This window comes from Camellia sinensis, chromosome 2 (genome assembly GCF_055761805.1).
Source record: "Camellia sinensis isolate YWXY chromosome 2, ASM5576180v1, whole genome shotgun sequence".
NCBI classification, from domain to species: Eukaryota; Viridiplantae; Streptophyta; class Magnoliopsida; order Ericales; family Theaceae; genus Camellia; species Camellia sinensis.
Genome location: NC_138962.1, coordinates 137618032 through 137906389, shown reverse-complemented (window position 1 = coordinate 137906389; position 288358 = coordinate 137618032). Strand labels below are relative to the sequence as shown.

Here is a 288358-nt window from a genome sequence, read left to right as displayed (position 1 = left end):
GACATGTATAACAATGCAAGGGATGGTGTGCGCTACAACGCATGCAGACATGCATAATAATGTAGCGTATTTGAAGTAGTTTCCGAACCTTCGCAAGATACAAAAAGGATACGAAAAGGATACACTTTGCACGTATTCGAGTGCTACGCACAGAAGACACGGCACAGAGACCGGTTAAGCTTCAAAATGCAGTTCCTTGCACTGTCTTGAGCAAAGAAGGTCCCAAATCACATCAACGACCCAAACAAGGGTGTAGGAGATTCACCGGCCACCGGAGGAGGTGACGGGCCATTCACCGGCTGCAAAACGAGGCCATCGGCCAAATATTTGGCTGACCGGCCAAAAATGCCTGTATCGGGGCAGTTTTGTCAATTCGCTACAGGTCTTTAAATATAGGGCTTCTAGCCCTATATTCTCACTTCCATCTTGGTCGAAAATCCCTTCCCTCTCTCTCTAGGTGATTTTTCTTCCTTCGATCCTCGCTTTTGTCGCGTTTTAGAGCCATTTTTGTCGTTTGATTCGCGAAATCCTTCGCGTTTCGCACGTTTTGAACCGAACAAATCTCCGTTTCGGTTGACTTTTCTCGATTTCCACTGCTTGGGGTTTGTTTCCCCCAAGTTTACCTCGATCTTTGTGCCCTTTCCGGACTTTAACCTTTCCGGTCATTTTTCACCCTCTCCGGGTTGACTTTTCAGTTGACTTTTCACATTCTCACCCAGTTTTCACACTTCCGGCCATTTTCACACGATTCTTGGCATGGCGAACGATATTTCACGAGGTGGGACTCCTCTGGAGTAGGATATGGACCCCGAGGCCGAGCTCTTGCCTTTGAGCGTTTGACCGTTTGACCCGACGACCTACAGGTCGACGATACACGTGCTACCTCCTGATGGTCTTCGCCAGTTCAGGAGTTTTGATAGGGCCGTGCCACCAGAGCTTCTTCTGCGCGAGCCGGAGTCACATCTGTCTTACGGCGCTTCTGAGGTACGCTCTTCCCTGTTTCATTTTTCGCAAAGTAGAATACATAACTGTAGTAGTTGATTCTGTCTTTTAATTGTTTGGCCCGGACATGCCGATATACCACATTCTGTAGTTCATCTGTGAGCACACTGATACCTAATATCTTGCTCGAATCTGAAAATGTGCACACACGCTATATTTGCACTGAACCACTCGAACATACCGATACATCATATGCTGTAGTTGACCTCGAGCACACCCGCATCCGACATCTGTTTGAATCTGAAAACGTGTACACACGTTGTATTTTCACCAATTCTGAATGTTCTTCAAAACTGTATATTTAATGTTGCTTCGCAACTATTTACTTTGAAAACAGGGAGATTCTCATGCCTTCCAAGGGTATGAGAATGGCATCGCTCGAGGATGGTATTTGGAGCTACCTGACGTGGTCCTCCACATCGTCGACCAGGCCGGCTTCGGCACTTTCTGTAGGGGACTCTCGTGCCTTACTGTGAGCAGGCCTCTTCTTGCTGCTTTGGTAGAGAGGTGGTAGGACACCACTGACTCCTTTCACTTTTCGGCGACGGGAGACATGACGATGACTCCCTTCGACTTCTCGATGCTTACTGGCATCGGGGTAGGGAGTGATCCGATCCCCTTCGATACAGATATGGATGAGTGGGAGGCCGCTCAGATGTACCTGCTTGGCACTCAGCCGCCTCTTGCCCGCCCGGGATTCATGAGGTACTCGTGGTTCGAGGACCACTTCAGGATTCAGCCTTCCTTGGCTCTAGAGGCACCGATGGCTCAAGAGGAGGTGGAGCAGTATGCACGCGGCTTCCTCATGTTCCTGTTGGGGACTACTCTCTTTGCCAACTGGACGAAAACTATGCCCCTTTGTCTGCTGAGTGCACTGGTTGACGTGTCCAGGATCCGCCTGTATGACTGGGTTGGTGCGCGCTTGGCCACACTGTATGGATACATAAGCTCATCCTCCCGTTGCAGCGGACAGTTGCTCGGAGGCTACTGGCAAGCTTGGGAGGTACATCTTCTTCTTCTATTTTACATTTCTGCTTTACATTCTCTGTACTCTGTACACTGCACACACTGCGGCCTGCTTTACGCTGCACACTTTGCACAATACAACTCATATACTGCACAATCTGCTGCCAACTGACTGTAGACTGCACACTGCAAACATGCAATCTGCTTTACTTTGCACACATTGCACAATACACCTCATATACTACACAATTTGCTGCCAGCTGACTGTACACTGCGCACACTGCAAACATGCAATCTGCTTTACTTACTGACTGTATACTGCACACACTGTACACTCTGCACAATACACGGTTCTGTAATTTCTGCTTCATTCTACATTCTGCTTTTATCTGATAAGCATACTGGTATTTTCTCTGTTACACTCCTGTAGTTGTGGGTCTACGCCTACTTCCCAAGGCTTGCCCCAGTGCCAGATGAGGAGACCCCCCTCGGCATTCCATTCTCTCGTCGCTTCGACGTGAGATGCGTGTGAAGACCACGGGAGTCTCTCACATTCTTCCGCCGATATTTTGATACCATCACCGCCGCAGAGATATTTTAGAAGCTTTGCTTTACATTATTCTTTTGATAACAGTAGATAACCAACTGTGTATCATTTACAAATCACATGGCAGCCTTGGGCTCCATTGCCAGCTGTAGTTTGGGAGCGTTATGCTGGTGCTGAGGAGACTGCCCGATTCAGGCTTTTGTTGAAGGGCCCGGTCTGTCAGGCTTGGTACCTGGACGAGCGCTTCCTGCACCAGACCTTAGGCTTGCCGGAACAGATAGTCCCAGGTTTGCCTCCTACGACCATGATACAGACAGAGAGATACCCCCCACATGAGATGACCGATTATACGATCGGTTGGGACTCGGAGGGCTTTAGAGGCGAGGGCGACTATGCAGAGTATGTCCAGACCTATATCATGCGGCCCCTGAGTAGTGGCGGTCTAGCTGAGAGGGAGAGCCCTATGGCGTCGGCATCTAGTGCAGGAGCACCGAGGGTGGCTCGGGCAAGAACAGAGGCACCGAGGATGGCTCGGGCCTGTGGTAGGAGTGGGTCCCGGAGAGGACAGGGAGCTGGATGGCCAGCATTGCCCACGATGATGACATGCAGAGGGCAGGGTGGGGAGACTTATCAGATCCCCATCGCTCTCCCTCAAACTGATCACGAGCTAGTCAGGTTCTATGACTTGCCCCCGGTATGTACTACTGCATTTTGTACAGTCATTTCATTTCATTTCTCTTGATATTTCGCAGAATACTGATACTTCTAACACTTTTGCAGGCTTCATCCGAGTATACTCGCCGGTCCCTGGAGTTGAATGCCTCCATGATGGGGATGCTACAACGGAGCCTCGACCTGTTGGCCATTTACATTATCTTGGTACGTTCTTTCGACCATCATCTCAAACTTTGCACGATCTGATGCATCGCATCATCAACACAGTACTTGATATACGACCCTCACGGTATTCGATACACTGTAACCCACAGACTGTTCACAGCATTACTCACGGCATTCATACATTGCACTCAGTCACTGCATTTTGTATTCATACACTGCTCACAGTATTCATACACTATACTCACACACCGCATTCTGTACTGATACATTGCTCACAGTATTCATACTCTGCTTTGCGTAGCATACTGATGCGTTTGCCATTTGTGCTTTTCAGCCTTCATTCCAGATTCCGGCTGCAGGAGGTGCTCCAACTAGACCTTTTGTTCCTGCTCGAGGAGGAGGGCGAGAAGGCACAGATGAGTCTGAGGCAGAGGCACTCATGTTGGGAGCAGCTCTCGGGCACCGATCCCTGACGATGATGAGTCTGAGGCAGAGGCGGAGGCAGAGTCGTCCGAGGAGGAGACCGGAGATGACTCGGGCTTGGGCTCAGATGGTGGAGCTGGCGATGATGCTCCTGGACCTTCGTCCAGGAAGAGGACGAGGACAGACCCTCAGGCCTGAGACCATTGATCTAGACTTTTGCTGCTTTTCTTTTTTTGCCTTTCTTTTCCTTTTAGCTAGTATTTTGAGCACTCTGTACTGCTGCAGGCAGGTTTTATTTTCTTCAAAACCATGTACTTGAAAAGATGATGAAATGAAACAAGCTTTTTGTCTGAAAAAGTGTTGCATTTGTACATTTCATACATTGCATCGCATTGCATTATATCACATAACAATGTAAATGAGATTGATCTTTTGTCTGAAAATTGGAACACTTGCATCGTAACAACCAAGTAGTGAACCAGCTAACGTCAAAACAACTCATACAACCCACTACTCATTCTGAACACACAGCTTACAACACAGCGCTTGGTTTACTCGGCACACAGCCCATACAACGCACTGCTTATTCTGAACACACAACCCATTTTGAGCAAACAATTTAATCTTGAAAAGACGGGATGCAAAAACGGGGCACGTAAAAGTTGGAACAAACACGGATGCTCCACAATTTCCCTCTTTTCTTTTGCTTCGCAGTCCAGAACCCACATAGTCTCGGATAGGTCCTGGTTCTACTGTTCCGACATGGCCTGGGTTGAACCCTGAGGCTATTGAAAGATCCAATCTTGCTTTGCATAAATGTGGAGAATGGCATAGCACTCTGTGCACAAACAATTTTTTGAAATTAAGAAATGAGTTGTCGACCGGGTATTGAGCCTACGACTAAACACAACGCCCCTACGACTCAACAAAAGGTACACAACCTAAACACATCGAGACATGCTCGGAGTAGACTCAAAACAAGAGTTGAGGTAAACAAAACAAAAGACACGACACACAGACGTGTTACAAAGACAAGAGACCTCTCAGTTTGCGAGCATCCAGTTTCTCCGGGTATTGTTTCCCACCATTTCTTATTTGTGATTCTCACATCACTCGGCCTTCAGGCTCTGTTTTTCTGAAAAGCCCTTTTCTCACTTTTTCTCTCAGCGCCCATCTCTCTATTCTTCAATCTCTCATTTTTTTTATCCTTCCCCTGGGTGGTTTGATGGATAAACAAAAGGTTGTGGGTTCATGCCCAACACTATTAGCTCGCGACTATCTCCTCCAGTGACGTCTAGTCGATGCTCCGGATGAGGGAGTGGAGTATCTTGATCCATTCTGACTCGTGCTTCGCACTTGGCTTGATACCTCGTTGCTCGGAGGGTGAGAGAACTTTTAACCCTTTACAGACAGCTCCAGTTGTGCCCTTTCTGGCAAGTATGCTGGCGATGGGGGAAAGACAGGAAGCGTAACTCAACTGTGCCCTGTTCATTATTTTGACCATTTTTTGTTTTGGTTTTCAACTAAAATAATTTTGATCAAAATGAGAGTTAGATTAACATACTTGTTCGATTTTCTGATTTTAAAATCATGCAAGTTAGGTTATGAGCACTGAAATTTTTTCTTTTTGGGTCCAAAAAATGGTCCTGTTTTGGAAAAATGGGATAATTTTTAAGAAAATCAGTCAACCTCAGTAAAAATTCTCAAAAACCATTTTGGCAAACAGCCAGTGCTCAACGAGCATGAAACTTACTCTTAAGATGCACAACCTCAGATCCGAAGGAAAATTGCCCCTTGCTTGAAGAGAGCTACATAGCAACGGAAAGTTGCCCCTTGTTTGAATGGCGACTCATGGCAACGGAAAGTTGCCCTTTGTCTGGATAACGCCGCAGCATACTGTAAACAGTCCTCGTTAGTGATGATCGTAACCGAACTCTCAGATAAAGAGAAGACGAAGATGGTCAAAACCAATAGATGGACACAGTCTATTTGAAAGTGTTGGTGGCTGGACTTTGGGATGAAGTTGCCTACGTATCCCAAACATGGGAATCAAGCCTTACGTAGTTTCGGTTTGGGTTCACTCGGGTATTTAACCTCTCCTTTTGCGCTCTAACTTTTGCCAAGGCCGCCCTTCTGGGTTTTCAACCTTGCGAGCTATGCTTTTCTTTTCTTTTTTCAATTCTTTTCATTTCTTCTTTTTTTCATTTTTTTTTCTTTTTTTTTCTTCTTTTTTTCATTTTCATTTTTTTTTATCTTTGCATTTTTTCTCTTTTTTCTTTTTTTCTTGTTCTTTTCTTTGCTCTAACTTTTGCCTGGGTCGCCTTTCTGGGTTTTCGGCCCAGCGAGCCTCTTAGGGGTAAAAGTGTAGCTTTGTCCATGCCAAATGGTTTTAGGATTTCGAAGCCATCTGAATCCAGGAGAATGACTGCTGTTCACTGATGTTGTAGAAGTCCATCCAAATGATACTTTCTTCTTTCCTCCCTTTTGGGATTTGGTATTCTTGTCAATCTTCGTCGTGGACTCTTCGAGTGCATTCTTTGACGTCTTTTGCCCCTAGTTCCAGGGGTGCTTCTGATCTGGCCATACAGGCCTTACATTGCGGTTGGCCGTTGAACATTCTGAATGCAGGTTCAAGGTTTGAAAGTAAAAGCGGGGTCGAGTCTCGAGGTTGAGAGCGATCCTAAGCTGCACAATCTCAAAAGCGATTCCACACAGGTCTTCGCAGGACTGCGCAAAATATTTTGTGAAATTTTTTAAGAAAGCGACTAATCGCTCGCGCTGAAGACAGTGTGGAACCAATCTGGATCAAGCCAGGGTCCTTCTCAGTACTCACACTAACAAGCATGATTTCGTTCATTAAGGGCTTAGTATGCCTTTCTTTCTCTCAAACAATCAAATTTTTGCAAAACCCGAGGAATTCCTTCCTCTTCGTTTTCACCACAGTGTTAAAAAAAGTTTTGAAAAACTTAGGTCATTACAATGACTTCAAGGTGCAGAAGAGCAGGTGAGATGTACTGCTGTTTCAATCTAAACTTGCTGGCACAATAGGCTTGAAGTAGCAATAAGCACAAAAAACATGGCAGCCACATCTGTTTCATTCGGATTTCCTAGTTGCAACTGGCTTCACAGCAGAGACAGACTCAAAAGAAAGCAAAAAGGATAATTACAAAACAAAAAAAAACGGTGTTCGAGGCAACAACCCCGGAATCACCTAACATTCTATACAATGGGACTGACTCGATACAACAAGACAGACCCTTAAGCAAAAAAATACTGACTCAAGACAATGAGACAGACTCAAAGCAAAACCAAAGAACTGACTCAACACCAAAGCCAAAAATTACAAAAACCAGCATTCGCAAATGCTCAAAACAGTACGTGCCATACGCCGCATCTAAAGCAAACTGAGTGCCGCCCGCAGGTGGTCCAACCCCTGATCACATACTCGCGCTATCCTCGAAATCCAACAACCCGACAGTGACAGACTTTGCCGAGCTTGGGGGGAGGATGACTTCATTGTCAATCAAATCTTGCACTTCGTGGCGGAGACGAAAACAGTTGTCGGTGCTGTGATTGGTCTGCTGATGATACGCGCAGTATTGAGTAGCATCATGGCCCGCTGGAAGATGACTGGGGAGAGGCCGAGGCTCAAGAGGTTTGAGATGACCTTTTTCCGCTAGGATTTGAAGTGCCTTAAACAAAGGCATGTAGAGGGCGTAAAAGACTCTGCGCCCTCGGGGCAGATACTTCGAAGTCTGTGGACCTTTGCTGGATGTACTCGAAAAAGGATCGGCAGGTGCTGCCTTGGCTTTCTGATCTTTTCCCGGTGCAGGGCTAGGATTGGAGGGAACTGTTTTGGCATGACGAGGTCTATCCCGATTTTTCGCCTGGCTTGAATTGCCCTCGGTTGGAGTGGGGAAAGCATCATCCACAGTCTTAGTCATAACTGTGAATACTTGCTGTTTATTGAACCCCCCGGCTTTCAAAGCCTTGACTGCCCACAACAGTTGTTCAATGGGATCAGTGTCTGCCTTCATCTTGTTCTTGCCTCTAGCCTCAGCTTGATCGAGGGTTTGGGTTGCTATATCAGAGCGAAACTCGGTCGTTGTTGACACGCCATTGCTATAGCTTGAAACAACCTCAGGTTGGCTGAGCTCGATCACAATTCGCCCCAGTAGCGGGGGCTCCTGTGATACAAAATTCCCAACAAACGATGTGGTTGGTGGCGAAGCTGACATTCCATAAGCGAGATCAGCCACAAACCTCTGAAGGTCACTAATCATTCCTATCAACTCAAATGTTGAGGGCTCACGAGCTTGAAACAACTAGGGTTCCTAGATCGGGCGCGCGGCAGGCGACCTGGGCGGATGTGGTACTTCGACATTGGTCTCATCCCGCAAGATGGTTCCTCGGTCTAACGCGGCTGCCATAACCACAATCTCCTATGAATTTCGTGTCATCATAAGTCTGCTGAACTTGAACTGTGACTGACGCAACCGGTTGATTGATGGATCAGATATCTGTCTTGCCTCAGCAAGGGAGAACACTGGTTATTCTGTACTAAATCTCTGAACTGAAAGAGAAAACATGCAGCATTTCAGTCCTAATCAGAACAGACACAAGCGTAGCTGAATAACGGTACTCTACTACTGATCACTGTTCCCCAAAATCACTGCCCCAAAACTGAATCTGATACTCGCAGATATAACTGATTCTCAGAATACCGATACTGGTGCCCATAGGCCTGGTACTCAGATTTACAAGCTGATATGCGCATTCCTTGTAAAGATACACTTTAAAAGCACATAGTAAGTAAAAGGGAGCCAAAACACCCATATATTGGGGTAGGGTTTCCCTGTCACGACCCGAACCTGCCCCTATGGGTTAAGGACGTAACCGGCTAGTAATCCTGAAATTACTTGCGGCCTCAAACCAAAATAGACATAACTCAATAGAGTAAAGGGGCCAAACGAAAGCAATAATCAAAAACTTTGTCCATAGAGCCGTGCTTATATGCACTTCAAAACAAACCATACTCATATACGTTAATAACCCACGTCAAAAGTACAGTACCATAAAATTCTTTACAGACAGGATCATCCAACTAAGTCAACCCATGACAGACTATTTACAAATATACATAAAGTCCTTGCCAGCAAGACAAAATATAGTTACAGAACAAAATGGCAAGGATAGGTCTCGTGCGTGAGACACAAGGCTGACTTTCTCAAAACTCATGTTGTTCCTGGCAGACTTCACTGGGGCTGGGTTTGGACTTCCCTCAGCTCACCTACAAACACATGAATGAGCATGAGCGATAGCCCAGTGAATAATATCAAATACAGAAGTCATATAAACAATATGTAAGACAACATACTCCAAACGGCCTTGGGCCCAATTCATATTCCTACTTAACATATGTACATTTATGCAAGGTTTAGATTGAGTGACTATAGTTCCAAACATACTGGCCTTTGGCCCATTCATTTATGTCAAAACGGCCTTCGGCCCATTCATTTATGTCATAACGGCCTTCGGCCCATATACTTGTGGCAAAACGGCCTTCGGCCCACTCATTCGTGTCAAAACGGCCTTCGGCCCACTCATTCATGTCAAAACGACCTTCGGTCCATCCATATATGTCAAAATGGCCTTTGGTCCATTCATGTACATCAAAACGACCTTTGGTCCAGTCATTTCTATCAAAACGACCTTCGGTCCATTCATTTCTATCAAAACGACCTCCGGTCCATTCATTACTATCAAAACGACCTTTGGTCCACTCATCTCTATCAAAACGACCTCTGGTCCATCCATTTCTATGAAAACGGCCTTAGGTCCAATTATTTTCATGTCAGATTTTTGTCCACAATCCCAATCAGCAAATCATAAAGCTTATAAGGGAATAAACAATTGGACATTCACAATTATTCGAATATCGATATTACTCATAGTGATCGGCTTGTGGATTTGCCCTGGAGCTTGACCCAAGGAGTTTAATCTTCATACTCTATGGCAATTCTTGTGTTATCTTCAAGGCATTCAAGGATCAAGAGCAAAACTTAGATTTTTCTCCCCTTCCTCTCTCTAATAGCCTGCCCTCCTCTTCTCTTAGAGTTGATCAGCCAAAATCAATGTAAAGGGAAGGAATTGGTTTTAATAAGGTTTATAATAGCCCCTCTCACATATTATTTCAACATAAAATAATTGGGTACTCAATTCATCAATTAAATCAATTTAATCTGACCAGAATCAATTTCTAATTAAATTTCACTATAGGTTCTAAAAATTATGCTAATCCCAATGGCGTAATCAATTTCGGGTTCTGTAGCTGTTAAGGCCCTCAATTTAATTTCCAAAGCAGATTATTCAAACAGATATTCCTACGGTGAACAGATAAAACTTCAAAATCACATATATTCATATAATGGCACATAAAATCATGCTAAACACCTAATCATACTCAAATTAAGGACCAATTAGCATATTACGAAACAGGGGTATCACACTCTTCCCCCTCTTTAGGAAGTTTGGTCCTCCAAACTTAATTTACCTTCGTCGGGAAACAAATGTGGATAGCGTAGACGCATTTCCTTCTCTTTTTCCCATGTAGCATCTGTCCCATAGTGTTCCTTCCCTTCCACTTTCACCATTGGGATGGATTTGTTTCTCAATTCTTTCACTTGTCGGTCAACAATCCTTTCCGGCCATTCAGCATATTCCATATTTTCATCAATAGTAACCCGGTGATAATCAATCACATGCAACGGGTCTCGGAGGTAACCCCTCAACATTGACACATGAAACACATTATGGATTTTCTCGAATCCCGGTGGAAAGGCAACTCTATAAGAAACTGGACCGAATCTCTCCAAAATCTAGAACGGCCCAATGTAACGGGGCGACAACTTGCCCTTTTTCCCAAATCTGACTTGGCCCTTCATCGGAGAAACACGGATGAACACATGGTCACCAACCTCATACTCAAGAGGTCTTCTCCTAACATCTGCATAATTCTTTTGTCGGTCCTGAGCTGTTTTGAGCCTTTGACGAATAGTCTTGATTTTCTCAGAAGTGTCTTGTACAATTTCTGGCCCAAGCAAAGCTCTATCCCCGACCTCTGTCCAACAGATAGGTGATCTACACCTCTTACCATACAAAGCCTCGTATGGTGCCATACCGATGCCAGAGTGGAAGCTGTTATTATAAGCAAATTCTGCAAGTGGCAAGTAATCTTCCCAACTCCCCTGAAAATCCAAAGCACACATGCGAAGCATATCTTCCAATGTCTGTATCGTTCGTTCTGACTGCCCATCTGTCTGTGGGTGGAATGCAGTACTAAACCTTAGTTCTGTTCCCATAGCTTCCTGCAAACTCTTCCACAATCTAGATACAAATTTTGGATCTCTATCCGACACGATAGATACCGGAACTCCGTGTAAACGGATAATTTCATCAACATAAATAGTAGCCAATCTATAAGCAGTAAATGTAGTTTTGACAGGCAGAAAATGTGCAGATTTAGTCAGTCTGTCAACTATAACCCAAACAGAATCCATACCTCGAGAAGTCCAATGTAGGCCAACGACGAAATCCATAGTCACATGTTCCCACTTCCATTCAGGAATAGGGAGAGGTTGAAGTAGACCACCTGGTTTCTGATGTTCAGCCTTAACTTGCTGACACTAAAGGCACTTGGACACATATTCTGCAATCTCTCTCTTCATTTTAGGCCACCAATAGGTTTGTTTCAAATCTCGATACATCTTATTGTTGCCCGGATGAATAGCAAACACGGATCTATGAGCTTCATCTAAGATCCTTTTCTTTAGTTCCGGAATATCTGGGACACACATTCTGTTTCGAAATCTCAACACTTGATTTTCGATGCTAAACTCTGCTTTCAGACTTGCCTCAAATTCCCTAATTACTTTCTTGAAAAACTCGTCCTCTTTCTGTTTCTGTTTGATTTCATCAATGATCGCCGGCTAGACTGTAATAGCGGCTATCTATCAACCCTGTTCACACACTACCACTTCAATTTCAGACTTTTCAAAGTCTTGCGAAATCTCCCTTTGTTTAGTAAGCCAACACGCCATACTCCCTGTTGATTTTCTGCTCAAGGCATCAGCTACTGTATTAGCTTTCCCGAGATGATATTGAATCTCTAGATCGTAGTCTTTTATCAGTTCTATTCACCTTCTCTGACGCATATTCAACTCTTTCTACGTGAAGAAGTATTTCAAGCTTTTATGATCCGTGTAGACTTCACACTTTGCCCCATACAAATAATGCCACCAGATTTTCAAAGCAAAAACGACTGCGGCCAATTCTAGGTCATGTGTTGGATAATTCTTCTCGTGTGGCCTCAGCTGTCGGGAGGCGTAAGCAATAACCTTTCCGTTCTACATTAACACACAACCCAAACCCTTATAAGATGCATCACTGAAAATCACAAAATTTTCCGTACCTGAAGGTAGTGTCAAAATTGGTGCAGTGGTCAATCTTGTCTTCAATTCATGAAAGGCTGATTCTCTTTCACTATTCCACTCAAATGGTTGTCCTTTACGTGTCAATTGGGTAAGAGGTGCTGCTAATTTCGAAAAGTCCTTCACAAACCTCCTGTAGTACCCAGCTAAGCCCATGAAACTACGAACTTCTGTCACATTGGTCGGTATAGGCCAATTCACAATTGCCTCTATCTTCTGCGGGTCCACTGAAATTCGTTCCTTGTTGATCACATGCCCTAAGAAAACAACCTCATCCAACCAAAACTCACATTTCTTTAATTTAGCAAATAGTTTTCTTTCCCGAAGTATTTGTAAGACAGTCCTCAAATGATGTTCATGTTCAAGTCTATCTCTAGAGTATATCAAAATATCATCGATAAAGACTACAACAAACTCATCAAGGTAAGTCTTAAAAATTCTATTCATTAAGTCCATAAATGCTGCCGGAGCATTAGTTACCCCAAATGGCATAACAAGAAACTGAAAATGACCATACCTTGTTCTGAATGCAGTTTTCTCAACATCCCCTGCCTTAACCTTCAGCTGATGATACCCGGATCTCAAGTCAATCTTAGAAAACACCTGTGATCCCTGCAACTAGTCAAATAAGTCATCAATACGGGGTAAGGGATATTTGTTCTTTATCGTTACCTTGTTCAATTCCCAGTAATCAATGCACAGACGTAAGGTACCATCCTTCTTCTTTACAAATAACACTGGTGCACCCTAAGGCGAAGTGCTAGGCCGGATAAACCCTTTATCAAGAAGGTCTTGCAACTGTTCCTTTAATTCTTTCATTTCAGCAGTGGCCATTCTGTAGGGAGTTTTAGAAATAGGCTGGGTGCCTGGCACAGTTTTAATGGTAAACTCTACCTCCCTGTCTACCAATTCCCCTGGTAATTCATTCGGAAACACATCCGGAAATTCTCTAACAATAGGAATATTATTCAATTCAACATTCTCAGATTGTTCAGACAGCACATAGCACAAATAACCCTGGCACCCTTTCCCGATCAGTTTACATGCTTTCATTGCAGATATCAAATAAGGTGGAGTCACTACCCCATTACCCACAAACACGATCTCTTTCTGTTCTGGTGGGTTAAATACAACCCTTTTTGTCACACAGTCTATGGTGGCACAATACTTGGTCAACCAATCCATGCCCAAAATTACATCGAAATGTCTAAAGTTCAAGGGCAACAAATCTACATATAGGGTAGCATCCTCGATATGCATGTCACAAAATCGATATATATAATCACATAACACAGATTCCCCTGATGGAGCAGACACACATAACAAATATGGCAATAACTCTAGGGGTCTATTCAGTCTAGATACAAATGTATATGTCACAAATGAGTGCGTTGATCCAGAATCAATTAATACAAAGGCATCTTGATTACATATTGAAATAGTACCTGAGACAACGGCATTGGCATTCCGTGTATCACCCGGAACAAGCGCAAAAACTCTTCCCTGTCTCACTGTATCCCCAGTAGTAGCAGATCTCAAAGTATTTCCCGGCTTTGGGACTGATGCAGTTGAACTAGCTGCTAGTTTTCCACTGTTCTGATTACATTCTCGGGCTATGTACCCCTGCTTCCCACATTTGAAACAGGCTCCCGATGCACGGTAACAGACTCCACGGTGCCTTTTGCTACAAATGTTGCACATGGGAGCTGTGTCTCGGGAAGAACTTGAAGTAGTTGAGGAGCCCGTGTTTTGCTTTTTCATAAATTTCTTCTTTGAAAAGAAGCCTTGCCTTTTATTGCCCTTCCATTCTGTCGTTGGCTTAGCTTGTCTAGCTATGTTAGCCTCTAATATGATGGCCCTGTCTAGCACCCCAATGCAGGTCTCCAACTTTAGGACATTCACCCTCTCTAGGATGTCACTGCGGAGTCCACCTTCAAAATGTCTTGCCTTCTTATAGTCTGTGTCAATTACATGTGGGGCAAACCTGGCCAATTTAGTGAATTTGGCCTCATACTCAGCTACAGTCATGCTATCTTGCTTGAGTTCCATGAACTCTGCCACTTTCCTATCCCGAACACACTGCGGGAAGTACTTGTCATAGAATATTTCTAGAAACTTTACCCAGTCAACGTCCTTATGATTTTCTCGCATCAACATCCACCATCTTCTTGCTTCGTCTTCCAGCATAAAAGTGGCTAGAAGCACTTTCTGAGTCTCTGAACAGGGGAACACTTCAAATAATTTCTCAATGCCGAGGACCCACGCTTCGACTTTCAACGGATCTAATCCCCGTGGAACTGTGGTGGTTTCATTTTCTTGAATTCCTTGGTGAGAGCTATAATCCGGTCATCATTCTGATTATCTGGCACGGTGCCGGAGGTGGAGGTGGCGGATGTGGTTGCTGCCACTGTTGTTGCCACTCCTGTTGCTGTCTCAAAGCTTCTATCATTTCTTGTATCAGTCTTTCCATTTTGTCCATTCTGGCAGTTGAGGATTCTTCTTTTTCATCTCCTCTTGTTCTCACCATCTGATTAAACTTGCATTATATTTCATACAAAAAGTACACAAATATGCAAACACTAGAAAGCACATATTCCCAGATAATTTCCAATGCAAGTAGTTCACAACTTACACACGTAATTGCTCATATCAAAACATTTAGGCATATAATCAATGCTTTCAAATTCATATTTATCACATGAATGCATCCTAGATCTTGTCTAGACGCTTATTGCTCTTTTTGGACAAGTGTGTGAGTTATTAGCTCGTCCTCTGATACCACTCTGTCACGACCCGAACCTGCCCCTATGGGTTAAGGACGTAACCGACCAGTAATCCTGAGATTACCTGCGGCCTCAAACCAAAATAAACATAACTCAACAGAGTAAAAGGGCCAAACATAAGCAATAATCAAAAACTTTGTCCATAGAGCCGTGCTTATATGCACTTCAAAACAAACCATACTCATATACATTAATAACCCACGTCAAAAGTACAGTACCATAAAATTCTTTACAGACAGGATCATCCAACTAAGTCAACCCATGACAGACTATTTACAAATATACATAAAGTCCTTGCCAGCAAGACAAAATATAGTTACATAACAAAATGGCAAGGATAGGTCTCGTGCGTGAGACACAAGACTGACTTTCTCAAAACTCATGTTGTTCCTGGAAAACTTCCCTGGGGCTGGGTTTGGACTTCCCTCGGCTCACCTACAAACACATGAATGAGCGTGAGCGATAGCCCAGTGAATAATATCAAATACAGAAGTCATATAAACAATATGTAAGATAACATACTCCAAACGGCCTTGGGCCCAATTCATATTCCTACTTAACATATGTACATTTATGAAAGGTTTAGATCGAGTGACTGTAGTTCCAAACATACTGGCCTTTGGCCCATTCATTTATGTCAAAACGGCCTTCGGCCCATTCATTTATGTCATAACGGCCTTCGGCCCATATACTTGTGGCAAAACGGCCTTTGGCCCACTCATTCGTGTCAAAACGGCCTTCGACCCACTCATTCATGTCAAAACGACCTTCGGTCCATCCATATATGTCAAAACGGCCTTCAGTTCGTTCATGTACATCAAAACGACCTTTGGTCCAGTCATTTCTATCAAAACGACCTTCGGTCCATTCATTTCTATCAAAACGACCTCCGGTCCATTCATTACTATCAAAATGACCTTTGGTCCACTCATCTCTATCAAAACGACCTCTGGTCCATTCATTTCTATGAAAACGACCTTAGGTCCAATTATTTTCATGTCAGATTTTTGTCCACAATCCCAATCAGCAAATCATAAAGCTTATAAGGGAATAAACAATTGGACATTCACAATTATTCGAATATCGATATTACTCACAGTGATCGGCTTGTGGATTTTCCCTAGAGCTTGACCGAAGGAGTTTAATCTTCACACTCTATGGCAATTCTTGTGTTATCTTCAAGGCATTCAAGGATCAAGAGCAAAACTTAGATTTTTCTCCCCTCCCTCTCTCTAATAGCCGGTCCTCCTTTTCTCTTAGAGTTGATTAGCCCAAAACAATGTAAAGGGAAGGAATTGGTTTTTATAAGGTTTATAATAGCCCCTCTCACATATTATTTCAACATAAAATAATTGGGTACTCAATTCATCAATTAAATCAATTTAATCTGACCAGAATCAATTTCTAATTAAATTTCACCATAGGTTTTAAAAGTTATGCTAATCCCAATGGCGTAATCAATTTCGGGTTCTGTAGCCGATAAGGCCCTCAATTTAATTTCCAAAGCAGATTATTTAAACAGATATTCCTACGGTGAACAGATAAAACTTCAAAATCACATATATTCATATAATGGCACATAAAATCATGCTAAACACCTAATCATACTCAAATTAAGGACCAATTAGCATATTACGGAACAGGGGTATCACATTCCCTGTCCTATTTTGTCAAGAGCTAGGGTTTCACTACGCACGCAGCGGTTTCAAACAACCTATAATCGGGTAGCAACCTGTCCTAGCTTGGAATGGTCACTATGGATTCCGAACATGCACTAGGTCGAATGGTCAAAGGGGTGCCTCGGTGACAACCGGGGTTTATGTTCCCATCGTGGTAGAGCCCGTAACCGGTCAGCCTTATGGCACGCTTCTCGAAGCGTGCCTCCGGCAAACCGTTCAGTAATAGTAGACGGCAAACACTGTGACTTAGGCGCACCAATGCACATGCAATACAAAGAAACACGTAAGTGTAATCAAAACAAGATATCATGAGTTCGAGTCAAGCTCTCTAACTCCCCAGCAGAGTCGCCAGAAACTGTGGACTCACCTCGGGCCCTGTGCTCTTCCACAGTTCAGACTCGTTTTGTGTCGGTTCTTAATCTGATCTCGCAAAGTGCAATGCAAGACTGATAAATCACCAAAGAATCTAAATCCGGCAAATCGTTTTGGAAAACTGATTTTTAGAAAGAAGTGCCAAACATGGACTGCTTTGCCAGATACAGAGTCATCACCTAAATATTTTTTATGGGGGACTTTAGGAAACCCTAACTCGTTTGCCTAAGGCCACGTGTCCGTCATCACCAAAGTTCCTCGGCTCAGGAACTTGGGTACAATGTGGGAAGGTCGGCTAGGAGCACCCCTGCTCGCCTGATCAAACATCGGCCTCTACTAACCATGATATCAAGTTTTGAAAACATTATGTGTTCTTATTCCGGTTATTAGCCTAGAATTACTATGTGACGCGCACAACACAAAAGTATAGACTAAATTGCCTAATTTGGAACAAAGCATCGCATATCCATTGTTTGGAAATGATTTGAGGTTTGCTACTCGCAAGTAGGCTAAAATACAGATTTCAATGAATTATTTCAATTCAAACAATCCAACCTTCACCCACAGACATTCAGACAGTAAATCAACTAAGCGGTTAGCCTCATGGCAAGCATGCTTTCATGTTAACATTCACACTCATGCGAGATGCTAAAGCATTAACAATCACCTAGTTCTCTAAGCCAAATCAAGGAACATGTTAACAATCAAATATATGATCCAAGTCCATGTTAAGATGGCTAACGCATCGCAAGCAAAATGCAGCTAGAATAGGCTCGGCTAATCTATGGATGGCATGTGAAATGCAACAGATAACATGTATTCAATTTAGATTTGAAATACTATGCAGTTAGTATGATGCGCCGAGCCCGGTGCATGCAATACTGATGAATGAATGCACACATGCATAGCAAAAGGATGCTAATTAAAATATGCCCTAATACTAACCATCAAAGCAGGTAAGTAAAAGGAAGAAAGAAGTGGGGGTTGAAGACATGCATCACACACACGCACGCTTATTACACAATTTGCCCTCTCTCGGAGGAACCAAAAGAATAATACAAATTTAACTAAGTAACAAGCTAATTAAATAGTTACAGACCACTTAACTAGTTAAGCAACTTAACTAAACTAATAAAGCGGTAAAATAGCCTCGGGAAGAGGGTCCAATGCATGCGTGCTCGGTTTTGCTCGGAAATCCACCACCATGCACAAGCTGCCTCTGTTTACCCTGCTTTGCTCCTCTGAAAATTGTGCAAGTCTCAATGATGCTCCAGAATCACTTCCTGATCACTATGGAAGGTCACCGACCAAGAGGAAACACCACCAGCCAGGGGAAACTGGTCATCGACCATTGGTATGGCTCTCGGCCAAATATATTTAGTCGGCCGGCACTCAATATGGTCGGTCGACCATATCTTCCTGCAGAATCCTGTTTTGACAGCAGTAGAGGGCAAACTAGGCATGACAATGCATTTTAAAGCAAATGTTTGCACAACCAACCTCCCCATCATGTTATGAACTCAAGGGAGTGTGGCCCTCGACCCTCGGGTCACCAATCGCGTATTTCAATGCGTAATGGCCAAAGAGGCCAAATGTGCCATTTCAATGTCAAATGAAATGCACACGAAACAAACAAGGGACCCAACCTCTATCATGGTGATTCAAGAGGCAAGGCATGCATGCAAAATAAACCTGAGCATGCGAGCTAAGTATGCGATATGAGCATGCAAACAAGCGATGTGTACTAGGCACACAACCTAAGCAAACAAGCATTCGAGACATGTAACAATGATGCTAATAACCAACATGCAACAACATGTGAATGGGACTTAGTGGGAACATGTAAAGCAACTTTAGCAAAGAAAATGCATGCCAAATGCAATGCGATTTAAGCATACAACAACATGCGATAGGCCAAGTACGTAACAACACACAAGGCGAGCATGCGACAACATGTGAATGATGGTCTTAAACCAATTTGGGCAGCTCTAAAATAGGCCCAAATCAGTGGCCAAGATGCTAAGAGACAAGGGACAAAGTCACATACAAACATGCATGCACACATGGTCCAACACTTAAGCATAAAGAGGAAACTTTTAAGGACACTTAAAAAGGATAAACATGGACATATGGCAAGCATAGCAAGCTCTGAAATCATGTTAGAAAAGGTGCCAAACCAATTAAACAAGGCAAGCATAGCATGCAACCAAGCCCAAGGTCTAAGGCTAACCTAAGGGATCAAACCATGGCTATGCAAGGCGAGTCCCAAAGGGTCGAGGGGACTCAAAACAGTCCCAATGTAGGTCGAGACAAGGCCCAAAACACACTTAGATGACATCTAAATGGCCTACACATGGAAGTATACATAATGGTCCAAACATGGAGCATAAGACATCAACCTTTTAAAGCATCAAAGGAGTATCAAATGCAAGCATACAAGCATACCATATGGACTGAAATGACATGATAAGGGGTGCCAAACCACTGAAATGATGCAAGGAGAGCATGCTAGAGAGGCCAACACTCAAGGCCTATAAGGGAGATTGCATGGTAGCTATACAAAGCAAGTCATGGACGACTCAAATAACCAAATTCAGACCTTAACCACACTAAAACATGCATAAAAGCTTCACAAAGCTAAGCCAAAATCATGCTAAAAACAAGGCTCAAAGCACAAAGCATGTTAAGGCAATTTCATGGCATTACAAGGCAAGTATGCAAAGCATACATGGTGTGTCTAAACCAACTTGAAATAAAGATATAACATGGCAAAAAAATCACAAATACCAGCTAAGACATAGCCATCATGAACTTGAACAAGATGCTCACACATGAGGCAAAAATGACAAATATTGAAGGCAACAAGGAGAGGGGTGACCGTCTCCTTCTTAGGACCTCAAAACATCATCCCCACCACTGAAATCCCTCTGGATTTTAGTAGTGGGAAGACCAATACAAGGTGGTCCTGAAGCTTACAAAAAGAGGCACAAAATGAGACCAAACAAGGCCCAAGAGGGGGTAAACAACCCCAAACACCAAAGAGACCTCAAACAAAGATCAAAAGCAAGTAAAAACAGAACTTTTCTCAGTTATACACTATGTTTAAAAACAGATGCAAGATAGGTTAAAAGCTTTTGCAAAAATGGGGAATAAAGGAGTAAGTTTCTTACACTTGAAGACCTTCTTCAAGAAGAGAGCTCCAGCACCTTCCTTAGTTCAAAACCAGCCCAAGAACTCCAAGAACAACCCTTTGGCACCTCAGCAACCAAGGTATGGTATAACACTAGGTGCCTTAGTGCAAAACTAAGAACAAACACACCTTATACACACACAAATCAAAAGGAGAGGGATATATAGAGATAGGATAGATACAAGACTCCTAACCCTAAAATCAGACCTCTGGAACTTCGTGGAACCCTTGAAGAGGGAGGAGAAGCCCTCCCTTTATAGAAATTCCAATCTTGCAAAGCTTACAAAACAAGCTAAGCAAGAGGGAAATCCCTCCATACACGCGTGTGGAAGGGGGGCATTGTGGATGCCAGCTATCACAGTTGGCATAAAATATCAGCCAAAAGCAAATGAACAGTGGTCGGCCAGCCAAAAATGATGAATTGACCAAAACAATGGTCGGCCGACCAGACGGAGTGTCGACCGGCCATAACCAATGGGCGGTAGCAACAAAACAGGGCTGGTGGCTTCGAGCCATGGTCGGTGAGGTATGGTGATGGCCAACAAGCTATTTCCCACCCTCAGAAGCAAAAACACAGGTGCTTGGTGCAAAACCAAACACAAAACAGGCAAGTCGAGAGATCTTGAGGCAAGGCGCGTGGCCGAGACCTCCGTGAACTCAGGACGAACACAAACATGGATAATCATCAAGTGTTCAAACGATGACGTCCAAGTCTTGAGGACGATCAAAAATGGGGTGTCTACAATCGTCGATGGTGATTTTGACGAAGATGAAACTTACGAATGTTCAACAATGGTGATTTCCACGATTTCGGCGATCGACGGTGTAGGGATGACGAAGAAGACAATGAGATGATGCGATGATGGGACTATGAGAGTCTTCAGGATGTTGAGACGATATGGAATACGGTTATAAATTTTTGGAATGATGGAGATACCGTGCATGATTTCTGCAAGAAGAGAGGGGAAGAGAGAGACAGTTATTTGATTCAAAGGATAGGTGCGTGTTTGTTTGAGGGTCTTTCGGTCTTTTAGTATGAAATGAGACCTAATGGAATATTACAAAACACTATGGGTTTGATGGAATAGGACTCTTAGAGAGTGGATTTACTAAAAAAGCTCCCTAATAATAATAATAATAATAATAATAACAATAAAGTAACATTAAACTAGCAACAAATTATACAAAAAATTTCAATATAGGCAACGTTGATTTTTCTTGCCCTTAATTTATTATTGAGTAAATTAAACTCACTTCCTTTGAAATTTAAAAAAAAATAAAATTAGATCTATAAATTTGATATAATTACACCAATTTTTCTTTTAGTAAGATTTAAAATATCAAAACTAATACAAATGGTGGGTAGATATTTAAATAAACAAAAGTAACATATATTTGACAATAATATCATTTTTTTATGGGAGCTTTTTTGATAAATCTATTTTCTAAGAGTTTTGTTCCATCCAACCCATATTCTTTTTGACTATTCCATTAGGTCCAATTTGAGATAAGAAGACCAAAATACCCTTTTCATCTACTTATGTTCCATTTAATTCACATTATTTTCTTATGTTTCAATAAGTCCTATGGGTGACATAATTACCAAAATACCCTTAATGTGAATGTTCACACCGTCAATATAAATGTTTATATCGTCAATGTGTAGGGGCCTGGCTCATGTCGATCCTCGTGGGTGCCGGGAAAAATTCGAGTCGGGCCGGGCCGGGCCGGCCCACAAGCCAAAAAAATAGGCCCGACCCAGTCCGTTGATAATATGAATATTCACATTGACAAGTTAACATTCACATTGATAGGAGTGTAAAATTGGCCTGCGGCCCGTGGGCGGCCCGAAACCAGCCCGTCGCCCGGGGCGGGCCCGGGCCGGCCCATTCACAATATGAATATTCACATTGATATATTAATATTAACATTAACATTGACAAGAGTGTAAAATTGGCCCATGATCCGTGGGCAACCCGAAGCCCGGCCCGGCCCGTTGACAATGTGAATATTCACATTGACATGTTAATATTTACATTGATAGGAGTGTAAAATTAGCCCGCGGCCTGTGGCCGGCCCGAAACCCGCCTACAGCTTGTGGGCTGCCCTGGGCGGGCCCGACCCGACCCGTTGATAATGCAAATATTCACATTGACATGTTAACATTCACATTGATAAGAGTATAAAATTAGCCCGCGCCCCGTGGCTGCCCGAAACTAGCCCACGGCCCGTGGGCGGCCCGGGGCCGGCCCGACCCGGCCTCCTGACAATGTGAATATTCACATTGACATATTGACATTCACATTGATAAGAGTGTAAAATTGACTCGCGTTCCATGGGCGGCCCGGGGCGAGCCCGGTCCGGCCCGTTGACAATGTGAATATTCACATTGACATATTAACATTCACATTGATAGGAGTGTAAAATTGGCTCGTGGCCCGTGGGCGGCCCGAAGCCCGCCCGCTGCCCAGGGCGGGCCCGGCCCGGCTCGTTGACAATGTGAATATTCACATTGACATATTAACATTAACATTGATAAGAGTGTAAAATTAGCCCGTGACCCGTGGGCAGCCCGAAGCCCGGCCCTGGGCCGACGCGGGCCCGGCCCATTGACAACGTGAATATTCACATTGACATGTTAACATTCATATTGATAAGAGTGTAACATTAGCCCGTGCCCTGTGGCTGCCCGAAACACGCCCACGGCCCGTGGGCGGCCCGAGGCGGGCCCGACCCAGCCTGTTGACAATGTGAATATTCACATTGACATGTTAATATTCACATTGATAAGAGTGTAAAATTGACTCGCGTCCCATGGGCGGCCCGAAGCCAGTGGGCAGCCCGGGGTGGCCCGAGTTTGGGTCCGGTCCTACCCCGGGCCGCGGGCGAGCTTCAGGCAGCGGATAAGTTTTACACTCCTATCAATGTTAATGTTAATATGTCAATGTGAATTTTCACATTGTCACGGGTCGGGCCAAGCCCGCCTCGGGCTGCGATCGGGCTTCAGGCCGCCCACGGGCTGCGGGCTAATTTTACACTCCTATCAATGTGAATGTTAACATGTCAATGTAAATATTCACATTGCCAACGGGCCGGCCTCGCCCTGGCCCGAGATCGGGCTTCGGGCTGCCCACGAGTCACGGGCCAATTGTACACTCTTATCAATGTGAATGTTAACATGTCAATGTGAATATTCACATTGTCAACAGGCCGGGCCGAGCCCACCCCGGGCCCCCCACGGGCCGTGGACGGGTTTCGGACAGCTACGGGGCGCGGGCTAATTTTACACTCCTATCAATGTGCATGTTAACATGTCAATGTGAATATTCACATTGTCACGGGTCGGGCCAAGCCCGCCTCGGGCTGCAGGCCAATTTTACACTCTTATCAATGTGAATGTTAACATGTCAATATGAATATTCACATTGTCAACGGGCCGGGCCGGGCCCGCCCCGGGCCGCGGGCGGGCTTTTGGCTGTCCATGGGCCGCGGACCAATTTTATACTCTTATCAATGTGAATGTTAACATATCAATGTGAATATTCACGTTGTCAACGGGCCGGATCGGGCCCGCCCCGGGCCGCAGGCGGGTTTCGCGCCGCCACGGGACGGGTGCCAATTTTACACTCCTATTAATGTGAATGTTAACATGTCAATCTGAATATTCACATTGTCAACGGGCCGGGCCGGGCCAAGTCGGGCCCACCCTGGGCTGCTGTCTAGTTTTATACTCTTATCAATGTGAATGTTAACATGTCAATGTGAACATTCACATTGTCAACAGGCCGGGCCGGGCCCGCCCACGGGCCGTGGATGGGTTTCGGGCAGCTACGAGGCGCGAGCTAATTTTACACTCCTATCAATGTGAATGTTAACATGTCAATGTGAATATTCACATTGTCAACGGACCAGGCCGAGCCCGTCCCGGGCTGCGGGCGGGCTTTTGGCCGCCCATGGGCCGCGGCCCAATTTTATACTCTTATCAATGTGAATGTTAACATGTCATTGTGAATATTCACATTGTCAACGGGCCGGACCGGGCCCGCCCCGGGCCGCGGGCGGGTTTCGCGCCGCCACGGGACGGGGGCCAATTTTACACTCCTATTAATGTGAATTTTAACATGTCAATGTGAATATTCACATTGTCAACGGGCCGGGCCCGCCCTGGCTCGCGGGCGGGTTTCGGGGCGCCCACGGGCCAATTTACATTCCTACAAATGTGAATTTTAAAATATGAATGTTCACATCATTAAATTGCTAATCGTTGAAAAAATATTTATAAGGGTATCAAAATTAAATATAAGGGTATAAGTGTTCAAGAAAATAGTGTAAATCAAGAAAATGGATTTCATGGAATAAAACTATACATACATGGGACTAAATGGGTTAAAAAATTCCTTCATGGACTTCTTGGGTTAAAACACTTCTAAATTGGACTTATCAATAAAAATCTCTTTTTTTATCCATACAACTCACGAATTATTGATAATTTTTTTTTCTAAATGTTATTTGAATTAAAATTTTAAAAGAAATTAATGTATTTATGTTAAAATTATAAAATTAATTGTAATTTTTTAAAATTTCGAAAGAGAGGTAAGTATAATTCACCCTTTATTACTCTTACATACAAGGTGGCATAAAATAAATTTAAAAAAAAAAAAAAATCTCTATATGTACAAGGTCACCGTCCCATGAGGGCTCTTCCCCATCAGACAACAACCACCACCTGAAGATGATGTAAGGCGGCTCTGCCCAAAGGTACGCTAAAATTTCTTGCTCCCAACGTTTAACTTATGTTGGCTTAATTTGGGAAGAGTGCTAAAATTTATCAGTGAATTTTTAACCTATTTTGAATTAGATTATTTTTTATATTTTTTATATATATATTTTTAAAATATTATAAAAAAATTAAAAAGTCAACTTTTTTTAAAAAAAAAAAAAAAAAAAACAAAGATTGTGGAACTTTGAATCACTTGATACATTTTTCTTCAGGTGTTTGAACTAAAAAAGATTGAAAAGTTTGATTGAATTATTTGTCGTGCAATAAGATATTAGTAAGTTAGTAAAATTAGATTATTATTATAGATCAATTTCACCATATTGATTCGATTTTAAAATTTTATTGTATTGACACTTATTTATTGCCTCAAAACTAAAGAATAATAAATGGGTCTGAAAAAGAAATATTTGATTGAGAGCTTAAAAATTTTGCTCTTGAACGAAATTTAATTTAATCTGTTTTCAAACACTTGATCTAGAACAAAGATCAAATTAATTTGTTTTCACTATCTTTTGAAATGGTTTAACTCCCATCCTTGATTTTGGTGGGATCTTCCATTATTGTAAATTTTTATTATTTTGACTTTTTGTTCAGTGGAGATAATTTAATTTGTCTTAATAGATTGAATAATGATCAAACCATTTCAAAATTTGTCTACATTCTCAACTTTGGGGGAAAAGCAAATATTTTCCAAGAAATTCATTTTAAGTGTGCCTTACCATATGAAAATTAAATTTTAGTTGCACACTACGTTTGTGAGTATTTTTCTATGTATGAATTTTGTAATTTATGAATATTTTTTGTGTGAATGAATTCTGTGCATGTATCTTTACTATAATGTTGCAGGCTACAAGGTGTTGGACAAGGGACGGATCCAGGATTATGACTTTGGGGGGGCCAAAGTACATTTAACCTCTAACCAATAAAATTTGAAGTTCAATACCAATTTCTACTAACATGAAAAAAAATCAATAATGTTACGATAAAATATTGAACTATATATTCCTTGTCAACATAGTTGAGTATCAAAAGATGATCATACAATTGAGAATATTTTTTGCCCATATTCACTTACAAAAAGTAGTAACTATTTCTACATGCATTTATTTACTAAAATTAGACATTTTCAATTGAGCTCGACGTTTTTTCATAATATCAAAAGCATGAATGATAGAGTCTACATCAAAACCTCGAGTAATATCTTTTTTAATGACCGTAATCAAGTAACTAGCCAAAAAATGATCTTTCATCCTATTCCTAAAAGTCATAAAATATATGGCAGCAGAAAATAACATTTAGATTTTTATCCAAATTCTTAGAAGAAATCAACAAATCATAACCTAAAAGCCTATTCAATTATCTAGAAATCACATAACACAGTACCTACCAATTACAATAAATCATAGTATTGAAAACAATTCACAATATTTAGTTAACAATTGTACCAATAACAATTATCAGATATTCATCGCAACTCCTGGCTTCTCCACCCTATGCCAACCTCTCTACCACAATTTCAACCAAAAAAACAACCAGCTTGCATTGGCCCCACATTGTCATTAAATTATTATTTATTTTTAAAAAAATTCAAAATCAATTGCTAATCTAGATAATGTTAGAGGTGGTGGGTTCGATGTGTGTGTTGAAAGAGTGTATGTGTATTTATTTTTTCGATTGGCATAGTAAAATAAAAGAGTGTTTGGAGTGAGGGGCGAAATCTATTGACAGTGGGGATGTAATTGTGGGTTATGTGACGTAGGAAGTTGGGGATTTGGGTTGTCAAGTTTGGGATACCAAAACTGAAAATTGGGTTAAAGATTTCTAGTTGTCTGCAGGCTTATGGGTGACCAATAACAACCAATAACAAAATAGTTGCATTATTCAGTCTAAAATCACAATCAATCATAATATTCAATCTAAAAACAGAATAATCACATTGAAGCTGAAGGGATATCAGATAACTTACCAGTGAGAGTCCACCGTTCCATCGTCCACGCCGACCAGCTCTGACGAAGTCCGACAACAAAGCTTCTCCGTTTATTCCCTCATTTCTTTGCTCCTCTCCTCTCTTTCGAATCGCAACAAGTCTCTCAGATCAGTTGTTTTCTTTTCTTTTTTTAATCTTAGTGCTTTGTTTGAACAAGCTTCTCCAGCAAGCCTTATAGTTTATATATTTGTAAAAGTTTCATATTTTACACTTTGATCATTAAAGTTTCTAAAATTTTGCTTTCATGTTGACCTAATTAAAAAAATACATATACATGAAATTTAAAAGAGATTATTATATATGTTAACTAATTCAAAAAAAAAAAAAAATTCCAAATAGATTAAAAAATTGGGGGGGCTACTCTATATAATTTTGAAATTATCTAAAAAAAATTTGGGGGTGCGAACTCCTATAATTTTAAATTTTCTAGTATAATATATGATATTTTTCAAATTTTTGGGGGTGCAGCCGCCCCCTTCCGCCCCCCTAGATCCATCCTTGTGTTGGACAATTTTCATTGAATTTAAAAAATGAATTATGTTTGTGTACTTAACGACAAACGGAATAAATAAAAAATAAAAGAAATGAGAGAGTTTGTTTGATTACAAAAATCAAACTAGAAAATAAAATAAATAAATAAAAACAGATTTTTATTTTGTTACAAAAATAAAATCAAAATCTGATACAAATAACTACTAAAACAGAAAATAAATTAACAACTTACTTGATTAATTTTTCGAACAAAGTTTTGATCAAGTCTAGTGTTTAACACTGTGTCCTTAAGACAGATTCGTTCTCTCCACGGTGTTTTCAGATTGTGGACGTCTATCTCCCAAGATAAAATAATCAACTACGAATAATTGCAGCACTTCAAATTATTCGCACAACGAACACACTTTGTGTTTATACTCTTTCTCACAAGAAAACAATGCAGCAAAATGTAGAGAGAGCAGGCAGAGTTAGGGACAAAAATTGGAGTGAAAATTCAAATGAGGGACTAGTCTATTTATAGGAGAATTTATGGCTGTTAGGTTTGAATTAAACAGGTGCAAAACCTGTTTGAACAGGTATTATACCTGTTCGGTTTGAATGAACAGTTAATGTGGCTGTTGGGTTTAAATTCAAACAGATATTCATTTGGTCGGGTGGGGAAAAAACTGGAGCCAATTTTGAAAATAATTTTCGAAATTCAAATTCCAAAAAATTAGAATTTAATTTTTGAAAAATAAAATTCAAATGTTTTTGGCCCAAAAAGATAGGTATTGGGCCGAACAAGCCCAACCCAACCACACACCACGCACTCGCGCCCAGGCCCAGCCTAGCTCGTTCGACCGGCCGAACGGCCGGCGGCGGCGGCGTGCGCGTGTGTTGATTTTGGGTCCAATGGGTCTAGCACACTTTGCCCATAATCTCCCTCTCTACAAAACTTGGGTGCCCCTTGGGACCTTCCCTAAGTTCTAAACTCACGCCTTATAAACCCACTCTAAGTATGCCTACCAAATCAATGTGTGTGTCACAATCCAAACCCGTCTCTATAGGTTTAGCGTCGTAACCGGCCAGTAATCATTGGATTAGCAAAGACCTCTTAACAAAATATCGTATAGTTAGGGGTTGCAGAAGCAAATATACAAAATATACGTAGTCCATTGAACTGTGAAAACATATATGAGATAGATAATTTAAAAACTTTTATAACCTCGAGAGTGACGTTAAAAGACACAGTATTTACACATCACTCCATGAACATATTATTAGAAATCTTGCCCAAAATTTAAAGAAACAAAGTCTAGTACATTCACGAAAACAGCTACTAAACTTGACTTAATCCGGAACCTCCTCGGGAGGCACAAAGGTTGGCTGACAAAAACTGAGACGTCAGGTCCTCAACTCTGAGTCTTGTCATGTGCCTGATCACCTACATACATAATATAAATAGTGAGCAAAAACCCAGTGAATAATAACAGAGTAAGGGGTTTTAATGAATAACGTTCATACCAGTTTCAGAAATCATAATTCAGATTCATAAACAGATTCATGTTCTTATTCAAATCTCATACATAAATCAGAGTTCGTGCTTAATCATACGTGGTACATCCATTAGCGCTAACAAAATATAGACAAAACAGATGCAGAATATATGATGGTTATGAGTAACCAATTCCATAAAGGAACCTCCAGATCCGGGTAACAGAGAATATACATGCTGAGCCCCATGATGGAGCCTCCGGTACGGGTAGCAGAGTGCAGACATATTAAGTTCCATGATGGAACCTCCGATACCGGGTAACAGCTAACAGATATCACATGATGCTAAGGATGCCACGAATACATTTTCAGAAATTGAACAATCATTCATGTACAGAACATAACATTTCAGAAAATATGTCTTATTTCATCATACAGAAAATAAATAAATTTGAACATAGTTTTACTAAGTTATTACTCACAAATGGCTTCAGGTGCAGACAAACAGAGCAGACTAATCGAATGGTTTACGGGGCGTGACCTACATCAATACATAACAAATACACATTTGAAACACACATTGGAATATATCTAACTCATTACGTTCCATTCATAGTGTTTTTCTACATTTTACTCTCATTATTATGCCTTAATCTTGGCCTAGGAATGCCTAAGATGGAATGAAGATGCAAAAAATACATTTGAAAACACTTGATTGAATTTTCTGAAAACAGGGTCCCCGCTCGAGCATATATTTCTTCGCTCGAGCGGACATGCAAAATGTGAAGAGACACTCGAGCGCAACTTCCTCTGCTCGAGCATTCTGCAAACTTTGAAAAATTATTGGTTATGTGATTTTCACGCTCGACGAACGCTCGATGGTCGCTTGAGCGTGAGATTCATGCCCCCGCTCAAGCGCAACTCTTGCCGCTCGAGCAGTCTACAAAAACATGAAACTTATGAGTGCATGCATTTCACGCTCGAGCGAACTTTAGCTCGCTTGAGCGGAGATGCAGAAACAAAGGTGGACGCTCGAGTGCATACTCTCACGCTCGAGCAGAGAGCAAAATTTTGGAATTTCCAAATTGCTCTTCTTTGCTCAAAATTCGAATTCCACACCTCAAAACTCATCTTCTTGGGCCAAAATTCTGTAAAACATGTAGGAACTTGTAGAATTTTATGATTTGAAGATCATTTCATGAAATTAAGGCCTTAGAGTATATCAAACATGCAAGAATTCAACTTGAAATGTAAGAACATGATATGAACTTGTCATGCATATATCCACTTGAGTTCCTAGCTTCCAAAACATGATCAAATGAGATGAATTGATGGAAAACAAGATGATTTCAAAAAGCTAAGGTAGAATGATAACATGAATAGGAGAATTCTTTGAAAACTTCCCCAAGATGCCATGATATAAACATGCATGCATGGAGTGATCTAACCTCCTTCATTTTAGCTCAATTCTAGCATTACACAACTTAATTCTTTAAACTCATATTCTTAGTGACTCAATCCCACACTAGAAGGTTGAATTTCTTACCTTAGATGATCAACTATGCTCTATAGGGGCAATTGTTTGAAGTTCCAAGCCAATCTCCAAGTTTTCTAGCAATTCCTTTGCTTGAATTCAACTCTCTCTTAGTCTCTCTCTCTCTACACGTTTTAAGCTCAAGGAAGAGGAAATGAGGGTGCAAAAATGTAATAGAGGTGTTGAGGTGGCCTTGTATAAGCTTGGCTAATGGCCTAATTAATTTGTTGATTAATTAATCAATTGGGTACTAATTATTCTAATTTAATCGTTCCGAATCGAATTTCAATTAAACCTACTACAAAATTCTATAAATCCCAAATAATACATAAATTAAATCAATTTCTGAATTGGATGCCGATAAGGCCTTCAATTTGCAGATCAAAACAGAAACATGAGCAGATCTTTCCTACGTTAAACAGATATAGACACAAATACTACAACACACAGGTAATTAATTCAGAATTTGATCTTAATAACTTATTAAACATATGAAATCATGGATTAACATTAATCATGGGTCGGAGTTGTTACAGTGGGACAAGCCTTAAACCAAACCTTTAGGAAATTTTGCCAAAAATACCATTTCCATGGAGCTTTCTTTGGCTTCAATTTCCCATTCACCCGATAATGGTTTTGAGCAACCAAATATACCACGTTGTAGACATCCCATTTTTGACCATCCTCAAGACTTGGACGTCATCGTTTGTGCACTCGATGATTGTACTTGTTTGTGTTCGTTTTGAGCGCTTCAAGTCCTCAGCGGAACGCCTTGTCTTTGAGCCTCTAAACCTTATCTGTTTTGTGCATGTTTTTGGACCAAGAGCTTGTTGCCTCTAGCCTGGAAGAGAAGGTGACCTGTCGGCTAGCCCTAGGATCTGTCGGCCATTGCTTGTTCTTGTCACCTACCAGTGGTGGCCGACGGCCATTGGTCCATTTTTTCAGATATTTGTCAACAGCTGTGCCAACTGTTGCTCACCGAGCTGCATCTTCATGCACGTGTATGGTGAAATGTATCTAAGCTCAAGTCATATTTTTCTATAAATAGGGGGGTTCCCCCCGTATTTTGGAGGGTTAGAAGATTTTGAACCAAAAATATCTCTCTCTCTCTCTTTAGCTCTCTCTCTCTCTCACTTGATATTTTGTGCTTGATTGCCTAGTTTCTGTACACTTTTGCACACCAACCTTTAATCAAACTTGACCACCATTGAGTTGATGTCACGACCCCAAACTGCCCCTAGTAGGATAGTGCCGTGATGGCCAGTAATCCGAGATTACCGAAGGCCAATTTTCAAAATCCACACACAACAGAGTATAAATATATGGGGCTCACAAGTACGGAAGCAACACATACAAATCAGATTAGTCCATGAGAGCTGTGCGTAAGTCAAATGCAATGGAAAACATCTTCACATAAGTTACAACTTAGTACAATGAAGTAAAGCACTTATTACATCTTGATCAAAAGGCTTCTCAAGCCGACCTGTGCAAAATACAAGTATTACAAGTCGAGAAGCATAATTTTCAAGACTGCCGATGTGAATACAAGTCAAGCCGACATAACAAAAATCCAAAACAAGCTCGCGAATCACATCTAGGCGTCACCGCCTTCTTGCTCATCACCTACATATATATAGAGAGGGTGAGCTTGGATACTCAGTGAATGATATAAATAATAAAGGGTTTGCATGAATAATAGCCGAAGTCTTTTCAAAACGATACATATCAAAACTTTATATAACAAGGGATGGACCTTATCCATCTAGCAAATCTTTAAAGCTTCAAGGGATGCTTACTAGCATCAACATATTGCAAATGATGACATTCCGGACAAACAAATCCACGCGGTAAACCGTCAGTGGCAAAACAAGTCAAAGCAAGGGAGATATCTCAAATGATGGTGCAGTTGCATTATAGTCCCCTGGCACTAAGGACTCTCAAAACAAGATGTGCAGTTGCATTATAGTCCCCTGGCACTAAGAACTCTCAAAACAAGATGTGCAGTTGAATTATAGTCCCCTAGCACTAAGGACTCTCAAAACAAGATGTGTAGTTGCATTATAGTCCCCTGGCACTAAGGACTTTCCGAGAATGTCATCAAAACAAGATAATGCTTGATATACAAAATAGGGACAATCATTCATGCCTAACAAACACTTTTCAAAACAAAGCAAAGCAAAGCAAAGCTCATCAAAACATTGATAACATAGCTTTATTGAAAATACCACTCACTTAGTTCTTCAACGTCGGGGTCAAGGCAAAAGTCCGAGTCCTACAAACACATGACAAGGTCTATTGAACGTACTTTCAAACAAGATTCTCATGCAAACGAATAATCTCGGCATTCATCAAAACTAAGTTAAATCAAAACAAAACACTGTTTCTCATCTCGGGAGAACGTGCTGGGCACCAACCAGGTCTTGGCCGAGGTCCCACACCATCTCGCCGAGGTGCGGTCTCGACGGCCACATACAAAACGAAGTCGGGAAAATCTGGGTTTCCCTTGGAGGAACATGAAGAACATGAAGATGGAGAAGATGAAGAACATGCATGCTAAAATCGTAACTTGTTATTACAAGGTCTGAGATTTCGTGCTATGAGTTTGAAAACATGGACCTGGGCACCCATATTCAAAGATCTTGTGAGAACAAACACAAAAACATGGTTCTAGATGCAAACTTTCGGATCAAAACAAGACTTTTCTTCAAGAACACAAGAACACTATTTGCTCTTACTAAAACCGGCTTTAAATCAATGCATGGCATGCAAAACAGATTCGATCATGCAATACAGCTAAATGATCAATAAGAACAACAAGAGTAGATTAAGATTCTAACCTCAAAACTAGGATCTAACGGTTCAAACTCCAACGATCAAGCTTGAAAGTCTACTCTCTCACTCAAAACTTCTCCTTCTCCTTCCTAGAGCCTCTCTCTCTACAAGACAAGATTTGATACAAAATGATATATTTTTCTCGACAGTCACTGACTTAACCCTCTGTTGGGACACGTGGCATCGGCTGATTGGCTCTACTAAAAAAGGTGACTGACTGACAAGACAAGACCATGACAAAGTGTGTTCAACAAGCTAGACGGCAAGAGCACTCCGGCAAGTGATGATCTCGGCTAAGGGCAAAGCATCGGCAAGTAGGGTGACAACGACATCGGCTTGGAAGGACAACACTTGACTAAGCTATGCTACACCTTGGCCTAGATGTGCCACACCTCGGTCTAGGTCATACCAATCCAGGAACAAAATCACTAGGGTGCAAGGATAAACATCTCGGCCTAGATGATACACATCTCGGCCTTGGTGCTGCACACCTCGGCCTAGATAGCGACATCTCGGCAAATATGCCAGGGTGAAGATGGAGGTCAACCGAAGGGGTTCCAAGATAGTTCTAAGTGAAAAAGGGTTCGAAGGTGACTAAGCTTAAGATGATCTTGGCAACACACCAGGCAAGAACAAAGTATGCAAGAAACACTCAAGTAAAACAAGACAAGATTTGCAAATGCACACAACAAAACAAGATCATACATAAATGTACGCAAGTATGACTAAGTTGAAGTGAGGGTTGTTACATCCTACCCCCTTAAAGAAGTTTGGTCCCCAAACTTGAGTTACCTTGTTCCAAAAACAATTCTGGATGTCGGACTTTCATTTCCTCTTCCATTTCCCATGTAGCATCCTCACCGTAATGCTCCTTCCATTCAACTTTCACCATTGGTATCGACTTACTTCTCAACTATTTTACCTGCCTATCGATAATCCGTATCGGCTTCTCTTCGTAGCCTAAATCTTCATTAACGATAATTCCGCAATAGTGGATCACATGTAGTGGATCTCGAATATACTTCCTCAACATCGAAATATGAAACACATTATGGACTTGGCTTAATCCTGGCGGCAAAGCAAGTCTGTATTCAGCGAGGTTAACCTTCTCAAGAACTTCAAAAGGCCCGATGTAACGGGGTGCTAACTTACCCTTCCTCCCAAATCTTGTAACTCCTTTCATCGGCGAAATCTTTAGGAACACATGGTCCCCGACTTCAAATTCCAACTCTCTTCTTCTCTGGTCGGCGTAACTCTTCTGTCGACTCTGCGCGGTTTTGATTCTTTGCTGAACGAGCTTAATCTTCTCGATTGTTACTTGAATTAACTCGGGACCAAGCAGAGCTTTGTCTCCTACCTCGGTCCAACATATCGGCGACCTGCACTTCCTTCCATACAACGCTTCATACGGCGCCATGCCAATGCTAGCTTGATAACTGTTGTTGTAGGTAAATTCCACCAATGGCAAATGTAGTCCCCAACTTCCTTGGAGGTCCAATACACATAGCCTAAGCATATCTTCAAGTGTCTGAATCATCCTCTCTGTTTGCCCATCAGTCTGGGGATGAAAAGCTATACTAAACCTCAACTCGGCCCCGAAAGCTCTTTGTAGGCTTTGCCAAAATCTAGAAACCAACTTCGGATCTCGGTCTGACACAATTGACATCGGCACTCCATGAAGTCTAACAATCTCATTCACATACAACAAAGCAAGTTTATCGGCGTTGAAGGTGGTCTTAACAGGCAAGAAGTGTGCTGACTTAGTTAGTCTATCCATGATAACCCAAATCGAATCCATACCCTTTTGTGTCTTCGGCAAACCAACCACAAAGTCCATGGAGATGTGCTCCCATTTCCACTCAGGAATCGGTAAAGGTTGAAGAAGTTCTGCTGGCCTTTGATGTTCTGCTTTCACTTGTTGACAATATAGACATTGGGACACGAACTCGGCTATTTCTCCTTTCATATTCGACCACCAAAACGTCTGCTTCGCATCCTGATACATCTTGGTGTTCCCTGGGTGAACAGCAAACTTGGGACCATGAGCTTCCTGCAAAATTTTTCTTTTCAACTCTGGGATGTCGGCCACACACAATCTTCCTTCAAACTTGAGCACTTGATTTTTTATGGTGTACCCTGATCTCGGCTTTGTGATAATCTCATCGGCCACCTTCTTGAAGAATTCATCCTCCATCTGTTTTGTCTTTACTTCCTCAACAATAGTCGGCTCCACTGAGATCGTGGTTAGACATGCCAAATTTCCAACCATCTTTCTGCTCAAAGCGTTGGCTACGGTGTTAGCTTTACCTGGGTGATATTGAATTTGCAAGTCGTAGTCTTTCAACAACTCAAGCCATCTCCTCTGCCTCATATTCAATTCTTTCTGAGTGAACAAGTACTTCAGACTCTTATGATCTGTAAAACCTGACAAGAAGCTCCATACAAGTAGTGGCGCCAAATCTTTAAAGCAAATACCACGGCTGCTAGTTCTAAATCATGGGTGGGATAGTTCTTTTCATATGGCTTCAATTGACGAGAGGCATATGCTATGACCTTACCCCCTTGCATTAATACACAACCCAGACCCTTATGCGAAGCATCACTATAAATATGAAACTCTTCATTACCTGATGGTAGTACAAGAACTGGTTTTGCGACTAACTTCGTCTTCAACTCTTGGAAGGCTGCTTCCCTATCCTCAGTCCATTCGTAAGCCGCTCTCTTCTTAGTCAGTTGTGTCAACGGAATTGCAATCTTTGAGAAATCCTTCACGACCTTCCTGTAATAACCTGCCAATCCCAGAAAACTACGAACCTCGGACACATTAGTCGGCCTCGGCCAATTCACAACGACTTCAACTTTACTAGGATCGACCGAAATACCATCTTCATCAATTACATGGCCCAAAAATGAAATAGTGGAAAGCCAAAACTCACACTTGTTAAACTTAGCATACAATTTCTGATCCCTCAACGTCCGTAAGGTAAGTCGCAAATGATCCTCGTGTTCAGCTTTACTCTTAGAGTAGATCAATATATCATCGATGAAGACAACCACAAACTCATCTAGATATGGTTTAAAGACTCTGTTCATCAAATCCATAAATGCCGCAGGGGCATTGGTCACTCCAAAAGCATTACTAAAAACTCGTAGTGGCCATACCTCGTCCGAAAAGCGGTCTTCTCAACATCCTCGACTTTAACCTTAAGCTGATGATAACCCGACCTAAGGTCAATTTTGGAAAAGACTCGTGCTCCTTGCAACTGATCAAACAAATCATCTATCCTCGGTAACGGGTACTTATTCTTGATGGTTACCTTATTCAGTTCCCGGTAATCAATACAAAGACAAAGTGTACCATCCTTCTTCTTAACAAACAAGACGGGTGCTCCCCAAGGTGAAGTGCTCGGCCTAATAAAACCCTTATCTAGCAACTCTTGTAGTTGAAGTTTCAATTCCTTAAGCTCGGCGGGGGCCATCCTATAGGGTGTTTTAGAGATGGGTTGGGTTCCCGACATGATGTCAACAGTAAACTCTACCTCTCTATCAACTAAGTGACCCGGCAAATCATTTGGAAAGACGTCGGGGAACTCATTAACAACGAGGACGTCGGCTAACTCAACACTTCCATTCAAATTACTTAGTACACTACACAAATAACCTTGACACCCTTTTTGGATCAACCTATAGGCTTTCATGGATGAAATTAAGTAAGGTGGGGATACTACTCCTTTACCCTGAAACGTGACCTTGGCTAGGTTTGGGGGTTTTAACGTGACACTTTTAGAAACACAATTTATGGATGCATGATTTGCCACTAACCAATCCATCCCCAATATAACATCAAAATGAGTTATGTCCAATGGCATTAAATCAGCTAACAATTCAACATTCCCAATCATAACAACACATGCTCGATAGATGGATGCAACATTCATAGATCTCCCAGATGGAGTAGATACAGATAACACATAATCAAGGGGTTCTAGTTTCCTATTAATCTTCTCGGCAAACTTAGCAGAAACGAATGAATGCGTAGAACCCGAGTCAATCAATATATATGCATTTTGAGAGCAAATTGGGAGTATACCTGACACCACTGTCTCAGCATTCTGAGTGTCTCCTGGTACTAGTGCAAAAACTCTGCCTTGCCTCATCTGTCATTTCCCAACGTTACTTTTCTGTACGGAACCCAAGGTATTCTCATCCTTCTTACTATCGTCAGCCTTTATTTTAGGACAGTCCCTCACATAATGGCCTATTTCACCACACTCATAACAAGCTCCAGACGCCCAACGACAGACCCCGAAATATGGCTTCCCACAACTAGAACATGTCGGCTTAGTACCACTTTCCTGCCTTGGGTTGCTCGAACTGCCAACATTTGCTTTCTTCTTGGTACCAAATTGTGCTCGGCGATTATCAAAATTCTGTCTCTTCCTCTGGCTTTCTCCTGAGTTCTGGTATCTGTTCAAGTTAGCTTCGGCTAGAATGGCTTTGTCCAATACTCCGGCATAAGTCGGCATGTTGAGCATGTTAACCCGGTCTTGTATCGGTACACGAAGCCCACTTTCGAACTTCCTAGCCTTCATATATTCATCATTGACCATGTGGGGTGCATACCTCGCCAACTCGGTAAAGGCACGGTCATATTCAGCTACTGTTCTATTGCCTTGTGTCAAAATTTGAAATTCGATAGTCTTGCGATCTCGAACACTTAGGGAAAAGTGCTTGGTGTAAAACAACTCCAAAAATCGAGTCCAGGTCAAGTCTGGATTGCCTTCTCGAACCATCATCCACCATCTACGAGCGTCGTCATCTAGTGTAAAGGCTGCTAATGTCACCTTCTGGGTGTCGGTGCTGGGAAAGATCTCGAACAACTTCTCCATTTCCAAAACCTACGCTTCGACTTTCATCGGCTTTATACCCCCCTGGAATCTCGGTGGCTTCATTTTCTTGAACTCTCTGATCAAAGCTATCGTGTCATCCCCATATAAAGCTGGCTGTGGGGGCACTTGTGGTACTGGAGGAGGTGGAGGTGGAACTGCATTTCGGCCGTTTGTCTGCTCGGCCTGAGTCGAAGTAGCACTAGCGTACTGCTGTCTTGTCTGCCTTAACTCGTGGGCCAAACCCTCAACTAACCTTTTCAGTCTATCTAATCTGTCCTCGGACTGTTCTCGGCCAACGGGAGGTCTACCTCTCCTCATGATGCTATGAGTATGCAGAGTATGAATTTAAAACAAAATGAACAAATAAACGCGTAGGCAAGTAACAATTAAGCATGCCGAGACGATGCACGCCTTGTTCACATAGCAAGCAATATGATGCAATCCTAACATCCTTCTAAGGGGAAATCCTATGCTCTTAAGGACTCAAAGTGCGTGAATAACGTATACTAAGGAACTTGTGCTCTGATACCATTCTGTCACGACCCCAAACCGCCCCTAGTAGGATGGTGCCGTGATGGCCAGTAATCCGAGATTACCGAAGGCCAATTTTCAAAATCCACACACAATAGAGTATAAATATATGGGGCTCACAAGTACGGAAGCAACACATACAAATCAGATTAGTCCATGAGAGCTGTGCGTAAGTCAAATGAAATGGCAAACATCTTCACATAGGTTACAACTTAGTACAATGAAGTAAAGCACTTATTACATCTTGATCAAAAGGCTTCTCAAGCCGACGTGTGCAAAATACAAGTATTACAAGTCGAGAAACATAATTTTCAAGACTGCCGACGTGAATACAAGTCAAGCCGACATAACAAAAATCCAAAACAAGCTCGCGAATCACATCTAGGCGTCACCGCCTTCTTGCTCATCACCTACATATATATAGAGAGGGTGAGCTTGGATACTCAGTGAATGATATAAATAATAAAGGGTTTGCATAAATAATAGCCGAAGTCTTTTCAAAACGATACATATCAAAACTTTATATAACAAGGGATGGACCTCATCCATCTAGCAAATCTTTAAAGCTTCAAGGGATGCTTACTAGCATCAACATATTGCAAATGATGACATTCCGGACAAACAAATCCACGCGGTAAACCGTCAGTGGCAAAACAAGACAAAGCAAGGGAGATATCTCAAATGATGGTGCAGTTACATTACAGTCCCCTGGCACTAAGGACTCTCAAAACAAGATGTGCAGTTGCATTATAGTCCCCTGGCACTAAGGACTTTCCGAGAATGTCATCAAAACAAGATAATGCTTGATATACAAAATATGGACAATCATTCATGCCTAACAAACACTTTTCAAAACAAAGAAAAGCAAAGCTCATCAAAACATTGATAACATAGCTTTATTAAAAATACCACTTACTTAGTTCTTCAACGTCGGGGTCAAGGCAAAAGTCCGAGTCCTACAAACACATGACAAGGTCTATTGAACGTACTTTCAAACAAGATTCACATGCAAACGAATGATCTCGGCATTCATCAAAACTAAGTTAAATCAAAACAAAACACTGTTTCTCATCTCGGGAGAACGTGCTGGTCACCAACCAGGTCTTGGCCGAGGTCCCACACCATCTCGCCGAGGTGCGGTCTCGACGACCACATACAAAAGCGAAGTCAGAAAAATCTGGGTTTCCCTTGGAGGAACATGAAGAACATGAAGATGGAGAAGATGAAGAACATGCATGCTAAAACCATAACTTGTTATTACAAGGTTTGAGATTTCGTGCTATGAGTTTGAAAACATGGACCTGGGCACCCATATTCAAAGATCTTATGGGAGCAAACACAAAAACATGGTTCTAGATGCAACCTTTCAGATCAAAACAAGACTTTTCTTCAAGAACACAAGAACACTATTTGCTCTTACTAAAACTGACTTTAAATCAATGCATGGCATGCAAAACAGATTCGATCGTGCAATGCCGCTAAATGATCAATAAGAACAACAAGAGTAGATTAAGATTCTAACCTCAAAACTAGGATCTAACGGTTGAAACTCCAACGATCAAGCTTGGAAGTCTACTCTCTCACTCAAAACTTCTCCTTCTCCTTCCTAGAGCCTCTCTCTCTACAAGACAAGATTTGATACAAAATGATATGTTTTTCTCGACAGTCACTGACTTAACCCTTTGCTGGGACACGTGACATCGGCTGATTGGCTCTACTAAAAAAGGTGACTGACTGACAAGACAAGACCATGACAAAGTGTGTTCAACAAGCTAGACGGCAAGAGCACTCCGGCAAGTGATGATCTCGGCTAAGGGCAAAGCTTCGGCAAGTAGGGTGACAACGACATCGGCTTGGAAGGACAACACTTGACTAAGCTGTGCCACACCTTGGCCTAGATGTGCCACACCTCGGTCTAGGTCATACCAATCCAGGAACAAAATCACTAGGGTGCAAGGATAAACATCTCGGCCTAGATGATACACATCTCGGCCTTGGTGCTACACACCTCGGCCTAGATAGCGACATCTCGGCAAATATGCCAGGGTGAAGATGGAGGTCAACCGAAGGGGTTCCAAGATAGTTCTAAGTGAAAAAGGGTTCGAAGGTGACTAAGCTTAAGATGATCTCGGCAACACACCAGCCAAGAACAAAGTATGCAAGAAACACTCAAGTAAAACAAGACAAGATTTGCAAATGCACACAACAAAACATGATCATACATAAATGTACGCAAGTATGACTAAGTTGAAGTGAGGGTTGTTACAGTTGAGGTCCCTTGGACTCTTGTTTGAGCTTTGGAAGGAGGTTTGAGCTTGGCTTTGTGCCTAAATTGTGCTTTGCTTCAAAGGTAGAGCACTTATCTTATTTAAGCTTATTGTGCATACTTATTTTCCTATCTTTTTCAACTATTTTAAGGCTGTTTTTGAAGTATAAGAAACTCTGTTTTTATAACCTAAAAATGATGGTTTGAGCCACCTTTCAGTTAGGGGGTTGGCCACCCTTTTGGCTCCTTGGCTTGTTAAGCTTTTTGTGCTTATTTTCACCACCTTCAAACTAAATTTTTTAGGCCTTTTAACCACTGAATCATAGAGTTTTTTCAGTGATAAAAACCTTGTTTTGAAGTCCAAAATTGGAGGGGTTAGCCTCCCCTCCTTGTGTCTTGTTTGCATGCCTAGTTAGTTTTGTATGTTAGCATGTTTTTCTAGCTTATCTTAGCTTTAGTCCAGCATGTTTTTGCCTCTGTTTTGACCTGTTTTGGCTCTGTTTTGGGATGGTTAATTCAGTTGAGGCTTGTATTGCATAGTTGTGGGGTTAATTCCTTCACTAGCTTGATGTTTTAATGCTGTAATCATCATTCTTTTGAGTTGAGAGCATGTTTTAGTGTTGTTTTGCACTCCATTTTAGCACTTTAATCTCTGCAACCTCCCTCCATTCTTTACTCTTTTGTTTGCTTTGAAAGTGGTTTCATACCACTTGTTTTCCTAAGTGTGGAATTGAGGTGTTTCACTTAATGGTTTAATCCCTTAGAGGGTTTATTACCAACAGTGTAATGCCTCTTGCATGCCCAAAGCAACTTGTGGTTTGAGCCATCTTTCCATTAGAGGACACTCACTTTTGGACTTAATCGATTAAAGAATGAATCGGTAATGTAAAATGAGTAAACAAAAATGAACAAGTAAAAGAGGCAAGATAAGTATCTTTCGTGTTGCATTGCATGTGTTCGAATCTGATGTTAATTTGAACACAGGGAAAATGAAACATTTCACACTCAAAAGTGATGAAATGCCCCACTTTCTTTGGTCTTCATTGCCCTTGATCATGCATGATAGGGTGGTGGTTGCTTTGAGTCTTGTTTTGCACTCATTAAGCTTGTACAAGCTTGGTTCCTTAGCCATCATGCATGGAAATTACTTGGTTGATGGTTTGAGATCCAAGAGTTACACTCCTTTGAACTTGTGTGATGATAAGGAGCATAACAGTACAGATAGCCCTTGAGAAAACACTGCTTTGTCTCTATTTGCTCTCTGTTGCAGCAAAAGGGGAAGTTCTGGACAGGGGTAGCCGATCGGCCACCAGCAGTAGCCGACCAGCCACCAATGGTAGCTGACAGCCACTATTGGTAGCCGACCTACCATCAATGAAATTTTGCACAGTGTGTTCCTGAGGTGGAGCAAAGGCATTCTTGGAGTTGGCAGCACTATTGGTGTTCAGATATGTGCAAACTGAGGCGTTCAATGGAAGGGCGGTGGTTTCTCGGGTGGAGAAACTGAGCATGCATCCCTCACTTCCCGAGGCCATTTAATTGCATTAATTAGTTAATTAGTGGTAACTAATTAATTAGTTTAATTGCTTTGTACCTAATTAGCTTAGTATTTAGCTAATTAATTCAATTTGTAATATTTAATTAGTTTAGAGTAAGTTAGTTAATTCATATTATGTTGTAACAGTTAGCTTATTCATTCAGACCCTCCTTCGCAAGGGTGTAATGTCGTATTAAGTGTGCGTGTGTGTGTGCATGTCTTCCAACTTCACGTCTTTCTCCCTTTTATTTAATCTCTTTCGATGGTTAGATTAGGGATCATTTTCAATTAGCATATCTTATGGTTGCATGTTTGCATCCATTCATTTGTCTTGCATGCACCGAGGCTCGGCGCATCATTCAAACTACATTACAATTTCAATATCTTCTTTGAATACGTGTTTAAATAGCATGTTGTTCAAATTGATTCATATGCCATATTAGTAGCCGAGCCTATTAAATTGCATATTGCATGTGTTGCATTAGACACTTAACGTAGTTAGGATTATGCATTTTTCTAACTAGTTTCTGTTTTGGCTTAGAGTACTCGGTGAGTTTTATGCTTTAGCATACTTGCATGAGTGTGATTGCCATATTGCCATGTTTCGTATGTTTGCCATGAGGTTATGTGCTTAAATGCTAAACTGCATGAATGCCTGTGGATGAAGGCTTGTTGTTTGAATTGGAACAATTCAATGAATGTACGTTTTAAGCCCACTTTGTTGTGGCAAAATCATATTTTAAGCCCACTGTGTTTGGTGGCAAATTCGCATCTTTAAGCCCACTTGAGGGTGGCAAATTCAAACCATTTTCGAAAACAAACATGAGTTGGATTGTTCCAAATTGAGCAAACTAGTCTATACTTGCTTGTGCGCATCACAGAGTAATGTTAGCTAATAATCAGAACAAGAACACATAATGTTTATAAAATGACATATCGTGATTAGTAGAGGTCGATCTTTGATCAGGCGAGCGAGGGTGCTCATTTCAGGACCTTCCCCTCTCGTACCTAAGTTCATGAGTTGAGGCAACTTTGGTGATGACGGACACGTGGCCTTTGGCACGAGTCAGGGTTTCTTAAATTTTTCCAAAATAAAATATTTAGGTGGCAACTCTGTATCTGACAAAGCAGTCCAATGTTGGCATTATTTGATTTAAAATCAATTTTCTAAAAAGGTTTGCCGGATTTGAACTTTTTGGTGATTATCAATTTCACATTGCACGTGTGAGACTAGATTCAGAACCGCGGGAGTCCGAACTGTGAGGCCTTCCTTTCAAACCCTTTCCGAAAGGCGGGGCATGCAAAAGGCGAGTCCACAGTTTCTGGCGACTCTGTTGGGGACTTAGAGAACTTGACTCGAACTCATGATATGTTGTTTTATCTACACTTATGTGTTTCTTTGCATTTGCATTTGCATTTGCATCGGTGTGCTTAAGTCAGAGTGTTTGCCATCTGCTATTTCTGAACGGTTTGCCGGAGGCTTCCTTGGAAAAGCTTGCCAAAAGGCTGGCCGGTTGCGGGCTCTGCCACGATGGGAACGCAACCCTTGGATCTGGGCTACCGCTGTACCGTTTGATCCTCCTTTCACTTCTCGGTGTTAGGTATGAGAGGTATATTAGGTAGTCTTACTGAGGTACCCTTTTTGACCAATCAACCTTGTTGCATATCGGAAGCCGTAGAGACTATTCCAAACTAGGACAGGTTGCTCACCCGAATGCAGGATTGTATGAAACCACTTGTTTGCGTAGTGAACCCTTAGCTTCTGACCAAATTAGGATAGGGTAACCCTACCCCATCATAGGGGTGTTTTGGCTCTCACTTGCTTGATATGTGCTTTAGAGTGAAACTCTGCAGGAATGTATGAATCAGTTGCAAGTTTGGATATAAGTTTTTGGGGCAAAAACTTGGGGCAAAAATCAGTGTTTGAGTACAGTTATCCAGCTTATGATTGCAACTGTGTGTTGTTTCTGTCTGAGTCGAGGTGCTGTGCGGTTTCTGACTTTTGTTTCTTTTTAATTTATTTTCTTTTTTGCAAGGTAGTCTTTCACCATTACTTCAAACGATTCTGTTACCCCCCAAGCACTCTGGACCCGAGTTAGAAGGATTTGTAGATCTGGGGATCTAGTCAGGGGACAGCCAATGTTTGTGTCACTTCCATCGATTACTAGACGGAGGAGGATTCGATAGAACTTGCCAATTTAGCAGTCATCATTTACCTCGCCTACGCCTGGTCAGGCCCAATCATCTACCTCCACTCTAGACAGAGAGTACTTGCCAGTTCCGGTAGTTTAAATTCCTCTAGCCAACATGGAAGACATGCTTCGTCAACTCTAGCAGACTATTGAGAACATGCAGCTAGATGCTACTCGACAAGCTGAGACCACAGCTCACCAAGCCGAGGTTGTAGCCCGCCAAGTAGAGGTAATAGAAAGGCTTCAACAACAGTAGCCACAACCTGTAGTAGCCTCAGCATCTCATGCACTTCCAGTGGGAATTCTAGCACCCGGGGTCACAATTAATGTCCAGGAAAATGCAGGCATTCAGGTGGATCTCATCCTACCTCAGTCCTCCAAGGCACCGGCTTACCCGGCAGAGGCGCCATTTGAATTCGAGGTCGACCCTACTGCACTGAAAGTGAGCAAGTTGGAGAAGCTCTTTAAACGGCCACAGGGTGTGAACTCGATCCCTGATATAGAGGATGACTATACTGAGTTGATGGTGACGTTGCCAGATAGATTCAAGATGCTGAATACATACTGGTTTGACGGTTCCAGGGATCCTATGGTCCATCTATGGCTATTCTCTGACATCCTACGACCCATGGGTCTCACCAGACTACAGAAGTTGTTGCTCTTTGGCTGGACCCTGTCAGGTATAGCATCCATCTGGTATGCCAAACTTAAAGACTTTGTGAAGAGAAATTGGAAGGAAATAGCCGAGGCCTTCATAGCACAATACGCCTACAACACTCAGATCGAGGTCACAACTTGTGATCTCAAAGCAACTCGCTAGGAGGCAAAGGAGGACTTCTCCGATTTTGTGACCCGGTGGAGGGCTAAGGTTTCCATGATGACCATCCGACCGGCTGAAAAGGACCAGATCGGAATGGTGGTCCGTAACCTGCAACCAAGACTATTATAGAAGATAATAGTCTTACCTCTGTCTACTTTTGCTGACTTCCATGAAATAAGGGTACAGATAGAGGATGTAAGGAAGCAGGGTCTGATAGACTAGGAGAAAGAGCAGCCTAAGAGGTCTTTCACATGCAGTTCTAATGCAACTACGAGTGGTAGTGCAGCTGCAAGGCCTTCCGATGTGGGTATGGTCACCACCACACTGAAAACTGCCAACCCCTTTGCCGGTACATCTGATACGACCTCAAAACCTCAAAGCACCAACCCCGAGGCCAAAGGGTCTTCACCTATCTATACATGTCCTTATCCAAAGCCTTAGGGGTCCTGATAAAAAAGGGGCACCTTAAGCCACTAGAGCCTCGCCCCCTACATGATCCTCTTCTCCCGAAACATAACTCGGTCAAATACTGCGCTTTTCATCAACAGCATGGTCACGACACTGACCTATGCTTCAGATTGCGTCATGAGATTCAAGATCTCATTGATAACAAGGTGATAATGCCTCCTCAAAAGCCTAACGTCACAACAAATCCCCTCCACCACATAACCAGGTCCCTCCACCTCGGCAAATAAACCTCATCCATACATTGGCCATCCTTTATGACCCTAGTATATACATCACCCCTGTCCACCTACCTAAGCTAGAGCCATTCATCCCAGAAAGCACATATCTGTGCATGATGAACGCGTCCAAATCCCAACCCAAACTTGTGGTGGTGACTGTAGTAGATAACGGCAAGCTAGCCTTGATAGAGAATGGGAGTACCAGTTCAGCGCCTGAGGGCTCTGTGGACTTATTTGAGGAGGAATACAACTCGTGCTGCTATATTGTGCCAACCAATCAGGCCAGATCAGATGTAGAGTTATCGATAGGAATGGAGGTCAGTGTAGCCTGGGAGGATGGCCTGAGTGAAAGTCTAGATGATCTAGTAGGGTTAGAAGAAGACTTGGACAATTTGCAGTTTTACGATGAATAAGATCTGGGGAATGTACAGATTGACTAGTTCGATCTGAACGGGTCGATAGACAATTCGAGGTGGCTCAGTGATGAACCTGACATAGATGAGAAACTTGAACCGAAGCTCAAAAAAGCAAGAAGCGGGAACCACTGCAAAGGCTGGAATAGCCGATAGAAACGGTAAGCTGCTGGAAGATATCAGTCTAAAACAAATGGCTCAGGAATTGAGCATTGACTCTGCTGATACAGAGTAAGAAACTGCACTGAAACGGTTTTAACAGGAATGGGATGAGAATGATTAGAAAGCTAGAAAAGCCCAAGGCCCTGCGGGGAATGATTATGATGTTGACATGGGAGTAATCACGACGGACTCGGATAATTGCCTGTCAATTGCCAGAGGAATATAGTGGGAAGATGACGATCTGCATCTCTCCTATACTGACGAGAATTGGGGCCAAGACTTGCCAGACAATACTTGGTACTCTGAGGAGGTAGATCATATGACTAGAAGCAGGTGGTACTTCAAGCCCCCACACCTCGACCAACCAGAAGCATCCGGAAAGGACAAGGAGGCTGAAAAATAGAAGGATAAACAATTGGAGGAAGAGGCTGTATTGAGGCTGCTAAAGAAGATCCAAGCAGATATATCCATTTCGGGGTTGTTCATGGCTTCGCAAGTACACAGGCAAGCCATCTTATTAGCAATGGATAAGGCTAAGTTGCCTATTGACACAACCCTAGAACAATCAGTGGGATTTGTCTTCCCGGGAGGTGCTTCGTCGACTTTGACCTTCTCGGATAAGGAATTGTCGCCCAAGGGTTCTGTGCATAACAAACCCTTATATATCTCAGTTGAATGCACAGAGAAGTGGGTGTCGATTGTGTTGGCTGACACTAGGTCTGCAATCAATGTTTGTCCGTCTCGCACAACCTATGCTATTGGCTTAAAGCCAGCAAACTTTGTACCTACGACCTAGGTGATCCGGGCGTATGACAATATGAGTAGAAAAGTGATGGGAATAGTGCAAGTCAGAGTACAAGTGGGCCCGGCACAACAGGATATTGAGTTTCACGTCCTAGATGTTCCTGCCACTTTCAACTTACTCCTTAGATGACCGTGGGTGCACCAAGTGAAAGCTATTTTTTCCATTCTTCATCAGATGCTGAAGTACCCCCATGGAAAGGGGGTGGCCATTGTGTTTGGAAATTCATTTATACATCCTCCGCCTGAGGTCACTACACTAGTATTAGAAATTGTACACGGCGATGAGGATGTTTTCCTGTCTGGGTTTACCTTGGCTGAGGCCCGGGTGGTGCAAGATATCTTGGCTAGCGATAAGGGGTTGTACGCTAGTGCTCAATAAGTCTACCTCATGAACAAGCTGCAGCATATACTCGGGATGGGATTAGGAAAGAGTGGCTGGAAGGGCGTTATTGCACTGGCTGAAGTGCCACATAACCCTCATGCCTTTGGCTTGGGCTACACGCCTACGAAAGAGGATTGGGTGAGGAAAGGGAAGGAAATGGCAGGAAGAGCTAAAGCTAAGCAAAGTGGGAAGCACTATGAACTTGTGCATAGACCAATTCAGGTAACTCTGAACGGCCGCTTTGTCCGAGAGGGGGAAGACTTCCCATTTTGTGGTTTTCCTGAGCTATGGTTGAACTTTGAGAAGCGACGTCTACCCGACTTCGAGATTTTCTTCGACTTACAGCTGCAAGAGGGTGAAGCCACAAAGGAACATACTGAATTAACTGTTGAGGCTGAACAGAGTATAGAGGACGAGTCTAATGGCAGTGAACTTGAGGTAGGAGCAGCACCGGCTTGTCTCCTTTCGGATCCTCAGATCAACCCGGAGAGCTTGGGGGATGACCTAACCGTTTCCATGATCGAAGATCAGTCAGGTGTGGACCCTTCCGGTGGTATTCTGGACGCATCTAATGTACCCTCTCTCATTTGGCAGCTAGAGGAGGGCTTTTTGTCCAGAAGTTCTGAATCAGGTAGTGAGCTGGAATCTGATTCCACAGTCTGTGGAGTCGGAATCAGATTCCAGTTTTTCTGAGTTAGAGTCCTGTATTCCTGAGGTTGATAACCCGGATGCCGTTGTTTTGTCCAGGTCATCTTTTTTTTTTTTTTTTTTGAGTCGGTTGTAACTGAGGAATTGGATGAGCTGGAACCTTTGAAAGAGAATGATTCCATTGCTGTTTCTGAGTACTTCTCTGTGCCACTTGTATATTGCATTGATCATGACTTTCAAAATTTTTATCAAAACGACGAGGAAGGAATTCCTATGGTTTTGAAACATTTGATTGATCGAGAGGAGGAGAGGTTTGTAAAACCCCTTGTTGATGAAATTATTGCAATTAATGTGGGTACTGAGAAGGATCCGCGTCTGGTCCAGATCGGGTCCACGTTGTCTTCAGAGGAACGTGAGTGCTTAGTTGCTTTATTAAAAGATTTCAAAGATGTTTTCGCGTGGTCCTACGAAGACATGCCTGGAATCGATCCTGAGATTGTACAGCACCGGATCCCTCTTGACCCTGAGGCCCTACCCCGTCAAGCAGAAGCTTCGGAGAATATGCTCGAATTGGGCTTTGAAAATCAAGGAGGAGGTCACCAAGCAAATAGATGTAGGGTTTTTGCTAGTATCTGAGTATCCGACTTGGTTGGCCAACATTGTTCCGGTGCCGAAGAAAGATGGCAAAATTCGGGTGTGTGTGGATTTCAGAGATCTGAACAAAGCTAGTTCGAAGGACGACTTTCCTCTGCCGCACATCGATGAATTGGTAGACTTCACCGTAGGCCATGCGTTGCTCTCCTTTATGGATCGGTTTTCCGGGTATAACCAGATCTTGATGGCACCCAAGGATAAAGAGAAGACTACTTTCACCATACCGTGGAGAACCTACTGCTACAGGGTGATACCGTTCGGTCTGAAAAATGCTGGGGCTACTTATCAACGGGCTGCAACCACTATCTTGCATGATATGATCCACCAAGAGGCTGAGGTGTACATGGATGACATGATTGTCAAGTCCAAGGAAAGAAAGGGCCACTATACTGCCTTGAAGAAATTCTTCCAACGGATCAGAGAACATCGGTTGAGGCTGAATCCACAGAAATGCATTTTCAGTGTCACAACAAAGAAAATGATGGGTTTCTTGATCACACAGAGGGGCATCGAGGTTGATCCTCCCAAAATCAAGGCCATCTTAGAAATGCCACCACCAAGGACTGAATAGGAGGTGCGAGACTTTCTGGGTAAAGTTCAATTCATAAGACGGTTTATTGCAAAATTAACCTTGACTTGTGAACTACTATTTGGTCTCCTGAAGAAAGGAAAGAAATTCCAATGGGATAACCGATGCCAATTTGCTTTTGAGCAGATCAAGCAATACCTCCAGAACCCGCCCGTGTTGTTACCACCAGAACTGGGGAAGTCGTTGATTCTGTATTTGTCAGTAACGGACACAATGATGGGATGCATGCTTGCTCAAAAATTTGAGGACAGAGTGGAGAAAGCCATCTATTACCTGAGTAAGAAGATACTGGATCATGAGACCTGTTACACACCGCTGGAGAAGGCTTGCTTAGCTTTGGTATGGGCCACCTGGAAGTTGAGGCACTACTTGTTAGCTCACTTCGTAATTCTGATTTCGAGATTAGGTCCCATCAAATATCTCTTTAAGAAACCAACGATTACGGGTAGGCTATCTCGTTGGCTGCTTTTTCTCTCTGAATTTGATTTGAAGTATGTGACATGCAAGTCTGTTAAGGGGAGGGCTATAGCGGAGTTCCTAGCCGATCACCCAGTGAAAAGAGGGCGAAGCAGTAGAATACCTATTCTCGGATGAAGCTATTTTGCAAGTCAAGAAAGAAACCTAGACAATGTACTTTGACGGAGCATCTAACCAGTAGGGTTATGGGATAGGGGTGTTGCTGATAGCACCAGACAATTCCTATATACCTTTAGCCTTCAAACTCTAGTTCAAAGTATCTAACAACGAAGCAGAATACGAAGCGTGTATCGCTAGCTTAGAAGCTGCCCTAGAACTAGGGGCAAAAAGGTTGGATGTCATTGGGGACTCGAACTTGGTTATGTCTCAAGCAAAAGGAAACTGGAAGGTTAAGGAAGAAAGGATAAAAATCTATCATCAAACCTTGGATGTTCTGATTCCTAGGTTTGAGAAGCTAACCTTCATGCATCTGTTAAGAGAGAACAACAGGTTTGCTGACGCCTTATGAACTCTATCTTCCATGATAAACATCCTTTTGAGAGTCCAGATGCGTCTGATCATTATTGAACAGAGATATACGCCGGCCTACGAGTTGATCGCCACAATAGAGGAAGTACAAGATCAGAACCCTTGGTATTATGATATCTGGAACTTCTTGGAAAATGAGGTTTGTCCACCAGAGACAAATACCAAAGATAAAAGGGCAATACGACGAATGGCCGTTCAGTTTATCATCTGCGGGGGTAAGTTGTACAAATACGGTCATTTGGGAATGCACAAGCTGTGTGTTGATGCAAAAGAGTCAAAGCGCCTAATGGAGGCCATCTACGGAAGGGAGTGTGGATCGCACATAAGTGGGGTAATGCTAGCCCGAAAGATTCTCAGGTAAGGTTACTACTGGTCAACCATAGAGGAAAATTGTATTGGTTTTGTTCGGCGATGCCACAAATGCCAAATTCATGCAAATCGCATGAACATTTCGCCGTTGAAGCTGTACAACATGACTTCACCATGGCCTTTCTTAGTCTGGGGAATTGATGTTATTGGGGCAGATACGCCGAAAGGGTCAAATGGGCATGAGTATATCCTGGTAGCAATAGACTACTTTACAAAGTGGGGGAAGCCCAGTCCTATGCAGTGCTGAAAGTGTCGTGTGTAGCCAAATTCATAAGGAATAACATCATTTGCCGTTATGGGGTCTTGAATGAGATCATTTCAGACAATGACTCCCATTTCAAGAAAGAAGTGATAGACTTGTTAGAGAAATACAACATGGCTTTTCATAAGTCATCCATATACCGGCCGCAAACTAACGGAGCTGTTGAGGTCGCCAATAAGAACATCAAGCACATCTTGCAAAAAATAGTTGAGATTTACAAGGACTGGCCAGACAAATTGCCATTGGCTTTCTCGGGCTATAGGACTTCAATTCAAACATCTACTGGGGCAACTCCGCATTCTGTGGTTTATAGGATGGAGGCTGTTCTGTCGATCGAAATAGAGGATCCGTCACTGTGGGTTATGGCTGAGTGCTAGATAGCGGAAGCGGACTGGTAGAAGAGCAGGTTTGAAGAACTGATGTTGTTCGACGAGAGAAGGCTGAAAGAGCTGTACCATGTCCAAGGCTATCAACGCAGAATCGCTAGGGCTTTCAATAAGAAAGTTAAGTCCAAAAATCTGAAAGAAGGGGATTTGGTGCTAAAAGATAACCGAGCTCCCATCCATGACTCTAGGGACAAGTTCAGACCTAATTGGACTGGTCCTTACGTCATCAAATCAATTTGGTCGAGTGGAGCTATTATTCTCATGGACCTAGATGGCCTGGAATTTTCCCAACCAATCAACATGGACATGTTGAAGAAATACTATCCTTGAGTGGCTCGCTAGGTCGAAAACCCAAAAGGGCGACCTAGGCAAAAGTGAGAGCACAAAAAATTTGAAATAAGAAAAACTAAGCTCGCAAGGTTCAAAACCCAGAAAGGATGACCTTGGCAAAAGTTAGAGTGCAAAATGAGAGTTTTAATACCTGAGTGAACCTGAACTGAACTACGTAAGGCTTGATTCCCATCTTCAGGATACGTAGGCAACTTCATTTTGAAGTTTAACCATATAAACTTCAAACTCAACTGTCCTATCCATGAGATCGTTCAGTTCATCTTTGTCTTTTCGGTATCCAAGAGTTCGGTTGTAATCTTCACTATGAGAGCTGGTTACAGTGCTGAGCAGTGCTATTCAGACAAGTGGCAACTTTTCATTTGCTGGATTCAGGGTTATACATCTCGAGGACAGATTCCAGGTGTGTCCAGTTGTGATCCTTATCGAAAATGGTTTTGAAAAGTTTTAATAAAATTTGATTTTGATCAAATTAACCTTTTTACAACTTAGACCATTTTTGGACTAAAAGAAAAATTTTCAGTACCCACAACTCTGATTTCATTGATTTCAATACAAAGTTCTCTAACTCTTGATGTAAATCAAAGTTGCTTTTTATTACATTCAAAAGGAAAACTTAAAAGTACAAGATCAAAGTAATAAACTTGGGGCATAGATAAATCAGGTGTTCCTGCGTCCCCTCCCAGAGCTTGTGGAAGCTTCAGATGCTAAAGTAGGCCTGGTTTGTGCCTCATCTTCAAGCCAAGCCAGGCATTCGCCAGAAAGGGCACGACTGAAATTGAGAGCGGGAGCCAGAAGTTCTCTTGTCCTCTAAGCAGTGGGGTATCGAGCCAACTGTGAACCTTGGATTGGAAATGAAGCCGGGTACTCTATCCCCTCTTCTGGGCAAGTCCGGTCGTGTCCAAACTAATTCTTGAACCGAAATGGAAAATAAAAAACAAAGTGTGTCAGGCCAATCAGTTGAATGCCGGGTTGCCGAGCCATGCTGTAGCTCATCACGGGCAGATCAAACTAGAGGCAATGCCAAGCAATGTCAGCAGCAGACCTGTTGCACATCCAATGGCACCACCACCTTTTGTTCGGGAAATCAACTAGCCGTTAGTGAAAGAAATAGCCTTGTGCTGAGTATGCAGGGCAAGAGTCCACTACCTTCAACCTGTCCATGAGCCATATTTGGGGAGGGATGAAAAATAAGAGAGATTACAGAATAGAGAGGTGTATGTTGAGAGGAAAAAATGAGAAAGGGTTTTGAGAGAAAAACAGAGCATGAGTGCCAAGTGATGTGAGGAACACATATGAGATAGGGTGGGAAACATTACCTGCAAAAGTAACGGACTTCCTTTGAATTTGGTCGTCTCCCGCCTATGGAAGGCGTCTAAGCCCATCAAAGTCTCGGCCAATGCTAGGCCAATGTAGCTCTTGCCCTCTTTCAAGCCTTGGGCCACTTCGATCAAGCAAATGCTAGACCCTCCGAAACCAGGGGCAAGCAAGAAATGAGCCAACATACACAAACAAAGGGCATGCGGTCGAAAACTCTGCCAAAGACGGTCACCACGGTCATCGGCGTCAAAAAATCAATGAATGAGGTTGGAAATGTCCAGCTCTCCGTTATGAATTAAGGACCGAGCTTCATGTAAAGTGAGCCCACACATCCTTCCTAAAGCTTGGATGTGACTAAAATGGGATTGGGGCAAGATTTCCTCATCACGCCGGGACTCCATCAAAACTTGAAATTCTTCGATTGTAGGGCATATCTCTTGTCCCCCAAAATTGAAAACATGTGTAACCAGGTTCCAACACCTAGCCGCGGCGTGAAGGAACGGAAAACACAGTGAAGAACGATTAGCGAGAATAGTGCATTTATCCCGAAACCCCAAAAATTCACTTTTTTCGAGCCATCTAAAGTCGCAATCCAATTTGAGAGTTTTTCGGCAAAGAATGGCTCCATTTGTGGCAAAAACAGAGCTGGAATAAAGAAACTACGAAGTCCCAGCTTTTGTAGAAGATAAGGCACTGAGTGGAACATAAGTGGCAACAATCTGGAGGTCCCTCACATTGATGGTCGACCAGCAAGTGGTGATGGTTGACAGGCCACTTCTGTAGCCGACCAGTCACCATTGGTGACTGACGGTCACCATTGGTGGCAAACAGCCACCACTGGTGGCCGACAGCCTTTGTTCACGGCCGATGGCATCTTGGTTTGTCCTGTGGTCAACCTGTACGTTGAGAGTGCTGAGAACCTGTGTTTTGTTCTGCTCTTGGTGCATTCTGCTGTCCTGTTTTAGTAGTTTTGTTGAGTCGCTTTTAAGTTGTTTCAATTTGTTTATTGAGTTATTTCATTTTGTTTATCAAGTTGTTGTTTTTCTTATTGAGTTGTATTTGTTTTGCTTATGGAGTTGTATTTGTATTGTTTTGTCTATCGAGTTGTTACTGTTAGTTGTTTATCGAGTTGTCTTTTTTGTTTGTTAAGTGTTGGTCGGTTCATTACCTGATTAAGAAGGTAATGCCAATACAATGTGCAATTTTCAATCAAGATCAATTTCGTTTTCATGCTATGCGATGTTATGTGGTGCTCAGGATGGGAAATACAACACTTTTTCATCAAAAAGTTGGTTTTCATTCCGATCATGGTTACTTTTTACAAAAGAGTACAAGTTTTTAAAGAAAATAAAACTGTGTAAGATGTACAATGTGCTAACACTACTAGCAAAAAGAAACTAAGCAAAAACATATGAATCAGCGCCAGCTATCTCAGTCTTGAGAGGCCCTTTTCGTCCTCTTCCTGGGGAGAGCTGTCTCTGTCAACGCCGCTGTATGTACCTCCCTTTGAACCAGAGTCATCATTGCTCTCTACCTCAGAGCCTAGCTCAGCATCATCTCCACTAGCAGAACCCGAGCCAACATCATCATCTCCGTTCTCAGATGACTTGGCTTGCTGACATACAGCCTCTTCGGTCTCGCTGGTCTCATCATCGTCATCGCTCATGATAGGCTCTGAAAGGCTCCTTTGATCTCGACCACGACGTCTCCCTCGGCCGCGTGCCGGAGCCTGTCTCTCTCTCTCCTCCCTGCCACTAGGAGGGGGCATCGCTGGTGCTGCTAGTCCCATTGGTATGGATAGTTCATATTAGTAACAGTGAGTATATCAGATGTGATGCAGAGGTCAGATACAGTGTGTGAATGCAGTGTGTCAGATGTGATCTATAGATGCAGTGTATCAGTGCAGTGTGGGGAAGTGTTCAATTGAAATATCAGTTTCAATATGTCAGCAGAAATTTGATGACTGGAATGTAAGAAAATTGAAGAAAGTACCCGAATGCTGTAGAAGCCGAGCAGTATCTCTCTCCTCAATATCATGCTCTCAAATGAAGCTACTAGCTCGAGCAATCCTTCGACATACCCTGCGGGTGCCTGCAAATGTATTGGGAATGATCAATATCCAGAAGGAATGAATATCTGAGTATCTGAGGAAGAATGGAAAAAATAAGAACTGTAGTGCAAACCGGAGGTGAATCAGGCGCTCTGACATATCTGTGCCTGGTCGGTGCAGGCTCAAAAGGAATCTAATAGGCCGTTCCAGTGTGTCGCCAACATGTCAACTCGGTTAGAAGCGCAGGCCAACTGAAGCCCTGCCTGACGAAGGACACTCCTTTAGCCTTGCCCTTTGGCGCTCGAGCCCTGGTCGTCAAAAAGGCGTTTGCTGCTCTCTCTGCATGAGCATAAGTACTCGTCAAGGGAGGCATGAGATGCGTCTAGATATATGTCGCATAGTCTCGCTCTCCAAGAAAGTAGTCGGCATCCACGCCTCATGTCAAATCAATCATCTCCTAAGAGGAGAGACTCTCTGTAGACTGCATAGATGGCGGAGGTAGCATGGGAACCGCCTGCAACGGCAAACCCAAGGTCTAGCGTAGGAAGCGCTCGCCTATGAACTAGGCTCGGCCTACCGATCCCTCGAGCACAAGTCAGTAACGGGAAGCGCCCCAAGCACCAGCAATGTCACACCCAGAACTCGCCCCTAAAAGTTTGGGCATGACCACCTCAGAAAACAGACATAAAACCTGATGAATATAATCTATGGGGCCTGAACGGAAGCATTTAATAGTATATAATAGCGTAAAAAAAATAATAGTAATATCCATTGAGTTACCACTACTATGCCAGGATCACAAACAGAACATAATGCAGATAAATATACAGTGACGTGCACCTGAAGATAGCTAAGTACATATACATATACGCCGATCTTAACAGACATTTAGGATACAAATTAAAACTTAGCAAAACTCCATAACTTGAACGATCAACATCTAAGAGCTTAGATACTCAGGGTTTGACAACTGGGTAACAAAAGCCACAAGTGAAGGTTGATCTCCAGGTTGAGTGCCTACAGAAACAAACATAAAACAGAGTGAGTCAAGCTCAGTGAATAATAATACATAACAATTCAATGCTCAACGTGAATTATAATCCATATCCGTGTGTTTATCAATAAAGAGAGCATGTGGTTTATTTGTTTCTGTATGCATAGCAAAGTATCTTTTTCAGAAAACTTGTCATATCTTGAATATTCGGGGTTTCATAGTGCATCTAGGCATTTTGGGGAAAATTATTCAGAAAGCATATCATAATATAAACATATCATAAGTTCATAGCGTTTTTCTCATTTCAGAAATTACTTATCATATGAAACATTTCGTAACTCCAAATACGGATTTCATCAAAATTTATACTTTAAGTATCTTTTACGGAACGGCCTTGGGCCTAATCTTAAACACAGTGGCTTTAAGCCTTTAACAGAACGGCTTGAAATCCTTAACAAAATGGCATGAAGCCTTTATCAGAATGGCATAAAACCCTTGAAACACATTGGCATTAAAGCCTTGAAACATATGGCATAAAAGCCCTTGGAACATCTGGCACAATAGTCCCTTGAAACAGATGGCATAAAAAGCCCTTGAAAGATGGCATGTAGCCCTTGAAAAGTTGGCATGAAGCCCTTGAAAAGTTGGCATGAAGCCTTGAACATAGATTGGCATTAAGCCCATGTAATGGCACAAAGCCCTTGTAATGGCATAAAGCCCTTGTAACTTGTGATGGCATAAAGCCCTTGTAATGGCATAAAGCCCATGTAATGGCATAAAGCCCTTGTAATGGCATGAAGCCCTTGTAATGGCATGAAGCCCTTGTAACTTGTGATGGCATGAAGCCCATGTAACTTGTAATGGCATAAAGCCCACGTAACTTGTAATGGCATAAAGCCCATGTAACTTGTAATGGCATAATGCCCATGTAACTTGTAATGCACTTGAAACTTGTGGCACGAGGCCCTTGAAATACACTTGAAACTTATGGCACGAGGCCCTTGAAATACACTTGAAACTTGTAATGAGAATGATTTTAGTCTTCTTAAAGTATCAGTATGCAATAATGCACATAAGTTTCCCATGGCCTGATTATAAATTAATACAGGTGTCTCGCGAACAACTGAATAATAATAATCATAACAATTATTAACTGAGGCCACATAATACTAGTAAACATTGCATGCGTGTCATAGGTTCTTGATGACCTCGGGTCCATAATTAACACAATAGAATAATCTCAATATCATACAGATACTTGGCTTAAAGATGAACATAATTCTATTAATTCATTAAGAAACGACGTAGTTTGCTTATAGATAATAGAGAATTATTATTCACTATTGATAGAACGAAGTCATTCTAAAGTCATACCGTTATATGCCAATCTTTCAACGTTCACATTGACTTTCACTCATCATAATTGTTCATGTAACATGTTCGTGTAACACTTACAAGAAACACTTACAAGAAACAGAGCGTTAGTGATAATAATTCTCAATAATAAATAAAATGTACATCTCCGTACTATTACTCACAGTGTGCTGGTAGAGCATTTATTCCTCCCGAAGTGTGTCCTACACACATATGAGGTCACACATTAATTTTGTAAATCATTTCCCCTAATTTCCTTTCTCATTTTAACATGATTCACAATGCTCATAACAAAGTTCATTCGCAAATTTTAACATTATTTCAAAACATTTCAAAAATCCAATTCAACTTGTACATGCATAATTCAACCCACCAATTCCATGATTCTATTTTCAATTTGGGCAAAAATCATTATTTATCATCACAAATTAACCTAGGGTTTCAAGAAAAATATAAAGTTTTCTATAAAAATACAAACTCCTCATACTATGACCTTATATCCCAATTTTCTCCTTGATTATACATCCATGGGTCATATCTCACCACCTTAACTCATCAATTGAACCTTCCATGCTTCAAACCCGAAATTCCCAAATCTCATAATTTCCTCCATATGCTCAAAATGAAAGTTTGTACATTAATACAATGGAAAAACCACAAATCTATCTCTTGTTGTAAGTATTGAAGAGTATTAGAACCCTCACCTCAAGAATCAATAAAGGAGCAAGCTTGAGGAGAAACCTTCGCAAATCCGAGTTCCAATCGGGTAAAAACATTGATATTTTCTTATTCTCCACCCTTGATGCAAAAACCATGGTGGATTGTTGTTCAAAATAGAGGAAATCAAGGTTTTGAGGCTAGGGTTTCGGACTTAGGAGAAGAGGAAAGAAGAAAGGGGAAAGAAAATGTGGAAAAAGATCTCAAAATCCCGTTTTTACGTTGCTGTACTCGCCAACCTCGCTCGAGCGTCCTTATTCCCGCTCGAGCGTACCTGTTCCCAGCATAGATCCCAAAACTTTAATCATGTGTAACTCTCTCATCCGGGCTCCGTTTTAGGCCGTTCTTGTGTCCAAATTGAAGCCTCAGAGATAAGATTTTCAATGGTTCTAACCTCACATTCAAATTCAAAGTGTGGAAAAAGAAAAGAGCAAAAGGGTGACTGTTGAACATAAACAAAGTGTTCAAATTAAAGTTTTTTGGTCCTATCTTACTTCACCATCATATTACCACCTCAAACAATACTCCAAAATAAAATAAGAAGATTCCAAATACACCACTACAATGTCAAGGGAAATCTTACTTCTCACGCTCGAGCGTCGCTTCAACCGCTCAAGCGCGCACAGACCAATAAAGCAGTCCGCTCGAGCGTAAACTTCTCCGCTCGAGCAGAGATTCACAACTCCCAGAATCTCAGGCCATCTGCAAAATTGCTGAGAACCCCAAAAGTCCGCTCGAGCGTAAACTCCTCCACTCGAGCGGAGGGAAAAATTTTTGGTCGTCACAAGTAAACTGGTACCTGACACCCTCAAGCATCGTTGTCCAGGGCTGCCACGAGATCTGCAGACAGCAAATACACAGATTGTTAGTTGCCATTAGATATGCAATATGAATCAGAGCTGAAGTAAAGTAGAAATAACTGTGAGTTTTGAGCTACCTCTGTTGCAGTCACCGTGTCAAAATACCGGCGGAAGAATGAGAAGGTCTCCCTGGTCCTCCTCACGCACCTGCCGTCGTACCAATGAGAGTAAGGTACAACAGAAGGCATTTTCACCTCCGGCTCTAGGGCGAGGGTCGGAAAATATGCATATACCCATAGCTGCAAAAAGCAAAATGGTGACAATGAGTATATAACATGCGGAAAACAGAATATGTGTGCAATGTGCAGAGAATGCAAAATACAAGGAAGATGCAGAAAACGAAGTATGTAGTGCAGCGTACAGAAAGTACAAATGCAAAGCAGAGATTAGACTATGTGTATGTGGTGTACAGAAAGTGCAAAGCAGAGATTAGACTATGTGTATGTAGTGTACAGAAAGTGCAAAGCAGAAAGCACAGCAGGAAATGCAAAGAAGAAAAGTAAAGCATACCTCTCAGGTTCTCCAGTGGCTGCCGACACTATTCTTGCTCCTCCAGGATGTCGAGCTTATGTTTCCGTATAAGGTGGCCAGGCCAGTACCGCTCCAGTCATAAAGTCGGACCCGAGACAAGTCCACTAAGGCACTCAAGAGATATAGCCCGACAGTGTTTGCCCTGTCGGCGAACAAAGTGGTGCCAAAGAGGAACAGCAAGAAGCCTCGGTCGTACTGCTCCATCTCCTCTAAGGTCTCTGGGGCTGTCCCTCTAAAATGATCCGCAAACCAAGTATATCGAACCATCCCTGATCGAAAGAGAAGTGGGCGTGCCCCCAGTAGGTAGATCCAGACAGCCTCCCACTCGCCCATGTCTGTATCATAAGGGATCAGCCGAATCCCTACCTCGATGCCGGTGAGCATAGCGAAGTCATAGGGAGTCATCGTCATGTCTCCCGCGGTAGAGAAGTAGAAAGAGTTGGTGGTGTCTCACCACCTCTCTACTAGTGCACCAAGTAAGGGCCTGCTCGTTATGAGACGTAATAGCCCCATACAAAATAAGCCGAATCTGGCCTCATTGAGAATCTGGCGGACGCCAACGGGAAGGTCCATATACCACTCCCTCGCAGATGTGGCTCCGTATCCTCGGATAGAGTGAGAGTCCTCCTGTAATTAGAATGTGTTTGAGAAGGTAACGTAAGAAATATAGTGCAAGAATGTGCTTGACATAAACAGATAAAAGGCAACGTAAGCATGATCTATGCAAGAAATGCAAGGTACATTGCGGAAAATGTAAGAATACAGTGTATACCTCGGTGGCACCATAGGATAAATGAGACTTCGGCTCTTATAGCAAGAGATCCTCTGGCACGCCTCGTGCAAAACCTCTGAAATGATGAATAGTATCGAGCGGTAGCACATGCACCTCAGGGTGATATGTCTCTAGGTCAAAGGGTCGAACCCGGGGTGGTAATGGTACATGCTTGGATCTGCCTCCATCCCTAGAGAAGCTCCGTCATGGGGAATGTCGTCTGCCAACTGGAAGGGAGATGAGAAAGTGGGCAAAAATGAGCAAAATGGATGAAGAATGCCAAAAGTCAACAAAAGTCAACCCTAGGAGAGAGAAAAAGGGAAGAAAAAGTCAAAGCCCGGAAAAGGTCACTGAACCCAAGAAGAACTCAAGGGGAACGAGCCTCAAATGGTGAAACTCTAAGAAAAAGCACCAAAAACAAATTCCAATCGGTTCAAAACGAAGGAAATCAAGAGGATTTAGCGAATCAAACGTTCGTAGGGCGTTGGAAAACGTGTGTAAAGTGCGGATCTAGAGGGAAAAAATGTCTAGAGAGAGAAAGGGATGGATTTCGGCTAAGGACAAGTGAGGAAATGAACTTTGGGGGTGTAAATATAAAGACCCAATGCAAAAAGACCAAAATGGCCCGAAATTGCCATCGGTGGCCGACTGGCCAGCATTGGTGGTCGACATCCTTCAGGTGTGGCCGACAGGTGGCTGACACCCCTCTCTGGTGGCGGACAAGCTTCTAGTGCTCCTCCTTTGTGTTTTGCTGCTGTTTTGCGTTCTCAATTCTCGAGAAAGTGCAAGAAAAAGTTCACTTTTAAGCTCAAATTGCCTCTGCGGAAGCTCTAAACCGTGTCTTCGGTGCATGATGATTCATTACTAATCAACACGAATGAGGTGTATCCTTTTTAACTTGTTGCGGCTCTTCTGAGAGGTAAATCGAAAGTTTCTATTCAATCTATTATTGCATAAAGATGTGCATTCCTCCATTGTTGCATAAAATATGCATTTCTCCATTTTTGCAGAGAACATATTTCCAATTATCGTGCATAGAGCATGCATTTGCTGACCTTGCATAGAATATGCATTTTGTGCTATTGATAGAACATGCATCCCGTACTATTGCATTGAACATGCATTCTGATGTTGCATAGAACATGCTCTGGTTCTTGTTGCATAGAATATGCTTCCGTTTTGTTTTTCTACCATTGCATGGTTATTCATCTTGCGTTGAACATGCACTCTTACTATGTTATGCTTGTTAAGTATCTCTCTTATGTAGGTACGATATTGTATGTACGGTTTATTCAAAGGAGTTCCAGGTGAGATTATTCATGTCCTTCGTTTTACCTTGTTTTGGTTAAAAGCATTTGAACGTGTTCCGATATTTATCACCACTCCCTGTTTTGGTTAAAAGCATTTGGACGTGTTCCGATGTTTACCACCGCTCCCTGTTTTGGTTAAAAGCATTTGGACATGTTCCTGCTCCCTATTTTGGTTAAAAGCATTTGGACGTGTTCTGATGTTTACCACCACTCCCTATTTTGGTTAAAAGCATTTGGATGTGTTCCAGTGTTTATCACTGCACCCTATAGTTAAGAATAGTCGGGTACGTCCCTATGTTCACACCATCCCTTCTTTCCTTCAGCGTGCAACGCGTTAGGATCTTGTTTGACACCTCGGGTGCGCCCGACAGTTGTGTTATTCTTTACCTTTCCTGCGTGATGCGTAGCTAAGTTTGCATAATTTTCTTACATCCTTTCTGCATGAAATGTGGTTTGGTTCATGGTTACTTATTTCTTTTCATGTTAGAGTTTGCTGTAGCATTTTTTTGCATAACATTTGCATCCAGATGTTTCATTACAGCCACATTGCAAGATCATAAGTTATGTTTTGGCATCGTGCATATCACTTGCATTTTGTCCCAGAACTACGTTGGTTTGATTCCTTGCAAAGGGATACGTAGGCAGCTTGCGGGCGCAACTATTTTCTTTGTTTTGTTTGTTTGTTTGTCCAAGTCTTCGGCTTTGTCAAAAATAGGTCATCTTTGGGCTTTATGTCAAAGAGGGGCAACTGTAGACATCCCATTTTTGATTGTCCTTAAGACTTGGATGTCATCGTTTGTGTACTCGATGATTGTGCTTGTTTGTGTTCGTTTTGAGCACCCGAAGTCCTCGGCGGAACGTGTTGTCTTTGAGCCTCTAAACCTTATCTGTTTTATGCATGTTTTTGGACCAAGCGCTTGTTGCCTCTAGCCTGGAAGAGAGGGTGACCTGTCGGCCATCCCTAGGATCTATCGGCCATTGCTTGTTCTTGTCGGCTACTAGCGGTGGCCGACGGCCATGGGTTCCTTTTTCCAGATATTTGTTGACAACTGTGCCAGCTGTTGCTCACTGAGCTGCATCTTCATACACGTGTATGGTGAGATGTATCTAAGCTCAAGTCTTGTTTTTCTATAAACAGAGGGGTTCCGCCCCCATTTTGGAGGGTTAGAAGATTTTGAACCAAAAATATCTCTCCCTCTAGCTTTCTCTCTCTCACTTGATATTTTGTGCTTGATTGCCTAGTTCCTCCACACTTTTGCACACCAACCCTTAATCAAACTTGACCACCATTGAGATGAGGTCCCTTGGAGTCTTGTTTGAGCTTTGGAAGGAGGTTTGAGCTTAGATTTGTGCCTAAATTGTGTTTTGCTTCAAAGGTAGAGCACTCACCATATTTAAGCTTATTGTGCATACTTATTTTCCTATCCTTTTTCAACTGTTTTAAGGCTGTTTTTGTTTTTGAAGTGTAAGAAACTCTGTTTTTCTGACCTAAAAATGGTGGTTTGAGCCCTTTTGAGTTAGGGGGTTGGCCATCATTTTGGCTCCTTAGCTTGTTAAGCTTTTTGTGCTTGTTTTCACCACCTTCAAACCAACTTTTTTAGGCCTTTTAACCACTGAATCTCAGAGTTTTTTCAGTGGTAAAAACCTTGTTTTGAAATCTAAAATTGGAGGGGTTAGCCTCCCCTCCTTATGTCTTATTTGCATGCCTACTTAGCTTTATATGTTAGCATGCTTTTCTAGTTTATCTTAGCTTCAGTCCAGCATGTTTTTGCCTTTGTGTTGACCGGTTTTGGCTCTATTTTGGGCTGGTTAATTCAGTTGAGGCTTGTATTGCATAATTGTAGGGTTAATTCCTTCACTAGCTTGATGTTTTAATGATTTAATCATCATTCTTTTGAGTTGAGAACATGTTTTAGTGTTGTTTTTCATTCCATTTCAGCACTTTAATCTCTGCAACCTCCCTCCATTCTTTACTCTTTTGTTTGCTTTGAAAGTGGTTTCAAACCACTTGTTTGCCTAAGTGTGGAATTGAGGTGTTGCACTTAATGGTTTAATCCCTGAGGGGGTTTATTACCAACAATGTAATGCCTATTTCATGCCCAAAGCAACTCGTGGTTTGAGCCATCTTTCTATTAGAGGACACTCACTTTTGGGCTTAATCGATTAAAGAATGAATCGGTAATGTAAAATGAGTAAACAAAAATAAACAAGTAAAAGAGGCAAGATAAGCATCTTTCGTGTTGCATTGCATGTGTTCGAATATTATGTTAATTCGAACATAGGGAAAATAGAACATTTCATACTCAAAAGTGATGAAATGTCCCACTTTCTTTGATCTCCATTGCCCTTGATCATGTATGATAGGGTAGTGGCTGTTTTGAGTCTTGTTTTGCACTTATTAAGCTTGTACAAACTTGGTTCCTTAGCCATCATGCATGGAAATTGCTTGGTTGATGGTTTGAGGTCCAAGAGTTACACTCCTTTGAACTTGTGTGATGATAAGGAGTGTAACAGTACAGATAAACCTTGAGAATACATTGTTTTGCCTTTGTTTGCTCTCTAATGTAGCAAAAAGGGAAGTTCTGGACAGGGGTAGCCGACCGACCACCAACAGTGGTCGACGGCCACCAGTGTAGCCGACCGGCCATCAATGAAATTTTGCATAGTGTGTTCCTGAGGTGGAGCAAAGGCATTATGGGAGTTGGCAGCATTGTTGGTGTTCAGATATGTGCAAACAGAGGCGTTCAATGGCAAGGCTGTGGCTTCTCGGGTGGAGAAACCGAGCATGTATCCCTCACTTCCCGAGGCCATTTAATTGCTTTATTTAGTTAATTAGTGGTAGCTAATTAATTAGTTTAATTACTTTGTACCAAATTAGCTTAGTATTTAGCTAATTAATTCAATCTGTAATATTTAATTAGCTTAGAGTAAGTTAGTTAATTCCAATTATGTTGTAATAGTTAGCTTATTCATTCGGACCCTCCTTTGCGAGAGTGTAAAGTTGTAATAAGTGTGCGTGCGTGCGAGTGTGCGTGTCTTCCAACCCTACATCTTTCTCCCTTTTATTTAATCGCTTTCGATGGTTAGATTAGGGATCATTCTCAATTAGCATATCTTATGCCTGCATGTTTGCATTCATTCATTTGTCTTGCATGCATCGAGGCTCGGCGCATCATTCAAACTGCATTGCAATTTCAATATCTTCTTTGAATACGTGTTTAAATAGCATGTTGTTCAAATTGATTCATATGCCATATTAGTAGCTGAGCCTATTAAATTGCATATTGCATGTGTTGCATTAAACACTTAACGTAGTTAGGATCATAGATTTTTCTAATTAGTTTCTATTTTGGCTTGGAGTACTCAGTGAGTTTTATGCTTTAGCATACTTGCATGAGTGTGATTGCCATATTGCCATGTTTCGCATGCTTGCCATGAAGCTATGTGCTTAAATGCTAAACTGCATGAATGCTTGTAGATGAAGGCTTGTTGTTTGAATTGGAACAATCCAACGAATGTACGCTTTAAGCCCACTTTGTTGTGGCAAAATCATGTTTTAAGCCCATTATGTTTGGTGGCAAATCCGCATCTTTAAGCCCACTTGAGGGTGGCAAATTCAAACCATTTTCGAAAACAAACATGTGTTGGATTGTTCCAAATTGAGCAAACTATTCTATACTTGCTTGTGTGCATCACATAGTAATGTTAGCTAATAACCGAACAACACACATAATGTTTATAAAATGACATATCATGATTAGTAGAGATCAATCTTTGTTCGGGCGAGCGGGGGTGCTAATTTCACGACTTTCCCTTCTCGTATTTAAGTTCCCGAGCTGAGACAACTTTGGTGATGACGGACACGTGGCCTTTGACACGAGTCAGGGTTTCCTAAATTTTTCCAAAATAAAATATTTAGGTGGTGACTCTGTATCTAGCAAAGTAGTCTAATTTTGACATTATTTGATTTAAAATCGATTTTCCAAAAAGGTTTGTCGGATTTGAACTCTTTGGTGAATATCAGTTTAACATTGCACTTGTGAGACTAAGATCAGAATCGCAGGAGTCCGAACTGTGAGCCCTTTTTTTCAAACCCTTTCTGAAAGGCGGGACGAGGAAAAAGGTAAGTCCACACACGTGAATCACCACGCGGCATAGAACGCGTTACCACTTAAACCCGCCAACTTTGGCGTATGGGTTCCACCTAAAAAATAGACCAAAGTTAAGGAAAAATCATATTTTTCCAAAACCATTTCTTATAATCCCCCACGTGAGTGGAATTTGATGACAACAGAAATGCAACAATATGCAGAATTTATCAAAAATGTAGAAATCAAAAATATCTTGCATTAGGATAGGTAGCTTTCGGCTTTGAACCTTCCTTAGTGATAACCTATCGGACTTACTAGCTAACCAATGGATGCAATACCTTGAATTGTTTAGCCGTTTGTGTAAGCCAAGAAAATAGATTTTACACAAAATATCTTCTGACACATCATGGTTCTCAAGGTTGTGTTCATTTTGGCCTTGAACGCTCTAGGTTGTTTGTGAGTGCTTTCTAGAGAATTTAGCCTCTTCATTCTCATAGAACCGACCCTAGTTCGACACTCATATAGGTGATTCTTACTATGAATATCTCCTTATACTCGTCTTGATTTTTATGCCTAAATCAAGATATAAGTAATCATTAAAAGCAAAGTTTATCCTTAGACCCCTGCATACAACACATGTTGCAGATATCATTTTCACCATAGGAATGGATAGGGAATTTTAATCCCTTGGTGATTTCTGGTGAGCCACACATAACTTAGTTGTCCCTTTGAACTCAGTTCTTGGGATCTCCAGTCATTTAAGTAGGGTTACCATTATGATGACTCTAATGTAATAGGTTTTAATCCCATCCCCATTGATAAACTATACACTTGCTCTTTAGTCAAACCTTTTGTTAATGGATCCGCAATATTCTCTTTAGATTTTATATAATCTATTGAGATTATTCCATTTGAGAGCAATTGCCTTACGGTATTATGCCGACGACAAATATGTCGTGACTTACTATTGTACATATGATTTTGTGCCCTGCATATTACAAATTGACTATCACAATGAATGCAGATAGCTGGCACAGGTTTTGGCTACATTGGAATGTCTTCTAAGAAGTGGCGAAGCCATTATGCTTCTTCTCCTGCTTTGTCTAAAGCAATGAACTCAGATTCCATTGTGGATTGTGCGATGCATGTTTGTTTTGTGGATTTTCAAGAAACAGCAGCGCCTCCCAGAGTAAAGACATATCCACTAGTGGATTTTGAATCTTTAGTATCCGATATGCAATTGACATCATAATAACCTTCCAGTACTGTAGGATATCGAGTAAAGTTCAAACTATGATCACGGGTAAACCTTAGATATCTAAGAATCCGAATGATGGCTTTCCAATTGTCTTCTCCGGGGTTACTAGTGTACCTACTTAATTTACTGACTGCATAAGCTATATCAGAACGAGTATAATTCATTAGGTACATTAGGCTTCCAATGATTTGAGAGTATTTTAACTGAGACACGGCATCACCTTTATTTTTCGATAAATAAAGACTGATGTCTATAGGTGTTGTAGCTACATTCAAATCATCCTTAAAAAATTTACCAAGAATTTTCTCAATATAATGAGATTGAGATAATGCATACCCATCAGATGTTTTAGTAATTTTCATTCCTAATATAACATCTGCGACTCCTATATCTTTCATATCAAATCTTTTGTCAGCATTTGCTTAGTTGATTTGATCATGTCATCCACATAAAGACAAATGATGACATAACCTTTGTCAGTGTTTTTAGTATAGATGCATTTGTCACATTCATTTATCTTAAACCCATTAGTAAGCATAGCATGATTAAATTTTTCATGCAATTGCTTAGGAGCTTGTTTTAATCCATAAAGAGATTTTACAAGCCGACAAACTTTCTTTTCTTGCCCGGGCACTATAACCCCTTCGGGTTGCTCCATATAAATCTCTTTATTTAGATCACCATTTAAGAAAGCTGTCTTAACATCCATTTGATGTATTTCTAAATTATACAACGCTGCTATAGCAATAAGCATACGAATGGATGTTATTCTTGTCACAGGGAAATATGTGTGAAAATAGTCCAGACCTTCATTTTGTCTGTAACCTTTTACTACAAGTCTTACTACTTGTCTATTGAACCATCTGCTTTCATTTTTCTCTTGAATATCCATTTGTATCCAAGAGGTTTAGAACCAGGTGGAAGATCTACCAATTCCCAAGTATGATTTTGCATAATGGATTCAATTTCATTATTAACAGCCTTTTTCCACAAAGGAGCTTCAGGACCTGTCATTGCTTCCTTAAAGTTTTGAGATTCATTTTTTAACAAGTATGTCAGAAAATCTAGACTAAAGGATTTGATGTTCTTGCTCTCTTACTTCTTCTTGGTTCATTATCAATTAAATCTTGTTGGTCATGACCATTACTAGTCTCTTGTGTTTGATTATCATTTGTCTCTTGACTTTGTGTACAATCATAAGTTCTTTTCTGTGAACTTAATTCCTGTCCTTTCTTGTAAGGAAAGACATGTTCAAAAAACATAGCATTCCTTGACTTTATAATAGTGTTCACATTTATATCAGATATTTCTGATTTAAAAGTCAGAAACTGATATGCACTACTATTTTGAGTATAACCAATAAACACACAATCCACTGTTTTTGGTTCTATCTTAGTCTTTTTCGGAACAAAAACTTCAACTTTTGCCAAACACTCCCACACTTTTAAGTATTTGTAGGACAGTGGTCGACCTTTCCACAATTCATAAGGAGTGCTGTTAGTTTTCTTGTGGGGTATTCTGTTAAGGACATAATTAGCAGACCATATTGCTTCTCCCACAAGTTCTGCGGTAAGCCCTAACTTAGTAACATGGCATTCATCATTTCTTTAAGGGTTCTATTCTTCCTTTCAACAATTCCATTTTGCTCTGGAGAATAGGGTGCTGTAGTTTGGTAAATAATGCCATGTTGTGCACAAAATTCATTTAATGGTGCATCATATTCACCACCCCTATCACTTATAACTATTTTAATGGTTTTACCAAGTTGATTTTCAACTCCAGTTTTGTAGAGTTTAAACATTTCCAAGGCTTCATCTTTACTTCTAAGTAAGTATAAATAACAATATCTTGTGCAATCATCGATAAATGTTATGAAATACTTCTTGCCTCCTCTAGTTTGAACAAATTTAAGATCACACACTTCAGTATGAATTAATTCTAGAGGTTCAATTTTTCATTCAACCGATTTAAATGGAGCCTTAGTTAGTTTCGCTTCTACACAAATCTCACATTGGTGATTAGGATCAATTTCAAATTTTGGTGTATAATCCAAACCAATTAATCTACGCAAAGTATCAAAATTTACATATCCTAATCTACCATGCCATAAATTTGACTCAAGAATATAAGTAAAAGATGTGTTATTCTTATTAAAAGCAAGGTTTGGTACAACTGTCATTACATTTAACTTGAAGAGACTATCACTCATGTATCCCTTACCAACATACTGTCACGATCCAAACTTGCCCCTATAGGTTTAGTATCGCAACTGGCCAGTAATCCTTGGATTACAAAAGGCCTCATGACAGATCAACATATAGATAGGACCTGCGGAAGCAAATATATAAAATAGATAAGGTCCGATGAGTTGTGATAACATACATGGGACGGAAAAGCTTGAAACTTTTATAAAATGCGAGCGAAGTCAACACACATAATATATACACAACACACACAGGCGTACATGACAAAAATCTTGCCCACAACTTAACAAACAAATATAGTCTAATACAGTTTACAAAAACAACCACAAAACCAAACTTCATTAGGAACCTCCTCAGGAGGCGCAAGGGTTGGCTAACAAAACTGAAACATGGGCCATCAACTCTGGCCCTAATCACATACCGGCTCACCTACATACATAATATAAACAGTGAGCGGAAGCCTAGTGAATAATAATGGAGTAAAGGGTTTTAATGAATGAAGTCCGTACAGATTCAGAAATCATAATTCAGATTCGTATTCATATTCTTGTCCAAATTAAATATCGAAATCAGAGTTCATGCTTAATTATACGTGGTACATCCATTAGCGCTAACAGAGCAGATACAGAACAAATGCATAACATGTGGTGGTTATGAATAACCAGTTTCATTAAGGAACCATCGGATCCGGGTAACAGAGAATAAACATGCTGAGCTCCATGGTGGAGCCTCCGGTATGGGTAACAGATGACAGGCATAGTAAGTCCCATAATGGGACCTCCGATACCGGGTAACAGCTAACAGATATCACATGATGCTAAGGATGCCACGAATACATGACAGAAATTGGACAATCATTCATTGTACAGAACATAGCATTTCAGAAAATAGATCTTAATTCATCATACAAAAAATAAATAAAGTTGAACATAGCTTTACTAAGTTATTACTCACAGTTGGCTTCAGGTACAGACAGACAGAGCAAACTAATCAACGGTTTAAGGCACGTAACCTACACGAATATATAACACACGCACACTTGAAACACACGTTCAAAACGCGCACAACTTGCTTTATTTGTTCTTAGTGTGTTTCTAGCCTTTAACCTCATTATGGAGTCTTAATCATGGCCTAGGAATGCCTAGGATGGAATGAGGATACAAAAATACACTTGAAAACATTTTCCAAAACTTGTTGAAAACAGGGTCCACGCTCAAGCGTGGTTTTACCTGCTCAAGCGGACATGCAAGATGTGAAGGCTCGCTCGAGTGTGAATTACCTCGCTTGAGTGGACTGTAAACTTTGGAAAAAGTACTGGTTGCATGATTTTCACGCTTGACGGATGCTCGATCCCCGCTCGAGCGTGAGACTCAGACCCTCACTCGAGCGTGAATTCCCCCGCTTGAGCGGACTGCAAAACATATGAACTTTTGGGTATATGCATTTCACGCTCGAGTGTGACTCTCGTCGCTCGAGCGGAAGTGCACGTACTCAGGGTGCTCGCTCGAGCGTGAATTCCCTCGCTTGAGCGTGGATTAAATTTCTAGAATTTCCAGATTTGATCCACAAGTTCAAATTCAATCTCTAAGGTACCAAACTCAATTTTTCTGGGCCAAAACTTTGGAGAACTCATGGAGACTCATAAAACAACATGTCTCAAGGATCAATGCAAGAGATCATGGCCTAAAGACTTGTCAATTGAATAAAATTCGACATGAAACTCAAGAATGTTTTACGAACATAACATGCATGAATTTTTCTTGAATCCAACCTCATTAAACCATGACCAAACTTGGCAATTTAATGGAAAACATGATGAACTCCCAAGATGTAAGTGAGATGAACACATGCATGAAAGAAATCTTTGAAATCAAGCTCAATTTGTGAGAAAATGCACATGCATGCATGGTATGGCCCAATTCTTCCCAACTCTAGTGCAATTCCTACATGAATTCACTTAATTCACCAATAATCTTGAAGAATATATATCAATTACTTAATTAAGAGTTCAATTCCTTACCTAGAGGCTTGAATCTACAAGAGTTGAAGTTGAACCCTCTAATCTTCTTCATTTTGACAATAATTCTAGCAATCCTTAGTTTTGAATTCAAATTCTCAAGTCTTGGACCAATTCTCTCTTCTCTCCCTCACTTTCACGTTTGTATCATCAAAGGAATGAATTGGGAGTGTTTTTGGTTCTCAAAGAAGTCCACTAAGGCCTTAATTAGATTTGGACAAAAGTGTAATTAATTTGAAGCCAAATAAAAGTCTAATTTTTTCCAAATCAACTTTTAATTAAACTTACCATAAAATCCTATAAAATCCTACTTAACATATAAATCAAGTCAATTTCTGAGTCGGATGCCGATAAGGCCTTCAATTTACAAACTGAAACTAAAACATGAACAGATCTTCCTACGCAAAGCAGATATAAACACAGATAATGCTACACACACATGCCAATTAATTCAGAATTCCTCCTTAATTACTGTTAGGCATAAGTAATTGTGGATTAATATTAATCGTGGGTCGGGGTTGTTACACATACATACCACTCTTTGTTAATACAAATTTATCAGACTCAAATAAAAGCCTAAAACCATTTTTACTTAACAAAGAATCAGAAACTAAATTCTTCCGAATGTCTAGTACATGCAGTACGTTGTTAAGGGTAAGTTCCTTCCCTGATATCATATTCAAGATCACCTTTCCTTGTCTAGCCATAGTAGAAGTAGAAGAATTTTTCATGAAAAGTTGTTTATCATTTGCAGCCTCATTATAAGTAGTGAACATCTTATTGTCCGCACAAATGTGATGAGTTGCCCCAGCGTCAACCCACCATTCTTTGGGATTTCTAACCAAATTAGCCTCAGACACCACAGCAGAGAGATTGATGTAATTTACGTCGTTAGAGATGTAATCAAGTTCTGTCACATTGGCGTGATTGGTAGTCTTCTTAATTGTACTTCCGCGATCCTTCTTAGGGCAGTGGCAATCAAAAGCTCGATGTTCGGTCTTGCCACAGTTATAGCATTTTCCTCTGAACTTCTTATTGCCATTGTTGTCGCCTTGTTTAGGACCATCTCTAGTAAACTTCCTCTTTTTGTTATGTGGTTTGTGCACTTGTTCAATCACATTAGCCTTGGACTCAATGGGATTTTTTATCATTCCTCTTTTCAGCCTTTCTGTTATCTTTCTCAATTCTTAGTCTTACAATCAATTCATCCATGATCATCTCCATGTGTTTATGTTTTAAATAATTTTTGAAATCTTTCCAAGCCGATGGTAACTTTTTCACTAAAGCAGCGACTTAGAAAGACTCGCTAAGAGACATATCTTCAGAATGAATATCATGAAAAATTATTTGAAAATTTTGAACTTGAGAAATTACCGTTTGTGAGTCTACCATAACGAAGTCTAGAAATTTACCAACAACAAATTTCTTTGTGCCGGCATCCTCTGTCTTGTATTTTTTCTCCAAAGAATCCCACAATTTTTTTGCTGTTTTCAGAAGGCTGGAAACATTATACAACATGTTGTCAAGGCTATTGAGGATGTAGTTTCTGCACATAAAATCAGAATGTTTCCAGGCGTCTATAGCGGTAACAACTTACCGATCACTTTCACCCTCTTCAAGTACTGGAGCCTCTTCACGTAAAATCCAAGCCAGATTTAGAGTTGTAAGATAGAATAGCATTTTCTGCTGCTATTTCTTAAACGCAGTCCCGTTAAATTTTTTCCCTTTTTCTCCATGATTTATTGGAACTTGAACATGGTTCTGGATAGGGATAGGAGTCGATGTAACGATTGGATTTGGAATACTACTTTCAGCAGCCATAATATCTGATTTCAAAAAATCAGAAAAAACCAAAACCAAATTAATTTCCTAGTTACTAAAACCAGAAAATAAATTATAACACAAAATGATTTTACTTTTCTTGTTACTAAAACTAGAAAAATAAAATGCCACAATAATTTTCTGTAATACAAATTAATATTCTGCAATTGTTAATGATACCAGTTTATTACTACTAGTTGTCAAAGAAAATAAACAGTATATTACTACTATTTGTCAAATAGTATATTACTACTATTTGTATTTTCTAACCAGAATATCACTTTGTGAAAGCACAGAAAATTAAATGCAATGATGACACCAAAAAAAAAATCTATCTTAAGATTGTTGGACAATCTTCACTGCATTTAAAAAATAAATTTTGTTTGTGTACTTAACGACAAACGGAATACAGAAGAAATAGAGGAAATGAGAGAGTTTTTTTTATTACAAAAATCAAACTAGAAAATAAAATAAAAAAATAAAAATATATTTTTATTTTGTTACAAAAAAAAAATCAAAATCTGATATAAATATATATTAAAACAGAAAATAAATTAACAACTTACTTAATTAATTTCTCGAACAAAGTTTTGATCAAAGTCCAGTATTTAACACTGTGTCTTTAAGACAAATTCGTCATCTCCATGGTGCTTTCAGATTGTGGACATCTGTCTCTTAGGATAAAATGATCAACTACGAATAATTATAGCACTACAAATTATTCGCACAACGAATACACTTTGTGTTTACACTCTTTCTCACAAGAAAACAATGGAACAAAATGCAGAGAGAGCAAGCAAAGTTAGGGAGAAAAATTAGAGTGAAAATCCAAATGAGGAACTAGTCTATTTATAGGAGAATTTGTGGCTGTTAGGTTTGAATTAAACAGGTGCAAAACCTGTTTGAATAGGTATTATACCTGTTCGGTTTAAATGAACAGGTAATATGGTTGTTGGGTTTAAATTCAAGCATATATGAATCTGTTTGGTTTAAATTCAAACAGATATTCATCTGTTTAGATGGGGAAAAAATCGAAGCCAATTTTGAAAATAATTGTAACAGCCCCAACCCTAATTAACGTCAAACCATGGCTAATTATGCTTAATTGGTATTAAGATGAAATTCTAAATTAAATTGCATGTGTGTATTGTATAAGTTATGTCTATATCTATTTAACGTAGGAGAATCTGTTCATGTTTTCTTTCGATTTACGAATTGAAAGCCTTATCGGCATCCGAATTAGAAATTTACTTGATTTGTATGCTAATTAGGATTTGTAGAATTTTATAGTAGGTTTAATTACAATTCGGTTTGGAACGATTAAATTTGATTAAATTAATGCCTTTTGATTAATTTTGATTAATTACTACCTTTAAGGCCATTTTGACCCCACTAAGCTTACCTTGTCATTCCATTCTTCCTCAATTTGATGCTCAACGTGAGAAATGGAGAGAATTGAGGGATTTGGGTCCTAGGTTCAGGAATTGAATTCAACAAGGGGGGAATTGGTAGGAGAAAGGAAGAAAACTTGAAGATTTGTCCATCTAGTTCAAGATTTTAGCACCCAAAGCCCAATTAAACATCTAAGGTAAGAAACCAAGCTTTTAGTCTTGAAATTGAGTTAATTCATACATGAATTCAAGTAAATTGAACCATAAGATGTAAGGATTAAGCTTGAGGAGTACAGAGGGAGATCAATCCATGCATGCATGTATATTTTCTCTCAAATTGAGCATGATTTCAAAGATTTCATTCATGCATGTGTTCATCTCACTTACATTTTGAGATTTCATCATGTTTTCTATTAAATTGCCAAAGTTTGATCATGTTTTAAAGAGGTTGTATTAAAGAACAATTCATGCATGTTGCGTTCTTCAAGTATTCATAAGGTCATGTTGAAATTTTGTATAATTGGCAAACTCTTGGGCCATAATTTTGTGAAATGATCCTTAATTCTTCATGTTTTACAAGTTTGCTTTGTTGTCTCAAGTTTTGGGGCCCAAGAGGTGTGTTTTGAAGAGTTGGAAGCCTGTTTTGAAGCTTGGGAGCAAATCTGGAAACCCTGAATTTTGCTTCCACGCTCGAGCGACCATGTTTGTTTTCATGCTTCTGCTTGAGCGACAGAAGTTTGGCTCGAGCAGAAATTGCAAGCTCTCAGAATTTTTGCATGTGTAGAAGCACGCTCAAGCGAGCATCGAGCGGAGATTTTCAGCAACCAGTACTTTCTACATTTTTGCAGATCGCTCGAGCGAAGGAGTCTACGCTCGAGCGACTACTCACATTTGACATGTCGGCTCGAGCGAAGAAAGCCACGCTCGTACGAGACCCCTGTTTCAGCAAATTTTGTCTAAGTGTTTCAATGTACGTTGTTGCATCCTCATTCCATCCTAGGCATTCCTAGGCCATGATTAAGACTCCATAGTGAGGTTAATGGCTAAAAACACACTAGAACAAACGAAGTAAGTTATGTATAATGCGAGCCTATGTTTCAAGTGTGTATTTGTATGTGTGTTCGTGTAGGTGATGCGCCTTAGAATAAGTGAAGTGCCATCTTGCCATCTACTTGGGGTGACCAATTATTTGCGAGTAATAACTTTGTAAAGATATGTTCAATGTTAAACATTTTCTGAGTATTATGATATGAAGTAATTAGTTTTCTGAAGTGCTATGCTATGTTTGAAACGAATGAATGAATGTCCAAAATTCTGAAAGTTATTCATGGTATCCTTAGCATCATACGATATGCGACGCTTTATGGGTCATTAGGTCCCTTCATGGGTCATCAGGTCCCATTATGGGTCATCAGAAACATCTCTATGCACATGAGTCATCAGAAAGCCTTCATGGCAATCCCTTGTGGGTCATCAAATTTGCAATGCTAATGGATGTGTCACGTGTTATAATGATGCATGTACAAGCTTTGAATATGAATGTAACTATGCCTATGAATCTTCTCTGTTATGATAACTGATTATGTACAAGGCTTTGTTTCTGTATGGACATCATTCAGTAAAACATTTACTCTGTTATTATTCACTAGGCTTAGCTCACTATTTATATTATGTATGTAGGTGAGCAAGCACATGATCAGGCCTAGAGTTGATGTCCTACACTTCAGTTTTGTCAGCCAACCATTGTGCTTCCAGAGGTGGTTCCGATTGAAGTCAAATTTCATGGGTGTTTTTGTAACCATGTTAGGCTATGTTTATACTATGTTATGTTTGGACAAGACGCCTGGTAATGTGTATCTGGAAGTGATGTGTAAAGTTTGTGTTACTGTTATAAAATTTTTAAGTTATCAGTTCCATGTATGTCTGCGCAGCTCTATGGACTATGTATGTCTTGATTAATTGCTTTCGCTACCCCTGCTATATGTCATTATGCCAAAAGGCCTTTGGTAATCCAAGGATTACTGGCCGGTTACGATGCTAAACCTATAGGGGCAGGTTTGGGTCGTGACAGAGTGATATCAGACCACGAGTTATACCGCACACACAAGTCCATATGAGCTTAGGATGTCCTTGTAAGAAGTAGGGGCATTCCATCTGCATGTCTAAGTGTGTTGTTTGAAGGTGAAAGCATGAATCTAAGTATAATCATGTAAATTTGAATAAAGTAACAAGGACTATTTGCCTATGTTTATAAAGTTTTGTTTACCTATAGCAAATGGACAATGCAAGAAGTGATGATACAGTAGGGTCCTCGGATGCCCAAATGAACAGAATGGAACAAATGCTTGCCACTTTAACTTAAGTAGTAATGCAACAACAGAGGCAACAACCTTTACCACCTCCACCCCCACCGGCTTAAGTTGAAATGGGCAACAACGACATAATTAACATGACTCAGAAATTCATGAAGATGAAGCTGCCAACTTTCTTGGGTGGCATTGAACCACTAAAGGCAGAAACTTGGCTACTGGAGATGGAAAAATTATTTGAAGTATTCCCCTGTTCTGAGGTTCAGAAAGTTTTGTTAGCCACCTACACTCTGAAAGATGAAGCTCGAAGATGGTGGTTACTAGTTCGAAACGGCAATGAGAATATGACATGGACTCAATTCAATACAATTTTCTATGACAAGTACTTTCCCCAGTGCTTCCGAGACCGGAAGGTTTCAGAATTCCAGGAACTCAAGCAAGGCAGAATGTCTGTAGCTGAGTATCAGGCTAAGTTTACTGAATTGGCCAGCTTTGCTCCTCATATGGTAAACACGGACTACAAGAAGGCCCGTAAATTTGAGGGCGGGCTGGATTTAGATATACTGGATCGGGTGGGAGTTCTGAATCTACCCACGTATGTGAACATGTTGGACAGGGCATTAATGGCAGAAGCTATTTTGGCAACAAAGAAACAAACTCTCGTCCCACAAATTGATTGGATGGGAAAGAGGACTGGGAACAATTTCCAAAAGAGTCGTTCATTTACTGGGAATAAGAGGCAAAACACGGGATCTTACAGTGGGTCAAGCCAAAGTGGTAGTACTACACCGACTTACTCAGAGTGTGGTAGAAAACACAGGGGGGTTTGCTATCGAGCTTCGGGGGCCTGGTTTAGGTGTGGGAAAACTGGCCACGTGATGAAGGATTGTCCAATCAGGGTCGAGAATACCAACCATCCAGTGGCAAGCTCAGCCGGATCTGCTTCTGCATCCAAGATGAATACGAAAGCTAATACCGGGAAGGAGACTTTGAGACAAGAGAGAGTATTCCCCTTAGTACCTGGAGATGTGCAAAACACTGAGTCAATAGTGTCAGGTACTATTTCTATTTGTGCTCAGAATGCATATGTGCTGATTAATTCCGGTTCTACACATTCCTTCGTATCGCATGCTTTTTCTCAGAAATTAACTAGACCATTAGAACCCATGAACTGTGTGTTATCTATAACTACACCGTCTGGGAGTTCCATGATATGTGCTTATGTTTACCCGACATGTGATCTTGGGATTGGCGAAATGACATTGTATGTTGATTTATTACCCTTCAACATCGATTACTTTGATTGTATTCTGGGTATGGATTGGTTGACTAAATACTGTGCCACCATTGATTGTGTAAATAAATCTGTTATGTTTCATCTACTCGGTATGCCCGAGTTTACTTTCACTGGAAAGGGGGTAGTCCTCCTGCCATGCTTGATTTCATTTATGAAGGCCAGAAGACTGTTAAGAAAGGGGTGCGGGGCTATTTGTGTAGTGTGTTGACTGTGTCTTCGGATAGTGCTAGTGTAGAAACTATTCGTGTGGTTTGTGATTTTCCTGACGTGTTTCGTAATAATCTACCTGGGGATTTAGTTGATAGGGAAATTGAATTTACCATTAATGTAATACCTGGAACACAACCCATCTCCAAGACTCCGTATAGGATGTCGACTTCCGAACTAAAAGAATTGAAGGTCCAACTTCAAGAACTCTTAGACAATAAATTCATTCGTCCGAGTACCTCACCTTGGGGTGCTCCCGTGTTATTTGTCAAAAAGATGGGTCTTTGAGACTATGTATTGACTATCGGGAATTGAACAAGGTGACCATTAAGAATAAATATCCATTACCCCGAATAGATGATTTGTTTGATCAACTCCAAGGAGCCAAAATGTTTTCTAAATTTGATCTTAGGTCCGGTTATCATCAGTTGAAGGTAAAAGCAGAAGACGTAGAGAAAACTGCATTCAGGACTAGATATGGACATTTTGAATTTTTGGTAATGCCTTTTGGGGTAACAAATGCATCTGCAGCTTTTATGGACCTAATGAATAGGGTTTTCAAACACTATCTTGATGAATTCATTGTTGTGTTTATTGATGACATCTTGATTTATTCTAAAGACAGGGAAAGGCATGGGAACCATCTGAGAACTACCTTGCAGATCTTGAGGGAAAAGAAATTGTATGCTAAATTGTCCAAATGTGAATTCTGGCTTCACAGTGTAACATTTTTGGGGCATGTAATTAATGAGGATGGCGTCTCTGTTGACCGTCAGAAGATTGAAGCTATTGTGGATTGGCCTAGACCAACAAATGTAACAGAAGTTAGAAGTTTTCTGGGACTGGCTGGTTATTACAAAAGATTTGTGAAAGACTTCTCAAAGCTTGCAATGCCATTAACACAATTGACACAGAAGGATGTACAGTTTGATTAGAATGATCAACGTGAATTGGCTTTTCAAGAACTGAAAACCAGTCTGGTGACTGCACCAATCCTATCCTTACCTAATGGTACTGATGGGTTTCAGATTTACAGTGATGCCTCGTATAAAGGGTTGGGCTGCGTATTGATGCAAAATGGAAAGGTAATTGCCTATGCTTCTCGACAGCTTCATCCTCATGAAAAGAATTACCCGACCCATGATCTGGAACTGCCAGCTGTGGTGTTTGCCTTGAAAATCTGGCGTCACTACTTGTATGGAGTAACTTGTGAGGTGTATACCGATCATAAAAGCTTGAAATATTTCTTCACCCAAAAGGAATTGAACATGAGACAGAGGCGATGGTTAGAGCTAATCAAAGATTATGATTTACAGATTTTGTATCATCCAGGAAGAGCTAATACTGTAGCAGATGCCTTGAGTCGAAAGTCAATGGAAAATTTGTCATGTTTGTTTACTAGCCAGGAAGAACTGTTATATGACTTGGAGAAGAATGAGATTGAGATTATGATATGTGAACAGGGTGGAATACTAGCCACTATGTCCACTCAGCCTGCAATCATTGAAGAAATCAAAGAGAAGCAACTTGAAGATAAATACTTGAAAAAGGTTGTAGAAGAACTTGATTCAAAGCCGAGGCTAGGGTTTATGTTTGAGAATAATGTGCTGAAATTTCAAAATTGTCTATGTATACCTGATTGCTGTGAATTGAGAAAGCGTGTTATGTCTGAAACCCACAATACAAAATTTGCTATGCATTCAAGGAATACAAAGATGTACCACGACTTGAAACAAAATTTTTGGTGGCCCGGAATGAAAAAGGGTATTGTAGATTTTGTGGCCAGATGCTTACATTGTCAACAAGTCAAAGCCGAACATCAACAACCCGCTGGTTTGTTATAGTCGCTCCCAATGCCGGAATGGAAATAGGAGCACATTACCATGGATTTCATTGTAGGACTGCCACGCTCTTCTCGAGGTATGGATTCCATCTGGGTTATAGTTTATCGTTTGACTAAGTCTGCTGATTTCCTACATGTTAAGACTATTTATAATGCGGATAAATTGGCTAACATGCACGTGAATGATATTGTGAGATTGCATGGTGTACCGGTACCTATTGTATCTGATAGGGATTCGAAGTTTACATCGAGGTTCTGGCAAAGTTTACAACAGGCCTTGGGAACAGAACTGAGGTTAAACAGCGCCTATCACCCACAGACAGATGGTCAGACGGAGCGAACAAACCAAACCTTGAAAGATATGCTTAGAATGTGTGTGTTAGATTCCCAAGGAAATTGGAAAACTTATTTGCTATTGGTTGAGTTTGTATATAACAACAGCTACCACTCGAGCATTGGAATGGCTCCTTATGAAGCTTTGTATGGAAAGAAATGTTGATCTCCGATATGTTGGGTTGAAGTAGGCGACAGACCGTTGTTGGGACCGGAACTTGTGTAAGAAACCACCGAAAATGTGAAGTTGATTCAGTAAAGGCTGAAAACTGCTCAAAGCCGACAAAAGAGTTATGCTGATGTTCGTAGAAGGGACAGAGAATATGAAGTTGGGGATCATGTATTCATAAAAGTGACCCCTATGAAGGGTCAAGCTCGGTTTGATGTAAAATGCAAGTTGGCGCCAAGGTATGTTGGGCCATATGAAATCTTTGAAAAGATCAATTTAGTAACCTATCTGGTGGCCCTACCTCCGGTTATGGAACATATGCACAATGTATTTTATGTGTCAATGCTTCGGGAATATTTGAGAGATCCACTCCATGTCATTGAACCAACACATGTGCTCCTAGGAGATGATTACACTTATGAAGAAAGACCTATTCAGATTGTGAACCGCCGGATGAAAAGATTGAGGAACAAGGAAATACCACTAGTAAAAGTTGATTGGCAGAACTATGGAGGAACTTATGCTACCTGAGAAACGGAAGAGGACATGATGAAAAGATATCCTGAGTTCTTCCCTTTGGGTCCAATGTTCTTCCAAAATGAAGGTAACTCAAGTTTGGAGGACCAAACTCTTTTAAGGGAGGAAGACTATAACAACCCCAATCCCTAATTAACGTCAAACCATGGCTAATTATGCTTAATCGGTATTAAGATGAAATTCTAGATTAAATGGCATGTGTGTATTGCATAAGTTATGTCTATCTCTGTTTAACGTAGGAGAATCTGTTCATGTTTTCTTTCGATTTGCGAATTGAAAGCCGTATCGGCATCCGAATCAGAAATTTACTTGATTTATATGCTAATTAGGATTTGTAGAATTTTATAGTAGGTTTAACTACAATTCGGTTCGGAACGATTAAATTAGATTAAATTAATGCCTTTTGATTAATTTTGATTAATTACTACCTTTACAGCCATTTTGACCCCCACTAAGCTTACCTTTTCATTCCATTCTTCCTCAATTTGATGCTCAACCTGAGAAAGGGAGAGAATTGAGGGATTTGGGTCCTAGGTTCAAGAATTGAATTCAACAAGGGGGAAATTGCTAGGAGAAAGGAAGAAAACTTGAAGATTTGTCCATCTAGTTCAAGATTTTAGCATCCAAAGCCCAATTAAACATCTAAGGTAAGAAACCAAGCTTTTGGTCTTGAAATTGAGTTAATTCATACATGAATTCAAGTAAATTGAACTATGAGATGTAAGGATTAAGCTTGAGGAGTAGAGAGGGAGATCAATCCATGTATGCATGTACATTTTCTCTCAAATTGAGCATGATTTCAAACATTTCATTCATGCATGTGTTCATCTCACTTACATTTTGAGAATTCATCATGTTTTCTATTAAATTGCCAAGTTTGATCATGTTTTAAAGAGGTTGTATTCAAGAACAATTCATGCATGTTGTGTTCTTCAAGTATTCATAAGGTCATGTTGAAATTTTGTATAATTGGCAACCTCTTGGGGCATAATTTTGTGAAATGATCCTTAATTCTTCATGTTTTACAAGTTTGCTTTGTTGTCTCAAGTTTTAGGGCCCAAGAGGTGTGTTTTGAAGAGTTGGAAGCATGTTTTGAAGCTTGGGAGCAAATCTGGAAACCCAGAATTTTGCTTCCATGCTCGAGCTACCATGTTTGTTTTCATGCTTCCGCTTGAGCGACAGAAGGCTGGCTCGAGCAGAAATTGTAAGCTCTCAGAGTTTTTGCATGTGTAGAAGCATGCTCGAGCGACGAGACCTGCGCTCGAGCGAGGAACTGTGTCACATGCTCGAGTGAGCATCGAGCAGAGATTTTCAGTAACCAGTACTTTCCACATTTTTGTAGATCGCTCGAGTGAAGGAGTCTACGCTCGAGCAACTACTCACATTTGACATGTCTGCTCAAGCGAAGAAAGCCGCGCTCGAGCGTGACCCCTGTTTCAGCAAATTTTGGCTGAGTGTTTCAATGTACGTTGTTGCATCCTCCTTCCATCCTAGGCATTCCTAGGCCATGATTAAGGCTCCATAGTGAGGTTAATGGCTAAAAACACACTAGAACAAACGAAGTAAGTTATGTATAATGCGAGCCTATGTTTCAAGTGTGTATTTGTATGTGTGTTTGTGTAGGTCACACGCCTCAGAATAAGTGAAGTGCCATCTTGCCATCTAGTTGGGGCGACCAATTATTTGTGAGTAATAACTTTGTAAAGATATGTTCAATGTTAAGTATTTTCTGAGTATTATGATATGAAGTAATTAGTTTTCTAAAGTGCTATGCTATGTTTGAAACGAATGATTGGTTGTCCAAAATTCTGAAGGTTATTTGTGGCATCCTTAGCATCATACGATATGCGTCTCTTTATGGGTCATCAGGTCCCTTCATGGGTCATCAGATCCCATTATGGGTCATCAAAAATGTCTTTGTGCACATGAGTCATCAGAAAGCCTTCATGGCAGTCCCTTGTGGGTCATCAGATTCGCAATGCTAATGGATGTGTCACGTGTTATGATGATGCACGTACAAGCTTTGAATACGAACGTTACTATGCCTATGAATCTTCTCTGTTATGATAACTGATTATGTACAAGGCTTTGTTTCTGTATGGACATCATTCAGTAAAACCTTTACTCTGTTATTATTCACTAGGCTTAGCTCACTATTTATATTATGTATGTAGGTGAGAAAGCACGTGATCAGGCCCAGAGTTGATGGCCTACACTTCAGTTTTGTCAGCCAACCATTGTGCCTCCCGAGGAGGTTCTGATTAAAGTCAAATTTCATGGATGTTTTTGTAATCAGGTTAGGCTATGTTTATACTATGTTGTGTTTGGACAAGACGCCTGGTAATGTGTATCTAGAAGTGATGTGTAAAGTTTGTGTTACTTTTATAAAAGTTTTAAGTTATCAGTTCCATGTATGTCTGCATAGCTCTATGGAGTATGTATGTCTTGATTAATTGCTTCCGCAGCCCCTGCTATATGTCATTATGCCAAGAGGCCTTTGGTAATCTAAAGATTACTAGCCGGTTACGATGCTAAACCTATAAGGGTAGGTTTGGGTCGTGACAATAATTCAAATGTTTTTGGCCCAAAAAGATAGGTATTGGGCCGGACAAGCCCAACCCAACCACACACCACGCACTCGTGCCCAAGCCTAGCCCAACCCAGCCCAGCCCGCCCACCCGACTAGAAGGCGACGACAGTGCGCGCGTGTGTTTATTTTGGGTCCAATGGGTCTAGCCCACTTTGCCCATAACCTTCCTCTCTACAAAACTTGGGTGCCCCTTGGGGCCTACCTCAAGTTCCAAACTCAAGCCTTATAAACCCACTCTAAATATGCCCACCAAATCAATGTGGGACAAGCCTTAAACCAAACCTTAGGAAATTTCACCAAAAACACCATTTTCATGGAGCCCACTTTGGCTTTAATTTCCCATTCACCTGATAATGGTTTTGAGCAACCTAATATACCATGTTAATCACAACGCGGCATAGAACGCGTTACCACTTAGTGCCGTCAACTTTGGCGTATGGGTCCCATCTAAAAAATAGACCAAAGTTAAGAAAAAATCATATTTTTCCAAAACCATTTCTTACACAAGGTAAGGTTGCCGTGATTATTGGTGGAGCTAGTGGCATTGGTGAGACTACTACAAGGCTTTTTGTAAGACATGGTGCAAAAGTGATTGCTGCCGATGTCCAAGATGACCTTGGACACTCTCTTTGTGCAGACAATAACTCACAGGAGTCAGTTTCCTTCGTTCATTGCGATGTTACCAATGAATCTGACATCTAAAACATTGTAAACACCGTCATCTCAAATGGCAAGCTTGACATAATGTTTAACTATGCTAGCATTCCTGGAAAATGTGATATGAGAATCATTGAAACAGATGGTGAAGATTTCAAGAGGGTGTTCAATGTGAATGTTTTTGGCGCTTTCTTGGGAGCCAAACACACTGCTCGTGTTATGATTCCGGCCAAGAAAGGCACTATTTTGTTCACTTCAAGCATATATTTTGTGATTTTTGGTTGTTTAGCTACACATGCCTGCACAACTTCAAAACATGCCATTGTAGGCCTTACTAAGAACTCATGTGTTGAGTTGGGACAATATGGGATTAGAGTCAATTGCATCTCTCTTTTTGTTGTGGTCACTCTAATGATGTTAAACAATATGGCACGTGGAAAGGATATACAAACAAAATTTTTTGTACAAAACTTTTGTACATATATATATATATATATATTTGAATGACGAAGTATGCATTACTAGCTCAAGGCTAAAGCCTTACATAAGTCAACAGGGGGGTTGCTCATCCAATTGGATGGAAGAACACCATTAAGAAGGCCCTTGCTGTCTAGTGAGCAGCACAATTAGCCTCACGAGGAGTCTAAAGAAAGGAAAAATTACATTGGTTAGCCAATCTTCTAATGTCAGCAATGATAGGAGCATAGTTCCAAGAAGGATCATCCTCAGACACACACAGACAAATAACAGATTTGTTATCACCAGCGATTTCCACCTGAGAAAGATTTAGAGAGCGAGCCACAAGACAAGCCCATCGAATCGCCAAAGCTTCACCCTGCATAATTGATCCCACCTCCTCAAAATGGACTGCTCCTTCCACGAGAGAGACGTTGCTATTTCAAAAAATCACTACCATGGTAACTCTTGAAGTACCAGGTCTGAGAGCCACATTACAGTTAGCTTTTAGCCTGCCTTGCCGAGGGGGAATCCACACCCTATCCCTTGTTCTTCGAGAATCCACCAGAATAGAAGTAGGATGGAGAGACTGTACCACCACAGCATGTTCATAGAGGTCCTAGTCAGCTTTAAAGATAAAAGAAAAAGGATCAGTGAGCTGGTGGTTGAAAACCAAGGCATTCCGACTTTTCCACATATACCAAGCCAACTAAATCAATTGACAAAAATACTCCACTCTAGCAGTCTTGTTCTGGATATGCTGATACAAGTCACAAGTCCAACGTTGAATTGAAACGATGAAACCAGATCTGTGAGTGATGTTCAGTCTGCTCCCGAACCACACTGCCCATGTCCAATCACAACCACAGAGCACATGTTTTGCCGTTTTAGATTCCAGATGGCAAATGGGACATATATCATCCTAAGCACACTTACGCCGGAAAATATTAGTTTTGGATGCCAACAAATTGTTACAAGCTTGCCATCAAAAGTGTCGAAGCTTAGGAGGAATTAGGAGGGCCTATAAGAATTTCTAGACATATTCAGGCATCTGAAAGGAAGAAAATGGTCTGTTCTCGAAATAATGCTGCTGATATTGGACTTCTACTCGGCACCCAGACTTAACGGAATAGATGCCTTTCGGATCATGATGTCAAATGAGCCGATCTTCTTGATTTTCAGTCGCAATGGGAATAGTACAAATAGCACTAGCCCCCTCCTTAGAGATCACATTTTGCAGCACATCTCTTCTCTAGCAATTGGTATTGGGGTTAATAGCATCACTAACAGAAGTTAACTAACACCCTATGGGTTTTCGAGATTGAACATGGAAATCTGGAGAGGAAGCTACCCATTTATCATCCCAAAAGTTAATGGACTTCCCATTATAAACTTGCCATCTGACCCCTATGTTTAACACCTCACGGCCCTCCAAAATGCTGGTCCACGCCCACGACGCATGAGGACCTATCCTGGCATTCTAAAAATCTGTATTAGGATAATATCGTCTTTTGAAATTTGAGCACAGAAGGAGTTGGGATATCGACTCAACCGCCAACCTTGACGAGCTAACAAAGCTCTATTAAAAGAATGAAAATCACATAATCCCATTCCTCCATGGAGTTTGGGCATGGTCATCTTGTCCCACGCTGCCCAATGAATACCTTTGCTCTTGGGGTCACCTTTCCACCAGAAATTGCTCAACAGCACATTCAATTCAACACACAGATTCTTTGGGAATAGAAAATAAGCCATCGCATAAGATGGAATGGCTTGGGCAACTGATTTAAGAAGAGTTTCCCGACCCGCTTGGGATAAGAGTTTAAGTTTCCAACCTTGCAGTTTGTCACGCATCCTCTCTATAATGAAATTATATGTCTCCTGCTTGGATCTCTCCTAGAAAGTTGGCAAACCAGAATATTTGGAATCGGGTTTAATAGGAGCAATACGCAGAACATCACAAATTTGTTTTTGAATCCCTGCGCTAATGTTAGCGGAGAACTAGACACCAGACTTATCAAGATTAAGTTTTTGGCCCGAAGCATGACCGTAAACATCCACAATTCTGAGGATCTCGTGAAAATGTACCGTATCCACTTTGAGAAATAAAAGAGCATCATCAACAAAGAACAAATGTGATAGCAAAGGGCAACCTCGACTGAGCTTAATTCCAGATAGTCTGTTTGCTTCCAAACTTTTTTGAAAAAGCTTCGATAACACCTCGATCACAAGTAAGAAAAGGTAAGGAGAGAGAGGGTCCCTTTGCCGAATGCCCCTAGAGGGTGTAAAGGTCGTTCGCACAGCCCCATTCACAACCACCGTAAAAGTAACTATTGAAACACATTGCATCAACCAATTAACCCATTGATCATGAAAGCCCATCTTATGCAAAATCGCCTCAAGGAAATCCCATTGAACCCGATCATATGCTTTGTTAAAGTCAAGTTTCACAGCCATATTCGAATGACAACTCCTTTTGAGCAATTTAAGAATAGTGAAAAGCTTCATGAGCTACCATAATATTATTTTGGATCAAGCATCCGGGAACAAAGGCCGATTGGTTTGGTGAAACAATCTCACATAGTACTTCTTTCAAACGATTTGCTAGAATTTTGGTAATGATCTTTAGGGTGAAGTTACATAAGCTGATTGGTCGATACTGCGAAAGAGACTCAGGAGCTTGAATCTTCGGAATCAAAACCAAATTTGTTTGGTTTCACTCTTTCAGTAGAAACCCACACTCAAAGAAACTACGGACTGCCTTACAAACCTCAGTCCCAATCTCTGCCCAATACTGGTGGTAAAAGGACCCTGGGTACCCATTTGGGCAGGGGCTTTGATAGAGCCCAATTGGAACACCGCCGATTTGATTTCATTGTCTGTCATTGCCTTGGTTAACCGAGAGTTTATGCCGGTAGTGAGAACACAATCCACCACATTTAAGGCCTCCTTCATATTCCAAGTACCAACAGAAGATAACAAATCAGTGAAATAAGAGTGCAAATAACTGTTAATGTCCTCATCAGAATCTAACCACACCCCATTATCATCCTTGAGACGCACCAATTGGCTTCTTTGCCGGCGTTGGTTGAAGGCTGCATGAAAAAATGTCGTGTTCCTATCCCCATAAGATAACCAATTAACTCGAGATCGTTGGTGAATAAACATCTTCTCTCAAGACAAAAACTCTTGTAATTAGGACTGGATGGAAGCTTGGGCTTGACAATTTTGAGGTGTGGGAGCAAGGCTTTGAAGATGAGTCAGCTGGATTTGGCAATCTGCAATTTGTTTTTTGCTATTGCCAAATTCACGCCTACTCCAAGATAACAAGGCATGACGATAGGACTTCAAATGCTAGATCAATTGGAATATAGGAGAGCCAGATTGTGGAGAAGCCCAAGCCCTTTTGATGAAATCCCCACAGTTCGAACTAGAAGCCCACATAGATTCAAATTTAAACAGCTGAGGGACTCTTTTGGGAGGGACACAGCAATTAACAACCAAGGGACAATGATCTGAGCCAAAGATGTTTTCATGGAATACTTGTGCATAAGGAAACTTAGCTCGCCAATCCACCGAAGCAATGGCTTTGTCCAACCTCTCACGAATATTAGCAGTCCCAACTTGGTTGTTAGTCCCGGTAAAGGCATTACCTTTAAAACCAAGTCCCGGTAAAGGCATTACCTTTGTGTTGTTGTTGTTGTTGTTGTTGTTGTTGTTGTTGTTGTTGTTGTGTGTGTGTGTGTGTGTGTGTGTGTGTGAGAAAGAGAGAGAGAGAGAGAGAGAGAGAGAGAGGGAGAGAATGGCAGGAATGAGAAGCAATGTATGGGGGGATTGCTTTTGGGAGAGGATTTGGAGTAGTGATTGATTATGTATGGAGGGGATAAGACGCAAAGTATGGGGGGATTGATTTTAGGTTTGTAGTGGTCATAAGGGGGTAATGGTGAGGGGCTTGAGGTTGCAACTAAGTGGAGAAGGGTAGTAAGGTTGCAACTGTTACAGATGTATGTACATATATTTTGTGTCTATAAAAATGTATCTGTTGAAGCTAGATATTGTAGAATAAAATTCTCTTTAATTATTAAAGCTTTGATATGCATACATATATTTGTTTTAGTTTAAAGCTTTTTGATTGTTGAAACTCTCATTAATTGTTGAAATTAGATTTTGCCTTTTGTAGTATGGAGTTGGATGGTTGGTATTATTTGCTAATTGCAAAGGCAATGATTGGAGTTATTTTGTTGTTGGGTTTGCATGCTTATTGTATATTCATATACACGTAAGCTTGATGTGTTTGAAACTCTGTAAATTCATATATTAATAGAGCTTTTGTATTAGACAGGTTTAGACTAAAATCATGACTTTCTTCTTGCCATTCCCATCCTCTGCCTTTGTTTGAAACCTTTTTTTTTTTTCTCTCTTTGAAACCCTTTCGCCTTCTACAAAATTTCTGTATTGTAGTTATCTAATTTGATGGTGGGTTTTGTCATGTTGGTGATGTGTATATATAAATATAGATATATATGAAGTTTTGTGGTTGTGGCTGTGATTTGATGTTTGGTTTTGTAATGGTGGTGATGGGTAAGGCGAGGTAAAGTAAGGTTTGGGATTTGGAAGAGAAGCTCCAAAGGATGAGAGAGTAATTTTGGCATTTCAAATCTTTCTTTTGTTGAAGTCATCATTTTCTGTTTGGTTAACTGATGATTTACTAATAAATTGACTTAACTGTTGTGTACATATTTTAAAAGGGAGGGAGGGAAGTGATATTTTCATGATGAAGGGGTGTTAGTGTGATTTTAGAGAAATAGAAGGGGTGTCAGTGTTATTTACCCTTGACCCAATGGTAGCCCTTTCCTTTGTAGTTTTGACACCTTGGTAGGTATATTAATCCAGGCAGCCTATAATTCTTCCGCTCCACGACTCAAACCGTAATACTACACCCATTTGATCCCACACTCACATAGGTGTGTCATATTCCATACTCAGCATGATGGCTGACTCTAATATCAAATGATACAAACTCCTAAGTAGGGTACGTGCTCAAAATACTTCTAATTTACATGGATGAAACTGATTTCATGTTTCCACAGTGCTCATCTAAATGTTTTTAAATTTAGACTATGACTTTACACATATTCCTTGTATTTGTATGTCGATAGAAGCTTTTGTGTGAAGTTTTCAAAAGGAAGTGAATGATATAACTAATGGAAATGATTATATATCATGTATAGGAAGAAGCAGATCATGATAAAAACCTGAGTGGTCAACAATAAACATGGCACTAACATGATGAATAGGAATTGTATCATAGACATCAATTGATCCCTAGGGGAGAGAAGTTATCAAAATATGTTTCATACACAAAATCAAACTATCTTTTCAAGTCCTAAATAAATAAATTGAAGTACTCAAGTACAACTAATTTTGCTCTGAAGGCAGTTTTCTTTGCAGTTGCCTTGCACGCTGTATGCGTTTCCATTTTTACTAAATCCTAATGGATTTTTGGAGTGCAAGGATGAATAGTTACGCTCGTGAGCTACAAAGTGTTCTCTAGCAAGTATGTGGCAAGTTCAAGCCTAGCTTGATGCCCAGAAAACCCAACTAAATTTATGTCTCAAGGCACTAATAATGCAAACCTTGGTGGTGTTTTGATTCCAAAGGAAAGTTAGTGGTGTTTTGACTCCAAAGAGAAGTTGGGGTCAATTGTGGAGTTCAAATCCTGCTCTAGAATAGAGGCAAATGGTTCATATTTGTAATATTTGGGTTTCTTTGTGAAAAACTCTTTTATACATTTCATTATCAGCAATGCTCATTGCATGGCTGACTACCTGCCAGCAATTATCAATTAAGCTAATTAACAACAATAAATTGAAAAAAAGGGTGACAAAATTAACCGAAATAAGTAACTAAGGCATTATGCTAAGAGCTTGGACACAACGATATGAAAATTTTATATTATTTTTCTTTTATCATTGATTTCAAATTACTTTTTCAAATTTGTAATGCGTGTGTTTCCAAAGTTTCTTTAAAGCGTATCTAAGTCTAGAATTTTTTTTTAAAATAAGACATGTTAGGAAAGTGTCTGACAAGTATTGACCGGGGCAAGAGACTTAGGGGGGCACGTGCCTCTCCTCAACTTTTAAGAAATTATATCCTTAGCTTAAATTTTGAAAACATTTTATATATGTGTATTTTTGTTTTTTTGTGAACATGTTAAATATTTTAAGCATTTTTTTAATACTTTTTAAACCCACTTAATTTAAATACACTTGAAAAATAAATTATTAGCAAAAAAATAATCTTTTAAAAGAACACTAAATACTAAAACATACAAAAAAGATTAATATATTTTTTTATTTATTCAGTATACTTGTATCTATGTTATGTGTATTTAAAAAATAAAAAATTTACTTAAAGTATTAAAAAAATTACATGCAATAAGAAAACACACACACACACACACACACACACACAAAAATCAGATTATTTTTGAAAACTATAGTCAAAACCAAACAGAGTATTTCTTAATGACCCAACCAATGTGAGTGGAATTGAACTAACCACTCCCTATAATGATATAATATTTAACCATTGGCATCTACAGACTTGAAGGTAATTTTATTTAAACATTTAAAAGCATGAATAATCATATTGAATTTTTTTTTTTAATTATGACTTTGAGGATTTAATGAGAGAAATTAAAAAAAAAATGGAGAAACAATTGATAAGATTTACATTCTAAACTATATTTGGTTGAGTTGAGAAATGAAATAAAAAAAAAAAAGAAAAAGGAGCCAAGGACACTCAAAATACAAAAAGTGACATTATGTTTTCCCCTCCCTTTGTTTTCTCTTATACTTTCATCAGCAATTTTTTTTCAAAGACTCATCTTCCCGTTGCCTTTCTTTAACTTCTTCAATGATTGCTGGTTGTGCAGAAATGGCAGCTAGAGTTCTAGCCTATTCACGTAAGACAACTTCAATCTTATTTCTTTCTAAATCACACAATAACTCTTCCTAACTAGTGACCAAGCATGCCCAATTTCCACTAGATTTTATGCTCAAAGCATCTGCAACAGTGTTGGCTTTTCCCGGATGATACAGAATCTGCAAATCATAATCTTTTATTAATTCTTGTCATCTTCTTTGCCTCATGTTCAATTCTTTCTGAGTGATTCTGAGTGAAGAAATATTTCAAACTCTTGTGGTTCATATATACCTCACAAGTCACCCCATACAGATAATGGTGCCAGATTTTCAAAGCAAAAACCATAGCTGCAAGTTTAATGTAATGGGTCGGATAGTTCTTCTCATGTGGTCGGAGTTGCTGAGAAGCATACGTAATCACTTTACCATTTTACATTAATACAGACCCCAAGTCTTTGTAGGAAGCGTTACTATAAATTTGGAACCCATCCATACCAGAAGGTAAAGTTAGAATTTGTGCAGTTACTAATCTGGTTTTCAATTCTTGAAAAGTTGATTCACGCCGATCATTCCAATCAAATGGTACTCCTTTCTGTGTTAACTGAGTGAGTGGCATGGCAAGTTTGGAGAAATCCCTCACAAATCTTCTACAGTAACCAGTAACTCCCAGAAAACTCCAAATTTCGGTCACTGTGGTTGGTCTTGACCAGTTCACAATAGCTTCAATTTTATGTGGATCAACTGATATGTCATCCTTGTTAATCACATGCTCCAGAAAAGTCACGCTATCAAGCTAGAATTTGCATTTGGATAGTTTTGCATACAATTTCTTTTCTCTCAAAGTCTGTAGCCACAGACAACACACTACACAAGTAACCCTTACAACCATTTCTCAATAGTTTACTGGCTTTCATGAAAGAAATCAAGTACGGGGGAGGAATAACACCATTTCCAGAAAACATAAACTCAGGTAATTTTGATGGTCGAAACACAATAGATTTACTCACACAGTCAATAATTGCATGATATTTCATTAATTAATCTATACCCAATATGCAGCCAAAATGATTAATACTCAAAGACATAAGATCAACATACAATAGCACATCACCAATCATAATGTCACATGCAGGATACACATAAGCACACATTATAACCTCTAGATGGTGTAGATACAAATAACAGATAGTTCATAGGCTCTAAGGGACTAGTTAATTTTCGTGAGAAAGCATGAGACACAAAGGAATGTGTAGAACTAGAATCTATCAACACATATGCGTTTTGAGCACAAATTGAGAGTATACCTGACACCACAGATTTAGTGTTCTAGACATCTTTTGGCACAAGTGCAAACACTTTCCCTTGTCTCAAAGTTTCTTTTCCAGTATTAATTCTTGTATTTGTTCTCGGTGTTGAAGCAGATCCAGCTAAACTTGCCACAGGACAGTTGCTATTTTCAAATTGGAGCGGACAATCTTTTACCATGTGGCCAGTCTTGCCACACCTAAAGCATGCACCCGTTGCATGGTAACGCATCTTTATGTTTCCTTCCACATTCTGAACAAGTAGGTGTGACCCATTTCCTCGACTTGAACTGCTAGTAGATCCCATATTTTGCTTTTTGTTTATCGAGAATGACCGACTCCTCTTGAAATTGAACCCGGATCTTTTACCCCTCCATTTAGTTGTTAGGATTTTAGCTTGTTTCATGGTTGCTAAATTGGCCTCTGTCATCAAAGCTTTGTCCAGTACATCCACATACTTAGTTAGTTTTAACACATCGACTCGATCAAACACATCTACGTTGAGTCTGCCTTCAAATTTCAGAGCTTTCATGTAGTCCGTGTCCATCATATGAGGTGTAAGCCAGGCCAACTCTTTAAATTTAGCCTCATACTCTGCTACTGACATACTGTCTTGCTTCAACTGTTCAAACTCATAGACTTTACGATCCTACAAGCACTGGGGAAATTATTTTTTGTAGAATATCTCTTTAAACTGGCTCCAAGTAATAGTCCTATTGTTATCTCGTATTAGCATCCACCAACGCCTAACTTTTTCTTTCAGAGTGTAAGTGCCAACAAAAATTTCTGAGTTTCAAAACATGGAAAGACCTCAAACAATTTTTCGGTCTTAAGCATCCAAGTTTCGGCCTTTAGCGGTTCAATACCACTGAGAAAAATTGGTGGCTTTATTTTATTAAAGTTTTAAGTCAAATTGGTGACGTCATTGTCATCGGCTCAACTTGTACCGGAGAAGGCAGAAAGGGTAATGATTGTTGTCTTTGTTGTTGCCTCATGGACTCAGTTAGAGCTTCTAGCACTCATTCCATTCGGTCTATTCGAGCATCAGAGGATTCAGTTACATCATCACTTCTTGTTCTTTCTATTTGCTATAAGTAAACAAAACACTAATAAACATAGGCAAATAGTTCTTTTACAGTTTTCATAGTGTTCAGTTTCATTTCATTTCATTTCAGACATATTCACCTGATTTACACACACATACTCACACATGTTGATGTAATGTCTCTATTTCTTTTCTAGGACATCCTATAGCTCATACCGACTCATGTGTGCGATATAACTCGTGCTCTGATACCACTTTGTCACGACCCGAACCCACCCCTATAGGTTTGGCATCGTAACTGGCCAGTAATCCTAAGATTACTGAAGGCTTCTGAAACAGAATAATAAAATAAGGGACTAGCGGAAGCAAATATCAAAATACATCGTTCATAAAGATGTACATACATATATAGGATAGAAAATTTAGAACTTTATATACATATATGTGACGTCATAATTACATCAGTCTTACATCATTTCTATATACAAATAAAGCCAAAACTGTCCAACAAACACAAGAAGACAAAAGACGTCATTATAAAACTTGACCACATTGACCTTTAGGAACCTCCATATAAGGCATAGTGGTTGGCTTAACAAAACAAATCTAGACTTGAAGTTCTAAGCTTAGTTGCACATCTGATCACCTATATATATAATATAAATAATGAGTTGGAGACTAGTAAATAACAACAGAGTAAATGTTTTATGAAAGATGTTCAAAACAGATTTAGAAAATAGATTTCAGATCAGAAACAGATTTATATACTTCTTCAGATTTTCATAAGCAGTTATAAGTAGTACATCCATTAGCTAACAGATCAGATTGGTCATAAAGACCCACGTGCAGAGTAGTTGGTCACATAGACCCATATTTACATGAGGTGGTCATGAAGACCAATATTCACTTGAGATGGTCATAAAGACCACGTACAGAGTAAATAAACGGTTATGCATAACCAGTTTCATGAATGGAACCCACGTGAAACCTAAGTACCAGGTAACAGATAACAGATATCACATGAATCATATGATGCTAAGAATGCCACAAATACATTTCAGAAAACTAGACAATCATTCATGATTCACAAATTAACATTTTAGAAAATAGATATATATATATATATATATCATATCATTCAAAAAATACTTACAAGCAAACATAGTTTTACAGAGTTGTTACTCACAGATAGCTCCAGAAGTAGATTAAATAGAGTAGACCGACCAGATAGATCAGGCGAATGAGAACACGTGACCTACACAGATAAATGACAGATACACATTTAAACACACGATCGGTAAGCACTTAACTTATTGCATTTGTTTCTAGGTGTGTTTCTAATTCTTATCCTCATTATTGTAGACTAAATCATGGCTTAAGGATGTTTTAGATGTAATGAGAATGCAAAAAAATGCACTTGGAAAACACTTTGTAAAATTTCAGAAACATGTCAGTTCGCTCGAGCTATGCTTTGGTTGCTCGAGCAGACCCCTTAGTCTGCAAAACTTCTGGATGCTCTCATTTTAGGCTCGAGCTAACTTTTGATCGCTCAAGCCATGTGCCTTGAAAAGGTGAGTTTGTTCGAGCGATGATTGGATCGCTCGAGCCAACTACTCATGTCTACAAAACTTCTGAGAGCTTGCAATGTGCACTCGAGCGAAGAGTTTACTGCTCGAGCGAACAATGCGAATTTTGGAATTTCAAGATTGCTTTTCAAGCTTCAAAACACAACTTTAACACATCAAAGCTCATTCTTTTGGGCCCAAATGTAAAGAAAATTTGTAGAAACTCATAATGCATCATGAATTGGAAATCATCTCGCAAAATCAAGGCCCAAAAGCATGTCAATTCATCAAAATTAAGCTTGAAACTTATATGTACACAACATGCATGCATGAACTTGAAGTCTTTGGTTCCAAAACATGATCAAATGTAGCGAGAAGAGAAGAATCATGTTGAATTTTCAAAATCATGCAAGTATATGCCCATGCATGTGAGAATTCTTGGAAATTAAACTCAAAATGTGATGAAATGGACATGCATGCATAATTTAAATTCTAATTCACCTATTTAAGCTTAATTCTTGTATTAATCTTTAATTTCTCTTGAATTTACATGTAAATCAACCTAATGTCATAAAATGAGGAGTGAACCCTTACCTAGAAGCCTCAATTCTATTGAATTCTAGCAATTCTTGTACAATTCCACCAATTTCCTCACAATAGTTAGCAATTCTCCCTTCTCTAGTTTGATCTCACATTCTCTCTCTCTCTCTCTCTCTCTCTCTCTCTCTCACGTGTTTGAACTCAAGGAAGGTGATGAAATACGTGTGTAAAGTGAGTTCCAGAAGTCACTTGAGCCTTATATAGGTTTGGTTTAATCAAGCTTAATTAATCTTGTTTAGCTTAATTTAATTTATTCTAATTATTTGATTATGAATCAAATTTCAATTAAACCTACCATAGATTTCTAAAAATTCTAAATTACACTTTGACTTAGTCAATTTCGTGTTCAGATGCCGATAAGGCCTTCAATTCACTTGCCAAAATAGAATTTCAAATGGATATTCCTACAACCGACAGATATAAATACAAATAACACATGAAATGTAGAATTAATGCATAATCTCATTCTTAAAACTCAATTAGCATTCTTAATTAAGGATTATTTGCTAATCATGGATCAGGGTTGTCACAGGGATCCACACATTCGTTTGGATAGGTCCAAGCAGCAACGTAATCGTTGTCGTGTGGAGAACAAGAATGTGTATTTAGTTGGCGAAAATCAATTTTTGTGTGAATGGAAATTAATGCCGAAGTTTTCCTCATGGACTATGTTACATGTTTGAATAAGGTGCATTTGTCTTGTCCCGCATTGGAAACATAAAAGAAGGTTGAAGTGTTTATAAGTCTCTAGTTGGACTTTTCGGTTTCAGCCCTAAGGGCACCGCAAGTTCTGTAAGGAGGGGAGTTCTGGACTATGTTGAGTTGGACACAAAAATAACATGCACGCGCTGATGGCCCAAGCCAGGCACAGGTGTGAGGTTGGATCGGCCCATTGCTTATCTTTTTGGGCAAAAAACTTTCGAATTTGAATTTAAATTTTTTGCACAAAAATTCAAACTTCAGATTCAAGTCTTACATTAAAATTCAAAATTTTGAATTCCTAAGGTTGCCTTCTCAAAACCAACCATCTTAGTATCATCCTTAGTGTGCAAATCTTCAAAATTAATTGATGTCAATATTCTTGAACCCTAAATCTTCAAAGGCAATAAAGTTTTGAGTTTGAAAAATAAATATAATAGAGAAGAGAATGAAGTGAGCTAATTGATAATAAATGATACCATGAATGTATGTTAATGATGAAGAAATACAATATTTATATATTAAAATCCTAAACTATATAGGGATGATGGTGTGTGAAGAATATTTTATATTTTTAAATATAAATTTTTTGAATGGATAAAATATACCTCATGTTGTCCTTAATGGTCATTTCATTGAAGGATATTATTGAAATATAAATTTAATCTATTAATGGTGTGTACTGAGAGTATTAGTGGTGTGTAAATAGAATCACCCATTAAAATTCTACATTAAGTTATGTTTGTATAAACAACACTCTTAAAGATTATTACTCCCTCCATTCCAAAATATTAGTCCCGTATTTTATTTTTTTATTGTCCCAAAATATTAGTTCTTTTTGTTTTTCAAAAATTAAGGACTAAAATAACATGAATTTTTTATTTTGCCATTCTTTTAAATTCATTAATTATGATAATTGATATTTTTCAATTTTTATTTTTATTTTTAAATCAAAGGGTAATTTTAAAAAGTTAATATTTTTAAAATATAATAATTGTATTAAAAAAAATTAAATTCCTTAAAATAAATTAATATTTTTAACATTGTGTTGTATGATACGGTGGGCTCACATTTGTATATTTTAACAAATTGTTGTATGATATGGTGGGCTCACATTTGTTGTGAAAGTGAAAAATTGGATGTGTTGTGTTTAACTACGTAGACTGCACTACAAGAAAACTGGCTTATAACAACGTTTTTGTTATGGCGTTTTTTTAAAAAACATTGTTTCAAACGATTTTCAAAATATTTTGTAAGCAACTCATTTAAAAAAACACACGTGCTAGGTGTATTCACATATTTCTTCTTTTTTAGCCCACGCGTTTCTCTCAGTCCTGAGATAGATCTAGGGTTTTCTTCATCACTCCTCTTTCGTATGGTGAAAGTTCACTAGATTGAGCATCGTAGGCTCCGATTCACGATCGTAATCTCTATCCGACTCTCTCTATCTTGGCTCAAAGCTCTTGATCAGTCCGATTTGAAGATTAATTTTGTGACTCTCATTTTCTGATTTTTTGATTTTGTTTATGTACGCAACTCAGATCTGTATCTACGATGTCAGATCTGTATCTACAATCTCAGATCTGTTTGATATGTATACACTAATTTATTTTAAAGAGAACACAGATCGATTATCGATCGATCGATTGATCTACGATCTCAAAGCATATTAACATCCTCAAATCAACTCTATTTCTGACTCATTCGTGGTGATCTTTGTTAGTCTATCACATTAATCAACATTGACTTCATCTTTCTGAATGGTTGTGGTTTTGTACAGTACAGGTTCTGTGTGTTTTTTCTAATGATCTGTAAGTTTTTTCTTATGGTGATCTGTAAGTTTTTTCTTATGGTGAAAGTTCACAAAAATGTTTGTTGGTCCATCACATTAATCAACATTGACTTCATCTTTCTGAATGGTTGTGGTTTTGTACAGTACAGGTTCTGTGAGTGTTGGTTTTTGTGCGTAATTGACTGGTAAAGTGCGACTGAGAAATTTTGGAGTTTGTTTCTTCCTCTTATATATGAAAATGGAAGATATCACCTTGGATATTCTTGTTCTTGTTCTTCTCGCCTCTCAAGGGTATGACTAAGTCTCTGTTTTTGTATTTGTTTTTGTTTTTTAAGAAATGTTTTAACCATTTTTTGTTCAACTTTATTCATGGTACCATCAATTGTACATTTCTTTTTTTGTATAGTTTGCATAGTTCTTGTTTTCTCTTTTAGACTCCTTAGTTTGATTAAGAGTTATTGAACATGCTAATTGGATCTTTTCTAGGTGATCATCAACTTTTAGAGTGTGTTTGAACTCTTTATGTCTTTTTTTCATGCTTGATTATCAGAATTTTTTGTAATTGTAGAAATTTACAGGCAATTTCTAACAACGATAAAATAATTGAAAAATGAAAAATTAAATAAACATTTACCATTTTTGGACATGGTTATTTTGTAATACGTGATGTTGCTACTTGGATTTTGTACAAGGTACGTGAAAAGCTTGTGTCAAAGCCTTGCTCACATGGTGTTTGATTTTTGTTCTGTTTAAGATTTTTGACAAGCTTTATGTGATTTGAGCTGCTAGTAATTTGGAATTTATTTTCTAAATTTCATTTGCTAGGCAATCAACATATTTATTTACATGGAATTTTCTTAATTATGTCTATCAGATTGAAGAAGATAGTCACTGAATTCCTTTAGTAAGTGGGTTTTCAAGGATTTTGCTTGTAGTGTTGTAAATGGGAAAACACTAGTGGACCAAAGATATTGATGAGCAAATTGGGGATAATCAGCCAGGCTGTGTGTGGGGTGCCCTTCATGCTCTTGACTATCATCACTGGCATTACAATATTAAAAAGCTGCTACCCCACAAGAAGCATAATGGACCAAGACATGTGAAAGGTAAGTGATATGAATTTGCACTGTGCTTTCTTCTTCTTGGTGATTATGGATGACATACAAGGTTAGAAGTCCAGATTTGGTGCTCTATTTATTATTTTGGTCTTTGTAGAACCTTTGATTTTTTCGAACTCTTCAATTCTAGTTACTTTTATTAGACTCATCAAATACACAAATTTATACTTTATGCTAAGAATTTGTTTGGATTTTTACTTTCCCCCCCCCCTTTTCTTACTAGTTATGTTTGGAGATTAATTTCCTCAATAGAGCTACTGTGGATAATTTCACATGCGGATTCTGATGTTAGCATTTCTTTTCCAAACTCATGTTCAAATGTTTTAATTTTTTTTTTTTTTTTGTGTTGAAAATATTAAATTAGAAAAGAAACTAAAGTCTGTGGAAATTTACTCCATTCAATAGTTTCAACTTCCAACTAGAAATGATGAATTCTGCCATGGGATGGTTGAAGGAGTGAGGAACTGTAACTGTTGAGAGTGGTCCATTTTGCTTGATTTTGAGTCCTTCAAATGAGAGAAATAAGAGATCTTTTAAAGGGGTATAATACCCAACGGACAGGTTAAAATGTCCAATTTTTTTGAGCTTATTGTATAGTTGTTCAACTAAGTAGATATCGATCAAAAAAAAAAAAAAAAAACTAAATAGATAAACTTTTCTTTTGATGCTTTTAACAGAATTTATAGCTAGTTCAATCGGCAAGTTTCATCTATATCTTTTGTTGTTGGATGATTCTCTTGCATACGTGGTAGTTCTTTTGTGGAGTTTAATATATATTTATCGATTTCCTTTTCCTTTGTGCTAAGAGATTTGAAACTAAGACTTACCCCATCCTGTCCACCCCATCCATTCATCATTTGAGCCAAGTAACTGTATTATTTTGATTCCATGCAGTTGTGAAGGAATGTGCATAAGGTCGTTTCATGCCACTGTTGAAGCTGGTTCTGAATCCATATGTGAATCTCTCTGCCTTTCTGATGAACTAGTAGATGTACACTAGCCTTTGGTTTCTACTTTATATTCTCTTTTAGCTTGTATTGTTTTGGTTGTTAATGATGTTTGATAGATTGTTGGCACGTTCTGAAGTACATGTGATGTATGTATTTTACAGGCAATACAAAAATTTTTATGTGAGAACTATCAAAAGAAGCAGCACCAGTATTTCTCTTGTAGGGAATTAGGTTCTTATGATAAATTGTCTGGTGCAGAGGTAGGAGTTCTTCTGGAAAATTGAACTAATATTTTAATGTTGACTGTACATTTTCCCCATTGGATCTTCATAGAATTATTTTTGGTTAAGTTTAGCTATTATCATTATAAAAATTGAAGTTATTCCATCAAGAGCAAAATTTAGCCACTTAGTGTTTCTAGAGCAACATTTAAAATAATCTTCTTGGTTAAATTTCAACAAATATTTTGAAATGAGATAGAATAATTATTTTAAATTATTAATGAGTCCATCAATCCCTGGAGATGCTTAGTGTGAAGTCATATTGGATGATTTTGTGTTGCATAATTCTCCTCCCCTCCCTCCCCTCCCATCCTCCTCCTCTTTTATGGTTTTTATTTTTCATGAAACTTATATCTTAGTCTTCATAATGCTGTCTGTATGCTTGGCTCCTTTGATCTGCTAGCTTGAGTTCCATTAGGGTGTCTAGATGCTTCTTGGGATAGTTTGGTCTTGGCCTTTGTATTTTGGATCACTCTTTGGTTTTATGTTCCTTATTCTTCATGCTATTTTGCTTATTTTATTTGCTTTGTAAAGAGATTTTGATGGTGATCAATTTTTTTTTATTTTTTTCTATTTGTTCTAGAAGTCTGGTTGTTGGGTTGTATTTTTGCTTTTCTTTTCCCAAAGACATAGATTAGAAATTTGAGTTTATTTATGAGTCTATTCACTTCTATTTTCCTGATTTGATTTTAATATGTATTTCTGGATTATTAATTCCATCTAGTTTTCAAATAATTGATTAGAATTCCATAATTGAGGTGAATATATTAGCATGCCAATTCACATTTCTATAATGAGTTATGTTGGTTGACTTCCTTGACCTCATTGTGAGCAGTGATTGGATCTGCATCTGATTTGCCCAAAATTTTACCTTCTAAATGCCTTGTGGATCTTTCCCTGTGTTTCTACAACATGTGGTCTCTTTTACCATCCACATTGTGTTGCAAAACTGCTCCACCGTAAGAGTGCAGCTGAGGCAGAAGAGCTTCGGAAGAAGATAGCTGCTGGGGAATTTTCCACATGTCCCATTCATAAATGCATTGTCTGCAAACTGGGTGAAAATAAGTTGGATCCTGATTTGCAATTTGCAGTTTGCAGACGTTGTCCCAAGTCGTACCACAGAAAATGCTTGCCGGGTAACCATTTAAATGTTTCCACAATGTTTCGCCTGTTTCTGAATGCTATCTTGAAAACCATAAAAATAAGTTGGATCCTGATTTGCAATTTGCAGTTTGCAGACGTTGTCCCAAGTCGTACCACCGAAAATGCTTGCCGGGTAACCATTTAAATGTTTCCACAATGTTCCACCTGTTTCTGAATGCTATCATGAAAACGTATGGTCTAATTTAACTACTAGTTTTCAATGGTTGATGCTTGGTTTACTTTGATCAGGAATATTACTTTTGAAGATCTGGAGGATGAGGGCATCCTGCAAAGGGCTTGGGAAGGTCTTATTCCAAACCGTATTTTGATTTATTACATGTAAGTGCCCTTATTCTTTTGCTCCTCTCCTTTATTTTTTCTGCAGTGGCTTGCAAATTAGTTAATTAAAATTTTCCTTTTACAAGAGAACATGAGATTGATGATGAAATTAGGACTCCAATTAGAAACCACATAAAGTTCCCGGATGATGGACAAAATAAGGAAAGACAAGCATTAGAGCTACTCTTGAGCAAAAGGAAAGTTCTGCAGAAGGAGAGAACTCTGGCCTCAACAGATGCTTCCAGAAAGAGAACTCTTGGAAATATAGCGATCCCGGCTTCCCTTTTCTTTAATTGTTGTATCCGGACTTTGGTTCCGTGGAGTAAGTTGTTGTGTGTTTTGTTTACATCCTCTACTCCTTGTGTTCGAGTCTTGGGTTGTGTTGGGCAAGTTTGAAACAGGTTGGTTGAACTTGGAAACCAAGAGTAGTTGTCCAGATTTTGGCCTTCACGCTCGAGCTGGGATTTTGACGCTCGAGCGGGCCCTTCGTTGTTGTCTGTCCGCTCGAGCGGAGTTTTCGACGCTCGAGCGTAGTTTTCCATCTTCCAGTACCTCCTCTGCAGTGTTGTACGCTCGAGCGGGAGTTTTGACGCTCGAGTGGGATATTGTGTGTGACGCTCGAGCGGGAGAGTTGACGCTCGAGCAGAGACCTAGTTCTGTAAAAGTTCTAGGAGTGTGTATCCGCCGCTCGAGCGGGATTGTTGTAGCTCGAGCGGGAGTCTGTGAGTGACGCTCAAGCGGGGCGTTTGACGCTTGAGCGGGGCGACTGGGTTAAAGCTCCGTGTTTTGACTTTTCAAATCACTTTTTCCACTTCTCTTCTCTCTCTTACTTTTCCAAAAACACCATTGTTGAGCTTCTCACTCTAGAGCTCTACCTTCTCTCTAGGTATTGATCTAGTATGAGTGATTTCCTCACCTTTGGCCTTTACAAAAAAGTTGTTGATCATCGAGGGCTATCTTTTGATCCGAAAAGTTCGTGGTTTGGAGCATTTTCGTTTTCTTCACCTTCTTGGTTGGGAGTCATTCTTTGAGGTAGGGATATCCTACTCCTCTCTGTGAGTTTTGTCTTTAAATTTTAGTAGTTTGAGATGTTGGGGTTGGTTTGGTAATTTCGTGAAAGTTTGAGGCCTTTGTGTAAGTTTACAAAAGTTGGGGTTTTAGCTATATAAAACCTAAATGCATATTTGACATGAATGAATGAAGTAAATGTTGAAACATTGATGAAAGTGAAAATGTTAATTATGGAAAATGCCCTAATTACATTGATTGATTAATTTGTAAAATTAATTGTTGGAAATTGGAAAAGAGAAGGGATAAAAGGGTGTAGTAGAGTCACTTATCGCTCACCGAATTAAAATGTTGATTTAATATCCATTTGTGCATTTATTTTCTGTTTAGAAATAACTGCTTTGGGCTATCGGTGGAGGATGGTCGTGATTGTTGTAGACAATGCATGATGATTAGGCAAACTAAAACTAATTGATTGAACGTGTCATAGAGTATGACGGTGGATTGAATACATTAATTTTATGTATTGATTGATTGTGTATAGAACCTTTGTGTTTATATGCATTGTGTATAGAGGAGGAGATGGGGGATGTACTCCGCGGTTTAGGGGAAGATGGGGGATGTACCTCTAAACCGGATAGTGTTGGGAGGAGATGGGGGATGAACTCCGTAGATACAGCTCATATGCTTGTCTAGAGAAGTGAAGGTACAGCTCATAGGCTTATCTTTGAGAAGTGTAGATATAGCTCATATGCTTGTCTAGTGAAGTGTGGATATAGCTTATATGCTTATCTGTTGATGCGTGATATGTTTATCTATTGATATGTTGATATAGCTAATATGCTTATCTACTAAATAAAGGTGGAGAATGAAAAGTAACATAGACTTGTATGTTATGAAACTGTGATGAGATATATGTGGATGTGTCGGTGTTGGCCATCTATCAATTGCTAATCTTTTAGTCATCGTTCATAGTTGGTTTAGTATATCTCTGCTGGGCTGTGGCTCACCCTATATGGGAATATCATTTTCAGATACCGGTAGCATGCCACCTCCAAGGGCGTAGCATGGGAGGCTAGAGGCCGGCGGACTTTTGTCGTTTTATTTCTTTGATGTATTACATGTAGATTCAAGCCAAGGGCTTAATGTGTAAATGAGTTATCACTCTTTTGTTGTAACCAAGTGTTAACTTGGAAAGCTGTAAGCCCGTAGGGCATTTGCTTTTGTTGTTAACATGTAATACTTTTGTAAGAAACTACTCTGATGAATAGAAGAATGTTTATCTTTATTACCAATTCATGTCTATATTGATGGGTTTAATGTTACTATTTTGAGGGCGTTACAGGAAAGGTATAGAAAGGGGTGGATTTGTCTTCAATTACCACAGTGGATGATTCTTCAAAGAACAGTGCGAGAAAATTGACTGGATCCAATTATTCAAAGAAACAGAAAGTGGGGGATATAACCAGAAAGCCTCTGAACAGCACTGGCTCTACAAAAGTCAGTAAGTCCTTCACTGATGGAAACAAGTTTTCCTTCAGGAATAGTGTGTACAACTTGATCAGAATTATTCAAAGAAACATAAATTTTTTATTTTTTAAATTTTTGGTAAGAGCATTTAAATATCCAGGTGTGCTGATTGGTGAATTTCAGATTTTTTTTGTTTTTTAAAGATTGGGATGAATTTTATAACTTAAATATGCTTTATATGCTTTTTACGAACATGTACAGTCGAATTGTTCTGTAAAATATTGAATTTGATGGTTTTATCAACTTTTATTTTTATTTTCTGGTATGATGTGTTTTGTGCAAATTGGAATGTGAATGGAATGTAAATAACCACCTCATAGCATATTTTATATTAATTAAATTAACAAATAAAGGAAAAAAAGATGGCGTTTTTGTTGAAAATGCCACTATATATTGTGACGTCATCAATTATTTTTGGTTGAATTATTTAAGCAAATTAAATGGTATACCAACGTTTATGAAAACGTCACTATAAGTATCAGTGACGTTTATAAAACGCCTTATACCTATAGCGACGGCCGTATCAGCGACGTAATGTAAAAACGTTGGTATAGCCTTTGGCGGCGTTTTTACCACTTTATAGCGGCGTATTTGAAACGCCGGTAAAGGCAATTTTTCCTGCAGTGCTGCCATAACTTACGGAATAGTCTCTCAGTCATCCCTTTTGCTTGCAGAGACTTTGCTATTATTATATAGTAAGTAAATCATTAAAACACTAGCTACTCCATAGCTCTCAACAAATTAATTCTATGACCAATTATTGTTTATAGAGTACCTTAACAAATTTGTTGAGATATTGTTCATTAACTATTCAATAGTTTATTTATTTATTTATTTTTTTTTTTTTGAGATAGATTTGGCCTCACTATCCTGAATTTCTCTGGTATTTTCAGAGATATAGAAAGTCTAATGGATGATATATTTAATAAGGTAAACTTCATAAAATAGAAAAATGGTTTTGGATTATAATTTATGCAAAATTTGTTGAGCCTGCAAATTCTATAAGGTGTCGATGACAGTAAAATTTTGAAATTTTTCTTAGAATTGAAAAAGTCTAACATACAATGTCATAATCACATATGTATAAGATATACTGCCTCTGTCTCAAGTTGTTTATCTAGTTTGAAAAACAATACCTTAAAAATAATTTTATAGTGTCAAAGCTTTTAAATTTTTTTTTTACACAAATTGAAAATACTTAATAAGATCTTTTAATTGGTGAACTTTAAAAAAAAAAAAAAAATCATTACAAGAATTCAAGTCTATGTTTTTGGTGCAGACAAATAATTTGGGATGTAAGGAGTAATAAACATCATCTATCGCGACATAGTTCCCAAATAAATTTGGGGTTGATTACATAATGGAAATGGGATTGATTATCTAATGGAAATGGGTTTGATTAATAGTGATAAGATACGATTTTTAGTCTTACGACCTTGCTCACCATGACCATCTCCATACTGGTACATGCATTGAGCCATCCTAGCAAAGTTTATTTCAATTTCAATAAAATTCTGGGAGAAGGGAGAATCCATAACTCGATCTCGATTCTTCTTCTTCCATGTCTCACCAATCAAGTATTTTATGTGTTAACTCGGAAAGGTAGCCGAGTTGGTTGAGGGTAAGGGACTAAAGATCTGGAAGTATGTTTCTCACTAGGTCTCAAGTTCAAATCTCACCCCCAACTGGTTATTGGTTGGCCATTGCGTCTTTGTCCGGTCGATCAACTCAGGACCCCGAGATTGTTAGCTCCATACACTACCCACATGGTAAGGAGCCCACTATCCACATGGTGTGGGTGGCACCATGTGGTAAAGGAAGCTGGTGGGGTAGTACCAACTCACCAAAGGTAGATGGTGAGGATAGCACAACCAAGCCCACTCATTGTTGTCACCAAACCTACTCCTCATCTCTTATTATAAATTGAGATGAGTGAGAAGGGGTTGTATATGAGAGTGACACACAGAGCTGAAGAAAGCAAACACAGAGTGTATAATCTGTGAGTGAGAGTGCATTCTATAGAGGGTTGTGAAGTGTGAGTTGTAATCTCCCTCCAGGATAATTCTATAGCGGATATCACTCCCATGGATGTAGGCAATTGCCAAACCATGTAAATCTCTTGTTTTATTGTGTGTGATTCATTTCTGGGGTCCCATAGTCCTATCAAGTGGTATCAAAGCCTCGTCGGTTGCATTTCGGAACAAAAATAGTGTGTTTTTCGAAACTGCCCAGAAATCAAGTTGCTCAAAATCAGGTTTTGAGCATACCAGGAGCAAGGTCTCTTGGAGAAGAGTCTAGAACAGCAAAGAAGAGCCCCAGAAGGGCTTGCACGCCCTTCCTGAATTCGGTGCATGAATCTCACGCTCTGCACGCGCCACACACACCGTGAAAAACAACCGCCGCGTGATCTCACTCTCTCCCACGCCCACCACGCGCTGCTCAAGGAAGAAGACGAGTGTATTGCGTGTGTTGTGACATCATATGCCACGTCACTGACACGTGGCTGCAACGACATCACCACGTCACTGACACGTGGCTCCCAAGTCAGCAGCCTGGTGCCACGTGGCTGCCACATCATCAAGTCTAGTGCCGCGTGGCTGACCACGTCAGCACCCTTGTTGACTAGTCAACCCAAAGGTGAGAGTTATCCACTGCTGCGCGGCTAAGGTACACCTGCAGATCTGAAACTGTCCAAACTGTTTTGGCTTGACCTGAGCCATTCTATGTCCGTTTTTGACGATCCAATAGTGTTTTCCAACTATTTGGAGTATTCCGGACACATCCGTATGGTCAGATTTTTCAGTTGGAGTTTTCTATAAAAAGAAAGAATACGATGAAGGAATCCACATCAACTTCAGGATCTATGTTCTAGTTGACTGCTTCCAATTATGCAATTTTGAAGTCACAGATAGAAGACATCATGTTTTATAAAGACCTATTGGACCCTATTTTTGTAAAAAAGGTTAAACCTAAAGGTGTAAAATATGATGACTGGATAAAGATGAACCACAAGACTATCAGTTATATCAGACAATGGATAGACCACGGTGTGTACCATCATCTCGCCGAGGAGACAGATGCCTATTCTCTATGGACAATGTTAGACGACATGTACCAGTCAAAAATCGCTCGGAACAAAGCCTTGGTGATGAGAAGGCTTGTCAATTTGAAGTTGAAGAATGGTATGTCTGCCGCCGAGTACACCAGTGAATTTAAAAATTTGGTGAATCAGCTTACAACCGTCAAGATGCGCTTAGACAATGAAATGCAAGCCGTACTACTGCTTAGTTCTTTACCGGACAGTTGGGAGACGTTGGTGGTCTCTCTTAGTAACTCTACACCAGAAGAGAAGCTGACCATGAGCATGGTCACAGACGCCATGTACAATGAAGAGACAAGAAGGAAAGACATAGGAGGTAATCAGTCCCATGCTCTTGTCATAGAAGATAAAGGTAGAGAAAGAGGTAAAGGACGAGGTAGAGGAAGAAGCAAGAGTAGAGGCAGCTGGAACAACAAGAGTAAATCCAGAGACAACAAAGATCGAGGTAACTTCAACTTCACTTGCTTTCACTTTGGCTAGGAGGGTCACATAAAGAGAAACTATCCAAGCCAGAAAGAGAAAGGCCAAAGCAATAAGTTAAAAGGAGATGAGAACACAACAGCCACAACAACTGATAAAATAGTTTTTGCAGTTGGTGAAGAGGAGGATTGCCATCACGTGGCTGACCACAGCTACACAGAATGGGTGATAGACACAGCTGCATCCTATCACGCCACTTCCCACAGAGAACTTTTCTGCTCGTACAATGTTGGAGATTTTGGCACTGTTCGAATTGGGAATTCTAGCTATTCGAAGATTGTGGGTATTGGTGACATTAGCATTCAGACTAATGTCGAGAACAAGCTGGTTCTCAAATATGTGAGGCATGTTCCAAATTTACGCCTCAATCTTATCTCCGGAAGCGCCCTGGACCGACAGGTCTATACAAGTACATTCAGAAATGGCCGTTAGAAGCTGACATGAGGAGCTTTGACAATCGCCAAAGGAGAGATGTCTTCAACATTCTATAAAACTTAAACAAAGATCTGTCTGGAAAGTCTTAATGCAACAGAAGACAAGGAGTCACCGGACTTATGGCATAGAAGACTGGCTCACATGAGTGAGAAGGGATTGCATCTATTGGCAAAGCAATCTAGAATACCCTTATCCAAATGGAGTGTCTTGAAGCTGTGTGATCATTGCCTTTATGACAAACAACATCGAGTATCATTCAATTCAACGAGCAAGAGAAAAACAGAAGTGCTCAGTATGGTATACTAGATGTTTGTGGCCCAATCGAAGTGGAGTCACATGGCGGCCGCAAGTATTTTCTGATTTTCATTGATGATGCATCAAGGAAGTTGTGGGTGTATTTTCTGAAGACAAAGGATAAGATATTTCAGCACTTTCAGAAGTTCCATGCAATAGTGGAAAGAGAGGCCGAGAAGAAGTTGAAGTGTCTTCTCACAGACAATGGAGGCAAGTACACTTCCAATGCTTTTGTAGCATATTGTGCCAGCAAAGGTATCCGGCACGAGACACCAGTTCCTGGCACCCCATAACACAATGGTGTGGCAGAAAGGATGAACCGCACTATTATTGAAAGAGTCAGATGCATGCTCAAAATGGGAAAGTTGCCAAAGTCATTCTGAGCTGAAGCTGCCCGTACAGCATGTTATCTCATCAACAGGTCGCCTTCAGTCCCGTTGAATTTTGCGATACCTGAGGAAGTCTAGTCCAGAAGAAAGGTATCATATTCTCACTTGAGAGTCTTCGGGTGTAAGGCTTTTACACACATCTCCACGGAAAACAGACAGAAGCTTGATGACAAGTCCACTCCATGCATATTTGTGGGCTATTCAGATGCAGCATTTGGGTATAAGGTGTGAGACCCAGTGAAAAGAAAATGTTCAGGAGCAGAGATGCTATGTTCCAGGAAGACTAGACAGTAGCAGATTTTGAGAAATCTGCAAAGTCTAGAGATGTCATCACTCCAGACTTATTTCCATCTCCCAAGCCATCACAAAATGCTAGATGTGATGTGCAACAAGAAGTGCCAGAGTTGCAGTATCCTATGCCAGAAATTGAGGATCAAGAGGAAAGACATGAAGACCCGGATGAAGAGGGTATTGAGCAGGGGGAGCAACCCCTTCAATCAGAGGCAACTGGGCCTTAGTTGCGAAGATCTGGAAGAGCTTCCCTGCCATCAACCAAATATCCCATCCCTCAGTATATTCTAATTACTGATGAGGGGGAGCCCGAGAGTTTTTCGGAAGCCAAGAGTCATACAGAGAAAAACTGTTAGATGCAAGCCATGAAGGAGGAGGTGAGTTCTTTGCAAAAGAACCACACTTATGAGCTTGTTCCACTTCCAAGAGACATGAGAGCCTTGAAGAACAAATGGGTGTATAAGTTGAAGAAAGATGGAAACGGTAAACTATTGCAATATTGTAGACACCCCATTTTTGACCGACCTTAAGACTCAGACGTCACCGATTGAGCGCTTGGTGATGTTGCATAATGTGCTTGTTCAGAAGCTTCAGAGTCACGGCCGCGAGCCCTGCCTCCGGACTTCCGAACCCTCTTCTGTGCCTTGTCTCGGTTTGCGAACCAGACTCGATTTTCTCTGCTTCTTTTCCCGAGGAGAGGGAGAGGTCCCGTAGACCATCTCTCAATGTCCGTAGGCTACATTTGGTGGCCGTAGGCCATTTTTCCCATTTCGGAGTCCAGTTTCCGGTTTTCGGAGCCGTCAGGCCGTGTGCCTCGGTTCGGGACCGCTTAACCATCTCCTATTGTTTTGATTTTTGGCATACATCTTATTTACTCCCTTTTGAGGGACACTGGGGCCTGAGAAACCCACTTCGTGGCCGAACGCCACTTTCGGTGCTTAACAGCCCATTTTCGGGACCCCGAACTGCGCGTTTCGGCCCCCGAACATTCGTTTTGCAACGGTTTTCATTCATTTTTGGCAGGTACCTCTGTTTTATCACCGGGGAGGTCACTGAAGGGTGAGAGGCCAGTAATTGTTGCGGCAACCAGTTATACATCCTCCGACGCCCTCCGGCGCCCGTTTTTCACACTTCCGGGCTAATGTTGAACACCTTGGGTCCACATTCTTGAACTTTGAACCACATATTTGTGATGTACACACTTGGGAGGACCCTAAAAGTTGGTGGCCGGCCATTAATGCTACTTGACCCTTTTGACCCCCTCCTTCCGGGCTAATGTTGAACACCTTGGGCCCATTTTCTCAAACTTTGAACCACATATTTGTGATGTACACACTTGGGAGGACCCTAAAAGTTGGTGGCCGGCCAGTAATTCTACTTGACCCTTTTGACCCCCTCCTTCCGGGCTAATGTTGAACCCCTTGGACCCATTTTCTTGAACTTTGAACCACAGGGTTGTGCTGTACACAGATAGGAGGACACCATCAATTGGTGGCCAGCCAGAAAATCTGATTGACCCTTTTGACCCCTAGCCGGCCGGCTAGGGGGTGTGGCCGGCTGGCCACCTGCAGCAAAAGTACCTGGCCGGCCGAGATCCTTGCACTGTGCACTTTACAGCTGTGGAGCTTTATCCCCCAGAAAAGATCTTTATCCGGGGGATATTTTGTGGGGGAAAGTTGCTCTCCTTTTCCCCCACCTTTACACCCCCTTCTTGGCCTTTATAACAAGCAAGCTATATCACATTCAAGGGTTAGAAAACTTCACCTTCAAGCTTCCATACACAACTCCATCTCTATACCTCTCATTTCCTTGAAAATCTCTAAGTCCCTAAGCACCATTTCTTCTACACCACCAAGCTCTACCACCACCACCTCATTTCCAGCAACAAGGAAGGCTTCTCAAAGGCCAAAGGAGCTACAAATTGGTCCAAGAAGCAACAAAAGCATTTAGTCTTCAAGGGTGAGTAACATTTCTTCACTTTGACCCTTTTTCTTGATCCATTTGTAAGCCCCACATGCTTTTTGTTTCAAGCTCCGGCCCCAACTGAAAGTGACCCTCTTTCGAGCTCATCTTCACTTTTCATTAAGGGCTCAACCCTGTTTGAGCCCTCCATAATACACTTGCTTCATTGATCCTCTTATATGTCATAATCTTGCATGCTATTTTTGGCCCATGAGTAATCTGTTTTTGAGCATGTTGTAAACTGATATTAGGCTTATTTTGAGCCCCTCTTCAATATTGAAGAAGGGCTCAACACCATTTGGGACTTCCATGTTGTACTTACCTTTATACTCCTCTTTTCTTCCCCATTCTTGCATGCAATGGCAGCCTACCATGCTTTTGTTTTTGGCCATTTTACAGTTCTGAAAAAGTTCTTATTTTAGTCTATTCTTCATGTTTCATTTAGGTCCTTTCATGTTTTGGGACCTCCATATGCTACTTCATGTTATATCTCTCTTTTATTCCCCATTCTTGCATGTTTAGTTAGCCTGTCATTCTTTTGTTTTTGGCCATTTTACAGTTCTGGAAATAGTCCTATTTTGGCCCATTCTACATTTTTTATTAAGGGTCTTTGGCTGTTTGGTGAATATTTTGCATACTTCATGTTATAGCCATTTTTGAGCCTCATTTTGCATTGCATTTTTAGCATGTTTGTATACTGATTTTGAGGCTGCCATATACTGTAAATATTCATATTTTTAGTCCCTCTTCAGTGTTGTAGAAGGGAATTTTTCAGTTTGGATTTTGCTTATATCACTTGCTTCATTACCCCTCTTTTGGCCCCTATTCTTGCATGCTATTTTTGCCATACCTATGCTTGCTGTTTGGCCTTGTTTATAACTGTGAAAGTGCCTTTTTTGGGACTGCCTAGCTTCTGTGTTTGCATTGCATGTCCATATTGTGCATGTTTGGCATAGCTATAAGCCATTTAGGGTGCCTAAATTCACATTTCGGGACAATTCCATGCATTTCATGTCATTTCGCTTCATTTCGGGACTGTTTTCCCCCATATTTTACTGCTGAAATTCCATTAGAATGATTGCTATCCATTTCATGTCATTACATCACATTTTGCCATTGCCTCGGTTTGCGTGCCCGTGTGCACGCATTTCGAGGCACCTCATTTTCACCCACCGGCATCCTATGTGAGTGTGGATGAGGCTCACTCATGTTGGTATAAGCCCATATCATGTTTTCATGTCATTTGCATCGCATTCTATCATTGCCTCGGTTTGCGTGCCCGTGTGCACGCATTTCGAGGCACTTCATTTTCATCAACCGGCTTCCTATGTGAGTGTGGCTGAGGCTCACTCATGTTGGTATAAGCCCATATCATGTTTTCATGTCATTACATCGCATTTTGCCATTGCCTCTGTTCGCGTGCCCGTGTGCACGCATTTCGAGGCACTTCATTTTTATCCGTCGGCATCCTATGTGAGTGTGGCTGAGGCTCACTCATGTTGGTATAAGCCCATATCATGTTCCCATGTCATTGCATTGCATTCTGTCATCGCCTCGGTTTGCGTGCCCGTGTGCACGCATTTCGAGGCACCTCGGCATCCTATGTGAGTGTGGCTGAGGCTCACTCATGTTGGTATAAGCCCATATCATGTTCCCATGTCATTGCATTGCATTCTGTCATCGCCTCGGTTTGCGTGCCCGTGTGCACGCATTTCGAGGCACCTCATTTTCATCCGTCGGCATCCTATGTGAGTGTGGCTGAGGCTCACTCATGTTGGTATAAGCCCATATCATATTTTCATGTCATTTGCATTGCGTATGTCATCGCCTCGGTTTGCGTGCCCTTGTGCACGCATTTCGAGGCACTCCATTTTCATCCGCCGGCCTCTTATGTGAGTGCGGCTGAGGCTCTCTCATGTTGGTATAAGCCCATATCATGTTTTCATGTCATTTGCATTGCGTATGCCATCGCCTCGGTTTGCGTGCCCGCGTGCACGCATTTCGAGGCATCTCATTTTCACAGCATAGTGCATGCTAGGTTGTATCTTAGATTGCATTCTATCATTTTCTCAGTTTGCGTGCACGCATTTCGAGGCATCTCATTTTCACAGCATAGTGCATACTAGGTTGTATCTTAGATCGCATTCATGCATTTTCTCGGTTTGCGTGCCCGTGTGCACGCATTTCGAGGCATCTCATTTTCATAGCATTGTGCATGTTAGGATTGCATCTTAGTTGCATTCCATGCATATCATGCATATTGCATCATGTTCGGGATATGAGTTAGCCCGGGCACGGGAAACGAGGTACATTTCGTACTCCGAGTGACGGAATGTGTCTCAATTCCCCAGTCACCGACACTCCGGATTATCCATGATGGAGTTAGGTTTTAGCTGTAGTTTCATGTGCATTCATCCTATATTGAATTGTGCATTTCGACTCCTCGGCCATCATGCCTCGGTGTGCGTGATTGGTGGCACGAGGATCGAGACGTGCATATATTTGTGCAAATACATTGCTATGCCCCTTTCTTGCTCTCTGTTGCAGCAAGACGAAGAATCATCAACTTTTTGGGGCTTGGCACGCATTTCAAGAGCAGGTGTAAACAGAGGCCAATTGGGGCATCCCGGTGGATTTCCGCGCAAGGCAACCCGAACATGCATCATCCATCAGAAGCAAGGCAGTCCCTGGCTTGCATGCCAGTTTTATTTATTTTCTTAGTTAATTTGTTAATTAATTAGGATTTTGTAATATTTTGGACTGTAATATTCTTTTATTCGGGACTGTAATATTTGGACTGTATTATTTATTCGGACCCTCCGCGCGAGGGCACAACTGTAATAAGTGTGCGTGTGTGTGTTGTATGTCTTCCAACCCCACGTCTTTCTCCCTTTTATTTATCCGCTTATGATGGTTAGATTAGGGCATATTTAAATTAGCATACAGTATGACAGCATGTCTGCATTCATTCACCTGTTTTGCATGCACCGGGCTCGGCGCATCATACTAACTGTATTGTATTTTCAATTCCAAATTGAATACATGATAGTTGTAGCATTCCATATGCCATCTTAGAATAGCCGAGCCTGCTATAATTGCATTTTGCATGTGTTGCATTAGGCATTTCTGCATACTTAGGATCATGCATGATTTCTAATGTAGTTTCTATTTTGGCTTGGAGTACTTGGTAAGTTCTACGCTTTAGCATCCTTGCATGCATGTGAGTGAATGCCATGAATAGCATGCTTACCATGAGGCTAATTGCTTATGTGATATATCTGCCTGAATGCCCGTGGGTGAAGGTTGGGTTACTTAAATTGGAATAAATCATCAAATGTTTTAAGCCTACCTGCGGGTAGCAAACCATTTTCAAAAGCAAAAACAAAATGTTTTGTTCCAATTCAGGCGATCCAGTCTATACTTGTATGCTGTGCGCATCACATAGTAACCTAGGCTAATAACCGGATTAAGAGCTCACAATGTTTTCAAAAATTGATATCATGGTTAGTAGAGGCCGGTCTATGACCGGGCGAGCGGGGGTGCTCACGAAGTGACCTTCCCCAATCGTACCCAAGTTCCCGAGCCGAGGCAACTTTGGTGATGACGGGCGCGTGGCCTTTTGGCACCGAGTCAGGGTTTCTTAAATTTCCCAAAATAAAATATTTAGGTGGCGACTCTGTATCTGGCAAAGCAGTCCATGTTTGGCACTTCTTTCAAAAATCAGTTTTCTCAAAACGATTTGCCGGATTTGGACTCTTTGGTTCAGACTTAGAACCGTGACTACAAAAAGTCGAGTCCGAGCTGTAGCGAGGTCCCCCCGCGGGCTTGTTACAGTTTCTGGCGACTCTGCTGGGGATTTAGAGAACTTGACTCGAACTCATGATATCTGTTTTTGACTACACTTGTGTGATTCTTTGCATTGCATTTGCATTGGTGCGCCTAGGACACCGTGTTTGCCATCTGCTATTCCTGAATGGTTTGCCGGAGGCTTGTCTTGTCAAGGCATGACCATAAGGCTGACCGGTTGTGGGCTCTGCCAGTATGGGAACACAAACCCTGGTTTTACCGGGGCACCCTCTTTGACCATTCGACTTAGTGCATATTCGGATCCATAGTGACCATTCCAAATTAGGACAGGTTGCTTACCCGTTTATAGGTTGTTTGAAACCGCTGCGTGCGTAGTGAAACCCTAGTTCCTGACAAAATAGGACAGGGAAACCCTACCCCAACATAGGGGTGTTTTGGCTCTCACTTATCTGTTATGTGCTTTAGAGTGCGTCTCTACAGGAATGCATGTATCAGTATATGAGTTTGGGCATCAGGCCTGCGGGCATCAGTTCAGTATTGTCAGTATCAGGCCTGAGGGCATCAGTTCAGTATTGTCGGAATCAGGCCTGCGGGCATCAATTCAGTACATGAGTTTGGGTATCAGGCCTGCGGGCATCAGCCAGTATTTGAGAATTAGTTATCTGCGGATATCAGATTCTGTTTTAGGGGACAGTGATACAGGGATAATAATCAGTGTTTGAGGACAGTGTGTTATTCAGCTTATTGACTGTGTGTTGATTATGCCCGGCTGTGTGTCATGCATTTTATTTTAAGCTGTTATGCTGCCCGCTTATCTGTTTATTTATTTCCTTTTCGCTTTATTTATCTTTTGCTAGGTCAATTTTTAGCACAATTGCTTCCAACCCAGCAGGCATTCCCCAAGCACTTTGGACACGAGGTCGTCGACTCCATCGATCCGAGGATCTAATCGACGGACAGCCAGTGTTCCATTCTCTACCCCCTGTTACCAGAAGGAAGCAGAAAAAGCGCAGTATATCTGAACAGAGATCACCAGAACAGTGGTTTCCCCCATCAGTGGACAGTCGGATTGAGATCCCCATTGAGACAAATCTGCCAGTAGTTCAGAAAAATCAAAACAGTATGACGGCACCAACAGGAGTTGAGGAAATGATGCGCCAAATGCAGGAAACCATGCGGGCCATGCAGCAGGATGCCGTTCGCCGGGACGAACTCGCTAAGCAACAGGCCGAAATTATGACCCAGCAGGCTGAGCTGATTACCAGACTGCAACAACAGAATACAGCATCTGCTTCACAACAAATTCCTCCTCCGGCGAGGGCTCCATTACCTGAGCAGACACCTGCTGTTCAGAACGCTCCTCCAAACACCCAGAATACTGTACCGACTATCCAGAACCCGCAAGAGGACACCAATCTTCCAACGGGGCCAGCTCCGCCCCCGCTTCCACCACAACTGTCCAAGGTCCATACATCCAATCACCCGGACTCTCCCTTTGAGGTCGAGGTTGATCATACAGCTCTGAAATTGAGCAAACTGGAGAAGCTCTTTAAGAAATCCCAAGGGGTCAAGGCTATGCCGGATATCGAAGACGGATATACCGAGGAGGCCGTAACACTCCCCGATAGGTTCAAAATGCCACAAATCGACCGCTTTGATGGGTCCGGCGACCCCATGGTCCATATCCGACTGTTTGCAGACATCTTGTGGCCAATGGGCCTAACACGACCACAGAAGCTTTCACTATTCGGTCGAACCCTATCAGGTGTGGCCTCCCACTGGTACGCAAAGTTACAAGATGAAGTGAAGAAAAATTGGGATGAAATGGCTGAGGCCTTTGTCACGCAATATTCATACAACACTCAGATCGAGATCACAACCCGTGATCTTGAAACGACAAGGCAAGAGCCCAAGGAAACTTTCTCGGACTTTGTGATCCGATGGAGGGCAAAGGCATCAATGATGACTTTAAGGCCCACTGACAAAGATCAAATCCGGATGATTGTGCGCAATCTCCACCCAAAGTTGATGCAGAGAATGATTGTAGTCCCCTTCCCTACTTTCGCAGATTTACATGAGATGGGGGTGCAAATCGAAGACGCAATGTTTGACCACGACAGAGAACAACCGAGGAGGACCTTCAACCGTAACAACAATGCAGGCCCGAGTGGCACTGCAAATACGAGAGCCTCAGAAGTTAGTATGGTCACCACCACTCCCCCTCCCCCTCCAAGGCCCATGACCGCCACACCCTTCTCCGGCGCGTTCGGAAGCAACACACAAACCAACAGATTCCAACCGCGAGGCCAAAGAACCTTTACCCCACTATACATGCCCCTAACCAAAGTTCTGGGAATATTGATCAGGAAAAATCATTTAAAACCCCTGGAGCCAAAGCCATTACCGAATCCACTCCCCCCCTCTTATGACCCGTCAAAGTACTGCGCGTATCACCAACAACACGGTCACGACACCGACCGTTGTTACAGATTGCGTCATGAGATCCAAGATCTTATTGACAAGCAGGTGATCGCGCCTCCTGATAAACCCAATGTCACAACCAACCCTCTCCCGCCACATAACCAACCTCCCCCTCCCAAAAGAATTAATTTTATCCAGACTGGGGTCGCATCTTACGATCCTAGCATCTATATTACGCCCACCCACCTACCCAAGCCGGAGGTGCTCCTTCCCGATTGCACTGACTTCTTGTGCATGGTGGACATCTCCAAAACCCAACCAGAACCGATGGTGGTGACCGTCGAAGACAGGGCAGGGCAGATTTTGGGAGAGAATGAGATTGTTGAATCCGGGACTGGACAGAGTTTTGCTGGGGGAGCCTATGATCCAAGCAAGTACGTCCTATCAACGAGCCGAATTGGGCTAGGTATAGAATTGCTAGAGACAGGAGAGCTATGCATGATCCGGGGGGATGGATCTGGGCTATGGGCAGATGATCTGACAGCCGTAGAGGAAGACTTTGCCAACCTGCAATTTCTCGATGACCAGGAACTGGGGGATGCGTCAATCAATTGGTACGATTATGAGGGATCAGCGGAGGCCACTGGATGGCTCGAGGATCAACCAGATGCAGTGGGGGAAGCCCAATCAGAACAGAGCCCGGCAGGGGCAGAAGTATCAGTTGTGGCCGGAATGGCCGAAAGTCAAGTTGTATCGCCGGAGAGCGCCGGTGTTAAGAATTCCGCTCGAGATTTGGGCATTATGGATACAGGAATTGTTGAACAAACAGCTGTACTGATGCAGCTGGAACGAGAAAAGTTCGAGGAGGCTGAGAGAATTAGGAAAGCTAAAGGCCCTGAGGGGACTGAGAGTGCTATGTGCACGAAGAAAGAGAATGCTGCGAGCATGTGGACAGGGAATACTGCGAGTACAACTAAACCGGAGCCAGACAGGTGTCTGTTGGCTGCCGATGGAATGTGGTGGGAAGACGATGACTTATGTCTTGCCCACACGGATGAAGACTGGGGAAATAATCAACCAGATGACACTTGGTACCTCGACGAGGTTGACCATATGACAAGAAGTGGGCGGTACTTCAAACCCCCACACCTGGACCAACCCGAGGCATCCGGGAAAGATAGAGAAGCGGAGAAACAGAAGGAGAAGCAGATTGAAGAGGAAGCAGTGCTGAAACAATTAAAGAAGATACAAGCAGACATCTCTATCTGGGGACTGCTAATGGCATCACGAGTACATAGAGAAGCTGTCCTATCTGCCATGGACAAGTCCAAACTCTCCATAGACACCACGCCTGAACAGCTGGTTGGGCTGGTTTTTCCGGGAGGAGGTTCCCCGGCATTAACCTTTTCGGACAAGGAGCTACCGCCTGAGGGCACAAGTCATAACAAACCTCTCTATATTTCTGTGGAATGTAGAGATAAGTGGATACCGGTGGTACTTGTTGATACCGGGTCTGCAATTAATGTCTGCCCAACCAGAACGGCATATGCAATCGGTTTGAAACCCGTGGACTTCGTCCCAACCACCCAAGTGATCAGAGCATACGACAATACCAGCAGAGAAGTGATGGGGACTGTTAAAATTCAAACCAAGGTTGGTCCAGGACAACACAGCATTGAATTTCATATCTTGGACGTTCCCGCAACCTTTAACCTACTTTTGGGGCGACCGTGGTTGCACCAGGTCAAAGCAGTCTCTTCCACTCTACATCAGATGCTGAAATACCCTCACGGGAAAGGGGTAGCAATTGTTTTTGGGAATTCGTCAATCCATCCGCCGCCGGAAGTGTCCACACCTGTCTTGGCGATCGAGCACGGCACGGAGGATGTGTTTTTATCGGGGTTCACTTTGGCCGAGGCTCAAGTGGTCCAGAATGTCATGGCTATGAATGAGGGTATGTACGTAAGTGCTCAATCTATCTACCTCATGAACAAGCTAAAACATACCCCTGGGATGGGATTAGGGAGAAGCGGCCGGAAGGGCGTCTCAGTGTTGGCCGAAGTGCCACACAACCCTCACGCCTTTGGACTGGGTTATCTGCCCACCAAAGAGGACTGGGTGAGAAAAGGAAAAGAAATGGCCGGAAGGGCCAGAGCAAAGAAGGCCGGGAAGCCATTTGAGTTAATACACAGGCCCATCTGGGGTACCCTAAACGGACGCTTCGTCCGGGAGGGGGAAGATTTTCCATTCTGCGGCTTCCCGGAGCCATGGCTAAACGCGGAGGGGAAGCGCGTGCCTGGCTTTGAAATCTTCTTCGACATACAATTATCTGGGGATGACGTTGCCGAAGCGCAGACAGACCCACCAACTGAGGCTGAGCAGTGTGAAGCAGTGGATCCTGAGAGCACAGAGCTTGAAATGGGGGTAGCACTGGCGTGTCTACTATCAGATCCTCCGATCGGCCAAGAGTGCTTGGGGGATAACTCTTCGGTTTCTATGATTGGAGATGAAATAGCTGCGGGCTTTCCAGCGCCGATCTTGGATGCATCTATCGCACCTACTCTCATCTGGCAATATGAAGAACGCTTTTTATCAAGCAGCACCGGGTCAGGTAGTGAGCCGGAATCTGATTCTACCGAATCTTGTGCGTCGGAATCAGATTCCAGCTCGACTGAGTCTGAGTCCGGTATTCCTGGGGGTGATAACCCGGATGCCACAGTCCTGTCTAGGTCGTCTTTTTCATTTTCTTTTGAGTTTGTTGTAACAGAGGAATCTGACGGCTTGGAAATATTTAATGAGAATGATGTGGATGTGGTTTCCGAGTATTTTTCTGTGCCTTTAATTTATTGCTTAAATCAGGATTTTCAAAATTTTGATGAAAACAACGAGGGAGAAATTCCCCCAGTTTTGCAACGATTAATTGATCAAGAGCAGGAAAGATTTGTTAAACCTTTAATGGATGAAATCGCTACTGTGAATGTTGGTACTGAGAAGGACCCGCGGCTGGTCCAGATCGGGTCCACGTTGTCTTCAGAGGAGCGCGAGCGCTTAGTCGCTTTATTAAAAGATTTCAAAGATGTTTTCGCGTGGTCCTATGAAGACATGCCTGGAATCGATCCTGAGATTGTACAGCACCGGATCCCTCTTGACCCCAAGGCTCGACCTGTCAAACAGAAACTCAGAAGGATTCGCCCGGACTGGGCTCTCAAGATCAAGGAGGAGGTCACCAAGCAAATTGACGCAGGGTTCCTGTTGGTATCTGAATACCCAACTTGGTTGGCCAACATTGTTCCGGTGCCAAAGAAGGATGGCAGAATTCGAGTCTGTGTAGACTTCAGAGATTTGAACAAGGCCAGTCCGAAGGACGACTTTCCCTTGCCACACATTGATGAATTGGTGGATTTCACGGCAGGACACGCCTTGCTTTCATTTATGGATGGTTTCTCAGGCTATAATCAGATAGTGATGGCACCCGAAGACCGGGAGAAGACTGCGTTCACTACCCCGTGGGGTACATATTGTTATAGAGTGATGCCATTCGGGTTAAAGAATGCTGGAGCTACGTATCAACGGGCAGCAACTACAATATTGCATGATATGATCCACAAAGAGGTCGAGGTGTACGTGGATGACATGATTGTCAAGTCCAAAGTTAGAGAGGGCCACTACACCGCCTTACAAAAATTCTTTCAAAGGATCAAGGAGTTTCGGCTGCGACTGAATCCCCAGAAATGCACGTTTGGTGTTACAGCAGGGAAGATGCTAGGGTTTCTGATTACACAAAGGGGCATCGAGGTTGACCCTTCCAAAATCAAGGCCATCTTAGAAATGCCACCACCAAGGACTGAAAAGGAGGTGCGAGGCTTTCTGGGTAAAGTGCAATTCATAAGACGGTTTATTTCTAAATTAACCTTGACTTGTGAACCACTTTTTGGTCTCCTGAAGAAAGGAAAGAAATTCCAGTGGGACGGCCGATGTCAAGCGGCTTTTGAGCAGATCAAAGAGTACCTACAGAACCCACCCGTGTTGTCACCACCAGAGCCGGGGAGACCGTTGATATTGTACCTTTCGGTAACTGAGACTACCATGGGCTGCATGCTCGCGCAGGAGTCAGAAGACAGAGTGGAAAGAGCCATCTACTATCTGAGCAAAAAGATGCTGGATTACGAGACCCGCTATACACCGCTGGAGAAGGCTTGTTTGGACTTGGTATGGGCAACCAGGAAGCTGCGGCACTACCTGTTAGCTCACTCTGTAATGTTGGTTTCGCGTTTGGATCTCATCAAATATCTCTTCGAGAAACCAGCACTTACGGGTAGGCTAGCTCGTTGGCTACTGTTGCTCTCCGAATTTGATTTGAAGTATGTAACGCGCAAGTCAGTAAAAGGTAGAGCGGTAGCGGAGTTCCTTGCCGACCACCCGGTTGAGGGGGATGAAGCGGTTGAGTATCTATTCCCAGATGAAGCCATTCTGCACGTCGAAGATGAAACTTGGACGATGTACTTTGACGGAGCGTCAAACCAGTATGGGTATGGGATAGGGGTGTTGCTGATAGCGCCTGATGATTCCCGTATCCCTTTAGCATTCAAGCTCCGGTTCAAAGTTTCCAACAATGAAGCAGAGTATGAGGCATGTATTGCTGGCCTGGAAGCAGCCCTAGAACTAGGGGCAAGACGGTTGGATGTCATTGGGGACTCGAACCTTGTTGTGTCTCAAGCAAAAGGAGATTGGAAAGTCAAAGAGGAAAGGATGATAATCTACCACCAAACCTTGGATTTGTTGATTCCTCGGTTTGAGAAGCTAAATTTCACCCACCTCGTAAGAGAGAACAACAGGTTTGCAGATTCATTAGCAACTCTATCTTCTATGATAGACATCTCGTCCGGAGTCCGGATGCGTCCAGTCATTATTGATCAGAAGTTCGTGCCAGCATACGAGTCGATTTTCGCCATAGATGAGGTTCAAGACGGCAACCCCTGGTATTACGACATCTGGAACTTCTTGGAAAAGGAGACATATCCACTAGGGGCAAATGCCAAGGATAAGAGGGCCATCAGAAGAATGGCTGCTCAGTTTATCATCTGCGGGGGTAAGCTGTACAAAAGGGGTCATCTGGGAATGCATAAGCTCTGTGTAGAAGCTGAAGAGTCGAAACGCCTGATGGAAGCCATCCACGGGGGAGAGTGCGGTGCACACATGAATGGAGTAATGCTGGCCAGAAAGATCCTCAGACAGGGCTACTACTGGTCAACCATGGAGGAGGATTGTATTAGCTTTGTTCGGCGACGCCACAAGTGTCAAATTCATGCAAACCGCATGAACATCCCGCCGTCAAAACTGTACAACATGACTTCACCATGGCCTTTCTCAGTCTGGGGAATTGATGTGATCGGAGCTGTTACCCCGAAGAGGTCAAACGGGCATGAGTTTATCCTGGTAGCGATAGATTATTTTACAAAGTGGGTCGAGGCCCAATCATACACGGTGTTGAAGGCGTCGCACGTCGCGAAGTTCATTAGAAACAACATCATCTGTCGCTACGGGGTGCCAAACGAGATAATTTCAGATAATGGTTCCCACTTCAAGAAAGAAGTGATAGACTTGTTGGAGAAATACAATGTGGCTTTTCATAAGTCATCTACATACCGGCCGCAGACCAACGGAGCGGTTGAGGCCGCCAACAAGAATATCAGGCATATACTGCAGAAGATGGTGGAAACCTATCGAGATTGGCCAGACAAGCTGCCATTTGCTCTGTGGGGCTACAGGACTTCAATCAGAACTTCTACTGGAGCAACTCCATATTCATTGGTCTATGGAATGGAGGTTGTTCTACCCATTGAGATTGAGGTTCTGTCGTTACGAGTATTGGCTGAATGCCAGATAGCCGAAGCAGATTGGCAGCAAAGCAGATTCGAAGAACTCATGCTCTTTGATGAAAGAAGACTGAAAGCACTGTACCACATCCAAGGCTATCAACGCAGAATTGCCCGGGCTTTCAACAAGAAGGTTAAGTCCCGAAATCTGAAGGAAGGAGATTTGGTGCTCAGAGATAACCGAGCTCCCATCCACGACCCAAGGGGCAAGTTCAAACCTAATTGGACTGGTCCTTACATCGTCAAAGCTATCTGGTCAGGTGGAGCTGTGGTTCTGATAGATCTAGATGGCTTGGAGTTCTCACAACCGATCAATATGGACAAGTTGAAGAAATACTATCCTTGATTCCCATCTTTGGGATACGTAGGCAACTTCACCTTGAAGTTCAGCCATAAACTTTTCCCCGATCAACTCTGTCCATTTTGATCATCTCAGTCATCTTTATCCATCAGCATTTATCGTGATCTCCGGTACAGTGCTGTTCAAACTAGGGGCAACTTTCCGTTGCCGTGCAGTGCCGCATTGTTCTTCAGACTAGGGGCAACTTTCCAGTTGCAGGGATCTGGGGTTGTGCATCTCAGTGACAGATTTTCGGCGTGTCCAGTTCTGATCCACTTCGAAAATAGTTTTGAAAAGTTTTAATAAAAGTTGACTTTGTTCAAATTAATCTTTTTACGACTAAGACCATTTCTGGACCAAAAGCGGAAAATTTTCAGTACCATAACTTTCAATTTCATTGATTTCAAAACTGAGTTCTCCTGCTCTTGCATTACAATCGAGGTTGCTTTTTTTGGTACATTCATAAAGAAAACTTGAAAATGCTAAATAAGCAATAAATTTGAGGCATAGTTCAATCAAGTATCTCTGCGTCCCCTCCCAGAGCTGGACGGAGCATCTGATGCCAAGCTAGGCCCAACCTGTGCCTCCTCATTGAGCCAATCCAAGCACTCATCGGACAAAGTGCAACTGAAAGTAGAAGCAGGGGCCAGGAGCTCTCTAGTTCTCCATGCTGTGGCATATCGGACAAGCTGTGCACCCCGGACCGGGAAAGCGGCTGGGTACTCAATCCCCTCCGGTGGGCAGGTCTGATCATGACCAAACTGACGCAGGAACCGGAACGGAAAATAGAATACGCAGTGGGTTAGACCAATCAATTGGATCCCAATCAGCCGGGACATACTATAGCTCATTGCCGGGATGTTGAGCCAAGGACAACGCCAAACAATGCCGTCTGCGGACAAATTGCACATCCAATCGAACCACCACCTTTCGTCAAGAGCATTGACTAGGCGCTGCCGAAAGAAGTAGCCTCGAGCTGAATAGGCCGGGCAAAAGTCCACAACCTGCAACTTATCCATTAACCATACCTAGGGGAGGGATGGAAAATGAGAGAATAAAGAACAAAGAGATGTACGTTGAGAGAAAAGTAAGACAAGGGTTTTGTGAGAAAAACCGAGCCTGAGGGTCGAGTGATGTGAGCAAATATATATGTAAGGTTGGATGGGAAACATTACCTGCAGTAGCAGTGGACTCCCAGCAAACCTAGTCGCCTCCCGGTGATAGACAGAATCTAAGCCCATTAGTGTCTCGGCCAAGGTCATGGCAATACAGCTCTTTCCTTCTCTCAAACCTTGGGCGACTTCAATCAGGCGAATGCTAGCCCCGCCGAAGCCCGAGGAAAGCAGAAAGTGAGACAACAAACATAAGCAGAGGGCGTGTTGTCGGAAACCCTGCCAATAATGGTTGCTGCGGTCACCGGCGTCGGAAAAACGATGGATCAAACCGAGGATGTCCAGTTTCCCACTGCAGATCAGAGATCGAGCATCATGCGCCGTGAGCCCACACATCCGCCCTAAAGCCTGAGCATGGCCAAAACGGAGCTGGGGCAAGATCACTTCAGAGCATTCAGACTCCATCAAAACCTGAAAATCTTCGAAAGTGGGACATACCTCTTGGCCGCCGAAGCTAAAAACATGCATCACTGGGTTCCAGAATCTTGCCGCGGCATGGAGAAAAGGAAGCTGTAGCGGAGTACGGCTCAGCGTGAATAGTGCATTCAAGCCAAAACCCCGGAAATTCAGCTTTTCCGAGCCATCTAGAGAAGAGATCCAAGATGTGACATTTTCTGCGAGAAACGCCTCCATCTTTGCCTAAAACTAAGATGAAATGAATGTTCCCGAAGTTGAGGCTTTTATAGAGGGAAAAACACTATTCACGGGGACACGTGTCAAAAATCTGGTGGCTGCAGGACTAAGTGGCCGGCCGGCCACCTTTTCTGGCTGGCCAGCCATTTACTTTTTACAAAAATGGCCGGCCAGCTGTCTCTCTCCACAAAATTGGCCGGCCGGCTCCAAGGGATGGCCGGCAATGCTGCAGTGTATCTCCTTGGCCCTGTTTTACTCTTCGAGGGAAAGTTTCAAGCATTTCCATGCAACGGGAGAGTCAAAGGCCTTCATCTCCCTCCGCTTCGGATGCGTTCCGATGCCCAGATCGTCAGAAGTACACTCTGTTATCGTTTTGTTTATCGAGTTGTTGTTTTGATTATCGAGTTGTTGTTTTGCTTATCGAGTTGTTTGTCGAGCGGACGTGTTTCGTGTTTTTGAGTCATTGCGCTCTGTTCAAGCAATCTTTGTTAAAGTCTTGTTTATTTGCGTTGTCAACGTTGTTGCGTTTTGCTTATCGAGTTGTAAACTTCCTAAGGTTCTGTTATATCTTAGTAAGTTGAGTTGCTTAGTTTGTTGCGTCGGTTCACTACCTGACTTGGTGATTACACAATGCGCATTCCCATTCAATTTCATTTTTGTGCAAAATAAAATGATGCGATACGATGCTAAAAGTTTAAAATACAAACACCTTTTCAAAAGCTATTTCATTCCATCATGATTTACAACAAACAAAGGTACAAGTTTTACAAAAAATAAAACTGCCTAACAATATGCAAAGTGCTACAAACTACTAGCAAAAAGAAAAATAAAGCAGGAAATAGCAACATCAATGTCCTCGGGAGCGGGAACGAGAAGCACTCCTCATCCTCTTCTGCGGGACAACCTCCGCACCATCATCATCATCTGAGTCGGAGCTGTCATCCTCAGGATCCCCCTCAGCCTCGCCTCTATTCCCCGAGCCAAAACCGGAGCCCCCCTCCTCAGCAGATGTCTCTGACTGACGGTCAGTAGCCTCCTCCTCCTCCTCAGCATCCTCCTCCTCCTCATCAGGCTCCACCTCTACAACGTGAGCCCTGCGTCTGCGGACAGACCCTCCTCGAGCTCCTCGAAAAGGCCTAGATGGCCTGGCTCCTCGAGAAGGCCGGGATGGCCCCGCCCCCTGAAAAGGCCCGGGTGACCCAACTCCCTGAAAAGGCCCAGATGGCCCAGCTCCCCAAGGAGGCCCAGGTGGCCTGGCCTGCGGCTGACCGGACCATGAAGGCATCTGAAAACAAAGAGTTCAATTCAAATACATCAGTCCAAATATATACATCAGATGCAGATACAAGCAAAGGCTACGTGAAGTAAGTGCATGTAAATACAGAATACAAGTGGGGTGTGTGTCAGATGTGCTCTACACAAGTAGTCTATTGATGCAGTAGAAATCAGCATGTCATCAGAAGTATGATAAATGCCAGAAAACTGAAGGGTACCTGAATGCCCGCGACAGACAACTGTGCCTCCCTACGCAGGACCATGCCCTCGAGTGTGGCCACCAGTCCAACCACCTCCTCCATGTACCCTCGCGGTGGCTGCAAAAATGAGTTCATAATCATCAGTGAACAAAAGAATGTCTAAACATCTGAATGATGAATGAAAAACAGTGGAGCATACCAGCGGTGAGTCAGGATCAATGGCGTATCGATCACTGGGCATCAGAGGCTCTAGTGGGATCGGGGTCGGAGAGATAGCCCCATACTGCCACGCCATCAACTCCGTCGGCATATCTGGCCATCCAGGATGAGGATAAGTCGACGGAACCGGAGGAACCGGTCTACTCCAACCTCTAAATGTACCAGCCCTGCTAGTAGAAGGGGCGTCTGCAGCCCGAGCCTGAGCCTGGCCCGAGGATGACATACCGGCAGGCCTCATCATTGGGATACGAGCTCCCGTCAATGGAGGCATCAAGTATATGTGACGGTAAGTGGCGTAGTCCCCCTCCTCAATATGTAGTAAAGCATCACTACCCAGCATGGCGCCGACTACCTCCGAGTAAGAGAGTCTGTCAGCAGTCCGCATACTGGCTGGGGGTACTGCGGGAGGATCCTGAGAAAGATACCCCCATACCTGGCGCAGAAAGCGTTCCCCCAGAAACCAGGCCCTGCCAACCGGCCCTTCAAGCAGGACCCTATACTGGGAGATGTCTGACCCTCCGGTATACTGAAGTCGGAGACCATCACCCAGGGGCGCCCAAGGCTGCCATGTGATCTGCGGATGATAAATGCATAAACCAATCAGAAATCGAGAATATACAGAGCAAATCAAAGATGAAAATGAAAGGAACTGAAAGTTCAGAGGTACCTCTGAATGTCGCACAGTGTCAAAGTACTGTCGCAGGTAAAGGAGGGTCTCTCGAGGTCTCGGCCGGTGCGGACCCTCGAACACCAGTGAATATGAGGTCATGGGAATCCCTGCCACCTCCAACTCTGGGGCCAATGATGGGAAGCATACATAGACCCATAGCTGAGAAAAGCAGTGCAGAATGTAAGTACGAAATGCTGAGAGCAAAATACAGACTGTAAAAGTGCGCTGTGTGTGCAATGTACAAGTAATGAAGAGCAGAAATGTAGATCAAAAGGACAGAAAAGTACGTCCCAGGCTCTCCAGTAGCCGCCAAGTAAATCGCCCCGCCCGCGGGAGGTCGCGCTCATATAAAAGTAAAGGGTAGCCAGGCCGGCGCCACCCCAGTCATATCTATGACCTGTGATAGGTCGACTAGAGCGCTCAGCAGATATAACCCGACTGTGTTCCCTCTATCGGCGAACAAGGTAGTCCCGAAGAGGAACATAAGGAAACCACGGGCGTACTGCTCCGTCTCCTCGGGAGTCTCAGGCACCATCTCCGCCCGCCGGAAGTGGGAAGAGAACCAAGTGTATCGGACTCTCCCAGAAACCCTGTCAACAGGCGGGCGAGCCCCCAATAGATACATCCAGGCAGCCTCCCACTCGCCCATGTCCTCATCATAGGGGATGGACCAACCTCCTATATCCAGGCCGGTCAGCACAGCAAAGTCTAGAGGCGTCATGGTCATATCTCCAGTGGCAGAGAAATGAAAGGAGTTGGTGGTGTCCCACCATCTCTCTACCAAGGCTACCATCAGTGTCCTCCTGGCAGGACAACGTGACAACCCGACGCAGAAGGGCCAAAACCCTGCCAAGTCTACTAAGTCTCGGACACCCTCCGGGAGCTCAGCGTACCAGTCCCGCGCGATGGTGGAACCATACCCCCGCACACTGCGGGAACAAACCTGCATTCAGAATGAATACATGTGTCAATAAGGAAATGAATGGGCTGTGTGCCAATGAGATGAATGGGCTGCGTGCCAATGGAATGAAATGGGCTATATGCCGATGAAGTGAAATAAGCTACATGCAAATTTAATCTGGGCTGCGTGTTCAGAAAATTTGAAGTTTGGGCTGCGTGTTCAACTTTCTATCAGTGTGGGCTGCGTGTTCACTATTTAATCTGGGCTGCGTGTTCAGAAAATTTAAAGTTTGGGCTGCGTGTTCAACTTTCTATCAGTGTGGGCTGCGTGTTCACTATTTAATCTGGGCTGCGTGTTCAGAAAATTTAAAGTTTGGGCTGCGTGTTCAACTTTCTATCAGTGTGGGCTGCGTGTTCACTATTTAATCTGGGCTGCGTGTTCAGAAAATTTAAAGTTTGGGCTGCGTGTTCAACTTTCTATCAGTGTGGGCTGCGTGTTCACTATGTAATCTGGGCTGCGTGTTCAGAAAATTTGAAGTTTGGGCAGCGTGTTCAACTTTCTATCAGTGTGGGCTGCGTGTTCACTATTTCATCTGGGCTGCGTGTTCAGAAAATTTAAAGTTTGGGCTGCGTGTTCAACTTTCTATCAGTGTGGGCTGCGTGTTCAGAAAATTTGAAGTTTGGGCAGCGTGTTCAACTTTCTATCAGTGTGGGCTGCGTGTTCACTATTTCATCTGGGCTGCGTGTTCAGAAAATTTAAAGTTTGGGCTGCGTGTTCAACTTTCTATCAGTGTGGGCTGCGTGTTCAGAAAATTTAAAGTTTGGGCTGCGTGTTCAACTTTCTATCAGTGTGGGCTACGTGTTCACTATTTCATCTGGGCTGCGTGTTCAGAAAATTTAAAGTTTGGGCTGCGTGTTCAACTTTCTATCAGTGTGGGTTCACTATTTAATCTGGGCTGCGTGTTCAGAAAATTTAAAGTTTGGGCTACGTGTTCAACTTTCTATCAGTGTGGGCTGCGTGTTCACTATTTAATCTGGGCTGCGTGTTCAGAAAATTTAAAGTTTGGGCTGCGTGTTCAACTTTCTATCAGTGTGGGCTGCGTGTTCACTATTTTAATCTGGGCTGCGTGTTCAGAAAATTTAAAGTTTGGGCTGCGTGTTCAAATTTCAACTAGTGTGGGCTGCGTATTCACTATCTAATCTGGGCTGCGTGTTCAGAAAATGTAAAGTGTGGGCTGCGTGTTCACTCTCGAATCCGGGCTATGTGTTCGACAAATCAGTGTTTGAGCCGTGTGTTCGCCTCTTAACTAATGTGTACTGTGCGTTCGAAATTAATTAATGAGCCGAGTGTTCAGAAATTCGAGTGTTGAAACTACATATTCAGGATGCAAGCAAAGTACTATGTCATAAGCTAAACTGCGTGTTCAAGCATGGCAAAGATGCGAAATCTACGAAAAATACAGAAAATGAAGTAAATACCTCTCGAGCCTCATGAGAGAGGTGATGCTCCGGCTCTCGGAGAAGCAGATCCCCGGGTGCTCGCTCGTCAAAGCTAGTGAAGTGACGGAAAACGGCGCGCGGAAGAACATGTGCTGGCGGACGGTACCTCCCGAGAATAAAAGGTCGGGTCCTCGGGGGTAGAGTCATGGGATCAAAATCATCTCCGGCACCTGGAAAACCTCCGCCGTGGGGAGAATTACCCGCCATTTTCAGAAGATCTGCAAAGGGAGCAAAAATGAGCGAAAATGAGCCGAAATTGGAAAAAGTAAACAAAAGTCAACTCTCGGGAAATAAAAAAGTTAGCAAAAGTCAACTCCCGAGAAAATCTTCCAAATATTGAGATGAACTTACCTCAAGTGGCGAAAATGCGAAAAGAAGCTCCAAAACCGAAATTTAATCGCTTCAGAGTGCTTGAAACTGAATATTTTTGCGAAAATAATTTGCACGGGGCGTTGGAAAACGCGTATAGAACTCAGATCCGAAGAAGAAAGTGTTGTGGGAGGCAAGAAAGGAAGAAGTCTCGGCTGCATTATATAGGCCCCAAGTCTTGGATTGAAAGAGCATCAAAAAGGAGGTGAAAATACCAAAATACCCCCGGATTTGGGCATATGGCCGGCCGGCCCTCTTTTCTAGCCGGCCAGCTATCTGCTTTTTGGGAAACCGGCCGGCCAGCTATCTGCTTTATGGAAAACCGGTTGGCCACCTCCCCCTTCTCCTATAACCGGCCGGCCATGTCCCCCACATGCCCACCTAGCTCCCTGCAAATTTTGAGGAAGATCGGAGTTCCCGGGACCTGAAAAAGTTCAAGAAAAGTACACTTCCGGTCGCGAAATAGCTCCGCCGGGACTTCAGCTTCAAGTTCTGACATGTGTCTCATCATCACTCATCAAAATCAAAGTGTATCCTTTTTGAATGAGTTGTAGCCCTTCCGGGAAGTGGATCGGAGGCCGTGATTGAGTCGCCTTCGCCAAAACACGCGTTTCCGTACTCGTTGTTTTATGACAAACGGACACCCTGATTCATGCTCGTGTCACATTATCTTGCATTCTCATGAGCATACCTGCATTAACGTGCACATTTCTTGATATGGGCATATCTCTATACTTGGGCATGCGTTGTCACGCATGTTCCACTCTTGCATTGCGATGCATTCACTTGCCGGCACTGCGTGTGTCAAACTTTCGGAATCACATTAAATATATGTTGGTAGCATATTGTACTTGTTGCAATTTCTCTCTTTTGCAGGCACGATATTGTATGTACGGTTCAATTGAGGCTGGTGCGACCAGACGAATCGCGCAGGTATTGTATCTTCTCCGTGTGAGACGTGGCGGGGATTGAATAATCCTCCGCATTCTTAACTGCATGAAATGTAGTTGTTGCTTTGCATTCTTGCTTAAAACTGTTGCATCTATTTGCGAATACTTGCTTCATTACAGCTTGCTGCATTTGCATGATCATTGGGTTACCTTCGGCTTCTTGCATATCATTTGCACTTTGCCCCTGCCTGCGGGCATGCCTGCGGGCACATCTCTGTTTATCTTGTATGTTTGTCTAAGTCTTCGGCCTTGTCAAAAATGGGTCGTCTCTGGGCTTTGACATTCACTCCCGTCACTTGTGACTTTCGAGTTCTGTCAAAGAGGGGCAACTGTAGACACCCCATTTTTGACCGACCTTAAGACTCAGACGTCACCGATTGAGCGCTTGGTGATGTTGCATAATGTGCTTGTTCAGAAGCTTCAGAGTCACGGCCGCGAGCCCTGCCTCCGGACTTCCGAACCCTCTTCTGTGCTTTGTCTCGGTTTGCGAACCAGACTCGGTTTTCTCTGCTTCTTTTCCCGAGGAAAGGGAGAGGTCCATAGACCATCTCTCAATGTCCGTAGGCTACATTTGGTGGCCGTAGGCCATTTTTCCCATTTCGGAGTCCAGTTTCCGGTTTTCGGAGCCGTCAGGCCGTGTGCCTCGGTTCGGGACCGCTTAACCATCTCCTATTGTTCTGATTTTTGGCATACATCTTATTTACCCCCTTTTGAGGGACACTGGGGGCTGAGAAACCCACTTCGTGGCCGAACGCCACTTTCGGTGCTTAACAGCCCATTTTCGGGACCCCGAACTGCGCATTTTGGCCCCCGAACATTCGTTTTGCAACGGTTTTCGTTCATTTTTGGCAGGTACCTCTGCTTTATCACCGGGGAGGTCACTGAAGGGTGAGAGGCCAGTAATTTTTGCGGCAACCAGTTATACATCCTCCGACGCCCTCCGGCGCCCGTTTTTCACAATTCCGGGCTAATGTTGAACACCTTGGGTCCACATTCTTGAACTTTGAACCACATATTTGTGATGTACACACTTGGGAGGACCCTAAAAGTTGGTGGCCGGACATTAATGCTACTTGACCCTTTTGACCCCCTCCTTCCGGGCTAATGTTGAACACCTTGGGCCCATTTTCTCAAACTTTGAACCACATATTTGTGATGTACACACTTGGGAGGACCCTAAAAGTTGGTGGCCGGCCAGTAATTCTACTTGACCCTTTTGACCCCCTCCTTCCGGGCTAATGTTGAATCCCTTGGACCCATTTTCTTGAACTTTGAACCACAGGGTTGTGCTGTACACAGATAGGAGGACACCATCAATTGGTGGCCGGCCAGAAAATCTGATTGACCCTTTTGACCCCTAGCCGGCCGGCTAGGGGGTGTGGCCGGCCGGCCACCTGCAGCAAAAGTACCTGGCCGGCCGAGATCCTTGCACTGTGCACTTTACAGCTGTGGAGCTTTATCCCCCAGAAAAGATCTTTATCCGGGGGATATTTTGTGGGGGAAAGTTGCTCTCCTTTTCCCCCACCTTTACACCCCCTTCTTGGCCTTTATAACAAGCAAGCTATATCACATTCAAGGGTTAGAAAACTTCACCTTCAAGCTTCCATACACAACTCCATCTCTATACCTCTCATTTCCTTGAAAATCTCTAAGTCCCTAAGCACCATTTCTTCTACACCACCAAACTCTACCACCACCACCTCATTTCCAGCAACAAGGAAGGCTTCTCAAAGGCCAAAGGAGCTACAAATTGGTCCAAGAAGCAACAAAAGCATTTAGTCTTCAAGGGTGAGTAACATTTCTTCACTTTGACCCTTTTTCTTGATCCATTTGTAAGCCCCACATGCTTTTTGTTTCAAGCTCCGGCCCCAACTGAAAGTGACCCTCTTTCGAGCTCATCTTCACTTTTCGTTAAGGGCTCAACCCTGTTTGAGCCCTCCATAATACACTTGCTTCATTGATCCTCTTATATGTCATAATCTTGCATGCTATTTTTGGCCCATGAGTAATCTGTTTTTGACCATATTGTAAACTGATATTAGGCTTATTTTGAGCCCCTCTTCAACATTGAAGAAGGGCTCAACACCATTTGGGACTTCCATGTTGTACTTACCTTTATACTCCTCTTTTCTTTCCCATTTTTGCATGCAATGGCAGCCTACCATGCTTTTGTTTTTGGCCATTTTACAGTTCTGAAAAAGTGCTTATTTTGGTCTATTCTTCATGTTTCATTTAGGTCCTTTCATGTTTTGGGACCTCCATATGCTACTTCATGTTATATCTCTCTTTTATTCCCCATTCTTGCATGTTTAGTTAGCCTGTCATTCTTTTGTTTTTGGCCATTTTACAGTTCTGGAAATAGTCCTATTTTGGCCCATTCTACATTTTTTATTAAGGGTCTTTGGCTGTTTGGTGAATATTTTGCATACTTCATGTTATAGCCATTTTTGAGCCTCATTTTGCATTGCATTTTTAGCATGTTTGTATATTGATTTTGAGGCTGCCATATACTGTAAATATTCATATTTTTGGTCCCTCTTCAGTGTTGTAGAAGGGAATTTTTCAGTTTGGATTTTGCTTATATCACTTGCTTCATTACCCCTCTTTTGGCCCCTATTCTTGCATGCTATTTTTGCCATACCTATGCTTGCTGTTTGGCCTTGTTTATAACTGTGAAAGTGCCTTTTTTGGGACTTCCTAGCTTCTGTCTTTGCATTGCATGTCCATATTGTGCATGTTTGGCATAGCTATAAGCCATTTAGGGTGCCTAAATTCGCATTTCGGGACAATTCCATGCATTTCATGTCATTTCGCTTCATTTCGAGACTGTTTTCCCCCATATTTTACTGCTGAAATTCCATTAGAATGATTGCTATCCATTTCATGTCATTACATCGCATTTTGCCATTGCCTCGGTTTGCGTGCCCGTGTGCACGCATTTCGAGGCACCTCATTTTCATCCACCGGCATCCTATGTGAGTGTGGCTGAGGCTCACTCATGTTGGTATAAGCCCATATCATGTTTTCATGTCATTTGCATCGCATTCTATCATTGCCTCGGTTTGCGTGCCCGTGTGCACGCATTTCGAGGCACTTCATTTTCATCAACCGGCTTCCTATGTGAGTGTGGCTGAGGCTCACTCATGTTGGTATAAGCCCATATCATGTTTTCATGTCATTACATCACATTTTGCCATTGCCTCGGTTCGCGTGCCCGTGTGCTCGTATTTCGAGGCACTTCATTTTTATCCGTCGGCATCCTATGTGAGTGTGGCTGAGGCTCACTCATGTTGGTATAAGCCCATATCATGTTCCCATGTCATTGCATTGCATTCTGTCATCGCCTCGATTTGCGTGCCCGTGTGCACGCATTTCGAGGCACCTCATTTTCATCCGTCGGCATCCTATGTGAGTGTGGCTGAGGCTCACTCATGTTGGTATAAGCCCATATCATGTTCCCATGTCATTGCATTGCATTCTGTCATCGCCTCAGTTTGCGTGCCCGTGTGCACGCATTTCGAGGCACCTCATTTTCATCCGTCGACATCCTATGTGAGTGTGGCTGAGGCTCACTCATGTTGGTATAAGCCCATATCATATTTTCATGTCATTTGCATTGCGTATGTCATCGCCTCGGTTTGCGTGCCCGTGTGCACGTATTTCGAGGCACTCCATTTTCATCCGCCGGCCTCTTATGTGAGTGCGGCTGAGGCTCACTCATGTTGGTATAAGCCCATATCATGTTTTCATGTCATTACATCACATTTTGCCATTGCCTCGGTTCGCGTGCCCGTGTGCTCGTATTTCGAGGCACTTCATTTTTATCCGTCGGCATCCTATGTGAGTGTGGCTGAGGCTCACTCATGTTGGTATAAGCCCATATCATGTTTCCATGTCATTGCATTGCATTCTGTCATCGCCTCGATTTGCGTGCCCGTGTGCACGCATTTCGAGGCACCTCATTTTCATCCGTCGGCATCCTATGTGAGTGTGGCTGAGGCTCACTCATGTTGGTATAAGCCCATATCATGTTCCCATGTCATTGCATTGCATTCTGTCATCGCCTCAGTTTGCGTGCCCGTGTGCACGCATTTCGAGGCACCTCATTTTCATCCGTCGACATCCTATGTGAGTGTGGCTGAGGCTCACTCATGTTGGTATAAGCCCATATCATATTTTCATGTCATTTGCATTGCGTATGTCATCGCCTCGATTTGCGTGCCCGTGTGCACGTATTTCGAGGCACTCCATTTTCATCCGCCGGCCTCTTATGTGAGTGCGGCTGAGGCTCTCTCATGTTGGTATAAGCCCATATCATGTTTTCATGTCATTTGCATTGCGTATGCCATCGCCTCGGTTTGCGTGCCCGCGTGCACGCATTTCGAGGCATCTCATTTTCACAGCATAGTGCATGCTAGGTTGTATCTTAGATTGCATTCTATCATTTTCTCAGTTTGCGTGCACGCATTTCGAGGCATCTCATTTTCACAGCATAGTGCATACTAGGTTGTATCTTAGATCGCATTCATGCATTTTCTCGGTTTGCGTGCCCGTGTGCACGTATTTCGAGGCATCTCATTTTCATAGCATTGTGCATGTTAGGATTGCATCTTAGTTGCATTCCATGCATATCATGCATATTGCATCATGTTCGGGATATGAGTTAGCCCGGGCACGGGAAACGAGGTACATTTCGTACTCCGAGTGACGGAATGTGTCTCAATTCCCCAGTCACCGACACTCTGGATTATCCATGATGGAGTTAGGTTTTAGCTGTAGTTTCATGTGCATTCATCCTATATTGAATTGTGCATTTCGACTCCTCGGCCATCATGCCTCGGTGTGCGTGATTGGTGGCACGAGGATCGAGACATGCATATATTTGTGCAAATACATTGCTATGCCCCTTTCCTGCTCTCTGTTGCAGCAAGACGAAGAATCATCAACTTTTTGGGGCTTGGCACGCATTTCAAGAACAGGTGTAAACAGAGGCTAATTGGAGCATCCCGGTGGATTTCCGCGCAAGGCAACCCGGACATGCATCATCCATCAGAAGCAAGGCAGTCCCTGGCTTGCATGCCAATTTTATTTATTTTCTTAGTTAATTTGTTAATTAATTAGGATTTTGTAATATTTTGGACTGTAATATTCTTTTATTCGGGACTGTAATATTTGGACTGTATTATTTATTCGGACCCTCCGCGCGAGGGCACAACTGTAATAAGTGTGCGTGTGTGTGTTGTATGTCTTCCAACCCCACGTCTTTCTCCCTTTTATTTATCCGCTTATGATGGTTAGATTAGGGCATATTTAAATTAGCATACAGTATGACAACATGTCTGCATTCATTCACCTGTTTTGCATGCACCGGGCTCGGCGCATCATACTAACTGCATTGTATTTTCAATTCCAAATTGAATACATGATAGTTGTAGCATTCCATATGCCATCTTAGAATAGCCGAGCCTGCTATAATTGCATTTTGCATGTGTTGCATTAGGCATTTCTGCATACTTAGGATCATGCATGATTTCTAATGTAGTTTCTATTTTGGCTTGGAGTACTTGGTAAGTTCTACGCTTTAGCATCCTTGCATGCGTGTGAGTGAATGCCATGAATAGCATGCTTACCATGAGGCTAATTGCTTATGTGATATATCTGCCTGAATGCCCGTGGGTGAAGGTTGGGTTACTTAAATTGGAATAAATCATCAAACGTTTTAAGCCTACCTGCGGGTAGCAAACCATTTTCAAAAGCAAAAACAAAATGTTTTGTTCCAATTCAGGCGATCCAGTCTATACTTGTATGCTGTGCGCATCACATAGTAACCTAGGCTAATAACCGGATTAAGAGCTCACAATGTTTTCAAAAATTGATATCATGGTTAGTAGAGGCCGGTCTATGACCGGGCGAGCGGGGGTGCTCACGAAGTGACCTTCCCCAATCGTACCCAAGTTCCCGAGCCGAGGCAACTTTGGTGATGACGGACGCGTGGCCTTTTGGCACCGAGTCAGGGTTTCCTAAATTTCCCAAAATAAAATATTTAGGTGGCGACTCTGTATCTGGCAAAGCAGTCCATGTTTGGCACTTCTTTCAAAAATCAGTTTTCTCAAAACGATTTGCCGGATTTGGACTCTTTGGTTCAGACTTAGAACCGTGACTACAAAAAGTCGAGTCCGAGCTGTAGCGAGGTCCCCCCGCGGGCTTGTTACAAATATAAAGCTCGTTTTGTGGTCAAAGGCTTTGAGCAGAAGAAAGGAATTGATTTTGATGAGATTTTCTCCCCAGTTGTGCAGATGACTTCCATTCGAGTAGCTCTGGGATTAGCAGCTCGCTTGAATCTGGAAGTAGAACAAATGGATGTCAAGACTGCCTTTCTCCATGGTGATTTGGAGGAAGAGATCTACATGGAGCAACTAGAAGGATTTGAAGTTAAAGGAAAACAGAATCTAGTCTACAAACTGAAGAAGAGTCTCTATGGCCTGAAACAGGCACCGAGACAATGGTACAAGAAGTTTGATTTATTTATCACTACAACAAAACTAACTATTTACAGCATCATGTTTACGACATGCATTAAATGCATGTCGTTGTTAGTACATTCTACGACATTTTTTTTTTTTTGCAAGCCGTTAATGTTTTGTCAATAACAGTATACATACCATGTAAGTCGTTGATTCATATATTTATAGCGTGCAAAAGTATGCCGTAAAAAATGTATGTTTTTATGACTTACAAAAATATGTCGTAAAATATTTGCATTTAAGACGACATACATTTCATGTTGTAAAATATTATAACTTTACACGGCATACATTAACATGTCGTGAAAATTTCTACAAAAAAAAAAAAAAAAAATCAATTAGAATTTTTTTTATGGCATGCAAAAGCATGCCGTAAAAAATGTATATTTTCACGGCATACAAAAATATGTCATAAAATATTTGTACTTAAGATCACATACATTTTATGTCGTAAAATATTATAATTTTACACGGCATGCATTAGCATGTCGTGAAAACTTTTATTAAAAAAATTTCAATCCAATTTTTTGTTTGTTTTTTTTTTTTTTTTTAATTTCAAAAAGCTAACAATTTCCAACCAAACTTCTCACCTTAAATTTTCCTAATTGAGGACAACATAAAAAATAATTTATACATTATTTTATAATTTAATGTCTCTTTTAAGGGATAATTGCACCCAGTGGGATTTTGGAAAAAAGAAATTACACATTCATCAAAACGTTTATAATTTTAATGATTAATATTTATATGGCTTCTCACTAATTTGTAATTATTATTTTTTTTAAATTACCTTGATTTGAAATTTTTTCTTCTTTCAATAATTTATTTATTTTTTATTTTTTAGATGTGCCTAATCTGAATACAACTAAAAAATAAAATATTTGTAAAAAAAATAATAAAATATAATATATATGAAATGTATTAAATTTTATATTTTTTTGAATTTAGTGATTTTAAAAAAAATTAAAAAGGAAAACATTATTAAAATTAAAATAAAATATTTCTTTTAAGTATATATAAATTATTTGAATTTGAAAAGCAAAAAAAAAATTATTTAAAAAATTACAATAACTAACACAAAAAACTGAAAAACAATTTAGGCCTTGATTTGATCGATCTCTCTCTCTCTCTTTCTCACTCACTCTCTGGTCTCTCTTTCTCTCTCTCTCTCTCTCTCTCTCTCTCTCTCTCAACCCTCTCCAAACCCTAATCTCTCTCAACCGATCGAATCAGCCTTCTTTAGCGTTGATTTGATCTCAAAGCGATTGGTGTTTCATCTCAGATCCAATCTCAGAGCGATTGGCAATTTCGATTTTGAGATTCCGAAGCTCCACCGCCTCCACCATCTGTACCGGCAGGGAAGCAAGGACCATCGTCTACTAAGGTGAGCACCACCGTCTCTCTCTCTCTCTCTCTCAATTTCGTATTCTCTTTCTCTCTCCCTCAAGCTCTTCTCATCGAGTTTGAGCAATTGGTTTTAGAATTTAGTTCGGTTTGATTGGTTCCTTGTATGTATGAACTGCTAGTCAAATTGCTTCAGAATAGTGCTTTGGTGGCCATTTGTGATATTTTCTCAGTCAAAAATTGGGAAATTTGGTACTCACATTTATCCTGATATAGAATTAACCTCTTTCGAATTTGTTACATAAATTTTCCTTGTATCTCTGTGAGGTTGCAGTTTGATGTAGGGTGTCTTCAGCAACTGCTTTAAGAGGAATGGTTTTTTTATATGAATAAGAATGATTCAAGTATCATATATGCTTGTGGATTTTACTTCAATTTGTGAAATAACAGTTTTATGGTAGCATTTATGTTACACTTAGAAAAAATACAGAAGCTGTGAAATGGTTCGTTGTTTTGTATATTTGTTTGTGTTGGAAGAAATCAAATCACCAGATGTCAAAAATGAACATCTATCACGTTGGTTGTTAGAGTTGTACTGGTAGATCAATATGAAATCATATACTATCCCATCTGCATTGGTCAGCCAGTATGTTCTCAAAATGATAAGAGAGATCTACTGGTAGAAGTAGTTCTTGTTTCTCTGGGTACTGCAAAGCATTTTATTGCAGAACTTGAGGTGATGGTGAGAGTATGAAGAAGTAAACACAACCAAAAGAACAATTGATGGTTGGGAAGATGTCTCTGGTTTGTTTTTTTAACAAGAAACAAAAGATATTATATAAAATAACAACTTAGTACATAGTTGAAGTTTAGATACAAATCTTAATCGAGAAGCTTTGGACACATCCAATAACAAAAAGGGGCAAAAACATAGGTGCCGTATTTATTTTTATATCTAAGGATGTGTATTGAACTGCATATTTAGCTAGTGCATCGGCTGTGAAATTTGCTTCTCGATATACAAAATGAAGCTGCAATGCCTCAAACCCTTGTGCTAGAGCTAGGCTGTCCAGAAGTAGAAGCTCCAGCTTGTGATGATGAACCTGCTTCCTGCGAAAAGCATCAAAACAAAAACCATAAGGGGATCAGTTTCAATAATGAGTCTAAAATTCCATGTGCTCAGTCATAGGATAATTCTTCACGGAAAACCCACATTTCAGCCATGGCATTAGTGATGTAGCTAATTGTTTTAGCAAATGCTAGTTTAAAATTGCTGGCCTTATCACAGAATATTCCACCAAAGCCCGCTAACCCAGGATTGCCCGTTGCGGCGCCATCAACATTTAATTTTACATACCCTTCAGGCGGTGCAACGCAAGTGATAAAAATAGAAATTTGATCCCTCATAGGCTAATCCTCTACTCAAGTGTTTGCACCCCTTGATGCTCTCCTATTCCCTTTTCACATCTTCTACTCAAGTGTATGCACCCCTTGATGCTCAGACAATGTAGTTCAGTGAGATGTTGCATATCTTTTGGTAGAGATAGCAAATTAGGGCAATTATAAATTTCAAGTCCTTGAAGTGATGTGAGACATCGGAGGACGAACTCTGATACTGTTGTCAAGTTCTCACAACCACGGCAGCATCTTGAAGTCCCTTGGGCAAACTCACCAACCACGACAGATCAACCAATGTTAGTGATTTAAGTCTTCTCAGCCCCCGCAAATCATTATCCTCTGAGAATTTGAGAGCAAAACAATAGCTAATCTTCAGATGCTCAAGGACAGTGAGGTATCTCATGCCAAATGGCAATGAAGTTAGCATTGGACATAGTTTAATTTCTAACTTTCGGAGGCAAGTGAGTTTTCCTATCCCTTCACCTAAAGCAGTCAGTTCAAAACTATCATATAGCTGTAATTCCTGGAGAGAAGTCAACCCACCAATCTCTTTCTCAGGCAAACATGTCAGCATTGATGATAAACCCAAAAAACGTAGGTTGGTTAGTTTCCCAAAATCTTCAGACAATTCACATAGTGCTGAACCATAAAGATTTAAATATTGCAAGTTTAGCAAGCTATTGCCAAAGCCTTTAGGGAGTGTTTGCATACCATAACAGTACTTCATGTTAAGGTACCTTAAATGCTTCAAATTTACTACGTTCTTGGATAAGAAATTAAAACGTTGGCCATGGTTGTCTTCAATGTCAGGCCAATTAATTACAAGAGTAGCAAATTAATAGTTAATAGTTTGACGTCTAATAATTACAAGAGTAGCCAATTAATTATACAATAGAGTGTTAGTCCAAGTGGTCATAATCGGCACTTTAGTTTTAGTATAGAGATGGAGTGACATTAGTTTATTGTAATAATCTAACTCTATTAACTTACTAAATGTTCTATCGTGTGACCCAAAAAAAAAAAAAAAGGAAAAAAAAAAAACAATTTAGACCGAGTGTTGAACAAAAAATTCTAAATAAGAAAAAAAAAATATAAACTACTTTTTTATCTCCCAATTTTAGCCTAGACATTGTCAATGGGGACAATAATTATTTGAAACTTTACTTGTGAAAGGTAAGATTAAAATGAAAGTGTAATACAACATACTACATTTGCATAAGAGATTCAGAGGCCATGTGGTTTGCACTTTAGATGATCCCAAAATGATTAATGGAAAAATAAATCATTTATTACTTTTGTTTCTTTTATTTAATTCATTTTTCTTGTGAGAAAAGTTCATGTATGAAAACTAAGTTGTGTTATGTGAATTAAAACTTTAAGAGAATCCAAAGTAATTATGTTAAAATTGTGGAATTTTCTATATTTTCTCAAAACAAGAGGGGAGGTCAATGCAATACCCAGAAAGAGTCTTTGTTTTTTTGTTTTGCGATATTTTTGTTTTTTTTTTCTCATTAAATTGCTTTAAATTGTTTTTTTCCCTCTTCTTTCATTGGAAATGGACTCCTTTACTTGGGTTTGGATCCAGAGATTACATGTAGCTCTAAGCACAATCGTATCCACGAGATTACCTGGGTCTACATGGATAAATCCTGGGTACATCTTTCAAGGTTTTTTTTCTCAAACAAGATAACTTTTAAGCTTTTATATGGTCATTTTATTGGAATAATAAAGTTTGATGTAAAATTATCAGAGTGTCGAAGGATTATCTGGATAGAGCACGCAAGTTCGTAGATATAGCTAAGGCGAATGTAGGGAATCCCAAAATGATCGTTTTCCCTTGTAGAAATTGTCGAAATCTATCTCACCAATTTTGCGAGATTGTGTACGAGCACTTGGTCATGGAAGGGATGGATCCTAAATATACTTCTTGGTTCGTTCACGGGGAACAACTAATTGCATCATCACATCAGGAAGATGTTGAAATTTCAGATACACATAAGGTGTTCAAAGACGTGCATTTTAAAGATGATGATTTTGCAGAGTCTACAAGTGAAAGTAGAGAGAGAGAATTAACACAATCATTAGAGGATATTGACACTCCTTTATATCCAGGGTGTACAAAGTACACAAAATTCTCAACAATTGTTGCTTTATACAAGCATAAAGATGCACATGATCATTCTGATGAAAGCTTTGATGAACTTCTTCGAATAGTGTCTGATATGCTACCAGAAGATAACACGCTTGTCAAATCTATATATTCAGCAAAAAAGATGCTCAAAGCCTTTGATCTAGGATATGAGAAAATCCATGCTTGTGTGAATGATTGCTGTTTGTTTAGAAAAGATTTAGCGCTTAAGGAGACGTGTCCGAAATGCAATTATTCACGTTGGAAAGTAGATAAACGCACTAAGAAGATTAAAAAGGGGGTTCCTGCGAAGGTGTTGCGATATTTTCCAATAATACCAAGATTTAAAAGGATGTTCAAGTCACAAGAGAGGGCAAAGCAATTAACGTGGCACTCCTCTCACAAAAGCCAAGATGGCAAGATGAGACATCCAGTTGACTCATTGGCATGGGAATCAATCAATCAAAAGTGGCCTTCTTTTGCATCAGATCCACGAAATCTTAGACTTGGTCTTTCAACAGATGGGTTTAATCCTTTTGCCAATCTTAGCTCAAAGTATAGTTGCTGGCCAGTGATGTTAGTTACATATAACCTTCCCCCATGGTTATGCATGGCAAAGGAAAATATCATGTTGACATTACTAATTCCAGGGCCAAAGCAACCAGGCAACAACATAGATGTTTATCTAGAGCCACTTGTGGAAGACCTAATAGAATTATGGACTAATGGTGTCAGGGCTTATGATGCAGCCAACAACTCCATGTTTAATTTGAAGGCTATTTTGATGTGGACAATAAATGATTTTCCAACTTATGGAAACTTAGTTGGATGCACCATAAAGGGAAAAGTTGCTTGTCCAATATGTAGTACCGACACATGTTCACAATGGTTGAGTAATAGTAAAAAGACTGTGTACATGGGCCGCAGGCAATTTCTTGCACCTGACCATCCATTTCGGATGAAAAGAAGTTGGTTTGATGGAAAGCAAGAACTTCGAGGGAAGCCTAAACCATTAAATGGTTCTAATGTTTTCAGTGTAGTTAAAGACATTGAAAATAATTGGGGAAAAGCAACAAAGGAGAGAAAAAGGAAAAAGTCCCAGACCATCAAAGAAAAAGAGCCAGTTTGTGTTCAACCATGGAAGAAAAAGTCCATATTTTTCAATTTACCATATTGGGATGTAAGTTTAAAGAAAGTAGAATTCCTATTTTCAAAATTAGTTGAATTTGTTATTCTTATTTTTTATAGAAGGAATATTTGATTGATGTTACAGGCGTTACTTTTGCGTCATAACTTGGATGTAATGCACATTGAGAAGAATGTTTGCGAAAGTATCATTGGCACACTATTGAATGTGAAGGGGAAATCAAATGATGGCCTTAAAGCTTGTAAAGATTTGGAAGAAATGGGCATTAGACAAAAATTGCATGCAGAGAACAGAGGAACTCATTTTTATTTTCCACCGGCATCACATACACTTTCAAGAGTCGAGAAGCAGATCTTTTGTTCTAGGTTACATGATTTAAAGTTGCCTGATGGTTATAGCTCCAATATTGCTAATTGTGTTTCATTAGAAGAGTGCAAGCTGATAGGCCTCAAGTCACATGATTGTCACGTCTTGATGCAACAGTTGTTGTCAGTAGCGTTGAGAGGACTTTTACCAGAAGGACCAAGGAATGCAATATTTCGATTGTGCACTTTTTTCAATCAAATATGTCAAAGAGTGATTGATAGGAATAAATTAGAACTACTCGAAGAAGATGTTGCTGAGACTTTATGTATGTTGGAAAGGTTCTTCCCTCCATCATTTTTTGATATTATGGTTCACTTGACAATCCATCTAGGACGAGAAGCTCGCATATGTGGACCAGTGCAATTTCGTTGGATGTACTCATTTGAAAGGTGAGGTGTATATCACTTTTTATTATGTATATCTATTGATGTATTTGTCAAAAAAGCTATTAACTTGAATATTAATTATATTATGGTCTAGATATATGAAGATACTTAAGGGATATGTTAGGAATCGTGCAAGACCTGAGGGATGCATAGCGGAATGCTATATAGCTGAAGAGTGCATGCAATTTTGTAGTGGGTACATGAAGCAAGCAACTGAAATAGGTGCTCGACATAACCGCAATGAAGAATTTGAAAATGAAACAATACTAGAAGGACGCCCGATTACGTTGGGAAATTCAATCATGATACCTGATGATATGTTACAAATTGCTCATTGTTGTGTGTTGATAAACAGTTCTGAAGTCCAACCATATTTAGAGTAAGTATGATAACATAAACATCTATTACTAATTGAGTGTTTATATGATATATTTATCTCACAATTTGCCTTCCTTATTAGAATGCATGCGGAGGAGCTTAAGCTTTTGGACAGACGTTTCTTGAGGGATGCCGCTCTACCACATTCTAGACAAATGGACACTTTCTCTCAGTGGTTGAAAGCAAAGATTGAATCATGTGGTAATGAGGTTTCAGATAGATTGAAACGGCTTGCAGCTGGCCCAAGAAAACATGCAACGTCTTATTTGGGCTATGTCATTAATGGGCATCGCTTTCATACAAGTGATGTCCAAAGGTCCACACAAAATAGCGGTGTTTCCATAGAAGCAGAAACTATTTGTCGATCTAGTAAAAAAGACATTGCACAAGTTATTGAAAAAATCTTTTTTCTATGGGGTTATCAGAGACATAATTTTGTTGGATTACTACAAATTTCAAGTTCCTCTATTTAAATGTGACTGGGCAACTACTGGAAACGGTGTCAAAGTTGAAGATGGATTTACATTGGTCAACATCCAATAAGGACGAAATCCATTTGAGAGAGATCCATTCATTCTAGCATCACATGCAAAACAAGTGTTCTATTTGAGGGATAATGATACATCTAGTTGGGAAGTTGTACTTAAAGCACCTTCAAGAGGCTTTCGTGATTTGGATATGTATGATGAAGATGCCTATATGCCATCTGCACCTTTAGATGCATCTAGACTTGGTGCAAATACTAATGATGAAGATGAGCACTACATGAGGATGGATTGTGAGGGTGTGGAAGTGTTGCATGATTAATGAGAAGTAGGAACATTTGATTTTCATATAACTGAATGCTTATTGGGCTTGACTAGTTCTCCTTTACTTGTCGTTCTTTTTATTTTTTTCGTTCTATATAATTTCACTAGCTATTTTCTTTCAAGTTAATATGAGTGAATATACTTGTAAGGTGAATATTGTGCTGTCTTTGAAATCAATATTATCAAGAATTTATTGTTTGGCATATAAAGATTTATTGTTTGGCTTGTAAAGTTGTATGTATTGATGTTTGATTTGAAATTTGTGGTTTTTTAAATTTTATATTAGCCATACCGTTTGTGACCTGTGGATGGGTTGTCTTGTGCTTATCATTAGGAAATGTGTCTCTTATAATTTCTCGTAATGTTTTAATTTTTAATGTCTAATAAGCTTTCAATATGCTATTTAGGGAAATGAGAATGAGACACATGAGTATATTTCGTATTATGGCATCCATGTGGTTTTTTAAGATATCTTCCAGGGACATTGTCGGTAACCAGGATTGCTTTTGTGCATATAAACCTTGTCTCATAAATTGTGATGAATTTTCATCATATTGAACCTTGATCTTTCTTCTGTCTTTGCAGCAATCATGTGGCATGCAGTTGTGTTGTTTTGAGTGACTGGGTCCTGAATGTGCTATTTTGCTTTTATGATCTAGTAGTGTAGTTGTGCTTCATTGTTCTGATATATTGCAACCAAAGTTATGTGCTGACATCTGTGCATTTTAAATTATTTTCCATTTGTTGTTAATAAGAAAACATCATTTATTAGATCAGAGAAGAGATCAATACAAGAAGTTAGAGTCTGTATGAGAAGCTTGTAAAACACATAAAAAGGCTGAAATAAGCATTCCCATCCTCAGAAGTCAGCCCTCTAAGTTAGATCTGTCATCTATATTATAGAACATAGATAGCAACTCCGTTCTTAACCAATGGGTACAATTATGTTTATGACTATTTTTTGAAGTACCATGTTTCATAGATGCTTAGCCAGATTGCAATCCTGAAAATGGCCTAAATTTGAAATGATGTTGACTACCTGTTTTGGGTGGTTATATTTAATTTTTGGCAGGGGTGGTGATGGAGAATTGAGATTGGGAATCCGAAGAGCAGCTCAAGTCAAAACTGATTCTACTTTTCCAGCTCTTTCTAGCCAGAAGTTGAATGTTGGCACTATCAGTGCTGTTGTCAATGCTATATCTATGAGAAACGTGTTCAACGTTCGCTACGATCCTAGGTATTTGAAGTCATACCAATTATTTTTCTATAGGAAGAGTCATATTGACAATTTTATTGTATGTATGGTTAGATTGGTTTTGTAAAATGGTCCGGGTACGTAAAAATGGCTTTCTCTCTACGTACCAAAAAAGAAAATAAAAAGAGAAAAAAGAATTAGCCTGCCTTTCTTCTTAACATAGCAATATTTGATGTTTTGTTTGCATTTGCTTATTTTGATGAAAAAGGTTATTACTGAATATTTTGGAAGAAGGCTGTTTAGGTGTGACAAGTTTTTGTGATTCAGCCATTCTAGAAAATCTAAATTGATTAGATGTTTGTATGAAAGTCAAATTTAGTGTATTTGTAATTAAGATAAATATATATATGTAAATAATATAATTAGGTAATCAAGCAATGAAGATATCATATTTTGTTGTTTTGACACCTTATTGATTATCATTTTTAGATATTGCTCTTTCAGTTGGTGCTAGTATCTATACTTTCTTTTGAACTTAGAATTAGCCAATGCCCAAAATCTAGTAGAGACTACTATACATCTCTTGTAAATTGGTGAGGCAACTCATCATAGACGCCTCTTAATAATTTTGACCAGTTCTTGAATATTATGTGCAATTTACAGTGTTTACAAGTTTTGTGTGTGCATATTTTTCCTTGAGAGTTATTGGAACTACTTAAAGTTGTATGATACATGGAACTACTTAAAGTTGTATGATACATCCTTTCTTTTAAGCCTGATTATTCATAATTTATTGTTGTTAAATTTTCTTATTAACAGTTGAATCTTGAAATTGTCAACCAGCAAGATGATTGGAGAGGTACTTTATTTCTCATTTAACATAAAATTGAATTTATAACCAATTGTTGTCCACATTATTTCTTATTTTTCCTTATGTATTGCACAGAGTTCAAAAAAAGCTGAGAAAAGAATTAGAAAGGAGCGTGAAGCTATAATTGCTGCGACAATGGATGAAAGAAGAAATGCATCATTCAGAATTTTGGATGAGTGTTCTACTTCTCCACATGTTGAATCACATGATATGGAAGGAGTTGTAGACTCCACTCAAGTACCAAAGAAGAAAACTAGGGGGGCATCAAAGTTAAAGATGCATGACAAAGGAAAACAAAAGTGTGATGAAATTGACTTCAATGAAAGGAATTAGCCTGTGGGACCTGAGTCAGTTAAACTATCGACTTTAGAAGGAATCTTGGCACGAGAGATGGTGCCAATAACCATAGAGAGATGGCCTGATATTCCAGAAGAGGTTAAAGACAAGCTATGGGCTTGTGTGAAGGTAACATATATTTATTTAATTCATTATTATACTATCAACTCAAGTGTTTTTCCTAATCACTAAATTTTTGTTTAAATGCAAATGCAGCTTAGATTCAAAATACATGATTGCCATAGGAAACACATCATGCAAAAGTTTGGCAGATTATGGCGCTCGCACAAATCTGAACTATCACGAAAAATAAGACCTCTTGGTAAAAGTGCTAAGCTAGCACACAATATTGTCCTCACCAAACCTGATAATGTAGAAATGGTTGAATGGAAAGCATTTGTGAAACAACGAACTTCCAAAGAATTTAAGGTAAGTTTCCTCATAGAAATTCTCTAGTTTTTATGAACTAATTAGACCAACAAATTTTCTCATAGTGATTCAATTATGTATTATTAATCATATAAATTATGACATTCTTCTTTTGTATATGTAGGCAAAGAGTAAAAGATTTAGGGCAATGAGAAAAAAGCAAACCCTCTTTCACACCATGAGTCGTAAAGGTTATGCACGATTAGAGGATGAAATGGTAAATTTAAGAGTGATTCAAGTAATTTTGTAAATTGGGTATGAAGTATGGTTGCTTTGAGATTGTTTTAATCATGTTGATTTTCATTTTCTATTTTATTTTCTAGAGAAGAGAAAGTCGAGCACCATCATCCATATCAAGAGTTGATGTTTGGATTAAAGGGCATACGAGGAAGGAAGGAAAATCCATGAATGAAGTGCTTGATGCAACTGTGGTACCAATATTACTTCATTTTTTATTTTTATCTTTTGGTATTATAGTTTGCATTCACATCAATTTATTAAGACATGCTTTATATTTTTAGAAAAATGTTCAAGAACTTCATAACGCTTCTACTGATGAGGGTCCAAAATCTATAAAAGATGATGCGATTTTTCATACTTTTGGCCCCGAGCGTCGTGGGAGTATACAAGGGCTGGGATTTGGGGCATTACCATCTAAGGTTGATGCACAAGTACACCAAAATGAGCACGTGAGAAAACTTGAAAGCAAGGTGCTGGACTTAGAACAACAACTCGATGAGATAAAAGCCATGCTTATCAAAGAAAGAAGGCAAAATGATGTAAGAGGAAAAGCTAAACATGATAATATAATGTCATGGAACATAATTTGTTTGTCTTTAATTTGTTATTTTATATTTAAATCACTTGCATGTTTATCTTTGATTGTAGGGTAGCAATCCCTCCCAAAGAAGCTCCAATCTACTCCAATCTACTCCTCATGACAACCTTCCAACTTCAGTGAGTGAAAATAGTATTTTCAAAACATTTTTATCTACTTTTCATGTCTTTAATTGTTGGAATTATGTGGTAGCTATATGCTTAATGAAGTGTTTTTATGGTTTTTTAGGTGAATGAAGTTGGTTCTGTTACTGAAAGCATTGAAGCTATGAAATTATCTAAATGTGGTGGTTCTTCAATTGCAAACCTTCCAACTAGTTTAGATATGGTAAATTTATGAATTTACATTACGGCGAACATAAGTAAATTACTTGCTATACTTATTATTGTTAAAGACAAGGGGAAAATTTTGGAGATCAAATACACATTCATGAACCGGCTATCGTATTTTGTTGATATGCAAATTTTTAACATTCATACTACTAGAAATGATGTATGGATCAGAGATAAGCTGAATGGAGTGCTCTATGCATTTGAGTAGGCATCTATTGTACCTTCACAACTTATGTTTTGCAAGTAAAATTGTGAAAAACTATATTAGATGATTTTAATCAAATAATTTTTACTTGTTAAGTGCTTGATGGCTATTAGAGATCCTCTTTGCGCCCTTGGCTACAATATCGCCATAGGTTGAGCTTTTGCAAACTTGTAAAATTTTCATTATTGCTTACAAAAGCTTACAAAAGTCGTAAAATTACTCTATTATACTATAGTTGATCTTCACCTAAAAGCTGAGAGGTGTAACTATTCTCTGCTAGAACGTGGACCTTTTTGGTTACTTTGTTTTGGTCATCGATTTTGTGTCTTAAAATTCATCTTCCTGTCCCCAAATGTACTCACAACAGCAAAATATGGTGGGAATCTTGGGACACTATCATGTGACTGAGAGGAGTGTATTGGAACAGGGGGACATGGATTTTTGGGATACAGTATCTCATGCCCCTTCTTTTCTCCAGTTCTAGACGAAATAAAATCATATTTATGATGTTGTCTTGCTTCATTAGGTTCCTCCGATCTAGATGTCCTTGACTATAGTATTGTGAATTAAATCTACTCATGGCAAGTTCTTATTAGACTAGTTAAGACTCAGTTCCAGCACTGTAATATTTGTGTTTTTGCATTATTGTATCATATTACAATGTTATAGACTCAGAACTTATACAAAGAACATATACCCAAATGGAAAGAGTACCATTTGGTGAGATAAAAAAAAATCCGGATCAACGGATTAATTACATTGATTGTTCCAGCATGGTAATAAGTAATGTGTAGGTGAACACTTCCATTCATGTGCACATGTTTAGTAGTTTATTTACTACTAAACATACTTGATCAAGCGGGTAAATTATTTTTTCCCAGTTACGGATCTCATAGAGTGCATTAGATACCTATTATGTGCCAAAGGAGTGCATTAGATACCTGTATTAAAATAATTCTACAATAGTGTGAACACTGTAGTTGAAATAAAAATTAAAAAACAAAGGGTGATGTGAACACTGGATGGTACCTTTCATTTCCTTTGTTGAACTAATACTTCGTAAATGGGATGAATGTTATGCAGTATGCTTATATACTCTTAATTTTTGTAGGATCAAAGTAATGGTGTGTCGAGCTTAGCAAATGTCAAATGCAAGTTGTTGCATTGGGAGGGGTCAAACTTGGTGGTTGCAGAAGGCCAAATTGCATCAAGGGATCCCAAGTCAAAGGTGCATCATGCAATTTTTGGACCTTTGTGTTGGAAAGTATGGGTGAACCACGTAACAGTCAACGTGCATTGTTTCGTTCTACTCATGAGATGTATGATCTTCAAGATGCAATAGGAAGTACAGTTGCATGGCCTAGTCAATTCATTCTTTTGACAAAATATTGGACTAATTGATTTACGATTTGTAGTTATACTTTTTGGATGTTTAAAGTCGTATTTTAGAGATCAGTGAATTTTATGATTTGGATAATTTTTTTGATTTGTATGTTTGAGGTTGTTATCATCTTGATATGATAGAAGTTGAGGATAAAAGTTAGTATGCAGTTTGTTTGGTGTATGGATATTAGATTTTTTTGCTTACTTCATAGTTGCTGCTTCTGCTTGGTTTGTAACAGGTTGCATTTTATAAGCTATTGTCTACATACGGTTAGGCAAGGTCATGTTCCTATATATATATATATATATTATATTATATTAAAAATAACTTTCTACGGCATGCAAAATTATGCCGTGAAAAGTGTAATGATTTATAGCATGTAAGAAAATGTCGTAGAAGATTATATACGGCATACAAGGCATGTCATAAATATATTAAAAATGACCTTCTATGGCATACAAAATTATGTCGTGAAAAGTGTGATGATTTATGACATGCAAAAAAATGTCGTAAAATACTATATACGGCATACAAAGTATGTCATAAATATATTAAAAATAATCTTCTACGGCATGCAAAATTATGTCATGGAAAGTATGATGATTTATGACATGATAAAAATGTCGTAAAAAGTTATATACGACATACAAAGTATGTCATTAATGTTTAATTTATTACTTTTTACAACTTTACCTGCATGCCGTAAATGATGCTCAACTTTCCACGGCATGTCATATAACAGCATTTGTGTACATGCCGTGAAAGAGTTTTTACGGCATGCATTGCAAGCTGTAAAAAGTCAATTTTGTTGTAGTGTATGGTGGATCATGAGTACACAAGAACGGTGGCAGACCAGTGTGTATATTTTCGAAGGTTTTCGGATGGAAACTTCATTATCCTACTGTTGTATGTCGATGATATGCTAATCATCGGACAGGATACTACTATGATCAACAAGTTGAAAAAGAACTTGTCGCAGTATTTGACATGAAGAATTTAGGCCCAGCACAGCAGATTTTGGGCATGAAGATTGTTCGTGACAGGAAATCCAAGAAGATATGGCTGTCACATGAGAAATATGTTGAACGAGTGATTGAAAGGTTTAACATGAAAGATGCCAAGCCAGTCAGCACACCACTGGCCAACCATTTCAATGTAACAAAGCATTTCCACGACCAGCTCTGACAGGAAAGAAATGGAAGCAATCCCTTATTCTTCTGCAGTAGGAAGTTTGATGTATGCAATGGTGTGTACCCGGCTAGATATAGCTCACGCAGTTGGCGTTGTAAGCAGATTCCTCTTCAATCCAGGAAAGGAACATTGTGAGGTGGTCAAATGGATTCTTCAGTACTTGAAGGGAACTTCAAAGATGTGTTTATGTTTCGGAGGAACTGAGCTAATTTTGAAGGGTTTTACAGATGCCAATATAGTAGGTGATCTTGATGGTAGAAAGTCTACATCAGGATTTCTGTTCACTTTTGCAGGGGGATCTATTTCATGGCAGTCCAAACTACAAAAGTGTGTTGCTTTATCTACAACATAGGCAGAGTACATTGCTACTGCAGATGCTGGAAAGGAAATGTTGTGGTTAAAGCAGTTTCTCCAAGAATTGGGTCTACAGCAGGAAGAGTATAAGGTACATTGTGATGATCAAAGTGCAATTGATCTGAGCAAGAATTCCATGTATCATTCACGTACAAAACACATTGATGTCGGGTATCATTGGATACAAGAAGTGATAGAAAAGCAGCTGATGCAACTAGTGAAGATTCACACAGACAAGAATCCTTCTGACATTATGACCAAGGGTGTCACCAGAGACAAACTAGAAGTTTGCAAGAATCTGACGGGGATGGACTTCAAGTGAGAAGTTAGTTATCCATGTGGGCGTGGAGGGGGAGAATTGTTAGCTCTATCCACTACCCACATGGTAAGGAGCCCACTATCTACATAGTGTGGGTGGCACCATTTGGTAAAAGAAGCTGGTGGGGCAGTACCAACTCACCAAAGGTAGATGGTGAGGGTGGCACAACCAAGCCCACTCATTGTTGTCACCAAACCCACTCCTCCTCTCTTGTTATAAATTGAGATGAGTGAGGAGGGATTGTATATGGGAGTGACACACAGAGCTGAAGAAAGCAAACACAGAGTGTATAATATGTGAGTGAGAGTGCATTCTATGGAGGGTTGTGAGGTGTGAGTTGTAATCTCCCTCCGGGATAATTCTATAATGAATATCACTCCCATGGATGTAGGCAATTGCCGAACTACGTAAATCTCTTGTGTTATTGTATGTGATTGATTTCGGGTGTCCCATAGTCCTATCAGATACTAGTCAAGGTGCGACAATTTGAAAGGATGCTGACCCGGACACTCGGTTATCAAAAAAAAAAAAAAAAGTATTTTATGTGTTCGCGAGCATCTTCTTCTCGGACTCCAGTTTCATACATGTGACATTGGATTGAATTGGGAATATCACCCGTTATCAGCTCGACCTGAATCAATGAAGAATATGATAGAGGTTAATATGCTTCTGAAGCCAGAACTACTACTAGAAAAGACCTTTTTGCAATGGGAAAATATAGCATGGATTACACCAAGTTCAATGAAACCATTTACGATAGTGTGACAAAATTTAGCATACGAACTGATGATGTTCCCAAATCATCTAGTGGCTGACCACCGAATCATATTTGGATATTTCTCTAAGCCTTCCAAGCCTTCCTTGGTTATTGGATTTGTACATAGAAAATAAGCATAAGTCAGTATTACCGGAGCTAATATTGAAATCCATGCATTGTTCATGTATTCTTCAAAGGTTGGTGTATATCAGCGGTAGTACTTTGCCTCCACTAAGTAACATTTACATAAATCTGCCCACTGAAACATTTAAATTTGAATCTATTCCATACACCTCATTTTTTGAGCACTTTCTTGAATAATTTACATGAAATTTTCACAACAAAAAAAGAAAAAAAGAAAAAATTATGATGAGGTTAGTAACCATTTTGTGAAGGTATGGAATGATGCGGACACCCTATTCCATAAGAGTGTCAAAAGCTATTTCATTAATCGAGTTGAAAAGAGCAAGGAAACATATCCTCATATAAGTTGGAAGTTGTTTCATTGCACTAATATCCCACCTGAAATTACAAAGATATGTTTTCACGACTTGTGTTAAATGAAGATAACTAAGAAGGAAAATATTATGCATAAATAAATTATTTTACCATATTTTCTTACTTACAGATATATAAATGGACTTCCCTATTTTTATATCTAGTGATAAAAAAAAAAAAATCTGCTTATATATAATATTACTCAAATAAAAAGTATAAAACTGTAGATAATCTCTACTCCATCATTACAACTAACCTTTCAACGGCGTTGGTAAATAGTACAAGTTCATCCATTGTACCATACACATCATAAACATCGTCGATTGTTGTTATTAGTGCGTTGACAATGGTGGCCATTCTTCTACGGTGCCCAAACTGAGGTTTGAAGTCCACACCAACAGTCCATAAGAAATTCTCCATCAATCTATCCCTAGCAAAGCTCAATTTCTCTCCCAAACCTATTCTTCTCCACCACCTACATTAGAAACGACGTACGAGAACATTACGTGTATAGAATATGAATATGGAGGAAAAAAAAGTACACAAAATTAAATAAAAGGCTAATTACACCAATGGTCCTCTTAGTTTTCTCAAAGTTTCAGTTTGGTCATTGTGCTTTGAATTTCGTCAATTCGCTCCTTGCACTTTCAATATAGTTTCACTTTGGCCATTCTTGCTTTACAATCTTGATCCCAAGGTTTTAGTAATTATATTCTTGCCTCTGAAGTTTTGTTATATTATAAAAACACCATTTTTTTATCACGCTAGATATTATATCTATTATTTTATACGTAACTTCATTATCTTTTGCATGTTCCTCCATTACCTCTAATTCTTCTAGACTACAATTACTTAGATCCATTTTTTTCATTTTTCTGGTGTTATCAACTCAAAAGGTTCTTTGGGAGAGTTCCCTCTGTAAGGATATGGATAACTATTCGTAGGTTTTTCTTGATTATTTTCTACTATAGCTAACTGCTTACTAACTGCTTACCTTTATCTAAGGATTGCTTGGGATGTCTTAAATAAGTGGACTTTTTGACTTTTTGGACTAAAAAGTTGAGGAAAAAAAATATGGTTGTTTAGGTTAACTTTTTGATTTTTTATGAAAAAATGTGTATTAAAAAATTGTATAAATTAGTGTGTAAGGAAAAATTAAGATTAGAAGTTGTGCAGTCGTACTTTTTGACTTTTGATGAATAGTGATAACTTTTTGAGTAACTTTTTGACTTTTTTACTTTTTGGCCACATGCCAAACTTGGACCTAATATAAATGTCTAACTTTGTGTATAATTTCTAATTTATTTTCTTTGAAATTTTTGTTAAGTTCTTTTAGTTACTTGATTATAGTATTATTTTGTTCAATTATTATTTGTAGTGCGGTACTATTATTTAAATTATTTGATTCTTGATTCTGATACAAATTTCAAACACATACAAGTTTATAGGAATTTTATAATTATACTAATAAGGAAATAGGGTCTTATAATAATTAAAGGGACTTTTGGGTTTTTATATTACCTTCAATGACTAAATTGAGTCAAAATTAAAACTTAAGAGACTCAAGTGTCACAATTGGAACTACAATGACTAAAATAAAACAAATACGAGAGTCTATAGCTATAATTCACCTACAAACACATCCAAAACACTCACATTAAACTCATGTGAGTAATCTATTTTTCTGAGATTTACTTTCATGTAGCTAGAAGTGTTGTATAAATATGATGTGTATGATGGTATTGTGAATTGTTGCATGCATGTCTCTATTAAAATATAATTTGTAACCTAGAGAAATCTAGAGTAATTAATGAACAATTTATGAAGATATCTAGAAAAATCTAGAGTAATTAATGAATAATTTATAAAGATATTTATCTAGAAATATCTAGAAATGTATAATAATGATGTTAGAAAATATCAAACCTTTCTAGAAGAGGTTAAGATGGTGATGTTCCCTATATAAAGCTATGAGCTAATTGTAAATTGATGTATGCAAGAATCTTGACTTGTAGTTAACATAATAAAAAGAAGTTTTCTTATATTTGCATTTCTACCTTATCTTCTTCCACAATTCCCTTCCTAGCTTGCCCAAGTTCTTATCAAATATACCTTGTCACCCCAACAATTTGGTATCAGAGCCAGGTTCCTCTCACCTATTCTAAAGCCTCTAAACCTCTTTCTTCAAATAATATTCTAGCATGGAAGCAAGCTCTTCTACTTTCAACTATGCACAAACTCTCATCCCTATATTTGAAGGAGAAAACTATGAATATTGGAGCATCCAAATGAGAACATTATTTGTCTCACAAAACTTGTGGGAATTTGTTAAAGATGGTTTTGAGGCACCAGCAGATGATGAAGAATTTGCAACTTGAACAAAAGCACGTCGGAAGCAGTACATGACGAACAAGAAAAAAGATGCAAGTGCTCTTCTCAAGATACAACGAGGGGTAGGCAAATCTATCTTTCCTAGAATCATGGGTGCAAAAACATCTAAAGAAGCTTGGGATATATTAAAGTGTGAATATCAAGGTTTTGATAAGGTCATCTCCATTAAACTACAAACAGTATAGAGAGATTTTGACAATCTAGCAATAAAGGATATTGAATCTATTAATGAGTTTTTTTCAGAGTTACTGGAATTGTCATCTAAATTAGAAGTTATGGAGACAACCTTGATGACAAGAGAATTGTTGAAAAAGTTTCAAAAAGTTTACCTAAAAAATTCGAGCATATTGTTGCTATCATCGAGGAATTTAAAGATTTATCTAAACTTACGAGACATGAGCTAATGAGTTCTCTCAAGGTACATGAACAAAGAATGAGCAGGTTTACAAATAAGCCAATTGAGCAAGCATTTCAGTCCAAAGTTAATATTGGAGACAAGAAACAAGAAAATCAAGGAAGGGATTCATTTCAAAGAAGAAGAATGCCCGGAAAAGGAGGAGGAGGCCGAAGTTCATTTCAAGCTTGGAATAAAGGAAGTGTAAAACAAGTATAACGCAGTGGGTAAAAATTTCAGATCATACCTTAGGTAATAGAAGCGAAGAATCTTGTCGGTAAATCACATGCTTCCATAAATGCAAACAATGAACTCTCAGCAGTGAAGTGATACCACAATATGAGTATCACCCACACAAGTCACAGTGCAGAGACTGGATTGTTCTCATATGGGAGAGAGTTAGAGAGAGAGAGAGAGTCTGGGAAAAAGGTTATGGATAAAAACACATAATGTATCTAATATCAATATATTATCCAAATATATAATCAGATATATAACCATATATATCAATCTATCCATATCAGTTGATATGATAGATATGGATATCAACAGTGGGTTATCTAAATAGGTTTTGAATTCAAATTCAAAACTTACCTGGATAAGATGAAAGGGTCATGGGTCATGCCACATGGGCGCCCAATTTCTAACATCTCCCACTCGCACATGATTTGGCATGGCGTAGCCACATCTCTATCTCAATCTCCCCAAATATTAAACAATCACATACTAGCCAATGAACCGTGCGACCGCTGAGAAACACCTGCATGTGGGAGCTCTATATTAAAAACTCAAAATGAGCCAACATAGAGACATCAACCCAAAAATAAAAATAATGCCTCATATACCCTAGACCGATCTAATTACACTGGTCCAAAAACATCTCTAATCCCTCAAAAGAGCATGTTTGACCCTCTTAATTCTTGCAATATATTCACACTCAATCCACCTCTCATACAGAGCAGTGTGAGTTGCCGGCAGTGAATATACAACAATGGTGTAATACTAGATGATCTTCCCTTTGCCCTCATGCCATTTAGTTTAGGATTGACAGTTTTCCCAGTGATGTCCCTTTAAGTCGAATCATACACAATTGTAGGCAACATACCAAAGTAGCAGAACATTAACCCCTTACCTTATAACATAGTCAAAGGTCACAAAAGGGTACATAAATGAAAGTCATATCAATAATGACACGTAAGACTCACACGGTGAGGAAACAAGGATCCATTCTCTCACCTCATTACTCGGTCGCCAAGAAAATATAGTATGAATACATGTTACGATGGAATAACTCTTCCAAAAGAGTGACGTCATACTCGATACACCGTTCAGATCTTAGTCTAGTCGCTTTCTAGCGCCTAACCCAAATTCTCTATTTGCTCGTCTTCTAGGCGCCAAATGAGATCTTGCATTTGGCTAATCATAACAGGCACAACATGGAAAATAGGTACTAACATCCATGTTTGGTCCTTAACAGAACCTCATCTTGGTTGTAACCAAGGCGATATACGTAGTGGAAAATTTAAGCCTCTCTTGGCTCCAAATGAAAATAAACCACTAGTCTCATCCTTGCTAGCTCCCAAGCGCCAAGGGCGATTGCTCGTGTGAGTGAGCCAATCTTGCCTGCTGACATCATCATCTACTAATCATTATGACACAAACCATAATAGTGTCAGCATCCCACCATCTCACAACAAATAAGTGATCGATTTTAAAAAACATGACCACAGCTTGTGCAATTCTAGATTCCAAACATAAGCCTTATCAGCAACTCTTGCGATAAGTATATACAACAGAATCCACCATGTGCGCCTCACATGAAGTGATTCAAGATCACTACCTCTTGCGCAATAACCTTTCTAAAGATATTTTGGTGACCAATTTGCGTTCATTCTAGATGCGCCCAACTAGTGCATTGAATCTTACAAGAGGCAAATTTATAAACTACTAGTAAAGCATTCTATCCACAGTCTAACGAGCAAGGTCAATTTCTAAACAACTCAGTTGACCATTTACCAAAGATAACACTTATCATGCTGAATACGTCCACATAGCATACTTTAGGCTCCCACAATAAAAAAAGATCAAGAAATATAGGTCATCTGTTTCTCCCAAAGACAATCCGAGGATTCACTCAATAGCTAAGTGTAGGCGTGCCCGTGGGCCCCATGCTACAGTTCGGACTCGAATTGTCACGGTTCTTAACCTGAACCAAAGAGTCCAAATCCGGCAAATCGTTTTGAGAAAACAGATTTTTAGAAAAGAAATGCCAAGCATAGACTACTTTACCAGATGCAGAGTCGCCACCTAAATATTTTATTTTGAGAGAATTTAGAAAACCCTGACTCGGTGCCAAAGGCCACGTGTCCGTCATCACCAAAGTTGCCTCGGCTCGGGAACTTGGGTATGATTGGGGAAGGTCAGCTATGAGCACCCCCGCTCGCCCGATCAAAGATCGGCCTCTACTAACCATGGCATCTTGTTTTGAAAACATTATATGCTCTTATTCCGGTTATTAGCCTAGAATTACTATGTTATGCGCACAGAAAACAAGTATAGACCAAATCGCCTAAATTGGAACAAAACATTACATGTTTGTTTTGAAAATGGTTTGCTACTCGCAAGTAGGCTAAAATGCAGGTTTTGCCACCCTCAAGTGGGCTTTAGAAAAGATGGTTTTGCCACTATCTAGTGGGCTTAAAACTCACAATTTTTGGCGTATTATTCCAATTTAGGTAATTCAACCTCCATCCACAGGCACTCAAGCAGTTATATCACATAAGCAGCTAGTCTCATGGCAAGCATGCTGTCATATCAACATTCACACTCATGCGAGATGCTAAAACATAAAACACTTACAGTGTACTCCCAGCCAAAACAATAAACTAGTTAGTGATCATGCGTGATCCTAGTTCATGTTAAAATGGCTAATGCATCGCATACAGAATGTCACTAGAATAGGCTCGGCTAATCTAAGGATGACATGTGAAATGCAATCGATAGCATGTATTCAAGTTTGATTTGAAATATTTTATGCGGTTAGCATGATGCGCCGAGCCTGGTGCATGCAAGGCTAATGAATGATGCACGCATGCATAGTATAAGGTATGCTAAAGTAAACATGTCCTGATACTAACCATCAAAAGCAGGTAAGTAAAAAGGAGAAAGAAGTGGGGGTTGAAAGACATGCACACACGCACCCACACTTATTATAAATTTGCCCTTGCTCGGAGGGATCGAAAGAATAATACAAATTAATTAGCTTACAAGCTAATTAAATATTACAGACCAATTAATTACTTAACAAATTAACTAATCTAATGAAAGCAGTAAACAGTCTCGGGAAGAGGGCCCAATGCAATGCGCGCTCGGCTCCGCTCAGAAAGCCACTACCATGCATAAGTTGCCTCTACTTTGACTGTTATCCTTCTCTGAAGACTGCACAAATCTCAAGGTTGCTTCCCTGAATGCCGTGAAACACCGCCGGCTGAGGGAATTGGTCACCGGCCATGGAGAACAATCACCGGCCACAAATTAATCCATCGGCCACTTATGGATGGCCGGTCGGCACTGCAGATGGCCGGCTGGCCAAATCTTCCTGCAGAATCTGTTTTTGACAGCAGCAGAGGGCAAAACATGGCATGGCAATGCATTTCAAGCAATGTATGCACCAATCACACCCCTTATCATACTCATGACTCAAAGGGATATGATTCTCGATTCTCAGACCACCAATCGCGTATTTCCATGCATGATGGCCCAAGGAACCAAGTATGCATTTTGATATGGAATGCAACGCACATAATCAAACAAAAGGGGCTCAACCTCTATCATACTCAACTCAAGAGGTGAGGCATGCATGCTAATGCAATGCATCCTAGGTATGGAGGCTAGTATGCAACATGGCAATGCAATGTGTAATGTAGGTTAGGCACACAACCTAAGTAAAGAAGCATGTAAGGCACGAAGCGATGCAACCTACAAGTATGCAAGACACAATATGGATGTTCAAACATGCAAGCAAGCATGTGACTTCATTCAATCATGCAACAACACACTAGTATGCAACAACACACAAGGTGAGCATGCAACAACATGCAAAGGGGTGGACTTAAACTAATTTAAGCAGCCCTCAAACAAGCCTAAAACAGTGGCCAATGCTATAGAAATGAGGGCCTACACACACACACACATGTACATGTTGATAGGCCAACACTTAAGCATTAAACAAGCAATCTTTAAGCACACTTAAAAGAACCTAAACATGGACAATTAGCATGCAATGTAAGCTCTGGAAATCATGTTAATAATGGTGCCTAACCAATTTAAACAAGACAAACATGGCATGCAATTGGTCCAAGTATGTGAAGCAAGTCAAGGAGACTTAAACCACGGCTAAGTCAACCAAGCCTCACAAGGCCAAGGGGACTTAAAACAGGTTCAAGGCAGACCTAGACAATGCTAAGGGAACACCTAGATGGCATCTAAGTGGCTTAAACATGCAAGCATACAAAGAAGCACATTCATGGAGCATGAGGCAACAACCTTTTAAAGCAACAAAGGAGTACCAAATGCAAGTATGCAAGCATGTTATAAGGACTAAAATAACATGGTAAATGGTTCCAAACCACTGAAACAATGCAAGTAATGCATGCTACACACTCACACACCTAAGGCTAACAAGCCAAAATGCAAGGTGGCTATGCTAAGCATGCTATGGTCGACCAAAACAACCAAGAGCAGAACTTAAGCATGCTAAAACAAACACAAAAGCTTCACAAAGCTTAGCCTAAACATGCTAGAACAAGGGCTCAAAGCATAAGACATGTTAAGGCTAAATAATGGCATTATAAGACATGTATACAAGGCATGCAAGGTATGTCTAAATCAACTGAAAACAGAGCTATATTATGACATAATAAGCACAAAAATCAGTTAAAGCATGGCCAACATTGTGACACCCCTGTTATGTATTATGCTAATTGGTCCTAAATGCCAATGTGATTATATGTTTTGATATGATTTTGTGTGCCATTATGCGAATATATGTATGATTTTGAAGTTTTATCTGTTCACCTTAGGAATATCTGTTTGAATAACCTGCTTTGGAAATTAGATTGAGGGCCTTATCGACCACAGAACCCGAAATTGATTACGCCATTGTGATTGGCATAATTTTTAGAACCTACGGTGAAATTTAATTGGAAAATTGATTCGGGTCAGATTAAATCGATTAAATTAATGAATGAGTGCCCAATTACTCTATATTATTATTATATTATGACTTAGTGAGGCTCTATACACTCAAATACCCTCTTTGTTATCCTTCTTGGCTGGATTAAACGCAAGAAAGAGAGAAGGGAGTCGACTAGGGAGAGGGAAAAGAGGAGAGTTGGGTGTTTGGCTCAAATTTGTGAAGAATTAGAGGATTAAACTCAAGAAATTGCTATAGTTGGAAGATTGAGCCTCTAGGTAAGCATTTGGTCTTAAATTCATAAGTTTGAAATTGTGATCTTATGAGTTCAAGGGTTGTTTGTGATCAAGAGCATGAAATGAGTTGATTTTTGTTGAGTTTGAAGTCTTAGAACTCATGCATGTAAAAAATTACTTTGAATTTGCATGTTTGAGCTTGAAACACATGATTCGTGTAGAGTTTTGGTTAAAACTCATGTTGTAATCACCATTTGTATCATCTAAGTTGAGAATAATGAGCATCTCCCACATGCATGTACAAATCATGGGAGTATAAGTCTTGAATGTTTGAATTTGAGCATGTTGGTGATGGGTTTGAGGTATTTTGGGACATGCATGTAGACAAATCATGAAATTGAACTTCCTAATGTTGTAATCTTGTATTAGTAGCATGTTAGCATGTGTAAATGTGTAATTTGAGCCATAGCATGCATGAATTGTTGGTTGAAAGTCGAAACATAGCTCAAGAACACAGTTCTGGGTTTTCCAGAATTCTGAGGTTCGTTCGAGCGGGGGAAACTGACGCTCGAGCGGGAAATGCATGCTCCCAGTACTTTTTGCAGACTTGATGTCCGCTCGAGCGGGGTAATTAACGCTCGAGCGTGGGAGCTATTTTGACAGGCCTTCCACTCGAGCGCCCTATTTAACGCTCGAGCGTATTTTTCATGCAACTAGTACTTTTGCAGGCCTTAAGGGTCCGCTCGAGCGGGTAAGTCCACGCTCGAGTGGGGACCCTGTTTTCTGAAATTTCGTTCATGCATTCTGTGTTTCGTTTTCCATTCTGTTTCACTAGTAATCACTCTTAGGCATGTGTTAAATGGCGTAAATGAGTTAATGAGATAAGGATAAAGCCTAAACAGGAATACGTGAATTAAAGAATGGATTGAACTGTTAGTGACCCTCTTGTGTTCATGAAATGTGTAGGGTCAAGCTCCAGGGCAAATCCACAAGCCGATCACAGTGAGTAATATCGATATTTGAATGCTTGTGAATGTCCAATTGTTTACCCCATTTTTAAGCTTTATGAACTGCTAATTGGGATTGTGGACGTAAGTCCGATATGAATGCATAAATGGACCCAAGGTCGTTTTGACATAAATGAATGGGCCAAAGGCCGTTTTGATGTAAATGAATAGGCCAAAGGCCGTTTTGACATAAATGAATGGGCCAAAGGCCGTTTTGACATAAATGAATGGGCCAAAGGCCGTTTTGACATAAATGAATGGGCCAAAAGCCGTTTTGACATGAATGAGTGGGCCAAAGGCCGTTTTGACGTAGATGCAAATTAGAATGGGCCAAAGGCCAACATGTTTAGAACTACAGTCACTTGACCTAGACTCTGTATAATGTACATATTGTTTATATGACTTCTGTGTTTGATATTATTCACCGGGCTATCGCTCACGCTCATTCATGTGTTTGTAGGTGAGCCAAGGGAAGTCCAAACCCAGCCCCAATGAAGTCTGCTAGGAAAAATCCGAGTTTTGAGGAAGTCAGCCTTGCGTCTCACTCTTGAGACCTGCCCTTGCCCTTTTGTTATGTAATTATATTTTGTCTTGCCGGCAAGGACTTTATGTATATCTGTAAGTAGTCTGCCATAGGTTGACTCGTTTTGGATGATCCTGTCTGTAATGGATTTGGTGAAACTGTACTTTTGACGTGGGTTATTAACGTGACTGAATATGGTCTGTTGATGTGCATATAAGCACGGCTCTATGGACAAAGTTTTTAAATTTTGCTTCCCTTTTGGCCCCCTTTACTCTGATGTCTTATGTCTGTTTTGGTTGAGGCCGTAGGTAATCTTAGGGTTACTGGTTGGTTACGTCCTTAACCCATGGGGGCGGGTTCGGGGCGTGACAAACATACACTTAAACAAGATGCTCTCTCAAGAGGCTAAAATGGCCCTTTTCAAGGACAACAAGGAGAGGGGGTGGCCCTCTCCTTCTTAGGAACTCAAGGCAGCATCCTCACCACTGAAATCTCTCAAGATTTCAGTGGTGAGGAGGCCCAAACACAATGGTCCCGGAGCTCACCAAAAATGCACAAAAATGGAGCCTAACAAGGCTTGAGAGGGGTCAAACAACCTCAAAGCTCAAAACACTCTTAAACAACTATTTAGAGTAGGCAAAAAAAAAAGACTTTTATATGTTATACACCAAGTCTAAAAACAGTTGCAAGGTAGTCAAAAAAGCTATGCAAAAATGGGGTAAAAAGAGCAAGAATGTTACCCTTGAAGACCCTCTTCACAAATGGTGGACCAGCTGCTTCTTTGAGCTCAAAACCACCCAAGAACACCAAGAACAGACCTCTGGCCCCTCAGCAACCAGGATAAGGTGTAATGGCGGGTGTTTGTGTGCAATACTAAGACTAAAACACACACAAATACACAAAGAGAGAGAGATATAGAGATAGGATATATGCAAACCCTAACTCTAAAACTCAAAGCTCTGAAAAAAAGTTGTCTAACCTAAAAGAGGGAGAAGAGGCCTCCTCTTATAGAAGATTCAACCTTGTAAAGCTTCCAAGGCAAGCTAACAAGGTTGAACTCCCTCCATACACGTGTATGGAGGGGAGCAAAGGTGGGTGCCAGCTATCACAGCTGGCACAAAAATATCTGCAAAAGCAAATGAACAGTGGTCGGCCAGCCAAAAATGCAATTTGACCAAAATAGATGGCTGGTCGACCATCTATAGTGCCGGTCGGCCAAATATTTGGCCGGTGGCAACAAAACACAGCCGGTGGTCTCAAGCCATGGCCGGTGGAGTGTGGGGATGTCTCACAAGGCATTCCCTGCCCTCCAAAGCAAAAACACAAGTGTTTGGTGCAAAACCGAACACAAAACAATCGAGTCGAGAGATCCTGAGGCAAGGCGCGTAGCCGAGACCTCCGGGAACTCAAGACAAACACAAACAAGGATGATCACCGGGTGTTCAAACGGTGACGTCCAAGTCTTAAGGACAGTCAAAAATGGGATGTCTACAGTTGCCCCTCTTTGACAGAACTCGAAAGTCATAAGAATGACGGGAGTGAGTGTCAAAGCCCAGAGACGACCCATTTTTGAGAAGGCCAAAGAATTAGACAAAGCATGCAAGACAATAAAGATATGCGCCCGAAGGCAGGGGCGAAATGCAACTGACAATGCAAGGAGCCGAACATAACTTATGATCATGCAAAGAAAGCTGTAACGAAGCATAAGATGCAACAGTTTTAAGCCAGCAAACACGAATCCAACTACACTACAATGTAGAAAGGATGTAAGAGAATTATGCAGTTTTCGATACGTCTCACTCGGAGAATACAATACCTGCGCGGTTCGTCTGGTTGCACCAGCTTCAAATGAACCGTACATACAATATCGTGCCTGAAAGAGAAAGAAAACTTAACAGGTATAGATACCGTTAGCAATATGCACAACATGCAAAATGAATGCAAAATGATATGCGATATATACAAAACTATGTATAATAATGCAAATGAAAATGCAATGCAATTGAATCATAATCAAATCATAAGCGGTTCAAAACCATACAAATGTCAAATAGATTGATGGAGATGCAAAGTCCGTCTACCATAGAAAAGGTGCCGCAACCCTCAAACCAACATACCAACGTGGAATAGGCGCGTACACATACAGAACTATGAGTGATGTAGACGGACACAAGAACAAGTAATTGGGTGGAATGACATAAGTGGGGAAATGACCCGCTGAAGAAAGACCAATGATCCTAATGCTGGATGCAACAATTATACTACAGTGTAATATATACAGTGGATATGGCAAGCGGCCAAACCAAATCTTACCTAGGAAAGGCATGGACACACACAAACTGCGTCTAACATAGAACGGGCATACAGAACTATGAGTGTGTAGACGTGAAAAGTATGGGCACATACCAGACCAAGCTCAACATGGAAAGGCGCAAACCCTAGATGAAGGTGATGCAGTGAATGCACACAAACTACAATGCACTATCTACAATATGCAGTGGAATGGATATATTTATAGTGAAATGCATGACGTATGCAATATATTACAATGAAATGCATGACATATGCATGTTTGTTTTTTTTGAAATGCAAATGATGCATGTTTTGTTTTTGTTTTTTTTTTTTGAAATGTGAATGATGCATGTTTTGCTTTTGTTTTTTGAAATGCGAATGATGCATGTTGATGTAAGCTAATGGAAATGCGTGACAACGCACGTCTTTTGATATGCATGACGATGCACACGATCTTGAATGCGCAATCACTCGCGTTGCTTGAAATGCATATGAACTCGAATGCGCGACGACGCGCATCGCTTGAAATGCATGATAATGCATGTGAACTTGAATATGCGATGACGCGAGTCGCTTGAAATACATGTATAATGCAACTTATCAAAAGTCGTTCGGGCACGACAAACACCGAAGGACTTGCACCTTCAGAGGATTTAAGGTCTCCTAGACCGGAGAGTGCACAAGAAAATGCGAGTGAAGAGTGAATGCACAAAACAATGCTAAGAAGATGCACGAAACAGTGCGATGCAACGTACTAACAAGTACAGGTTAGGTGCGCAAGAAAGCGTGATAGAATGCATGCAAAATGCAAGTAAGGTGCACAAAACAGTGCGACGCAATGCACTAACAAATGTTACAAGCATTTTCTATGCAAGATGAGAGAGAGCATGTAATGAAATGCACAAGATAGTGCGATGCGCAAGAGAGCGCGAGTGTAAACTGCACAAAATAGTGCGATGCGCAAGAGAGGGTGAGTGATAAACTGCACAAAATAGCGCGATGCGCAAGAAAACGCAAGTGATAAACTGCACAAAATAGTGCGATGCGCAAGAAAGCGCGAGTGATTTGAAATGCACAAGACAGTGCGACACGCTAAACAGCGCGAGTGATTTGAAATGCATAAGAAAGTGCGATACGCTAAACAGCGTGATTGATTTTGAAATGCACAAGGCAATGCGATACGCTAAATAGCGCGATTGATTTGAAATGCACTAAACAGTGCGATACGCTAAACAGCGCGATTGATATGCAATGCACAAAATAGTGCGAGTGAGATATAACCACAAGATGCACATGACAGTGCTAGTGAGATACAAAGTGTAAGTGCACAAGACAGTGCGAGTGAATGCATGTTCTATGTAAATGAGGTGCATTTTCTATGCAAGTATGGAAGAGTGCATTTTCTATGCAAAAGATACGAGCATTTTCTATGCAAGAAACAGGAGCATATTCTATGCAATATTGAAAGCATATTCTATGCAGAATCGAAAGCAAGCATATTCTATGCATGAATCATAACGATGCGCGGCACGCATGTAACAGAAGTGTATATGAAAGTGCACATTCTATGCAATGGAAGAGCATCAAACATGTACTCTAGTGCCTCCGATTTACCTTTCGGAGGACTTGGCAATACGCTCAGCTCAAAAGGGGACACCCTGTTTATATTGGCGAGAGATAACATCTGCATATGAAACCCTTGGGTGCTGCTTGGACTGCCATTCTGACTTGAAGCAAACTTACACTTGGGGTCGAGACACACTCATACTCCAGAGAAATGGCGAGGCCTGAGAAGGTGCACCTGGAGTGCAGTCTCGGAATTTGCCGAAGTTGAAACAGACTAAGATGCTCCAAATTTTCCCTCTTTTCTTTTGCTTTGCAGTCCGAAACCTATATAGCTTCAGATAGGTCCTTGTTCTACTGTTCTCACATGACCTGGGTTGAACTTTGCGGTTTATGAAAGAAAGAATCTTGTTTTGCACAAATGTTGAGAATGACACAGCACTCTGAGCATAAAACGATTCATTCATTTTTTTGAAATTGAGAAATGAGAAAAAGTTTTTGACTGGGTATTGAGCCTACGACTGAACACAGCACATAACGACTCGACAAAGAAAAACAAAAAGTAAACAACCTAAACACATTGAGAAACACTCGAAACGACTCAAAACAATAATCGAGACAAAACAAAAGACACGACACCCAGACGTGCACAGGGAGCCTGTTTCCTCGGGTATTGTTTCCCATCCTTTCTCATTTGTGATTCTCACATCACTTGGCCCTCAGGCTCTGTTTTTCTGAAAAAATCCCTTTTCTCACTTTTTCTCTCAGCGCACATCTCTCTATTCTTCAATCTCTCATTTTAAATCCCTCCCCTGGGTGGTTGATGGATAAACAGAAAGTTGTGGACTCTTGCCCCTAGCATTCCACTAGATTCTTCTTCTTGTTCACAACAGTGAGTTTCTCCCAGAGAGGGGCTGCGCTACAACTGGGCGGGTAGCAAATCTGCAGCTGACATCGGTTGACGATGCTCTGCTGGGGAGTTTGGACGTGATCAGATTTGTCCAGATGAAGGAGTGGAATATCCTGATCCATTCCAATTCATGCTTCGCACTTGGTTTAATACTTTGTTGCTCGGAGGGTGTGAGAGCTGTTTGGCCCTTTTGTGATTAGCTTCAGTGGTGCCCTCTTCTGGCGAATACGGTGCCCTTTCCGACAAGTATGGTGCCCTTTCTGGAAAATGCATTGACAACGGGGGAAAGACATGAAGCCTGACTCAATTGTGCCCCTAGTTCATCATTTTGACCAATTTTTTGTTTTTGGCTTTCCAGTAAAATAATTTTGACCAAAATGAGAGTTAGATTAACATGCCTGTTCAATTTTCTGATTTAAAATCATGCAAGTCAGGCTATGAGCACTGAAAATTTTCCTTTTTTTGGTCCAAGAAAATGGTCTAGTTTTGAAAAATGGAATACTTTTCGAGAAAATCAGTCAACCTCAGTAAAATTTATCAAAAACTATTTTTGCAAACGGCCAGTGCTCAACAAGCACGGAACCTACTCTTGAGATGCACAACCTCAGATCCGAAGGAAAATTGCCTCTTGCTTGAAGAGAGCTACACGGCAACGGAAAGTTGCCCCTTGTTTGAATGGCATCGCAGCGCATTGTAATCAATCCTCAGAGTGACGATGACAACCGAACTCTCGGAAACAGAGAAGGCAAAGATGATCAAAACCATTACATGGACACAGTTGATTTTGAAGTGTTTTACGACTGGACTTCGGAATGAAGTTGCCGACATATCCCAAAGATGGGAATCAAGCCTTACGTAGTTCGGGGTTAAGGTACACTCGGGTATTTAACCTCTCCTTTTTTGCTCTAACTTTTGCCAAGGCCGCCATTTGCGGGTTTTCAATCTTACGAGCTATGTTCTTCAATTCTTTTTCATTTCCTTTCTTCTTCTTTTTTTCATCTTTTTCTTCTCTTTTTTTTTCATTTTTTGCATTTTCTTCATTTTTTTGCATTTTTTCTCTTTTTTCTCCTCTTTTTTTTTTTTCTCTCCTTTCTTTTTTTTTCTTGCTCTAACTTTTGCCTGGGTCGCCCTTCCGGGTTTTCGGCCCAGCGAGCCTCTCAAGGGTAAAAGTGTAGCTTTGTCCATGTTGAATGGTTTGAGATCCTGAAGTCATCTGAATCCAGGAGAACGGCTGTTGTTCGCTGACGATGCAGGAGTCCATCCAATGGGAGCTGAATTTGCCCCTAGTATTATGGATAGGAACTCAGTTGTCCATCAGCAATATCTTCTTCTTTCCTCCCTTCTGGGGTTTGGCATTCTTGCCAGTCTTCATTGATTTGCAGGATGATCCATCTTCGGCTCTTCAAGCACATCTGGCATTTTTGCCCCTAGTTCCAGGGATACTTCTGATCTAGCTTTACAAGCTTCTTTTGGCGACATCTGATCTCCTTGATCTGACTTTTCTTGCCCCTAGTTCGCGGGCTGCTTCAAATATGGTCACACAGGCCTCCTTTGATGGTTGACCATTGACCATTCTAAATTTAAGTCCAAGGTTTGAAAATGAGGGGTCGAGTCTCGAGGCTGAGAGCGATCCTAGGCTGCACAATCTCAAGAGCGATTCCACACAGGTCTTCGCAGGATCGCGCAAAATATTTTTTTGAAATCTTTTAAGAAAGTGACTAGTCGCTCGCGCTGAAGACAGTGTCGGACCAATCTGGATCAAGCCAGGATCCTTCTCAGTACTCACATTAACAAGCATGATCTCGATCATTAAAGGCTTACCATGCCTCTCTTTCTCTCAAATGATCAAATTTTTGCAAAACCTGAGAAATTCCTTCCTCTTCGTTTTCACCGTAGTGTTCAAAAAATTTTGAAAAACTTAGGTCATGTAGACACCCCATTTTTGACCGTCCTCAAGACTTGGACGTCACCGTTCGAACGCTCGGTGATCATCCATGTTTGTGTTCGTTCGGAGTTCCCGGAAGTCTCGGCTCGCGCGCCTTGCTTCAGGATCTCCGAACTTGACTGTTTAGTGTCTGGTTTTGCACCAAACACTTGTGTTTTGCCTTAGAGGGGCAGGGAATGACTTGTGAGACATCCCCACACACCACCGGCAGTGGCTAGAGGCCACCGGCTGGTTTTTGCTGCCATCGGCACTTTTGTTTGCCGGTCGGCACACTTTATTGCCGGTCGGCATAGTTTGTTGCCGGTCGGCACTGTTTTTTGTCGAAATGACATTTTTGGGCAGCCGACCACTGTTCATCCACTTTATGGAGATATTTTGTGCCAGCTGTGATAGCTGGCACCAACTCTTCCCCCCTACATACACGTGTATGGAGGGATCTCCCTCTAACCAAGCTTGTTGTATAAGCTTTGCAAGAGGGAGTCTTATAAGAGAAGGGTCTTCCTCTTTGATCTAGGTTAGAACTTTGGAACCAAAAACCAGAGCTTTGAGATATAGATACACTCTATCTCTATATCTCCCTCTCTCCCCTCCTTTGTGTGTGTTTCCTTGGCCTAAAGGTGATTTTTACCTTACTTTTGCACCATTACACACACTATTACACCTTACTCCGAGATTGAGGGACTTGGAGGGTTGATTCTTGAGTTTTTGGACTGGTTTTGATCAAAAGAAGAGGGCTAAACCATTTGTTCTTCAAAGGTTCTTCAAGGGTGAGCACCTTGCTTTATATTCCCCAAACTTGCAATAGTTTTTTACCTATCTTGCTTGCTATTTTAGCTCTTGTGTATAACATAAAAAGGGCTTGTATTTTCATGCTTTAGAACTTTCATTAAGGTTGTTTTGTGGTTTGAGTGCAAACTCACCCTTCTAGGCCTTGTTTGGTCCATTTTGGTGCCTCTTTGGTAAGGCTTTGTTCACTTCAGCATTTTGGTCCTTTCACAACTAAAAACCAGTTGATTTTCAGTGTTAAAAAAGGTGGTTTGAAGTCTTTCATAGGGGAGGGACACCCCTCTCCCTTCATGGTTTTGTTCCCTTGCTTTTTGGCTTGAAAAAGTAGCATGTGTGCTTGATCATTCTTGGCCTCATTTTAGAAGTTTTTTAGGTGTTTTAGGTCATATGTAACCTCTGTTTTGGGCCGGATTTGTGCCTTCTTGTGTGCTTGTAATACTTGCTTTGTATTGCTCCATTTTGCTTAGAAGTGCATCTCATGATTAGGCCATGATTCTTATGTGTGTTGGCTTAGTTCCATGAAGCTTTTAGTATTGTTTTTCTATGCTTAAAGTCTGTTGGTTCTCCATTTGGTCATGCCTGACATGTTTTTTATGGGTGCTATGTATTTTGGCTTGAAAGCTTTGAGCATGTTGACCTCTAGCATGCATGGTTGTGATCACCTTCATGATTTAACATCATTTAGGACCACATTTTAGTCCAAGAATCATGTTTGCATGTGTGCATGTATGATCTCTTTTATGCCTTGAGGGTGTCCCCTCTTATGCCTAGAAGTGAGTCTTGGTGATAGCATTTCATGGGAGGTACTTTAGCTGCCATACTAGGAGGTTTTGGGGTCCCATTTTGTGTGTAAAAATTCTGTCTTTACTTGTCTTAATCATGCCATAACTTGGTCTTGTTGTTGGAAGTAAAGTGACCCTTTTGGTGCCTTAGCCTCGGGTCTATTGGCTCGCATGTTGACATGAGATGTTGCCCATCATTTTGAGCACTTTTTGGTGTTGTTTTGAGGCAAATTAAGGCCTGCACCGTTATCACTTTAAGGCCCTCTTGCATGCTTGCTTCATGTTTGTTGCATGGTTGTTCCATTAAGCCTTGTAGCATATTAATCCCATGGTCAAATTGGTCCATGTTTGCATCATATTTGTACCTTGTATGCTTGGCATTATACATTTGTCATGTTGGTTGCATAATGCTTGTTGTGCTTTACATCTTGGTATCATGTTGCATTTTGAGCCATGTTTCCATAACATACATTGCATTTACTTGGTTTGGGGTGTCAAACCAAGTGTGGGAATTAAGGAACATTCATACTTCAAGTGATGTAATGTGCCTCGATTCCCGGTCATCGGGGCCTTTGACTCCAACTTGATAAGGCCTCGGTTTTCATTTTGTTTGTTGCATGCATCTTTATATCAAATGGCAAATTTGATTCTTTGAGCCACCATGCACCATTGATGGTTCGAAGATCGAAGGACAGGCTTCCTTGAGTTCAAAACATGATAGAAAGTATGACCATGCTTACATGTGCCTAAAAACTCCATGCCATGCACTGTCTACTTTCTGTTTGCTGTCAAGACTGTCTCTGCAGGAAGTTTCTGCCGACCGGTAGAATTCAGTGCCAGCCGGCAATATTTTAAGTGCCGATTATCAACTCAGCAGCCGATGGAAATTCTGGAGCGCCGGTAGGAATTCTGTCTGGCCGGTGGTGCTCTGCAGTGTGTAAGGAACCTGCTCCAGGACTTGGGCAATTTTCAGAGAGACAAGGCAGTACAAACAGAAGTGGCAGGGGTACGGTACGGGTTTTTCGGGCGAATCAAGTTCTGAGCATGCATCATCCGCGCATCCTGAGGCAGAGGCTGCGGCCACCCTCTTCTTTCCTTTGCCATCTTTTCTTTTAATTAAATTAGAAATTTTGTAATAATTTTGTTTGTTTATTATTTGGGACTGTAATATTTTATTTGTTTATTATTTTGGGACTGTAATATTCATTTGGACCCTCTGAGTGAGGGTGAAGATGTAATAAGTGTGGGTGAGTGTGTGTATGTCTTCCAACCCCACTTCTTTCTTCCCTTTTATTTACCTGCTTATGATGGTAGATTAGGGCATGTCTAAATTCAGCATACCTTATGCTATGCATACGTGCATTCATGCATTTGTATTGCATGTATTGGGCTCGGTACATCACACTAACTGCATTTGTATTTTCAAATTCCAAATTGAATACATGAAACAATTGGTTGCATTTCATATGCCATATTTAGGATTAACCGAGCCTATTTCTAATTACATTTTGCATGCGATGCATTAGTCATCTTAACATGAACTAGGACATGCATATTTGCTAACTAGTTTATTGTTTTGGCACGGAGTACAATGTAAGTAGTTATGCTTTAGCATCCCGCATGTGTGTGAGTGTTGCCATGACAGCATGTTTACCATGTGGCTAGATGCTTATGTGATAAACTGTTTTAATGCCTGTGGATGGAGGTTGGGCTGTTTGAGTTGGAAATACTCGTTGAAATCCGCATTTTAGCCTACTTGCGAGTAGCAAATCCAAAACCTTTTTCAAAACCGAGTGGATATGCAATGTTTATTTCCAAATTAGGCAATCTAGTCTATACTTGTTTGCTGCGCGCATAACATAGTAATTCTAGGCTAATAAATGGAATAAGAACACATAAACGTTTTCAAAATCGGATATCATGGTTAGTAGAGGCCGGTCTTCGGACCGGGCGAAAGGGGGTGCTCATAGCTGACCTTCCCCGATCGTACCCAAACTCCCGAGCCGAGACAAACTCCGGTGATGACGGACATGTGGCCTTCGGCACCGAGTCAGGGTTTCCTAAATTTCCCCATTTTAAAAATATTTAGGTGGCGACTCTGTATCTGGCAAAGCAGTCCATGTTTGGCACTACTTTTTTAAAAAATCTGTTTTCTCAAACGATTTGCCAGATTTGGACTCTTTGGTTCAGATGAAGAACCGCGACAAACAAAATCGAGTCCGAACTGTAGTAGCGAAGGGCCCCTCCCGGGACGCGTCTACAGGTCAATGCAATGATTTTGGGGTGCAGAAGAGTAGGTGAAAAGTACTGCCGTTTCATTCAAACTTTCTAGTACAACTGGCACAAGGTAGAAACAAGCACAAAAGTATGAAAAACCACAGCTGTTTCATTCATAACTGTTGGTGTAACTGGCTCCATGGCAGAAACAGACTCAAAAGAAAACAGAAAGACAGACACAAAACAAAATAGTGATGCCCGAGGTAACACCCCCGGAATCACCCAACTCCAATGCAACAGGACTAACTCGATAGAACAAAACAGACCTGACTGACCCAAGACAAAAAGACTGACCATATACAAAACAACAAAACTGACCCAATACCCAAGTCAGAAAGTACAAAAACTAGTGTTCTCACATTGCTCAAAATTGTGCGTGCCATATGCCACATCTGAAGTAAACTGAGCACCGCCCGCAGGTAGTTCATCCCCCGATCGCATCACATTATCCCCCAAGCACACCGATCCAGTGCCGATAGACTTTGCAGGGTCTGGTGCGACGATAACTCCTTTATCAATCAGATCTTGTATTTCATGGCGAAGACGATAACAACTGTCAGTGCTATGGCCGACTTGTTGATGAAAAGCGCAGTACTTGGCCAGATCATGGGAGGGAGGAAGTCTATCCGGCAGTGGCCGCAGCTCTAGGGGTTTCAGATCCCCCTTTCTAATCAGGACCCTCAAGGCTTCTAACAGAGACATGTATAGTGGGGTGAACACCCTCTGGCCCCGAGGTGGGTGTTTTGAGGTCTGTGGAGTTTTGCTGGATGCACCGGCAAAAGGATTGACAGGTGTTGGCTGGGTTTGCTGATCTCTTCTGGAAACGGGACTAGAGCTGAAAGGAACATTCCTGGTACAAAAGCCTTTTTCCCGGCTTGCCCCTTGATTCAAACTGCCCCTAATTTGAGTGGCAAAAACGTTATCCACAGTTTTTGCAACAACTGTGAGGACTTGCTCTTTGTTCAGTCCTTCGGCTTTGAAAGCCTCAATATCCCACTGAAGGTGTTCATGGGGACTAACGCTTGCCCCTGCCTTGTTCTTATCACTGGCCTCCACTTTGCCAAGGGATTGGCCTTCTCCTAATGCAGCCCGTCCTGAAGAGCCTTTTGACATGAACTCCCTGGTATGTGATGCGGTTGATGATGGAGCCAAAACTCCAAAGGCCAGATCTGCCACAGTTCTCTGAAGATCTTCAATCATCCTCATCAGCTCAGAAGTAGTGGATTCATGGGTTTGAGATAATTAGGGTTCAGATGCACCCATCATGCATAAGTCCATGCTTTCCGGGATAAACACCTCAAGCTTGGGTAGATGGGCCGGGGTGATGTATACGCTGGGGTGGTAAGGGACGGCCAGTGTGTGGATCAGATTGAGATATGGATGGGGTACATGGTCATTGGGGTCTGAAGGTGGAGCTATCGTCCGGTTGTCGATGAGATTTTGGACCTCATGACGAAGGCGGTAGCAACGGTCGGTGCCATGACCGCACTGCTAATGGTACATACAATACTTGGAGGGGTTATGACTGGCTGGGAGTGGGTCAGGCAAAGGTTGAAGATCGAGGGGTTTGAGATACCCTCTTTCTATCAAGACTTTTAGTGCGCTAGTCAGGCTCATATAAAGGGGGTGAAAGTTCTGCCCTGAGCTCGGGCTGGACCGGCGGTTTGTAGGCTTGGTTTGGCAAAAGGGTTGGCTGTGGCGACTGTATTGATTTCAGTGGGTTTGGGAATAGTGCTACTACCAGCATTGGTGCTTCCTGCAATCGCCCTCCTTGTCGGTTCACTTGTTCTGGGAATGATCCCACTGTTGAACGCATTCTCGACCTGAACCCCCAGTTCATGCAAACTTTTGAAAGTGAATAGTGGAGCGACTATCAACTTTTGCAACATATCATGCTCAAGGTTTCGCACCATCATCTGCACTTGATCCCTCTCGGAAGGCCGATCTGTCATCTGTGCTGCCTTTGCTCTCCATCTTGCAACAAATTCCACAAAAGGCTCTATTGGGTTCTGGCGGGTTGTTTCAAGCTCTTGCATAGTTATTTCAACTTGGGTATTGTAGGAATACTGATCGACAAAGGCCTCAGCCAATTCTTCCCAGTCTTGCTTCACTTTATCTTCTAACTTAGCGTACCAAGTGGTTGCTACACCCGACAGGGTTCTTCCATACAGAGAGAGTTTCTGTGGCTTAGTCAGACCCATCAGTTTCAGGACATCCAAGAAAAGTCGAATATGTACCATTGGATCTCCAGACCCGTCGAAATGGTCAATATATGGCATTTTAAATCTGTCTGGGAGCCGTACGGTAGATTCAGTGTGCCCATCCTCAATGTTGGGAATGGAGTTGAGGCCCTGTGCCTTTTTGAATTGCTTCTCAAGGTTTACAATTTTCACTACGGTCAGATCGAGCTCATTAGCATCAAGGGAATAAAGCCTCTCATTAGGCTGCACCAAGGGTCTGAAAACTCGGGCTTGAGCCAACCCTTCTCGAGGATCGGGACCCTGCAAATCTTCAGCTGGCGGAAGTGGGTCAAAGTTCGGCTGGGGTCCCAAAGCTGGATGTGAGGCAGATGTCCCAGATGGGCGTCGCGTTTCAACACTGGTCTCAGCCTGTATGGCAATTCCCTGATTTAACGCTGCTATCACAGCCACAAATTCTTCCGAACCCTGTGCCATCACGGGTCTGCTGATGATGTGACTGGTGACTGTCGGATCGGATGAACCAATGAGCCCTGTCTGGTCCTTCTTTGCCTTACCACTGGTGAAGGAAAACTGGTTGCCCTTGAACTGAATCTCTAACCTGACAAAGTCTATCAACACAAGTTCAATGAATCTGGGGGATCTCAGAGCCTTTTGAAGCTATGGTTCCAGGATTACCCCCTAGCAAAAGAGAAAACATAGAGCATCTCAGCCTAATTTCACTAGCATGGACATGAGCATAACTGAATGACTGTGCCCTCTACTAAATTCTGTCCCAAAATTCTGCCTGTAAATTGATACCCTCAGGTAAAACTAATTTCCAAAATACTGATGCCCTCAGGCCTGATACCCAGACTTGCAAACTGATATATGCATTCCTATAGAGATACACTCTAAAAGCACATAGCAAGCAATTGAGAGCCAAAACACCCCTATGTTGGGGTAAGGTTTCCATGTCCTATTTTGTCATGAGCTAGGGTTTCACTACGCACGCAGCGGTTTCAAACAACCTAACATCGGGTAAGCAATCTATCCTAGTTTGGAATGGTCATTATGGATTCCGAATATGTACTAGGTCGAATGGTCAAAAGGGGTGCCCCGATAAAACCGAGGTTTGTGCTCCTATACTGGTAGAGCCCGTAACCGGTCAGCCTTATGGCATGCTTTGACAAAGCAAGCCTCCGGCAAACCGTTCAGGAATAGCAGATAGCAAACACGGTGTCCTAGGCGCACCAATGCACATGCAATGCAAAGAAACACATAAGTGTAGTCAAAACAAGATATCATGAGTTCGAGTTAAGTTCTCATTTATCCCCAGTGGAGTTGCCAGAAACTGTAGACACGCCCGTAGGCCCCATGCTACAGTTCGGACTCGAATTGTCACGGTTCTTAATCTGAACCAAAGAGTCCAAATCCGGCAAATCGTTTTGAGAAAACAGATTTTTAGAAAAGAAGTGTCAAACATGGACTGCTTTGCTAGATATAGAGTCTCCACCTAAATATTTTATTTTGGGGGAATTTAGGAAACCCTGACTCGGTGCCAAAAGCCACGTGTCCGTCATCACCAAAGTTGCCTCGGCTCGGGAACTTGGGTACGATTGGGGAAGGTCAGCTATGAGCACCCCCGCTCGCCCGATCAAAGATCGGCCTCTACTAACCATGACATCTTGTTTTGAAAACATTATATGCTCTTATTCTGGTTATTAGCCTAGAATTACTATGTTATGCGCACAGCAAACAAGTATAGACCAAATCGCCTAAATTGGAACAAAATATTGCATGTTTGTTTTGAAAATGGTTTGCTACTCGCAAGTAGGCTAAAATGCAGGTTTTGCCACCCTTAAGTGGGCTTTAGAAAAGATGGTTTTGCCACTATCTAGTGGGCTTAAAACTCACAATTTTTGGCGTATTATTCCAATTTAGGTAATTCAACCTCCATCCACAGGCACTCAAGCAGTTATATCACATAAGCAACTAGTCTCATGGTAAGCATGCTGTCATATCAACATTCACACTCATGCGAGATGCTAAAACATAAAACACTTACAGTGTACTCCCAGCCAAAACAATAAACTAGTTAGTGATCATGCGTGATCCTAGTTCATGTTAAAATGGCTAATGCATCGCATACAGAATGTCATTAGAATAGGCTCGGCTAATCTAAGGATGACATGTGAAATGCAACAGATAGCATGTATTCAAGTTTGATTTGAAATATTTTATGCAGTTAGCATGATGCGCCGAGCCTGGTGCATGCAAGGCTAATGAATGATGCACGCATGCATAGTATAAGGTATGCTAAAGTAAACATGTCCTGATACTAACCATCAAAAGCAGGTAAATAAAAAGGAGAAAGAAGGGGGGGTTGGAAGACATGCACACACGCACCCACACTTATTATAAATTTGCCCTTGCTCGGAGGGATCGAAAGAATAATACAAATTAATTAACTTACAAGCTAATTAAATATTACAGACCAATTAATTACTTAACAAATTAACTAATCTAATAAAAGCAGTAAACAGCCTCGGGAAGAGGGCCCAATGCAATGCGCACTCGGCTCTGCTCGGAAAGCCACTGCCATGCACAAGTTGCCTCTACTTTGACTGTTATCCTTCTCCGAAGACTGCACAAATCTCAGGGTTGCTTCCCTGAATGCCGTAGAACACCGCCGGCTGAGGGAATTGGTCACCGGCCATGGAGAACGGTCACCGGCCACAAATTAATCCATCGGCCACTTATGGATGGCCGGTCGACACTGCAGATGGCCGGCCGGCCAAATCTTCCTGCATAACCTATTTTTGACAGCAGCAGAGGGCAAAACATGGCATGGCAATGCATTTCAAGCAATGTATGCACCAATCACACCCCTTATCATACTCATGACTCAAAGGGATATGATTCTCGATTCTCAGACCACCAAACGCGTATTTCCATGCATGATGGCCCAAGGAACCAAGTATGCATTTTGATATGGAATGCAACGCACATAATCAAGCAAAGGGGGCTCAACCTCTATCATCAAGAGGTGAGGCATGCATGCCAATGCAATGCATCCTAGGTATGGAGGCTAGTATGCAACATGGCAATGCAATGCGTAATGTAGGTTAGGCACACAACCTAAGTAAAGAAGCATGTAAGGCACGAAGCGATGCAACCTACAAGTATGCAAGACACAATATGGATGTTCAAGCATGCAAGCAGGCATGTGACTTTATTCAATCATGCAACAACACACTAGTATGCAACAACACACAAGGTGAGCATGCAACAACATGCAAAGGGGTGGACTTAAACTAATTTAGGCAGCCCTCAAACAAGCCTAAAATAGTGGCCAATGCTATGGAAATGAGGGCCTACACACACACACACACATGTACATGTTGATGGGCCAACACTTAAGCATTAAACAAGCAATCTTTAAGCACACTTAAAAGAACCTAAACATGGACAATTAGCATGCAATGTAAACTCTGGAAATCATGTTAATAATGGTGCCTAACCAATTTAAACAAGACAAACATGGCATGCAATTGGTCCATGTATTTGAAGCAAGTCAAGGAGACTTAAACCACGTCTAAGTCAACCAAGCCTCACAAGTCCAAGGGGACTTAAAATAGGTTCAAGGCAAACCTAGACAATGCTAAGGGAACACGTAGATGGCATCTAAGTGGCTTAAACATGCAAGCATACAAAGAAGCACATTCATGGAGCATGAGGCAACAACCTTTTAAAGCAACAAAGGAGTACCAAATGCAAGTATGCAAGCATGTTATAAGGACTGAAATAACATGGTAAGTGGTTCCAAACCACTGAAATAATGCAAGTAATGCATGCTACACACTCACACACCTAAGGTTAACAAGCCAAAATGCAAGGTGGCTATACTAAGCATGCTATGGTCGACCAAAACAACCAAAAGCAGAACTTAAGTATACTAAAACAAACACAAAAGCTTCACAAAGCTTAGCCTAAAACATGCTAGAACAAGGGCTCAAAGCATAAGACATGTTAAGGCTAAATGATGGCATTATAAGACATGTATACAAGACATGCAAGGTATGTCTAAATCAGCTTATGACATAATAAGCACAAAAATTAGTTAAAGTATGGCCAACATACACTTAAACAAGATGCTCTCTCAAGAGGCGAAAATGGCCCTTTGCAAGGACAACAAGCAGAGGGGGTGGCCCTCTCCTTCTTAGGACCTCAAGGCACCATCCTCACCACTAAAATTCCTCAAGATTTCAGTGGTGAGGAGGCCCAAACACAATGGTCCTGGAGCTCACCAAAAATGCACAAAAATGGAGCCTAACAAGGCTTAAGAGGGGTCAAACAACCTCAAAGCTCAAAACACACTTAAACAACTATTTAGAGTAGGCAAAAAAAAAGACTTTTATATGTTATACACCAAGTCTAAAAACAGTTGCAAGGTAGTCAAAAAAGCTATGCAAAAATGGGATAAAAAGAGCAATAATGTTACCCTTGAAGACCCTCTTCACAAATGGTGGACCAGCTGCTTCTTTGAGCTCAAAACCACCCAAGAACACCAAGAACAGACCTCTGGCCCCTCAACAAGCAGGATAAGGTGTAATGGTGGGTGTTTGTGTGCAATACTAAGACTAAAACACACACAAATACACAAAGAGAGAGAGAGAGAGATATAGAGATAGGATATATGCAAACCCTAACCCTAGAACTCAAAGCTCTGAAAAAAAGTTGTCTAACCTAAAAGAGGGAGAAGAGGCCTCCTCTTATAGAAGATTCAACCTTGTAAAGCTTCCAAGGCAAGCTAACAAGGTTGAAATCCCTCCATACACGTGTATGGAGGGGAGCAAAGGTGGGTGCCAGCTATCACAACTGGCACAAAAATATCTGCAAAAGCAGATGAACAGTGGTTGGCTAGCCAAAAATGCAATTTGACCAAAATAGATGGCCGGTCGACCATCTATAGTGCCGGTCGGCCAAATATTTGGCCAGTGGCAACAAAACACAGCCGATGGCCTCAAGCCATAGCCGGTGGAGTGTGGGGATGTCTCACAAGGCATTCCCTGCCCTCCAAATCAAAAACACAAGTGTTTGGTGCAAAACTGAACACAAAACAGTCAAGTCGAGAGATCCTTAGGCAAGGCGCGTAGCCGAGACCTCCGGGAACTCAAGACAAACACAAAGAAGGATGATCACCGAGTGTTCAAACAGTGACGTCCAAGTCTTGAGGACGGTCAAAAATGGGATGTCTACACTAAGGCTTTGACTTTTACCGATAGGTAAGTCAATGGGTTTGCAATTTTGCATCTAGAATCATTCAAGGATATTCCTTATGTAAGTCATCAAAGACAAACCCCGGGAATTCTCCCAAAACAATCCCCAAGGATCATATCCGAGCATATAAATTATATCACCCATGTCCATCATATCTAAAACAGAGGACTGCCCACCCTAGGTGGCGACAACCTTATAAATTCCTAGCTCATAATGACTAAGTAAGGAAAAATTTCTTTTGGACCATTGATCATGCCTCAACGGTCTTCATCAATCATCGTTGGCCTATCATGGCTTGACGAAATCTAAGAACCACTATTTGGATAACTGTTTTAGGCTGTAAAAGATTCATTGGACCTAGCAACCTTTTTGCGCTCCTAACTTTTCACCATAAAAGCAGAAGGCAAATCCCTACGAATCTACTTATTCAATTTCTCCAACGAGAAGTTGGGTCACAATGTCCACAAATCAATGTTCCGAACTTATGTCAATCATAGCCTAAGTCGAAATAACTTCACTCCCTAGGAGGAAGTCTTCTTATGGTCTACACTTTTCTCAATGGTGCGACTTTTCAGCATCTAGCGAGCCTTATGCCTCAACAATGACTATCCAAATTGGGCATAACTTTAGAACAGTTTCACGTCATAATGGAAAGTCAACCAAATTATAGAAATGGTTAATCCTCAAAGACTTTGTCTTAAACCGCACAACATTGATCCACTTTCTAAAAAACAGGGGACTAGAGCCTTTAGCATTATCCCAAGCTCTTTATCATCTTGCGGAGCAATTATGAATGTTTCTCTCTCAATCACGTAGTGATGACGTGAAAAATTTTCACATTCGCTACCACGCAACTAAGAATGTAGAGTATTCTTCTCTAATGGAGTAATGCATTAGTAGGCACATCGCTCCCACTGTCCCTAAGATATTGAAAATTTCTTTTCATTCTCAACTAGGCTATATAGAGCGCTATGCTTAGAATTCTCTATCTTATAGAGTTCCAAAACTCTATTCACGTCACATTTACTAAGAAAACTTTATGTGACTTAGCTACACTCCTACAAAGCTGCTTACCCATATGCACATGACCCGGAGGGTTTACATGACAGCACACAATAATGCGCTATGGAATCCTAGGTCTTAACTTCGCAATAACCTTATGAGAAGTAAAATAAAGATAAGCTGCTTAATGGTTATAGATCGCCCATAAATGTGTAGACGCGTCCCGCGAGAGGCCCTTTTGCTACTACAGTTCGGACTCGATTTGTGTCACGGTTCTTAATCTTGAACCAAAGAGTCCAAATCCGGCAAATCGTTTTGAGAAACGGATTTTTGAAAAAGTAGTGCCAAACATGGACTGCTTTGCCAGATACAGAGTCGCCACCTAAATATTTTTTAATGGGGAAATTTAGGAAACCCTGACTCAGTGCCAAAGGCCACATGTCTGTCATCACCGGAGTTATCTCGGCTCGGGAGCTTGGGTACGATCGGGGAAGGTCAACTATGAGCACCCCCTTTCGCCCGGTCCGAAGACCGGCCTCTACTAACCATGATATCCGATTTTGAAAACGTTATGTGTTCTTATTCCATTTTTTAGCCTAGAATTACTATGTTATGCGCGCAGCAAACAAGTATAGACTAGATTGCCTAATTTGGAAATAAGCATTGCATATCCGTTTGTTTTGAAAAGTGCTTTGGAAATTGCTACTCGCAAGTAGGCTAAAATACGGATTTCAACGAGTTTTTCCAACTCAAACAACCCAACCTTCACCCACAGGCATTCAAACAGTAATAACACACAAGCATTTAGCCGCATGGCAAGCATACTGTCATGGCAACATTCACACGTATGCGAGATGCTAAAGCATAAATACTTACATCGGACTCCGTGCCAAAACAATGAACTAGTTAGCAAACATGCATGTCTTAGTTCATGTTAAGAATGACTAATGCAACACATACAGGATGCAATTAGATAGGCTCGGCTTACCCTAAACATAGCATGTGAAATGCGATCAGCTATCACATATTCAATTTTTGAATTGAAATACAAATGCAGTTAGCGTGATGTACCGAGCCTAATGCATGTGACACAAATGTATGAATGCACGCATGCATAGCATAAGGTGTGCTTATTTAAACGTGCCCTAATCTACCATCAAAGCAAGCAAATAAAAGGGAAGAAAGAAATGGGGGTTGGAAGACATACACACCACTCACACACACTTATTACAAATTTGCCCTCGCTCGGAGGGACCGAATAAATATTATAAATTAATTAACTACGCAAGCTAATTAATATTACAAATTGCCTAATTAATTAACAAATTAAATAAGCTAAGAAAAGCAGTAAAACCGCCTCGGGAAATGCACCGCCATGCATAGGCTGCCTCTGTTTTCCTTCCTTTACTCCTCTGGAGGCTACCAAAACCTCAGGACTGCTTCCTTGGATGCTGGGAGACATCACCGGCTGAGTAGAATTGCCACCGGCAGTGTGGTGTAGTCACCGGCACAAGATGAATCCATCGGCTTCTTGTTTACTGCCGGTCGGCAATATATACTGCCGGTCGGCAAGGAATGCCTGCAGAACCTGCAATTGACAGCAACAGAGGGCAAGGCAAAGCATGGCAGCACAATTCAAGGCATATATGCACCATTCATGTCCCTTATCATGGTAATGACTCAAAGGGGCATGTGCCTCGATTCGCGGACCACCAATCACGTATTTCCACGCATGATGGCCCAAGGAATCAAGTATGCAACTTTCATGTCAAATGAAATGCAAACCATACAAACAAAGTCCCAATCCCTATCACCCAAATCAAGGGACAAGGAATGCATGTTGATGCAATGCAACCTAAGCATGTTATCTTTCATGCAACATGAACAATGCAATGTACTTATGCAAAGCGTACAAGCAAACATGCAAGGTAAGCATGCAAACCAAATAGAGGATGGACTTAAACATGAATTAGGCAGCCCTAAATAGGCCTAAAACAGTGGCCAAAATGACCAAAATAAAGGACCAAAACACATGCACACATGCACATTATTAAGGGCCAATACTTAGGCACAAAAGAGGGATTCTCAAGCACACTTGAAAAAGGATAGCATGGACTAATTAGCATACATTATAAGCCTTGAAAAACATGTAAGAAATGATGCCAAATTAACCTACTCATGCAAGCTATACATACAATGAGGCCCAAGGACCTAAAGCATGATCATATGACTTGTGAAGCAAATGACCGAATTGGGTCAAAACAGTCCCAAATCATGCAAAAACAAGCCTCAAGAATCACTTAGATGGCATCTAGGCAACCTAATCCTAGAGGTATACATCATGGCACAAATATGAAGCATGGGGCATCAACTCTTGAAGCAACAAAAGGGCCACAAAATGCAAACATTTAGGCATGCTAAAAGGACTGAAATAACACGTGGGGTGGTTCCAAACCACCAAAATGATGCAAGCAACGCATACTACACATCCACATACTTGAGGCCAACAAGCCCGAATACAAAGGAGCTATACTAAGCATGCCAAAGTAAACCCAAACACTTATGGACAGACCTAAAACACGTCAAAATAAGCACAAAATCTTCACAAATGTAAGCCTAAAACATGCTAGAAACAAAGGCACACAACCTAAGACATGTTAAGGGATCACAAGGCATTACATGGCAACTATGCTAAGCATGCATGGAGTACCAAAACCAATTTAAAATCATGTTATATTATGGAGATATAAGCATGAAAAACAGTCTATACATGCTCAACACACACTCAAACATAGGCTCCCTTTAGAGGCCAAAACATGCCCTTTTCAAGGACAACAAGGAGAGGGGATGGCCCTTTCCTTTTGGAGACTTCAAGGCACCATCTTCACCACTGAAATCCTTCAAGATTTCAGTAGTGAAGAGGCCCAAACACCAAAGTCCCGAAACTAGCACAAAATGGCTCAAAATGGGGCCTTTCAAGGCCTAAGAGGGGTCAAACACCTCCAAACCACAAAACACTCTTAATAAACAATCAAGAGGGCCTAAAAATAGAACTTTTTTGTATTATACACCAAGCCCAAAAACGAATTTAAGACAGGTAGAAATAAGGTGCAAAAATGGGGAATAAAGGGGTGAGATTCTTACCCTTGAAGACCCCTTCACAAGTGATGCTCCAATGGCCTTCCTTGGCTTGAATCCAACACCAAAACACTAAAATTAGTCCCTTAGAACCTCAGTAGCTAGACAAAGGTGAAACACTAGGTGTTTATGTGCAATAGTAAGACACGAAACACCTAGAGCACAAAAGAGAGGGAAAAAGAGATAGGATGTGTATCTAACCCTAACCCTAAAACCAGAGCTTAACAATGGCTGTCTAAGCTCTCAAAATATCTCAAGTCTCTAACCAAGTGTCTAACCTAGCAACAAGAGAGAAGGCCCTCTCTTATAGAGGCTTATTGTCTTGTAAAGCTTACAAGACAAGCTTCCAAGAGAGAGATCCCTCCATACACGTGTATGGAGGGGAGCCAAAAGCAAGACAGCTATCTTAAAATATCTGCAAAAGCAGATGCACAGTAATCGGCCGGCCAAAAATACCATTTTGGCAAAAAAGAGTGCCGACCGGCAACAAACAGTGCCGACCTGCAACAAATATGCCGACCAGCAACAAATAGTGCCGATGGCAGCAAAAACCAGCCAGTGGCCTCTAGCCACTGCCGGTGATGTGTGGGGATGCCTCACAAGGCATTCCCTGCCCCTCCAAGGCAAAACACAAGTGTTTGGTGTAAAACCAGGCACTAAACAGTCAAGTTCGGAGATCCTGAGGCAAGGCGTGCGAGCCGAGACCTCCGGGAACTCCAAACGAACACAAACATGGATAATCACCGAGTGTTCAAGCGGTGACGTCCAAGTCTTGAGGACGGTCAAAAATGGGGTGTCTACAGTTGCCCCTCTTTGATAGAACTCGAAAGTCATAACAATGACGGGAGTGAATGTCAAAGCCCAGAGACGACCCATTTTTGACAAGGCCGAAGACTTAGACAAACATGCAAGACAATAAAGATATGCGCCCGAAGGCAGGGGCAAAATGCAACTGAAAATGCAAGAAGCCGAACATAACTTATGATCATACAAAGAAAGCTGTAATGAAGCATATACATTGCAATAGTTTTAAGCAACTAGAAACCAAGCTACATTACAATGCAGAAAGGATGTAAGAGAATTATGCAATTCTCACGAACATGTGCGATAGATACACAAAAAGTGAACAAAGTGTGATAGATACACTAAGTGGACAAGCATGTGTGATAGATACACATAGTGAAGAGAGTGTGATGGATATGCTTACACGAATAAAGTGTGATTGATACACTAAGCGACGCAAAGTGTGATAGATACACAAAGCGGAACAAGTGTGATGGATACACTGAGCAAATATGTGATAGATACACTAAGCAACCGTGTGTGGTGGATGCACAAAGGGAGCGTGTGATGGATACACAAAGTGAACGTGTGATAGATACACAAAGTGAGCATAGTGTGATAGATACATAAAAGGTGAAGCGAGTGTGATGGATACACTATATAAAGCAAAGTGTGAGCGTGTGATAGATACACAAAAGGTGTGCACAAAGTGTGATAGATGCACTAAGTGAACAAGTGTGATGGATACTCAAAAGGTGAACACAAAGTGTGATAGACGCACCAAGTGAACAAGGTATGATAGATACACAAAGTGAGAGTGTGTGATTGATACACAAAGCGAACGTGTGTGATTGATACACAAAGCGAGCATGTGATAGATACACTATATGAAGCAAAATGTGATACATACAGTAGTTGAGCGCGTGATAGATACACTAAGCGAGTGTGGTGAGCATAGTGTGATAGATACACAAAGGGTGAACACAAAGTGTGATAGATGCACTAAGTGAACAAAGTGTGATGGATACACAAAAAGGTGAACACAGAGTGTGATAGATGCACTTAGTGAACAAAGTATGATAGATACACTAATGGTGAACACAAAGTGTGATAGATGCACTATGTGAACAGAGTATGATTGATATACTAAAGATGACTACAAAGTGTGATAGATGCACTTAATGAACAGAGTATGATTGATATACTAAAGGTGAACACGAAGTGTGATGGATGCACTAGGTGAACAAGGTATGATAGATATACTAAAGGTGAACACAAAGTGTGATAGATGCACTTAGTGAACAAGTATGATAGATATACTAAATGAGAACACAAAGTGTGATAGATGCACTTAATGAACAGGTATGATAGATATACTAAAGGTGAACACAAAGTGTGATAGATGCACTTAGTGAACAAGTATGATAGATATACTAAATGTGAACACAAAGTGTGATAGATGCACTTAATGAACAAGTATGATAGATATACTAAATGTGAACACAAAGTGTGATAGATGCACTTAATGAACAGGTATGATAGATATACTAAATCTGAACACAAAGTGTGATAGATGCACTTAGTGAACAAGTATGATAGATATACTAAATGTGAACACAAAGTGTGATAGATGCACTTAATGAACAAGTATGATAGATATACTAAATGTGAACACAAAGTGTGATGGATGCACTAAGTGAACAGAGTGTGATTGATACACTGAAGGTGAACACAAAGTGTGATAGATGCACTAGGTGAACAAAGTGTGATTGATATGCAAAACGTGAACGCAAAGTGTGATAGATGCACTTAGTGAATAGAGTATGATTGATACACTAAATGAATGAAGTGTGATTGATACACTAAAAGTGAACACAAAGTGTGATAGATGCACTATGTGAACAGAGTATGATTGATATACTAAATGAATGAAGTGTGATTGATACACTAAAAGTGAACACAAAGTGTGATAGATGCACTATGTGAACAGAGTATGATTGATATACTAAATGTGAACACAAAGTGTGATAGATGCACTTAGTGAATAGAGTATGATTGATATACTGAAAATGAACACAAAGTGTGATAGATGCACTATGTGAACAGAGTATGATTGATATACTGAAAATGAACACAAAGTGTGATAGATGCACAATGTGAGCAGAGTGTGATTGATACACTAAATGTGAACACAAAGTGTGATAGATGCACTATGTGAACAGAGTATGATTGATATACTGAAAATGAACACAAAGTGTGATAGATGCACAATGTGGGCAGAGTATGATTGATATACTAAATGAATGAAGTGTGATTGATACACTAAAAGCGAACACAAAGTGTGATAGATGCACTATGTGAACAGAGTATGATTGATATACTAAATGAATGAAGTGTGATTGATACACTAAAAGTGAACACAAAGTGTGATAGATGCACTATGTGAACAGAGTATGATTGATATACTAAATGAATGAAGTGTGATTGATACACTAAAAGTGAATGAAGTGTGATTGATACACTAAAGTGAATATGTGTATAGTAGATACACAAAATGAGAATGTGTGTGATAGATACACAAAAGTGAATGATCTTAAACCGAACTTCTTTGAATGAACCGTACATACAACATCGTGCATGAATGGGAAAGAAACTTGATAGGTGCAATGCATTACAATGCATGATGCTTAAGGAAAGCAATAAACAAGCGTAGCGGCGCTTTAGACAGCACCTCATGAGGTGAATAGCGGTGAACCGCTCTTCTCCGATGGGGATCTCCCCTTGTTTACATTGGCAAGAGATAACATCTGCTGCTGCTTTAATTGCCATTCTGACTTGAAGCATGCTTAAGCTTGGAGTAGAGGCACACTCATTCTTCGGAGCACTGACAAGGCCTGAAGTACATCCGGAGCACAATCACGGAGTTTTCTGAAGTTGAAGCACACTCAGATACCCGATATTTTCCCCTTTTGCTTTTGTTTAGTAGTCTGGAACCCATATAGCTTCAAATAGGTCCTGGTTTTACTGTTCTCACATGACCTGGGTTGAACCCTGCGGTTTTAAGAAAGAACAAATTCTTGTTTTGCACAAACGTGAAGAATGACACAGCACTTTGAGCACAAAACGATTTATTTTTGAAATTAAGAAATGAGTTCTTAATCGGGTATTGAGCCTACGACTGAACACAGTGAAAAAGACTCAACAACGAAAAACAAAAGGTAAACAACCTAACACCTCGAGACGAGCTCGGAACGACTCAAGACAAGAATCGAGACAGACAAAATAAAACACAAGACTCAAATGTGCACATGGAGCCTGTTTTCCCAGGTATTGTTTCCCACTCTTTCTCATTTGTGATTCTCACATCGCTCGGCCCTCAGGCTCTGTTTTTCTGAAGAAGCCCTTTTCCTCACTTTTCCTCTCATCGCACATCTCTCTATTCTTCAATCTCTCATTTTTCAAACCCTCCCCTGGGGTGGTTGATGGATAAACAGGAAGTCGTAGGCTCTTGCCCCTGGTGTTCTACCAGCTTTTGATTTTTGTTCTCAACAATGAGTTCCTCCCACAGAGGGGCTGTGCTACAACCGGGTGTGTAGCAAATCTGTAGCTGACATCGGTTGATGATGCTCTGCTGGGGAGTTCGGACATGATCAGATCTGTCCAGATGAGAGAGTGGAATATCTCGCCCCATTCCAGTTCGTGCTTCGCACTTGTCTTGATACCTCGTTGCTTGGAGGATGAGAGAGCTTTCAGCCTTTTGTTGTTGACTTCAGTTGTGCCCTTTTCTGGCAAGGAGAGTGCCCTTTCTGGCAAATGCATTGACAACAGGGAAAAGACAGGAAGCCTGACTCAACTGTGCCCCTAGTTCATTATTTTGACCATTTTTTTGTTTTCGTTTTCTACTAAAACAATCTTGACCAATATGAGAGTTAGATTAACATACTTGTTCGATTTTTGATTTGAAATCATGCAAGTCAGGCTATGAGCACAGAAAATTTTCCTTTTTTGGGTCCAAGAAATGGTCCAGTTTTTGGAAAAGATGGAACAATTTTCGAGAAAATTAGTCAACCTCAGTAAAAATTCTCAAAAACTATTTTTGCAAACGGCCAATGCTTAACAAGCACAGCAATGGAAAGTTGCCCCCTTGCTCTTGAGATGCACAACCTCAGATTTGGAGGAAAATTGCCCCCTTGCTCAAAGAGAGCTGCATGGCAATGGAAAGTTGCCCCTTGTTTGAACGACACCGTAGCGCATTGAATGGCAACGGAAAGTTGCCCCTTGTTTGAATGGCACCGCAGCGCACTGCAATCAATCCTCAGAGTGACGATCACAACCGAACTCTTGGATACAGAGAAGGCAAAGACAATCAAAACCATTACATGGACACAATCGATTTTAGAGGTGTTTGTGGCTGGACTTCAGAATGAAGTTGCCTACGTATCCCAAACATGGGAATCAAGCCTTACGTAGTTCCGGTAAGGTACACTCGGGTATTATCCTCTCCTTTTTAGGCTCTAACTTTTGCCAAGGCGCCCGTTGCAGGTTTTCGACCTTGCGAGCTTTGTTCTTCTTTTCTTTTCAATTTTTTTCATTTCTTTTTCTCTTCTTTTTTTTTTTGCATTTTTTTTTTCTTTCTTTTTTTTGTATTTTTCTCTTGCTCTAACTTTTGCCTGGGTCGCCCTTCCGGGTTTTCGGCCCAGCGAGCCTCTCAAAGGGTAAAAGTGTAACAAGTCCATGCCAAATGGTTTTAGGGTTTTGAAGCCATCCGTATCCAGGAGAGTGGCTGTTGTATTGATTTACTGAAGGATCCATCTTCGGCTCTTCGAGCATATCTGACATTTTTGCCCCTAGTTTGAGGGGGGGGACTTCTGATCTAGCTTTACAAGCTTCCTTTGATCTGATCTTCTTGATCTAACTTTGGTGCCTCTTGTTCGAGGGCTGCTTTAAAATGGCCACAGAGGCCTCACGTTGTGGTTGACCGTTGAACGTTCCGAACTCAGGTTCAAGGTTTAAAAGTGAGGGGTCGAATCTCGGGGCTGAGAGCGATCCTAAGCTGCACAATCTCAAGAGCGATCCCACACAAGTCTTCGCAGGACCGCGCAAAATATTTTTTTGAAATTTTTTAAGAAAGCGACAAATCGCTCGCGCCGAAGACAGTGTAAAACCAATCTGGATCAAGTCAGGATCCTTCTCAATACTCACATTAACAAGCATGATCTCGATCATTAAGGGCTTGGCATGCCTCTCTTTCTCTCAATTGATCAAATTTTGCAAAACCTAAGGAATTCCTTCCTCTTCGTTTTTATCACAATGTTTTGAAAAAAGTTTTGAAAAACTTAGGTCATTACAATGACTTCAAAGGCACAGAAAAGGCAGGCGAAGAGCACTGTCATTTTATTGAAACTTCTGGCACAACTGGCACACGGCAGAAGCAAACACAAGAGTGTGAAAATCACTGCTGTTCCATTCAAATCTGTTAGCATAACTGGCTCCAAGGCAGAAACAGACTCAAAAGAAAGCAAAAAAGACAAACACAAAACAAGATAGTGATGTCCGAGGTAACACCCTCAGAATCACCCTACTCTTAACAAAACAGGACTGACTCGACACAACAAGACAGACCCGACTGACTCAGTACAACGAGACAGACTCAACAGGACTGACTCGATATAAAAGACAGACTCAAAACAAAGAAAAAGACTCACAATAACAGAACTGACTCAATACCCAAGCCAGAACGTATAAACCCAGCATTCACAAATGCTCAAAACAGTGCGTGCCATACGCCACATCCGGAGTAAACTGAGCGCCGCCCGCAGGTGGTTCATCCCTTGATCACATCACATTATCCCCCACAAGTCCACTGATCAAGTGCCGATAGACTTTGCAGGACCTGGCGCGGTAATGACCCCATTGTCGAACAGATCTTGTACATCATGGCGCAGACGAAAGCAACTGTCGGTGTCATGACCGGTTTGTTGATGGTAGGCGCAGTATTTAGTCTGATCATGCTTTGCAGGGATAGGATCGGGTAGGGGCCGTTGTTCCAACGGTTTCAAATGCCCTTTCCGGATTAAGACCTCTAGAGACTTTGACAAAGGCATATGAAGTGGGGTGAAAACCCTCTTGACTCGAGGTGGGTACTTAGTTCCTTGTGAGCTACTTCCGGACGCACCAGTGAATGGGGTAGCTTTTTTTGATACGGTGGTAGTAACCATGCCCACATCAAAAGATCTTGCAGCTGCATCACCACTGGTGGTCGCATTCGAACTGCGGGAAAGCGCCCTCCTGGGCTGCTCCTTCTCCTGGTCAAAAAGGCCCTGCTTCATAGCGTCCTCAATCTGTACCCCCATCTCATGCAGATCTGCAAAGGTAGGGAAGGGGAGAACGATCATTTTCTACATAAGCTTGGGCTGGAGATTACGCACAATCATCCGAATCTGGTCTTTATCCGTGGGTCTTAAGGTCATCATCGAAGCCTTAGCCCGCCATCTGGTTACGAATTCTGAGAAGCTCTCCTTGGGCTCTTGCCTCGTTGTCTCGAGATCCCGGGTCGTGATCTCGATTTGTGTATTATATGAGTACTGTAGGATGAATGCCTCAGCCATCTCGTCTCAACTTCTCTTGACGTCATCCTCCAATTTGGCATACCATGCGGCTGCTACACCCGACAGGGTTCGGCCAAATAAAGACAGCTTCTGCAGTCTAGTGAGGCCCATTGGCCTTAGGACGTCTAAAAATAGTCGTATGTGCACCATGGGATCCCCAGATCCGTCAAAACGATCAATTTGTGGCATCTTGAACCGGTCTGGCAGCGTCACGGCTGCATCAGTGTATCCGTCTCCAATGTCCGGAATGGACTTCACACCTTGAGATTTCTTGAACAGCTTTTCAAGCTTGCGAATTTTTAATGCCACGGGGTCCACCTCGGACTTGAAGGGAGAATCTGATTGGTTGATAGGAGTAGATGCCTTGGATAGTTGAGGCAGAATCGGGGGTGGAACTGGCCCGACTAGAATGTCCGTATCATCCTAGACGTGGGTTGCCTCCCCGAGCATGGGAACTCTTGGTGGGGGAGGAGCCTGGTGCGAAGTAGATACTCCAGTTTGCTGCTCCAATCTGGCAATTGTCTCTGCCTGTTGGGCTATGACCGCAGCCTGTTGCTTGGCGAATTCTGCTTGACGGACTGTGTCTTGCTGCATGGCTTTCATACTATCCTGGAGTTGGCGCACCATCTCTTCCAGACTCGACATACTGTTCTAATCTAGCTGAGCAACCGGTATATCTGTATCGGCAATAGGCTCGGGAATCTTAGCCCGACTGCTCAAAGATCACTGATCTGGTAGCTATTGTACTGGTGGCCTGTGCCTGACTAGCCTTCTCTGGCCCTAATTACCCTTGAACTGAGTCTATGACCTGACAAAGTCTATCAGTACAAATCCAACGAACCTCGGGGGATATTGGAGCCTTCTGAAGCTATAGTTCCAGGACTACCCCTGTAAAAAAGAAAACAGACAGGATCGCAGCTCAATTTTACTGGAACGGATAGCAGAACGACTGTACTCAATACTGATAACTATTCCCCAAATACTGATGCTGATGCCCACAGGCCTGATACCCGGACTTGCAAACTGATATATGCGTCCCTGTAGAGATACACTCTAAAAGCACATAGCAAGTAAAGAGAGCCAAAACACCCCTATGTTGGGGTAGGGTTTCCCTGTCTTATTTTGTCAAGAGCTAGGGTTCCACTATGCACGCAGCAGTTTTCGAACAACCTAACATCAGGTAAGCAACCTGTCTTAATTTGGAATGGTCACTATGGATCCGAACATGCACTAGGTCGAATGGTCGAAAAGGGTGCCCCGGTAAACCGGGGTTTGTGTTCCCATGCTGTCAGAGCCCATAACCGGTCAGCCTTATGGTCATGCCTTGACAAGACAAGCCTCCGGCAAACCGTTCAGGAATGGCAGATGGCAAACACTGTGTTCCTAGGCGCACCAATGCACATGCAATGCAAAGAGACACATAAATGAAATCAAAATAGGATATCACGAGTTCAAGTCAAGCTCTCTAAAATCCCCAGCAGAGTCGCCAGAAACTGTAGACGCGTCCCGCGAGGGGGCCTTCGCTACTACAGTTCGGACTCGATTTGTTGTCACGGTTCTTAATCTTGAACCAAAGAGTCCAAATCCGGCAAATCGTTTTGAGAAACGGATTTTTGAAAAGTAGTGCCAAACATGGACTGCTTTGCCAGATACAGAGTCGCCACCTAAATATTTTTTAATGGGAAAATTTAGGAAACCCTGACTCAGTGCCAAAGGCCACATGTCTGTCATCACCGGAGTTATCTCGGCTCGGGAGCTTGGGTACGGTCGGGGAAGGTCAGCTATGAGCACCCCCTTTCGCCCGGTCCGAAGATCGGCCTCTACTAACCATGATATCCGATTTTGAAAACGTTATGTGTTCTTATTCCATTTTTTAGCCTAGAATTACTATGTTATGCGCGCAGCAAACAAGTATAGACTAGATTGCCTAATTTGGAAATAAGCATTGCATATCCGTTTGTTTTGAAAAGTGCTTTGGAAATTGCTACTCGCAAGTAGGCTAAAATACGGATTTCAACGAGTTTTTCCAACTCAAACAACCCAACCTTCACCCACAGGCATTCAAACAGTAATAACACACAAGCATTTAGCCGCATGGCAAGCATACTGTCATGGCAACATTCACACGTATGCGAGATGCTAAAGCATAAATACTTACATCGGACTCCGTGCCAAAACAATGAACTAGTTAGCAAACATGCATGTCTTAGTTCATGTTAAGAATGACTAATGCAACACATACAGGATGCAATTAGATAGGCTCAGCTTACCCTAAACATGGCATGTGAAATGCGATCAGCTATCACATATTCAATTTTTGAATTGAAATACAAATGCAGTTAGCGTGATGTACCGAGCCTAATGCATGTGACACAAATGTATGAATGCACGCATGCATAGCATAAGGTGTGCTTATTTAAACGTGCCCTAATCTACCATCAAAGCAAGCAAATAAAAGGGAAGAAAGAAATGGGGGTTGGAAGACATACACACCACTCACACACACTTATTACAAATTTGCCCTCGCTCGGAGGGACCGAATAAATATTATAAATTAATTAACTACGCAAGCTAATTAATATTACAAATTGCCTAATTAATTAACAAATTAAATAAGCTAAGAAAAGCAGTAAAACCGCCTCGGGAAATGCACCGCCATGCATAGGCTGCCTCTGTTTTCCTTCCTTTACTCCTCTGGAGGCTACCAAAACCTCAGGACTGCTTCCTTGGATGCTGGGAGACATCACCGGCTGAGTAGAATTGCCACCGGCAGTGTGGTGTAGTCACCGGCACAAGATGAATCCATCGGCTTCTTGTTTACTGCCGGTCGGCAATATATACTGCCGGTCGGCAAGGAATGCCTGCAGAACCTGCAATTGACAGCAACAGAGGGCAAGGCAAAGCATGGCAGCACAATTCAAGGCATATATGCACCATTCATGTCCCTTATCATGGTAATGACTCAAAGGGGCATGTGCCTCGATTCGCGGACCACCAATCACGTATTTCCACGCATGATGGCCCAAGGAATCAAGTATGCAACTTTCATGTCAAATGAAATGCAAACCATACAAACAAAGTCCCAATCCCTATCACCCAAATCAAGGGACAAGGAATGCATGTTGATGCAATGCAACCTAAGCATGTTATCTTTCATGCAACATGAACAATGCAATGTACTTATGCAAAGCGTACAAGCAAACATGCAAGGTAAGCATGCAAACCAAATAGAGGATGGACTTAAACATGAATTAGGCAGCCCTAAATAGGCCTAAAACAGTGGCCAAAATGACCAAAATAAAGGACCAAAACACATGCACACATGCACATTATTAAGGGCCAATACTTAGGCACAAAAGAGGGATTCTCAAGCACACTTGAAAAAGGATAGCATGGACTAATTAGCATACATTATAAGCCTTGAAAAACATGTAAGAAATGATGCCAAATTAACCTACTCATGCAAGCTATACATACAATGAGGCCCAAGGACCTAAAGCATGATCATATGACTTGTGAAGCAAATGACCGAATTGGGTCAAAACAGTCCCAAATCATGCAAAAACAAGCCTCAAGAATCACTTAGATGGCATCTAGGCAACCTAATCCTAGAGGTATACATCATGGCACAAATATGAAGCATGGGGCATCAACTCTTGAAGCAACAAAAGGGCCACAAAATGCAAACATTTAGGCATGCTAAAAGGACTGAAATAACACGTGGGGTGGTTCCAAACCACCAAAATGATGCAAGCAACGCATACTACACATCCACATACTTGAGGCCAACAAGCCCGAATACAAAGGAGCTATACTAAGCATGCCAAAGTCAACCCAAACACTTATGGACAGACCTAAAACACGTCAAAATAAGCACAAAATCTTCACAAATGTAAGCCTAAAACATGCTAGAAACAAAGGCACACAACCTAAGACATGTTAAGGGATCACAAGGCATTACATGGCAACTATGCTAAGCATGCATGGAGTACCAAAACCAATTTAAAATCATGTTATATTATGGAGATATAAGCATGAAAAACAGTCTATACATGCTCAACACACACTCAAACATAGGCTCCCTTTAGAGGCCAAAACATGCCCTTTTCAAGGACAACAAGGAGAGGGGATGGCCCTTTCCTTTTGGAGACTTCAAGGCACCATCTTCACCACTGAAATCCTTCAAGATTTCAGTAGTGAAGAGGCCCAAACACCAAAGTCCCGAAACTAGCACAAAATGGCTCAAAATGGGGCCTTTCAAGGCCTAAGAGGGGTCAAACACCTCCAAACCACAAAACACTCTTAATAAACAATCAAGAGGGCCTAAAAACAGAACTTTTTTGTATTATACACCAAGCCCAAAAACGAATTTAAGATAGGTAGAAATAAGGTGCAAAAATGGGGAATAAAGGGGTGAGATTCTTACCCTTGAAGACCCCTTCACAAGTGATGCTCCAATGGCCTTCCTTGGCTTGAATCCAACACCAAAACACTAAAATCAGTCCCTTAGAACCTCAGTAGCTAGACAAAGGTGAAACACTAGGTGTTTATGTGCAATAGTAAGACACGAAACACCTAGAGCACAAAAGAGAGGGAAAGAGAGATAGGATGTGTATCTAACCCTAACCCTAAAACCAGAGCTTAACAATGGTTGTCTAAGCTCTCAAAATATCTCAAGTCTCTAACCAAGTGTCTAACCTAGCAACAAGAGAGAAGGCCCTCTCTTATAGAGGCTTATTGTCTTGTAAAGCTTACAAGACAAGCTTCCAAGAGAGAGATCCCTCCATACACGTGTATGGAGGGGAGCCAAAAGCAAGACAGCTGTCTTAAAATATCTGCAAAAGCAAATGCACAGTAATCGGCCAGCCAAAAATACCATTTTGGCACAAAAAAGTGCCGGCCGGCAACAAACAGTGCCGACCGGCAACAAATAGTGCCGATGGCAGCAAAAACCAGCCGGTGGCCTCTAGCCACTGCCGGTGATGTGTGGGGATGCCTCACAAGGCATTCCCTGCCCCTCCAAGGCAAAACACAAGTGTTTGGTGTAAAACCAGGCACTAAACAGTCAAGTTCGGAGATCCTGAGGCAAGGCGCGCGAGCCGAGACCTCCGGGAACTCCAAACGAACACAAACATGGATAATCACCGAGTGTTCAAGCGGTGACGTCCAAGTCTTGAGGACGGTCAAAAATGGGGTGTCTACAAAATGGCTCTCCGCTAACCCATTACTCAAATGGAGTGTAAAATCTGATATGGAGAGCACTTAGTTAGAGACATAAGCAACAAACTAGTGCAATTCCCAATTGGGAAACTTTTTGCGCCATCATCCACCTAACATTAGCAATACTTAATTCCTTATCTCTACTACACAATTGTGTTGTTGAGTACTAGGAATAATCAATTTTCTAAGCATCCATTTCTCTTCACAAAGTTTTCTAAATAACTCAAATAGATACTCACCACCTTGGTCAAAACTAAAGCACGAAAGTTGTTATCTAATTGATCTCAACCTCATATGTGCAATATCAAAAATCATCTCAAAACTTTTGACTTATGGGAGATTAAATAATCTTGACTCAGTTGCGTATCGTAATCTATAAATGTGTCAAGATTGAGGCTTAGCTATCATACCCCCTTACACATATCTAGTCATAAATATCATAGTGGACTAAATACGCCAATACAAATAACCTTCTACGGCTTTCCTACTTACTTGTGCGCAACCATTGTGAACAAAGTTACACATTCATATGAGAGCAGGATGTCACAAGCGAGTGGGCCCGAGAGGGCCTACTCAAACCATCCATGCCATCTTCTCATTAATGAGATTAAGTATAACAAACCACCAGTTTATGTCCAATGTCATAAACTAATTCCAATCATTCTAATGTGTGAGTTCTCGAAGACAAGTTTAAAAGGTTTAGGCCCAACTAGGTAATGACTCACGACTAATTCATGTTCAATAGGTCATAAAAGGATGTCATGGAGATATCAAGTGTGCCTAAGTCACAAATTTAACTAGTAAGTGCTAATCCCCTACACCTTCAAGTCAATTTTATTCTCCATACACTTTACTGCATCTAGTTGAAAGATGACAATACTCCTCTTACCATCTCTGTTTCTCACTTCATAGTTACTTGCAATTAATTCTACTATCCACAAGAAGGAGAGAATAAGCTATCAATCTATGACAGCTCCCGAAGCAACTTAAGCGCGAATTAGGCTAAAGAGTCTAATTCAACACAATGCTCTCACGAGCCATGCGTCAAATTCTTAGAGTCATAATAACCTTGTCGGCCTTGACCTTTTCATTACTATGTTGCAACGTCTGCACTTAGTCGTAAACATTATTAAAAAACATTAGCCTAGCTAAAGAACCATACAAAGAAGCACCTTATCATGTCTCACACTTAACTGGGGAAACAGTAAGTGTCCAGACTTTAGAGAAGTTGGCAATGCTAATAGATTTTGCAGCCACTTGGCGCTAATCTTTTCACTTAGTGTTAATAGATTTTGCTGCTACTAAGCGCTAATCTTTTAACTTCAAGTGATACTTCAATGCACACTATTATAGTGCATGAAAGTTTGCTCTATCCACTCCCAACAGTTGGATAGAGAGCAAAACACTACTCATACTGGCTACTCATCTTACACTTCATGACTAATTCATTTAAGCTCGTATTTCTTAGATGACGTGACTCCTGAATGTTACTTCATCCAATGATACAACATCATTACAAGTCAAATTACAAAGTCAATCTGCGCAGCTTAATAGTCAAGATCATATACAGATCTATTGAGGGCTTACTAATTTCACAACTCCAAAACTTGCCAACCAAAACTGCGTAGCATGCCGCTAACCATAGCGCACGCATTAGTTTTTATTGTGCCAAACAAGGCAACAAAACCACGGCGACTTTGAGTCATGTTTCCTTACTTTAGCTCAATTAAGGTCTGATCTAAAGTCTCCAAGACTTTGCTCATCTAAAAAATAAGATTACATTGTTCACATTTGAACATTTCTACTAAGTCTAGGTCAACCAAATTAACTTCCATAAGCTAAGTCAATTTAGAGAGAAATTCGCATTGGGATTAATTTGATTAGCATAATATAATTTTGCCGCAAAAATCTAAATTAAATAGTGACAATATTAGAAAGTCACAAGATCGAAAATACGATATGCTCGTAATCATTTCTTGCGCCACAAATGACAATTATTCAAAATTTAATTTAATTTATGCGCAAAAATATTAGTTTTCGGGAGTAAATCTGCAAAGATTTCTCTCAACCGAATAACCTCCCACTGACTATGGCATGTCTAAAAACATGATAAAATATTCTAATTCCATACAATAGCATCTTAATGTTAGATTCACAATCAACTCATGCTATGTAACATTTAATAATGGAATTTAAATAAAGAACAATTAATCATGCTATTCTAATTACAACATATTAGAAACTCTAGGCAAAAACAACAATATGCTGTATTTAATATTCAGATTATGCCATAACAGAAAGTATATCATTTCTAAAATTTTTTGGAATTTTAAATAATTAATGAACACACATGAAATCATAAAATAAATATTCCAGAATCTGGAAAAATGCAACAATCATATCAGTAAATAGTAAACCATTACAGTGGTCTATAGTAAAAATTTCAGCTCCAGAAACTTAGTCATGCAATCCCAAAAGCATTTTAAAGTAGAAATAATGAATTATTATTTCAGGAAAAATATTTTTTATTTTCATAAAATTTTGAAAATTTTACAGAAGATAGAAAATTTAATTCTGAATCTAACAGTACTAACCACGTTTAAAACACAACTATAACGAATTACTTACAACCATTTAACACAATTCTGGATTTTAAAAAAAAAAGAAAACAGACCCTTACACCCAGTCGTCACACCAGCCAAGTCGGCGTGGAAAACGGCATGGCTTGGCTCAACGCGGTGTGCGGCTCAGCCCACGTCTCGCGCGTGGCAGAGCACGAGGCACGGCTCGAAGCGGCGCGGCTTAACACGCGCGTGGAACGGCGCAAGTCGCGCGCATGGACGACACAGACAACGCGCGCGTAGGAAGCGCGCGCCTGGCGCGGTGGCGCATGGCAGCGCATGGGAAGCGCGCCTGGCGCGTGGTGGCGTATGGCAGCCACTGACGGCGTCATCTGGCACGTGAGGCTCATGCGCTGCCTTCTGGGGTGTTTTCTGGTCCAATTTTGGTACTTCAGGATTCTATTTTTCCAAAACAAAAACATTTGTGGTCTCAAAAAAAACATTTAGGGTCTGTTTGGTAACATTTACGTTTTCAGTTTATATTTACAAAAATTTTATAAACTGATTTTTGTTTATTTTTAGAAAAACATAAACTACAAACGCGTTTGGTAATTGACAAAATGTTTAAAAAATTTTAAAATATAAAAAAGAGTGAAAAATGACAAGTGGTGGCGGAAAACGGTAGTGGAAAGTGGTGATGGTGGGGGGGTGTGTGGGTGGGTGACGGTGACGGTAGCGGGTGGTAGCGAGTGGGTGGTGGTGGTGGTGGTGGCGGCGGGTGGTGGATGGTGGTGGCGGGCGGGTGGCGGATAGCGGATGGCGGGTGGTGGTGGGTGACGGTGGCGGGTGGTGATGGTGGGTGGGTGACGGTGGCGGGTGGTGGGTAGTAGCGAGTGGGTGGTGGTGGTGACGGGTGGCGAGTGGTGGTGGCAGGTGGGTGGTGGATGGCGGGTGGTGGTAGGTGGGTGACAGTGGCAGGTGGTAGCAAGTGGGTGGTGGTGGTGGTAGTGGGTGGCGGTGGCAGGCAGATAGCGGGCGGGTAGGTGGTAGGTGGTGGTGGTAGACGGGTGGCGGTAGGCGGGTGGCGGGTGGGTGGTAGGTGGTGGGTGGTGGGTGGTGGGTGGTGGTAGCGAGTGGGTAGCAGGTGGCTGGTGGTGGTGGGTGGCTGGTGGTGGCGGGTGGTGGATGGTGGTGGCAGGTGGGTGGTGAGTGGTGGTGGCGGGTAGGTGGCAGACGGTGGTACGCGGGCGGTGGATAGTAGTGGCGGGTGGATAACAGGTGGGTGGTTGGTGGTGGTGGTGGTGATGGTGGTGGTGGCGAGTGGGTGGGTGGTGGCTGGTGGTGGCAAGTGGGTGGTGAGTGGTGGTGGCAGGTGGCGGTGGGGAGTGGGTGGTGGTGGCAGAAGACGGTGGTGGAAAATGGTGATGGGTGGTAGCTAGTGTTGGGTGGTAAAAAAAAAAAACTGAAAACTCAAAATGGAAACATCTTTTTTGAGTTTACATTTTTTGGCCAAATTTATAAACTGAGACCACTGATTTATAAATCAAAAATTTTACCAAATAAATTTTTATTTAAGTTTTTAAAATTTTTGTAAATAAAAACAGAAAACTGAAAACGTAAGTGTTACCAAACGGCACTTTAATGAACATAAAAGATTAGGTGTATTACACTAATGAGAGTGGAAGTGCAGAAATCCTGCACTTCATCTTCCTCCTCAAGCCATCAAAAAATCAAAACGAACCCAAATAAGGGTTTGATGTATCTCATTAACCATAAATCCAAATCCAACAAATAATATAGAGTTTTGAAGGTCTCGAAACAAGGATTCTAAATATGTAAGATTTGTAGACTGAAATTAAAGCATGTAAAACCATCATGCATGTAAAGTTTCGAAAATATAAAATGGGTCTCCATTTTTCTTGAAATCTAACCGTTAGATTTTCATGAAACTTGGCAGATATGTTTTACATTAAATATACTACAATATATATAAATTTCAGGTCGATCGGAGATAGTTCGAAAAATTGTTAATTTTCATGCATATATCGTGTATACATTTATAAAAAATTATACACCTATTTTAATGCATAAAAATAAGCACGAAAATACCCATTAAGGCTCTGATACCAATGTAAAACAAGTATAATGCAACGGGTAAAAATTTCATATCATACCTTAGGTGATAGAAGCGAAGAATCTTGTGGGTAAATCACATGCTTCCATAAATGCAAACAACGAACTCCCAGTAGTGGAGTGATACCACAATATAAGTATCACCCACACAAGTCACAGTGCAGAGGCTGGATTATTCTCATATGGGAGAGAGTTAGAGAGAGAGAGTGTGGGAAAATGATTATGGGTGAAAACACATAACATATCTGATATCAATATATTATCTAAATATATAATCAGATATATAACCATATATATCAATCTATCCATATCAGTTGATATGATAGATATAAATATCAAGAGTGGGTTATCCAAATAGGTTTTGAATTCAAATTCAAAACTTACATGGATAAGATGAAGGGGTCATGGGTCATGCCACATGGACACCTAATTTCTAACAGGAATAGACTACAACAATCAAAGAAATTCTAGCGGTAACTCTGACTCTTAATGCACTATTTGCAAGAAATTTAAACATGCATCTAAAGATTGCAAATTTAGGTGCAAAAGATGCAAAATCTCAAATCATTCACAACGTGATTGCTGGTTCAACAATGATAAAGACAAAGCTAATTTTTCTGAAGAAAATGAAGCAGAACAATTATTTTCTTGCATGAATGCCCAACAAGTGTCAAAAAATATTTGGTATTTGGATAGTGGATGCAGTAATCATATGACAGGCAATCGCAAGATTTTTGTGCAACTAGATGAAAAAGTCTCTTCTCAAGTAAAGCTTGGTGATGGAAAGCTACAAAATGTTAAAGGAAAGGGAGTCATCTCCGTCCATACAAAGGGAGGTAACAAAAAATTAATTTATGATGTTCTTTATGTTTCGGGGCTAACCCAAAATCTATTAAGTGTGGGGCAATTAGTTCAAAAAGGTTATGCAGTAAATTTTAATAATGATGAATGCATAATCTCTGATAAAAAGAAAAATTACACAGTGGCAAAAGTCAAAATGACTCCAAACAAAGTTTTCTCTCTTGTAATGCCACTGAATAATAATTTTGCCCTTAAAAGTGAAAACACCAATGATCCATATCTATGGCATCTTAGATATGGACATCTAAATTACAAGGGCATGAATTATTAAAAGAAAAAAATATGGTGATAGGATTGCCTCACATTGGCAAAATCAATAAAATTTGTAAAAGATGCATTTATAGAAAAATGCATAAATTGCCATTCTCAAAGGCTTCTTAGAGAGCCAAAGCACCTTTGGAATTGGTGCATGCAGATATTTGTGGGCCTTGCCGAACACCATCTCTTGGTAACAAGAGATATTTTCTACTCTTTGTTGATGATTATACTCGAATGATGTGGATTTATTTTCTTGATAGAAAATCAGAAGCCTTCTCAGTATTTCTGCAGTTTGGTGGAAAAGCAAAGCGACAAAGAAATCAAAATGTTGAGGATAGATCGTGAGAAGTCATTTATACTCCATTCATGAATTATTGTAAAGAAAATGAGATTAAAAGGCAGCTCATAGTTCGACACTCTCCTCAACAAAATGGAGTTGCAGAACGAAAGAACCGGACAATTGTGGAGATGGCATGAAGCGTGCTAAAAGGCAAAGGTCTTCTTAACGAAGTTTGGGCTGAAGCTGTTAATACTGTTGTTTATATTCTAAATCGATCTCCCACGAAGGCTGTCCAAAACAAAACACCATATGAGGCATGGCACAAACAAAAGCACTAGGTAAATCTTTTCAAAGTATTTGGTTGTCTTGTTTATGCCTTAATTCCTTCCCAAAAAAAGGGAAAATTTGATGAGAAATGTGAGAAATATAAATTCATTGGATATAGCGACGAATCGAAAGGATATTGTCCGTTCAATCCAATGAAAAATGAATTGGTAATCTCTGGAGATGTCATATTTGATGAAATGACAGCATGGAAGGGGGATGATAACTAAGGTTGTTAAGATCGCGATCCGGATCGTAGGATCGTACGATCCTACAATCCAATATATACCATTCGATCTGACTCGTATACTGGATCGAGCCGATGATAGGATCGTTGGGATCGACAGGATCGTATCGGGATCGCGATTCCATGCGATCCTGATTAATAGGTTTGTTTTTTTGGCAACTTCAAGTCAAACAAAAAATTGGGAAAAAAGAAGCTGCGATTAGGGCAAGAGAAATAGGGGAAAGAGAAATTGGACATCAAAGCTTTAGATTTTGTGTAACCAAGTATGCATCTTCTTCAAGTCTTCCTTCTTTGTTTTTTTTTCCTTTTTTTTCTTTTTTCTATCTTCTTCATCATTGCTGGTCTTCTTCTTCGCTGATCTTCCTTTTCTTTTTGTTCACTGCTCTTCTTCAAATCTTCCTTGTATGTGTTCGATTCTTCGAATCTTCCTCTTATGTAGTTCGAATCACCATTTTGTCTTCTCTTGACTATTTTCTTCCTCCTCTTCTCTCATCTCTGTAGTTGGACCATCTGTTTCTGAATATTATATATATATATATATATATGTTTGCATGAATGGATGTGCTGTCCTGATCAAAGCGAAAGACTTAAAACCAGAACTTGAGTTTAAAATATTAAAAATAAAAATAAAAATTTTAAAATTTTAAAAAATTTAAAATTAAAAAATAAAAAATAAAAAAAATTTAAAATAAAAAAAAATTCTTAAACATTTTTAAATATTAAAAAAATAATTTCAAAAAATTTCAAAATTCATAATCAAATAAATTTTCTTTTTTTAAAACTCAACTCACAACTCCACGCTTAAATCACAACTCTACACTCAAATCATGATTTTAAAACTAAACTAAAGGGAGTCTTTTTTTACTTCTTTTTTCTTGGTTCTTCTTTGCTGCTGCTGCTCTTCTTTGGTTCTTTTTCCTTGAACTTTGCTGAAACAATTTCTTTTAATTTCCACAATTTGAAGCACACAGCTACCATAGTAGCATCACAACATAATGTCAACCTCTGGTTCAGGAAAAGGGCGGCAGAGGAAAAATGCTGCTGGAGAAAAAATTTCTTTTATTATGTTTTTGACTTCATTTTTTGAGAAAAAATGCTTGAATGCTACTTGAATTGCTATAATTTTTTATTTTGAAGGGGTCATTCTATATACATTTTGATAGTATTACTTAGTCATATAAAAATTATTGCATTTTTTTATCATTTTGGTAGGATCTCACAATCCTCAATCCGATTCGATAGACACCCAAAACGATCCTGTATAGGATCCCGATCTTAACAACCTTGATGATAACTCCATCCTAGAGGAGAAGGAAATTGAATTTAATGAAACTTATGAAGCACGGGTACTCCAAAAATAGTGTCGTACACGTACCGAGTACTTACCGGGTGCGGGTACGCATACCGGTACAGTTGCACGCGTATCGAGTACGACAAAAAGGAGTCCGGTACGTTTGGTTCAATCGGGTACGTTTGGTTCAATCAGGTACGGCATGGGTACGCCTTTGGTGCATTTTGGGTACGCCAGGGCAGAAATCAAATTTCCAGGAGAATTGAGTGGTACCGGAGCAATATCAAGAAAAATTTCAGAAAAAAAAAAAAAAAAAAAAGAAAAGGAATATACACGAATGACCTAGGTTTTGCCCTAATCTCTTCACTTCAGCAACACATCAGCAAAGAGGCGACCCATCCATTCCCTTTGAAGGCCTCCGGCGACGGCGACGCAAGGAGAGTTCCGGTGAGTGCTTTTCATCTTCTTCTTCATCTTCTTCTTCGTCTTCGTCTTCGTCTTCTTCTTCGCCTTCTTCTTCTTCGTCTACATCTTCCACCCTCGTCTTCTTCGTTTCTTCTTCTTCGTCTCATATATTTTTGTTTTGTAGATCAACAAGCATCTGGTTGTCCCTTCTTTTGCATCTCTTTTTCTTCCCTCCAGTGAGAAACTGGTCAAAATTTTTGGGTGCCCCTGCATATTAGCAAACAGCAAACAACTGGTCAGAATTTTTTTCTTCATCTCCTTGTTTCTTCATCTCTTTGTCTTCATCTTTATTTTTTTTTTGTTTTTTTTCTTGTTTCTTCTTTCTTCTTCAGAGAGGTGGGACCTGGTCAGAGAGGTAGAACCAAAAAAAAAATTAGAGAGGTAAAACTAGGTTATTCGATCATACTTAAAACAAAAAAAATTAGAACAAAAAAATTAATAATCAATCATACTTACAGAATGTTAATAATCAAAAAAATTAATTAGAACAAAGTTATTCCTCAACAGAAGAATGTTAATCAAAAAAATTAATTAGAAGTTTAGAACAAAGTTATTCCTCGACAGAATGAAAAAAATAAAAATAAAGTTTAGAAGTTTAACCATAATTATAAAAAATAAAAAATAAAAAAATATCGGCGTACCGTAGCCGTACCTGTATCATACTTTTTTGGGATTTTACCGTATCGGCGTACCCGCACTCGTACCCGTACCGTACTCGTACCCGTACCCGTGCTTCCTAGAATGAAACAATAGAAGGAGAAGGATCTTCAACTCACGAAGAAGCCCAAACCAAAGCCCACATAACTCTCCAAGCCCAAGGCCAAGAAATGACTCTCCAAGAAGCTCTTCATCTGAAGAATCTAAAACAATACCAAGAAAGGTACGTTCCTTAAGAGAAATATATGAAACTTGTGATGTAGCATTTTTTGCTTGTGAGCCACTGATTTTTGAAGAAGGTGTGAAAGAAAAAATTTGGAGAAAGGGAATAGATGAAGAAATTGAAATTATTGAAAAGAATTACACTTTGGATCTTGTTGACCTATCCAAAGACAAAGATGTAATCGGACTTAAATGGGTCTACAAGACCAAATATAAAGAAGATGGCTCCATAAGGCTCGTTTAGTTGCAAAAGGCTACTCGCAACAACTTGAAGTGGACTTCAATGAAACATTTGCTCCAGTTGCTCACATGGAGACAATAAGAACCGTTCTTGCCTTGGCCGTACAAAATGAGCTACCAATGTACTAGTTGGATGTCAAATTAGCTTTTCTCAATGGAGAGCTTGAAAAAGAAGTTTATCTTGAACAACCACAAGGGTATGTAATCAAAGGTAAAGAAGACAAGGTTTATCAACTTCGGAAGGCATTGTATGGCTTAAAGCAAGCATCCCGAGCCTGGAACAACAACATTGACAAGTATTTTTGTCAAAATGGTTTTCAAAGAAGCCAAAGTGAACCATCACCATACATCAGGAAAGGAAGTACGCAAGGCTTTCTCATAGTAGCCTATATGTGGATGATTTAATCTATACGAGAACTAAACCATCAATGGTAGAAGAATCTAAAAGAGCCATGATGAAGGAGTACGAGATGACTAATTTGGGATGAGATATTTTCTCGACATTCAAGTGAAGTAGTCAAAGAGAGAAATCTCTATCTCTCAAGGAAAATATCTTGAAGATTTATTGAAGAAATTTCATATGTTTGATCGCAAGCCAATTTCTACTCCAATCTCTTTAAACAAGCAGTTACAAATGAATGATGGAGCAGAGAAAGTTGATGCTACCACCTATCGAAAATTGGTTGGTTCACTAAATTATCTCACTAATACAAGGCCATACATTGTTTACTCTGTAAATCTTATTTCCAGATTCATGCATGAGCCAAGCAAGCTACACTATACAGTAGAAAAGCGGATTCTTCGATATCTTCAAGGGGCCAAGAATCTCGACATTAGGCATGTGAAAGAAAACGACAGTAAACTCATTGGATACACTGATAGTGATTGGGCATGATCATTGGATGATCGGAAGAGTACATCAAGTTATGTATTTTGTATTGGCTGAAAAATTATCTCTTGGAGTTCCAAGAAGTAGAAGACTGTAGCTCTCTCATCAGTAAAAGCATAATATCTTGCAGCTACAGATGCAACTTGTGAATTAGTCTGGCTTAGAAGAATTCTTTTAGATATGGAGCTCAAAGAGGAACGTTCTACTACAATTTATTGTGATAGCATGTCAGCTATTGCAATGAGCAAAAATCCAGTATTCCATGGAAGGACAAAGCACATTGAACTACGACATCATTTTATTCGAGACAGTGTACAGAAAGGTGAAATCCAATTGGAGTTTGTCAACATAAAGGAGCAAGTAGCAGATATTATGACAAAAACAATGACAATAGAAAAATTCTTACAATTTCAAGAATGCATGAAGATTACAAATTAAGTGGGGGTGTTCAAATATAATTTGTAATCTAGATAAATCAAGAATAATTAATGAATAATTTATGAAAATATTTATCTAGAAAAGTCTAGAGTAATTAATGAATAATTTATGAAGATATTTATCTAGAAATATCTAGTAGATTGAAATAATCTATCTAGATTTTTAATAATGATATATATCTAGAAATGCATAATGATGTATAATAATGATGTTGGAAAATATCAAACCTTTCTAGAACCTTTCTAGAAGAAGTTAAGATGGTGATGTTCTCTATATAAAGCCACAAGCTAATTGTAAATTGATGTATGCAAGAATCTTGACTTGTAATCAACATAATAAGAAGAAATTTTCTTATATTTGCATTTCTACCCTATCTTCTTCCATAATTCCCTTTCTAGCTTGCCCAAGTTCTTATCAAATATACCTTGTCACCCCAACAGTCTCACTGCATCAATGAATATATATCTCTCACCTTGACATATGCTTCAGATCTTCTTGGTAAGTTGTTTGCAAAATGTTATAATCCAATTTAGTAAGGTGAAGAAATGTTGGATTCACATCCAATCTTCTCTCATACACATCAATGGACCACCTTGCTTCCAACCTTAGCACCCTCCAATGCAGTGGCATCACCAAAGCATGAGTCACTAACATGACAAGATTTTGATCAACCTCCTTCTTGAGGTTTTCTTTGAGATTTTTAGTTGTGAAATCTCTAGCATCCTCCAATATACTTTCACCCTCAATTGCAAGATACGAGGCTTCATACAAATATAGCAAACCTTTTATATCCTCACTAAGGTAAGCCTTGAAATTTCCCATCTCGTCTTTAAAATTATTAAATATTTCTAAAATCAAAGGTACCAACTACTGTTAAGATAGAAAAGCTCAGAGCATCAAATTTTAGTCCCTCTCTCTATCTCTCTCTCTCTCATTATTAACAAGGAAATTATTGATGTACCACGAAACTAAGAGCAATGAGTGTACAAAATTAGAACAATACTATGTACATAATTTATTTTTATTTTTTTTGATACTCAGGGTGTCCTGGCCAGCTTGCGCACATCTCGACTAATCCCTGTGAGACCAATCCCGCTGTCCACTAGCGGAGGGCCCATTTAAAGCCAAAGCAAAGCTCTGTATGAATTGACCCAACACAAGAATTGATAACACCTAAGAGATTTTGAACTTAAGACCTAGAAAATATATTGTAGTTAAGATTTATTTTAAGGGTAAAAAGCATTTTATTCCCTTGTGATTTGACAATAAAACACTTTATCTCCTTTAGTTTGAATATATGCATATATATCTCATGTAATTTTAGACTAATGTGCAATCATGTTGCCATTAACAGTGGATGTTAAAAAGACTAATTTATCTTTACATAAAAAGGTTATTCTCTCTCTCTCTCTCTCTCTCTCACACACACACATACATATAATTATATATATTAATCACATATTTAACAAATTAAATCATAAATTAACGTAAACAACCTAATATATTATTATAAATAAATCATAAAATTACCTTAATTAATTTTTTATTTTTAACTTAATTTCTTAGTTTATAACATTTTAAATTATATATATATAATTAAACTATAAATTAATCTAAACACTTTTATTACCATAAAATCAAATCATAAAATTACCTTAAAAATTAGATTAAGGTGATTTTATAATTTGATGGTAGGGTAATGAAGGTGTTTTTGGATGGTTTGGTAAAATAATAACCTATTTGATGTCATTTGCTTATATAGTGGATGACAAGATTATTTGGTATTTTGGACTATTTTGTGAGGGGAAAACATAAAACAGGGGCATACATATGCATTAGGCGCGTGTAATCAATCACCTCTCGTTTGTTTGGATAAAAAAGTTAAAAGTTACACATTAGTCCAAAATCACAAGGAAGATATCTGTATACATTCAAATTAAAGGTGGATAAAGTGCTTTAATGTCAAACCACATCAGGCGTAAAGTGCTTTTTACCCTTATTTTAAATATGACCCACAACATATTCAAGATAAATTTCAACCACACAATACATTTTTTGTACACAACTTGTGTTCTAATTTTGGACACCAAGTATTATTATGAAACTAATTGGGATTTACATAGATGGCCAGAAGAGGGTAAGGTTTCAAGCTTTGAAGAAGCAAGACTCCTCACCCCTTCATGGGTTGAGGCTGGAGTACTTCACCCCATTATGTTTCAAATATAATCAGAATGTCCTCATATAATTTTAGATCAAAGTACAACTGTTAATTATAAATGTGAAATGACTTTATACTCTCAAGCCCAAAGCCTTTTTTTGTTATTTTCTTTCTTTCTCCTCTCTCACACACATAATTTATTAATTTCTAACATTAATTTAATTAAATCACAATAAATCATTACTTCTTAATTATTATAATTCCTAACTTTTTAATCTAATATTTATTTCATTATATTTTAGATCATAAATTGTAATTCTTAACCTTTTATTCTAATTTTAATTTAATATATTTTAGGTCACAATTAATGCTAAATATTTAATTATTTATTGTAATTCTGAGCATCTTAATCTAATTTTAATTTAATTATATTTTAGACCAATCCTTAATCATTATTATTTTTGTATTTTAATTTAATTATATTTTAGAACAATTCTTAATTATATTTTAACTTAATTTGGTTTTAATTATCTTAATCTAATTTTAGGTTTGGAAAAGATGCGGCTAAAGTTGTCCTTTTGTTAAGTTCATATCACTTTATTTTTTCATAAAATTATTTTTACTTTAAAAAATGGTATGTGATACACATGCCGTTAATTTGGATAAAAAAGCTAACAGTTGCATTTTGATCCAAAACCACATGGAAGTTTTCTGGCTATATTTGAACTATAGGAAGTAAAGTGCTTCAGTCTCAAGCCACAAGGAAGTAAAATAAATTTTGATAATAAAAATAAAAAATAAAAAACTTACCTTGAGAATTTTGTAACTATGTTTGTTTGAAAAGTCTAAATTTGAGAGCTGTAGCATACAATTCCTCTTTGTTCCAATTATAATCATTTATATTGTTGTAGATGCTATCCAAAACTCTCTTTATTTCATCCTCAAAGTGGTAAAACACTCCGAGCCTTTGCAAGTCATCAATCATCTCAAGTCCAGCCAATGGATCCACCACTTTGTCAAGCATTCTCTTGACATCTTCCTTCAACTTAGCAGCACGTTCTACATACATGTTACCCTACAAAAATAGAGCTAATGTCAACAAAGGCAAGGATTGCTTCCAATAATGTACAACAATTTCAAAACTACACAAAATACATTAACCATATATCTGATCTGATCTACCTTTATATTTACTATCTAGTGATTGGACATAGTCATAGTCCCAAATGGGAGGCTGGTAATTGGCAGATCGCCTAACAATCTTTTGATCGCAAGCCATGCATCGAATGGTATACACAACCCTGCCATGAATGAACTACTTTACTTGAGAAGATGGTGGTAGCCTAATACTACTAGTGTGAAGAGAAGTGGGAACCACAAGCATAAGAGCAAAAGCCATTGCATTCTCAGTTTCTAACTAAAGTTTCTGTTGATCATTTGGCTAAGTTGTTTGTTAGAGACCAACACATTTATATTTACAAATTCATCTATAATAATGTAACATGGGAGTTGGGCCTACCATTATTAAGTGTGTAACAAATCAGAAGTTACTCTGTTGGAAATTCCACATTTAAACGCTGCTAATTCTTTTTGTGACGTTTAATACCAAACGCCGAAAATGCGACCATCGCTATAGCGTTATGACGCTTTAAAAACATTGGTAAAATGACGTCATCCAATATTTAGCGACATTTTAAAAATGCCGTGATAGATTTTTTCCTATTTTAAAAATATGACCGTTGGCACTGTAGTGGCGTTCAGAAAAACGTCGTTATAGCTTCCTCTTTTCTTTTTCTTTTTTTTGAGATTGTGCTAAATGTGTTAGATTTAACTAAAAAAATACATGTAATAAAGTTGAAAAATAGCAATAATATGCATAAAACTTTACTATTATTTTAATATATTGATTAAATTTAAGCAAACATGACATGATTATTCTAAAACCAAAATCAAGTAACAAACACAATCAAAAAATAAAAGCAAAAAATATCATATCACACACATGTATTGTATACCTATCAAATAATAAATTCAACAAGACAAGCAAAAAAATATGATTTCAACAGAACTTCTACATCAATTTTCTACAATCTTGGTTAGCATAGTAATAAGCAAATAATTGTAAGGCGTTGTAGAGACAGTCTCTCCAAAACATTTGAGTCTGGTACACATGGATAGAAATAGCTGCTCAGGCTGATGATTTAATGCAAATCTTGGCCACAAAAATGATCCAATGGCCCATTAACAATGACACAAGTCCAAAAAACATTAGTTCTACCAAAAGGTAAAGACAACCAAAAAAAATATTATAAAAAAATTCTGAAAATATTATATATCTTTTATCTAATAAAATCTTAATATCAAAGATCTTAAAAAAATTCTAAATTGTAAATACAAAAATAAATCACATTTTATTTTATAAAATGAATGGTAAATATAGTTAATTTTAAATCATCTATCTTATAAAATAAAATTATAATTGTTCGATTAAAACTTTTTTTTTTTTTTGCATGGATGACCTTCATTGCGGGTCCTACGAGATAGATGGTTTGGATCATTAGTGTAGATCCGAATTAAAATTCATAAAAAGAGTATGAAGAGGTATGGAGGGAAGCTTATCTCACATGAAATAGTATATAGGAGAATCTTGAGGTTCGATTTCATTAATTAAAAAGGGTTTATACACAAATCTCATTTTATGAATTTATACTATTTGTCTTAATTAAGATTTTTTTTCTTACCTTCAAATCTTATAAAATTTTAGGGTAAATTACATATACACTTTCTGAGATTTATTTAAAGTATAAATTGCCCTATGTGGTTTGAAAAATTATAAATACACCATTGTTAAAAAAAAATTATTTAACAGAAATAATTAAAAAAATAAAATTCATAATTATCTTCCTGTATAATAACAAAATTACTTAAATTATTAATTGAAACATATTTTTAATATCATTAAAAATTATTAATTAATTTAATAATTTATTAATAAAAATAACTATTTGTTGTGAAATTAAAAACCTTAAGGAAATGTAATTTTTAAAACTAGAGGACAATTTATATTTTAATCAAAATTCAAAAAGTATATTTGTAATTTATCCAAAATTTTAATAGTGGGAGTTGTTCACGGGTCGGTCGGCTCGATTTACCATGGGAATCGTCACCCGAACTGATCCTTTCGGTTTGGAGTTTCAATCAACCTTTGCCGACTGATGTCATCCTCTAATCGACTATTTGTTGTTCGGTTTGTCGGTTGGTGTCAGAAGATTTCGTACAATAACCATATACACAGATCAGAGAGAGAGAGAGAGAACTCAGCATAACCATCGATTACAGCAACATCCGCCATTGATCGGCCAACGCTAGTGCCACAGTTGCTCAGCTAGAGAGTGATTTGAGAGGGGAGATTATAAAGGGTGTGAACAAGCTACGATCTCCACCATCGGTGATTTGCACTAAGGGTGCTGCTATGTCGAGAGAGAGAAGTGAGAGACACAGAGAAACGGAAGACTGGGCTACCAAGTCCTGTATCCTTTTATATTCTCTAGAAGTTTTTTTTTTTTTTTTTTTTTTTTTTTTTTTTTTTTGAATAAAACAACAATGATAGAGACTATTAATTTTGGAACTCTAAAAGACCACTAATGATATAGCACTCAATAAAAAAAAAATTACAACATCAAGGCCAAAACATCAAATCATTCTTGATGAGACCCACTGTCACATCATTAGTGATAACACTAATTAGTGCTCTCGCTCATTTTCCTGAATAAAATATCAACGGAAAAGACAGAAATTATGATAAGAGAAGTGAGATGAAAATAAAAGGCTGTGTTTAGTTGTGTTTTGTAAATGTAATTTTATTATTTTATTTGCATTTTATATTTGGATAGTATTTTTAAAATGTGATTTCACTGTACATTTTAAAATATAATTCTTCTTTATGTTTTGTGTTTTCAATTCTAAAAAATACAAAAATTTTAAATTTTGAGTCTACTCGATCATCTTCTATCGGAAAAGTGTATTTTTTTTTGTAATTTTCAATTGCCAATCGTCACCTGCTATTTGCAAAAAAAAAAAAAAAAATTATATTTGTTTTTGATATTTTTTAAATATAAAAATTATTTTTTAAACCAAAATGACATTTTTTTTTTATTTGAATATTAAAAAGAGTTTGGTTATAAATTTTGAATAGAATTTTTAGTAGTGTTTTGAGTTGTGTGTTTGATTATGAGTTATTACATTTTGAGTTATTTTCAATTAAAAAAAAATTATGTTACTTTTTGAATTAAATTTTAAGAAAGTTTGGCTATGAGTGTTATTTTTTGTTAATAATTAATTTTTTGAATTTAATTTTAAAAAGAATTTAGTTATGAGTGTTATTTTTAATAACAGCAATTATTTTGTTTATAATATTTTCAATACAAAATTTTTTTATTTTTAAATTTCTATTAATAATTAATTTTTTGAGTTGAATTTGAAAAAATTTGGGTATGACTGCTATTTTTTGTCAATAATTAATTTTTTTAATTGAATTTTAAAAAGAGTTGGATTAGCAATGTGTTTTTTTGTTGATAATTAGTTTTTTGAATTGAATTTAAGAAAGAGTTTGGTTATGACTGTTGATCAAAAATTTCAATTGAGTTTTGAGTTGTGTGTTTCATTATGAGTTATAGCATTCTGAATTAAATTTTAAAAATTTTTTTCAAAACTCATAATCAAACCAATTTTCTTATTTCACATATCACATCAAACTTTCAAAACTCAATTCCACACTCAATTCAAAACTCAATTCAACACTCTATTCAAAAGAATAGAAATGAAGAGTTGATGCTTGATCTTGGTAATTTCAAAATTAAATATTTTAGTGACGAGTAATGTTACACAATATGAAATAAATATTATGAAAAATTTTATGAAATTAATCTAAAGGTAATTGCGTAATATAAAATAAAATGTAAGGTTTTTGGTAATAAGTCCCTTAATTTGAAACTTTATTGCCAAAATAACAAGCTAAAAACATTTAATTCATTAAGGACAAAATTCAAAATATTTAAAAAATATGGCAATACCTCAACTTCTATCATTTTCTTACATTACCAAAATCACCACTGACCATTGTCTATCCATCATCGACCACTGCCGGCTACTGTTGATCACCCCGGCCGGTGATAATTTTTCGACAACCACTGTAGGTTGGAAAAAAATTTTTGGCAAGATTCTCCGATGACAGTGAAATTGTACTCTATTAGACAGTAAAATTTTACTCTGTAAATTGGACAGAAAAATTTTATTGTTTACTTTAAATATATAAATAGTGAATTTTTGCAATTGTTATCACTAACCACCTCACTTACTATAGTTATTACAATTATTCATATAGATATTGAATGAGAAATCTGTCAGAACATTGAATTAATAACGTTAGCAGTAAAATTTTACTCTCATACAAAGTAAAATTTTACTCTATGTTAAAGTAAATTTTACTATTTGAATGGACTAAAATAACATTTTCATTTGAGATCTCAAAATCAATATTCAAACTGATAAGGACAAAAAAAAAATGCACTAAAATAAAACTATAAACATATAGAGAGAAAGAGAAAAATATAGAGAAATAGAGAGATAGAAAAAACACATATATTGCCTAAGATCTGGTTCAAAATAGAATAAAATTTTACTGTCTGAAAAACAAAGCATCATGAGTAGACAAAGAGGAAGGGAGAGAGAGAATATAGATCTAAGATGATAAATCTCAGATCTAAGGTTGTCAATCTCAAATCTAGGGTCTTGGAGGAAAAGCATGATGATGGTAGTTGCCGGTGGTATAGTGGCATCGAATGACGCTAGTGGTTAAAATGGTAGTAGTGGTGGAAACGGTGACGAAAATCGCCGATGGTTGAGATAGTAGTGGTGGAGATGGTGGAAGTGGTGGAAACAATGGTGGTCGTGGTAAAGATAGCTCTTAGACAAAGATAGAGAAATAAATAGCTAGTAAAGAAAGTTGAGATATGTAGCGATCCCAGTTTTGACCCGTCTCTTGTGGTGTTCCGGGCTCGGGTTGGTATGGTCTTGAATGGTGTTACGTATCTTTGTTTCCCTTGTATTCTCCTTTTTTTGGTTATCGGGTTATAGTGGTGTATTTGGAACAGGTAATGTCTCCAAACCTTTAGATGCGAATTCAACCCGAATTGTGCCTTGCAGAGTTGTATCGAAAGTTAATTCTTTCATGTTTTGTCACTTCACTGAGTATGTCGGGGGTCGAGCTGCCCGGTCAGCTCATGGGGTTCCAGAGGGGCAGCGCCCCTTGGTGGGTCCGAGGGTAGCGCCCCCGAAGTAAAAATGCAAAATGTATTCGAAATTGTTTGAGCCGCACATGCGGAAAACATGGGAGAGCTTGTTTGGCTACAGCAATAAATGCAGGTGCATGAGTGCAAGTGCGGGAGAAGCATCGCACGTGTAGTGGTAGGTGAGTTCGAAATTTTAGTCTTTTCTTCTCTTTAGGCTGAGTGTATCTCACTCTTGTTAGGTCTCTGTCTCTCTCTCTAAAAACCCTTTCCTCTCCCTTCTATTGGATCAAAATCTTGATTTCTCAAGATCCATTAGAGTTCTGTCATAGTTTCTTCATCAAAGTCGGTTAACTTCTCAAGGGCTTCATTGTGTTCGGTGAAGATCGAGTTTCGGCACCGTTGATTTTGGGGGTTTCATCTCATTTCTTTTTCAAATGTAGGGTAGGGATTTTCTTAGAGTTATATATATATATATTTTTGCAAGATCTAGATGATTTTCGAAATCATCATTCGATAGCTTTGAAAATTGATTGTTGATTCAAGAAGTTGAGCGATTTTGAAAGTGGGTTTGTCTCTTATTCTTTTAAAATGATCTTATGGGTTTTGATCTTTGTTGATTGAAGAAAAGATGATTTTGAAAAGTTTTCTTTTAAAAGATTTGAGTTGTACAGTTTTGATGAGAAAACCTAGAAATTGGAGATTTTTAAAAGAGATTGAAAGTCCATGAATGATATTATTATATTTATTTTGTGTGTCAAAATAAATAGATGTTTGGAAATTTTGTTATTTATATTTATATAAATAATGAATTTCCTGGAATATGAGAATTGTTGTTCATTTTGGAAATTATTGTTTAAAACATTGAAATAGTCTTGAAACGACTAATTGTTAAGGATACTTGAGAAGGGGGAATTGTGTTATTCCTTGGATGATGAATTGGAATAAAAATATTTATATTCATTTTGTGAAATTGGCATATCAATTCATTTGATTGCATTAAACTTTGAAAGTTGATTTGAAAACTTGTATTGAGAAAAAGAATATTGAGAAACAAGTTTTCATGGAATGGTTTTGGGGAAAATACGTTGGTAAGTCTTGATAGGTGATGTAGATGATATTGAATAAGTTGGCTTGAGAGTCCGGGGTGAATGACTGAAAACCCACGCAGATAGGTGTCGAGCCTTCCGGTTAATACCGGTAAAAATGACAATTTGGGAGTATTCATATAGTTTATTTGCAGACACCGACCTAGGAATTACCAGATTGTATTTACTGCCCCTTGAATTAAATTGTTAAGTTTTGAACAATGGACATTTCATGGTATCATTGAGCATGATGGTTTTTCAAAGATGAAGATGTGATTTATTTGCAAAAAGACATAGCATGGCATGTGCATTCATCTTTTGAGACTTGAACAAGATGTATATACTTTGTGAAGGATTTCTTATTGGGCTTTATGCTGATCCTACGAGATTTTTGTGCAGAAAAAGAAGTGGTAATTTTGCCTAACTAAAGGCGAGAAAATATGTGTTGAGAGCACAAGGCTCTCATTTTTCTATAACTCTGTTTGTAAGCCAAGGGATATATTTGTGTGGGTTTGAATAACCATTTTGTATAACCAGGCCTAAGCCTTGGAAACTTGTAAACCCTTCGAGGTATCTATTTGTTTATGTTATTTTGATTTGAAGTGAATGCATTATCGCCTGAAGACTATTTGTATCATGTAATGCAAGTGTGGGGATTTATTTTCAGATTTACTTTAAAGAACCATGGTTAACATATTATCATTTGGGTATAAAAATTGGGGTGTTACAAGACAGACTGAAGGCGAAAAAGATGAGAAAGGTAGAGACAATGTATGTGTATGTGAAAGGGTAAATTTGTCACACAAAATAAAAATCTGAAAATTTTTGTCATTCTTACAAGAGTTCTTTATTTTGGAGCGATTTATGAGACAAAATTAAAGTTTGTTCTTGTGCGGGGAGCAAATATTCAGGCAAGCCCGCACTCCTTTCTTCCAAGCTCCTGTCTGTCCGATCGACCTGCGAGCACAACGGCGGTGAGCTACCCGGCGGCGTGTGGCCGGAAAACCCCTCCGACGATCAAGTTAGAACATACACACAGGGGATAGATAGAGAGAAGGGAGAGTCTTGTGTTTAGTGTTTATCTCACCAAAAATGTCCTGTCTCAAGCATGGGGGCGTAAACTTGCTTATATACCTTCTGCGCCCCAAATCTACTCCCAGTGATCTCTCGACACGTTGTTCTGCTATCCTATCTGTTAGCATAAACCTTGCTGAGCACCACCTAACCCAACTGCATGCCATTCTCCTGGGAGCTCGGCAGCCGGGCAGTACCATCTCGGCCATCGTCTGCCATGCTGCGCTTCCTGCCCAAGTACTCCAACAGCTAAGCTTAGATGAGGACCGGACTCGGCGGCATCTCGGCAAAGCCGAGCTCGGGACAACTCACGCTTGTCTGCAGTCGACCTGCCGAGCAAACAGGTACCTTGGTCCAACCTTGCCTTTCCTAGCGCTGGACTTTTCACCTGACCGGCTTCGTAACCACGGATCCTTGCAGCTCGGTCAATCCACGCTCTGTCTTAACCGAGCAGCTTCCTTCAAGGCCGGGCCACACAACTTGGCCCAACACTTGTTCGGCCCAAATTTGTCCAGCACAACTCTATCCGGCCCAATTCCATATCATTAATCTCTCTCTCAATTGCCCCTTAATTCCGTCCACTGAAGCGTGACTGGGATTACCTATCCTGACCGGGGTAATACTTCTCAGTCCTCAGTATGCAAGACGGTGACCGCACTAAGAAGGCGAGCAAGGTCCGCTCCACGACTTCCTTCTTGGCGAGTAAGATCAGCTCGGCCAAGGAACTCCAAAGAAGGCGAGCAACATCAGCTCGGCAAGGAACTCCAAGGAAGGCGAGCAAGGTCCGCTCCGCGACTTCCTTCTTAGCGAGCAACATCAGCTCGGCCAAGGAACTCCAAGGAAGGCGAGCAAGATCCGCTCCGCGACTTTCTTCTAGGCGAGCAACATCAGCTCGGCAAGGAACTCCAAGGAAGGCGAGCAAGGTCCGCTCCGCGCCTTCTTTCTTGGCGAGCAACATCAGCTCGGCAAGGAACTCCAAGGAAGGCGAGCAAGGTCCGCTCCGCGCCTTCCTTCTTGGCGAGCAACATCAGCTCGGCAAGGAACTCCAAGGAAGGGGAGCAAGGTCCGCTCCGTGCCTTCCTTCTTGGCGAGCAACATTAGCTCGGCCAAGGAACTCCAAGGAAGGCGAGCAAGGTCCGCTCCGCGACTTCTTTCTTGGCGAGCAACATCAGCTCGGCAAGGAACTTCCAAGGTCGGCGAGCAAGGTCCGTCCCGCGACTTGCTTCTTGGCGAGCAACATCAGCTCGGTCAAGGAACTCCGAGAAAGGCGAGCAAGGTCCGCTCCGCAACTTCCTTTTTGGTGAGCAACATCAGCTCGACAAGGAACTTCCAAGTTCGGCGAGCAAGGTCCGCTCCGCGACTTGCTTCTTGGCGAGCAACATCAGCTCGGTCAAGGAACTCCGAGGAAGGCGAGCAAGGTCCGCTCCGCGACTTCCTTCTTGGCGAGCAACATCAGCTCGGTAAGGAACTTCTAAGGTCGGCGAGCAAGGTCCGCTCCGCGACTTGTTTCTTGGCGAGCAACATCAGCTCGGCCAAGGAACTCCCAGGAAGACGAGCAAGGTTCGCTCCACGAGTTCCTTCTTGGCGAGCAACATCAGCCCGGCAAGGAACTTCCAAGGTCGGCGAGCAAGGTCCGCTCCGCGACTTGCTTTTTGGCGAGCAACATCAGCTCGGCCAAGGAACTCCAAGGAAGGCGAGCAAGGTCTGCTTCGCGACTTCCTTCTTGGCGAGCAACATCAGCTCGGCAAGGAACTTCCAAGGTCGGCGAGCAAGGTCCGCTCCGCGACTTGCTTCTTGGAGAGCAACATCAGCTCGGCAAGGAACTTCCAAGGTCGGCGAGCAAGGTCCGCTCCGTAACTTGCTTCTTGGCGAGCAACATCAGCTCGGTCAAGGAACTCCGAGGAAGGCGAGCAAGGTCCGCTCCGCGACTTCCTTCTTGGCGAGCAAGATCAGCTCGGCAAGGAACTCTGGTCTTTCTACCAAAATGATTGTCAATTACCCCTTTTCCTCGGCCTTCTGACTGACAACTTCCAAAACCAAACTCCCTAGATCTCTTCCACGGTTGTTTCCATCGCCATCGTCTGAGCTTCCCACCGGGATAAATCATCTCGGCTGAATCTTCAGAGTTGAGCAAATCATCAACTCATTTGGCCGAAGTACGTCATCTCGGCTAAATCTTCAGAGTTGAGCAAATCATCAACTCATTTGGCCGGAGTCAATCATCTCGGCTAAATCTTCGGAGTTGAGCAAATCATCAACTCATTTGGCCGGAGTACATCATCTCGGCTGAATCTTCAGAGTTGAGCAAATCATCAACTCATTTGGCCGGAGTAAATCATCTCGGCTGAAACTTCAGAGTTGAGCAAATCATCAACTCATTTGGCCGGAGTAAATTATCTCGACTGAAACTTCGGAGTTGAGCAAATCATCAACTCATTTGGCCGGAGTAAATCATCTCGGCTGAATCAGAAAAGTTCTTAAGCAAAAGTAATTCACTTCTATTACATTGACAAAAAAAGTATCACATTCAGAAGTGTATGGGAAACAAGTTCTTCCTCAAAAAATTACTTAAGAACGATAAAAATATAATAGTTTGAGGTTAGCCGCATTCCATGGTCGGGGTACGCCTTTGCCATCCAAATCATCTAAGTGGTAAGCCCCTTTACCCACCAGACCGGTTATCTTGTAAGGCTTTTTTGTCTGTTGCCACCAGGGTTGTCTTCGCGGTGGACGCCGCTGCATCATCCTCTACTCGGATGTGCTCATTGATTCACTGCATTAGTTGCCCCATGGATGGCGGCTGGTTCATTGTAAGCGAGTCCCTCAGCCTATGTCCGACCGGGAGACCGCGCTTGTATTGGGTGATTGCCAGGTTGACCGGGCAATCTAAGATCTCGTTAAAGGTTTCCTAATATCTGGAGTTGTATGCCTTCAGTGTGTCGCTCGGCTCCATCTTGACACTGAGAAGGTGGTCAACTTCCTTTGGCGTTTTGGTGTTGGTTTTGAAGCGCATCACAAAGGCTTTGGCCAACTGCTGCCACCTTTCTATGCTCCCCTCCGGCAGCCTCTCAAACCATTTTAAGCCCAGCTCGCCCAAACTTGACGGGAAGATAAGGCACATAAGAGCGTCATTCCGCCTATGTCCGGCCATGACCTGTAGGAAGTGGCTTACATGCATATAGGGATCGGTTTTTCCGTCGTAGAGCGTGAACTTAGGCTGGTAGAAGCCCGCGGGAAGCGGTGTTGTTTCTATCTCCACGGAGAAAGGGGTGGCGCTTAACCTTGCCAAGTCAGAATCCACAAGGAGTGGCGCCGCTAGGCGGGGTGGAGGCATTCCGATCTTCTCGCTGGCATGAACCCCGTAGGATAACCGCTGGAAAGCCAGTATCCTCTGTGCCTCCCGCCGGCGAGCCCGTTCCTCCAAGACTGCCCGCAAATCTTCTGATCGAGCGGAATAGGTGTACCTCAACGTTGTCGCCGGATGTGAGGGCTGGTAAGTGCTATCTTGCGCGTGGGACTTCTCTACACGCACATCGGAATCACCAACCTTGTAACTTCTGGTAATAGAGATGGACGGTGTATGTCGCTGACTCTGACTACCTGAACGGCGGGGTTGGGTGCACTCACTGTGGTCTCCCACTCCAGCTACACCCTTCCCTTTGACATGCCGCTTCAACTCCTCCATCTCCGCCGCCATTCGCCGGATGACGGCGTTCTGGTCCTTCAACTTATTTTCCAGACGTCTGGCGTGTGAGTCTCTCCTCTGCCGGTGACCGCCTGGACTCCATGAATAACCATGACTTCTTCCGCGCTTATCCCGCGCGTCTCTCGACTGTCCTCCTGGGAATGTCTCCAAGTCCCCCATCGGAGTAATGGTGGGGTGTCCCTCTCTCCGTCTGCCTGACTCCGGAGTGGCTCCATCGATGGCGGACAGCGGAATCTCTTCGTTGTTCGCCATAGAAAGCGATCGGATGAGCTTGGAAGACAAGGTTTTATCTTTCAAAGTTCCCATAGACGGCGCCAATTGTGCGGGGAGCAAATATTCAGGCAAGCCCGCACTCCTTTCTTCCAAGCTCCTGTCTGTCCGATCGACCTGCGAGCACAACGGCGGTGAGCTACCTGGCGGTGTGTGGCCGGAAAACCCCTCCGACGATCAAGTTAGAACACACACACAGGGGATAGATAGAGAGAAGGGAGAGTCTTGTGTTTAGTGTTTATCTCACCAAAAATGTCCTGTCTCAAGCATGGGGGCGCAGACTTGCTTATATACCTTCTGCGCCCCAAATCTACTCTCAGTGATCTCTCGACACGTGGTTCTACTATCCCATTTGTTAGCATAAACCTTGCTGAGCACCACCTAACCCAACTGCCTGCCATTCTCCTGGGAGCTCGGCAGCCGGGCAGTACCATCTCGGCCATCGTCCGCCATGCTGCGCTTCCTGCCCAAGTACTCCAACAGCTAAGCTTAGATGAGGACCGGACTCGACGGCATCTCGGCGAAGCCGAGCTCGGGACAACTCACGCTTGTCTGCAGTCGACCTACCTGCCGAGCAAACAGGTACCTTGGTCCAACCTTGCCTTTCCTGGCGCTGGACTTTTCACCTGACTGGCTTCGTAACCACGGATCCTTGCAGCTCGGTCAATCCACGCGCTACCTTAACCGAGCAGCTTCCTTCAAGCCCAGGCCACACAACTTGGCCCAACACTTGTTCGGCCCAAATCTGTCCGGCACAACTCTGTCCGGCCCAATTCCATATCATTAATCTCCCTCTCAGTTCTTTTCAAGAAAAACGGGCTCTAGGACGGGATTATGGCCAAAAGTCCCATAAAATATTACAAACTAATCTAAGGATAGAGAATTTTCATAATATTTCTTTCGTGATGCCTAGTATTATTGTTTAGTGATAAATGGTTAAAAGTGCATAGTTATTCCATTAATTTTGGGTATTGTTACACTTTTATTGTATTAATTCTTTTAATTTATATTTAATTGTGATCTATTAAATTTATTTGGAATTTTCAAAAAAAAAAAAAAACCTTGCAATTAGAAGAAAAAATGGGCCAAGAATAAAAATAAAGGAATTTTGTTGGAATTACAACCACAAGTAGGGTCACGGCTCACGGCTCATTGAAAAAATAATTATTTAATTATTTTTCTTGTATATTAAGTTATTAGTTTCTTATTTTTATTATAAATACATGTTAAATCCATTGTGAGGGGATCATTCATTCAGCCCTTTTTTAATACAGAATTGTCGTTTCTTTTATGGAGTTTTTTTTTTTTTTTTTTTTTTTTTTTTTTTTTTAAGACTAGGGGTGAAATTCCAATGGATTATTTGTGAGTATTTTATGATTCACTCACGGTTGTAGATTATATTGGCAGGATTGATTTAAATGTTTTTTATTATTTTTTTGTTCTGTATAATTGTTTGTTCTATTGTAGATTTCAAGCACGATCAAAGCTTAAATTTCTCAGTAAATCAAATAATTAAATTTTTGTGATGTAATAAATTAATCAAAATAATTAATTTTTTGAGATATTATTTTTATAAAATAACAATTTTGTCTTCCAATTGAAAACAACTTTTGTGTGATTTTCAGTTGAATTATAAAAATTAAATCAGACATATTTTACAAATAAAATATTAGTGGTGAATTCTTAATGTCTTAGTACTTTTATATTATTGGTACTTCAAATTATTTTGGGTAAATTATGCTGACATCCCCTGAAGTTTATGTTTATTACAGTTCCATCCTCACCCTTTAGAAATTACATCTCCTCCCTGAGATTTAAACTTTCATTACAGATTCCCTCCTTAGCAATTTAATTTTTTTAAATACCAATTTTGCCCTCACTAGGTAAATTACATTGACACCCCTCACATTTTAGAAATTACAATCATCTCCCTAAGGTTTAAAGTAGCATTACCAATTGCCCCATCGGTTAGTATTAGTTGGAAAAAAAATTAATTGAAAAAAAACTAATTGAAAAAAAAATTTATTAGTAAAATTTTTAAATTTCTTTCTAAAAACTAACGTAAGCTCATTTTTTGAATTTACATTTTTTCTTCAAATTTACAAACTGAGACAATCATTTATAAACCAAAAAAAATTATCAAACAAGTTTTTATGATAGTTTTTAAATTTTTCGTAAATATAAATTAAAAATTGAAAATTGAAAACAAAATGGTTACCAAACAGGTTTTATATGGTAAAAATGTCGTAAAATTAACAAATAATTAAATAAGTTACCAACGTAAGAAATGACTTATGAAAAGATTCTTAAACTATGTATGGTTTGATTTTTAGAAATATTTTTTAAAAATTAATTTGGTTAAGAAATAAAAAATAAAAAATAATTATCATTTTTATATAATTTTTATCTTCGTGTGGTTAGAAATAATTTTTTATAAATTAAATTGAAACAGCCATACGTATGCATATAACCTACCCAAAAGTTAAAATTATAATTATTTTTTACCCTTAAATGATAATTATTTTTTATTTTTTATTTCTTAACCAAATTAATTTTAAATTTTTTTAAAAAAAATTCTAAAAATCAAACATACATAACCTAAGAATCTTTTGATAAGTCATTTCTTATGTTGGTAACTTATTTAATTATTTGTTAATTTTACAACATTTTTATCATCTGAGACCTATTTGGTAACCATTTCGTTTTTAGTTTTCAATTTATATTTACAAAAATTTAAAAAACTATCATAAAAACTTATTTGATAATTTTTTTAGTTTATAAATGGTTGTCCCAGTTTGTAAATTTGAGAAAAAAACGTAAATTCAAAAAATGAGTTTACATTAGTTTTTAAACAAAAAATTAAAAATTTTACTAATTTTTTTTTCAATTAATTTTTTTTTCAAATAATTTTTTTTCCAATTAATTTTTTTTTCAATTAATACTAACTGAGGAGACAATTGGTAATGCTACTTTAAACCTTAGGGAAGGGATTGTAATTTCTAAAATATAAGGGGGGTCAGTGTAATTTACCCAATGAGGACAAATTTGGTATTTAAAAAAATTAAATTGCTGAATGAGAGAATCTGTAATAAAACTTTAAATTTCAGGGAGAAGTTATAATTTTCAAAAGGTAAGAGAAGAACCGTAATAAATATAAATCTCAGGAGGTGCCAATATAATTTATCTAATTATTTTTAATCAATTACTTTCTCAAATCATTCAAATATTTTTTAATCAATTATATTTTATTTTATATTATTATCAATTACTTGGTTCTTTATTTAAAAATATCAATCTATACACATTTGAAGTTTTTGACCCCCATTATCGGAATTTACGTCACTGTTCAAGAAATACCGAATTGTGTCACGTGGAGGTTTGCGTTGCGATTTCTCGCAACATTGGTAAACTCATTCCACTATTATTTATCAACAATGATTCATTTCATTAAAAATATTATCACTAATAGTACTAATGCATTAAAAAAAGTAGAAAAAAAAAATATATATATATATATATAACTCCAAGACCAAAACATCACATCATTAATGGCGGGACCCACTGCCACCTAATTAGTGGAAGCACTAATTAGTGCTCCCAAACATTTTTCATTATTTATTTATTATTTATTCTAATTGTTAAATTCAAATTTTGTGTTTTATTATAAAAAAAAATAATAATTTGCTTTTGTCGTTTTCAAGTCTTGGTCACGTAGCCCATTGTTAACAACTTGCTAGAGCACTTCTCATTAATAAAAATAAATAAACTAATAAATTAATATAGTTTTTGTTTGTTGGCACTATTTTTTTCCCCTTCAATTTGAGTTCTCTAAAAGATTTTATTTTTTGATTAAAAAATAGAAATAATAAAAATTATTGTTTTATTTTTTTTATTCAACTAAAATTTTTAATTATTAAATTAGGATTTTACTATTATTATTATTAGTATTATTATTATTATTATTATTTTGCATTGGTATCGTGATGAATATGGTCATCTAGTAAGTATTGATTCTAATTCTGATACATTTTTTTGGCAATTTCTTGAATCTGAATTTGATTTTTTTTTTTTTTTTTTCCCTCGCTTACACACACATGACATCATGGCAAATAATAATGATAATATTGATGAGATTAATCCAATTCAAGTGGCTTAACCTGTTCGGTACTTATGTGATTATTTGCAATCTACAAGGAGTAGTGAACCATCTTGTATTATTCTTCCTCCTAATGCAAATACTTTTAATTTTAAATCAGGTATGATTCCATTCCTTCCTAAATTTCATAGTCTTGATTATGAAAATCCCTATTTGCATATCAAAGAATTTGAAGTATGTGCAACCTTTGTTGAGCAAACATGTACTGAGGAAGGAATTAGGTTGAAATTGTTTCATTTTTCTCTTCGCCCTGTTTGTTTTGGGGTGTAAAGGATGGGAGGGGATTAGGATGGAGGTAGGGTTATTTAGTATTGTATCTGTTTGTAGAGTTGGGAAAGGAATTATGATGGAAGAGGGGATTAAGATGGAGGTTGAAAGGGGGATTGGGATGAAGGAGGTGGAGGTGGAGGTAGAGGTGGTATTAGAAAAATAGTGAGGGAATTAGAAATTTTTTTATTTTATTTATTTTTTACATATTGGAAATTTTTTTAAAACATTAATGTTTAATTTTTTTATATTTTTTTTGTTTTATTATTTTATATAAAAATAATTTAACAATTTCTACACTAACAACTATCATCAAGACAAACATAATTTTACTTAATCCTCTCACTATCAATCCCCTTACTATGAATCATCTCCATTCTATCTCTGAAAACAAACGGGACCTTAATGAAAAAGCGAAGACATGGCTTAATTTTTTACAATCTAGTTCAATTGGCACGTGGCAAGAGATGCAAACTAGTTTTTGAAGAAATTTTTTCCAATTCATAGAACAAACTCTTTGAAAAGACAAATTATGAATTTTTCTCAAAAAGAAGATGAAACATTTTATTAATGTTGGTAACGTTTTAAGGATTTATTAAACTCTTGCCCACATCATGAATATGAATCTTGGTGAGTTGTTAGTTTTTTTCTTTGAAAACTTGACTCCTCAAATGTTCCAATCCGTAAAGATGATGTGTAATGGTGAATTTTTTAATAAAGAACCAGATGAAGCTTTTACATATTTTAACCTATTAGCTGAGAATGCTGAATTTTGGGATACTATTGAGTCTTTAGGAAATTCAAACAAGACAAAGCCTTCCTCACCTTCATTTGGTGCTGGGAAATACGAACTTAGGGAAAAAGATAATTTGAGTGCAAGAATAACTACTTTGACTAGGAGGTTAGAGGTAGGAGTGTAAATTCGGCCCACTAGTTTGTGGCTCGGCCCGGCCAGGCTAGGGCCCAAGCTCAACTTGAGACCCTAGGCCTAGGCTTGGGGCTGGGCCGTATGTTTTGAAGCCCAACTCAGACCGTGAGCCCGACCCGCCCAGCCCACCCAATGTTCAATGTCATTTTCAAGCTATTTTGGTGGAATTTTTTTTTTTTTTTTTAAAAATAATAGTTAGGCCTGATTTTGAGCGGGCTTAGGCTAGAGATTGGGTCGGGATTTTTCCCACATAGCCCTTGTAGAGACCCTAATATTTGGTAATTACACATGAAACCCTGAGCCTTAGTTTAATAGCATTTTAGCACCTAGTTTCGTAAAAGTCGGCAAAATGGCCCAATAAAGAATAATTTTCCTGTATATTATCAAAATTAAACCGAGAACACCACCTTATAATTGGAAATACCCTAAAACTTGGTTTTTATTTGTTTACCTCTTAGTTTATAAATTAATTCATACATTTTATTTTTATTTTTGTTTTTGTTTTTGTTTCTTTTATTTATTATTTATTTGAATATTTATTATTTATTTGAATAGAATATTATTTATTTGATTATGTACATAGGTGTCACAAATAATATTTTGGTGGAAAATTGATTGAAAAACAAAATAAAAAAATATCTAGATATTTATACTTCCTTAGTCATTAAGCTAAGACCAAGCTTATTTCCTATAAATTAGGATCCTTGTCTCAATTCCACACACACACACACATACCAACAGCCAAGGAGGGGGTGAGAGAAGGAGAGTGTGATTAGAGGGAAGTAGAGAAGAAGAAGAAGAAGAAAAGAAAATGAAGAAAATGGTGCCTTCTAGGGTCAAGGTAAGAACACACCCTTCCATGTCTTCTCCAATTCTTTCACCCATCTCATCCTATTGTCTAGATACCCTCTTGTGTTGCATATTAACGGTATATAGGGTTTTTGATGTGTATGAAAGTGTGGGTTTGATTTAGTGACTTTGCCTTACAAATTTTCCAAATTATGCACTGCTGCAACTTCTCTAATTTAAAAGAAATATCAAACCTATTTATTTTTCAAATCTGAATTTAGTGTAGGCTATTTGGTGTGTTTAGAGCTTGTGATAATTTTTCTAGCTCCTAATTATGTGTTTTTAGTGCTTGGATATTTTATTTAGAAATCTGGTCCTGAGTCTCTGAAAAACAGTCCACTTCTTTCAATTTTATAAAATTCCATAAAAATCATCTCATGTTGGTTCTTCTGTTAAAACTTAAAATTCTGAGTCCTCTTTCCAATGGAATTTATTTGGGTGAAAATCATTGGGTAGATTGAGAGGAAAACTAGTTTTCCCAAAGGGTAACAAATCTGGACAGGTTTTTTAATATAGCTTGTAGATGAATTTCTGGAGGTGCTGTGCAAATTCTGAGAATTGGAATTGAAACTAGACAGGTTAATTATTATTTCTGTGCAATTTCAGCCCCTAATTTGACCTAGAAGTATTTTTCCCAAAGCATTCTTGTTAGCCCTGCAGAACCGAACTGTGCTGGAAATGGTGTTTTATTGTGTTATTTGTCTCTAAGTATTTCAAAGCATGCCTAATGTTATTTGCTTGCCTTACCATACTTATGTATGCTTATCATGGGCTATATTTCTTCTCTTATGTTTGTCTCATGCTCTTTTATATTACCGAATTACCGAATGTGACTAACTTGCTTGGCAAAAGATCCAATAAACGGGAAATGATAAGGGGTTGGCAATGGGTGACGTTCACATTAGTGTTGGAATAATTTATACATATGAATGACATGAATTATGATGGGATTAAAACCAAATGAGTTAAGTCTTGCGCAAGCGGTCTAAGCGAGCCCCTAGGTTGACACAGATGTATTCAGACTCTATGCGGTGGTTTCGGGGTGTAAGCGAGCCCTTTGGTATGGTATGTGCAGGGTGTAAGCGAGCCCAAGGCACAATTTGGTATGGTATGTGCAGGGTGTAAGCGAGCACTAGGCACGATTTGGGTGTAAGCGAGCCCACTTGTTTGGCTGTCCCTTTTGAGGTCCATCAATGTCACTGACCGGTAAATAATCAGGAGGCGGGCATAGGTGGTAAGGTTTGCAAAGCAGCAAAATGGGGAGTTCTGAATAGTCCGTTGTTCAATCCTTGTGGTTGGGTAGAAGGATCTCTTTGGGGGATTCTAGATGTCTAGTCTAACTACTAATTCATAGACCCTTATCGTAATATTGTATGTTATGTTACCTATTTTGTTCTGTGTATGGTTGATTGGTTGCTAGAAGATATGGGGGTGTGTGTGTTTTTACTGGGCATTCCAAGCTCATGGCGTGTCATGCCAGGTGATGAAACAGTTTACAATAGTGAAGGTTATTTCGAAGGCAAACAAGATGAAGTGTTGGAGTTGTGGTTCATTTGAAGACTTAGACTAGTCGTTTTTTTTTTTCTTTTTGACTTTTGGTTTGGCAATGTTTTGGTAATCCTGTAATGGAACATAAACGAATTATCTGTGATATTAACTCTGGTTATATATGTATATTAAGATGTTCTGGTTATCTATCCTACTTGTGTTGTATTGTTGTGCGTATTTAACGGCCCGGAAGTTGGGGCGTTACAACCCTGCCCGACGCAACTCGAAAATTAGCGGGTGTTTGCGAGGCTCTACCATGGGTCGGCCTGAGCTAGGGCCAAATTTAAACCCCTAGTTAGAGGCCATGGAACTAAGAAAAGTTAGTGGAAGTTACATCTGTAGCAAAATAGAGGATGTTTGTGGAATTTGTGAGACCATGAGACACTCGACACACGAGTGTCGAACAATTCCTATTTTCAAAGCGGTGTTACATGATCAAGCATGTAACGCTCCGAAAATATATACATCCGATAAACCCAATTTAACTCTAGATAATCTAATTCTCAATTATTCCATAATTAACATGAGAGAGAGTATGATAAATATTAAATTCATTAATGTAAGGACCAAAACCCTTTCTTTTCTATTCATGACTTTCTAGTAAGAATCATAGAAGAAATCACTTGTATTCATACATTCACTATTTCTAAAATATAAATCTATGGAGTGTGATGATAGAAATTTAAAGCAAGCTAATTACAAAATAATGTCCCATTGGCTACAAGTTCCAAGGCCTTGCCCGGTTGCACAAAAATGGTGTTAACACCCAAACACGAATAAGCCTTGGCTTACAAAAAGAAAACAAATAAAAACCGAGCTTTGTGCTCTAAAAGTTCCTTCTTGCCTTCATTTCGACAAAGGCATATCGCAATCACTTGAAAATGGTTTCCACTAAGGGATGAGCATAAAGCTTAGCAGAGATAATCTAAATAAAGTACACGTAGTTTAATAATATCATGAGGTACAATGCATATGAGATGCCATTGCCAAAAATCATAGGTTTTCTCATTTTGAAATTCTCATGCCATGCACTTGTTCAAAAGTATAACTAATTCAATTATCTATTTGATAGAACAAGGGGTGATAAATACGACACTAGAAATCCCTAGGCTGGTGTCTGCAAGTAAGCATAACTAGCACTACCAATCTCCATTTTACCGGCTCCTAACCGGAAGGCACGTGGCACCTACTCCGTGTGTGTTTTCGGTCTTTCACCTTGGACACTCAGACCAACATAAACAATACCAATCTATACCCCCTATTCAGATTTACCAAACATATTTATCCCATAACACTACAAGAAAAGTGGGTTTATGAGACGGAACTATTTGCGACGGCACACTTGCCGTCTCAAAAAGTCACTTTTTTCGACGGCAGAAAATGCCGTCTCAAAAAAGTAGAGTATTTGCGATGGCACAATTTGCCGTCTAAAAAAAATAGAGTATTTGCGACGGCACACCGTCTCAAAAAAGCAGAGCATTTGCGACGGCACAATTTGCCGTCTCAAAAAATGAGAGTATTTGCGACAGTATTTTCTGCCGTCGCAAATACTCTCATTTTTTGAGACGGCAAATTGTGCCATCGCAAATGCTCTGCTTTTTTGAGACGGCAAATGGTACCGTCGCAAAAAGTGACTTTCGTGTTTTTTTTTTTTAGTTTTTAGTGAATATTTTTAAAACTTTAAATATTTGTTTTTAGATACACCTTACTTAGATGTATCTTAAAAAAAAATTTATGAAAATCTTTTTTTTAAAATTAATAAATACATAAAAATATATAAAAAAAAATGTATTGAATTATTGTATTTTTGATATTTAAGAAATTTTTAAAAGATTTTTTTTATAATTTTTATAATTTTTAGGTGTATTTATGTTAGGTGTGTCTAAAAATTAAAAAAAAAATACTTAAAATATTAAAAAAATTCAATAAAAATAATATAACACGGTAAACAAGAAAGCATAATTTTCTCAAAAGAGTTTTTGGAAAACTCTAACCTAGCATAGTGATTGTGGTTTTGAGACAGCTTCATATATATATAGTTACAAAATGGTTTGAATAAATTCAACGGTATTTTTCTGTCGTAAAAAAAATTAAAAAAAAAATAATGTTGTCTTACTCTTTTGATATGACATTTCTCTTTTCATTCATTTTTTTATCTTCCTGTCTCTTTGTCTCTATTTCTCTCTCTTCTCTTCTCTTTATCTCTTTCACTCATCACTCTTCTTTCTCTGTCTGTCTGTTTCTCTCTCTCATTTTCTCTCTATGTATAGACACCCCATTTTTGACCGACCTTAAGACTCAGACATCACCGATTGAGCACTCGGTGACGTTGCATAATGTGCTCGTTCAGAAGTCTCAGAGTCGCGGCCGTGAGCCCTGCCTCCGGATTTCCGAACCCTCTTCTGTGCCTTGTCTCGGTTTGCGAACCAAACTTGGTTTTTCTCTGTTTCTTTTCCCGAGGGGAGGGAGAGGTCCCGTAGACCATCTCTTAGTGGCCGTGGGCTACATCTTGTGGCCGTAGGCCATTTTGCCCATTTCGGAGTCCGGTTTCCGGTTTTTCGGGACCGTTGGCCGTGTGCCTCGGTTCGGGACCGCCTAACCATCTCCGTTCGCTCTGATTTTTGGCATACAGCTTATTTTCTCCCTTTTGAGGGACACTAGGGTCTGAGAAACCCACTTCGTGCCCGAATGCCACTTTCGGTGCTTAACAGGCAATTTTCGGGACCCCGAACTACGTGTTTCGGCCCCCGAGCATTCGTTTTGCATCGGTTTTCGTTCATTTTTGGCAGGTGCCTCTGTTTCATCACTAGGAAGGTCACTGGAGGGTGAGAGGCCAGCAATTATCTTGGCAACCAGTTATATTCCATTTTCACCCTCCGATGCCCGTTTTTCCCACTTCCGAGCCAATGTTGAACACCTTGGAGCCATTTTCTTCAACCCCAAACCACATATTTGTGATGTACACACATGGGAGGACCCTAAAAGTTTATGGCCGGCCATTAATTCCATTTGAACCTTTTGAACCCCTCCTCAAAATGGCATGTTCTCTTTCCAGTTTTAGAGTTTCCAAATTCGAACAACAGGGTTGTGAAGAGGAGACCTGGGAGGCCACCTTTTTGTGGTGGCCGGCCACTAAATCAAGTTGACCCTTTTGACCCCTAGCCGGCCGGCTAGGGGAGGTGGCCGGCCGGCCACCTGCAAGCCCGAAAGGTGGCCGGCCATGTTCCTTATGCTTGGTACTTTACAGCTGTATGGCTGTTTCCCCCAGAAAATATCTCAATCCGGGGGATATTTTGTGGGGGAAAGCCTTGCTCCTTTTCCCCCACCCTTTCCTTCCATGCTCCCCCTCCTTTTGGTGCTTATAACCAGCAGCAAGCATTGGTTTTAGAGGTTAGAAAATTTACTCCTCAAGCTTGAATACAAAACTCCCTCTCCATCTCCCTCATTTCCTTGAAAACCTTCAAGTTCTACACTACCATTTCTTCTACACCACCAAGCTCTACCACCACCACTCCAATCCAGCAGCAAGGGGAGGAATTCCAGCAGCTAAGAGGCAACAAATTTGGCCCAAGAAGCAACAAAAGAATTGATCTTCAAGGGTGAGTTGCAATTTCCCCTTTTTGGCCCATTTCTTGTATCTTTTGCAAGCCATACATGCTTATTGTTTTGAGCTCCGACCAAAACAGAAAAGGTCATTTTTTTGAGCTCATTTTCATGTCTCATTGAGGGCTCAACCCTGTTTGAGCCCTCCATCTTGCACTTGCTTCAATACCCTCTTTGAATGTCAATATTTTGCATGCTTTTTCTAACCTACGTGTGATCCATTTTGGAGTTTCTCATGAACTGTAAGTAGGCTTATTTTGAGTCCCTCTTAAACTTTGAAGAAGGGCTCATCTTTGTTTGGGACCTCCATGTACCACTTGTCTTTGTATCCATCTTTGGTCCCCTATTCTTGTATGACTTGGCAGCCTATCTTGGTTCCATTTTTGGTCATTTTACAGAGCTAGAAAAGTTCTTATTTTGGCCCATTATTCATGTTTCATTAAGGGCCTTTCATGGTTTGAGGCATATTTTATACACTTCATGTTATATCTCTCTTTTAATCCCCATTTTTGCATGATTTGTTAGCCTATCTTGCTTCGGTTTTTGGCCTTTTTACAGTACTAAAAATAGTCTTATTTTGTCCCATTCTTCATGTTTAATCAAGGGTCTCTGGCTGTTTGATGAATATTTTGCATACTTTGTGTTATAGCCACTTTTGAGCCTCATTTTGCATTGCATTTCTAGCATGTTTGTATACTGTTTTGGAGTTTTTACAGTTCTGTAAATAGTCATATTTTTGGTCCCTCTTCAATGTTGTAGAAGGGAATTTTTCAGTTTGGGCTTTGCATATACCACTTGCCTCTTTGGCCACCTTTTGGCCCTTTTTCTTGCATGGGAGTGCAGCCATACCTGTGTTTGTTTTTGGGGTTTTTACAGTTCTATAAAACATCATTTTTTGGGCCCCTCTTCAACTTTGTTGAAGGGCCCTAACCTATTTGGAGTTAGCAGCTGTGAGTTGCTTCATAATCTCATGTTTAGGGCCATTTTTGCATGCCATTGTTGCCCTATCTTTGCTTGCTGTTTGGCCATGATTTGTACTGTAAAAATGCTTATTTTGAGGCTGCCTTACTTCTGTCTTTTCATCTCGTGTACCAATTATGCATGCTTTGTATAGCTGTAGTTCATTCTATGCGCCTAATTTGCATTTCGGGAGAGATTCCATGCATCGGGTGTGTTTTCGCCTCATTTCGGGGCTGTTTTCCCCCACATTTCATTGCTGAAAATCCATTAGCATGTTTGCATATCATTTTCCATGCCATTGCATTGCATATGCCATTGCCTCGGTTTGCGTGCCCGTGTGCACGCATTTCGAGGCACTTCATTTTCATCTATCGGCCTCTTATGTGAGTGTGGCTGAGGCTCTCTCATGTTAGTATAAGTCCATGTTGCATTCTATATGCCATTTTAGCCATATTGCATTGCATATGCCATTGCCTCGGTTTGCGTGCCCGTGTGCACGCATTTCGAGGCACTTCATTTTCATCTACCGGCTTCTTATGTGAGTGTGGCTGAGGCTCTCTCATGTTAGTATAAGTCCATGTTGCATTCTATATGCCATTTCCATGCCATGGCATTGCATATACCATTGCCTCGATTTGCGTGCCCGTGTGCACGCATTTCGAGACACTTCATTTTCATCTATCGGCCTCTTATGTGAGTGTGGCTGAGGCTCTCTCATGTTAGTATAAGTCCATGTTGCATTCTATATGCCATTTCCATGCCATTGCATTGCATATACCATTGCCTCGGTTTGCGTGCCCGTGTGCACGCATTTCGAGGCACTTCATTTTCATCTATCGGCCTCTTATGTGAGTGTGGCTGAGGCTCTCCCATGTTAGTATAAGTCCATATCATATTTCCATGTCATTTGCATTGCGTATGTCATTTTCTCGGTTTGCGTGCCCGTGTGCACGCATTTCGAGGCATCTCATTTTTACAGCATAGTGCATACTAGGTTGTATCTTAGATCGCATTCTGTCATTTTCTCAGTTTGCGTGCCTATGTGCATGCATTTCGAGACATCTCATTTTCATAGCATTGTGTATGTTAGGATTGTATCTTAGTTGTATTTCATGCATGTCATGCATATTGCATCGTGTTCGGGATAGGAGTTAGCCCGGGCACGGGAAACGAGGTGCGTTTCGTACTCCGAGTGACGGAACGTGTCTCAATTCCCAGTCACCGACACTCCGGATTACCCATGATGGAGTTAGGTTCTTGTTGTGTTTACACGTGCATTCATTCTATATTGAGTTGCACATTTCGACTCCTCTGCCATCATGCATCGATATGCGTGATTGGTGGCACGAGGATCGAGGCATGCATATATCTGTGAAAATACATTGCCATGCCCCTTTCCTGCTCTCTGTTGCAGCAAATGAAGAATCAGCAAACTTCCGGAGTTTGGCGCGCTTTCCAAGAATAACTGCTAAACAGAGGCTAATTGGGGCATCCCGGTGGATTTCCGCGCAAGACAACCCGGACATGCATCATCCATCAGAAGCAAGGCAGTCCCTGGCTTGCATGCCAGTTTTATTTATTTTCTTAGTTAATTTGTTAATTAATTAGGAATTTGTATATTATTTGGACTGTAATATTTGGACTGTAATATTCTTTTATTCGGGACTGTATATTTATTTGGACCCTCCGAGCGAGGGCAAAACTGTAATAAGTGTGCGTGAGTGTGATGTATGTCTTCCAACCCCACGTCTTTCTTCCCTTTTATTTATCCGCTTATGATGGTTAGATTAGGGCATGTTTCAATTAGCATACAGTATGACAGCATGTTTGCATTCATTCATCTGTATTGCATGCACTGGGCTCGGCGCATCATACTAACTGCATTGTATTTTCAATTCCAAATTGAATACATGTTAGTTGTAGCATTCCATAAGCCATGTTTAGAATAGCCGAGCCTGCTATAGTTACATCTTTGCATGTGTTGCATTAGGCATTTCTGTATACCTAGGATCATGCATGATTTCTAATACAGTTTTTGTTTTGGCTTGGAGTACTCGGTAAGCTTTATGCTTTAGCATCCTTGCATGCGTGTGAGTACTGCCATGAATAGCATGCTTACCATGAGGCTATATGCTTATGTGATATAACTGCCTGAATGCCTATGGGTGAAGGTTGGGTTGTTTAAATTGGAACAAATCATTGACTGTGAGTTTTAAGCCCACTAGATAGTGGCAAAACCATTTTTTCTAAGCCTACCTGAGGGTGGCAAAATCTGCATTTTAAGCCTACTTGCGAGTAGCAAACCATCTTTCAAAAATAAACATGAAATGTTTTGTTCGAATTCGGGCGACCCAGTCTATACTTATATGCTGTGTGCATCACATAGTAACCTAGGCTAATAACCGGAATAAGGATACACAAAGTTTTCAAAAATAGATATCATGGTTAGTAGAGGCCGATCTTTGATCGGGTGAGCGGGGGTGCTCACGAAGTGACCTTCCCCAATCGTACCCAAGTTCCCGAGCCGAGACAACTTTGGTGATGACGGACACGTGGCCTTTGGCACCGAGTCAGGGTTTCCTAAATTTCCCATTAAAAAACATTTAGGTGGCGACTCTGTATCTGGCAAAGCAGTCCATGTTTGGCACTTCTTTCAAAAAATCTGTTTTTTCTCAAAACAATTTGCCAAATTTGGACTCTTTGGTTCAGACTTAGAACCGTGAGAAATTTGAGAGTCCTGAGCTGTAGTGACCCCAAATATGAATAGAACGGGAGCTCGTTCCTCCCGGGGCGTTCGGGGACGTCTACACTATGTCTCTCGCCTATCTCTCTTCTCTTTATCTTTCTCATCTGTTTTCTTTCTCCGTCTCTCTCGCTCATCTCTATTCTCTCTATCGCTCTCATTTCTTTTCTCTCTCTCTCTTATCTTTTTATCTCTCTCTATCTCTCTCGCCCATTTCTCTTCTCTCTCTGTCTCTCTCTTTTTCTATGTCTCTCTCTCGCTCATCTCTTTTCGCTCTATTTCTCTCTCGTTTTGTCTATCTCTCGCTCATCTCTTGTTTCTCTCTCTTTTTCTATCTTTCCCTCTATCTCTTTTTCTGTCTATCTCTCTCTCTCCCTGTCTCTCTCTCACTCATCACTCTTCTCTCTCTCTCTCTGTCTACTTGTCTATTTGTCTATTTCTCCCTCACTATGTTCGCCTTGCTCACTTTCTTACTCTCATCTTCTCTATTTATCGAGCTCCTTCTTGATTTATCGATCCACGATAAACGACGTCGTCTTACTCTTTTGAACATTTCTCTTTTCACCCATTTTTTCATTTTCATATCTCTCTGTCTCTGTCTCTCTTCTCTTTCTTTCTCTTACTCATCACTCTTCTCTGTCTGTCTGTCTCTCCCTTTCTCTATGCGTCTATGTCTCTCTTCTCTCTCTCTCTCTCTCTCACTCATCACTCTTCTCTGTCTGTCCGTCTCTCTCTTTCTTTCTGTGTCTCTGTCTCTCTTTTCTTTCTCATTCTCACTCATCACTCTTCTGTGTCTGTCTGTCTTCCTGTCTCTCTCTTTTTCTCTGTGTCTCTCGTCCATCTCTCTTCTCTCTATCTCTTTCATATATCTTCTCTCTCTGTCTCTCTTCTTTTTTTTCTCTCTCGTTCTCTCGCTCATCTCTTTTTGTCTTTCTCTCGTTTATCTTTTTTCGCTATTTTCTTTCTCTCTCTCTCTCTCTCTCTCTCTCTCTTTGTCTATATCTTTTCACCCATTTTTTCATCTTCTTTTCTCTCTTTTCTTTCTCTCTCTCATTCATCACTCTTCTCTCTCTGTCTGTCTATTTGTCTCTCTCTCTCTTTCTCTGTGTCTCTCATTCATCTATCTCTTCTCTCATCTATTTTCCCTCTTTGTCTCTTTCGCTCATCTCTCTTCTCTCTATCTCTCTCATCCATCTCTATTCTCTCTATCTCCCTCATCTCTCTCTCTCGCTTATCTCTCTGTCTCTCCCATTCATCTCTTTTCTCTCTATGTCTCTCTCGCTCATCTCTCTATCTCTCTCTCTCGTTCATCTCTCTTCTCTTTCTATCTCTTTTTCTGTCTTTCACTCTCTATCTCTTTCTCTCTCTCTCTCTCCCACTGTGTTCGCGTTGCTCACTCTCTCCCTTTTGTCTTCTCTATTTACTGAGCTCCATCTCGATTTATCGATCCACTACAAGAAAATGCACTTTTAGCGACCACTTTGTCTCTCTCTCACTCACCACTCTCTCTCTCTCCTCTATCTATCTCTCACTCATCTCTCTCTCTTACTACCCATCTCCTCTACTACCTTCACCACTACTACAAACGCCATTTCACTACCACCACCACCACCACCATCATCTCTTATCCACCACCTTTACCAATATTATCGCTTCCTCTCCTCTACCACAAAATATTACCTCTCTGCTCTCTCTCACTCATCACTCTTCTCTGTCTGTCAGTCTTTGTCTTTGTCTATGTCTCTGTCTCTGTCTCTTTCTCTTTCTCTCTTTGTCTCTCGCTAATCTCTCTATCTCTATCATCTCTCTTTTTCATTCTCGATTTTTCTATATGTCTCTTTCTCTATCTCTTTCTCTCTTTGTCTCCCTTGTCTCTCTCTCTTTCTCTTTATATGTCTTTCTCTCTTTGTCTCTCTCACTTATTACTCTTCTCTCTCTCTTTCTCTCTCTGTGTCTGTTTGTTTGCCTCTCACTCTTCTCTCTCTCTCTCTCTTTCTCTCTATGTGTCTGTCTGTCTATTTGTCTCTCTTCCCCATTGTGTTCACCTTGCTCACTTTCTCCCTCATCTCTTCTCTATTTACCGAGCTCTCCACTACAAGAAAATACACTTTTCGCGACCACTTTGTCTCTCTCTTACTCATCACTTTGTCTCTATCTGTCTGTCTGTCTCTCTTTCTCTCTCTCTCTCTCTCTATCTCTCTTCTCTATCTGTCTCTCACTCATCTATCTCTCACCATCCATCTTCTCTACCACATTCACCACTACTACAAATGCCATTCCACTACTACCACTATTATCACTGTTGTCACTCCACCTCTACAACTATCATTACTACCACCATCGCTACCACTCCACTACCACTACTACTACTACTACCATTACCTCTCCTCCACCACCGCTACTCTATCTCCTGTACCACTACCACGACTTCACCACTTATCTCCTTCACCATCACTACCACCACCACTATCACCTTTTATCCACCATCTTCACCACTACTGCCACTTTCTATCATCTACCATAAAAAATTTGTTCTTGATTTTTAGTAACCAAAAAAAAAAAAAGGGTTGAAAAAAATATTTTTCATTGACCACAAAAAATTAATTTTATTTTAATGGAAAATAGTATCCCTACTTTTATCAAATTAAAGAAAAAAAAAATTTATTCAGTAAAATAAATATGAAACAAATAAATTTTCAACCTTACTAAATGAAAAAAAAAATTCATTAACTATAAAAAAAATTATTTTAATAAAAAATATATTTTTTTGACTACGACATCCTCCATTGCGAAAAAAAAAAATCATTTTATTATTTAAATATTTATTTGTAATCAAAAAAAAAAATCCCAAAAAATTTCCGTTCCCCCCTCCCCTTTTTCCATTCCCGCTCGGGCTCCCTCTACCCCAAACCCAAAATCCCCATTCCCGCTCGGGTTTCCCCCCAACCCAAACCCAAACCCAAAATCCCCAATCTCAAAATCCCTAATCTTTCTTACGTCTCTCTCTCTCTCTCTCTCTCTCTCTCTCTCTCTCCGTCTCAATTTGTTTCAGATGCTGATTCGGATGATTCACAGTCAAGGAAGAAGAGGAAGTGCAGGAGTTCTAGGCATAGAAGTAGGAAATCGGAATCAGTCGGTGATAGTGAATCGGATGAGTTGAATCAGGGTGCTGATGCTTGATCTTCATGTATGTTCACTGCTTTCCTTTCATCGTTTATTTCTATGTTTGATAAAGTTGAGCCTATTACATGCAAAAATTTGTTTTTAGGGTTGTTTGATTTGTTAACTTTTCATCTTTGATTATTTTGCTCCGTCTATTTTGTGTTTTAGTATGTGAAATAGTTTTGTTTTTCTTTTTTCTGGGTAGAACAATTCAGATGGAAAACGAATGAAATTATCCAGATCAAGAGCTGAAAATGGTTGGCTCAAACTCAAAGTAAAAAATGGAATCAAATTCAGGGCAAGGAAACATGGCAGCTGCATACAAAGCCAAGTGAGCAGCCTAATAAGCAAGATTATATCCATGTGAGAGCAAGAAGAGGTCAAGCTACTGATAGCCACAGTTTAGCAGAGAGAGTAATTTCTCTTCAGAGTTGTTGGAATTGCTATTTATCATTTGTTGAATTTATTTGTAGATTTCTGTTTGCAGATTGAAACTTATTGTTTGTCAGGCTAGGAGAGAAAAGATCGGTGAGAGGATGAAGATTTTGCAAGACTTGGTTCCTGGATGTAATAAGGTATTCTCATATTTTTTTTGTTGTTTTTTTTTTTTTTTTTGGTGCTATCTATAATAATTATATTCAGTTTAGACACTTTTTTTTAAGCATTTTTTTTTTTGTCTTTAGTGGTTAAAAAAAAATAAAATCTATAAGCTTTACACATCAAAAAGAAAAAATTTTAAAAAAGACTTTTGGATATTTTTTGTTCCCTTTAGTGAATTATTTTGGAATTTTTTCAAAAAAAAAAATTTACTTTTTAAATTATTCTACACTACACACACAAGAAAGTAAAAAAATTTGACACAAATCTAAAAAAAAATTCTCTAAAGATAAAATATGGTTTTTAAGCTTTTCCCAGAGGGTGGCAATTGGTTTTTTGGCAGCTATTTGTTGACTCTTTTTCACCTTCTATTAAATTTTTGGAAAACAAAAAAAAAAAACTCAAGGTTTGAGCCTTATAACAAAATAAATTCTGAATTTTTAAATTGATTAATTTAAACCCTAATATTTTGATTTATTTTTAATCAAAACCATTTGTCTATTTTCGTTAAACAAATTTATGCATGTAATAGGCTCAACTTTAGAGATGTACTCCTCGTGTTTGGAGATGTACTCCAGCACGTTCTAATGGTTGTATGTCCCTTGTATATTCGGATGGAAATGGTGACTATTCTGATCGTGCGCAACGTCGAAGAACCGTTGATCTTGCGTCTGAAAACGGTATGGGAATTGGACAAGAGCATGGAGATGTGGTTGCCCATCCTCATGTAATTCATGTGCAACCCTCACATAATTTGGTGGCCAGGTTGTGAACAGCGCTCTAATTCTCTCTAATAATCTCTCTTTAGGAATAGAACACTGAGCATATGTGAAGAATATGTTTTTGTTTTGGATTCTAAAACGACGTCGCATTGATGCCATAACTCACTCTCAATGACGTCACTTACTCTCTCGGATGACGCAAGTCACTCCCCAAAAGACTTTACTGATTATAGAGAGTGAGGGAGTGACTTATATAGGTGCCCAGGAGCGTCCCATTAATATTACCTGGGACGCTCCCCCCCGCGCCATGTGTCGTCCCCCGATTGGTGCTCCCTTCCGCATTTTGTGGCGTGTTGTCGACTAGTGTCTCCGCTCCGCGCCAAGATCTGCGGCCAGGATTAAAAATCTAAAAAGGCAAGCGCCGCTCCCAGATTTGCGGCCAGGATTAAAAATCTAAAAAGGCAAGCGCAGGCGGGAATTCTGTATATAAGCCAAAATAATTGAGGGCTTTGAATTATTTTGCAAATGGATCGCGGAGATCTAGGCCAATTTCGGCGGTTGATTTTAAAATACGAGCCGGATCTATTGTTGGTGCACTGGTCTTTGCTGGTTGTAGACGTCTCCCGAACGCCCCGGGAAGGAACGAGTCCCCCGTTCCGTTCGATATTGGGCTCACTACAGTTCGGACTCTCAATTTGTCACGGTTCTAAATCTGAACCAAAGAGTCCAAATCCGACAAATCGTTTTGAGAAAATAGATTTTGAAAGAAGTGCCAAACATGGACTGCTTTGCTAGATACAGAGTCGCCACCTAAATATTTTATTTTGGGAAAATTTAGGAAACCCTGACTCGTTTGCCTAAGGCCACGTGTCCGTCATCACCAAAGTTGCCTCGGCTCGGGAACTTGGGTACGATTGGGGAAGGTCACTTCGTGAGCACCCCCACTCGCCCAATCAAAGGTCGGCCTCTACTAACCATGATATCTATTTTTGAAAACATTATGCGTTCTTATTCCGGTTATTAGCCTAGATTTACTATGTGATGTGCACAGCATACAAGTATAGACTGGATCGCCTGAATTGGAACAAAACATTTCATGTTTGTTTGTTTGAAAATGGTTTGATGGTGCTACTCGCAAGTAGGCTAAGACGTGGATTTGCCACCCTCAGGTGGGCTTAGAAAACATGATTTTGCCACTATCTAGTGGGCTTAAAACACACATTTGATGAATTATTCCAATTCAAATAACCCAACCTTCACCCACAGGCATTCAGGCAGTTATATCACATAAGCATATAGCCTCATGGTAAGCATGCTATTCATGGCAGTCACTCACATGCATGCAAGGATGCTAAAGCATAAAACTTACCGAATACTCCAAGCCAAAACAGAAACTAATTAGAAATCCATTCATGATCCTAATTATACAGAAATGCCTAATGCAACACATGCAAAAATGCAACTATAGCAGGCTCGGCTATTCTAAACATGGCATATGAAATGCTACAGCTAACATGTATTCAACTTGGAATTGAAAATACAATGCAGTTAGTATGATGCGCCGAGCCCGGTGCATGCAAAATAAATGAATGAATGCAAACATGCTATCATACTGTATGCTAATTGAAACATGCCCTAATCTAACCATCATAAGCGGGTAAATAAAAGGGAGAAAGACGTGGGGTTGGAAGACATACATCACACATACGCACACTTATTACAACATTGCCCTCGCGCAGAGGGTCCGAATAAATAATATACAATCCGGAATGAATATTACAGTCCAAATATGTACAAAATCCTAATTAATTAACAAATTAAATTAGGAAAGTAATAAATTGGCATGCAAGCCAGGGACTGCCTCAACTCTGCTCCGGATGATGGATGATGCATGCTTGAGTTGCCTTGTGCGGAAATCCACTACGATGCCCCAATTAGCCTCTGTTTGCAATTATTCTCAGGATGCGTGCCAAGCTTCGGAAGGCTGCTGATTCTTGATTTGCTGTAACAGAGAGCAAGAAAGGGGCATGGCAAAGTATTTTCACATATGTATGCATGACTACCCTTCAGGGAGTGTAGTCCTCGATCCTCGTGTCATCAATCACGCATATCGATGCATGATGGCCGAGGAGTCGAATTTGCACGACTCAATATGAAATGAATGCACATATAAACACAACAAAACCTAAACTCCATCATGGATAATCCGGAGTGTCGGTGACTGGGAATTGAGACACGTTCCGTCACTCGAAGTACGAAACGTCCCTCGTTTCCCGTGCTTGGGCTAACTCCTATCCCAAGCACAATGCAATATGCATGACATGCATGAATGCAACTAATATACAACCTAGCATGCACAATGCTATGAGATGGCATACACAATGCACGATGTAACAAGGCATACGCAATGCTCTAACATACAACCTAGCATACGCAATGCTATAAAATGAAATGGCATACTCAATGCACAATGGACTTACACCAACATGAGTGGATCTCAGCCACACTCACATTAGTAGCCATGAGATGAAAAATGAGACACTCGAAATGCGTGCACGCGTGCACGCAAACCGAGGACCGAACCTAAAGCACGAATGCCACTCTACCAAAGGCATGGCAAGGCACGAAATATGGCATACAAACATGCAAGTTTCAGCACTGAAATGTGATGCAAAATGATCCCGAAACATGGAAACATGGCACCCGATGCATGAAATGAGACCCGAAACATGAAATTAGGTACATGGAATGACCTATGGCTATGCAAAGCATGCATTATTTAAACACGAAGTATGAAGAAAGAATTAAGACAGTCCCAGAACAAGCATATTTACAGTTTTAATCAAGGCCAAAAGGTGAACACAAATAGGGCTAAGTTAACATGCAAAAATGGCCCCAAAAGAGAGATAATGAAGCAAGTAGCAGCTTCTAGCCCTAAATGGCCAAGAGCCCTTCAACAAAGTTGAAGAGGGGCTCAAAATGAATCATTTTACAGTTTACAACAAGCCACGGATCTAAACACAAACAGGCCTAAAACATTGTGCAAGAAATGAGCCAAAAGGGAGACAAAGAAGCAAGTGATGGTTTCTGGCCTCAAACATAGGAGGGCCCTTCAACAAAGTTGAAGAGGGGCCCAAAACATGGTATTTTACAGTTTATGATCAAACCCAAAACAATGCACATGCAAGCTTAAAATACTATGCAAAATAAGGCCTAAAAAGAGGTTTAAACACAAAGGGCAAAAAGGGAACTTCAAAAAGCAAAGGTCCCTTGATCAAACATGAAGAGAGGGTCAAAATAAGGCTATTTACAGTTCAGACCAGAGCCCAAAAATACGAGCACAACGGGCTAACAAATCATGCAAAAATAAGACCAAAAGAGGGATAAAGAGGCAAGTGACAAAAGGAAGCCTCAAAAAGTGAAGAGCCCTTCAAAAATGTTGAATAAGGGCTCAAAATAAGCCACTTTTTAGTTTATAACCAAGCTCAAAACAGTTTACAAATGAGCCTAAAATACTATGCAAGAAAGGGGCATACAAGAAAGGTAAAGAAGCAAGTGTTAAAAGGAAGCCTCAAACAGGGAGAGGCCCTTAAACAAACATGAAAAGGAGCTCAAAAAAATGCTATTTTCAGTTAGGGTCAGAGCCCAAATATGCAAGAAAGTATGGCTAATATATTGAGCAAAATAAGGCAAGAAAGAGAGAGGGGGAGACTTACCCTCGAAGACCAAGTCTTTGACAACTCTTGGACCAAGTTTGGTGGCTCCTTAGCTCTGGAAAATAGCTCCAAGTGGCTGGAATGGATGGTGGTGGTGTGGTGCTAGGTGATGTAGTGTAAAATGATGTAGGGTTTGGGAGGTTTTGAGGGTTGGAGTGTGGGGAGAGAGAGATACAATATAGGAGGCTTAGAGAAAAATTTGTAACCCTTCAAATGGGAGCTGGAGGGCCTGATATATAGGCAAAAGTGTGGGAAAAAAGGGGGGAAAAAAGGGGGGAAAATGGATTCAAGTTTCCCCCCAAAAATGCAGCCCCCCGGATACACAATCTGGGGGGAAACAAAATACATTTCTGTAAAGTACCTGGAGAGAGGATCATGGCCGGCCGGTTTCCTAGGGTTTAGGTGGCAGGCCGGCTCTTCCCATGGCCGGTTGGCCAAGGGTCAAAAGGGTCAATGAAGATTAATGGCTGGCCATGCCAAAAAGAGAGCCTCTCATGTGTGCACAACACAACCATGTGGTCAAAAACTGGAGAAAGTAAACCAGGAGAGAGAAAAACCCACTTTTAGGAGGGGTTCAAAAGGGTCACACACAATTACTGGCCGGCCATATGAAATTGGTGGCCTCCCAGGTGTGTACAACACAAATATGTGGTTTGGGGCAAGAAAAAGTGGCCTTAGGGTGGTCAACATTGGCTTTCAAGTGAGAAAAACGGGCGACGGAGGGCGATGGAGGAATAAAACTGGTTGTCAGAACAATTACTGGCCTCCCACCCTTCTACGACCTTCTTAACAATGAAACAGAGGTCCCTGCCAAAAATGAACCCAAACCGATGCAAAATGAAGGTTCGGGGGCCGAAACGCGCAGCCCGAGGCCCCGAAAACTGACTGTTAGGCACCGGAAGTGCTGTTCGACCATGAAGTTGGTTTTTCGAGCCACAGTGTCCCTCAAAAGGGAGCAAATAAGATGCATGCCAAAAATCGGAGCAAACGGAGGTGGTTAAGCGGTCCCGAACCAAGGCACACGGCCAACGGCTCCGAAAAACCAGAAACCAGACTCCAAACGGGCAAAATGGCCTACGACCACAAAACGTAGCCTACGGCCACTGAGAGATGATCTACGAGACCCCTCCCTCCCTTCGGGAAGAGAAAGCAGAGAAAATAGAGCCTGGTTCGCAAACCGAGGCAAAGCACGAAAGAGCCCGGAATTCCGGAGGCAAGGCTTGCAGCCGAGACTTTGAAACTTCTGAACGAGCACAATATGCACCATCACCGAGCGCTCAATCGGTGACGTCTGAGTCTTAAGGTCGGTCAAAAATGGGGTGTCTACAGTTGCCCCTCTTTGACAGAACTCGAAAGTCACACGTGACGTGTGACATCCCTGTTCTGTATTATGCTAATTGGTCCTTAAGTTGTTATGGTCATGTGTTTAGCATGGTTTTGTACGCCATTATGTGAAAATATGTGGTTTTGAATTTCTATCTGTTCACCGTAGGAATATCTGTTTGATTTTACCGCTTCAGAAATTAAATTGGAGGCCTTATCGGCTACAGAACCCGAAATTGATTACGCCATTGTGATTGGCATAATTTTTAGAGCCTACGGTGAAATTTAATTGAAAATTGATTCTGGTCAATTTAAACTGATTAAATTGATAAATTAAGTACCCCATTATTTTATATTAAAATAATTGTTAGTGGGGCTTGTTGTATATTTGTATTGCACTCTTCTTTAGCTCTCTTAAAACTCAAAATCTGAGTTAGACAATTGAGAGTGAGAGAGAGGCCAGCTATAGAGAGAGAAAGGAAAAGACTTGAGCAATTTTTGGCTCTAGCTTGGGAATTTGAAGATTTAACTCAAGAATTGACTAGAATTTGGAAGATTAAAGCTCCTAGGTGAGTAACCAACCCCTAACTCATGAATTTGAGTTGTGATTTCGGGAATTGAAGATTAATTTGTGATCTAGAACATGAAAGGAGTTGGTTTTGATGAATTTAAAGACTATATATGCATGCATGTATGTATTGTTTTGAATTTGCATATTTGAGCTTGAATTACATGACTCATGTTGCAATTTTGGTTGAAATCCATGTATTTGACCATCTTTCATCATATGAGACGAGAATGAAGGTTATATGTCACATGCATGTACGATCCATGGAAGTAGAAGCTTTGAATGCATGAAATGGTTACATTGGTAATGAGTTGGTGGAAAATGAGCCATGCATGTAGATAAATTATGAAATTGAGCTTCAATATGTTGTAATTCTATGTTTGTACCATGTTAGTACATGATTATGTGAAGTTTGGACCGAAATCTTGCATTTAGAGCCTTTGAATGTCGAGATGAAGCTCAAGAACTCAATCTGGAAAACCCAGATTTTCGATGTCCGCTCGAGCGGGTGAAGTGCCGCTCGAGCGGAGAAATCGAGCTCCCAGCATTTTCTGCAGACATGGTTCCCGCTCGAGCGGGGAAGTTGACACTCGAGCGGGGAGCTATGTAGACAGGCAGTCCGCTCGAGCGGCCGAGTTCACGCTCGAGCTAGAATTGAAGGCAACCAGTACTTTCGCAGACCTAAGGGTCCGCTCGAGCGGGGAAGTCCACGCTCGAGCGGGGACCCTATTTTCTGAAATCCTGTTTTTGCATTTTGTGTTCTGTTTTCCGTTCTCTTTCACTTGCAAGCACTCTTAGGCATATGTTAAGCATTGTAAATGAGTTAATGAGATGATAATAGAGCCTAAAGAGGAATATGTGAATTAAAGAACGGATTGAACTGTTAATGACCCTTTTGTGTTCATGAAACGTGTAGGGTCAAGCTCCAGGGCAAATCCACAAGCCGATCACTGTGAGTAATATCGATATTTGAATGATTGTGAATGTCCAATTGTGTATTCCCTTATGAGCTTTATAAGTTGCTAATTGGGATTGTGGACAAAGGTCTGACATGAATGAATAAATGGACCAAAGGTCGTTTTGATAGAAATGAATGGACCAAAGGTCGTTTTGGTAGAAATGAACGGACCGAAGGTCGTTCTGACATATATAAATGGACCGAAGGTCGTTTTGATAGAAATGAATGGACCGAAGGTAGTCATGACATACGTGAGTGGGCCGAAGGTCGTTTTGACACGAATGAGTGGGCCGAAGGCCGTTTTGACATGAACGAGTGGGCCAAAGGCCGTTTTGACATGAATGAATGGGCCGAAGGTCGTTTTGACACGAATGAGTGGGCCGAAGGCTGTTTTGACATGAACGAGTGGGCCAAAGGCCGTTTTGACATGAATGAATGGGCCGAAGGCCGTTTTGACATGAATGAGTGGGCCGAAGGCCGTTTTGACATGAACGAGTGGGCCAAAGGCCGTTCTGACACGAATGAATGGGCTGAAGGCCATTTTGACAGAAATGAATGGGCCGAAGGCCGTTTCGACATAAGTGAATGGGCCGAAGGCCGTTTTGCCATGAATGGAAATCCGAATGGGCCAAAGGCCAGAATGTTTGGAACTACAGTCACTTGATTTGAATTTCGTATAGTTATATATATATTTGTTAAATAGAAGTATGTATTGGGCCCAAGGCCGTTTGGAGCATGTTGTTCTACACATTGTTATGTAACTGTCATATTTGATATTATTCACTGGGCTATCGCTCACGCTCATTCATGTGTCTTGTAGGTGAGCCAAGAGAAGCACAAACCCAGCCCCAGTGAAGTCTGCTAGGAAAAATCCGAGTTTTGAGGAAGTCAGCCTTGTGTCTCACTCTTGAGACCTACCCTTGCCTTTTGTGTTATGTAATTATATTTTGTCTTGTCGGCAAGGACTTTATGTATATCTGTAAATAGTCCGTCATAGGTTGACTCGCTTTGGATGAACCTGTCTGTAATGAATTTTGTGAAACTGTACTTTTGATGTGGGTTATTAACATAACTGAATATGGTCTGTTGATGTGCATGTAAGCACGGCTCTATGGACAAAGTTTTAAAAATTTGGCTTCCCTTTTGGCCCCCTTTACTCTGATGTGTTAAGTCTGTTTTGGTTTGAGGCCGTAGGTAATCTGAGGATTACTGGCCGGTTACGTCCTTAACCCATGGGGGCGGGTTCGGGTCGTGACATGACGGGAGTGAATGTCAAAGCCCAGAGACGACCCATTTTTGACAAGGCCGAAGACTTAGACAAACAGGCAAGATAACAAAGATGTGCCCGCAGGCATGCCCGCAGGCAGGGGGCAAGATGCAAAATGATATGCAGGAAGATTTTGATAATTGGACTTATACGTTACGCGAGGCCGGTTTGAAAATTGGACTTATACGCGACGCGAAGCTGGTTTGATAATTGGACTTATACGCTACGCGAAGTCGGTTCGAAGATTGAGGATTCATGCAATGCACTGTAATGTAGTGGCTAAAATTCAATGTAATAGCTAAGAGGTAAAGGTACCTTACAGGGGCAATTGGCAATGACTTACCTCATGCTGCTGGGGATCTTTCGCTTCTTCTTGGTTGAACTGCAGGTACTACTTTTCTCCCTGACTTCCCTATTCTCCAACAGGGTGACAGACTAGGTTGGTTCAGTATCCAGAATTGAGGCGCATACACATGCTATCTCAATCTATGGGGCTGCCATACAGATTTCAAGCCGAGGATGTACCCCTGGGTATTTAAACCAGACTTTAGTCTCAAAAATCCCGAACCTTTGCGTTCTAGGCAAGAGCCATTCGAACTCTAGTTTCTACCGTCTCAGTTGATCTCCTAGGAACTCACTGCTAACATAGGTAGATGGCTATACCAAACCACTGGGAGTCATTCGGGTACGACAAACACCAAAGGAATTACACCTTTAGAGGATTTAAGGTCTTCTAGACCGGGTGAGTGTACAAGACAGTGCGAATAAATGCAGGTGCGATGCGCAAAACAGTGCGAGTGATGATGCAGGATTTAAGGTCTCCTTAGACTGAAGAGTGCATAAGACAGGGAAAATGATGCAAAAATACAATGTGCACAAGACAGTGCGATGCAGAGTGAATGTACAAAACAGTGCTAAACAGATGCACAAAATAGTGCGATGCTAAAGGTGTACAAAACAGTACGAGCAGGGTGAATGCACAAAACAGTGCTAAACAGATGCACAAAATAGTGCGATGCTAAAGGTGTACAAAACAGTACGAGCAGGGTGAATGCACAAAACAGTGCGGTACAGATAAGGTGCGCAAGATAGCGCGATGTAATGCATGCACAATACAAGTAATGGTCACGGCGCAAGATAGCGCGATGCAATACACTAACAAGTACAGGTGAAATGCGCAAGATAGCGCGATAAAATGCATGCACAATGCAAGTAATGGGCACAAAATAGTGCGATGCGCAAAATAGCGCGAGTGAAATGTAATGCACTAACAAGTGCAGGTGGGACGCGCAAGATAGCGCGAATGATACAATGCACAAAACAGTGCGATACTCTAAACAGCGCGATTGATTTGAAATGCACAAGATAGTGCGAATGATAAACTGCACAAAACAGTGCGATTGAGGTGCGCAAAATAGCGCAAATGTAAACTGCACAAAACAGTGCGATTGAGGTGCACAAAATAGCGTGAATGATAAACTGCACAGAACAGTGCGATTGTGGTGCGCAAAATAGCGCGAGCGATAAACTGCACAAAACAGTGCGATGGCGGTGCGCAAAATAGCGTGAATGATAAACTGCACAAAACAGTGCGATTGCGGTGCGCAAAATAGCGCGAATGATAAACTGCACAAAACAGTGCGATACGCTAAACAGCGCGAGTGATTTGAAATGCACAAGACAGTGTGATTGAGATACAACCACAAGATGCACAAGACAGTGCAAGTGAGATACAAAGTGTAAGTGCACAAGACAGTGCGAGCGAGATAAAATGCACAAGAAAGTGCGATAAAATGCATCTTCTATGCAAGTATGGGGGCATTTTCCATGCAAAAGATACGAGCATTTTCTATGCAAGTATGGAAGCACATTCTATGCAACATTGAAAGCAAGCATATTCTATGCATGAAACAAGCAAAGCATATTTTATGCAGAATCGAAAGCAAGCATATTCTATGCATGAATCATAACGATGAGCGGCACGCATGCAACAACAGCGTATATGAAAGTTCACATTCTATGCAGTAGAGGAGCATCAAATATGTACTCTGGTGCCTCTGATTTACCTCTTACAGGACTTTGCAACACATTCAGCTCAAAAAGGGGCACACCCTGTTCATATTGGCGAGAGATAACATCTGCTGTTGCTTTAATTGCCATTCTGACTTGAAGCATGCTTAAGCTTGGAGTAGAGGCACACTCATTCTTCGAAGCATTGACAAGGCCTGAAGAGGTACATATGGAATGTAATCTCAGAATTTTCTGAAGGTGAAACACACTCAAATGCTCAAAATTTTCCCTCTTTTCTTTTGCTTTGCAGTTCGGAACTTATATAGCTTCAGATAGGTCCTTGTTTTACTATTCTGGCATGACCTGGGTTGAACCCTGCGGCTTTATGAAAGAACTGATCCTTTTTTGCACAAATGTGGAGAACGACATGGCACTCTGAGCACAAAACGATTTTTTGAAATTGAGAAATGAGTTCTTGACCGAGTATAGAGCCTACAACTGGACACAGCGAAAAAGACTCAATAATGGAAAACAAAAGGTAGAACGACCTAAACACAACTCAACAAAGGAAAAACAAGGTAAAATGACCTAAACACATTTGTTGACACTCAAACGACTTAAAACAAGAAACGAGACAAACAAAACGCACAAACACAACACTCAGCTGTGTTACAAAGGTGAGAGACCTCTCGGTGCACAAGGAGCCAGTTTCTCCGGGTATTGTTTCCCACCCTTTCTCATTTGTGATTCTCACATCACTCGGCCCTCAAGCTCTGTTTTTTTGAAAAAGCCCTTTCCTCACTTTTTCTCTCAGCGCACACCTCTCTATTCTTCAATCTCTCATTTTAAATCCCTCCCCTGGGTGGCTGATGGATAAACAGAAAGTTGTGGGCTCTTGCCCCTAGCATTCCGCTAGATTCTTCTTCTTCTGCACGCAGTTAATGAGTTTCTCCCGCAGAGCGGCTGTGCTACAACTGGGTGTGTAGCAAATTTGCAACTGACATCGGTTGACGATGCTCTGCTGGGGAGTTTGGACGTGATCAGATCTGTCCAGATGAGGGAGTGGAATATCTTGATCCATTCCAGTTCGTGCTTCGCACTTGGCTTGATACCTCGTTGCTCGGAGAGTGAGAGAGCTTTCAGCCCTTTTGCTGTTAACTTCAGTTGTGCCCTTTTCTGACAGGTAGAGTGCCCTTCTTGGCAAGTATTGTGGCAATGGGGATAAGACAGAACACCTGACTCGACTGTGCCCCTAGTTCATCATTTCGACCATTTTTTTTGTTTTTTGGCTTTCTACTAAGACAATTTTGACCAAAATGAGAGTTCGATTAACATGCTTGTTCAATTTTCTGATTTAAAATCATGCAAGTCAGGTTATGAGTATTGAAAATTTTCCTTTTTTGGGTCCAAGAAATGGTTCAGTTTTAGAAAAATGGAATAATTTTTGAGAGAAAATTAGTCAACCTCATTAAAAAAATTCTCAAAAACTATTTTTGCAAACGGCCACTGCTCAACGGGCACGGAACCCGCTCTTGAGATGCACAACTTCAGATCCAAAGGAAAATTGCCCCGTGCTTGAAGAGAGCTTCCTGGCAATGGAAAGTTGCCCCTTGTTTGAACGACACCGCAGCGTATTGAATGGCAACGGAAAGTTGCCCCTTGTTTGGACAGCACCGCGGCGCATTGTAGTCAGTCCTCAGAGTGACGAACACAACCAAATTTTTGGATTCAGAGAAAGCAAAGATGATCAAAACCATTACATGGACACAGTCGATTTGGATTGTTTTACGGCTGGACTTCAGAATGAAGTTGCCTACGTATCCCAAAGATGGGAATCAAGCCTTACGTAGTTCGGGGTTAATGTACACTCGGGTATTTAACCTCTTCTTTTGCGCTCTAACTTTTGCCAGGGCCGCCCTTTGCGGGTTTTCAACCTTGCGAGCTATGTTTTTCTTCTTTTCAATTTTTGTGTTCTTTTCTTTTCTTTTCTTTTCTTTTCTTTTTTGATTTTCTTTTTGTTTTGTTCTTTTCTTTGCATCTTTCTTTTTTTGTTCTTTTGTCCTTTTCTCTTTTTTGTTCTTTTTCTTCTTTTCTTGCTCTAACTTTTGCCTGGGCTGCCCTTTCGGGTTTTCGGCCCAACGAGCCTCTCAAGGGTAAAAGTATAGCTTTGTCCATGTCAAATGGTTTTGAGATCCCGAAGTCATATGAATCCAGGAGAATGGCTGTTGTTCGCTGACGATGCAAGAGTTCATCCAATGGAGGGTGAATTTGCCCCTAGTGTTTGTGGATAGGAACTCGGTTGTCCTTCAACAATGTCTTCTTCTTTCCTCCCTTCTGGGGTTTGGCATTCTTGCCGATCTTCATCTTGGACTCTTCGAGCACATTTCAAATTCTTGCCCCTAGTTCGAGGGGTGCTCCTGATCTAGCTTCGTAAGCTTCTTGATCTGACTTTGTTGCCGCTAATTCACGGGCTGCTCTGGATCCGGCCACACAGGCCTTACATTGTAGTTGACCTTTGAACTTTTTGAGTTCTAGTCCAAGGTTTGAAAATGAGGAGTCGAGTCTCGAGGCTGAGAGCGATCCTAAGCTGTACAATCTCAAAAGCGATTCCACATTGGTCTTCGCAGGACCGCGTAAAACATTTTTTTTGAAATCTTTTAAGAAAGTGACTAATCGCTCGCGCTGAAGACGGTGTGGGACCAATCTGGATCAAGCCAGGATCCTTCTCAGTACTCACGTTAACAAACATGATTTCATTCATTAAGGGCTTAGCACGCCTCTCTTTCTCTCAATTTGATCAAAGTTTTGCAAATCCTTAGGAATTCCTTCCCCTTTGTTTTCATCACAATGTTCAAAAGGTTTTGAAAAACTTAGGTCAATGCAATGATTTTCAAAGCACAGAAAAGCAGGTGAAAAGCACTGTCGTTTCATTCAGAACTTCTGGCACAACTGGCACAAGGCAGAAGCGAACACAAGAATGTGAAAATCACTGTTGTTCATTCAAATCTGTTGGCGTTGCTGGCTCCAAGACAGAAACAGACTCAAAAGAAAGCAAAAAGACAAACACAAAACAAAACAGTGATGCCCGAGGTAACACCCCTGGAATCACCTGACTCTATCAAAACAGGATTGACTCCGTACAACAAGACAGACCCAACTGACTCAGTAAGAAAAGACTAACTCTGTACGACACAACAAGACTGACCTAATACCCAAGTCAGAAAGCACAAAAACTGGTATTTGTATATTGCTCAGAACAGTGCATGCCATTCCCACGTCTAGAGTTAATCGAGCGTTGCCTGTAGGTGGTTCATCCCCTGATCACATAACATTATCCCCCCAAATTCACCGATCCAGTGCCGATAGACTTTGCTGAGCTCGGCGGGAGGATGACCCCATTGTCAAATAGATCATGTACTTCATGGTGAAGACGGAAGCAGTCGTCAGTAGTATGGCCAGTTTGTTGATGGTACGCGCAGTACTGGGTAGCATCATGTGTAGCCGGAAGAGGGTTCGGGAGAGGCCGAGGCTCAAGAGGTTTGAGATGGCCTTGTCCAATAAGGATTTGGAGAGCTTTAGGCAAAGGCATATAGAGGGCATGGAAGACCCTCCGACCTCGGGGTTGGTACTTCAAGGCTTGTGGATTTTTACTGGGCGCACCAGCAAAGGAATTGGCAGGTGCTGGCCTGGTTTGCCGATCTCTTCCGAGTGGAGGATTAGAGATAACAGGATCGTCTCTGGTATGACAGCCCTTCTCCCGATGTTCCCTTTGATTCAGACTGCCCCCAACTTGAGTAGCGAAAGTGTCATCCCCAGCTTTTGCAACAATTGCGAGGACTTGCTCTTTGTTCAGTCCCTCGGCTTTCAAAGCCTTAACAGCGAACAGGAGATGTTCATGGGGACCCATGTCCGCCCCTACCTTGTTCTTTCCACTCGCCTCCACTTTGCCAAGGGATTGGCCTTCCTTAAATGCAGCCCGTCCCAAGATCGGGGAGCCTTTTGACATGAAGTTCCCGGTATGTGGTGTGGTCGATGATGGAGCCAATGTCCCGGAGGCCAGATCTGTCACGGTTCTTTGAAGATCTTTAATCATTCCCATCAACTCAGAAGTAGTGGGTTCACGGGTTTGAGATGGTTGAGGTTCAGGTGCACCCATCATGCATAAGTCCATGCTTTTTGGGATAAACACCTCAGGCTTGGGTAGATGGGCCGGGGTGATGTATATGCTGGGGTCATAGGTGGATGGCAGTATATGGATGAGATTGAGGTAGGCAGGAGATGTTTGGTCATTGGGGTCTGAAGATGGAGCTATCGTCTGATTGTCGATAAGATTTTGGATCTCATGACGAAGGCGGTAGCAACGGTCGGTGCCATGACCGCGCTGCTGATGGTACATACAGTACTTGGCGGGGTTATGTCTGGCTAGGAGTGGGTCGGGAAGAGGTTGAGGATCGAGGGGTTTGAGATGCCCTTTTTCCATCAGGAGTTTTAGTGCGCTAGTCAGGCTCATATAGAGGGGGGTGAAGGTTCTACCTTGAGCTCGGGCTGGGCCGACGGTTTGTAGGCTTTGTTTGGCAAAAGGGTTGGTTGTGGTGACTGTATTGATTTCAGTGGGTTCGAGAATAGTGCTACTTCCAGCATTGGTACTCCTTGAAATCATCCTCCTTGTCGGTTCCCTTGTTCTGGGAATGATCCCACTGTTAAACGCATTCTCGACCTGAACCCCCAGTTCATGCAAACTTTTGAAAGTGAATAGCGGAGCGACTATCAACTTTTGCAACATATCATGCTCGAGGTTTCGCACCATCATCTGCACTTGATCCCTCTCAGAAGGGCGACGATCTGTCATCTGTGCTGCCTTTGCTCTCCACCTTGTAACAAATTCCACAAAAGGCTCTGTTGGGTTCTGGTGGGTTGCTTCAAGTTCTTGGATGGTCATTTCAACTTGGGTATTGTAGGAATACTGATCGGCAAAGGCCTCAGCCAATTCTTCCCAATTTTACTTCACCTTGTCCTCCAACTTAGCGTACCAAGTGGCTGCTACACCTGACAGGGTTCTTCCATACAGAGAGAGTTTCTGTGGCTTAGTCAGACCCATCGGCTTCAGGACATCCAAGAAAAGTCAGATATGTACCATTGGATCTCCAGACCCGTCGAGACGGTCGATATATGGCATTTTGAATCTGTCTGGGAGCCAGATGGCAGCCTCGGTGTGCCCATCCTCAATGTCGGGAATGGAGTTAAGGCCCTGTGCCTTTTTGAATTGCTTCTCAAGGTTTGCAATTTTCACTGCAGTCGGATTGAACTCATCAACATGAAAGGGTTGAGTTCTCTCATTAGGCTGCACCAGGGGTCTGAGCACCTGAGCTTGAGTCAACCTTTCTTGAGGATTCGGACACTGCAAATCTTCAACTGGCGGAAATGGGTCAAAGTTCGGCTGGGGTCCCAAAGCTGGATGTGAAGCAGATGCCCCAGATGGGCACTGCATTTCAATACTGGTCTCAGCCTGCATGGCAGTTCCCTGATTTAACGCTGCTATCATGGCCACAAATTCTTCTGAACCCTGTGCCATCACGGGTCTGCTGATGATGTGACTGCTGACTGTCGGATCAGATGAACCAATGAGCCCTGTCTGGCCCTTCTTTGCCTTGCCTCAGAGAAAGAACACTGGTTGCCCTTGAATTGAATTTCTGACCTAACAAAGTCTATCAGCACTAGTCCAATGTACACAGGGGATATCGGAGCCTTCTGAAGCTATGGTTCCCAGACTACCTAGCAAAAGAGAAAACACGCAGCATCTTAGCCTAACTTCACCAAAACAGATACGAGCATAGTAGGATGACTGTGCCATCTACTGATTTCTGCCCCCAAAATTCTGCCCGTAAACTGATACCCTCAGGTGAACTGAATCCCAAAGTACTGAACTGGTGCCCGCAAGCCTGATGCCCAAACTTGTAGACTGATACATGCATTCCTATAAAGACGCACTCTAAAAGCACATAGCAGACAAGTGAGAGCCAAAACACCCCTATGTTGGGGTAGGGTTTCCCTGTCCTGTTTTGTCAGGAGCTAAGGTTTCACTACGCACGCAGCGGTTTCAAACAACCTACGATCAGGTAAGCAACTTGTCCTAGCTTGGAATGGTCACTACGGATTCTGAATATGCACTAGGTCGAATGGTCAAAAGGGTGCCTCGGTAAAACCGAGGTTTGTGTTCCCATATTGGCAGAGCCCACAACCGGTCAGCCTTATGGTCATGCCTTGACAAGACAAGCCTCCGGCAAACCGTTCAGGAATAGCAGATGGAAAACATGGTGTCCTGGGCGCACCAATGCAAATGCAATGCAAAGAAACACACAAGTGTAGTCAAAAACAGATATCATGAGTTCGAGTGAAGTTCTCTAAATCCCCAACAGAGTCGCCAGAAACTGTAGACGTCCCCCGAACGCCCCGGGGAGGAACGAGTCCCCCGTTCCGTTCGATATTGGGCTCACTACTGTTCGGACTCTCAATTTGTCACGGTTCTAAATCTGAACCAAAGAGTCCAAATCCGGCAAATCGTTTTGAGAAAACAGATTTTGAAAGAAGTTCCAAACATGGACTGCTTTGCCAGATACAGAGTCACCACCTAAATATTTTATTTTGGGGAAATTTAGGAAACCCTGACTCGTTTGCCTAAGGCCACGTGTCCGTCATCACCAAAGTTGCCTCGGCTCGGGAACTTGGGTACGATTGGGGAAGGTCACTTCATGAGCACCCCCGCTCGCCCGATCAAAGGTCGGCCTCTACTAACCATGATATCTATTTTTGAAAACATTATGCGTTCTTATTCCGGTTATTAGCCTAGATTTACTATGTGATGCGCATAGCATACAAGTATAGACTGGATCGCCTGAATTGGAACAAAACATTTCATGTTTGTTTGTTTGAAAATGGTTTGATGGTGCTACTCGCAAGTAGGCTAAGACGTGGATTTCCTACCCTCAGGTGGGCTTAGAAAACATGATTTTGCCACTATCTAGTGGGCTTAAAACACACATTTGATGAATTGTTTCAATTCAAATAACCCAACCTTCACCCATAGGCATTCAGGCAGTTATATCACATAAGCATATAGCCTCATGGTAAGCATGCTATTCATGGCAGTCACTCACACGCATGCAAGGATGCTAAAGCATAAAACTTACCGAGTACTCCAAGCCAAAACAGAAACTAATTAGAAATCCATGCATGATCCTAATTATACAGAAATGCCTAATGCAACACATGCAAAAATGCAACTATAGCAGGCTCGACTATTCTAAACATGGCATATGAAATGCTACAGCTAACATGTATTCAACTTGGAATTGAAAATACAATGCAGTTAGTATGATGCGCCGAGCCCGGTGCATGCAAAACAGATGAATGAATGCAAACATGCTATCATACTGTATGCTAATTAAAACATGCCCTAATCTAACCATCATAAGCGGGTAAATAAAAGGGAGAAAGATGTGGGGTTGGAAGACATACATCACACACATGCACACTTATTACAACATTGCCCTCGCGTAGAGGGTCCGAATAAATAATATACAATCCAGAATGAATATTACAGTCCAAATATGTACAAAACCCTAATTAATTAACAAATTAAATTAGGAAAGTAATAAATTGGCATGCAAGCCAGGGACTGCCTCAACTCTGCTCCGGATGATGGATGATGCATGCTTAAGTTACCTTGTGCGGAAATCCACTGCGATGCTCCAATTAGCCTCTGTTTGTAATTATTCTCGAGATACGTGCCAAGCTTCGGAAGGCTGCTGATTCTTGATTTGCTGTAACAGAGAGCAAGAAAGGGGCATGGCAAAGTATTTTCACATATGTATGCATGACTACCCTTCAGGGAGTGTAGTCCTCGATCCTCGTGCCATCAATCACGCATATCGATGCATGAGGCCGAGGAGTCGAATTTGCATGACTCAATATGAAATGAATGCACATATAAACACAACAAAACCTAAACTCCATCATGGATAATCCGGAGTGTCGGTGACTGGGAATTGAGACACGTTCTGTCACTCGAAGTACGAAACGTCCCTCGTTTCCCGTGCTCGGGCTAACTCCTATCCCAAGCACAATGCAATATGCATGACATGCATGAATGCAACTAATATACAACCTAGCATGCACAATGCTATGAGATGGCATACACAATGCACGATGTAACAAGGCATACGCAATGCTCTAACATACAACCTAGCATACGTAATGCTATAAAATGAAATGGCATACTCAATGCACAATGGACTTACACCAACATGAGTGGACCTCAGCCACACTCACATTAGTAGCCATGAGATGAAAAACGAGACACTCAAAATGCGTGCACACGTGCACGCAAACCGAGGACCGAACCTAAAGCACGAATGCCACTCTACCAAAGGCATGGCAAGGCACGAAATATGGCATACAAACATGCAAGTTTCAGCACTGAAATGTGATGCAAAATGATCTCGAAACATGGAAACATGGCACCCGATGCATGAAATGAGACCCGAAACATGAAATTAGGTACATGGAATGACCTATGGTTATGCAAAGCATGCATTATTTAAACACAAAGTGTGAAGACAGAATCAAGATAGTCCTAAAAAAAGCATATTTACAGTTTTAAGCAAGGCCAAAAAGTGAATACAAATAGGGCTAAGTTAACATGCAAAAATGGCCCCAAAAGAGAGATAATGAAGCAAGTAGCAGCTTCTGGCCCTAAATGGCCAAGAGCCCTTCAACAAAGTTTAAGAGGGGCTTAAAATGAAGCATTTTATAGTTTACAACAAGCCACAGATCTAAACAAAAACAGGCCTAAAACATTGTGCAAGAAATGAGCCAAAAGGGAGACAAAGAAGCAAGTGATGGTTGCTGGCCTCAAACATAGGAGGGCCCTTCAGCAAAGTTGAAGAGAGACCCAAAACATGGTATTTTACAGTTTATGATTAAACCCAAAACAGAGCACATGCAAGCTTAAAATACTATGCAAAATAAGGCCTAAAAAGAGGTTGAGCAAAAAGGGAACTTCAAATAGTAAAGGTCCCTTGATCAAACATGAAGAGGGGGTCAAAATAAGGCTATTTAAAGTTTGGACTAGAGCCCAAAAATACGAGTACAAGGGGCTAACAAATCATGCAAAAATAAAACCAAAAGATGGATAAAGAGGCAAGTGACAAAAGGAAGCCTCAAATAGTGAAGAGCCCTTCAAAAATGTTGAAGAAGGGCTCAAAATAAGCCACTTTTCAGTTTATAACCAAGCTCAAAACAGTTTACAAATGAGCCTAAAATACTATGCAAGAAAGGGGCATACAAGAGAGGTAAAGAAGCAAGTGTTAAAAGGAAGCCTCAAACAGGGAGAGGCCCTTAAACAAACATGAAAAGGAGCTCAATAAAATGCTATTTTCAGTTAGGGTCAGAGCCCAAATATGCAAGCAAGTATGGCTAATATATTGAGTAAAATAAGGCAAGAAAGAGGGAGGAGGAGACTTACCCTTGAAGACCAAGTCTTTGACAACTCTTGGACCAAGTTTGGTGGCTCCTTAGCTCTGAAAAATAGCTTCAAGTGGCTGGAATGGATGGTGGTGGTGTGGTGCTAGGTGATGTAGTGTAAAATGGTATAGGGTTTGGGAGGTTTTGAGGGTTGGAGTGTGGGGAGAGAGAGATACAATATAGGAGGCTTAGAGCAAAATTTGTAACCCTTCAAATGGGAGTTGGAGGGCCTGATATATAGGCAAAAGTGTGGGAAAAAAGGGGGGAAAAAAGGGGGGGAAATGGATTCAAGTTTCCCCCCAAAAAAGCAGCCCCCCGGATACACAATCTGAGGGGAAACAAAATACATTTCTGTAAAGTACCTGGAGAGAGGATCATGGCCGGCCGATTTCCTAGGGTTTAGGTGGCCGGCCGGCTCTTCCCATGGCCGGTCGGCCAAGGGTCAAAACGGTCAATGAAGATTAATGGCCGGCCATGCCAAAAAGAGAGCCTCTCATGTGTACACAACACAACCATGTGGTCAAAAACTGGAGAAAGTAAACCAGGAGAGAGAAAAGCCCACTTTTAGGAGGGGTTCAAAAGGGTCACACACAATTACTGGCCGACCATATGAAATTGGTGGCCTCCCAGGTGTGTACAACACAAATATGTGGTTTGGGGCAAGAAAAAGTGGCCTTAGGGTGGTCAACATTGGCTTTCAAGTGAGAAAAACGGGCGACGGAGGGCGATGGAGGAATAAAACTGGTTGTCAGAACAATTACTGGCCTCCCACCCTTCTACGACCTTCTTAACAATGAAACAGAGGTCCCTGCCAAAAATGAACCCAAACCGATGCAAAATGAAGGTTCGGGGGCCGAAACGCGCAGCCCGAGGCCCTGAAAACTGACTTTTAGGCACCGGAAGTGCTGTTTAACCACGAAGTTGGTTTTTCGAGCCACAGTGTCCCTCAAAAGTGAGCAAATAAGATGTATGCCAAAAACCGGAGCAAACGGAGGTCGTTAAGCAGTCCCGAACCGAGGCACACAGCCAATGGCTCCGAAAAATCGGAAACCGGACTCCAAACGGGCAAAATGGCCTACGACCACGAAACGTAGCCTACGGCCACTGAGAGATGATCTACGAGACCCCTCCCTCCCTTCGGGAAGAGAAAGCATAGAAAATAGAGCCTAGTTGGCAAACCGAGGCAAAGAACGAAAGAGTCCGGAAGTCCGGAGGCAAGGCTCGCAGCCGAGACTCTGAAACTTCTGAACGAGCACAATATGCACTATCACCGAGCGCTCAATCGGTGACGTCTGAGTCTTAAGGTCGGTCAAAATTGGGGTGTCTACACTGGTCATCGGTGAAAACAACGCCGAAAATTTAATCCGACTCATCAACGCCTTACAGTGGCAAGAAGATGCTCTATTCGCCGGTCTGAAAGCGGTTTTCGAACTAGAAACCCAAGCGACGTCGGACATACAACCATCAGAACGTGCTGTTGTGTCATTTCGTCTTTGTCTTTGTGCATTGAAAATTTAATACTGTGTAGACACCCCATTTTTGACCGACCTTAAGACTCAGACGTCACCGATTGAGTGCTTGGTGATGTTGCATATCGTGCTCGTTCAGAGGTTTCAGAGTCTCGGCTGCGAGCCTTGCCTCTAGACTTCCGGACTCTTTCATGCTTTGCCTCGGTTTGCGAACCAGGCTCTGTTTTCTCTGTTTTCTCTTCCCGAAGGGAGGGAGAGGTCTCGTAGATCATCTCTCAGTGGCCGTAGGCTACGTTTCGTGGTCGTAGGCCATTTTGCCCGTTTGGAGTCCGGTTTCCGGTTCTTTCGGAGCCGTTGGCCGTGTGCCTCGGTTCGGGACCACTTAACCACCTCCGTTTGCTCCGGTTTTTGGCATGCATCTTATTTGCTCCCTTTTGAGGGACACTGTGGCTCGAAAAACCAACTTCGTGATCGAACACCACTTCCGGTACCTAACAGTCAGTTTTCGGGGCCTCGGGCTGCGCGTTTCGGCCCCCGAACCTCCATTTTGCATCGGTTTGAGTTCATTTTTGGCTGGGACCTCTGTTTCATTGTTAGGAAGGTCGTAGAAGGGTGGGAGGCCAGTAATTGTTCTGACAACCAGTTTTATTCCTCCATCACCCTCCGTCGCCCGTTTTTCTCACTTAAAAGCCAATGTTGACCACCCTAAGACCACTTTTTCTTGCCCCAAACCACATATTTGTGTTGTACACACCTGGGAGGCCACCAATATCACATGGCCGGCCAGTAATTGTGTGTGACCCTTTTGAACCCCTCCTAAAAGTGGCCTTTTCTCTCTCCTGGTTCACTTTCTCCAGTTTTTGACTACATGGTTGTGTTGTGCACACATGGGAGGCCCTCTTTCTGGGGTGGCCGGCCACTAATCATGATTGACCCTTTTGACCCTTGGCCGGCCGGCCATGGGGAGAGCCGGCCGGCCACCTAAACCCTAGAAAAGCAACCAGCCATGATCCTCTCTCCAGGTACTCTACAGATATGCATTCTGTTTCCCCCCAGATTTTGTATCCAGGGGGCTGCACTTTTGGAGGGAAACTTGAATTCTTTCCCCCCCCATTTTTTCCCCCTTTTTCTCCCCTCTTTTGCCTATATAACAGCAGCTCCAGCTCCTATCTGAGGGTTACAAAAATTTGCTCTAAGCCTCTTGCATTGATCCTCCCTCTCCTTCTCTTCCAAGCACCAAAACCTCTCCAAACCCTACACCATTTCCACACCACCACCTAGCACCATACCACCACCATCCATTCCAGCCACTTGGAGCTATTTTCCAGAGCTAAGGAGCTACTAAACTTGGTCCAAGAGTTGTCAAAGCTTTGTCTACAAGGGTGAGTCTTCATTCTCCTCTTTTTGGCTCTATTTTTGCATACAATCTAAGCTATACTTACTTGCATATTTGGGCTCCGACCCTAACTGAAAATACCATTATTTTGAGCTCTTTTTCATGTTTGTTTAAGGGCCTTTCCCTATTTGAGGCTTCCTTTTAACACTTGCTTCTTTACCTCTCTTGTATGCCTCTATCTTGCATAGTATTTTAGGCCTATTTTTAAACTGTTTTGAGCTCGGTTATAAACTATAAAGTGGCTTATTTTGAGCCCTTATTCAACATTGTTGAAGGGCTCTTCACTATTTGAGGCTTCCTTTTGTTACTTGCCTCTTTATCCCTCTTTTGGCCTCATTTTTGTATGTTTTGTTATCCCCTTGTGCTTGTGTTTTTAGGCTCTGGTCCGAACTGTAAATAGCCTTATTTTGACCCGCTCTTCATGTTTGATCAAGGGTATTTTGCTGTTTGAGGCTCCCCTTTTACACTTTGTGTTTAAACCTCTTTTTAGGCCTTATTTTGCATAGTATTTTAGGCTTGCATGTGCACTGTTTTGGGTTTGGTTATTAACTGTAAAATACCATGTTTTTGGCCCCTCTTAAACTTTATTGAAGGTACCTCCTATGTTTGAGGCCAGCAACTATCACCTGCTTCTTTGTCTCCCTTTTGGCCCATTTCTTGCACATTGTTTTAGGCCTGTTTGTGTTTATATCTGTGGCTTGTTGTAAACTGTAAAGTGCTTAATTTTGAGCCCCTCTTCAACTTTGTTGAAGGACTCTTGGACATTTAGGGCCAGCAGCTGCTACTTGCTTCATTACCTCTCTTACGGGGCCATTTTTGCATGCTAGCTTAGTCATATTTGTGTTCATTGTTTGGCCTTGCTTAAAACTGTAAATATTCTTGTCTTAGAACTGCCTTGAATCTGTATTCACACTTCATGTTCAAATAACGCACGTTTTGTATAGCTATAGGCCAATGCGTATGCCTAGTTTTGTGTTTCGGGGCCATTCCATGCATCGGGTGCCATGTTTCCATGATTCGGGTCTGTTTTGCATCATGTTTTGCTGCTTAAATTTTCATGCTAGTATGTCATATTCCATGCCTTGCCATGTCTTGTTAGAGTGGCATTTGGTGCCTTAGGGTCGGTCCTCGGTTTGCGTGCACGTGGGCACGCATTTCGAGTTGTCTCATTTTCATCTCATGGCCTCTTATGTGAGTGTGGCTGAGGTCCACTCATGTTGGTGTAAGTCCATTATGCATTGCGTATGCCATTTCATTTCATAGCATTGCGTATGCTAGGTTGTATGATAGCACATTGTGTATGCCATGTTATCTCGTGCATCGTGTATGCCATTTCATAGCATTGTGTATGTTAGGTTGTATCTTAGTTGCATTCATGCATGTCATGCATATTTCATTGTGCTTGGGATAGGAGTTAGCCCGAGCACGGGAAACGAGAGACGTTTCGTACTTCGAGTGACGGAACATGTCTCAATTCCCTGTCACTGACACTCTGGATTGCCTATGATGGAGTTAGGTCTTGTTGTGTTTTCATATGCATTCATTCTATATTGAGTTGCACAATTCGACTCCTCGGCCATCATGCATCGAGATGCGTGGTTGGTGGCACGAGGATCGAGGCATGCAGACATTTGTGAAAATACATTGCCATGCCCTTTTCCTGTTCTCCGTTGCAGCAAATCAAGAATCAGTAGCCTTTCAAAGGCCTTGCATAGCATTCCAGTATCAATCGCAAACACAGGCTAATTGGGGCATCGTAGTGGATTTCCGTGCCAAGCAACCCGAGTATGCACCATTCATCATCCGGAGCGGAGTCGAGGCAGTCCCTAGCTCACATGCTAGTTTACAGCTTTCTTAGTTTAATTTGTTAATTAATTAGGGTTTTGTAATTATTTGGACTGTAATTATTTATTCGGGACTGTATTATTTATTCGGACTCTCCGAGCGAGAGCACAACTGTAATAAGTGTGCGTGTGTGTGATGTATGTCTTCCAACCCCACGTCTTTCTCCCTTTTATTTACCCGCTTATGATGGTTAGATTAGGGCATGTTTCAATTAGCATACAGTACGATAGCATGTTTGCATTCATTCATCTGTCTTGCATGCACCGGGCTCGGCGCATCATACTAATTGCATTGAATTTTCAATTCCAAGTTGAATACATGTTAGCTGTAGCATTTCATATGCCATGTCTAGAATAGCCGAGCCTGCTATAGTTGCACTTTTGCATGTGTTGCATTAGGCATTTCTGTATAATTAGGATCATGCATCGATTTCTAATTAGTTTCTGTTTTGGCTTGGAGTACTCGGTAAGTTTTATGCTTTAGCATCTTTGCATGCTTGTGAGTGACTGCCATGATAGCATGCTTACCATGAGGCTATATGCTTATGTGATATAACTGCCTGAATGCCTGTGGGTGAAGGTTGGGTTATTTGAATTGGAACAATTCATCAAATGTGTGTTTTAAGCCCACTAGATAGTGGCAAAATCATGTTTTCTAAGCCCACCTGAGGGTGGCAAATCCACGTCTTAGCCTACTTGCGGGTAGCACCATCAAACCATTTTTAAACAAACAAACATGAAATATTTTGTTCCAATTCAGCCGATCCAGTCTATACTTGTATGCTGTGCGCATCACATAGTAAATCTAGGCTAATAACCGGAATAAGAACGCATAATGTTTTCAAAAATAGATATCATAGTTAGTAGAGGCCGATCTTTGATCGGGCGAGCGGGGGTGCTCACGAAGTGACCTTCCCCAATCGTACCCAAGTTCCCCAGCCGAGGCAACTTTGGTGATGACGGACACGTGGCCTTAGGCAAACGAGTCAGGGTTTCCTAAATTTTCCCAAAATAAAATATTTAGGTGGCGACTCTGTATCTGGCAAAGCAGTCCATGTTTGGTACTTCTTTCAAAATCTGTTTTCTCAAAACAATTTTCCGGATTTGGACTCTTTGGTTCAGATTTAGAACCATGACAAATTGAGAGTCCGAACTGTGGTGAGCCCAATATCGAACGGAACGGGGGGACTCGTTCCTCCCGGGGCGTTCGGGGACGTCTACATACTGCCCTTCAATAGTCCACAATTAATATTATGTTCTTTACTTTATATTTATTTGTCTGTGCTTTGTGTGTTCAGATTAAAGATGGGTTTGCTGAAGGGAAATACCTTATTGTGTCAGTTATGTGTGCTATGGGGGAAGAACAGATCAATGCCCTCAAGGACATTGGCCCAAAGAACTAAAATTCTTGGGGTCTCTTGTATAATGTTTACGCACATATTATTTATATAAATGATCTAATAATTGGATGAAAACCACCCTAAAATTCAGAGACTCTTTTCACTTAATTCGTCTGTTACTCATCAGATAATGCTTTGGATTTACTAACACCCACGAAATTACAATCGATTGTCTATCTGATCCCTAGATTTGCTTCTATTCCAAGGTAAACAAAGACTCTGATTTTTGAAATTCGATTCACAAGCACTTTGTTTTCTTGACTTTCTTGTTTTTTTTATTACTATTTGTTTAGTGTTAGATCGGATGGCTGAAGGGGGAGTTCAATCTCGCTATGTGAAGCTGACCAAAGATCAAGGGCCTTTGGAGGATGTTAAGCTTGAAGAAAAATATTTAATTTTGATTTATGTTATTTTGAATTACGAACAAAATCATGTATTTAAACATTATATATGTATTATGAAATATTATGTAGAATTTTGTTGATGTGTAATTATGAATGGAAGAATGTTTTATTATGAAGAAATTGTTATTTTTATACCGAAATTTTTATATTATTATGCAATTATTATGGAGAAATTTTAATATTTTTAATAATTTTATCGGAGGATTTTTTTTCTTTTTTGTGACGGTACTACACCGTTGCAAAAAACAGAAAATTTTATTATTTTTATTGATTTTGTTACAGGTTTTACTTTTTGTGACGGCACTAAATTGTCGCAAAAAATAGAAATTTTATTATTTAAAATAGAAATTTTATTATTTTTTAATACTTTTTGCGACGGTAGTACATTGTTGCAAAAAAATAAATTTTTTTTATATTTTTAATACTTTTTGCGACGGCACCACACCGTCGCAAAAACAGTGTTCTTGTCGTTGTAAAAAAAAGACTATTAGTGACGGTATTTTTTGTCGTCTCAAATAACATTTTTAGCGACGGTAAAATAGTGTCGTCGCAAAAAGTCAAGAAATTTCAAACATTATTAGCGACTGCAAAGTGCTGTCGCAAAAAGGCAAAAATGCCATCGCAAAACATTAGCGACGACATTGTGCCGTCGCAAAAACTCATTTGCAACCCTTGCATTTGCGACCCCCTCTTGCCGTTGCAAAAAGTTTTTGCGACGACATTAGGAGTATTAGCGACGGTATTTTACCGTCGCAAAAAGTCAATTTTTTTGTAGTGTAAATTAACACATTTCAAATATTCTCAATGAATCAATTTGAAAATCAATTTCTCAAATCCAATGCAAGAATTAAATCATGAAATTATGCAATGTTCAATGCTATGCATGAATTTGCAAATATTTCAATTTACCTATTTCAAGCACAGAGTAATCAAAGGAGTTTGATACTATGTGCAGTCGTTGATTCGACAATAGATTTTGTGGATTCAACATCAATCTAATCAATTCCGAGACAAAGGCTGCGGTGAAAGATATATAAAAGATTTGAAGACAAAATGGAAGTGTTTGGGTAATTTGTTTGGTATCTCTGTAATTTTTCTTTTTTCAGTAGTGGATTGATTAGTGGCGTTTCGCCCGTGGTTTTTTTATCACAATTGAAGGAGCTTCAATTGTGGCTTTTCTACGTACAAATTGTTTGTGTCGATTTATTGTTTTTTGAAACAATAATCTAAATCACTTTTGTACGTGCTTGATGATTTAGATTGTGAGTTTTAATTGATTAGGAATTGGAATAATTAAATCTTAATCTAATCACGAATCACTTAGGTTTCTCAATTAGTTTCAGAGCGGGTCAATCTTTGTTTTTATCAAAACTATAGGAGTGCGATTTTGTGTGATTGGTGATATGGATTCAATTCGCGAAGGTAACTCAACCCATAGACCTCCGTTACTTGATGGTACAAACTATTCTTATTAGAAAGCTAGTATGAGAGCGTTTTTAAAATCTATCGATGAAAAAGTTTGGCACTGTGTGATCTATGGGTGGAGTGAACCTATTGTCACCATTGACGGTATTGATATTCCCAAACCCCTTGATAAATGGGACGCATTCGACCATCAAAACTCGAGTTGGAACAGTAAGGCTCTCAATTCCCTTTTTTGCTCCGTCACACTTGAAGAGTTTTGTCGTATTTGCACTTGTGAGGTAGCAAAAGAGGCTTGGGACATTCTTGAAACGATTCACGAGGGTACTACTTCTGTTAAAAGGTCAAAACTTCAACGTCTCACCTCTGCTTTTGAAACCCTTTTTTATGCATGATGATGAGATGTTTGATGATTTCTATGCCAAACTTGGTGACATCATGAATTCCTATTTCACACTCGGTGAAAAAGTCCCTGAAGCTAAGATTGTTGGAAAATTTTTGAGGTCTTTAAGAGAAAAATATGATAAGAATATGAATCCAGCATTCTCTTGGGTTTAAACCCACCATATTCACTTCAGAGACAACAGTAGACAAGTGCATGTCATCCTTATCATGGGAGTGCTCTTGCATATCTGCCATGTGAGCACGGGGTTTGGTTTTGTATGGCTTCCCCTGCTTGCGGCAGTCACTAGCTCAATGCCCCTCGCTACCACAGTTGTAGCACTTCCCTGAGAACCAATAACCTGGTTCATGCGGCTTGTATGCTAGCTTCTTTGCAACACCATCCGTTGGCCCCGACTTTGAGCCTTTGTTCAGAGGGGGCTTCTTCCTCACCCCAGAAGATTTGCCATGCTCAATGCTCCTTAATTTCTTTCTATTGTCTTCCTCAATTCGGAGTTGGACAATCAGGTTTTCAACTGACATTTCCTTGCGCTTGTGCTTCAAGTAGTTCTTGAAGTCCTTCTAAACATTGGAAAGTTTCTCAATGATCACAGCAACTTGGAATGACTCATTCAAAGGCATCCCTTCAGCATGAATTTCATGCAAGATCACTTAGAACTCCTGGGCTTGGCTTATCACAATTTTTGAATTTATCATTTTAAAGTCCAGGAACCAGCCAATGACAAATTTCTTTGCCCTGCATCCTCAGTCTTGTATTTCTTGTCCAGAGATTCCCATAACTCCTTTGCTGAGCTCTTGGCACAAAACACACTATAGAGTGAGTCTGCTAAGCTGTTAAACACATAGTTCCGGCAAAGATAGTCTGTCTACTTCCATATATCAAGGGCCATGACCTTCTACCTGTCTGGCTCATTCTCTGCCACAGCTGGATTATCCTCACTCAAAAACTTTGCAAGGTTCAACGTGGTCAAGTAGAACAACATCTTTTGAAGTTCACTCCAACAAATTTCTCTAGGCACTCATGGTGACTGAGCGGTCCTCCTGGAACAGCCAGAGTAACACTAGGGTTGACCATAGAGGTCATAGTTGGGGTTGGCAAGCTAGTTGCCCTGGGGTTCAGATCCCCACCAACATTAGCAGGAGCAGCAGCATCGGTGACAATTGCCATTTCGAAAAAATATAATAAAATATCACTTTCTGTGTTTCTAGAAATTAAACTTAATACTAGAAAATCCTGCAGTTGAAAAGTTAATTCAAAATTAGTCTCATCACTAAACCTAGAACTAAACATGGTCAAGAATGTTCCCAGGAAGACTGAAAGGGTCATATCAGTCCCACTTAAAACCCAGTTAACCTTTTGACAAAACTTTCAAGAACATGTTGACCCCTAGTCCGTGATAAAAAAAATTTAGAATAACGTTTTCCAAGGAATGAACTAGGTTAAAACAAATCAAGGTCCAACACTTACAAGCAATTTAAAAATTGCTAACTAAATTACAAGCAATATAAAAAATTGCTACAACAATACAAGAAAATAAAACTTGCTTAAACACATTGGTAAAAAAAAATTTTTAAAAATAACAAATAAAAAAATAAAAACCTAATTAAAATCCAAGTAAACAATTGCTTCAAACATAGTCCAAAAAATTAATTTCCGAGCTAAGATACTACTATTCAACACAAAAGGTTAGTAGCCCAATTTTTTTCCCATTCCCTTTTACATATGTATTTCTGTAAAGAATGTTAGCAGAAAACCACAACAAAACAAAACAAACAATCTAATGAAATTGTAAAACCAATAAATTAATTAAATAGCAAAATTAAATAAAATTAAAATGCTAGACAAGTTATTCAATTAAACTTATAATTCCCAAATCAATTACAAACCTTATAACTCTAAAAATCAAATAAAATTAATTGACAAGAGTTATATGAAATTATAACACAATAATCAAGTAAATAAATATTCAATTAACACTTTTAATTGGCAAGAGTTACAAAATAAAACTATAACTCTAAGTATTAAATTAAAACTTAATAGTCAAAAGTTACATATATATAATTACTATACAAGTTACAAAGCCTTATTCCTAAATAATTAAGATTCTAGCCACGAGTTACATATCAAATATTTCATAATAAACATGTAATCAATTAACATACACTTAATTCTAGAGGAATTACTTTGTAAATAACTCATGCGAACAATTCTAGAAATTAAAAAGCAATTAGCAAATTATTGTTAAAATCTAAGATCTAATAAACATGTGGATTTACTAGAAAGTTAGAAACTAATCAGGAGTATGTAATTTTAGGAGGCAAGTGACATGTAAATAATTCTAGGAAACTAGAGGCAATTTAGCATTCAAATTAAATAATTTTAACAATTAACATGCAAATAATTTTAGAAAATAATTTACATGTCAAAAATTGCATAATCATGAAAATTATATTATTAGATCTAGAAATAAAGAATTCTAATCAACGGAACAATTGAAACATAACGTTGCATAATTTACAATCATACACTTAAAACCCAACGGACACTTGTGGGAAAAGCAGCATGTATATATAGTACTGTGTTTATTATTCTAAGCATGCACTAGTAGCCTATCTATTTTCTAATCACAAAACAGTGAGGAAAAAAAAAAAAAACAAAACAGTGGGCAAACATCTGAAAAAAAAGAAAAAAAAAAAAAAAAAACCAAGTAGCCTATGCATATATTTAATATATAACCAATAGCCTATATGCACTTGTTGGTACAAAAACAATATATATATATATATATATATTGGTGGTCAACATAAATAGTGGGCTTGTATATATACAACAGAATAATTTTTTTTTTTTTCTCCTTAATCGTAAACATACACTGTAAATGAAAATAGTGGGCTATGCGCACAATCCGAAAATGAATCTATGTGTTCTAATTCATGAATTTTATATGTACAATTTAATGGGAAATATATTAATCTATTTTAAGATTGTTGTACATATGGGCTTATTAAACGAAATAAATAGATTAATATTTAATCAATTAAATTACATAATATGAACTATGATTAACAGAAATACATATGGAATCGAAATATTGAAAAACAAGGGATCAAACCAAATTCTGTGTGATACCACTGGGTCCTTAAAACAAATTAGCCGTCTCACCGTGGGTGCTGGAGGGACGTCGACTTCTGTCTCCCAGGATAAGATGGTTGAGACCCGTTAACGCAGAAACACCTTGTGTTAGCTTTGGCGAACCGACAATGGCAGCACTCTCTCAACATAGGAAGGAAATTATAGGAGGAAACTGACTGTATTACTGGAAGGCAAAAATTCTGTTACAAAATCAAGGGAGATTGGTCTCTTTTTGTACACCATGGGGGGGAGAGGAAGAGCCTCCAGCTAGGGGTGTAACTTGGGCGGGCTCAACCCGAGCAACTCGAATTTGTTAGGGCTTGGACAAGATATTTTCAAATTCGGTATGGGCTTGGTCAAAAATTCAGAAGCCTGAATTAAATTTAGGTGGGTTTGGGCAAAGACATCAAACAACCCAGGCAACCCGAAACCCGAATTATATAAATAGATACATAAAAATATTAAATATCATATAAATTATTAGCCATTACATGATATTAAAGTAATTTAGATTATTAAATCATATTGAATATATATTATTACATATACAAATAACATAAAATCTTACTTTTTTTTTTTTTTATTTTCACTCATAAATTGTAAGGACTACTATAGCGGCATTTCTCTTACATTATATAAATTATTTGTCTTGATGGTATTGATGATTTTCTATATAAAAAAAAATTGTAAATAGAGTCAAATATTAATAATTTAATAATGTAACTGAAAAAAAAAAAAAAAGACCTGAAATTTATTTACAATTCAAGCAACTCGGGCCGAGCTTGGGCAGGTAGCCTCGAGTTACAATTCGGGCCTGGGTAGGTCTCAGCGCAACTTGGGTTGGGCTGGGACAACCTCCCAACCTGACCGAGTTGCACCCCTACCTCCAGCCATGAAGGCTAACAACTAATGCCCATGAAGGCTGGCAACTAATGGCCATTACTCCTGCAAAACTGTTGGAGTAATGGACCAAAACTGATGGAAAAAAAATATCTAATACATATTTTTCTGTATATACAACCTAACCTATTCCATCAAGCCTCAAGCCCAAGATCTACGACCCACGACCCGGCCCAGTTCGGGCGGGTGACGTACGCGTGCGTATGGAAATTTTGCCATAACCAACTTGGACCGTAGTTGTCATGACCCAAACCCGCCCCTATAGGTTTAGCGTCGTAACTGGCCAGTAATCCTTAGATTACTAAAGGCCTCTGAACTGATTAACATATAAACAGGGGCTGCGGAAGCAAATGTAGAACATACATAGTCCATAGAGCTGTGTAGACATACATGGGACAGATAATTTAAAACCCTGTATGTACATATGCACATATGACTTCATAGACATCCATCCAACCATGACATTACACACAAAAGAACAAAAGAACTAGTTACAACACAACAAAAGTCTCAAGCTTATATCATGGTTTACAAAACTTGACTGTTGAACTTTTTTTGGAACCTCTTCGGAAGGCACAATGGTTGGCCAACATGTAACACCCCAATTTCCTATGCCCAAATGATAACACAACCATCATGGCTCCTTAAAAGAAAACAAAAATTATTCTCCACACTTGCATTACATGATACAATTAGTTCCTTAATGCGATTATACGTTTAATCCAAAGCCAAATAAATAAACAAATAGATACCCCAAAGGGTTTACAAGTTTCCAAGGCTTAGGCCTGGTTACACAAAATGGTTATTCAAACCCACACAAATGCAGCCATTGGCTTACAAACAGAGTTACAGCAAAATAAGAGCCTTGTACTTTCAACACATATATTTCCTCGCCTTTAGTTAGGCGGAATCACCACATCTTTTCATGCACAAAAATCCTGTAGGGTGAGCATAAAGCCCAGTAGGAAATCCTTAACAAAGTATATACATTTTATACAAGTCTCAAGAGATGAAATGCACATGTCATGCTATGCTATTTTTTTTTTTAAAGTAAATCACATTTTCATCTTTTAAAACCATCATGCTCAATGATGTCATGCAATTTCAAGTGTTCAAAACTTAACAATTTATTTCAAGAGCGGTAAATACGACTCTGGTAATCCCTAGGTCGGTGTCCGCAAGTAGACTATACAAGTACTACCAAATTGTCATTTTTACCGGTATTAACCGAAAGGCTTGACACCTATCCACGCGGGTTTTCGGTCTTTCACTCCGGACTCTCAGGCCAACTTATTCAATATCATCTACACCCACCTATCAATACTTACCAACGTATTTACCCCAAAACCATTTTATGAAAACTTGTTTCTCAACATTCTTTTCTCAATGCAAGTTTTTAAATCAACTTTCAAAGTTTAATGTAATCAAATGAATTGATATGCCAATTTCACAAGATGAATATAAATACTTTTATTCCAATTCATCATCCAAGGAATAACATAATTCCCTCTTCTCAAGTATGCTCAACAATTAGTCATTTCAAGACCATTTCAACGTTTTAAACAATAATTTCCAAAATGAACAATAATTCTCATATTCCATGAAATTCATCATTTATAGAAATATAAATAAGAAATTTTCCAAACATCTATTTATTTTGACAGAAAACCTAGAAATTGGGGATTTTTAAAAGAGATTGAAAATCTATGAATGATATTGTTATATTTATTTTGTGTGTCAAAATAAATATAACAATATCATTCATAGATTTTCAATCTCTTTTAAAAATCCCCAATTTCTAGGTTTTCTCACCAAAACTATACAACTCAAATCTTTTGAAAGAAAACTTTTCAAAAACATCTTTTCTTCAATCAATGAAGATCAAAACCCATAAGATCATTTTAAAAGAACAAGAGACAAATCCACTTTCAAAATCGCTCAACTTCTTGAATCAACAATCAATTTTTAAAGCTATCGAAGGATGATTTCGAAAATCATCTAGATCTTGCAAATATATATATATATATATATAACTCTAAGAAAATCCCTGCCTTAAGTGTAGAAAACCCAAGCAACAAGATGGAACTTCAAAGATGACGAAATCAAGTTCTTCTTGGATCAAAATGAAGCTCTTGAAGCACTCTACCTTTTTCTCAAAGACACTAGGGTGAAGAACACAATGGATCTAGATGAAATCTTAGAGAGAATGTGAGTTTTTAGAGAGAGAGAGACTCAAGATCTGAGTTTTTGGAAAGTTTTAGAGAGGGAGAGAGAACTAAAAAAGTGATCTGAAATATCAGATTCATGAACTAATATAACATGGTCTGCTCGGGCATGGAAAGCTTCGCTCGAGTGTCGATTACACTTTCCCAGTACTTTTGTACACATGTCAAATTTCTGGAACTAAAAATTTTCTGCTCGAGCACATAAACGGCTACTCGAGCGTACAAGCAACTTCGAATACATTTTGCATGACCCCTGCGAGCTGACCGGGCAGCTCGATCCCTGATATACTCAGCGAAGTGGCAAAACATGAAAGAATTAACTTTTGATACAATTCTGCAAGGCACAATTCAAGTTGGATTCGCATCTAAAGGTTTGGAGACATTACATGTTCCAAACACACCGCTACAACCCGATAACCAAAAATAAAGGGAATATAGGGAAACTAAGATACGTAACACCGTTCAAAACTATATCAACCTGAGCCCAGAACACCAGAAAGAGGCGAGTCAAAACCGGGATCGCTACACGACAAAACAGAGACTCCAGGTCATCAACTCTAAGCCTGGTCATGCGTCTGATTGCCTACATACATATTATAAATAGTGAGCAAAGCTCAATAAATAATAACAGAGTAAAGGTTTTAATGAAGGATGTCCAGTTTCATATCATGTCAATCAGAGCTGAGCATAGTCATATCAAAACAAAATCATGTTCATATGCGTATTCAAAAACGTGTGCGACATTTCTATTAGCTTTAACATATCTCTTTGGTCAAGTGTATCAAGTTTCATAATGGAACCTACAGTACCGAGTAACATATCTCATACATGGGCCACGGTATTGTTTCCCCGAGCGAGGGCCTGGGCCACGGTATTATTTTCCCCAAGCGAGGGCCTCATGACCATAAGCTACATTATTATATCCCCTAGGAGAGGGCCTCTGCTAAGGATACCATAAATACATTTCAAAGTTATGGATCATCATTCATTGAATCATAAAATAACCCTTCGTATCATTCAGAAACATTTCATATCAGATCATGGTATTCATAAAGTATTTTCATATCAAACATAGCTTTACTAAGTCATTACTCACAGATAGTTGGACAGATAGCTTGGTAGCAACCGATGGATCAATGAGTTACAGCGTATGACCTACACAAACATAACAAAACACATACTGAAACACACGCTCGGATCGTACTTAACTTACTTCATTTCAGTTTGTATGTTTCTAAGTCTTATCCTCATTATTATGTCTTAATCTTGGCCTAGGAGTGCCTAAGATGCAATGAGGATGCTAAAATGCACTTGAAAATACTTAACAAAATTTGCTAAAAACAGAGGTCTCGCTCGAGCACAACTTCTTTTGCTCGAGCGGACATGTAAAATATGAGTGGTCGCTCTAGCGCAACTTTTGTCGCTCAAGCAGTCAGTAAACTTTGCAAAAGTATTGGTTGCTTTTTTTTCTCGCTCGATGCTTGCTTGACGCTCACTACTCGAACGTGAGACTCAAGTTCTCGCTCGAGTGTAACTCTTGTCGGTCGAGCGGTTTGCAAAAAAAAATGGTAAACTTCTAGGAGCTTGCATTTCACGCTCGAGCCAACTTTTGGTCACTCAAGCGAAAGTGCAAGATCACATAGTGGTCGCTCGAGCGTAGGTTTTGTCGCTCGAGCGGAGAGGCAGAATCTGGAATTTCTAGATTGCTCTTCCAAGTTCAAAGCTCGAATTCAACACATCAAAACTCATCATTTTGGGCCAAAAACTTAAGGAAACATGTGTAAACTTGGAAACTTGGAAATCATTGAGAATTCAAAAATCATTTCACAAAATCAAGGCCTAAAAGCATGTCAATTATTCAAAACCAAATCTTAAACTTCATGTATGACAAATGCATGCATTGAATTGAGTTCAAACTCCCCAAATCATGAACAAATGAGGTGTTATACGCAAAATCATGTAGACTTTGCAACATTTATCAAATACAACTCCATGCATGTGAGATTTAACATGGAATTCAAACTCAGTTTTCATGAAGTATGCATGCAATGCCTGAATCATGCTCAAATTTCTTATCTAGGCTAAATTCTCAAATTTAGACACTTAGACCTCTTAAATTCACCTACTTATGTTGTGAACACAAATTTTAAGGGCATGATCTTACCTAGAGTTCCCAAGTCTCTAGAATTCTAGCAAATTCTTGCTCAATTCGACCAACTCCCCCTCTTCTTCTTCTTGAATTCACTCATTTTCCTTGGTCTCTCTCTTTCTCTCACGTTTAGAGCTTCAAAATGAAGTAATGATGGTGCAAAATGAACTAGTAGAGTCAAGTGGGCCTTATATAGGCTTCATGAAATTGACTTAATTAGTCTTGGCTTAAGCTAAGCTAATGAGCATTAATTATGTTAATTAATTCGTTTCGAATCGATGTTTAATGAAACCTACTATAAAATCCTAAAAATTCCAACTAACACATAATTCAAGTCAATTTCGTGATCGGATGCCGATATGGCCTTCAATTCGCAAAACAAAACAGAAACACATACATATATTTCTACAATAAATAGATAGAGACACAAATAATGCAACACACATGCACTTAATGTAAAATTTCTTCTTAATTACTTATTAGCCATGGTTCATCATGGATTAACGTTAATCATGGGTCGGGGTTGTTACAATAGTCTTGGCCCAAGCCAATCCTTGAAGCATCTATAACTCCCTTCCCTTGGAAAATTTGGATACCCCAAAGGGCTCATACCCTTATCAAAATCTTGAGGTTTAAATACCTATCAAAGTTTTCCTCTACAATCTATGTGGGATTGGTAATTATACACAATACCTCATTCATGAGGCCATCTTTATGAGACAATTTCTCATTTAATTCTCAATGGTTTTTGGTTATTCTTTTTATGGTGTAAAGACATTGTTACAAAAAATCTAAACCCATTTAATCCCACCTCAACCAATGGTTGGGACCTACTTTAATTTCACATTAAAGTCACTATATGCGAAAGGGTGAAATTTATTCTCCACAAGGAAAGTGAGATGAGCTGCTCCTTTCTTTATTCTGTAGAAAAGACAAATACCAAGACGTCAGTGATCTCTCCCGACCATGGTTGGTCGGGAGGACCCTCCGATGATCAAGTTAGAATCTAGTTTAAACATATTGTTTTTAGAAAGAAAATATCTTCTTGTCCTCTGCTTCTTAAACAATTTTCTTCCCTCATTTTATAGTGTGGATACTTGGTATCATGACCGTTGGATCGTTGTCCCGATCCAATGGTGTTTTATGCTATAGTTCGGCTTTTTCGCGCCCCCTTTCGGAAGTTTGAAAGAAGCCCTACAGTTCGGACTCCCGCGGTTCTGAATCTAATCTCATAAGTGCAATGTGAAATTGATAAACACCAAAGAGTCCAAATTCGGCAAATCTTTTTAGAAAATCGATTTTGAATAAAAAAATGCCAAAATTTGACTGCTTTGCTAGATACAGAGTCACCACCTAAATATTTTTTTGTTTTGGAAAAATTTAGGAAACCCATGACTCGTGCCAAAGGCCACATGTCCGTCATCACCAAAGTTGTCTCGGCTCGAGAACTTGGGTACGAGAGGGGAAGGTCAAGAATTGAGCACCCTTGCTCGCCTGATCAAAGATCGGCCTCTACTAATCATGATATGATTTTTATGTACGTTATATGCTCTTATTCCGATTATTAGGCTAACATTACGATGTGATGCGCACATATACAAAGTATAGACTAATTTTCCCGAATTGGGACAATTCAATTTCATGTTTGTTTTTCGAAAAGAGTTGTGGGCTTAAAGCTTGCGAATTTGTCATTTAACAAAGTGGGATTAAACTTACATTTATTGAATCGTTCCAATTTAAGCAACAAGCCTTCATCCACAGGCATTTCAAACAGTTTATCAAGTAAGCACTTAGCTCATGGCAAGCATGCTAGATATGGTAATCACTCACACTCATGCAAGTATACTAAAGCACTAAAACTCACCTAGTACTCCAAGATAAGATAAAACAAAAGAGTTAGAAAAAATGCATGATTCCTAACTATGCCAAATGTCTAATGCAGCACATACAAAGAATACAATTAATAGGCTCGGCTACTAATATGGCATATGAATCGATTCAATAACATGCGATCTAAGCACGTATTCAAAGAAGTATTGAACTAACATTGCAGTTAGAATGATGAACCGAGCCTCAGTGCATGAAATACAAATGAATGGATGCAAACATGCGATATGCTAAACAAAATATGTCCTTAAACTAACCATCGTAAGCTAGTAAATAAAAGGGAGAAAGACGTGGAGTTCGAAAACATACACATTATTACATTAAGCTCTCACAAAAGAGAGTCCGAATGAATAATCTAATTATGCTAAGCTAATTAAAGCGTTTAAGCTAACGAAGCTAAGCTAATTAGGCTAATTATTACAAACCAAAAGAATTAAATTAACTAACTATTCTAAGCTAATTAATTACAAAACGAATTTGAATAAATAACTAATTAATTAACTAATTAGTTACACAGTTAAGTAGCTAAACAAATTAATTACAACAACTATGTAAGCTAAATATTTAAGCTAAATAGGTTTGATATGCGAAGAATGCTCATGCTCTTGCTCGGTTTCCATCCAAAAAGCCACTGTTTAGCTTCTGAATGCCTCTGTTTGCATAGTTGAACACCAACACTGCTGCTCACTCTGCTCTACCTTACCAACACTCTGTTGTGCTTTGCATCAGTGGCTGGCCGGCCACTGGTGAAGATTGCCAGCCACCAGCCGGCCATGGGTGAAGGTTACCGGCCATGGATGATGGTCTGCCGGCCACTAATGGACAAGTTCACCTTGCTACAACAGAGGACAAACAATGCATATACAGGGTATTTCAAGGGTTTGTTTGCACAACCTACCCCTCTTTTTCATGGGAAAATCAAAGAAGTAGCAAGCTTTGGTTCACAAACCATCAATGGATGCAATTTCATTACATGGTGGCTTATGAAACCAAGTGTGCAAGTTCAATAAATGTAAAACAAGACTCTAACCCCCTTTCATGAAAGATCAAAGGAAGTGATTGACCTTAGAGACTTGAATCATTTCATCACTAGCAAGTATGAAATGGTTCAAGCTTCCATGTGTTCAATTAACGTCCGATTGAACACAACAAGTTCTTATCTTGCTCACTTTTAGTCCCAAGTTTTAGTTACCCATTTTACTTTACCAACCATCCTTTAATCCAATTAAGTCCAAAAGGTGAATTAAAGTCCTCCAATGGAAAGATGGCTTAAAACACAAGTTGCTTTGGGTATGAAAGAAGCATCATACCGTTGGTAATGAACCCCTTAAGGGATTAAACCATTAAGTATGAAACCTCAATTTCATACTTGGGCAAACAAGTGACTTGAAACCACTTTCAAAGAAAAATTAAAAGCCAAGAAAGGAGGGAGGTTGCAGAGATTATGCTTGCTGAAATGAAGTATGATAAACACAAAAATAAGTGCTATCAACTCAAATAAGTGATGTCTAAGACCTAAAACATCAAGCTTATGAGGATTATTACACTAGAGGCATGCAAAACAAGACTCAAATGCAACAACCAACCCAAAACAGAGTTAAAGCAATTCAAAATAGAGCCTAAAACATGCTGGAATTAAGCTACAACAAGCTAGAAAAATAAGCTAACACATAGAGCTAACTATGCTAGCAAGCAAGACACAAGGAGGGGAGGCTAACCCCTCCAAATTTGGACTTCAAAACATAATTTTGGCCAATGAAAATCAGTGTTTTAAAGATTGGAAAAAGATAGTAAATGGATGGGAAACATAAGGGCAAAGGCCTCCAAATCAAGGTACAAAGAAGGGCTATCAACCCCTCAACCTTTAATGGCCTTAAACCCCAGCTTTAGCCCAAAAAATACAGAGTTTTGATAACCCAAAACAATGGGAAAATAGTGGAAAAAAGATAGAAAGACAAGTATGCAAAGCAAGCTAAAAAGGCAAGTATTATACCTCTTGAAGCAAAGAGTAATTCCAAGCAACAAAGGTTTAGGAAATGGAGGCTAAAGTGTAGAGAATTTGTAGAGAGAGAAAGAATCGTAAAGAGAGAGAGAGAGAGAAATTTTTTAGTTTAAATTTTCTAACCTTGCTTCAAGGGAGAGGGGCTCTCTATATATAGAAAACATGAAATTCCCTCAAGGAGATCCAACCCTATACGTGTGGACATATGCATGCATCTGTGCAAACAGCTGGCACAGCTGCATAAAATATCTGCAGAAAACACTGGTGGTTGGCCGACCATCATTGGTGGCTAGCCGGCCATCACTGGTGGCCGGCAAGCCATATCAATGGCCGACAGCCCAAAAATGATGGCCAGCAGCCTCTAAGGATAGCCAGCAAGCCACCAGAGGTTGCAGGCTGGAAAGACCAAGGCATGGTCCAAAAATGGGACAAAAAGGGTGTAGGGTTTGAAAGGCTCAAAGTTGTGGCATTCCGCTGAGGACTTCGAGCACTTGGCAAGCAAACAGACTCATCATCGAGTGTACATACGAGGACATCCAAGTCATAAGGGCGTTCAAAAATGGGGTGTCTACATATGTGTGCAGGCACTGGTCGAGCAAGTGGTCAAGTTGTCTCCATCTGCCATTGTTGGAGTTGCTGTATTATGGATGGCCTAGATTTAGTTCGGATTTGGGCACTCATTCTTGATCGTTGGATTTGCCTTATCAGATGCTCAGGTTGTTAGAGTTGGTTGATTTCGTATCCTTTCTTCTATTAGTATTGATCTCTATCGTTGATTTCTATCTTATCCAAGGGTTTTCCTTCATGTTACGAATCTCTTTTCGGAAAGTGATCTTGTTTAAATCTCCTATCATGTGACCTTGTTTTCTTTACAATTGTACTTTCTAAGGACTTGGGCCTGGACTTTGCCTTGGCTGGGTAAAAATGCTTTGGGCCGCATCTTAACTTGCTTGGGCCTTGGGTTTGAATTTTTATCCTCTACACCATAAAACTATTTTTTTCCAACATACTCTGCGTAGCAGAAAAATTATTGATAAAACCATTCCAAGGGAGGCTTAAAAGCCCAATGAATGTTTCAGAACCCGAGAGTAGTGATAAACTTAACAAGTCGAAGCCGATGAAGAGATGAGATGTCATTTTCCTACTCATTTTCCTCAAAGGTTGCAACCACCATCTCAAAAGTTGACTCAAATTCAAAAATTTTTGAAATATTCAAAAACAAGTCAAAGTCAACATACCTTTGTTAGATACAATAAAATAAATCTCGTCATATGCTAAATTTTTGAAAGACTTGTGTACAGTCAAGCGAAAGCTTAATGTACAGAAGAAAGCCTTTTTGACAGAATGAGTGAGTGCTATTATTCAGCAAAATTCTCCATTAAAATATAAGTATCCGGGATGCCCCACAATTTCCTGTGTGATTGGGAATCATAGGATAAAGCAAGCACTGCTTGATCTTGGGGCTAGTGTTAATCTTTTGCCTTACTCGATTTATGAACAATTAGGTCTAGATGAGCTTAAACCAACTTCAATAACACTTTAGCTAGCTGACCGTTCTATGAGAAAGCCAAGGGGTATAGTAGAGGATGTGTTAATCCAAATTGACAAATTTTATTTTCCTGTTGATTTTATAATCTTGGATACACAACCTGTAGCACTTGCAAGCACTCAAATTCCAGTCATTTTAGGTCACCCATTTCTTCCAAATTCTAATGCTTGATTAATTGTAGGAGTGGTGTTATGAAATTATCTTTTGGCAATATGATTGTTCAATTGAATATTTTTAATATTTCGAATTCAAATGGAGATGTTAAGAATACTCAAGAGGTGAACTTGATTAACACTCTTGTGCAGTACCAATTTTCGCTACCTTTTTCCATTGATCATCTTGAAGCATGTTTAGCTCATTTTAATGAGGATTATATACTTTAATTATGTTAATGCTTTGTTAGAGTTTGTTCCACTCATGGACACAGATAAATGGGTGTCATGTTTTGAAATGTTGCCACATTATGAGACCAAGCTATTGTTGTCAAGTGACCAGAGAGGAAATCCTTGAAACCTCTACCACCTGTACCTAGTTTTAAGTTTTTAAACACGGTAGAGACTTTCCTGATTGTCATTCCTCCACATGTGGGTGAAATTCAAGAGGAAACTTTAAAGTGGTGAATGTAAAGAATTCCAAAGTGACCTAGATAGCAATTTCATTAATGGTATTGGTTTCTTATTTTCAAATTTGATCTGTTTAGAGACCTTACCATTCAAACACATATTCCCTTGGTTTGCTGATTTTTTCCATACTCTTGGTAAAGGCAAAATTTTTTACTCATATGATTGAACAAGTAATAGTAAATTTTTCTATTAAGTTGAATGAGTCATGTTGGGAAGATCAAAATCTTGTTAACCACAAGAAGCATAAAAAATGTGTTTGATAGTTCTATTTGATTTACATCTTATAATAGATTTGCAGGTGAAACAAACATAAATTTTGTCCATCAATTGAGGTAACTCTCTTCCTTTTTCAATTTATTTTTGTTACATTGAGAACAATGCATCGTTTAGGTTGGGGGTAGGAATTAATTATTTTGAGGATAATTTATATGTTTGTTTGTCTCAATGAGTTAGTAATTTCTCTCTCTCTCTCTCTCTCTCTC

The 288358-nt window shown here is 40.4% G+C and overlaps 4 protein-coding genes, 1 long non-coding RNA gene, 1 other non-coding gene and 1 pseudogene across 9 annotated transcripts; 3 read left to right on the top strand and 4 right to left on the bottom strand.

Moving 5' to 3' along the window:
* Positions 1-86907: 86907 nt before the first annotated feature.
* LOC145819074 (uncharacterized) lies at positions 86908-87897 on the bottom strand. The gene is made up of 2 exons (XM_082913058.1): positions 87529-87897; positions 86908-87336 (listed from the first exon to the last, which is right to left on the bottom strand). The coding sequence occupies exons 1-2, from the start codon at positions 87895-87897 to the stop codon at positions 86908-86910; spliced, it is 798 nt and encodes a 265-aa protein (XP_082769184.1).
* An 11028-nt stretch (positions 87898-98925) lies between these two features.
* LOC145819685 (uncharacterized) lies at positions 98926-103200 on the top strand. 3 transcript variants are annotated; one of them, XR_014360458.1, is made up of 6 exons: positions 98926-99662; positions 100246-100477; positions 101384-101445; positions 102556-102856; positions 102952-102996; positions 103113-103200. It is a non-coding gene; the product is annotated as an uncharacterized LOC145819685 (long non-coding RNA). The 3 variants fall into 3 exon arrangements; XR_014360456.1 differs by having other exon boundaries at positions 101384-101480; XR_014360457.1 differs by lacking the exon at positions 101384-101445 and having other exon boundaries at positions 99315-99662.
* A 3916-nt stretch (positions 103201-107116) lies between these two features.
* Positions 107117-215026, bottom strand: LOC114299393 ((-)-alpha-terpineol synthase-like; annotated as a pseudogene).
* On the bottom strand, positions 127728-128657 carry LOC145820341 (uncharacterized). The gene is made up of 2 exons (XM_082915665.1): positions 128434-128657; positions 127728-128225 (listed from the first exon to the last, which is right to left on the bottom strand). The coding sequence occupies exons 1-2, from the start codon at positions 128554-128556 to the stop codon at positions 127788-127790; spliced, it is 561 nt and encodes a 186-aa protein (XP_082771791.1). The 5' UTR covers positions 128557-128657; the 3' UTR covers positions 127728-127787.
* LOC114305575 (uncharacterized) lies at positions 149472-153057 on the top strand. 2 transcript variants are annotated; one of them, XM_082915664.1, is made up of 9 exons: positions 149472-149557; positions 149645-150034; positions 150122-150334; positions 150459-150551; positions 150658-150765; positions 150856-151113; positions 151223-151291; positions 151401-151499; positions 152821-153057. In XM_082915664.1, exons 2-9 carry the CDS (start codon positions 149960-149962, stop codon positions 153049-153051), a joined length of 1146 nt encoding a protein of 381 aa, XP_082771790.1. In that variant the 5' UTR covers positions 149472-149557; positions 149645-149959; the 3' UTR covers positions 153052-153057. The 2 variants fall into 2 exon arrangements, with proteins under 2 accessions (XP_082771790.1, XP_082771789.1); XM_082915663.1 differs by lacking the exon at positions 149472-149557 and having other exon boundaries at positions 149576-150034.
* A 16083-nt stretch (positions 215027-231109) lies between the features above and the next one.
* Positions 231110-231216, bottom strand: LOC145820774 (small nucleolar RNA R71). The gene has a single exon (XR_014362836.1). It is a non-coding gene; the product is annotated as a small nucleolar RNA R71 (small nucleolar RNA).
* Positions 231217-244652: 13436 nt separating this feature from the next.
* On the top strand, positions 244653-245273 carry LOC145819073 (transcription factor BHLH089-like; the record flags this gene model as incomplete). The annotated part of the gene is made up of 2 exons (XM_082913057.1): positions 244653-244802; positions 244898-245273. Coding segments are annotated over 2 exons (270 nt in total), but the record flags the coding sequence as incomplete, so codon positions are not given.
* Positions 245274-288358: the final 43085 nt, after the last annotated feature.

Excerpts from the sequence above, each read along its gene's own strand:
- LOC145819074 (XM_082913058.1), bottom strand. The coding sequence starts at position 87,897 with ATGGCTGTGAAACTTGACTTTAACAAAGCATATGATCGGGTTCAATGG. Across the intron at positions 87,337-87,528 it reads TATTTCTCAAAGTGGATACG|GAGAGATCCAAGCAGGAGAC; the intron begins GTACATTTTCAC and ends CCAACTTTCTAG.
- LOC114305575 (XM_082915664.1), top strand. The coding sequence starts at position 149,960 with ATGGTGCCAATAACCATAGAGAGATGGCCTGATATTCCAGAAGAGGTT. Across the intron at positions 150,552-150,657 it reads CACGATTAGAGGATGAAATG|AGAAGAGAAAGTCGAGCACC; the intron begins GTAAATTTAAGA and ends TTTATTTTCTAG. Across the intron at positions 150,766-150,855 it reads AAGTGCTTGATGCAACTGTG|AAAAATGTTCAAGAACTTCA; the intron begins GTACCAATATTA and ends TTATATTTTTAG.
- LOC145820341 (XM_082915665.1), bottom strand. The coding sequence starts at position 128,556 with ATGATTATGAACTCATTTTTGCAGCCACCGCGAGGGTACATGGAGGAG. Across the intron at positions 128,226-128,433 it reads TGTCTGTCGCGGGCATTCAG|ATGCCTTCATGGTCCGGTCA; the intron begins GTACCCTTCAGT and ends CTTTGTTTTCAG.